Source organism: Hyaena hyaena, unplaced genomic scaffold (assembly GCF_003009895.1).
Source record: "Hyaena hyaena isolate Hyena2069 unplaced genomic scaffold, ASM300989v1 scaffold_252, whole genome shotgun sequence".
NCBI classification, from domain to species: domain Eukaryota; kingdom Metazoa; phylum Chordata; class Mammalia; order Carnivora; family Hyaenidae; genus Hyaena; species Hyaena hyaena.
The window spans coordinates 538,490-822,657 of NW_024080884.1; the positions used below are offsets into that span (position 1 = coordinate 538,490).

A 284,168-nucleotide genomic window follows, 5' to 3' on the forward strand; every position below is an offset into this window, starting at 1 on the left:
ACCTTAAAACCATTTTGCTGCTAGAAATGACTAGAAACTCAGCAGGCCATTGTAGCACTATTCATAATAGCAAAGGTGAAGAAAGAAACTAAATGTTTGATAAAGATAAAGAAAATGTGGGGCACCTGGTTGGCTTAGTTGGTTAAGCATCTGATTCTTGGTTTCGGCTCAGGTCATGATCTTGTGGTTCACGAGACTGAGTCCCACATTGGGCTCTGTACTGATAGCATAGATCCTGCTTGGGATTCTCTCATCCGCTCTCTCTCTCTCTCTCTACCCCTCCCCCTGCTCTCTGTCTCTCTCTCGCCCTCTCCCTCTCTCTCAAAACAAATAAACTTTTTTAAAAAAAGTTTATACACACACACAATGGAATCTATTCAACCTTAAAAAAAGGAGGGAATTCTGCAAGATGCAACAACATGGATGGACCTTGAGGACATTGTGCAGGCTGAAATAAACCAGACACAGAAAGACAAGTACTGCATGATTCCACTATGAGGTATCTAAAATAGTCAAGCTCTTAGAATCCAAGAGTGGAATGGTGGTTGCCAGGAGCTGAAAGTGGGGGGAGGGAGTGAAGAATCACTAATTCAATGGCATAAGGTGTCAGTTAAACAAGATGAGTAAGTTCTAGAGATCAGCTGAGACTATAGACATTGTGTCTATAGTCAACAATATTGTATTGTCCAATTTGGTAAGAGGATAGATCTCATGTTAAGTGCTCTCAACACAATGAAATAAAATTTTAAAAAATCTAACAGTAAGCCAACAATTTATCTAGATTAAGCAAGGTGTTCTGATGAGTGCTCCAGAGAAACTTTCATTCCATCTGGGGAGATATAACAAGGGAAAATGAAAGGGCACACGGTCTTTACTGTCAGGGAGGCTTTTGGTCTGGTGGGGAATCAGACATAAAATAACAATAACCACACAAAGCAGAGGTGCAGCTAAAAAGGCTGGTGGAGATGAGTTTTTGCATAACAGTGGCCCCGTGGTAGCTCAGTTTGTTGAGTGTCCGACTTTGGCTCAGGTCTTGATCTCACAGTTCATGAGTTGGAGCCGCACATCAGGTTCTGTGCTGGCAGCTCAGAGCCTGGAGCCTGCTTCAGCTTCTGTGTCTCCCTCTGTCTCTGACCCTCCCCTACTTGTATTCTGTCTATCTGTCTGTCTGTCTCTCTCTCTCAAAAACAAAAAGAAAAGAAAAAAAGAAAGTGTACCTCATTTAAAAAAAAAGTTTGGATTCCATCCTTTTTAAGAAAGTCTAACCGGGAGGGAGAGAAGAGGGTATGTTCTCAAGTGGGAAGTATGCAAATGGAGTCCAGAGGGTACGTTATCGCCTTGTGATGAACACCAAAACACAAAATACAGGTTTTTCTAGAAAGAGTTACCCACAGTTTCCATCACCTTCTTAAAAAAGGGCCCATGACCCAGTAAAGGTTAGGAAACATTAGGGAGCCATCACAGTATGGGGCAGGTGAAAAATGGGACTTTGTGTTTGTGTTGTGGACTCACGCTCTGATGGAGCTGAGGTTAAGAGGAAAGCTTTCATGGGCACCTGGGTGGCTCAGTAGGTTGAGAATCTGACTCTGATTTCAGTTCAGGTCATGATCTCATGGTTTGTGAGTTTGAGCCTCGCGTCAGGCACTGGCAGTGCAGAGCCTGCATGAGATTCTCTGTTTCCCTCTCTCTCTGCCTCTCCCCTGCTTGCTATCCCTCTCTCAAAATAAATAAATAAACATTAAACCAAAAAAAAAAAAAAGAAAGAAAGAAAAAGAAGAAAGTCTTCAGAGGCTGATGTTCAGCTGCAGGGGAATGGAGAAAACGGGAACATATGAGCACAGGATTTAGGTCAATTGGATGAAAGTGGCATAGAGAAGGAGAGGTACGGATAAGCATTATGACTAGAACCCTAAGGAAGAAGATCTGAAGGACATCGTGACTGACTTTCGAATGACACAGCTTCTTTTTTTTTTAATTTTGTATTTGTTGGGGTGCCTGGGTGGCTCAATCGGTTAAGCATCTGACTTCAGCTCAGATCATGATCTCACTGTTCGTGGGCTTGAGCCCCACATTGGGCTCTGTGCTGACAGCTCAGAGCCTGGACCCTGCTTTGGACTTTGTGTCTCATTCTCTTCTGCCCTTCCCCTGCTCATGCTCTGTCTCTCAAAAATAAATAAATGTTAAAAAAATTAAAAAATAATTTTGTATTTGTCTATTTTTAGTTTTAAAATATATTTATTTATTTTGAGAGAGAGAGAGCAGGGGAGGGGAAGAAAGAGAGAATCCCAAGCAGGCTCCAAACTGTCAGAGCAGAGCCTGATGTGGGGCTTAAACTCACAAACTGTGAGATCATGACCTGAGCCAAAGTCGAGTCAGGCATTTAACCAACTGACCCACCCAGGTCCACCTATTTAGTTTTATTTTTGAAGTATAGTTGACATCCCATCGGAACAACTTCTTTTATTTTTAAAAAAAATTTTTTTGTATTAATTTTTTAAAATTTATTTCTGAGAGAGAGACACACATGAACAGGGCTCAGGTCATGATCTCACTGTTTGTGAGTTTGAGTCCTGTGTCGGGCTCTGTGCTGACAGCTCAGAGCCTGGAGCCTGCTTCGGATTCTGTGTCTCCATCTCTCTCTGCCTTCCTCTGCCTATGCTCTGTCTCTCTCCCTCTCAAAAATAAATAAACATTTAAAGTGTTTTAAGTTCTTTTTTTAAAAACATTTATTTATTGTTGAAAAGAGAGAGAGACAGAGTGCGAGCCAGGCAGGGGCTGGCAAACCCACGAACCGCGAAATCATGACCTGAGCCGAAGTCGGACGCTTAACCGACTGAGCCACCCAGGTGTCCCTAAACATTAAAAATTTTTTAAGTTAATTTTATTTATTTATTTATTTTAAGTAATCCCTATGTGCAATGTGGGGCTCGAACTCACCATCCTAAGATCAGGAGTTGCATACTCTTCCAACTGAGCTAGCCAGGTGCCCTGAGGAGTTGTCACTTCTGTGATTAGATGACAAAAGACTGTGAGTTCCCACTTGCTAACAGACTGTCTTGCTGGCTTTGATGATGCAAGCTGCTATACACAGCCACATTGCAAGGCACCAAGGGTAGCCTCCGGCCAACAGCCACCAAAGAAGTGAGGCCCTCAAGGAATTCTGCCAACCACTATGAAAGGGAGCTTGCAAGCAATTCCTTTTGCCCATTGAGCCTTCAAAGGAAACTCAGCCCTGGGTGACACTCTAATGGCAGGTACACGAGACATCATGATCAGAGGACGGAGCTAAGCCCTGGCCAGATTCCTGCCCCACAGAAACTGCAAGAAAATAAATGTGTATTGTCCTGAGCTATTAAGTTTTGGGCTAATTGGTTGCACAGCGACAGTGAATACAGCTGAGTTGTGTGATTGCCTCTAGAAGGATAGATGAGGTCAGCCTCGTGTGAATCATGGGGACTAATGGAGAATAGATGTCTCCATGAAGGAAAGCAAAGGTGTAGTTACCAGAAGGGGTAACTCTGGGCAGGCAACAGCATCAGATGTCTTTCTCATACAAATATTTGGGAATGTTAAGGCAGCCGCTAGAAACATGCCTGGAGATATAGATTGGCAGGTATTGGCAATTGTTGGGACTGTAAGAATGGATATAATCGCTCCCCAAAAGAGAAGAGTCAAGGGCAGGTCTACTGGGACCAGCAACAATTAAGGGGCAGATGGAAGAAGGTGATTAGGGGAGGAGACAGGTAGAGGAAGACATGTTTGATGCTGGAAAAACTCAGTTTGTCTGGTCAGTTAGACATGTATCTGAGGAGTCACAGAGGTTGACTTCTGCTAGGAATCGGGGCCCTTGGGGCACCTGGGTGGCTCAGTAGGTTATGTGTCCAACTCCCGATCCCAGCTCAGGTCTTGATCTCAGGGTCATGAATTCAAGCCCTGTGTTGGGCTCCATGCCAGGTATGAAGCTTATATTTTAAAAAATTAGTTAATTAAAAAAACCCTCTGGGCCTCTAGTTCAGAGGTTGTATATTGGGAAGCCATCAACACAGAAGTGACTGTTGAAATCAGGCATGTGTCTGATTTTGTCCAGTGACAGTATGCAGGGAAAGGAGGACCAGACAAACCCTTGCAGATGGCATGTATGCAGACAACAGAGGATGGAACAGGATGCATGGGAAGGGACCAGAGATGAAGTAGCTGAACAAACAGGAGGCGATCCAAGCGATACCTGCCTTCCAGAAGCCAAGGGAATGTCTGACATAGTCAATAGAAGCAAATGCTTAAGAGAGGTTGTGTGTGATGAGGATTGAGGGGGAAGAAATGGAATCAGTAATGAGGAGGTCATTGGTGGTCTTAGTGGGAACATTTCAAGTTGAAGTTAGGGGCGAGGCCTGACTGTGAGGGCTTAAGATTGGGTGGGACATGAAGCAGAGATGTAGGAAGCCAATTGGCACAGTGAGAGGTTTCCCGGTAGGTTGAGGAAGTCTTGAGCATACGTGTAGGCTGAGGAGGAAAGTCTGGGCTCTGCCTCTCCACTCCCATCTCCGTAGTCTTCCTTGAGTTCTCTTACATCTTCCTGAGCCAACAGGGTCCCAGACTGCCTACCAACTAGGTGTTGGCACATGTTTGTTCCTAAGAGCCAGTGATGCTAGCCTTTGCCAGTCATGTGGTCTCTGTCGCAACTACTCAACTCTGTCGCTGCAATGTCAGAGCAGCCAGAGACCATCCTTGAGGGAACGGGCACCGTTGTGTCCCGAAGAACTTTGTTCACAAACAGCCAGAAGGCAGGATTTGGCTTGTGGGCTATGGTTCGCGGACCCTTGCTCTAGGCTCATGGAAAGGGATTGGAGATGTAATACATGGGCCAGATGATAAAGCAAGAATAGCACTAAGACCTCAGAGAAGTGGGTTTGCTGCAGAAAGAAGGTTCTTTTTTTTTTCTTTAGACTTTTTAAAAAGGGTTTTTAAAAAAATGTTTTATTTATTTCTGAGAGAGAGAGAGAGAGAGAGACAGCGTGAGCAGGGGAGGGTCAGAGAGAGAGGGAGACACAGAATCCAAAGCAGACTCCAGGCTCTGAGCTAGAAGTCAGCACAGAGCCCGAAGCGGGGCTCGAACCCACAAACCGTGAGATCATGACCTGAGCCAAAGTCGGATGCTTAACCAACTGAGCCACCCAGATGCCCCAAAAAGGGTTTTTAAAATTGTTTGTTTATTTGAGAAAGAGAGGGAGAGAGGGAGAGCGTGAGCAGGGGAGGGGCAGAGAGAGAGGGAGACAGAGGATCTGAAGCGGGCTCTGTAGTGACAGCAGAGAGCCTGATGCAGGGCTCGGACTCACACTGTGAGATCATGACCTAAGCCGGAGTAGGATGCTCCACCGACTGAGCCACCCAGGTGCCCCAGGAAGAAGGTTCTTACATTTATTTGGGTACCTTTACAGTCACACTTCCTCTTTGTGTGTCTGCCTCGTACTCCTCAACTGTGAGCACCTTGGGGCCAGGCACGTTTCCCAGCCTTCCTCACAGGAAGCACTGAGACACATAAGTGGTGGAGAGAAGCAGGGCGGTAAAAGGGCAGAGGCACTTTATCCTGGAAGGAGAGGAGATTACACAGATGCACACGTAAAGGCCTGTGTCATCTCAGGGACATGGGAGCCACTGATCGGCAACCAAGTGAGACCCACTGATGTTGAAGGGAGGCAACTCTTCCCAAACATTTCAGATTCAGCTCTTCCAAGAGGCGGAGGATTGGGGCAGCTGGTCTCCCTGTCTCACAATTTCAGCATTCCGCGGGGTGCACCCAAATAGAGATCTAGGTAGGACTCCGGAGATTGGGGAGGGAGGCGAAGGGGGCGCCTCCGGAATGGTCTTGGATTTGCTATGAGGACAATGGGAAGGCGAAACTACTACAAGGCCCAGGCAAATTCTGGAACTCCCAGAGGAGGGGGGAAGGACGTGGAGGTGGGGTGGGGTGGCTGGGAGCCAAATAGCTCCAGGCTACTTTTGTTTGTTTGTTTGTTTCTGTTTTTTACACTCTTATAACAGGTTGGACCTTGTTTGACTTTTCCTGGCCTCCTTTTTGACTCTTTCCTGAGAATGAATGGGCCAAGCTGGGATTTAGAAGGTGATAAGTGAAAAAGGGAGCTGTCTCCACGCAGTTCATTCCTGGGCATGGTGAATCCAGAGACTGGAGACTGAAATTCAGCGAGGACCCCGGATGTATGAAGGGGAATAGCAAAGATGAAAAGGCAGGCTGGGACAGATCATGGAGGTCTTGAACACATCCCACCCTTCAGTGTGTGTTGTTTCCTCTCCTTCATGTGCCCTTGCCCTCCTTTCTCCTGTCTTCTCATCTCTACGTCTTTTCTATTCTTCAAGTCTTAGATGCTACTTCCTCCAGGAAGCCTTCTCTATTGGAAGTGGTCCTTCTTCCTCTGAACTCCTTATCTATTACCTAGAGAAGTCATACAGCAATTTCCACATGGAAGTCAGGGAGTATTTTTTTTTAAATTTTAATGTTTTATTTATTTCTGAGAGAGAGAGAGAGCGTGAGAAGGGGAGGGTCAGAGAGAGGGGGAGACACAGAATCCGAAACAGGCTCCAGGCACTAAGCTAGCTGTCAGCACAGAGCCTGACGTGGGGCTCGAGCCCACAAACAGCAAGATCATGACCTGAGCCAAAGTCAGCCACCCAACCGACTGAGCCACCCAGGTGCCCCTGGAAGTAAGGGAGTATTGAAGACAGAAGCCATTCCCCAGGTGGTGCCGTGATTTCCTTCCTCCACCCCCCCCCCCACCTGTGCAGAGGCCCTCCAGAAGCGGGAAGTGGATAAATACTGAGCTAGCTCAGGCTGGCATAGAAGTCTCCCCTCTTCCAGCTCCCTGTAGAGTTCTGTCCCTACTGGTGTTAAGGCAGTAATCCCAGCCTGTGGCTGTGGCACCAATCCCAGCCTGTGGCTACCAGAATCCTGACACCCTGCAGCCCTCCTCCTCCGGAAGACCCAGTCCCTTGCTAATTCTGCTTCCCGGTCAGCCCAAGGATGAACCCAGTCACTCTTCTGCCCCATAGCTTTCTCTCCTTGTGGGAGAAGATGCCACAATGGAGTCTCTCAAGCACATTAATTCAGGGAACAGGCCCGGGCGGCATACCCAGGAGCCTATCTGGCCCTCCTGTGGAACTGGCTATCCCTTGATCTCAGCCATACATTTGTCCTGGGTCAGAGAAGTACAGTTATTGAATGGACTTCATGATGTATATGTGGGGTGTGTGTGTGTGTGTGTGTGTGTGTGTGCAGAGGCCCAAAGACATGTACTAAATGTTTGGGTGTGCGTTAACTTATAAGCAAAGTAATCTGCTCGCCCTTGGGCAACTGACATCTACCACCCTCACCCCCATCAATACCTTGGTTTCCATCCTTGAAACAACAGGAAGGCTGTGCAAACCTGCAAATTCCCCGCTAGCCCCACTCGGCCATGGGATTGTAGGTTTGTGGATCTCAGCTTCCTTCTGAGAACAGAGATGAACATAAGGAAAGGATTCCTGACAGAGGTGGTGGGGATTTGAGTCTCATCTCCTGGGTATTGATGCCCTTGGTGATTTGTGATTTGGATCTAGAGGATTTTGTACCGGAAGATGAAGTGATAGAATTCCAACCCCCGCCCCTGTCCCCCAACAAGAATCACAGGATGTCATTCACCAGCAGGACAAGGATTCTAGACCCGCACTGTCCAAAATGATAGCCAACCAGCCACATGTGACTATTTAGAAGTAATCACAGGGGCGCCTGGCTCATTTCATGGGTAGAGCATGCCGTTCTTGGTCTCAGGGTTGCAAGTTCGAGCCCCAAATTGGGTGTGGAGGTTACTCAAAACTTTAAAAATAAAAATCTTAAAAAAAATTACAATGTGGGGCGCCTAGGTGGCTCAGTCAATTAAGCGTCCGACTCTTGATTTTGGCTCAGGTCATGATCTCACAGTTAGTGAGTTCAAGCCCTTCAGTCAGGCTCCCAGCTGACAGTGCTCAGGATTCTCTCTTTCTCCCTCTCTGTCAGCCCCTCCCCTGCTCACTCACACATGTGCTCGCTCGCTGTTTCTCTCAAAATTAAAAAAAAACAAAACTCAAAAAAAATTACAATTAAATAAAGTTAAAAAGCCAGTTTCCCAGTCACACTAGACACATTTCAAGTGTTCAGTGGCCACATGTGGCTAGTGGGTAGCATATCAGATGACACAGATGTAGCCCATTTCCATGTTCACACTGAAACTTCTATAGGACGGTGTTCTGCTAGACGGGCCCATTAAAATGAAGAAACTGAGGCCCAGCCAAGCGGACATGACCTCGCCAAGCATGGTATGGGCAGATCTGGGCCTAGAACAAAGGTCCCCCACTCCGGGTCGGTCTCATCCCCTACCCTCGGCCGCCTCTTTCCCCCACGCCTCTCCGGGCTCCCCCAACTCAGAGCCCCCAGCGGGCCCAGCACGTGGGCCAGGCCGAGCTGGTCCCAGGCGATGTTTGTGACTGAGCGGAGCTCCAGATGCTGCACATTCCTGGTAGGGTCAGACCTGCCCCGCGGCACTCAGGGAATTAGCTCCTCTGAAGAGCCTCAGATCTCCTTTCCGGAGCTGCCCCCTTCCTGCCCAGCCCAGGGGGCTGCCTGCTTCAGGAGCGCTCCCCGAGCTCTCCGATCTCCCGGGCGAGGCCGAAGAGCTGCGCGGATTCCGCGTTGGAGAGGTAGTTCTGCTCCAGGAGGGGCTGCGGGGAGGGGGGGGGGCAGGAAATTGCACCCCGGGCATCTAACAAGGTCTCCAAGTCCGGCACAAGGGGCATCTGGGAACGAGGTCTCGGCCGGCCCAACCTTGGGGCCGCATTTGGCGGGAACGGGACCTGCCTTCACCTGCCGCCCTGCGGGGGGGGTGGGGGGTGTGATGGAAAGGGCAGGAAGAGGGGCGTCCCGGGGTGGGGGCAGGGGGCGAGAGGCCAGGGGAGGGGGCGCGCGGGAGCGCCCTGACCTCGCCGGCTGCCGGGAGGCGGAGGGGATGGGGGTTGGGGGAGAAGAGGGGAGCCCGGCAGCCAATGGGAGGGAGGATCTCGTTTCAAAAGGGTTAACCCACAGCCAATGGGAGCCTGGGGGAGCGGATCCTGCTCACTCCATTCAAGAATCCCAAGTATTCAAGATGGACGGCAGGGAGTGTGGAAGGAGAAAGGGGGCGACGGGGGAAGAGCGAGCCCGGCAGAGGAGCGGGCGCCGCGGCCGGCCGGCCTCGGGCCTCGGGCCGGGCGGCGGGCGGGCGGCGGGCGGGCGCGGGGGCCCCGGGGGCCCGGCCCGGGAGAGGGGCCGGCGGGGCGCGGGAGGGCGTGCGAGGGGGGGAGCGAGGCCGGGGAGGGGAGCCGAGAGGGAGGGACGCGCGGAGAAAGGGCCCGGGAAGAAGGAGGTGGCAGGCAGAGGAGCGTAACGAAGAGACATGTGTAGGTATCGGGAGCTCCCAGAAGGGTAACGCCACCGGCTTTTCGGTTTTATTCTCTCTAGGGCGGGGAGGGGGTGGTCTGGGCTCTTTCTCTCGTCTTCCCGCTCCCCTCTTCGTGCCCCCCCACTCCTGGGCATCTCTTCGCTCTCTCCTTTCGAAACAGCCGCAACTGGGAGGCACTGGGCACGTCTCGCCGGGGTGGCTTCCCCCTGTCATTTTCCAGCGGGGGGTGTGGTGGGGAAGGGGCGGGGGGCTCGGCTAGGCAGGGCTGAGGCTGGGCCATCTGTCCGTGCCCGGGCGTGTGTGGGAGGGTGTGTGGCCGGGGGGGGGTTGCGGTGCGGGGCACAGGGGGCCTGGCGGAGGTGTGCGGGGCGGGGGACGGGCAGGGTGGGGGGAGACGCAGTGGCTGAAGGGGCTGGAGCCGGGCGGGGAGTTCTGCATCCCGAGAAGTTGTGGGGTGAGCCGGGGGGCTGCGTGTGGGCGGGAGGCCCGCTCCTGAGCTGCGAGTGTGCGGTGTTCAGGGGTGCTGGGATGTGGGGGAGCTGTGTGCTCACACTCCAGCGCTTGCTGTTTGGGTAAGTGTGGAGTAAGGGCTGAGCTGTGTGGCAAGTATGGCTGGGAGTTTGTGTGCGCGCGTGTGTGGTCCAGCCTGGAGGTGTGTGGGGGGGGGGTACAGCACAGTTGGGTGTTGAGGGAGAGAGCCCTGCACCCCCTACTTCACCCCCCCCTCCGCCCCTCTCATCCCATTCACAGAACATGGCTTTCAGGACCCTCCTGGTCTCCTCTGCCTGTCGCCATGGCTGCGGGGAGGGGGTGGGAGGAGACAGTTGGGGCCTGCCCCTGCCCCTGCTGCTCCGGCTAACCCTCCACCTGCCCTTTCTCTCCCTTCCACAGGCTGGGCCCCATCCCCTGCTGCTCTGGGGGGCAGGGGCCGGAAGATGGTGGCCAATGAGGAGGGGGAGTGGAGAGAACTTGAGCCGGGGCCTCCCCTCCCCCATTTCCTCCTCGGTCTCTACACCCGCCTCTGGAAGGAGCTGGGGGATGGCTCCTGGGCCCAAGGTGGGGGAGGGGCCCTGCTGGCTGGTGAATCGCAAGGCCCGCTCTGCAAGGAGTTGGGGGTGAGAGCCGAGGGGATCTCGGCCCTAGTCTCCTCTCCCTGCTCTTCCCAAGGAGAGATCTGGGCGCTCTTTGGTGAAGAATCTCCCACTGGCCTCCCAGAAGCTGGCTGGGCAGTCCCGCCTTCACTCCTCTGAGCCCCGTTGGCATGATCCAGTTCCCAGCTGGGACTGGTTTGCCCCACACAGAGGCCTGATGACTGACCCTAGAGGGGCCTTGGTTTCCGTCATTGCAACTGTGCAAACTGGAGAACAGGGGCCCCGTGTCTGCAGATCCTGGAGCGGTGGGAGGAAGCTGGAAGGGGAAGCCCGGAGGAAGGGCTCCCAGCCGGAATCATGCCCTCCATGCCTCCTGCCTGCGGTGGAGTGGGGAGGAGGGCATCTCCCAGAGGCAGCCCCATCCCGTGGAGGCCTTCACTGATCAGCGTGCCTGAGGAGTCACCCTCCGGCCTCTTTCCCAGGTCAGAGCCCGGGCTGGGCTGCTGGCACCAAGGCTTCAGCCAGGCGCGGGGTCGCAGGGCTCTCCAGGCTCCCCTTCCGGGCACTTCTTCTGCCTTTGCGTTTTGATCAGACTCAGGATTGTTTATCCAATGTTTAAGGCCCCTTGCCTGGGCAAGTTGTGAGCGAGCTTGAAGACTCTAAGGGGAGTCCGGGAGCAACTCCGATTCTGATCTCATGGCCATTGGAAGCCCACCCTTAACGCTCAGTACAAGAGAGGGGATTCTGATTTTGTTAGATGGCAAATGCATAAGGTGGAGTTGAAGACCTCAGAGGGGAGATGCAGGGATGGGGCTTCCGCTTCTAGGCCCGGAAGCTTCACTGTGCCCCTGGGACCCCGGGACTATACTCTTCCTCACTCTGGTCCTGGAGGTGCATCTGAGGTGGTCCCCTGGAGGCCTAGAACACCCCTTTATCTGGACGAAGAGCAGAGAGCTTTTGAGTAGGGAAGACTGGTCAGCAAGCTCCTCCAGAACAGAAGCTGGCAGAGATCAAGTCCAGGGAAATAGTTTCATGTGAGTGTGCCCCCAAACTTTGGAGGTTGCTACCAGTCACTTCCAATTGAGTGCCAAGCTCAAGGGGTCCCTTTAGCTGCCTCCGTGGACCCCGCCTCCCGCATGCACCCCAACACATTAAGAAAAAGGTAGTCTCTTCCGGGAAAGGTATGAGGAAGGAAGCCAGAGGAGAAAGGGAAAGAAAATTAAAGGGTTAGTACAAGATGCGAAGGGGCAGAGGGAGGCCAAGAGAGCTGAGTGGGCCGGGGCCTGGGAGAAGGGGCGAGGAGGCAGGGCCGGCATGCCTCTGCTGCGGGCCGGAGCTCTTTTCACATTGTGCTACTGTCTGCACCTACCACTAGCAGTGCAATGTTAAAAGGGCATCGGCCGCGTAGTGCGACCCAGCGCCGGCTGCCTCCTCTGCATCAAGACTTCCTCTCCCATCTGGGCACCAATCAGCTATCCTCCTGGTGAGAATTTGGGAAGCCTGTTAGTAGCCGCACTAGTAGCTCATATGTGTGGAAACACGTTCATGTGCTAGGCACTTCATACTAACAGCTTGGCAAGTAACATCCCCAGTTTACAGATGAAAAGACTGAAAGCTAGACAGGGTTAAGCAATATGGCCGTGGTTCTACAGCTCTTAAATTGCAGAGCCTCGATAGAACCCTGTCCTAAGTCTTAACAGCTCACCCATCTTCTTGTAGACCTATCTGGAGAGATTTGAGTAGGTTCTGTCCCTGGAGGTTGCCTGAGCTGAGGGCTGGTAGGTGTTGATGCCACCTGCTGGTTGTAGGAGGGTATCTAAACCTCAAGCCTTTGAGAAGGAAGAATTCCAGACCCAGCCTGGGGTTGGAGGGTGTGTGGAGAAAGTTGAGATAATCACCGATAGGACCGACGTCGGCCTCCATGAGAAAATTGGATGCACAGGAAAGGAACTAGGGCTATCCTGGATGGGCTGCTCACCGGCGACAAGAACCTGTGTGTCCCTGGCCTTCTCTACCTGCAGCTCTTTCCCCGGCTCTTGGGGCATAAAAAGGATCCCTCATCTCCACCTGTAGTTCCCAGCATGACCCTGCTGGGAAATAGAGTATTTGGTCATGATGCTTATCCAGGGTACACCTGTCTGGGCATCCAAGGCTTGGGCAGCACTGCCCATGGCTTGACCTTAGAGATTAAACAGGATCCCTTAAGCCAAGTCACGGAACGATTCCTTCCGCAGAGATTACAAAGAATTTAAGAGCAATTGCTACGCCATTTACTTCTCTCTTTCCCACAGTGCCTAGTTAATAAGAAGTTGGGAAAGTCAACAGAATGGAGGGTGGGGCAGATTTGGGGAGCTTTAAGAAGGTAGCTACGTGGTGCTTGATTGTCAGGGTTAGTGCTTGGGGCTTGAGACGAGAAACCTTCCTGAACTTTGGTGCCAGAAGTGGGGCTGAGGGTGTCTGGGTTTCTGGATAGCTAGGTGTCCCCAGGCACGCAGAAACTGAATGGCTCCGAGGCTTCAGATGGAGGTGCTGGCCGTCAGTTCCTTCATGGCTTGTATTTGCCTTCTTTTTTTTAATGGTTTTTTTAAAAAAATTTATTTCTGAGAGAGAGAGACAGCGCAAGCAGGGGAGGGTCAAAGAGAGGGAGACAGAATCTGAAGCAGGCTCCAGGCTTTGAGCCAGCTGTCCGCACAGAGCCTGATGCGAGGCTCGAACCCACAAATCGTGAGATCATGACCTGAGCCGAAGTCGGGCGCTTAACTGACTGAGCCACCCAGGCGCCCCTGTATTTGCCAACTTTGAGCACCTCTGTGTCTTCCACTTCTCCCTTTCTACCCAAACAGCCTCTCCATTCTGACATTGACCATGGTATTTGGTAGTACAGTTGGCTTCTGTCCCTTAACTTTCTTCGGCGTCTTAACATTTCTGTTTGAGCCTCTTCTCTGGGCACAAAACAGCTGTTGGGTGACGTCATTCCACTCTTAAGAATTTTTCAGTGTTTTCCCAATGCCCTTGGGATGAAATCTAGATCCCTAAATGGTCTGTTTTACTGGGGAAACTTATAGTCTTTCCTCAAATGAACTAAGCTCAAGCCTTGGCACATAGTTCTCTGTGTCTGAACTATCCCCCTCCCCACTTACCATGTGCCCACCTCCTCCACGTGCCTTCAGTCCTCACTTCTGTGAAGTCTTCCTTGACTCCTCACATCTAGGTTGAGTTTCTGCTAGGAGCTTCCAAGCTCCTCCCCATCCCTGCTCAGAGCCGTCGTTCCTGGAATCCTCTGGTTATTGTTTATCCTCCCACTAGATTGAAAGCACTCCCACAACACACGCAAGTCAGGCCGCGGCTGCCCTGCTGTCCATCGCATCTCCAGTGCGTAACACAATGCCTGGCAGATGACAGGTGCTCTGCAAAGATCTGCAATATCAATGAACGAATCTGGATAACAAGCCAGCTTACCAAAAATGATTTTTATGATGTGTACAATCCTCCCTGTGGTTGTTGGTGGCCCAATAACAACGGGAGTATCACATCACTGCCCAAAAAACACACGTGGTTCGCATGATTGCACTGATGCTGCGATCTTGAGCTGTTCAGTTCCACTTTGTGTCGGCTGCCAGGGCAGCGCCTTGCTTGATCCATTTTTCTTTCAGCCTTGAGTGTGGCCATGAGCTGACCCAAACATTTCAAGTCCAGGCTGAAAGGCAACGGGCCCCAAGAACACCCTTGTTCAGGGATGCGCCTCTTCCAGAGGCCCAATCCTGGACCCAGGTGCTACCTGATTCATTGTCAAGGGCTCTGGTTTAGGGGCTGTTGGGGCTGCTCCTGTTTGAAACACTGCCTACAAAAGCCCTCGCTTCACTTAGTGAACCTCACCTGAAGGCCCGTCCCCTGGTTAAAGTGGGGTCTCGACACAGACAAAGCAATTGCTGCCCTCTAGTGGCACAAGGGGACAGGTCCTGGGAGGTGTCTGTGACGGAATAGAAGGTCTGTACATAGGAAGCCAAGCCAAAGAGGAGAGAGTGCCTCGCCGTTGCTTTTCCCCTTTTTATTAAAAATAGACCCAAACACTTTATGTATCATACAAAAGTTTCGTTCGCTGGTGGCAGCCACGAGGAAGCCTGGCCCCGTGACAGTGATGTCCTACCTCCCCTCCAAGGGACTGGGTCCCAGGGAGCAGTGGCTGGGCCTCAGAATGCCCGTACGGACTGCTCGCTCTGGAAACAGCCAGCGGGGGGGTGGGGGCTGTTCCAGGGGCTGCTTCCCCCACCCCACCCCCTGGCGAAGGTTAGATACGCGCAAGCGCCTCTTTAGTGCCAAGATAAACTAACAAGTGGAGTAAAATGGAAACCCCCTGTGACTTGTATTTCCCGGGGCCTGGAATCTAGGATTTCTCGCCTTGCACCCCCGAATCCTTTCTCCTACAAATGGGGGTGGGAAACTTCCCCCTCAGAGACTCCAGTGTCTAGCAGTGTCTGGGGCCAAAATTTCACTCCAACTCAAGCCCCTTCTCCCCTGCTATTCTGTGGGCTGTCCTCTACCAGCCCCATGCCTCACAGCTCGTCCTCCATTCATTTGAAAGGAGGTCAGGGCAGAAACGGATCCCTCCTGGTCCTCTGCCTGACCCTACGCCTTGCCATCACCTCCATTTCCAGGATCTTAGGACTAGAAGGACCCGCGACCAGCCCCTTTCCCCAGTTCTGGCTCTCCCTGACTGCTGCCCACTGCTGAGCCTTGAACACCCCTGGGGTACCCCAGACCCCTGTTCCAAAAGGGCCTGGGAGTGATGAGGTGGAGGTGGGGTAGGGGTGGTGTGAGCTGGGTTTCCCCCCAGGGGTGGGGCAGTACTCATGCTGGTATGGACTGCTTGGCAGGGCCCGGGGATGGGTGTGGGGAGGGTGGGCATGCGGAGGAAGGGCACAGCCTGCCTGAGCCCCTCAGTCCCAGCCGTTGTCCTTCACCATGTGTGACATTTCAATGATGTACTTTCCCTCCTTGTACTTCTGGCTCGTCTCAAAAGCCTGCTCCTGGCGGAGGGGAAGCAGTGAAAGAAGGACAAAGCGGACCCCCTCCAAGACCTACTACTACTGCTGTACCACCCGCGCCCCCCAACCCAGCAACGAACTCCCTCTGGCCTCTGGGGGTCATGCAAAAACCTGGCCGTGAGGTCGCGGGGGGTGGGGGGGGCGGGGGAAGCTCGGTTGTCCGCTTTAGAGGGTGGCCCTCCCTCCGGGCACTTACGTATTTCCAGCCCAGCGTGGTTTTGCAGCTCTCGCAGAAAATATCAGCTACCGAGTGCAGCCCCGTGAGCAGGAGGCGCTGTTCGGCTGGTCCGCAGCCCACGTTGACCCTGTCCCAGGAAACAGGAAGGACCAGGCAACCAGTGGAGTTGCTACGTTAGTTCAGCCCCCAAACAGACCAAAGGAACTTCCATCAGGAGAGCACTGAACCCCGGCCGACTGGAAGCCCCTGCTGGCCGCGAGCCACCTCTTCGTGACCAGTGCTTGGGCCTTCCCTCTCCAGTTCTGCCCAGGCTCTCCACGGGAGAACTGCGGGCCGAGTCTCTGGACCCCTTTGCCAAAGCAGAAGGTTCAAGGCCACCTGCTGATGGCTCGCCTCCCCTTTCCTCTCCGGAGGATTAGTCAGACGCGCGCGCGCACGCATACACAGAGAGGTAGACTCACACGGAGTTAAACAGGTAGGCTCGGCCATGGCTCCCTTGGAAAGACTGTGGAGACATAGGACAGACGGTGACTGCCGGTATCCCTCAGCCCCACCGCCTGGGTCCCCCAGGGGCCCGGAAGAGGGCAGGTGGGCGTTGCCGCCTCTCCCCCGGGTGAGTTTGGACAACCCTGTTGGGAGCCGGCGGGCGGGGATGAGTGGCGGGCCCCCGCTTGGCGTACCTTAGAAATAAGCTCATCGTGCTTGGCCAGGTGTGCCCGGCAGTGGACGCAGCTGTAGGTGCGGTGGCAGCGGGGCAGGTAGCTGCGGAAGGTCTTGGCGGGGAGGCAGGCAGGGCCCGGGCCGGGGTCGCAGCTGGGCATGACGGGCTGCAGGACGATGCCCTGGCGGGCTGGAGGGGCTGGCGCTGTGCAGCCCCCACACAGTCGGTCGCAGGTGAAGCAGCGGAGCAGGTTGGCTAGAGCCGTGTTTCGGGGCAGGAGAGATGTGGGGGGGCTGCCCGGCCAGGGCCCCCCCAGACGTGAACCAGATAGAAATGGAAGTCACCTGGGAAGAGCGGAGAGTGCATCAGGAGGGCCCCTCCCGAGGGACCCGGGTAGCTGGGCTCAGCCCTCCCTGCCCCTGCTTCCCCCATCACCATCACCTCCCCCACCCCCCTGCAGCCACCGGTCGCCCAGTCTCCCTGGACCCTGGGTTCCCGCCTGCTCAGGCAGCTGTTCCCGGCCTCCAGTGCCACAGCCGGGGAGGTGGTGCCTTTCCCTCCTGGGGCGGGAGCGGCCTCCACCATTTTCCACCGAGAGCAGCCTGCTGGTGCAAATGGTGCCACGGGAGCAACGTCATCTACGGGTGCTCTCTCCCGGGTCTTGGCTCTTTTGTGAGGGTCTGCATCCCACGTGTGCCCAGGAGGCTCAGGTTCAAAGCCTTGCACAAGTTGGGGAAGCCTGGCGGTTTCTCTCTCCGGTGGCCTCCATTTGCAGTGCAATTGGTCCTTCATACGTTTCGCCTGGGAGGGAGGCCAGCAGGCGGTCAAGTACACACGCACTGCTCGGCCCTTTCCTGGGCCTGGGGTCCTGCACTCCGGGCACTAGAACTTCATGGATGTCTCCGTTGGTACTGACAACCTCAGACGTGGCCGTTCGCCCAGTCCTGCACTTTGGTCCACTCATTCCAGCTCTGAAGCAGCAACTGGCTGTTCTCTGAGCCCCTTGGTCTGGCTGTGCTGCTCTAACTGGTGCCTTAGCCTCAGTGAAAGACGTGGACGGTCAGCCCCATGGAGAGAGTATCTTTCCTTCAGGTAGACCTGACAGCAGGAAGCAATGGGAAGTGGGGATCACTTCGGGGAGGGTGGCGCTCTTGGGCTGGGTGACGTGCTGTGGGAGCAGCGCCCACGATGGGCGGTGGAAACAGAAGTGGAGGATTCTTATTTTCAAAGCCTATGCTTTGGGGTACAAGGCAGAGAACGTTTCCACCTTCTCCCAGGGCCAGGGACTCTTGTGGGTGACAAGAGATAAAGTAATTGCTGATTTCTGGTAAGGAATGGTGAGAAAGATGGTGGTGGTATTTGCCCAGACTCCAGTCCCCAAGTGACTGAGGGCACAAGTGGCAGAGGATAAGAAGGGAGGTGTCCTCTGTTGCCTCTGATAAGGCTTCTCCTTCACGGGGCCTTCAAGCCTGTTGTGGGTGATTTAGCTCAGTCTGGTTCAGAGGTGCCAGCTGGGAGTTCTGGCAAGGCCAGGCCACTAAACAGAGCAGGGACAGTGTGGCTGTGAGTGGCCAGGGCAAATAGGCTCTTAGCAGGCCCTCTGTGGTGGCCGTTGGTGGCCCAGCTGTTGTAGTGTTTACTGGGGCCACCAGACAATCTCTCCAGAGAACCCCCAATAGAGCCCATCTTCAGTTTGAGGTCCTCTTCCTGTGGCTGAGCCCTAGAAAGACACCTTGAGATGGGTTCAGGGTGACATTGGGCTCTAACCGCAGGAGACTGGGCCCTCCTCACCAGCGTCCACTTCCCAGGTCTGCCTTCAAACTTTGCCCGAGTTCCCTCTGCTGAGCTCCACCTAAGTGCACCTGCTAGGGGCTGGCCGGGTCCCAGCTCTCTAGCTCCTTCCCCAGCCTATGTCACACCTCCCTCCCTCTCTCTCCTCTGCTTCCCCATCAGGCCAAAGAGAGGCTGCACAGAAGGCCAGAGAATCACTCAGGGTGGTTGCGGGGGGGAGAGGGGGGGAGGAGTTGGGGTCAATTCTTCCCTGGCTCAGATCACAGGGAGAAGCAAGTTGGGTAAATGAAGGAAAAAACAAAGGCAAGCTGAGTGTTAGGGAGAGGATATTCTCCCAAGTGAGATGGGGCTGGACCGTGGGAGGTAGTGGAGAGGGAGGGCTGGGGGGGGGGGGGGGCAGTGTGCTGAGCAACCAGTGCTGACAGCAGAGGCGCCCAGGCAAAGGCTTGAGGAACCAGGTGCGAATCCTGTCCCCGGGGGGGCGGGGGTGGGGGGGGCGGACACAACACCTGCTCACAATGGATTTTCTCATCTGCTCTGAGGTTTCAGCCCCCCCCCACCCCCACCCCCGGGCTGGCGTTCTTGGCATGGTACGGTCCAAACCAGAAGCAGCGCAGCCAGCTCCCCGGGCGGGCTTCGGGGGTCTGCATCAGCAGAAAAACAATAAACAGTGAGGCCTGATGCAGCAGCCAAAGTTGCCGGGAAATCTAAGTGCGGGGACCGTCAGGAGCTCGGAGAGGGATGGAGGAGCTGAGAGAGAGGAGCAGAGGCAGCGGGGAGGGGGAAGGGAGGACAAAGGGTGGATGAATAATGCTTTTGCGATGGGGAGAAAGCAACACGCAGCAGGAGGAGGAAATTTGCAAAGGGGAAAAAAATTCATTTGGAGAAGGGCTGCCCCCTCACCTTGAGGTCTGCTCCAGAGATCTCCGTCTATCTCTCTCTCTCTCAATCTCTCAATCTCTCTGCTCACTCTTCTCTCTTCTCTTTCCGCTCCTTCAATGGGGAAGGGGATGGGGGCAGGGGAGAGTAGTTAGGGGCTCGAGACTGGGGCTGCCAGGCTGGCCAGCTGCTGGGGGGCCAGAGGTTGTCTCTCGTCTGTACCTCGGTCTGTGGGTGAATGTAGCTGTGTGTTGTGGAACTGCATCATAACACTGTGAGTCATCCATCCCCCCACCCCCTCACCTCCCACGTCAGAGCAGGGCTGGGAGACACAGGAGGCGGGTCGGGAGGAAGGGAGGGGGCAGGCAACGAGGGATGGGGCTCGGGGAGGGAGCAGAGCCGGGTGGGAGCTGAGGGACGGGTCGGCACAGGGGACGCAGGAGGAAAGGCTGGTTGCTGAGGACGAAGGCAGGGTGGCCAAGGAGACAGAAGGGACCTGGAGGAAGGACAGGGCTGGCAAGGATGGAGCATGTATGGGTGGCGGGGCTGGAGGAAAGGAGGTGGCCAGGCGGTGACAGTGAGAGATGGATGCAGAGAGTCAGGCGTGTGCACACACATTCAAGATGATACATTTCCCATCTCAGTCGGATGCCAGCCCTGACGCAGGGAAAAGAAAGACATATTGTCACATAGGGCAAACTGTGCCGCCAAGCTTGGACCGGGCACTTTCAAACCTCCAAGCCTCAGCTTAATGCCCCCACAGGGGTCACCGATGAAATACGACATCTCACAAGCAGGAACCTCTTCTCAGCTACCTCTAAGTTACTTGTGCTTTCCAGACAGAGACACCCACATTACATAAGGTTCTTTAACAGGCTGTAAACTTTCTGAGAAACGTCCTCTGGGAAACTCCGCTCTGCATCCCAGGACTGCAATGCCTAGCGCAGAGCCCCGCATACAGAAGATGATCAGGAAACAGCAGTGGAGTTGCATCTTCAGACGTGGTCCGAGTATCTGGCTTTGGCCTCAGAGAGATTGGACTTTGAATCGCAGCTCTGCCAATATGCTCACAAGGAACCACTGGGCAGGTTGCTGATCCTGTTTGTGCCTCCAGGTTTCCTCTTCTGCTAAATGAAGCTAATGACATTTACCCCATGGAGATGTGAAATAAGGTGAAGGAACATGTAAACACCTAAAAAGTGCCCGGCACGCGAAATAACAGTAGTTATTGTTATTTCAAAAATAGTGTGCTCAACTTAATATCCTTAAACCCAGAGAGGATTTACTCTTAAATTCTGAGATCTCAGGAGACACATACCAACTGGATAGCATAGGAAGAACTTCCATCTCTCAGTGCTATTTTTTTCTATCAGCTTCCAAGTCTTTTTCATTTGACTCAGATTCTATTTCTCATGTAGTGGTTGTCCTGTGCATATCTCTAAAGTATGTGGGCACAGAACACATTCTCTAAGATAAAAAATCCCAACTTCTAACAGAGGCTAACATCTAGAAAATGAAGTGTGACAAAGATAGGGACTTAGAAAGGACAGCTTGTGGGTGGTTTGTCTTTTCACATGCAAGGAAGGAAAGTAGGGAAATGTGGGTAATGGGAGGCATTTGCTAGCTGGGTATGAAAAATAAAAGGAATTATGAATATTTAATCAGGGAAGATTCTGAGGTTTGAGGTAAATTCTGGAAACACAGTTCAGGTGCCTTGGGTGATATCACCAGAGGTTTGGAAGTGAGAGAGAGAACTGGGTAAAGAAAGAAGGGTTTATGCGTGGGCAGCAGATGAGAAAGGAAAGGTAAATGGAGGGAGGCATTTGGGGAATCATTCTTGGGGGAAATGATAGAAGTGGGAAGAGGGTAGAGGTGAGTAGTTCTTCGGGCAAGGATTGAACATTCGGGAGCAAAAGGGGATACTAATTAGTTTAAGTCAGGAAGAAAACGATCAAGAATTTAGCTAGAGAGGAAAATGAAAAAGACAAATGAGGACAGTATTGTTTGGGGGTGGGGTGTAGATGACAGGAGCGCTTGGTGAAAGATGAATAGTGAGAAAGCGCGTAGGCAAGCATGAATGCTCTAAATGTTGTGCCCTCGCTTTAAGAAGTGGAGATAGTCTAAAGGAGGAGAGAGGTCTCTTTGCCTGAAATTCAACTCGAGATGGCTATACAGTATCCAAATAAAGATGACCTTCAGATAATTGGGAGAAATTGCCTCAAGGGAGAGAGTGTGGAGGCAAAGAAACAGATCTGGGAGGTAGATTGCAAGGAAACCGGAGAGGCTGCGCTCATTCTGGGAGAAAATTTGCAAATAGAATCCTGGAACTGAGTTTCTGAAGAATGGTGAAAGATCATGGGATACTTAATAGGTCACCAGAGAACTAGTGCATGCCGAGGTGAATGAGTGAATTAAAACGAACCATTAAAGAAAAAGCTGTGAGCAGTGAGGATGGCGCTAACCACGTGACTGATAGGGCAGGGCCAGTGTGAAAGATGCAACCCACAAAATCACCCCGGGCTCCTGGATCTGGATTAACCATGGTCACAGGACTGAAGAACGTACTCATCTGTAAAGTGGGGATGACATTTTCAGTATATTCACAGGATTCTTCTGAGGATTAAATGAACTTACACCTGTCAAGTCGCTTGAACGGTACCTGGCATCTAACACCATGTGTTTTCTATTATAATGGGGTTTGAGTTGTAGCTTGAGGAAGTCCCTTCACCTACCTTAGTCTCCTTCCTCATCTGAACGTGAAGATAATAAAACTAACTTTACAGGGTGGCTGTGAAAGAAGATAATGAAAAGGGCTTTGAAAATTTTAAACTACTGTACAAATGAATGGAATTATTAGTGCTCCCCCTGCTCAACCTATAATAAAAACTTAAAAGCTGACGTCAAATGCTATGTCACCGACAGTGTGCTTAGCACTTTAAATGTATCGTCCCACCCAATCTTTAAAACAACTTTAAGCGATTGAGTACTGTTATTATTCCTATTTTAGACAAGAAACTGGCCTCAGAGAGTTTAAGCCTGATTTGCCCAAGGTCACACAGCGAGAAAGTGACACAGCAAAGCAGAAGATCTCGAAGCCGAAGCTCCTGAGAACCACAGACGCGGCCCAACCTGTTGCCTGCGGGGGGTAAATGGGTGGCATGGTTTAACTGGGATTCAGGGAGAGAAAGGAGTTCCCAGCAGAATTCCCCATTCAGTAGGAGAGACAGAGGCGTTGTTGGGTAATGACTGACCCAGAGAGTAACTGGAAGGATTTCTTCGGTTGTTATTTCTTTTATTAAAACAAAACAGGGGCGCCTGGGTGGCTTAGTCGGTTAAGCGTCCGACTTTCGCTTAGGTCATGATCTCGCGGTTCGTGGGTTCGAGCCCCGCGTCGGGCTCTGTGCTGACTGCCAGCTCAGAGCCTGGAGCCTGTTTCAGAGTCTGTGTCTCCCTCTCTCTCTGACCCTCCCCTGCTCACGCTGTCTCTCTCTCTCCTAGAAATAAATAAAAAAGTATTAAAAAAAAAAAGTTAACCCTCTAAGTGCCAAGCACAGTGTCAGGTAGGGGATGACAGCCCAGGCTGGCCTCGGACAGGGTGTTTTCCTCCACTTTCCTTACTCTCAGATTTCCTCGTGTTCCACATGGGGTTTTGCTCATGTCCCCACCATGTGGCTTGTGGTCCCGGCAAACAGACGGTCGTGGGACCCAGATGGTGAGCCTACCCCCGCTTCCCCCTGCCCTTCTCCTGGCCCGGCGGCAGGTGAGCGGGAACGCTGGGGCGAGAGTCCGCCGCAGCCGTGCCTCGGCAACCATTGGCTCCTCGGCGGGTCCCCGCCCCGCGCGGGGCGTAACCGCCACGCCCCCTACCCCCGTGCTCGCCTGCTTCGCAAACAATACCGGCCACCGCCCCTCCCACTTTGGCGTCACGATCAAAACAATCCTTTAACTACAACTCCCAGAAGGCCGAGCGGCTGCGCGAGCGCAACAGCTCGAGGCCGTGCCCGCACAACTACATATCCCAAGAGACATCGCGCGACCGCGGCTCCTCCATTGCGCAAGTGCGGAACCGCTTTTGTTTCCGGCGTGGAGCTGGGCGAGCGTGGCGGGTAGTTGGGTTTAGGTCCGCCCGGAGGCTCCTCGTTTTACCGGTTTGGGTTCGCGGCTGTGCAGGTAAGATAATAAGCTCAGGAATGCAACTGTCGCCCCTTTGGGGGCTGGATAGATTTCGGCGTCTGGGAGTGCCTGGACAGATCGATGCTGCACTTGGAGCTGTGGTTCGGGATCGGAAATCATTCTCGGCGTTTTCTAGTTTGCGAAGTAATTTTTTTCCCCTCCAGCAGTCTCCAGAACAACGCTTTGTGAGAGGAAGTTCAAGTGACTCCAGGTGACAGCTGAGGAAAAGGCTCAGAGAGATTAAGTGATTTGTCTAAAGACACTACCTAGTAGTTGCTGAGCGGGGCTTAATGCTGTTTCCAGGTCCAAACCCCGTATTTTCTGCTTTGCATCCAGATTGCGGACGCCGTTTCTTGTTGAATAAGAGAGTGGTGGAGTGGGCATCAGTTGCCTTCTCAAGTCGAGTATCCCGTAGTGATGAAAGGAGCGATGGAGGTGATATAATCAAGTCCTAGGTCAATCTGTAGATATAGTTTTCTTATGTCTGAATCATTTGTTTACTCGGTGTCCTTATGAGGTGCCTACGGGTTGTCAAGCCCTATTCTAGATACTAGAGATACAGTAGCAACCAAACTGCCCAACCCTTAAGTGGGGGTAGGCAGACAGTAAATATATAGAGACAGGTGTTGATCACAGAGAAGGAGAAAAGATAAATCAAGGTGAGGAGAAACACCCATTGGAGGATTTTGAACAGTGTCCTAACTTCTCTGTAGATCTGATCGTTCCTTTGTGTTCTAGGCACAGCAGCTACACACACAAGATGGGGGAGGAGGCCAATGATGACAAGAAGCCAACAACTAAATTTGAACTAGAGCGAGAAACAGAACTTCGCTTTGAAGTGGAGGCATCTCAGTCAGTTCAGTTGGAGCTGCTGGCTGGGATGGCAGAGATCTTCGGCACAGAGCTGACCCGAAACAAGAAATTCACCTTCGATGCTGGTGCCAAGGTGGCTGTTTTCACTTGGCATGGCTGTTCTTTACAGCTGAGTGGCCGCACCGAGGTGGCTTACGTCTCCAAGGACACTCCGATGTTACTTTATCTCAACACTCACACAGCCTTGGAGCAGATGAGGAGGCAGGCGGAGAAGGAAGAAGAGCGAGGCCCGCGGGTGATGGTAGTGGGCCCCACCGATGTGGGCAAGTCCACAGTGTGCCGGCTGCTGCTCAACTACGCAGTGCGTTTGGGCCGCCGCCCCACTTACGTAGAGCTGGATGTGGGTCAGGGCTCTGTTTCCATCCCTGGTACCATGGGAGCCCTCTACATCGAGCGGCCAGCAGATGTTGAAGAGGGATTCTCTATCCAGGCCCCTCTGGTGTACCATTTTGGCTCCACCACTCCTGGCACCAACATCAAACTTTATAACAAGGTCAGAGACAGAGCCCAGGTGGGATGGAGGGAAGGGCTGTTATCAGGATAGGAAGCTGTGTGAAAGTGCTAATTAAAACCGCCTATGGCCATTCTTTGCTCCCTCTCAGCTGGTATTACTGCCAGATGATTTTGGAAAAGTCCGTTTCAAATACAAGTCAGCTTCAGAGTGTTAAATAGGGCTGTGGACCTGTTTTTATGTAATTAACTCAATTTCTGCTGAGGACATGAAACAATAAACAAGAAGCAACATAAAAACATGTTAATGAGGTTAAAACCACAGCCATCAGGAATGTCATTTTTTTGTTTATTTGATTTTGAGGAAGAGAGTGTGAGCAGGGAAGAGACAGAGGGAGACACAGGGGCACCTGGGTGGCTCAGTCGGTTAAACTTCCGACTTCAGCTCAGGTCATGATCTCACGGTTCGTGGGTTCGAGCCCCACGTCGGACTCTGTGCTGTCAGCCAGCTCAGAGCCTGGAATCTGTTTTGGGTTCTGTTTCTCCCTTTCTCTCTGACCCTCCCCTGCTCATGCTGTCTCTCTCTCTCTCTCTCTCTCTCTCTCTCTCTCTCAGCAATAAAAACACTTAAAAAAAAAAAAAAGAGTGAGAGAGGGAGACACAGAATCTAAGGCAGGCTTCAGGCTCTGAGCTGTCAGCACAGAGCCCTATGCAGGGCTCAAACTCACGGACCACCAGATCACGACCTGAGCCACCCAGGCACCCCAAGAATATCACTTGTTCTTGTACCTAATGACCACTTATTCTACATAGCTATGAGTTTGTTAGTTTTGTGGGTTTTTTTCCCTCACCTTAATGCTTTCTATTGCAGATTACTTCTCGTTTAGCGGACGTGTTCAATCAAAGATGTGAAGTGAACCGAAGGGCCTCTGTGAGTGGCTGTGTCATTAATACCTGTGGCTGGGTCAAAGGCTCTGGTTACCAGGCCCTGGTGCACGCAGCGTCAGCCTTTGAGGTAGATGTGGTTGTGGTTCTGGATCAAGAACGACTGTACAACGAACTAAAACGGGACCTGCCTCACTTTGTGCGCACCGTGCTGCTCCCTAAATCTGGGGGTGTGGTTGAACGCTCCAAAGACTTCCGGCGGGAGTGTAGGGATGAACGTATCCGTGAGTATTTCTATGGATTCCGGGGCTGTTTCTATCCCCATGCCTTCAACGTCAAATTTTCAGATGTGAAAATCTACAAAGTTGGAGCACCCACCATTCCAGACTCCTGTTTGCCTCTGGGCATGTCTCAGGAGGACAATCAGCTCAAGCTGGTGCCTGTCACGCCTGGCCGAGATATGGTGCACCACCTCCTGAGTGTTAGCACTGCTGAGGGCACAGAGGAGAACCTTTCTGAGACAAGTGTGGCTGGCTTCATCGTGGTGACCAGTGTGGACCTGGAGCATCAAGTGTTTACTGTTCTTTCCCCAGCCCCCCGCCCACTGCCCAAGAACTTCCTTCTCATCATGGACATCAGGTTCATGGATCTTAAGTAGAGATGAGCAGGAAACCTTGCTGCCTGGGACACAGAGATCTTCTGGTCATCACCAAAGGCAGACGGGCTGTGGTATGAGAATCTGTTGAGGCCACACAGGCCAGCAAATAGTGAACTAGTAGAAAGCATATTTCTACCTTTTGAAACAGTTGGTGGTAACCTAACTCTTCTAATCTTGAACCAAATGGAAAACTATGAGAATATGATTGGTTTCTTGGGTCACCTAAGGTGCCACTCTGAATTCTCTTGAGACCCTGGAGCATCCCATTTCTGCCACTGTACTACTTGGTGGATTAATTTTTAGGAGGAATTTTTTTTTTTATTACCACTGCTTTATATTCTGTATATAGTACTTGTTATCCCATTTATCCAGGATGAAAGATTGACTCAGGAGGCCTCTTTCAAATAATGTTTAAATTTGGAAAATTTTAATAAATATTTTTGCCATGTCACAGAAGTTGGTATGATTTGTAAAAATTTTGGTTTTTTCCCCCTAAACTATGGAAACATCACTGGAATGAGTTCCTGCTAAACTCTTAGAGGAGAGGAAAGCCAAGAGCCCACCTGTGAGGCAAACAAGTGAATTTTTATAATGGTTCTCCTTCCCTTCCCTCATAGGTAAATAGATGCTAAGTCTGTTGTCTGTGCTGGCTTACTAGGACGAGCTGAAGTGGCCACTGATATACTTGGATTGAGATTTGTGGCCTAATCATTTTCCAGACATAGCTTATTTGTTCTCAGCTGCAGTTGTCTTTCCTATTGTCTATCCAACTGGAACTGGGCCCTAGGTCCAAGTGTAAATTGAGCTTTTTCAGATGGTAAGAAGCCGGGAAAGCCCATTCTCTTTGATTTCTTGCAAATTATTTGTGTTCCTAGTTTGGATTTGAGTAAATATCTGATGCCCTTAATTCCTTCTTTCCATAAGGTCTCTATTGAGTATCTGCTATTTGCCATTGTGAATGGGGAACAACATAGACAAAGTCTTACAGAGCTTATGTAGAATGAACAAACAAAAATGGTAGGTGCTATGCAGAGACTTAAAATTGGGTGATCTGAGATAGAGTGACTAGGGACAGTGCTTTAGACTGGGTGGTCAGGAAAGGCCTCTCCTGAGCACATCGGGCATCAAGACCTGAACGGCTGTGTGAGACTGGGCCAAAATCTTCCTGGTGGAGGAAACTGAGCAAAACGCTAAGAAGGGAAAAAAAAAACTTGATGTGTTTGATGAAAGGAGAGGCTGGTGTATCAAGGGAAGCTTGGTACAAATTGAGGCTGGAGGGGGCACCAGAGACCAGATAATGTAGGGCTTTTGTAATCCAAGAGCAGTGGCAAATGTTGGGAGAGGAGCTGTGTCTTAGTTCCTTCAAGCTGCTGTAACAAAATGCCACAGACTAGACAGCCTATAAACACCAGAGATCCCTCAGTTGTGGAGGCAGGAAAGTCCAAGGTTAAGGCACCAGCATGGTCCTGTTGTGATGATGGCTGTCTTTGGGGTTGCAGACTGCTTCCTTCTAGCTATGTCCTCACATTGCAGAAGGGCTGGGGATGCACCATGGAGCCTTTTCCAAAGGCACTAATCCCACTCAGGAAGGCTTTGCATTCATCTAAGCATTTCTCAAAGGTCCTATCTCCTATTACCATCATCTTTGGGGCTTAGTATTTCAACGTAAGAATTTTGGGGGTATTTAGACCAAAGCAAGTGGTTAAACAGGAATGGCCTGATTTGGAAAAGATCATTGCTGTGTGGATAATGGATTATAGAGGCAAGAGATAGGAGCAACGATACAAGTTAGGAGACTTGTAGTTTTAGTGTGAGAATTGATGGGGGCTTAGACTAGTGGAGGTGGAATTGGTGAGTAGATTGCCTTGGGACATTTTGAAGGTAAGATAGGCCTTGGCTGATGGAAGTAGTGGGGAAAAAATGGAATGAAAGTTGATTTCTGTATTTATTCAAATAGGTAGATTGGATAGGAGATTGAGGAAATTCAGGGAGGGAGGAGGGAATATCAAAAGACCTACTTTAGCAATATTAAGTGTTAGCTGTCTACTAGGCATCCATATGGAGATTCTGGGTGGAGAGGTAGAAACAAGCAGTTGGAAGGTTTGGGGGAGTTAGGGCTGAAGCTTCATGGAAGCTGTTGGCTTATGGAGGAGCACTTTTAAGTCATTAGTAATGGTTGAAATTCTTTAGGAACTGTGTAAATGGAAATCAGGAGACAGAGATGGATTTTCAGGGCACTCTAAAGAGGCAAAGTATAACGGGAGCTAGCAAAGGGGACTTGGCTGTGGATCTGGAAGCATGAAGGTCAGTATTGACCTTATGAGTGTAGTTTTGGAATGGTGGAGATAAAAGTTCTATTGAAATATATGTATTATGGACAAAATCATATGAACGTTAGCAATAAAGATAACATCTGTAGACAACTCTTTCAGGAAGCTTTGCTAAGGAAGAGGAGGCTGGATGTAGGGTTAAGGGAGTTTTTTTTTTTTTTTTTTTGTTTAGCTGGGATGACACAGCATATCAGCAGACTAGAGGGAGAGAATTTTATGATGAGTATGGGAATCATCTTGACACCATTCTATTTTTTTCCTGTGTTTCAAGCACAAGGTCAAAGAAAAAATTTGGAAGAAAATGCAGGAATAAAGGGGATGGGATCCAGAGCACAAGGGGAGAAAGTGTTTTAACATAAGCAGAGACCTTTCATAAGGACAGGAGGGAAGGCAGCGGTATTTAAACAGAAAGAGGATGGGGTGCCTGGCTGGCTCAGTTGGAAGAACAAGTGACTCCTGATCTCAGGGTCATGAGTTCAAGCCTCACAGGCTGTGTATAGAGATTACTAAAAAAGAAAAAAAGAAAAAAGAGATCGTTGGTGGTTTTGGTACTAAAAGGGCATTTGTCTTTGTGCCTAAATCCAAGGGTAGCAGGTTTGTTTTTTTTTTTGGTCTGCCTGTTTAATTTCTTTTAAAGTTCATTTATTTTGAGAGAAAGATAGCACCAGAGGGGCAGAGAGAGAGGGAGAGAGAATCCCAAGCAGGCTCCGCACTGTGTGAAGAGCCCAATGCCGGGCTCCAGCTCACTAACTGGGTGAGATCACGACCTGAGCCAAAACCAAGAGTTGGAGGCTTAACTAACCGAGCCACCCAGGTGCCTCTGCCTGTTTACCAGTAAGTTGAACTAAAACTGGCCTTGTAAACTCACCAAACTCCACACCCAAAAAACAATCCAGTGAAGAAATGAGCAGAAGATATGAACAGACACTTCTCCAAAGAGGACATCCAGATGGCCAACAGACACATGAAACGATGCTCAGCATCCCTCATCAGGGAAATACAAATCAAAACCACACTGAGATACCACCTCACGCAGGTCAGAATGGCGAAAATGGGCAAATCAGAGGACTCTAGATGCTGGCGAGGAGGTGGAGAAACAGGCACCCTCCTACACTGGTGGGAATGTAAACTGGTGCAGCCCCTCTGGAAAACAGGGTGGAGGTTCCTCAAAAAATTAATAGAACTCCCCTAGGACCCAGCAATAGCACTGCTAGGAATTTACCCAAGGGATACAGGAGTGCTGATGCACAGGGGCACATGTACCCCAATGTTCATAGCAGGACTCTCAACAATAGCCAAAACATGGAAAGAGTCTGAGTGTCCATCAACGGACGAATGGATCCAGAAGATTTGGTTTATCTATACGATGGAATACTACATGGCAATGAGAAAGAATGAAATCTGGCCATGTGTAGCAACATGGATGGACCTTGAGGGTGTTATGCTGAGCGAAATAAGTCAGGCAGAGAAGGACAAATATCATATGTCTGCACATATAGGAGGATTAGGAGGAACTTAACAGAGGAACAAGGGGGAGAAGAAGGGAGGAAATGGTGGGGGAAAGGGAGAGAGGCAAACCATGAGAGACTCTTGAATGCTGACAAAAACTGAGGACTGATGGATGTGGGGGGGAGGGGGGGATGGGTATGGAGGAGGGCACTTGTGGCAATGAGCACTGGGTGTTATATGGAAACCAACTTGACAATAAACTATTAAAAAAAATAAAATTGACCTTGTAGTTTGCCCTCTATCAGCATGAGAAGATGTAAAGGACTGGAAAAGTATAGCCAGAAAAAAAAATGTGTTATGTAATATACATAGCAAATTAATTTATTTGGAGTTTGGGTGGTCTGGATACCCCACTGTTTTAGCCTAGATTTTACTGTGCAGTAGTTTTCAGAAGTGGCTAGTACTTTAAACCTTAAGTTCTATGAAACATCCTTTCCAGGAAATTACCTTGCATGATCCTAAAACAAACTGGACAAGAAATGGAATCTCATCTAAACCTTTGGATAATGACTATATCACCATTAGTGCTCATCCGGCTAAGAGGCTGGCATCCAGTAGTCTAGTGTCCAAGGGGAGCTTTAACCGTGTGGTTGGTTGAAGATGGAATTTTTATTTTCATTTAGCAATGTCTAGCTAAAAGACAACAGTTTCTTAGACTAACGGTTTCTTAAACTGTTGAAAGTAGGAAAAGAAAGATGGCTAATTTGTGAAGTTGGGGAAATGAAATCTTAAAATCCAAGAAAAATATGCAGTAGAGAAGCGAAATTTTAGTTCTTCCTAGGGAAACAAATTAACCTCATTTACAGATAGAAAAACCTCGATAAATAAAAAAAAATACTGTATCTCCAATAATAACTTTACCTTTTATATGGCCTAAAGTGTTATCAACATTTCATCTTTTATTTTTTTTAAAATTTTTTTAAATGTTTTATTAAAAAAAAACAAAGATTTCATTTTTAGTACACATTGTCATTAAAAGAACTCTCTAGTGTGTTGCAGTAAATGGTTGAAATCCTTAGCAAGAATTGGGGCGCTTGGGTGGTTCAGTCAGTTAAGCTGCTGATTTCGCCTCAGGTCATGATCGCAGGGCTCATGGGTTCGAGCCCCACATGGGGCAGCTCAGAGCTTGGAGCCTGCGTCAGATTTTGTGTCTCCCTCTCTATCCCTCCCCCGCTCGTTCTCTTCCCCCCTCCCCACTCCCCTTCAAAAATAAATGAACATTTAAAAAATTTTTTAAAAAGAATGAACTAGAACCTGATACCTACGCCATGTCAAAGGAGTTAAGACTGTACCCCAGAAAACCTTTCTCCTTCATCTTGCTGCCTAATACTAAAATATTAGACTACAGTTAAAACCAGCAACATTTGACACCAAACGCGAGGACACACCGCAGGATTTAGAATCACACTTTACAGGTGATTGGCTTCAGAGAAGTGGCTGCTGGAACACTTCGGTTATGTAATAGCCAGAGCGGCTTTCAAAGGAGAAATGGCCTTGAGCTAAATGAGGAGAGAACAACACCTGGCCAGGCTCTTGGGTTCACAGCTGTGTAGGGCTAATTAGGGCAAAGTGTGGCGCTGTGATCTTCGCGGTCTGCTAGCAGTCTGCCAGGGCTGACAGCCGTCTTCCAGCCTGCGTTCCCGGACGGGGCGAAGTTAGGGAAGCCGGCGCCCATCCCCCGTGCCGCAGTGAGGAACTAAAGGAACGAAGGCAACAGCCCTCTGGCGCTCCGGGGGACTGCCACCGCCTCGGAAGGCGCTCACTCCCTGCGCCTCCTGCCACGGTCACGGTCGGCCCTACGGACGGCTGCAAGACTCGCGCCGCTCTTCTTCCTCTTCCTCCCCGACCTCGGGCAGGAGCTTCGCCCCACACGATTCTTCTAGTCCGGGCGCCCCCATCGTGCGAGAGCCACAGTCAGACCATTCCATTATCCCGGGATTCTGCTGGTATGAGGGAGCTCGCCCGACCGAGGACGCCTCCGTTAAGATTGCTTTAAATAAAGTTTTTGCCATCCAATAAAAAAGAAAAAAAAAGAGGGGGTGTGGCTGGGTGGGAGCTATTTCGTCTCCAAGCGGTGAACCAATGCACGAAGGGGCTGAAAGGCGAGGACCGCGGGGCCGACTGGCCATTGGTTACACAGGAAGCCTGTCTGGGCCGTACCACACTTACTTGGAGGGGGTCTGGAGCACGAGAGAGGCTAGGTCCTTGCTTTTGAGTCTTTCCAACACACATAATTATTTCTACTTCCAGGGATTTCTTCCTGGATACGTAGGGCTCGAATGTGGGACGCAGGAAAAAGACTTCCTCGGACATTCCCCCATTTCTGACTCCTGCGCAGTACGCCAATCCTCCTCGCCCAGTCGTCTGCGGAACCCCACGGCCGTGTGCGCGCGCGCGCTCGTTCTTTCGCGTGGGTACGGCGCCGTGCTCCTGCAGCCAATCAGACCGCGAGGTCGCCGCGGTCGCCGGGTTCGCGCGCACGCCCTGGAGCGGAGTGGGGGTGGGGGCTATGGGTGAATGGGAGAGTGAGCGGGGGCGGGCGCGGCGGCGCGAGCCGCATGAATGAGAGAAACGTGCCCCGCGCGAGACGTTGCGCGCGCCCGGGACGGGGAGCCAATGGGAACGGTGGGAGGGCTTGAGACCCGGCACTGAGGGCAACGGCCGCGCGCCGGCTCGAAGACGAGCGTCGCCGGGCGGGAGCGCGCGTAGCAGGGCGGGCGTGGAGCGTGCGGGGGCCGCGCGCGGCCTCTTAGAGGCCGGACGGCACTGCCGGGAGGCGGCGGCGACAACGACGGCGGCTGTGACGGGAACCGCGCCGGGGGTGAGTACCGGGGACACCGGCCCCTGCGGAACCGGAAGTGCCGGGCCAGTGAGGTGGGAGGGGAGAGTGACCTCTAGGGAAGGGGGACCGCGAAGGGGGGGAGGTGGTTTGAGGCCCCATTCCTGCTCCGGGCCGGGTCATCCAACTGCGGCGGGACCCGTGGGCCCCGGAAACGCACGACGAGTAGAGGCCGGGGATCGGCGGCCGCCGGGGCTCTGAACGGGTTAGTGCCCGGCCGCCAAGTCCTGGCTCGGGACCCCGGTCCCTGGGTGCCTGGCGCCCGGCCGCCGCCCCTTCCGCCCCCGGCCCTGCGCCCCCCGGGCTCCGCCGTCTCCCGCAGCCTCGGTGGGCCCTGCCGCCGCGGATTCCGTCTTCTCGGTCTCAGCCAGCTCTACCCCGTATGGTGATTCTCTCTTCCCAGCCCCGGGGTGGCGACTGGGTGCTGTTCCCCTTTTACTTCCCTGCATTTCAGGTCCCTTGCCCTCCTCTGCTGATACTTCCTTTGGCTCAAGCCTCATCCTGTTACCTGTTCTCTCGCATCCGTCCGCTTTCTCCCCCTACCCCCAGCAGCCGGCTGTTCCGTGCTTTTAGTACTTTGTACTTTTTGCTAGTGGAGCTCGAATGTGTTGGCCAATATTTTACCTATAGGACTCTCTTTGTGGGACAAAGAGGTGGAAAGTGTTTTACCCACTTGGCCAAATGAAAACACTTTAATGAGAAGTAAGAAAGTGATTTAAAAGTTATGGGGGGAGGTGTAGGATCGGATATGTGTTATATCCTCGTCCTTCTTTTTGCGTTGGATTTTTCACTTCCTGGTTAGTACCATTTTGTCTAGGTTGATCTTACATTAGCATCCCTGTCGTTTTGTCCCAGTATCCCTCTGTGCTGTATCAAATCTCTTCAGAATGCTCATCATCACCCATTTTTTAAAATCCACCTAATGCTTACAGGAATTGTATTGCCATGTACTTGGCTACCTCCATATGTAGTAACACGGGCATTCAACTTATGGGTGACTCCAGCCAATATCTTGACATGTGGATTATCATTCCATGATACCTTGGTTGCGCGGTGTTAGGATTTACTATATAGCTCTGTCACACTACCTTATTTCAACAAATAACACCTGAGTTATGGTAGAACTGCCCATACCCATTCACCCCTTTAAGGAGGCACCTCCTTGTTTTAAGCCTTTATACCGTACATTCGATAGTGTGTTTTACATATGCATATTGCCATTCCATAGATTACTCTGTGCCTGAATGTGTCATATACATTCTTGTACACCTCTCTCATGCTGGTAGGGATCCAGACTGCTGGCCCTGATGAACCACTCACACCGCAGCCTCATCCCTCTTGCCACAGCACATTCTTCTGCTAAGACTTGGTGTGTCTTTATTATACCCAATACGTTGTTCAGTTTTTGTCTTCTCCCTTCCAGCGTATATGCCCTAAAGATTTCAGATGTTGATCTCTTTTGTTTCCCATTCTAGTACTCCCCAAATTGCATAGCCTTTTATGACCCTGTATTGCTGTGGCAATACGAGCCCGTGTGACTTTTTTCCTGTCAGAAAATATAATCTGAAATAAAATAAGGTGTCTAAGTGCTGTTACTTCCCCTAGGTAAAGTTAAAGCAGGGCAGCCTTCCATCTTCTTTAAATCTCTGGGCTTTTGAGGGGCAAGTTTAATAGTACTGTCCACAGACCCAAGAATTTGCTTCTCAGTGTTCGCAAGGCTATTTAGGCCTAAATTGAGATGGTTGGGGTTTCATTCCTATAGAAATTCAGTGTTAGTCATAAAATCAGGAGCTAAAAGGGATTTATCGCTTTTAGTCCTTTAACAATTTTTTTTAGTATCTAAGTGTTCAGTGTATTCTAATATTGCTGTTTGACCCTCTAAAACTGTTTTAAGGAGAGAGACAGTGCATCTTGAAGGAAGGTGCCTTTGCCTTCCATACCACAGGTAAGAGAGGAAGTGATAAATTTTGGGCCCATTTGTATTTCGCCATCTGAATCTTCTGACATTTGAATCTCTGCCTTTGGTATTAAATACCAGGCCTCTTTGGTCAAAATAAACCTTTATTTTTACATTTTCTTTCCTTCCCTTTCCTTCCCTTCCCTTCCCCTTCCCTTTCTCCTTCCCCTTCCCCTTCCCTTTCCCTTTCCTTTCCTTGTAGACTCCACATAGGCTTTAACTCAGTACCTCGAGATGACGACCTGAGCTGAGCTCATGAGTCAGACACTCAACCAGCTAAGCCACCCAGGCACCCCTAAACTTTTATTTTTAAATTCTAACTTAAGTAAAATTTTTGATCTGCAGATTCCAAGATGTAATCACTGGGCAAATAGTGTAGTGGATGAGAAAGTGATAGAAAGGCTTTATATTGGCAAAGGGGCGTGTGAACTCTGGTTCTTAACCTGACTGGTCGAGTGATTAAGTAGAATGGCCTCAGGCATTCTCTAGCCTTCAATTTTATGGAGTGGGGTAAGGGACTGTGTCACCAGATAATGTGAGTTAAGTGCTTTGAGATCACTAGATGAAAAACATCCTATAAAATCCAAAGTGCTGGTGTTATTTGGGCACTGGCGTCAACAGAAATAATTGTTACTCTTAATCATATGGGGAATGTGGGGCACAGTTGAGCTGCTGATAGGCTAGTGTAGGAATAGGTTGTTGAACTGGCAAGAAAAGGACCAGTCCCTGTGGTTGACTCAGTTTCTCATAGAGAGCAGCTCACCTCTCGGTTCAAGGACATTTTTTCACCCAGGTCCTTTCATGGGTTATTCCAGCAGACCAAAACTCAGAGGCTGCCTTTTCAGGGTTATAACTAAAAAGCATAAGGAGACAAGAGACAAGAGACATACACAGAAAGGAAATGAGACATACTGTCCTCATTTTGAGGTTACTTTCTTCTTTCTTCGCTGTTGCAATAAATACTCTCTTTTTCCAAAGAGAAGTCCCTTTTCTAGGACTGCCCTTCACTGCTGTGCCCTTGTATGTCTTTAGATTTTGATATTCTTAATATTTGTTCTGCCCATTTGTGTCAGGTGGGACGCCCCCCTTATAAGAGCTAGTTCTTTGATGACCTTAGGCCAGTGGAGCCATGTTCTTCTCTTTCCAGTATGAACAGCACTTAGAAGAGGTAAAGATTCTGAATCCATTGTTCTCTTAGTTCAGAGTCCTTTCCCACATGCACGTAGGTAAAGTGTATGCCATAAAAGGCACTTTTTAAACAGAGTAGCCTGTGGGGGTTAGCCTTGATGTTTTCAAGAAACTCCCTGAAAGAATTTATCTGATAAAGGTATTTATTTTTTTCCAGGTGAGGCGCTGTGACCCAGTTGAATTCCGCATCTAGAAAGCCCAAGACTGAAGAAGAAAGATCAGACATTGACTAACCTGGAAACAGGGACTTCTTTGGAACTTTGGCTTCATCATCCACTGTACCCTTTTTTTTTTTTTTTAACACTACCATTGAGTGGAATCGATTTCTTCATCTTATTTTGCTTATTGGGAAGAACATGGCTTCAGGGATTTTACATTTCTCCTTAGTTTTGCACGAACTCGATAGGAAACGGAGCCCTTAGGGGGCTTGGGAATGACAAGAAGAGACTGAAGACAGGCCAGTTCGTGTTCTCTCTCTCTCTCTCTGTTTTCCCTCCCCGTTCGAAGGAAAGGATTTACAACTCGACCTGGTAACAGCTGGTACCCAGCATTGGCCATCAAGAGAAAAGAAATAAAATTAAACCACCGTTGCTGGACTAGAAACCTTGAAGTCAAGGTGTGGGAGTGGTGGCATTGAGAAAACTGCCTCAAAGGGCCGAGGACCACCGTGCAAACAGCTTCTCTTCAAAACTGGAAGGGGCTTCTGGTTCCCTTTTGGATTAAAAGAGAAACACGGGGCGCGCCTCTCTGAGGTGCCGCTCACGTCTTGTGGAGCGTGGCAGCCCTGGAGGTGCTATAGCGTCTCCTCAGAAGACTGTCCTTGCCTGAGGTGTTCTGCCCCGCCTGACAGCCTCCCCTCCTTGCCTGCGGAAGGACTGCCTCCATCCATGAGCTGTCCCTCCATCTGTCTGGCGGCCCCTGTCCTCCACCCACAGCCATTTGCATGTGTACAGCCCACTGTTTGTCCCCACTTTCTAAACTGTACAAGTTGTGTTTCCTAATCTCTCCTTCTGCCTTGTTCTGGGGCGGTGGTTATTCGTCATTTAGAATCACCTTTCCCCCTCCCATGTGCTGTCCTTCATTTGCGATCTTTTGACCTTTGGTTTTATTTGGGAGGGGGAAGGGTGAGAACTTGACAGTTTTGGTTTCCCCTGGTTTCCTTCCGCACTCTGGTCATCCGTTGGTTCCCTCATCCCGTTTTCTTGTCTGTTCTGCCGCTGTGTGGGCCTGGGCTATGCGGCAGGGCAGACCTCCCATCAGAGCTCCAACATGCCCGCAGAGTCTGGAAAGAGATTCAAGCCCAGCAAGTATGTTCCGGTCTCCGCAGCCGCCGTCTTCCTAGTGGGAGCTACGACCCTCTTCTTTGCCTTTACGTGAGTTCTCCCCCAGTGGTGGTATCTGGGGGGCACTCTGTGGGAGGTGAGGCGGGGGGAGGGGGTTTCTCTTGAGTTTTGCCTGTTACTTGCTAGGTGCCTGGGGAATGTCTGATGTCTGATGGAGGTGAAAGCAAACCTCAGAGACACAGGGAGACGGGTGCGAGAAAGCCTACCCTCTCAGCCTCGCTATAAAATTATGCTCTCCTGAATTCTCTACCTTCCACTGCCTCCCTTCCTTTGGAATCACAGATGTCTTTGCATTTTCCTATCCAGCTCCATCACGAGATGATCGTGAACTGGGAAGGAAGTAGGAGGAAGCCACCAGAGAGGCTTGAAGCAGCTTAAGCAATCAGTTCTGTGCGAGAAAGAGCAGACTAGATGAGAGGTTTTTCACACAGTAATGGCTTTTCCCCAGGCTCTCCGGAGCTGAGCATACTGGAGAACTCTGGGATTGATTTAGAAGATATACCAATGAGACAGCTGGGCTTTTTGTGCTACTCAGATGGTTTCCTCTGTACTCTTAAGAGCCTTCGCCTGGAGAAGTGAAGGCCACTGGGAAAGGGCAGGTTTTATTTAGGAAGAGCCCTGGCGGGCTGCCTTTACATCCCTTCCTGCTGAAGAGGTGGCAGTAATTCTTGCATTCACTGGTCCTATTAGGAAGAGTGGGTGGCGTTGAAAGGTTTCCTGCTTCGGGTATTCAGACTTTGTTCATCTGCTGGTCACTGGAGGAGACTGACTTCTCGCCCCTCTTCCTGTATTGTAGCCGTTGACCACCTGGCCAGCCTCTTTGCTGTTACCTGTTTATAAATTAACATGTATCAGGCTTACGAGCCTTAAACTGTTGAGTCACTGAGTTAGTGTTGTAGTTGTAGCTCTTGGAACAATCAGAGCGTGCTAGATTTTCTGGGGAGTTCACTTTGCCGTGATTAAGGCTCAGCCCTAATTGTGAGGTGGTGTTCAGAGCAACGTAAGGTTGCTGGAAAGAGGAAGGAAATGGATCGAAGGGATAGGGAATAAAGACCGTTGGACTCATTAAAGGATGAAGGAAGCAGGAATTGCTGGTGGGGTGGGAAGAGGGGAGCAGTTACTGTTATGCTGAGAAACCTAGAACAGCTACTAAATCTGAGGAGGGGAAGTAGACCCCCACCCTCCCACCTCCTGCACCAAGTTGAGCTTCAGATGCCAAAAGGAATTCTAAAAGGTTCGTGTGGCTTGGCCAGTAGAGTCAGTAAAGCAGTGATGTTTTCTGTGTAGTCTTAAACAGGAAAAAAAAATGAATCTCTTATCTGAGGTATGAGCATCTTCCAACTTTCACCTGTTCCTCTGGGGGGCAGAGGATTCTTGAGCCCCCAGCTCCCTAGCCCGAGCATGCCTTTTGAGTCCCTCAGGGGTCAAAAGCAGCCCTACTCTTCTCTGACTTTTCCTCATAGTTTGTCTCTTTTGCTTAATAAATTCAACATGTTCAGTGCTCTATCCTTTTTTTTGTTTGTTTATTTATTTAGAGAATGTGTGAGCCAGGAGGGAGCAGAAAGAGAGGGAGAAAAAAATCTCAAGCAGGCTCCACACTGTCAGCACAGAGCCCGATGTGGGGCTTGATCTCCTGGGCAGTGGGATCATGACCTGAGCCAAGACCAAGAGTCAGCTGCTTAACCTGCTGAGCCACCCAGTCTCCCCCAGTGTTCTAGCCTTCTTCGTGCACTGACTGTCAGGAAGGAGGTGTGACTCTTCAGTCTGACTTGTTTTGGTTTCTGCTATTATGGCCAGCCGGTAGAATCAGCATTTTTTTTTCTTAAAAGATTTTAAAATTTTGACATAATTTCTACCTCTAATGTGGGACTCGAACTCACAGCCTTAAGATCAAGAGCCACATGCTCTACTGACTGAGCCAGCCAGGCGCCCCTGGACTCAGCATTTTAACCGGAGGATGTGTATATCCTTGTGGCAGTTGCAGAGCTGTGTCAGGAGGGATGGGTTCCAAGACCCGGTTGACCCCCGTAGGCCTGCTTGACTGGGGAGGGCCCGTTTTCCTTCCAGAGGCGGAGGCTTTGGGAAGCTAGGAAATTCAGGGGACTGACCTAGTGGTTTCTCTCTTTCACCTCGGCCGAGAAGGCAAGCAGAAGCCCTGTTCTTATTTTGCTAATCTGGAGCCATTGAAGTGCTTGGCTGGTTCTACCAGTTTCACCACAAAGAGTTGTCCTGATGTCGGCATTTTCTCAACTGATAGTTGAAGCTATTTAACCTACTTTCTCATTCCCTCGTGCCTGAAAGGTAGGGGCCCTCCTAATTTCCTGGTGTCTCGGCCCCAGGAAAAGGGATTTTAGACAGTATGGACTTTGCAATTGCTGCCTCCAATCCAGAGTTTGAAGAGGAGCCTTGTCACAGCTGGAGTGTCCCCGGGCAGTTGCCTCAGGACCAGCTTCTGGGCTCATTTCCTCCTCCCGGAGACACCCTGTTTCTCTTTATCACCTCACTCTGGGTATCTGTGAAATTCTCGTCTTTTCCTTTCCATATGACCGGAGCGGCTCCTGTGTAGGTAGAGATCTAGGCTGAGCTGCTACTGTTCTCAACAACGGTTCTGCCACGGATTCTGTCCCTTTTGAGGTTCAATTCCATGGAGAGCCTCCCTGTTTAAAACTGTATACAACCTAAAAAAGAATTTCTGGTTTCAGATAGAGAGACAAGAGGAAGGCCCTCTTGGTTTTTGTTTTAAAAATTTTTATTTTTAAATAGTCTCTACATCTAACGTGGGGCTCGAGCTCACAACCCCGGTATCAAGAGTCACACGCTCTACCGACTGTCCAGCCAGGTGCCCCAGAGAAAGGCTCTCTTTGAACCAGCTCCTGTTTGGGCCCCTAAATCTGTAACTGTTCTGTCATCCTCCTGTCCTCTTCCCTAGGCCTGTAACTGTCTGTTCTTTCATCAGTCCGAGTCCCAAGAGGGAATGACTTTGGGGCCTAGGGGACCTGGAGTGGGAGGTAGAGTCCCTCTCAGCCGGCTCATGTAATTAGTGCAGGCATGTAGCCTTCCACTCATTAGGAACAATTTACCCTCAGTCTTTCTCTGCCAGGTAGGGAAAGCTGTGAGCAGAAATTATCGGCTGGGCTTGGTCATCAGAGGGTGACCTTGTGCCCTGGAAAAGCTTGAGTAGAACAGTTGAAGCTTTCCCTCCAGAACCCCAGCCCTTCCTTCCCATTCGCTGAATTTGTCCCATACCAAAACTGAGCGGGAGAGTTGCCGAGAATTCTGTTTTCATTCTTACCCCTTTTCGCTGTCTGGGAAGGAGCGTGTCTGCGGAAGGAACGCTCCTCCTCCCAGCTAGGTTCTCCACACTGCGTTTAAGGTAACGGGTCTGGATCCTCATCTATCTTAAAGTCCCCTTTTGTGATTGACAAGGGCGGCTGGCAGTGCTAGGTAAGAGGAATCAGCACTGTATGGGGGTCAGGAGACTTTTTGGTAAAGTCTGTTAACCTTTGCGGAGCTATTCTTTGTATAATGAAATTGACCTTGAGGGGTTTATGTAAGCTCCATGACCCTTTATCCAGTTCGATCTTACGCGGAAGCCCAGTGTGTAAGACATGAGAGGAGGGCTGCTCTGCTTCTTGGGGGGTGGGGTGGAGCGGCCCAGCCACGTGGTGTCTCCTTTTTGCCTCTTTTGGGGGTCCCTGAATCTTTCTTAGGGCTCCTGGCATAACATTTGAAGTAGATCACTGAATTCCCTCTCCTAAAATCTCCTTGAGCTGTGAGTGAAGTCAGCTCGCCTCTCTGTGGGTCTGCTTCTCAAGTTGGTAGGGAGAGCAGAGGGCTGAGATCTCTGCCGCAGGTGGTCCTCTGTGGGAGGGAAAAAAGTCGGGGTTGTCAGGGTTGTCCAGAAGGCTGTGCTGGTCCTTCCAGTGTCCTGTCCATGAGAGCGCTTTCTCCTGTTCACCTTCTGCCTCTAGCCTCTCCCAACTCCTTTACCCGCGGAGTTGGGTAACCTCAGTGCCTCTGCCTCTGGTCCTTTTTTTCTTTACTGCAGAGAGGTGCTACCACCTGATTTGAGTGGGAGTAGCCTCGTGATTTAGGGCATTAATTGAGCAGTGGATGTTCCTTTTACTTCCCACGTTGTTTCGCATCCAGGAATAAGTGCCCAAGTCCTACATCTTGCACTCAGCTGCTTGAAAAGTGTGTAAGACAAGACAGATTGAGTGTTTTAAGAGAACTTACCCACCTAGAAGGGGAGAAATTGTTTTCTCCTGGAATCTTGAGGATCCCCAGAGATAGGGAGTGGGATATTCATTCCAGCCTTGCCTCATCAATAAGGAACACGAGCCACAGACTCAAACTATGTGCTAGGCATTGGTGGAATGCATAGACTATTCTTCATGAGCTTAGCGCCTCTGTTTTAAGTGTTCTTGAATTTCTAGGACCTCACATAGGGGCAGTGGAATTAAGGATGAAGGTGGAGCTGGAATGATAATTAGTGATGATGTTGTTAGTGAATAATGTGGGCGTTTTTTGGTGTGTGTGGGGTGCCTTGTAGCCAGTGAATGCTCAGTACTAAACCAGCTGGTTTAAAAAGAATTCCAGGATCTTTTCAGATATCATCGGCTCCTTCATTCTCATATCTGTATTATGTAGCCAAAGTAACACGATTGGAGTTTGCCGTAGATTACCTCAGGCTACATAGCAAAGTATTGATTGAGATAGGATTAAGATCCAAAGCTCCTTGACTCCTTTTCCTAACCAGAAGCTTAACCATTTTTAATAATAGGGCTTGGAAACAGACTTTCAGAGTGTGGTTTGTTTTTTTTTTTTAAAGTTTCATTTATTTTTTAAAAGTAATCTCTGTGCCCAGAGTGGGACTTGAACTCACGACCCTGAGCTCAAGAGTTTCATGCTTTTCCATCTGAGTCAGCCAGGTGCCCTGGGAGTATGGATAATGAAACCCGCTCTCCCTGAAAACAGGAGTGCTGGATGGGTGGGCAGAAGAACCTGTTCTTCCTGGGTTGGTGTAGGTCTGGGAGTCTCATCGGTGAGTCAGCCAGCCTTCGGGGCTATGGCCACTCCCTAGGCTTTGGAGCTCTATGATTACTGCCATAGGCCGAGGACCAGCCCTGACAGCTCAGGCCCCGTCTCCTTTCATCAAAGGCAACAGATTCAGACAGGCCACTTGGAGTGGTCACCTAGGAATCTGGCAAAGTACTATAGCAACGGCAGGCCTCTCCCTGAGCCAAGCAGAGTATGGGATGTGGCAGGAACAGATCTGTTCCTTCACGCCTCTCCTTGGCAGGCTGTTCCCTCAGCTAGAGTGTGAAGGTTGGGAGCACTGGTCCTTGGTTTCAATTTAGGGGCAGGTGCCGCCTGTGAAGTTGACTTACCTGCATCATTTCTAGATGCTGCTTCTGTGCAGGTAGGCTTTATTTTGGCAGCAGATATTAGAGCTGGATTCTGGGGTTACACGGCTCAGCTGTTACCAAGTTGCTGGAGTGGGGCTCCTGGCGCGCTCAAGCATGCGACCCTTGATCTTGGGACTGTGCGTTTGAGCCCCACATTGGGTATAGAGATTACTCTCAAAAGTAAAGTCTTTGGGGGACAAAAAAGAAGGTTGCAGGGGTGATGTTCATTAGCCAGGGGTGGTGGTTGGCACCACAGCTAAGAAAGTGGGTGATTTTCTTCATTTGGAACAGGAGAAGCTAAAGAAGGAACGGGGTCAGAAAGACTGCCGCCTAGGCCTCGCGAGGGGCTGGCAGCTCACCCTCCTTCACCTTAGTTTCCCTCAGCGATTGGAGGAACCTGCAGTTTGTCAGAGGCTCAAGAGGCCACAGGAGCTACAGTCGTCCATTCTAGGAATGAGACTTTTAAATCATGGGCCCCTCAGTGTTCTGAGGATTTAATCTCTTTTTTCCCTTCTAATTATCTTCCCAGGCTGTAGGAGTCCAGTGAGTCACTCCTTCTCCTCTTCCCCTGGCGGAAATCGAAGCGACAGCTAAGTGCTAGGGAGGGGCTCTGACCTGGATGACTGGTTTTCAGTTTCTCTCCCTCCCTCCTAAGGAGCCTAGGAGGTCAGGCTTTGGGTGTGGCTGTGTAAGGCCTCTTCTTGCTTGTATTCAACCCAACCCCCCCCCCCCACCGCCCCGCCAGAGTATGGGGACATCTTTCCTGAGCCAGAGAACTGCCACAGGACGAGGCTTCCACGGGAGATGTGGATGCAGTAAAACGAGAGCTGTGACCGAGGGTCTGTTTTCCCTTGAAGTCAGTGCCTGCACCTTGCTTCGTTATTTGGTTTCCCAGTTTTGTGCTGCCTCGCCAAGAGAAGCAGAGTTAATTGATGTTTACTATCTAAAAAGCCTGGCACACAATAAATATTGACTTAAATTTTTTTTGGTTTTAATGAATGGCTAAATGGTATTTGAATAAATAGATGGAGGTGGTAAACATTTGCGAGATGCTTTGTGACCATCAGTTTTGTCTCTTACTGTTAGTTTATATCTGATTAAGGAGCTCAGTTCCTGCAAATTGTCCTGATTTGTTCAGGGCTGTGCATTTTGATTTGATGGAGATAGATCTCCTCTGTCAGTGGAGTCCCAGGCTGCTGTGGATTAGTCTCCCAACGCGTTTGCTGGCTTGTTCTCCTGGCCCCTTCTTCCTTTCTTTCGATGAACTCTCCCTTTCCTTCTGGCTGGTCTAGATAAAGGGGACAAGGACAGATGCTGTCCTCATTCTGGAGATTAAGTTCTCAGCCACAAAGCAGATTAGAGTACTTAGCCACTGTCTTGTAAGGGGAAGTTCCTCCTGAGCTGAGATAGGAGAGAGGGCATTTGATAGTACTGACCAAGCACCCAGCACATCAGATCTTCTGAAACTTCCAGCTCCCAGAGAAAGGAAGAGCTCTCACAGCGTTTCTATTTAGACTCCTGTCCTCGCAGAAACTGCGTGTAATCCTGGACTAGGGCACCCTTTTCTTTTTTTCATCTGTCAAAGAAAAGTTACCTCAAGCATATCTCTTAATTTGGACCCTTGGAATATTGGATATGTTCAGCTAGTTTCTATTTCCCATAGGATGTAGGGCTGATTTAGTCTGATACCTCCTTTTTTTCTCCCCGCCGCCCTCCACTCCACTCTTCTACTTCATTTATAGGCCTCAAAGGGTCTAGTTGTGTCTTGATAGCTCTCCTTATCTGTGTGTGGTCCCCCTGCGTCCCTTGAGAACTAGCTTTTAGTTGAATAAAACTCTCAGGAATATCAGATGCAGGGAAGACATTTTAGGCAGTTGAGAGTGGTTCAGAGCCAGCTGGGAAGAGGGAAGGGGAGCCAGAGAGACAGGTGGTATCCCGTGCTTTGTGCCAATGTGCAGGTCAGTGGGGCATGGCTGAGATCCAGCAGCCTGAGGCTGCTCAAGAGAAGGGAGCGTGCCTGGTGTCAGTTACATACTCAGCCCCAGCTCTTGTGCCTGGTTTAAGGGAGGTTAAGGACAGATTCTAGAACTTGGAAAGATCTGCCAGGGAAGAACACAGACCTCAGTACAAGGGGTTATAGCATAGCGGGAGAGATTCTGAGTCTCGTACCTTGATCTAAAATGAGGATTTCTGTTGGAAACTAGACGCACTTGTTGAGAAGGAGAAAGAGAATTTGAGACGGCAGAGGTGGCGCACGCAAGGTTTCTCAGTGGGGAGGCTGTATGGTCAGTGCTCAGAGCAGTGGAGCGGCTCCTCATTCTCTTCATTATCTGTGCAGCTGTCCAGGACTCAGCCTCTACGTGTCACCTGCAGTGCCCATCTACAATGCCATTGTTTTTCTCTTTGTGCTGGCCAACTTCAGCATGGCCACCTTCATGGACCCAGGGATTTTCCCTCGAGGTAAGATCTCCCTCTCCTCTCTTGGAAATTAGTGATTTTTGGACATACACATTTGGTCCTGGGCCTCAGGATTCCTAGGGGTTTGGGGTACTTCTATAGTCTAAGGACGTAAAGCGGGCTGGGGCTATTCTGGAATAGATGTTCTCACTTCTAGTCATGTGCTGCACTTTGAGTCAACTCTTGGATTTTCAGTTATTCATTCATCAGAAATTCATTTCAGGCATGCGTGCCAGGCATTATCCATAGGCATAATAACAATCTACAGTGCACTAGACGGTTATAACAGTGTGGCATAAACTGTGCTAGGGGCATGAGCAGGGTTCTGGGAGAGCCCAGGAAAGGGAGCACTTAGAGCTTCCCAGATAAATTGGGGAAATGCTGCAAGGAGGAGGCGGGAGAGACTTGAAGCAGAGGATGGCAGGAAAGGGTGTTCTTGGCCGAGGAAGCAGCAGGAGCCACGAATGCCATACTTAGTGGGGTGGAAGACAGAGTGCATTGTGGGGCCAGACGGTGTAGGAGGTAAACCAAGGGCCAAGTGGTGGAAGACTTTGTATGCTAAAGTAAATGGGTGCTATTTCTTCCTTTGGACAGCAAGAGGTCTTCAACTGGAGGAATCATGGGATCAGATTTTGCTTTACAAAAATAATTCTTGTAAGAGTGTACAGATACCTTTTGGGAGGTGATCGCAATATTGTAAACCAGATGAGAACTTGAATTTGAGGCTTTTTGGATTTATAGATTTTTTTCAGTAGACTCAACAGAATCCTGCATGACCATTTGCTACTGGGGAAGAGTAAGAGAATGAAGGAATTGTCTAGGGCCGTCCCAAGGTTCCTAACTTGGGAGAAAGTTGGATGCTGATTTTTATAAAACAAGGTATGAATTATATAGGAATGTTGAACAGGTTTGGAGGGAGGACAGCCCAGTAGACATGTTGAACTTGAGATAGTTACCGGCCATTCAGGTATAGTTAGCTATCTGGCAGTTGTTAGAGACCTTGGTCTCACAGGCTTCAGCCATGTGGTGTTTGAAGCAACAGGAGTAAGACTGTCTAGAGAAAATAGAACAAGATGAGGAAAGAACCAAGGTCAGATCTGACCAGCATTGACATTTAAATAATGAGCAGAGGAGGAGGAGGAGTCATGGAGGAGGGATTGAGCAAGAAAGGTTAATAGGAGAAGAAACTGCACAGAGTGGGAACAGATAAGGAAGGTTCATGAAGTTGATGATGGTTGGCAGTATCAGCAATTTAATAGTACGAAAAACTCAGAATTGCCCATTGGAATTTGTGATCTTGACAAGAATAGTTGTATGTTTAGGTATGTATGTGGGAAAAGTACAGGTAAATAACCAAGACTGCCATGGCTTGGAAGGTAGTGAATAGGCAATGAGGAAGCAGAGTCCATGAGTGTTAGGATTGCTCTTTCAAGAAGTTAGAGAAGATGGATGTCTATGAGAGAGGGAGAGAAAGTTTTTGGTTTTTGTCTTTTTTGTGTGATAGAGAAGATGGAAGCACTCTGGTAGCATGAGGAGACGGAACAGAGAGGAGAGGGAGATGGTACAAGAATGACTTCCAGAGCGAGGATGGCTTTCTTGTGCGTGTCGGAAGGGTTATGCTCACAGAAGCAGCAGGCTGTTTTGAGAGTCAGGAACCATCGTCAGAGTTAGAAGTTGATAAGGGCTGTTGCCGATAACCAGTTTTCTCTTAAACGTGAAGTTATCTTTTAAGAATGAGAAAAGAGGGAGATTGGCATGGAGGAGGGCACTTGTGGGGATGAGCACTGGGTGTTATATGGAAACCAATTTGACAATAAACTATTTGTAAAAAAAATGAGAAAGGAGGTTTTCCTGAGATCATTGTGCTCACAAAGCCTGTGTCCCTGTGCTTTTTTTGTGACTCCTGTCTCAAAGATAAGTTGAACTGAAGGAACTTGGAGTCCCTAAAGCCAAAGGGGGCTGTTTTAATGAGCCTTTAATGTTCATATATTAAATATTTATTGATCTAATATGGAAGGCATTATTCTGGTCATTTGGGATGATTTTTTTTAAAGGCTCTTGGCTTTCAAATAGCTCAGTCTAGAAGGAGAGATAGGGAAGACGTTTATATGAATACATATTCTGTACTGTGTGCTAAGATATAAAAGTAGAGAATCATATAGTGTTTTAAGAAGAGGAAGTGCTCGTTTTTGGTAGATGATGGGTGTGGAAAGATCAGACACTTCAAAATAAATAGCATTTTAATTTTTTTCCTTTAAAAGGAAACTTGTTTTATTTTTCATTTATTTGTTTTTTAAGGTTTGTTTATTTTTTAGAGAGAGGGAGACAGCAAACAGGGGAGGGGCAGAGAGAGGGAGACACAGGATCCAAAGCAGGCTCCAGGCTCTGAGCTGTCAGCACAGAGCCTGATGTGGGGCTCAAGCTCATGAACCTGAGCAAAGTCAGATGCTTAACCGACTGAGCCACCCAGGAGCCCCAAAGGGAAACTTAAAAAAATATATATTTTAATAAGCAGTGAATATTTATTATGTAGAAAGCATAAAAAAGAAGTATGCCACCTATAATTTCACAGCCCAAAGAAAACTATTTATATTTCCTTTCAGTGTCTTGAAGATTTATGTATATAACATTTATATATACCACTTATCTGTAGCAAATGCGTGTGTGTGTTTTTGTGTCTGTTTTCAAAACGGGATCTTTTTGTTCGTGCGGTTCTTTATCTTGCATTTTGTTCACCTATCTATATTGTAAACACTTCCCCAGGTCAGTAAAAGTTGGAAACTTGATTTTTAATCCCTACTCCTTCATTTATTTAATTTTTCCTTCCCATGTGTATTTTTTCTAGATTAATAATAAAAAATAAAAATTGTATACTGCAGCTGAGAAGGCATTTAGTGCCCTTTCAGTTTTGAAGTAGGACCATGAGTTTCTGATAGTTGAAAATTTGAAAGGCGTTCAGGTAAGAATGGCTTGAGCCAGCAAACAGTACTGAAATGTATGGGAGATTAATAGAATAGGGGAAGCTCTTTTGGGGAAGGGGTTTGTGCGTGGAAAAGAAGGTTGCTGTCAGTTCCTCTCTTGGATTGCTGTGGTTCTCACGTACTTGTAGATATTGAACTGTTATGCAGACTCATTATGTATGTGCTTTAATGTGTAAATTATTGTCTTAAAAATATAATCGTGATCTGTAAACCAAGTGTCAGCATACCCATGTCAGAGTTACCTCTGCGTTATATTCTCCTGAACCTCATTTCCCAGTGTGTTCCTGTGGCGTTGGGTACAGAGCTGATCTCACAGTGTTTAGTTACTAGTTCCTGTTCTCTCTCAGACTGAATTCCTTGAAGGCGGAGGCCATACTTAAATATCACTGCACGCCTCATGCCTACTACAGTTCTGGCATTGTTGTTTTCTAATTGATTATTCCTCTCTTACAGCGGAGGAGGATGAAGATAAGGAAGATGACTTCCGGGCTCCCCTTTACAAAACGGTGGAGATTAAGGGCATCCAGGTGCGCATGAAATGGTGTGCCACCTGCCGTTTCTACCGTCCTCCCCGCTGCTCCCACTGCAGTGTCTGTGACAATTGTGTGGAGGTAAGAACCCCGAGTGGAGTCGGCCTGGGTGCCTACTCTAAGTTCCCTTCTTCCTACCCATCGAATAAGAATTGAATTCTCAGGATTCGGGGCCTTGGATGAAATACAGCCCTGGCTCATGATCTGGGCTGTATGGGAGCTCTGTCAAAAAGTGTTACCAAAAAAAAAAAAAAAAGTGTTATCAATGGTGTACACCGGGGTGGGGGGCGCCTGGGTGGCTCAGTCGGTTAAGGGTCTGACTTCAGCTCAGGTCATAATCTCGTGGTTGGTTGAGTTTGAGCCTGGTGTCGGGCTCTGTGCTGACAGCTCAGAGCCTGGAGCCTGCTTCAGATTCCGTTTCTCTCTCTCTCCCACTCCGCCACTTGTTCTCTCTCTCTCTCTCTCTCTCAAAAAATGAACATTTAAAAAAAAAAAAAGATATACACGTGAGAGGTAGAGCATAACTATTCTTCTGTACAGGAGGTACCCCGAATGGGAATGGGCTTTCCCAGCACCAGGATTCATTGCCCTAGCCTTCGGCCCCTTGACTCATCTTTTTGGTTGTTGGTCCTGGCTTTGTGTTACCTCTTGTACCCACTACATCATGCAGTCTGTTGCGTTCAAACTTTACAGCTGTATTTCTCTTCCTGCTTGTCCTTCTGCATCCCTTGTCTTTTATTTTTAACCCTTTTTTTTCCCAATCAATTTTTACCTAGTTGGAAGCAGTTGTCTGCCAGATTCTTTTTCCAGGCCTCTTTTCTTAGTGTTTTTGCAAAGCCTCTGATATTTGTCCCTTTCGGTGTTCTTTGGTCACATTGGATAGATTTTGACCAAAGTCAAAGTCTGGAGGTCTTCCTTACAGATTGATAGAGCAAGATAAAGTCTGTTGTTAATTTTGCAACTGAACGGTGAACTTGATCCCATATTACTGAAAGTAAAACTTCAGTTCTGACATTTGTTCCTGTTCTTGACAGAAGCGATTTAGGGCTACGGTGCAGGGATGCCTCTCAGTCTTTCTCTTTTTGCCCTTAGGAATTTGACCATCACTGCCCCTGGGTGAACAACTGTATTGGTCGCCGGAACTACCGCTATTTCTTCCTCTTCCTCCTTTCCCTGACAGCACACATTATGGGTGTGTTTGGCTTTGGCCTCCTTTACGTCCTCTACCACATGGAGGAACTCTCAGGGGTCCGCACGGCTGTCACGTATCCTTCAAGGCCTATGGGTTTCGGGCTGGGGACAGGGGAGGAGGAGGAAAGCTGAGTGCTGTGGTGGTGTGGGTCCAAGGTCACGTGGCTGTTGTAGGGGCCGAGGATGGGGGGATCATGCTGTGCTGTTCTCCTTGATTCTTTGGACTTAGAATGGCAGTGATGTGTGTGGCTGGCTTATTCTTCATCCCTGTAGCTGGCCTCACGGGATTTCACGTGGTGCTGGTGGCCAGGGGACGCACAACCAATGAGCAGGTACGGGGAGAAGGGCTGGGAAATCACTGTAGAGCTGGACGCAGGGGTCTCAGCCCTCTGGCAGGAGTGGAGCAGAGTGCGTCCACAGATGGCCGCTTGATGGACACTTGCTGCTATTCAGTTTCCACTCTCCTCATGCAGGGATGAGCACACAGCCATTCTCAGTTAATAAGCATTTGCAGAAGGCTCACTTGTATACAGGACAGTTTGAGCTCCAGCTTATAGAAACAGTAATAGACCTAGGCCAGTGCTCAGAAAGCTTCTAGAGCTACTTAAAAGGAAAACACTTACCTCCATGCATGTAATACTAGTGACTTTATTTGCTTACTCTTAGATATAGTATGTGTATTATCTGTGTATCCCCATTTCACATGAGAACACTGGTGTCTCGGGTCAAGTAGCTACCATGAGGTAGAGCTAGGATTTGAACTGAAGACCCTGATTCTGTAGTCCCTACTCTTAGCCATTACAGGTAGAACCTTCTTGATGGCAGGATTGTGTTTTACTCATTTTTGTATCTCCCAAATGGTGGGTGCACAATAATTGGCTGTTTGTTTTGACCTTTGGGGGTCAAGGTCCCATTGTCTGATATGGCCTTTTTCCTCCTTCTAGGTTACGGGTAAATTCCGAGGAGGTGTGAATCCCTTCACCAATGGCTGCTGTAACAATGTCAGCCGTGTGCTCTGCAGCTCCCCAGCACCCAGGTACACCTACCCCTCTGGTCTTGTGTTCATTCTTGGTCAAAACTTGTCCTTGGGCCTGTTCTAGTATAGGGGAGCTTGGAAGGGAGACTGCCCTTTAGGGAGGGTTCTCTTAGAATGGAAGGTGCCTGCAGGGGAGAGATAGGCCATCCTTTAGTGGACCTCCTGAATTTAGTTGATATTCCTTAGGTATTATGGTTACTGTCCTTTGAGAGTTCAGGATGAGATACACTCCGGAGTGGCTTGATCTAGGTATCTGCCTAGAGGCCTAGTCTTGATGCAGTTCTTCTTGGAATCTAAGAAATCAGTTGAGTGCTAAGTTTTTCGCTGCCTGAGTAAGACTGTTTCTTGTATTTGTTTTTTGTTTTTTTTTTTTAATTTTTAAAATGTTTTTTATTTTATTTCTGAGAGAGAGTGAGAGAGACAGTGTGAGCAGGGGAGGGTCAGAGAGAGAGGGAGATACAGAATCTGAAACAGGCTCCAGGCTCTGAGCTAGCTGTCAGCACAGAGCCCGACACGGGGCTCGAATCCACGAACCGTGAGATCATGACCTGAGCCGAAGTCGGACGCTCAACCGACTGAGCCACCCAGGCGCCCCGACTGTTCTTGTATTTGTAAAAATGCTTTAGACAAGGTAGGCAACCAGTAGATATTTTAGAATGAGTTTTCATTTGAAAGCCCTCTCACTCTTGACATTCAGGTACTTGGGAAGACCAAAGAAAGAGAAGACGATTGTTATCAGACCTCCCTTCCTTCGACCAGAAGTGTCAGATGGACAGATAACTGTGAAGATCATGGACAATGGTATCCAGGGAGAGCTAAGGAGAAGCAAGGTGAGGAATTGAGGGAAGTAAAGTAGGTAACTTGGGGGACTTGCCTGGCAAATTGACGGAAACTTGCTTTTAGTTGACATTACTCTTAACAGTACTTGTCACTTTCTGATCTGTTAAAAATTACTTAAGTACTGGGGCACCTGGCTGGTTCAGTTGGTAGACCATGTGACTCTTGACGTTGGGGTGAGGAGTTCGAGCCCCACACTGAGTACAGAGTTTACTTAAATCAATAAATAAAATACATTCTTTAAAAAAATTATTTATGTAGGTTTCTTCTTTTTCCCATTAGATTGCAAGTTTGCTGACTGTAGAATTTGAGTCCATTCATTTCCATGTCTTCATAAGACTTAATATAGCAGCTTCCAGATGGTAGAAGCTCAACAAATAGTTGGTGGAAATGAACAAATAAGTGACAGAATTCATCACTTGTTGAATACTTTTCTTTATCCATTGTCATCCACAAAATGGCTCTTGTCCCTTGTCTTCTGGTCCCAGATTAGAAATACATAACCGGCACCCCAGAGCCCCTCTTATACCAGTTTAATTAACACTTGGAGCTGTCTTTACACCCAGTTCTCTAAATCTGATTTTCCCTCATTTATCTAGTCTAAGGGAAGCTTGGAGATAACAGAGAGCCAGTCTGCTGATGCCGAACCCCCACCTCCTCCTAAGCCAGACCTGAGCCGTTACACGGGGCTACGAACACACCTCAGCCTGGCTACTAATGAGGGTAAGAGCAGTGGCAGGAGTGAGGAGGTCACTGTGTGCTGTGGAGAAAATAGGCAGGCATGGGCTGGGAGGTGATGCTTGCAGTTGTGGTGGAGAATACCCACCAGGTGGGTCTTGAGCCACTTCTTTGGACAGCTGGGACAGGAGAAAGGGGAAGCCACTTGGCTATTAGCAGTGATCTGGACTTTTGTTGAGGGGACCTGCTAGCCTTCAGATAGACCAGAGAACATCCTAGACCTGTTCGGTGCATTCTCTCACTCTTGAGTTCTGGGCCGGTAGGAGTCTTTAGTCTCGACTGCAGCAAGGTCATGTTCCTGGGACTTTTCTGGTGCCGGGTATATCTGTTCCTACCTTGTTCTCCGTCTATACTCTGAGGAGCTCTGGCCAAGTTGAGAGAACAGCTTGTAAAGTGGTGTCCCTGGGCCTTGTTTCCTGCAGATAGCAGCCTCTTGGGCAAGGAGAGCCCTCCCACACCTACCATGTACAAGTACCGGCCGGGCTACAGTAGCAGCAGTACATCAGCCGCGATGCCTCATTCCTCCAGCGCCAAGGTACTGAGTACTCTGTAAGAAGTAAGGTTGGCATGTAGGTCAGCTGTCCTGGGAAAAAGAATATTGGAGAAGGGAAGGAAGAAACCAAAGACATTTTACTAATTGTTGGCATTAATGGGATTGAATCTCCGTGACAGCGTGTCCTTCAAAGAGGGGGCCAATGTAGCAAAAAGCACTGACTACAGAATTGTATCTGAGTTCAGAACCCGTCGTGGGCGAGTTACCTAACCTCTCTAGGCCTCCTTTTTTGCATCTTATTTTATATACTTATTGTTTTATTTTAGATAATTTTTTTTTAAATATTTTTTATTTATTTCTAGGAGATAGAGAGACAGCGTGAGCAGGGGAGGGTCGGAGAGAGAGGGAGTGACAGATTCTGAAACAGGCTCCAGGCTCTGAGCTGGCAGTCAGCACAGAGCCCGACGCGGGGCCCGAACCCACGAACCGCGAGATCATGACCTAAGCGAAAGTCGGACGCTCAACCGACTAAGCCACCCAGGCGCCCCAATAATTTATAAATAAAGTAATTTGTTTTAGAGAGCATGTGCAAGCCAGGGAGATGGGCAGAGGGAGAGGGAATTCTGGGCAGGCTCCACCCTCAGTGCTGAGCCTGACCCGGAGCTTGATCCCATGACCCTGGGATCGCAACCTGAGCCTAAATTGAGTCGGACATTTAACCAACTGATCTACCCAGGTGTCCCTCATTTTTTGCATCTTAAAATGAGATACTTGTTCCAACTGACAGGTTTTGCTTTAGGTGTTGAACAAGATGATGCGTGTAAAAGTTCTAGGCATACTGGTGGCACATGACAAATACTGTTTTTGACTGCTTGGGCTCTCAGGCCTCGGATCTGTCACAAGAGCAGGAGCACTAAGAGCACGCTTTATTTTCTCCCTCAGTTGAGTCGTGGGGACAGCTTGAAGGAGCCAACCTCGATTGCAGAGAGCAGCCGCCATCCCAGCTACCGCTCCGAGCCCAGCTTGGAGCCTGAGAGCTTCCGTTCTCCCACCTTTGGCAAGAGCTTTCACTTCGACCCACTGTCCAGTGGCTCACGCTCCTCCAGCCTCAAGTCGGCCCAGGGCACTGGCTTTGAGCTGGGCCAGCTGCAGTCCATTCGTTCAGAGGGCACGACCTCCACCTCCTATAAGAGCCTGGCCAACCAGACACGCAACGGAAGCCTGTCCTATGACAGCCTGCTCACTCCTTCAGACAGCCCTGATTTCGAGTCCGTGCAGGCAGGGCCTGAGCCAGACCCACCTTTAGGCTACACCTCTCCCTTCCTGTCCGCCCGGCTGGCCCAGCAACGGGAAGCCGAGAGGCACCCACGTTTGGTGCCAACCGGCCCATCGCACCGAGAGCCCTCACCAGTCCGGTACGACAATCTGTCGCGCCATATTGTGGCCTCCCTCCAGGAACGAGAGAAGCTGCTACGCCAGTCACCCCCACTCGCAGGCCGCGAGGAAGAACCAGGCTTGGGGGACTCAGGCATTCAGTCAACACCAGGCTCAGGCCATGCCCCTCGTACTAGCTCCTCCTCAGATGATTCAAAGAGATCACCCTTGGTCAAGACTCCACTGGGACGCCCAGCTGCCCCCCGTTTTGGCAAGCCAGATGGGCTAAGGGGCCGGGGACTAGGGTCCCCTGAACCAGGCCCAACTGCCCCATACCTGGGCCGATCTATGTCTTACAGCAGCCAAAAAGCCCCACCTGGTGTCTCCGAGGCAGAGGAAGTAGCCTTGCAGCCGTTACTGACCCCCAAGTAAGTACGAGTCCATCCTGACCCTCAGTGGATTTAAAATCAGCCTCGGGTCCTACATAAGGTGTCATGACTTTACTTGCGTGCAAGTGTACTCAGGTGCCTGCTTGCAGATAACTCACTGCACTCTCTCTCTCCAGCTATTCCTGTTAAAAGCCTAAAGAGTAATACTTTTTTTTAATCCTGTCTCCCCAAAATGTGGTTATTTGCCTGAGAGTATTTAAGGTAACTGCTGTTGGAGAGAAGGAATAAATAGGGGAGATAGGGCATTAGGTTTGTGTTAAGCAGGGCAATAAAACAGGTGGGAATGTTTGAGTAAGAAAGTATATACGTCGTAAAAGCACATCAGTTTTTCAAGTTTGTTTTGAGAGAGAGAGAGAGAGAGAGAAAGCTTGAGTAGGGAAGTGGGAGAGAGAATCCTAAGCACAGACCTAGATCCCATGAACCGTGAGATCATGATCTGAGCCAATCAGGAGTCAGGGGGTCCCTGGATGGCTCAGTCTGTTAAGCCTCTGTTTCAGCTCAGGTCATGATCTCATGGTTAGTAGTTTCGAGCCCATGTCACGCTCTGCACTGAGAATGTTGTGGAGCTGCTTGGGATTTTTTCTCTCCCTCTAGCTCTGCAGTCCCCATCAAAATAAATTTAAAAAAAAAATTTTTTTTTTAAATTTCTGAGAGAGAGAGACAGCGTTAACAGGGGAGGGTCAGAGAGAGAGGGAGATAGAGAATCTGAAACAGGCTCCAGGCTCTGAGCTGTCAGCACAGAGCCCGACGAGGGGCTTGAACCCATGAACCGTGTGATCATGACCTGAGCCAAAGTCGGACACTTAACCGACTGAGCCACCCAGGCGCCCCTCAAAATAAATAAATTAAAAAAAATTTGAGTCGGGCCCTTAACCCAGGCGCCCCCGTTCTCATAACTTTTAAAACAATCTCCCTTTTCTGTGTTTTGTGTCCCAGTTCTGACGACAGCTATCTTTTTTCCTTCCTAGAGATGAAGTACAGCTCAAGACCGCCTACAGCAAATCCAATGGGCAGCCCAAGAGTATAGGCTCCGCCTCCCCTGGCCCAGGCCAGCCTCCTCTCAGCAGCCCCACAAGGGGCGGAGTCAAGAAGGTGTCAGGGGTGGGTGGTACCACCTATGAGATTTCCGTGTGAGCCTTCAGCACCTCCCTTCCGCCCCATGCCTCTGCGCCTACACCAAAGGGCCCCAGGTGGCCACCTTCCTTTCCTCAAGGGGCTCCCCTCCCCTGCATGGACATTTTTTTAAACCACCGATTCCAAGAAGATGAGGAGCGTTTTACAAAATGCAGTGGGGTTGGGGAGTCGGAGAGTCGGGGCCCTGAGACTGGGGTAGCAATCCCCTTCACCTTTTAAGACCTTCCCTTCCTTAACCCCTGGACCAGACTCAGTGGACATTTGTGCAATTGCTCGCCCTGGAGGGAACCAGATCATTTTTAAACCAGAAATAATTTTTTTTATTATTGTTACGGATTCTATTTTTTTCCTCTCTGCGTTACCAGGTGTGTGTACATATATATATATATATATATATACATATATATATATTATAAATATCAAAGAAATTCTATATCTATCCTGGGATGGGAAAATGAGGGAGGGTATGTAGGAGGAGGGGTATCTTACTCTTCCCATTCCTCAGACCAGCAGGAAAAGAAGTGGGGACATCCATCGAAGTCTTCCTTTTCCAGTGGTTCCCTCTCTCGTCCCAGTTACCAGCTAAGGAAATGGCACCCCGTTGGTGCACAGTGATCAAGAAAGACACCTCGGAGAGAGGCGAGTCTGGGGTCTTGGTCAGAGGAGGGAAGGACTTGGAGAGGAGAGTTAGTTTTCTAGGCTCACTGGCACTTAGTTTCCCCAGGAAAGGGGTCAGAGCCCCAGGACTTTGGTGGTGGTTGGGGAGATCAGGAAAAGAGCTTGGCTGAACTCCAGAAACAATATTGGATAATCCCCCCCCCTTCTTGGAGGAGAGGGATTAGGGTGGGCTCTTTTAGTCCCCTCAGAGCCTTCCCCCAACTCACGTGGTTAACATTATTTTTAAACCCAAGGCCAGGAGAGATGAATCCAAAAAGCAATATTTTTCATCACATGCCAAAAACGGGATAGAGAGAAGGAGTGGCAGGCCTAGGCCCCTCCGATTGTCCCTTGGGGGTTACCCCTCAGCCCACCTCAGTATGGTGCTGGGTAGTGGGGGTACCTGGGTTCTAACCTCTAAATAGGGAAGACCCCAGCCTCTAGACAGAGGCCCTTTTATTTTTTATTCTGATTAGCCATTTTAAACCAACAAGGAATAAAAAGAAATCCTGATCTAACCAGCTCCCCCTGACTTGTGTTATTTTGTCTGGTTAAGGCAGGGCGAATGATCTCTGGTGGGAAGTTACACAGAAAACCTCTAAGTTTCTCTGGTCCTGGCTCACCTTTAGGCAGGATTGTAGTGAGAACAACCACTTAAAACCATAGCTGCTCTTCTTATTTTGGTGATTTAATGTAAAAAATTCCTGAAAAGTCTTGTCATCACCAAAACTGCTTAATGGTCATTTCAAAGCTTAGAGAATCTTGACCCCCACAGTGTTTTAATGCAGAATTTTGTCCCTGGAAAGTAAAGCACTTTTTGGATGTAGTCAAAGGTGAGGCAGTGGGTGACTGAGGGATGAAAAAGCCCGTTAGAGCAAAGTGACTGGGTATGGCTGGCACTTCAATTTGATAACTCACTTGGTCTCTTCTGGTTATCAAAAGCAAAAAGGCTGTGCCCTAATTTTAAATAGGTCTCCTCAGATACTAAATCTCCAGAAACTGGCCAGAACCCATTTTCACTGCCATGACTTAAGCATCTACACTCTTGCTGACATCCTACCTTAAAACTGTAGCTGAACGAGTGGTTCTCCACCTACTGATCTAGTAGTAATCTTGGCTCATAGCAGCAGACTTTAACTCTTCTGTGTCAAGTGTACTTAAAGTCAGGTTACAGGAGCTTGGGTTTTCTCATGGATGTTTCCAGTCACCTGGCCTGCTGTAAAGACTGAAGGGATTTCTTTTACATTTTGCTAGTTCAGGCTGCCTTTGTGTTGCTGTCTTAGCTTAAAATGTTTCCACATCAGCCAGAGAATTTCACTGTCTTAACTAAGGAATGAGGCAGTTCAAAGATTCCTATGAAGACAAGAGAAACATTTACCTTTGCTTGCCAGAGGTTTATTTAAAAAAAAAAATCACAGGCTTGACCAAGAATCAAGCTTGTTGAAATACACTAGTGACTGGGTGCTTTTCCAGTTGGCTGTTCCGTTTCAATGCAAAATGGACTCTGAAGACAGTTGAGCCTTAACTGGATCAACTCTTCAGATGGAGGAGTCCAGGTGCCTGGCTCTCCATGCTACGGGCAGAGTGTTGTGATTCCACTGTAGACGTGTACCGGCAAGCTCTGCCTCACTTGTGACCATGCTCCCCAATCTTATTTTGGTGGTTTCCCTGGCTGCTGATGACATAACGTAATGATAAGACCCAGATTCCCTCAGGTCTTTGAATGCCTTGGCTTAAACCCTGACTCACACAGAAAGGCACTTACCTCTTAATAGGCAGCCACAGTTCACCCAGTTTGATAAATGCAAATCAAAAAAAAAAAAAGAAAAACCCTAACAAATGAGACCATGTCCTAAATCAGACCAATTGCACAAAAGAGATGAAAACGAAGCTTCCTGGGAGAGGAAGAGATGTCCGTGAGAAAGCCAAGTGGGCTGAGCCTTAACAAAAGCATGGCCCTTCTGTCATGTAATGCATTCATCTTAGCCAAGCGCAGTAGGAGCTGGCTTCCGTCCCGGCTGCAGGGGACGCTCCCGAGGCGGTGTCTGAGCCTAGGCCACGGCTTTCGTCAGGCAGGAGAAGCCATTCTGGTGGAGCCCTGTTAGCGGAGGCTGCTGCTGCTGCTGGCCTGAGAGCTGCCCACACCTGGGTGGTCTGGACTGTGTCGGTTCTGGGGAAGACAAGGAAGGAGGGGTAAGAACAGCCAGAAAGGAGCCTTGGCCTTGATTGGGGCTGTATAGGAAGAAGCTGATGTGCCTTGGGTTTTCAGTCCTGGCTGGGTCCAACCTGAGGCAAAGGACGACAGAAGATGGGTGAAATGGGGAGACTCGGGGGGACTGCAGCAACAGGCCCCTACCCTACCTTCTTTTTCTTCTTCTCTTTCTTCTTCCTTTTCCGTTCAGGATCCTCCTCTTTTTTCTTTTTCTTCTTCTTGTGATCGGAATCAGATGGCGTTTCTGTAGGAGAGAGTAGGTGCTTATCAGCTGCAGAGCTCAAAATTCCCTACAGTTAGGAACTCAAAAGACCATACAAAAACCTAGTCAAGGACAACCACTTTTCCTCTAATGGCCAGAAAGCATGGGGGGGCGGGGGCACTGCTAAAGCACCATTCCGGGTTTTTACTTGCCTAGGAGACCCACTTGCAAGAGAGACCCACTTACCTTTAGATCAGTTTCAGGAGCATCTGGGAGTTCAGGGCTCTGTAAGGAACCTAACTGGCCTTTTAACTGAGTGAGGAAGGTCCAACCAGATCCAGGTTTTCTGGCTTTGAACAGAACTGCTGCTTACCTGGGGGGACAGGATCCTGGGTGCGGCTCTGTTTGTGCTTGTGCTTATTCTTCTTCTTGGGAGGCTGAATGTGCATCAGACGACACTGTTCTGGCAACTGAAGGAACCAAAGGAAGGTCCAGGTGAGCGAAGCGAGGAGATCCCCTGCTCCCATCATCTGTTCTGCTCAGTAAGTTACGAAGGAACAGACTTGGACAGAAAAACTACCTCCATGCCTTTCAGGCCTCCCCATTTGCCGCCTTCCTCCCCAGGAGGGGACTCACCGGGCCAGTATGGAGGCGGAAGCCAGCCAGCATGGTCCCCGTGATAGGATTGAAAGAGCCACCAAGAATAGGGGGCTTCTCAATGAGGGAGCGGAGGCTGCTGTTATCATGGGAACCAGGCAGATCAATCATCCCTGGCAGGTCAGGCAGGAAGTTACTTAGCTTCTCCTTCACCTTCTTCCCACAGAATTTATTATAGGAATGTTCCAGGTTGTAGTGTGTGATCAGATTGGTACTGCCTGTCAATTCGGTGCTACCTAGAGGACACAGGGAGAAGAACAAAAAAAAAAGCAGTTCCAAGAGGAGAATTTTTTAAAGTTTATTTGAGAGAGAGAGAGAGACGCGAGCAGGGTCTGTGCATGGTCAGTAGGCAGAGCCCGATGCAGGGCTCGAACTCATGAAACCGTGGGATCCTGACTTGAGCTGAAATCAAGAGTCAGTCACTTAACCGAATGAGCCAGGCCCCATGGGGAAAGTGAACTACTGTAAATCTTTGAAGTGAGAATTCCAAATATTTAAATTTATTTTTTTAATGTTTATTTTTGAGAGAGACAGAGACAGAGTATGAGTGGGGGAGGGGCAGAGAGAGAGGGAGACACTGAATCTGAAGCAGGCTCCAGGTCTGAGCTGTCAGCACAGAGCCTGATGTGGGGCTCGAACTCATGAACTGCGACATCATGACCTGAGCTGAAGTCAGACACTGAGATTTAAATTTACTTTTAAAGCAAAAAACATGGGGCGCCTGGGTGGCTCGGTTGAGTGTCGACTTCACCTCAGGTCATGATCTCACGGTTCCGGAGTTCGAGCCCCACATTGGGCTCTGCGCTGACAGCTCGGAGCCTGCTTTGGATTCTGTGTCTCCCTCTCTCTCTGCTCCTGCCTTGCTTGCACTCTGTCTCTCTCTCTCTCTCAAAAATAAACATAAAAAGTAATTTAAGAAAATAAAAGCAAAAAACACTAAAACTAAATAACATATAATAAACACTAAAAATATACTACTATAGAATGGTATGGTAGGTTGGAATGGGAAGGAGAAAAGGCAGCAAAAATCCAAATAGGACACAGACAAACTGCTCTACCCCAATGAAGGAGACGCTCTCCCACCTTGAACTCACCGCAGTAATAACTCACATGATGCTTACTCCATGCTAAACACAGTTCTTAGTGCTTTTCATAGAATATACTTACATGAAGAATTATACTCTCTGACACCAGCAGGATGCTACATCAGAACTCAACCAGAAGCAAGGTAATGGCTTGAATGTCTGGTCAAGAACTTTTTTTTTTTTTTTTAAAATAGCAAGAAACACTAATTACATAGGAATAAATGGGACTTTTTAGCTACTGCTACCTAACTTGTTACCACCGTCTCTCTTCTTCCTAATAAAAGCAAGTATAATGCTTTGCCTAGAAAAAAATGATTAGCAGCTGAGCAACTAGGATTCTAAACCTAGTCGTACTCTATGCCTCAGTTTCCTCCTATCTCTGGGGTGGGGTAACCGCTATCTTAAGAAAAACTTAATGTTTTTCAAGGTTCAAATGAAAACATTGAAAAGTATAAAGTATTCTATAGATGCAAGGCACTATCAGTATAAATATTGCATGCCTGACATTTTTTCAAAGAATAGAAAGTTATTAGTAATGTGGTAAGGATCTAGAGGCAAGGGTAGAGAGATCTAGCCCACAATTTCATTTACTGTTACGATGAACACGAAGAATACAAATGACAAAGTGGCTCGTTCATAATCATTAACTTGGAAAGACTCAGGTTCTGAACTGAGTCCTTTGAGGGCCGAGAGAGTGTCTTTCCTGTTGATACTTGTATCGCTGGTGCCCAACACAGCACACACCTTCGGTGCTCAGGAACTATTAAGTGAGCAAGGTATTTTCCCTCCACACCCCTAGGCCTTCTCCTTCCCTTTTTTCTTTTTCATGGCAAGCATCTCAGGAGTGTGGTCTGCTGTAGCAACAGGAGACTCAGTGCCCCAGTATGGCTCCTCAGAACCAGGCACTGCCTCCTGCTGTAGAGTACCCTGTCCCCACTCCCCCGTCAGCTCTCCTCATCCGGGCGGTCACACTCAAGGCTTAGGCAAGAAGGCATTCCTGCTTTTCCGAAACACTCTGAGTCCATCCAACTTCCCATTTTGACGATCAGTTCCACGAAGATGATTTATAAATCTCTCCCTCCAGTCCAGACTCCCCTCCTAATTAGAAACTAATCTTGCAGTTCCAACTTCCTCTTAGTCAATTTCATGCAGCTTCATTTTTTAAATTTTGAATTAAAAACATTTTTTAAGATTTAACAAGTTTTAAGTAATCTCTATGCCCAAAGTGGGGCTTGAACTCACAACCCCAAGATCAAGAGTTGGATGCTCTTCTGATTGAGCCAGCCAGGTGCCCCCAGATTCATCTGTTTAAACTCCAAATATTCCCCACCTCATGGTTTCTCTGTTTCAATACATGGCACCCATATTCTCCAGATATTTTTAGAAGCAGTACTCCGCAGTTCAAAAATCTGTGATGTACTATTACCCTCAGGAAAAAGCTCAAATTCCTTTGGCACTCACAATAAAACATATTTTACTGTATCTTAGCTCTGGGGTGTGATCAACCACTCCCCTGTGCCAAATTCTGATCCATCGATATAGTCCCCCATCATCTCCTGAAAAACACGCTCCTCATTTTGTTTCCTTTTAGGGCATTTGTTTTAGGAAGACTAATTTAATTATAAGACCATTCTTTCTAGTTTTCTTCACCAATACAAATTTTCCAAGTCGGGCTCAAGTGACAGCTTGACTCTTCCTGTCATTTTGGATAATAAGAAACATTTTAAAAACCATCATGTAATTTTTTGGTTTTGTTTCTTTTAAAGCAAACTCTACCTGCAATGTGGGGTTTGAATTCACAGCCCCAAGATCAGGGGTTGCATGTTCTACCTACTGAGCCAACCAGGGGCCCTCATCATGTAGTTCTCAGTTGTATGTGAGGCATGACCACAGAGTAACAAGATTAGCCCTAACAAGAAATCTAGACACTACCCTTAAGCCACATATTTTATATCCCTAAGTAAAATAAGCTCCTTAAAAGCAAGGACTAGATCAACCACTAACCAAAGGAAAGTCAATCTCTCTCTGCTTCATTTTTTTTTCAACGACAACAGGTCTACCTCAAAGGGCTGTTCTTTTTTTTAAATGTTTACTTATTTTTGACAGAGAGAGCATGAGTGGGGGAGGTGCAAAGAGGGGGAACAGAGGATCTGAAACAGGCTTTGTGCGGACAGCAGAAAGCCTGATGCAGGGTTAGAGCTTATGAATCGTGAGATCATTACCTGAGCCAAAACCAAGAGGTGGACGCTCAACCATCTGAGGCACCCAGGGGCCCCTCAACGGGCTATTCTAAGTATTAAACTCTATTACATATGTATATAATGTTTTGGGTTTTTTTAATGTTTTATTTATTTCTAGGAGAGAGAGAGAGAGATAGCATGAGTAGGGGAGGGTCAGAGAGAGAGGGAGTCACAGACTGAAACAGGCTCCAGGCTCTGAGCTGGCAGTCTGCACAGAGCCCGACGCGGGGCTCGAACCCACGAACCACGAGATCATGACCTAAGCAAAAGTCGGACGCTTAACCGACTAAGCCACCCAGGCGCCCCTAAACTCTATTACATATGTATATAACTGTACTGTGAACTTCAAAGTACTGTACCGGCATGCATTATTATTTCCCTCAACTCCTGATGTAGCAGTAGGACTTGGGAGGAATTGAAAGGCAACTTGGAAGGGTGTCTGGTAGCTCAGTCAGTTGAGCATCCAGCTTCGGCTCAGGTCATGATCTCACAGTTAGTGAGTTCAGGCCCCACATGAGGCTCGCTGCTGTCAGCTTCAAGCCTGCTTCCGATCCTCTGACCTTCTCTCTCTCTGCCCCTCCCCCATTCTCTCTCTCTCTCACACACACACACACACTCTCTCTCTCTCTTTCTCTCTCAAAAATAAAGAAACATTTAAAAAAAAAAAAAAGGCAACTTGGGAGATTTAACACGTCCAAAATGACCCTTGATTTCCACCTCCTCAACCTTGTTCCTTCTTCACCTCACCACTACCATCCACCCAATCATTCAACCCAAGGATTTACAAGTATTCTCAATTCTTCTCTACTTTTATTTATTTATTAAACTTTTTTTTTTACATTTTATTGTTATTATTTTTAGTTTTTATTTGAGAGAGAAAGAGCAGGGTAGGGGCAGAGAGAGAGGGAGTCAGAATCCCAAGCTGGCTCTGCACTGTCAGTGCCGAACCTGATATGGGGCTCGAACCCACAAACCATGAGATCATGACGTGAGCCGAAACCAAGAGCCGGAAGCTTAACCTACTGAGCTACTTAGGTGCTCCTCCTCTCTACTTTTATATTCAATCCTTCATTCCTATAAGCTCCACCCCTACATTTATCCTGTATCTATTTGTTCACTTCTCTCCTCCACTGCTACTGCCTAGTCCAAACCATCATCTCTTTTCTGGAGTACTAAACAGTAACTTCTGACTGATTTCCCCACTTTTCCCCACCTTCACTTTCTATTCTTCATGTAGCAGCTTGAGCGATTAAAATAGATTAAAATAATTAGATCATGTCACTTTCCTGTATTAAAAGGGCTGAGGGGCGCCTGGCTAGTTCAGTCAGTAGAGCATGTGACTCTTGATCTCAGGTCAGGAGTTTGAGCCCCATGTTGGGTATAGAGATTACTAAAAAACAAACAAAGAAATAAAATGGCTCCCCCTGAACTTAAGATCAAAGTCCTCTGCCTACCCCTCTCACCTTTATCTCCTATAACTCTTTCCCTTGAAACTTCACTGGAGTCCAACTGGTCTTCTGACTCTCAGATATTCTAAGCTTTCCCCTCACATCAGGGCTTCTGACCTCATTTCTTGCATCTTGATTTAGCTCTCCCCCTCACATTTAAGCTCTTTACATTTAAGCTCAGAAATTATCTACTCAGAGAGGGCTTCTTTGATCACTCTAGCTAAAGTAGTTCTGCCTCCTCAATTCTTTACCAGATTTTCTCCTGTTAGCACTAACCATTATCTGATGTTATCTAGTGTACTCTGTGTCTCCTCTGATATGTAAACTCCAAAAAAGGCAAAGATCTTGTCAACCCTATTCACAACTGTACTTGACGGCACTTAGAACAGTGCTTGGTAAATACTAGTGCTCAGCAAAACACGTTTTTGGTTCAATTCTATTCACTTCTTCGGACAAATAAGGAAACGCAGAGGCCCTGAGAAGAAGGGCAACATGCCTCAAACCAACAGCAAGTTTGTGGCAGATTTGGAAAACCTTAGGTCGGCAGGGATGTCAAATCGGGACAGTCAAGTTCAAAAGTCAAACTCTGGATAATTTTTAGGTAACCATAGGGGCGCCTGGGGGGCTCAGCTGGTTAAGCGTCCGACTTCGGCTCAGGTCAGATCTCATGGATCATGGGTTCTAGCCCCGCATCAGGCTCTGTGCTGACAACTCAGAGCCTGGAGCCTGTTTCAGATTCTGTGTCTTTATCTCTCTCTGCCCCTCATGCTCTGTCTCTCTCTGTCTCAAAAATAAATAAACTAGGGGCGCCTGGGTGGCTTAGTCGGTTAAGCGTCCGACTTTCGCTTAGGTCATGATCTCGAGGTTCATGGGTTCAAGCCCCGCGTCGGGCTCTGTGCTGACTGCCAGCTCAGAGCCTGGAGCCTATTTCGGAGTCTGTATCTCCCTCTCTCTCTGACCCTCCCCTGCTCACGCTGTCTCCCTCTCTCTCTCTCTCTCTCTCTCCTAGAAATAAAATAAAAATATTAAAAAGTAAATAAATAAACTATAAAAAATTAAAAATTTCAGGCAACCATGAATCAGTATCAGAGACAGAGCCAGATATGGTATGAAAGATGGTCACGGAAATTTATTCTCTCTCACTTCCCAATACCTGCCAAACTCAGGTCACTCATCCAAAGGGGTGGGAATCCTCAGATCCCTTCCGACTGACTTTGAGCTCCCAACGCGTTGCCTAGGTTACCGCAAACCTCCACCAGCAAGCTGAGAGCCACGCCCATCACCTCCTCACTATGATCTGATTGGCTGCCTTCGGCCGGGCATAGTACTCACCTGGAAGCTCCCGCATTAGGTAGAAGGGACCACAACCAGCCGCTGACTTGTCGGCACCCGGGGGGGCCGTGGCCGACGTGGGCGGCGGGGCCGTGCCCGGGCCCCCGCCCGGAGGAGGGGGAGGCGGTGGTGGTGGCTTCCCTGGTCCGAAGCCGAGTGCGGTTGGGGGCGGTGGTGGGTCAGCCTGAGCTCCGAACAGCGCCGAGAAATTCTCCATCGTCTCCTCCACCCCGGCCCTGTCCTGGTGTCTGGCGTCAGTAGTTTTCATTGGACAATCCTTTCACGGTGTCCCGCCCCGTTCCTCTAGGAGCCGCTTTTCATTGGATTTCCCGCCTACCTTTTTCCGGCAACTACTTCCGTCGCTTTATGAGAACGTTCAGGAAGTCCTGTCTAACCTAGTTAAATTCTCTGTAGTCCTCCGTTCGCGACAGTCGCATAGCCAATAAAATGACTTAAGTGGAAAAAGCGACAGCTAGGTCGACCAATAAAGTGTTAAATCCCTTTTCATTGCTTACCTTCCACAGCGTCCAATGAGAGATCTACTTCCGGGCGCAGAGGCGGTGCATCCGAGACTTGGCCCAATGGCAGTCTCGATGGTGAGGGAGGCGGGGCCAGACCTGCAGACGCCGAAACGCGCCGGGCGCCCCAAGGGCCGGGAAGATGGCGGTCCTCGCACCTTTAATTGCTTTGGTATATTCGGTGCCACGACTTTCACGATGGCTGGCCCGACCTTACTATTTTCTGTCAGCCCTGCTTTCTGCTGCATTCCTACTCGTGAGGAAGCTACCTCCTCTCTGCAGCAGTCTCCCCACGCAACGCGAAGACGGCAACCCGTGTGACTTTGACTGGGTGAGCGGACCCCGCGACCTTGACTTTCCCTGCCCCCAGCGGTTGCATGCGGGAGCCTACAGGTTCACATCTTCGAGGGTATCTTGAGGTTCCGAGCCTGTAACGGACCTACGGACTGTTAGAATGTAGGGTCTGGCCCATCATCGGGCCTAAACCACTTCATGTTTAATTAAGATGGGAAAACAGCAGGTTATCCTGCACAGCAGGCTAGCTCTTCGTGTTCTTGAGTCCTGGGTTCTTCCTGTCTCAGCATTCCTGCTGGCCAACAGCCGTACCCAAACTCTACACGTTTACAGTGTTTTACAGGGCTGCCCATTATGTAAAGTCTCCCGGCGAGCCAGTGAGATAAACAAGGCGGGTAGCAGTAGTCCCGTTCTATTGATGAAGAAACTGATCTCGGCATGGTTAGGCGAGTTGCCAAACTAACCACTAGTGAGTCAGCTAGTCAGTCACTGCGACTTGAAGCCACTGTTTTGGCTGTAGCACCTGCACATTCTATCAGCCGTTTCTTAATTCACTCAATATTTCCAGAGTGGGCACTATCTGTTAGGCACCGCCCTGCATCCTCAGGATGTTAAAATGAACACAGTTTAGGCCTGTTGAAAAGGAATTGTCAAAAAATTGTAAAGAAATCTCTCTCTAGCCTCTTGCTGTACTTCCTGAGTAGGAGCAGAGAGACCGCTCAGAAAAATGAGTTGGGCTCTCTCTCTGCTTTACAGCAGTAGCCGTGTTCTGAGGGAGGAGGGTCAGCCTGGGGTTTTGTCTTTTCTCAGACCACAAAACGAAGTCTTGACCTTTACCAGGAGCCACTCCCTTATTTTTATATTCCGTTCCTTGCTTACTCATTCATAGTTACTGTGTCCTTTCCCAGATGGTGTTAGTAAGTAGCTTAAGTGTACCCTCGCTACTTGAGAAGAACCTATTTTTATCTAATACGAGGGTCCGTCTGTCCCCCTCCCCCACATATCTGGGGCGAGTGAGGAGTAAATATTCATAGTAAGACCCCCTGTGGTTCCCTGAAACCCTAGGTAGCATGGAGTCCCAATATACATGATGTTTTGTCCTATACATACATACCTACTGGTAAAGTTTAATTTACAATTTAGTTACAGTAAGAGATTAACAATAATGAAATAGGACCGTTTTAACAGTATAATGTAATAAAAGTTATGTCAGTGTAGTCTCTCTCTTTCCCTCTCCTAAAATATCTTACCCTACTATCCTCATCCTTCTGGTGATGATATCAGATGATAAAGTGAGGTGACATGAAGTGAGGTGAATGACAGTCATTGTAACATAGCATTAGGCTACTATTGACCTTCTGTTGATAAGTCGGAAAGAGGATGATCTGTTTCCTGACTGCGGTTGACCGCAGGTAACTAAAACCACAGATAAGGAAGGACCATTGTATTCTATACTGATTTAACCCAATGGGACTCAAAGATATAAGTGAGTATTAGTAAAGATTTTCATAAGTGTAGGGACCTTTTATAGAACGAGTTTCTTTGTATACTGTTGTTTAATAATATGCAAAATACTGGAACTTCTGTATTTTACTATTTCTCTAATAGAATTTTTAAAAATTGCTTAGAGTTTATAGCCAGTGTTTGTTTTCCTGGTAAACCCATGTTTTACTGATTTACCTTAGTGACTGAGAAGTTAGGATATTAAGGTAAATACTGTGAGCAATAACATGTAAATAAAAAAATAATAATAAGGGGCGCCTGAGTGGCTCATCAGTTGAGCTTGGACTTCGGCTCAGGTAGTGATCTCGCAGTTTGTGGGTTCAAGCCCCACATCGGGCTCTGTGCTGACAGCCTGTTAGGGCAGAGCCCGCTTCAGATCCTCAGTCCCCCTTTCTCTGCCCCTTCCCACCTTGCCCTGTCCCAAAAATAAATAAAATATTTTTTAAAAAGTGAACCTCAAATTTTCAGTGACTTAACAAAAGTTTGTTTCATTAAGTAAAAGGGAAGAATCATTCTGCATTCCCTGTATATATTGTCTTTCAGAGTAACCAAATAGTTGGTAAGGGAATGCTGACTTCTTAATAGACAAATTTGTGCTAATAAATATAGATTGATAGAATTTAAAAATCATTTAGCAGGGATGTGTGGCTGGCTCTTTCAGTGGAGTATAGGACTATTGATCTCAGGGTTGTGAGTTCAAGCCGTATGTTGGGCATAGAGCTTACTAAAAAAACCAGTCAACCAACCAAACAGAAAACATTTAGCAACTCCCTAATGGAATAGTAAACCTAGCAATGATCATCTGTGGATGCTAAAACCCATCTCTGAAGGGATGCAGAAGGTGGTACATACTCTACCTATGATGTATTTCTTGCAAAAGATTTGGATCTCACTGTATGCAAGTCTCTAGATTTCATTGCCACTTTATAAGAAATACAGGAGATAGAAAATCATCATCAGAAGAACACATCCCATCAGTTTGCAAACAGCCAAATCCAGAAAGCGGGAAAGTTGACAGTTCAAATGACTGTCTTTTTTTTTTTTTTTTTTAATGTTTACTTATTTTTGAAAGAGAGATTTTTGTCTCTGGCTGGACGGGGAGCGGGGCGCACAGAGGATCCGAAGCACGCTTCTGCTTGTCTGCAGTGATGGCAGTGAGCCTAAGGAGGGGCTCAGACTCGCAAACCTCAAGATCATGACCTGAGCTGAAGTGGGACGGTCAGCCAAGGAGCCAAGCAGGCGCCTGGACTCCTGTTTTCAACAGATAAATAGCCTGGGGTAAAAAGACAGAATAGATAGCCTTTAGAGATAGAGGAGGGCGAAAGAAACACATCAGGCAAATGCACTGTATGGACCTTGCTTGTACCTGATTTGAACAAACAACTGTACAAAGACACTTTGAGATAATTGGGATCATTTGAATAAGGACCAAGTATTAAATCTCAGAAAGGAGTTATTAATTGTGTTAGGTATGACAATGGTATTTTGATTTGTTAAAAAAAAAAAAAAAAAAAAGCAGCAGCAGCAGCAGCAGTAGAAGTCCTGGCAGGCTCAGTTGGAAGAGCATGCAACTCTTGGTTTTAGGGTTGTGAGTTCAAGCCCCATGTTGGGTATAGAGCTTACTTGAGGAAAAAAAAAAAAAGAATCTTTAATAAAAGGCTCCTTAAAAAAAAAAAAAGAAGAAGTCTTTATGTGTAAGAGATACACACTGAAGTATTTACAGGTGAAATGATAATAGTTAGAATTTGCTTTAAGTTTTTTGCAGAACAAGTGGGTAGCATAGGTGAAATGGAACCATTTTGGCAAAACATTACTGTTAAATCTGAGTAGTAAGGACTTATTAAAGTATTGTAGGGGTGGAAAATTAGTTTTCTTTACCTTTTTGAGGTTTTAGCTGAGTTCTCTGTAATAAAAGACAGATTGAAAACAATGAAAAGAGGGGCCCCTGGATGGCTCAATCGGTTAAGCATCTGGCTCTTGATCTCAGCTCTCTCTAATCTCAGGGTCATGAGTTCAAGCCTCACATTGGGCTCTGTGCTGGGCGTGGAGCCTACTTAAAAAAATAAAAGCAATTAAAAGATAAAGTTTATTAATATGTACACCTCATGTGTGTATTGGAGATAGCCAGGGGAAAGGAGTTAACTCAGAAGTGGTTAAGAACTCTGGCTTTTGTAGTATCTCAACAAAGAGCAATACATTTTTGGAGAAATGACTGGACAAAGGAAAGAACTTTTAGGCTTCCAAGGGCGACACACGGTGGGAAGGTAAACTAATGGTAAATAAACGCTCATTTGTTATGTTAGAGTCCTCTGGTGCTGTTTCCAGGCTGATAGGGTCTAAAATTGTCTCCCTTTTGTCCTTCCTGGTAGAGAGAGTTGGAAGAACACCTTTAAAAATTTATGTCCTGCTTTTAGACACATGGAAGGCAAGAAGCTTTTCTTTTAATTTTTAACTGTCTTTTTTTTAAATTAAAAAATATTTTTTAATGTTTATTTTTGAGAGAGACACAGCGTGAGCAGGGGAGGGGCAGAGAGAGAGGAAGACACAGAATCCGAAGCAGGCTCCAGGCTCTGAGCTGTCAGCGTAGAGCCTAATGCAGGGCTCGAACTAATGAGCCGTGAGATCATGACCTGAGCTGAAGTTGGACACTTACTTTTAATTATTTACTTATTTTTGAGAGAGAGGGAGGAGTAAAGAAAGGGAGACGAGAATCCCAAGCAGGCTCTGAGTTATCAGCACAGAGCCCAGCGCAGGGGTAAAACTACGAATGGTGAGATCATGACCTGAGCCAAAGTTGGACACCTAACCGACTGAGCCACCCAAGCGCCCCTGTCGTATAGTTTATATGGTACCAGGCTTCATGCAACTCTTTCATACCCATGATCTCATTGCATCCTCACAGTAACAGATATTACTAGATACTGGAACAAATATTGTTCCATCGAGGAAACCAAAGTGCAGAGGTTAAGTCATCTGCTGAAAGACACCAGCCAGTTTGTGCAGGTGTAGACCCTGACTGGTGTTTTTCCCACTACATCTTAGTTGACTGCCGTTACATCCTTTTTTTTTTTTTTTTTTTTAATGTTTATTTATTTATTTTGGGTGGAGAAGGAGAGGAAGAGAGAGAGAATCCAAGCAGGACCCGCTGCTTGGAGCAGAGAGGCCTGAGGTGGGGCTCAAACCCACGAACTGTGAAGTTATGACCGGAGCTGAAATCAAGAATCTCAACCGACTGACACTCAACCAACTGAGCCCCCCAGGCGCCCTTGCAGTTCTTTTCTTTCTTCGCTGTCCCCATTCCCAGAGTGGAGCTCTGATGGTTTTTATTCCCTATTTGGCTCCCTTCCCCACCCACAGCATCTATGTTTATGGCATTTCCTGTTACTTGGTTTTGTTCCAGAGAGAAGTAGAGATCCTGATGTTCCTCAGTGCCATTGTGATGATGAAGAACCGCAGATCGAGTAAGTTTAGCCTGTGCCTCAGTTTCTCCAGGTTAGACCTGATGCCCTACAGAGGTGCTTTCATTCTTGTTAGGGGAGGGGCGCTATTTGATGTGCGAGTCCCACATCCCATGCCAAGACTGAATTTGATCTTGGATTTTTATCCTCTTCCCCTTTCCCAACCCAAAGTACCACAGGAAGAGTGACAGACGGGATATAGGAGTTTGCAGCCCAGCCTGACCTGTGACATCTTTGTGTTTCAGTCACCGTGGAGCAGCATATAGGCAACATCTTCATGTTTAGTAAAGTGGCCAATGCAATCCTTTTCTTCCGTCTGGATATTCGCATGGGCCTGCTTTACATCACCCTTTGCATCGGTAAGGAGATCGGGTGTGGGAACCAAGTTCCAACCCCAAACAAGTTTCTCCAGAGCCTTCTTCTTTTCTTTTTTTTTCTTTTCTTTTTTATGTCTTTATTTTATTTTGAGAGACAGAGACAGAGAGCAAGTGGGGAAGGGGCAGAGAGAGAGAGGGAGACACAGAATCCGAAGCAGGCTCCAGGCTCTGAGCTGGCTGTCAGCACAGAGCCCGATACAGGGCTTGAACCCACGGACTGTGAGATCATGACCTGAGCCAAAGTCGGACACTTAACCGAATGAGACCCCCAGGCGCCCCACCTTCTTCTGTATCTTGTACCTAATTATGTGTGTGGCTCAGGTGATGAGATGAGTCTACGGAAACTTGAAGAAGAGAGGAATTTGTCAGTGGTCTGTGTACGTCCACAAAGTGTATTCTTTGGTACCTGAAGTCTTTGAATCGCTTTGCAAGCAAACCCTCCATTGGAGGCCTTACACGTTTCCTCTGACATCTTTTTTCCGTGTTCAGTGTTCCTGATGACGTGCAAGCCCCCCCTGTACATGGGCCCTGAGTATATCAAGTACTTCAATGACAAAACCATCGATGTGAGTGCTCTGCCTTGTTCCTGTTTCTTGGGTCCCACGTGGGTGATTGCGTAGCTGTGCTCTTTCCTCTCTAGGAAGAGTAACAGTGCTTCAGAATGGAAGTCTAGGGCACTGCGGTTTATTACCGGAGCTAGGGAGGGGGGAGGAGGGAAAACCAGGGTGAGGAATCATACCCGGGGGCCCTTGCGATCCAGCTCACTGTTTCTTCCCTGTGTGTGGCAGGAGGAGCTAGAGCGGGACAGGAGGGTCACCTGGATTGTGGAGTTCTTTGCCAATTGGTCTAATGACTGCCAGTCGTTTGCTCCTATCTATGCTGACCTGTCCCTCAAGTGAGTCCCGTGGAGGGCAGGGGAGGATGGGAATGGAGGCGCTGCACTCTCCCTCTCATTGTTTCTGGCCTTGATTTTGGCACGTTGCAACCAAAGCTTTTTTCTTTTTTTAAGTTTGTTTATTTATTTTGAGAGAGAAAGCACACGCAAGTAGGGGAGGAGCAAGAGAGAGGGAGAGAGAGAGGGAATTCCTTGCAGCCTCCGCACTGCAGCACAAAGCCTGATGTGGGGCTTGAACTCACGAACTGAGAGATCATGACGTGAGCCGAGACCGAGAGTCAGTCACTCGACCCACTGAGTCACCCAGGTGCCCCAACTATAGGCCTTTCTCCCCTCTCCTCAAATATTTGAATTTCTTCCCTTGATCCAATCCCTTCTTTCACTATGTTAAATAATATATTTTTCTCAGGTACAACTGTACAGGGCTAAATTTCGGGAAGGTGGACGTTGGACGCTACACTGATGTTAGTACACGGTATGTAAAGGCCCAGACAGAGGGTCTGAGCAATAAATCACTTTAAGTGATGTAGACAGATGCATTTACGGAGTACTTTCTGGGCCCTGTAGGTACAAAGTGAGCACATCGCCACTCACCAAGCAACTCCCTACCCTGATCCTGTTCCAAGGTGGCAAGGAGGTCATGCGGCGGCCACAGATTGACAAAAAAGGACGAGCTGTCTCTTGGACCTTCTCTGAGGTATCTGAAAGAGTGAGCAAATGGTTTGGAGAAGGGTGTGGAATGGTGGTTGGCTTTGGAGTTCACCTTGGGTTTGGTTCCTGGCTCTGCCACATGGCCACTGGTTTTGAGAGAGTGGACTAGTTACCAGATTTGATTCATGAATTCACTCAGCAAATTCGTTGTGCTTCCACTGTGTGCCAGAACCGCTAGTACCGGGGGACAGTTACTAGTTAAGATTCAGTCTCAGAGGCCCTCGTTCCCAGTCTGTGGGCCCATGGACCACAGGCTGGTTTTGTAGAGTTATGTTAAAAATGTAGCTGTAATTCTTGATACAGTGATGGTCACTAACAGGTACGTACTGTACAGGGTTGACTTTTCCAGGTAGCCAGAAAGGGAGAGTTAGGTTAGAGGAGGTTCGGTCCTCTCCTTCCTTCTCCTTCTCTCTTAGGCTGTGTTTAAATACTTCTGATTTCCCGGTAAGAACTCTCCTTTCCAACTGGAACCCTGATGTGAGCACCTCTTTTGCACAGGAGAATGTGATCCGAGAATTCAACTTGAACGAGCTGTATCAAAGGGCCAAGAAGCTATCAAAGACTGGAGATCACATCCCTGAGGAGCAGCCTGTGGCCCCCGCCGCCACGGAGGTGCCGGATGGGGAGAGCAAGAAGGACAAATAGAATCCCTGCCTTGTCAGTGCTTCCTCACCTTTGAGGCCCTGCCCCTTCCGTAACCACAGGCCCTGCTTGAGGCCTGGGCCTTTTATTTATGTTTTCCCTTTGGCTCTGCCTCAGTCAGGCAGGGTGATGCTTCTGGTTTTCAAGAGGCTTTCAGGGAATTGACAGGCCCCCTCCAGGAAGGCCTCCAGTGCTGTGGCCAACTTTCACTGGAAGAAGGGAGAGATCTCCAATGATGAAGGAGGAAATACTTGCCTTCCAGGCTTGGGTCCAAGTACCAGCTGCTGTCCACCAGTCACTCATGTCTCCACCATGTGGTGTTTTCACACCCTTCCTCTTAGTGGACCTGCACAGTCTGCCTAGATTATATTAAACCTAACAGAAAATGCCTAGGTCTGGAGTCTGCACTAGGATTTTTCCCTCCAGGACCCTTGCTTCTGTAGGCATTTTGGCTTGGTCTGTGGCCTCCATTAATAAGTATAAGGCTAACGTTGTCAACTGGTCCTCAGGAGAAACCTTTAACCACTGAGTTTACTCATTGGAGATAGTTTTAACAATCCCCCTAATTTTTGGAGTTTGGGAGGAAAGGGAATAGGTTTGAGATGTTCTTTTGTCTGGTGGGGCTCAGAGGAGAAAGCCCTTGGCAGGCGTAAGGTTTCCTGTAGTCTCCTACCTACTCCCAATACCCAGTTGATAGTTTTCCATAATAAAGAGACTGGGATTTCCTTTTGATTGCGCCTCTGTGTGTTCCAGCCTATTAAGGAAGGCCCTGCACCTGCAGAGGAAATGGTATCTCACCTGCCAGGCTTTGGTTCCCAGGGTCGGGGAGAGGTGGGGAAGACTAGTTTCCGATCCTAGATTAGTTTGTGGGTTTGATTTGGGATTGGTGCGCGGGTTCCCAAGGAGGAGGTGGGGCGGGGGCTTTGTATGTCTTGGGGCACGCGCTTTAGCCCGGACGGACGCTTACAGAAAGGCCTGTGTGAAGCCTGACCTGTTTCCAGAGCTGCCTAGTCGGCGCCCCTCCCGAAGGGCGGGTGGTTCGGTCTGGGGCTCCCTGCACCTTACCCTCAGCCGCGAGCAGAGTGGTTGTGCCCGGGAAACTTTTCCCCCTCCCCACCCCCCGGCCGTGAGCTGAATGGTTGTGCCCGGAGACCCCCCTGGCCGCGGGCTGAGTGGTTGTGCCCAGGGACGCATCCCCGCCCCCCCCAGGCCGCGGGCTGAGTGGTCGTGCCCACGGCGCCCGCCTCCAGGCCACGTGGGCGCCGCGGCCACGCTTTCCGCAGTGAGGGAGGGGCTTGGGCCTGGCGGCGGGTTTCCGGACTGCGGTTTGGGGCTGCAGCGGCGCCGGCCCGGGTCCTCGTCCGCTCGGTGGCTGCGTCTGCCCCCTACTGCCGCCCAGGTCGGCTCGGCTCCCGGCTCCATGGCTTCCCGCGGGAGGAAGCGGAAGGCCGAGGCGGAGGTGGTTGCGGCGGCGGGGAAGCGGGAGAAGCCGGCGGGCGACCGGAAGAGCGTGGAGGAGGCGACCGTCGTGATCGAGCATTGGTGAGGGGCCTGGAGAGGCGCGGGGAAGCGGGCCGGGGCCGACCGAGGCCCGGCTTCTGAGCTTCCGCGTCTCTCCTAGCACGAGCTGACGCGTCTACGGGCGCAACGCCGCGGCCCTGAGCCAGGCGCTGCGCCTGGACACCCCGGAGCTTCCGGTGGAGGTGAATCCTGCCAAGCCCCGGAGGGGCAGCTTCGAGGTGACGCTGCTTCGCCCGGATGGCAGCAGTGAGTGGGGGCCCGAGGGCGGGCGGGGAGCGCTGGTCTCAGACCGTGGGCACCGGGATTTGGGGGGAGAAGCTGGTGCATGGCGAGGTGACTTCGCTCCCCTCGCTCTTTTCCCAGGTGTGGAGCTCTGGACTGGGATTAAGAAGGGGCCCCCACGCAAACTCAAGTTCCCTGAGCCTCAAGAGGTGGTGAAGGAGCTGAAGAAGTACCTCTCGTAGGGTGTTTTGAGTAGAAGTGCCCACACTGAGGTTTGAAGGGGGCAGGAGGGGTGGATTGCGGCTATTTGCAAGCAGCCCTCCCTTACCCCGTATCACACAGGGCCTACCACTCGTAACTCCCTTCTTGCTCTCAGGGTGTCCCCGTATTGTTGGTAGGAAAGCTAGAAATCGGCAATAAATTGTTTCCTGTCGGCGTGAAACATTTTGGCTAGCTGCATGTTTCACTGTCCTTGAGCTAAGTCGTAGGATGCTGATGGTAATGTAAATGACCCTATAGACGTGCAATTTGAAGATAGGTCTATTGATCCCACGTGAGAACCAGTACCGTCACTCCTGGCCCCAAGGACTTGACTGGTTTTTTATTCTTAACGCTCCGGCATGTTGTCAGGCACTCGATGAGCTGAGTGAAGCAGGATGCTATCCTTGAACTCTCCTGGGTTTGTGGGCTCCAGGGTGGGGGGCACAGCTGTCTTGGTCTTTAGGATTGCCTGGGCCCCTTCTCTAACCTCTTTTCCCTCCCTCCTGTTCACAGCTTTCTGTCCCTGGCGATGTTTGGAACATTTATGACGGGACATGGCCAAACTTCAGTCATGTGCCTGAAGCCATGGTTTCTCCTCCTCCAGAAGTGATGGGTCAGTTGTGAGGCAACCCTCTCGTAAGGTGTTGAAAAGTTCTTGGATTTGCTTTGTTTAATAAAAGTTGAAATAAAGTATTTGAGTAATAGTTTAATGTTATGGTATTAGGTGAACAAAGCTCAGCCTTGTCCTTTTGTGGGATTGGCTCCCCTTGCATTTTTCATATTCCTAAGGTCACCAGTTAACCTGGAGCTCCTAGGGTCTCTGGTAGATCACGTGAAATACCTGTAAATACTAATGCACGTATGTCTCTCTCAACTCACGGAACACTTCTTGGAAGTGATGATGGGAGTTCTTTTTTAGCCCCTGCAGAGGTTTGACTGGCCTTCCCACAATGGAGTGCGTAAGGCCCACTATAAGTAGGTACTGGCAAATGTCCTGTCGCCTTTACCCAGTTCCACCCCAGCACTGTTTCATCCCTTCTGAAACACTTGGTTTCACAGAAGGTGTTTTTTCTCGTTTATTATTAAATGAGCAGTGACTAGATATAACTTAGGATCCCTGGCGTTGGTTGTTATTTATGACCTCATAGATTTGGGGACCACACAGTTTATAGTTTCACTTGTTTATCACTAACTGGAAAATAGATTACAAAGAAATAAGATAGTTCAAGTTCATAATTTTGTACCCACGGTACTACTGCTTGGCTCCCAAAGTGCGGGGAGGTGAGGAAGGGACCCGTAGAGACCTAGGAGTACCCCTGCCTCTCGTGCTGAGGGGACGGGGAATGCGCTAGCCTCTACCCATACACCTTTTGCCAGTCAGCATTTCCCACCCTCCCAGTGTCCCTAACCTGCGCTACCTGTTCTACGTTAGTATGTCCACCTCTGTGTCTGACTCTGAGGAAGGGTCGGGCCACACAGAGGGAATACCCATGGGCACCAGCCTCCCCTCTGATGTCCAGTCCACAACATCAATCTCGTCTTCTTCGGAGCTGGCAGGAAGTGGGTCCAACAATTCGGAGTTGCCAAGTTCCTCCTTGCCTGCCTCTGGAGCAGGGCATAATACCTCATCCATACTTAGGGACACTTCCGGCCTAGTGTCCATCCAGTTTGAACAGGGGGGTGAGAGATCCTCATAGGACCTTTGGGGAAGGTTGAGAGAGTCAATGTGCAGAAGCTTCTCTCTCTGATCATCCACTGGCTGGGAACTGGTAATTTCCAGATCTGGAGTCCAAGGGCCTCCTACTGAAAGTACCTCCCCTTCACTCACCTCAGAGGGCATGACAAGGGGGCTGAGGGACTCATCTGGCTCTTTGTTCTCAGAGGACCTGACAAGGGGGCTAAAGGGCTCAATTGGCTCTTTGTTCTCGCCAGTAGGTTCCTTTTCAAATCCCGTGAGCTCCCTGGGCCAGAGTTCCATGTCTGGCAGACACCATTCCTCCCCTTCAATCCAGGTCTTTCCTGTTTCTGTCAGGTGGTAACTAGGGGTCCTGAAGCCCTCGGCTCCAGGACTCTCCAGAGACCCTATGGGTGGCTCAATGTCGGAGCCACAGAGCATGAAGTCCAAGATCTCCTCCAGCTCACTGGTGGCAGCAGCACTTGTGATGCGGTACTCCTCAGCCTCGCACGGCTGTCCCAGCAGAGCTGTGTCAAACGCGTAGTGCTCCCTGCAGTCGGTACCCAACCCGGGCTCCTTCACTACCAGCTCTGGACTGGACCCAAACTCAGACTTCACCACTGGGTGGTCCGGCGAGCGGCCAGCAGAGAGCAGGATGTCTTGTAGCCTGGAGCACACAGGGGAGTCCTGACACGGATCTACTCTGGCAGATAACGTTTCCTGCTCCTTAACTGAGGATGGCTGCGTCCCTACAGGCTCTTCTGAGCCAGGTTCCAGGATCTGAGGGCTCTCTTGAGAGTGTTTGAGGGGAGGCTCTTGTACCACCTCCCAGCACGTCCCATTGACAATCTTCCGAAGTTTCACCCTTCCGACCTGCCCCTCCTCTGTAGAGTCCGAGTTCGGAGTCCTGACGTCAGGGCTCCGCTTCTTGCTCCCACCTGTATCTTCAAGACCAGATGGGCTTGGGGTGCTTTGTAGAGGACTAGCTCTCCCTGGTTTCTCCTTGTCCTCTGGTACTTTATTTATACTCTTCTGCCGCCAAAGGCGCCGGCCAGGGGCTGTGGGTACGGAACTGGGTCCACTTACAATGCCGGAAGGCTTGGATGTACAGACATCAGGAGATGGCTTAGAGCGACTCAGTCTGATCTTTCTGGGCAACAGTCGCTCGTCCACAGAGGGGTACATACCAGGTGGGAAAACTGCTGTAGGAGCAAGGGCAGAGTCGCTTTTTCTCTCTTTAGGTTCCTGACTGTGGCTTGATGGTGAAGAGCTTTTTTCTTGTGGAGTTGGGCAAGCTCTGGCCTTCCTCTTGAGCGTAAGATTGCCGGACAAGTTCTCTGCATTCTGTTGGTTGCTTTTCTCCAGGGGGCCCTCCTCCTTTCCCAAGGACTTCAATCTCACTAGCCCAAGAGGACAAGTTGTCTGGGTCACAGGCAGTGGAGTCCGAGGACGACGGATGGATGCCACCACTCTGGCAGAGATTGGTGCAGGACTTGGAGGTTGTAAGCACTCCCGGTTCAGTCTTCGGCCCTGGGGGGCCTTCACCAACTTCCCACCCTCTAGCTGGAGGGATTCTAGCTCAGATACACGGAGCTGACGAGCAGCAGAAAGCACATCCTGGGCTTCTTCTCGAGATACTTCCATCTCTGAGGTATACAAGAAGTCCACCAGCTTCCTGAGTGTCCTGATCTTTAAGCCCCCCAGCTCCAGCACCACCTTCCGACCCTGAGCTGGCCTCTCCCGCTCTAGGCGCTCTGTGAAGAAGGGGCTGCAGGCTGACAGGATGCAGCAATGGGCTGGAACTGCCTCGCCTGGAAGGAAATCCAAACACTTGTTATCTCATGTTCACAGGCTAAATAAAGTCTTTACTGCCCAAATGTGCTGCTCCTCTCAATTTCTTTCCATGGAAGTGCAAAGAAAAGTCTTTTCCTTCTGTTTGTCTGGAACCTTCTGGACATTACCTAGCTAACAAACTTTTTATCCTTCAAAATCTAGTTTAGACATCACTTCTTTCAGAAAGCCTCTCCCCACCCCACGTTCAGTCTAGGTTAGCTGCTCCTGGGCACAGAGAGATACTCTAGCTATCAGAGCACTTAGCTACCGCTGTTATAACTGTCCATCTCCTTCACTAAAGTGAAACTATGAGGACGGAGGCCATATCTATCTTGTTCACTAAGATACACCCTCTGCTTGACACAAAGGAGAGGATCAAATTTTTGACTCATGAGAATTTAAAATTTTTTATAGAAGCTGCTTGTGGTCTAACAGAAAGAATATGAGCTTTGGATGCATATAATCAGGGTTCATTTCCCACCTAACCTCTTAGGCATTGCCTACCAGGCAGCTGGCTTGAGCCACCTTTACAGGCACGTCCCTGGCCATCTCAGTGAGTCTCTCTCATGGCTTCAGTTTCCAGAGGCTTGCTGCTGACTCCCAGGTCCTACCTCTGCCTAGATCCCTTTTCCCAAGACAGTGAACATGCCACAGCCTGCATCAACCTTTCTTGAAAGTGAACTCTATCCCCCGACCCCAAAACCTCCCGTTTCCTACTTCAAAATACATATGTACTTAACTCCCAAGCCTGAAAACTAGAAGTCCTCTTTGTTCTCCTTTACCCATTGTATCTAATCAAATATTAACTTCATTTTTATTTACTTTAAACATCTCTATCTATAGATACATAGATACATGGTAGTAGCAATCTCCACTCCCAACATGGGGCTTGAGCTTCAAAGCCTGGGATCAAGAGTCACATGCCCTACTGCCTAAGCCACCCAGGCACCCCTCAAACATTAATTTTTTTTTTTTTAAAAAAAGCAACTACTTTTTGAGTCCTTATTGCATGCCATATAATATACTAAGTAAGGGTTTTACCAGTATTCATTCATTTGATCTTCACTGCAGTCCTGTGAAGTAGCTGCTTTTATGGATGAGTAAACAGTGGCATAGCTAAGTAATATGCTCAACACAATTACACAGTTATAGCAAGTCACAGGGAGAGGATTTGAACCCAGGGAATTTGGCTACAGAGCCTATGCCCTTAACTGCAGCAAGTTTTGTAAATTCTTTCTGATTATAAACCAGACATTTCTATACTCAATACCTCAGTTTAGGCCACCATTCCTTCTCTTGGATTCTAAAATAGCTCCCTATCTGAGCTCAACAACAATCCAATAATTCTTCTCATGCAGGCCAAGTGTTATTTCTAAAGCAGGTATCTGATCATGACCTTCTTCTTAAAACCATTCCTTGGACGGGGCGCCTGGGTGGCTCAGTCGGTTAAGCATCCAACTTCAGCTCAGGTCATGATCTCACGGTTCGTGGGTTCGAGCCCCGCATCAGGCTCTGTGCTGACAGCTAGTTCAGAGCCTGGAGCCTGCTTCAGATTCTGTGTCTCCCTCTCTCTCTGACCCTCCCCTGCTCATGCTATCTCTCTCTCTCTCTCAAAAATAAATAAAATATTAAAACAAAACAAAACAAAAAAAAAACCCATTCCTTGGTCACATCTAAATCTCTGTACATGCTGTTCTCTGTGCCTGGGAAAATCTTTCCTCACTTCCTTCTACTTGAGATCTTTTAGATCTCAGCGAAGGGGTTATTTTCTCCAAGAAAATCTCCCTAACCCCTGTCCCCCAACCTCCTCGAGTCTAGGAAGGTGCCCCTCTCTTGTGCTCCTCCATCAGCCTTTACTTACTCCCATTTGTTATCTTATACAGCACAGTTACTTGCATGCACTGGTTATCTGAAGCTCTCTCCTTTATGTGATTTTTGTACAAAGAGGGACTTTATTTTCGTATATACTGTACGCCCAAGCTAGCACACTGTTCTAGCATCCAACAGACAATTGTGTTTTTTATTTTGAATCAAGGAATGAATCCCAATTCTGTGCTTACTAAGAGAACCAACAGGCTTAACTCTAGGCCTCAATTCACTTATCTGTAGAACTGGAACCATATAACCTTTTATCTCATAAGGCTGTTATAAGAACCAAATGAGACACTACTCTGCAAACCGTAGAGTGCTACACCATGTTGGTTGTCAAAATAATCCTTTTTATAAATGAAGAAACAGCTCCAGACAGATGAGTGGGACTTACTTGCCCATTTGTCACTTTGTTACTGAGTAACAAAACTAAGACTTTAACTCTGACTCCTAGTCATGGGCCTATTATGTGACTCTAGGCTCTACTTCATGCTGACTGAACATTCTAAATGGAAAGGGAAGGGGTGGAAATTAACACTATATTTTTAGGTCTAACAACAAACAATAAAACCCATCAATTTGAAGATGAGAAAAATTAAGCAGCAGCTTGACAAGAAAATGGGAAAATATGTAATGATATTATTTAACACTTACATTGTGCTAAATACATTAAGACCACTGTTCTAAGCGCTGTATGTGAACTCCACTGTCACAATCATCCTTTTATATATTATCCATCTTTTACAGAATTTCTATGCTTACTAAACTTTGTAATTAGTTTCACTTTTTAAGAGAAAAAGAGCATAGTCTCCTATTCATTCTTGAAAACATCAGCTGTCCTGGAAACAAACAGCTCTTTCCCAAACAACTTATACTACTCAAAGGTGATAATAACACATTTTCTTGGTTTTGTCCTCTACTCCCTGGCCCTGAACTCATTTTTATCTTATTCTACTGTGAGTATCTTATAGTGACTTTTCAAGTGAGTCTCCACTAGTCTCTTACCTTCTGCCTGCAGAAGGACATCGCAGAACACACCACTCTGTTGCTGGTGATGGAGCTGCACAAAAGCTAACCGGAGCAGCCGGGGATTCCTATACAGGATTTTAGAACTGGCAGGAGAGCACATGTTGGTCTCTTAACAAACCTACGTCTTCACAGATCAGATTCCTGTGGATGAGATAGTACATTTCAGAGGAATAGTTGTACCTAATTTGTTTTTGTCTTTGAAATGATAGGGAAATTTTTTTAAACATTTTTTATTTATTTCTGAGAGAGAGAGACAATGTGAGAAGGGGAGGGTCAGAGAGAGAGGGAGACGCAGAATCCAAAACAGGCTCCAGGCTCTGAGCTAGCTGTCAGCACAGAGCCCGATGCAGGGCCCAAACCCACGAACCGTGAGATCATGACCTGAGCCTAAGTCGGCCGCCCAACAGGCTGAGCCACCCAGACGCCACCACCCCCTTTTTTTTTTTTTAACGTATGATAGGGAAATCTTGAAAGTGAGAGACAATAGCCATGTGTTGAGTTACCATAAGCCCAGAAATTGTGCCAACGGTATCTCAAGAAAGGATTTCATAGTGCTTACATGTAGGAGATCAGAAACAAGTGCAGAGTTGAATCTTAGCTCTGTTATTTATTAGCCTAGCTGCATAATCTCAAGCAACTGACCTAACTTTTCTGAGTCTCACTCTTCTCATCTATGAAATGGTAATGATAATAGTACTTACCTGGTAGGGCTGTTTTAAAGGTTAAATGAGTCAATGCAGGGAAAATTGCTTAGTACTGTGAGTGCCTGGCACATAATTATTACTTCCAAAAGAGTAGCTATTGTTGGGGCACCTGGGTGGCTCAGTTGGTAAAGCATCTGACTCTTGATTTTGGCTCAGGTCATGATCTCATGGTTTGTGAGTCTGAACCCACATTGGGCTCTGTGCTCTGTGCCGACAGTGCAGAGCCTGTTTGGGATTTTCTCCCCTACTTTCTCTGCCCCTCCCTCACGCTCTCTCTTTCTCAAAATAAATTAACAAACTTAAAAAAAAATAAAGGTAGCTATTGTCATTATGCTTAAATCTTCTGCATTCACATTACCACTGAGACTCACCACCAACAGTGCCGACAACCCATTCTTCCCAAGCACCACACTTCTGAGCCCCATGGTATAATCCTCAATTTAACACTTTTAAAGAAACAATATCGAACATAAAATCTTCTAGGAGGTTGTACACACCTTCTTGTCTTTGAGCTCACTCTATCACACTAACCAGCAGAGGGTGCACAGTAAAGAAAAGCAAGTGCTGGGCTCTCTGGGAAAGTCTCTTACAGAAAGAAAGAAGGACGTTGCTACCCTTGCTTTGGATGTTCTTGACCAAAGTGAGCCTCATGCAGCCTGGAAACTGGCAAAGAATTTGGCCTTTCAATTTGTCAGTCTGGTTAATCACCCGGCTAACCACGGAGCAAGGATAATTAAGCATTCTACCCTTCCCGAAACAAGCTGGATCTTCTGACTTCAGGCTTACTCCATTTCCAGCTTTTTGCACTGAAAAACCCCCACACTCACTGCACAGCTGGCATTCCTTTCCTGGCATGCAGCTTTCTATCGGGTGGCACCGATGGCTCTAAACGGTTCCCGTCAAACTATCAGGAAAGAAGAGAGTGGAAAGGTTAATTCAGAAGGGATAGGCTCAATGCTAATTTCAGCCAGAGGGGGATGGGCGGAGAGGATGGATGGCAGCTCTTGCAAGGTCCCCAACATAGGCTCTGGGGAAGCTTCCCGACCCACCAGGCACCCGGCTTTGACCCCAGACCCAACCTGGAACAGCTCTGCAGAAGTTGCTCTTGGCGTTAGGGTCCTCTGTCCAGCGTCGCGCGGGGAAGGTTAGCAAAGCAGCAAAAGGTGGGCCAACGGCCTGGGGGTTCCGCTTCCCGTCCAGAAGCAAGGAATCGAGGTTCAGGGAAGGCCCTGCAATGCGGGGCGCCCCTCACGCTCAGGGCGCCCCCGGCCCAACTCCTTTGAAGAGAGACCTCTCGGCGCTAAGGTTTCTGGGAATGGAGCGTGGGGATCCCGGAGGCCCGAATTCAGGGTTCACCCTCGCCACCACCTCCGGCCACACGGGCTTTGCAGCCACTCCTTGGTGCCCTCGTACCGCTGCGGGCTGCGGGCCCGGCACCCTCATGCAGGTGACAGCCAGGGCCTGAGGCCACGCGGCCAGCGCCACACACCTCGCGCTGGGGTCCTCGCGCACGGCGCGTCGCTGGGCCCGACGTCCTTCCTCCTCCCCCAGCCCTCGGGCCGACGTCTGCCTGAATACGTCATCCCCATTGGCCGAAGGTTCTTCGGGCGGCCAATCACAGCGAGAGGAGCGCTTTGGGCGGGAGGCTAAGTCTCGAGGGACTTGAGGGCAGAGTCAAGATGGTCGGGCGGCGAGAGGTAGGCTAGAAGGCCCGCTCGGGAGGCCGGCTTGTCCCACGGCACCCGACGGGATCACAGGGAAGAGAGGGTCAGGACTCCCCAGTAGGGCAGGCTCCTAGGTGGGTGAAGGACACCTCCGTCTTCCCTTTGAATACACTTGCAAGTGGCCCTGGTCCCACTGAGGAAGGCTTCTCGGAGCAGAAGGCCTCTGGATGGCTCCCCTTGCACCTAGATCAGATCTCTCTAATCTTGGTAGCTCTTTAGGCCAGGGATGCTCGGGAACAAGGCTGTTGGGCTAGTGTCTGAAATCTGGTTTTTCCCAGATCCTCCTCCACCCTAAAACTGGTGGGACCACCGGGCTTGCAGAACTTCCGGTGTGGACGCGCCTGCAACACCCGTTCAGGGATGATTTATTTGGCGCACCTCTTGGCTGGCAACAGCTGTTTCCAGGGATGATGTAACAAATTAAGTGATTGCAAGATTAAACACTTAGAGAGAATGCCAGCCGGGGTCATACAGCTGGGCAGTGGTTCTTCCCCGTGTGTGTGTGTGTGTGTGTGTGTGTGTGTGTGTGTGTGTGTTAGGACCTGGGGCCTGGCTTCGATTCGATGCCCCTCGATGTCCTGCTGTAGATGAGGATGGCCAATTCCAAAGCCGATGGAGTGCGGTGAATTAAAATGTAGCAGCCTCCATGGAGACCAACTGGAGGCCAAACGTGAAGATGCCTAAGAGACAGGGAACCTGCAAAGGAACAGTTCAGGGAGGTTAGTAAGTGGTACGGTTCCCTCAAATACGGCTTACGGGTACCTAACATCGTCTCAAAAAGGATTTGGGGAGCATGTCACCTATCCTTGTAAAAAAAAAATGTTCTTTCTTTTTTTTAAAAAATAGATTTTGAGAAGGTTGACAAATATGGAGGGCAGGGTGCATTTCCAAGTCAGGTAATATTGTGGTTTGAGACCTTTGCTCTTGAGATGGAAAAAAGATCAAGGCACAGAAGACGTTTTGGGTTGCAGTTACATTTTGAAGAGGAAGCAGTTTGTGAAAGGACATCAAACTTAGAAGGAGGACACAAGCAAGCAAAAAAAAAAAAAAAAAAAGACAAGGCAGAACAGTGCTTGCTTAGGCATCTGTTACTGTGGAATCGACTTGAGTAGGTGGGTGAAGTACCAGTAGAGGTGATCCTGCAAGGTTGTACAAAAAATATAAATATTATATCGTCTCATGAATTGTTATTAGGAGTGGATTAATTTTCAAGCAGCAGAGAGGACTCCCTTCTTGGTTTCTTCTTCTTTTTGCATCCAACACCATTTTAGTTAAATCTTGTGATAGCAGAATTTTTTCTTTTAATTTATTTCTAGGAGAGAGAGAGAGAGAGACAGCGTGAACAGGGGAGGGTCAGAGAGAGAGGGAGTCACAGACTCTGAAACAGGCTCCAGGCTTTGAGCAGGCAGTCAGCACAGAGCCCGAAGCGGGGCTCGAACCCACGAACCGCGAGATCATGACCTAAGCGAAAGTCGGACGCCCAACCGACTAAGCCACCCAGGCGCCCCGTGATAGCAGAATTTCTAAAGGGAATGATAAATGGCCATCCTACCCAGGGCTTCAAAAATGACAAACTTTTGATGGTAATATGTAGCCACCAGAGGGTAGAGAGGAGTAAAAATATTTTGTCTTCTTTTGTACGGACATCCAGTGGCGTGGTTTTTTTTTTTTTTTTCCCGGTTTCTTCTCCTTGGCATTTATAGTTTTAGTCTATTTTAGAAGTAGAGTCAGCACAGCGCAGCACTCAGCCCTTAAGTTAATATTTCTACTTTATGTGTTTTTAATATTTCTTTTCTAAACATGATGTTATTTCCTAGCTCTTCCCTAATCTTTCAGCATTTTATGGTATCTTGTTTTTCTTTGTGTGTAAGTACTGATGGCTGTGGGCAGTGGGGAGTTAAACTTTGAGAGCTGTGAAACTGAGCCCTGAGTGTAATATTCCATGCATTAGAAACCAAGCAAACGAAAGAAAGAAAAGAAAGAAAAACCTCTGAAATAAAAAACAACCATGTATCTCTGAACATACCCTCGATCCATTGACTTCTCTCCATTTTCACTGTTACTACTGTGGTCAGCTTTCTATTACTGCAACTTGAGCTTCAAACTAATTTCCTTGCTTTCACCCTTGCCCCCTCTTTAATCCATTGGACACATAAACTCTTCAAAACCTGAGTTAGATCATGTCATTCTGCTGTTGAAAGCCCTCAGAGGCTTTCCTCTTCCTAGGAATAAAATCAAGGGGCACCTGGGTGGCTCAGTCGGTTAAGCATCCAAATCTTGATTTCGGCTCAGGTCCTGATCTCATGGTTTGTGAGATGGAGCCCCATGTTGGGCTCTGCAATGGCAGTGTGGGATTCTCACCCTCCTTTCTGCCCCTCCCCCACTCATGTGCGGGAGCACTTTCTCTTTCTAAATAAATAAACAAACATTTTAAACAAAGAATGAAATCAAAGCTCCTTTCTCTAAATAACCTGTAGAATCTTCCATATTCCTATCATTCCCTCCTCATTCTGACACTCTGCTGGATTCAGTGTGTTTCAGCCTCACACTTGAGAGGTTTGGCATTAGTCTTACCAGTGCTCATATGTTTTCATGGTTGGCTGCTTCTTCCCATTCAGATTTCAACTTAAAAGATTTTAACTGAAATGTCAAACTCTCCAAAGAGTTTGTCCCTGACATTCAGTGTAGAATAAGCCACAAGTCATTATTATTATTATCCGACTGGTTTTTAAAAATAATTTTTTAACATTCATTTTTGAGAAACAGAGACAGAGCATGAGTGGGGGAGGAGCAGAAAGAGAGGGAGACAGAATCTGAAGCAGGCTCCAGGCTCTGAGCTGTCAGCCCAGAGTCGGTCACAGGGCCTGAATTCATGGACTGCAAGATCATGACCTTAGCTGAAGTCGGACACTTAACCGACTGAGCCACCCAGGTGCCCCTATCAGTTTGTTTTAAACCTCTGTGTAGTATTCCATCTGACATTTACTAATCTCTCTCTCTCTCTCTCCGTTAGAATGTAAGCTTTCTGAGAGCAAGGAACTGGTCTACTCATTATCATTGACATCTAGAAGAGTACCTGGCTCACAGTAGGTACTCAGAATAACCCAAGTGGAACTCACCTTTTTTTGGTAGCCTGGGTGTAAAGAGTTTATCCCTCAGTGAGTATTAATCCTTGTGATGCTTTATTTGGAGACGGCTATTTCAGATAAATTTAAATTTTAACTTTTTCATCACTGAATTATCTTTTTTTTTTTTTTAAGTAGGCTCTCTGCCGAACATGGGCTTGAACTCATGATCCTGAGATCAAGAGTCTCATGCTTTACTGACTGAGCCACTCAGGCATCCCGGGTTATCTTTTTTGGTTTGTATATAACTTTATTTTTAATGTTATCTACAAATTCATTAATATAAAAATGACTTGCCCAGGATTGCATAACTAGTAAGCCAAGAGACTCCATTCACTCACTTACCTGTTGCTAAATATGAGACATTAGGCTGAGCTCTGGGGATACATCATGAACTAGAAAGATACCATTCATGTCTTCATGGAGCTCATCTTGTGGTGAGGGAGACAGGAAAACACACCCACTAAAGGAAGGCAAAATACTTGCAAATTTTTAGTGATGAATTGAAGGAAACAAGACCAACCCATCTCTAGAAAATCATAGAATATTCTAGAATATAGCTCTGATCTAGGAATCAATGAATCAACGAACATTTCTTGTTCTGGTTGTTTTCCGTTGGCAGTTGTCTTTGGCTTTTGAACTTGCTGTGGAGGACCAGGAATACTAGATGGAAAGTAGAGGTAGAAGATGTGATAAGATAATAAGAGAAGGTTCCTAGATAATGAGGGTTAAAGTTTGTGCCTGTCTCTGTTTAATGTATTAATTTCCCAATCTAGTTTAGTTTGTTTAAAGCCCATCAAACAAGCGCTGTGATGCCTGTTTGGTCTTCCAGCCCTTCTGAGAGAAGTCCTTTTTTGGTCATTTTAGACCAGATATGAGGGTCTGTGAGACTGTAGACTGAATATGCGGGGGGTGGGGGTGGTGGATAATGACTAGATCAGCCTGATTAGAAGGGCACGTTCATGCTGAGGAGGAGTGGAATTCCAGTTTAGATAGATAAGGAAAGGTCAGATTGTGGTTAGTAAGGGTGACTTTAATGTACTGAGTGAGTTAATGTGGTACCTTGAAAGCAGATGAGGACTTGGCTTTTTTCCTGACCATAAGGTGATGGAAAGAGCATGGGCTTTGGAGTTGGATCAATGAGGGAATCACTTCTTAGCCAGACCAACTCAGGCAAGTTTCTTCACCTTGCTGAACCTTGATTTCCTCATTTGTGAAATGGTGGTAATACTATCTCCATGGTGGTGTTTTAGAAGTTAGAGATAATGAGCACAAAGTGCCTTTCACATGATAGATGCTCTGTCGTTGTTTGCTATTATCAGGCGATGGTAAGCCACTGAAGGTTTTGGAGCAGGGTAGATGCTGGTAATAACAACTCATTCGTAGTGAGTTCATATTACATGCTGTATGCTGTTCTAAGAACTTTACGTGTATTTTAATTCTCACAACAGTCCTGTGAGAGATATAGTTATGATCTTCACTTTATAGTTAAGGAAAGAGAGGCTCAGAGAGATTATATAATTTGTTCAAGGTCACATAGTAATACATTTACTTAAGTGTGCTTGCAGAGCAGGAAGGTTTGAAGCCAGGCAGTCTGACTACAGAACCTATGCTCTTAACCATTATTCTAGATTATGAAAACTTTATGAAGATTCATTTGGCAGCAGTCTACAGGTAGATTTTTCAGTAAGAATAAAAAAGGAAAATTTCAATTCATCGTTATCATTTTTCTTTAGTAATCACCAAATGACCATAAAGTACTAGTCTTTGTCAAGCATGTAAAAAAAAAAAAAAGAAAAATCCGACGTCTGTCCTTCATGGCTTACAGTGTAAGAACATATTAAGGATCACTTGTAACTCAGAAAAAGAATACCTGTATAATCCTTTATGTGGGATAAATGTACAAAGAGAATGTATGAACTAGATCATGGTAAGCTTGTAGTGCACAAAGAAATCGAATTTTCTTAAAGTGAAATTTAGTTTTTCTTACACATGCTGTTATCTCCTCTAAATATATTACTTGCTTACTGAATTCCACTTATTCTCCCCTTCAAACACACATCATTTTGATTTGGGGACAAACGGGAAGACAGTGATTTTCTTCAACAGCCCAGCGGATACAGCCTCCTTCTAGTCGAAAGCACAGACACTAAAAACTGTTAACAATTCCAGGCATTTATTTATTTATTTCTCATTAGCTATAACGCAGTTAAGCCAAAACACTGAAATGGGAAGTTTACCTCGGCTCTTCCCTCCCAGCCCAGTCAATACATAGCGGTCCTGTTACCAGGATTTTTCTTTCCTTCCCTTCCTGTCTTCTTTTGGGGGAAATGCTTGGGGGTTGAAAGCAACAAACCAAACAGCAGCAGGCAAATCAGATCAGCTCTTCTCCTACTTCCCTACCCGGGAAGGAAGGGAGAGGAAGCAAGAACCCCACCATCGGCGAGCGGGAGCCTAGGCGTGCCGTGCGGTCCTCGGGAGCCCGGTTCCTTCGGCCGGCCGGAGCTCTGCAGTCACTCCTCAGAGACTGGGTCGTCTCCACTTTAAATATAAATATATATATAAAACTTCCCCCTGTCTCTCTCTCCTCCTCTCTCTCGCCTTTTTTATTTTTTTAATTTCCTATAATAAAGTTTCCTATTGGATAACATCAGCTCCCTGATTTATGCCTGGCTCCTATTGGAAGTTCTCAGGGGCTGACATCACTGAGGAAAGCGAGGGGGTAGGGCTGCCAGATCAGTTTGTCACCACCCAGGCTCCCTAGCCTTTGGCTGGGTGCAACTTCCATTTTAGGTGTTGGATCTGCGAGGAAAAAAAAAAAAGAGAGAGAGGGAGAGAGAGAGAGAAAGAAGAGCAGGAAAGATCCTGATCCTGAAAGGAGGAAGAAGTGGCGAAAAACCAACTACCCTGCTGGATCTGTCTTTCTCAGCACATTGACGAAGCCTTGGGTTTCTTTCTTAAAGGACTGGGTTTTAGAAGTCCACCTCTGAGGTGTGTGCCTTTTTAAAAACCGTGTGTACAGCCGGGTGAAGGAGGATAAGCCAAGTGGAATGATTGTCTTTCGGTAACCAGAGCGAAGTTAAAAACGGGAGACTCTGCGGTGCTGACGGGTGACTTTTAAGCAATTGTTATTTTTTCTTCCTACTTTGGGGGGATTTTGGTATTTTATTATACTTAAAATATTCAAGACCCAGAAACAAACTTCCAGCTCTGTCTAATATAGGGAGACGAGTAGATCCAGAGGGGTGAGAGCAAATTTACATTTCCATGGACATTTACATTTCTGGGTGTTCTTTGATTTTATGGTTTTTTTTCCCCTGGTGTTAAGCTAACAAACTTCTGTTTTCAGAGCCCAAACCCAAAGTTCGGGTTTTTGGCATGTCGCGTGTGGGTTGGGAAAGGAATTTGTCCGGGTCGGAAGCTACTTATACAGATGGTTCTGCATATATCTCAAAACTTTTCCCCCCCTTTTATCATTAGGTTTGTGGAAGTGGAAAGTTGCAGGGAGCTTTGCAGCTTAAATGGTGGTGGTTTTCCCCCAGAGAGTTTGAACGGCCCAGATCAGTTTCAGCCTTGCTGTTCCTGGGTGGATCCCTCTTTTACTTTTCCAGGTGCGGTGGGTGGGAGCCTCATTCTCCAGCGAGCCATAGCCTCGCTACTTTGCTTTATAAAAGAAAACAAATGGATCCATGTTAACCAAATTGCCATTTCTTTCTCCCTACGGCTACCTTTGATGGCAAAGATTTGTAGAGGGGTTACACGTTCAGCCTGCAAGTACCGTAACGTTGGGTTTCTGTGCTTAAAGGGCTAAGGAAATTCTAATCATGCTTTTTAAGTTCCCGTGAATAAAGTGGCAACACACCTGGAGATATTTCCAGCTTTGTGGCCTCTGAAAGGGTCGTGGATCAGATAAGGTGAAGTTAAGAGAAAACACTGAACGCAGACGTCAGTGTTGAGAATGCATTTGAGAAAGTACAACAAGAATTCTCCCTTTTTCACCAAACTGAAAGTTGTTTTTTGGAGGTGAGTTTTTGGTTTGGTTAATTTGCCGTGAAATCACAGATCGGTAAGAGCCGAAGGCCCGTGACTGCCTTCATGTATTTAATCTTAACACTCGTTTCTTCTTTTCTGCAAATACATCCTTGCAAAAATACTGTTTCTGGATAATTATATAGCCAACTCATCAGGAGCTGGAAACTGAGTGTTCTCTCCTTTCTCTCTTTGAAAATGCGCATCGGTCTGAAAATGAGAGCTGGAATAGATACTGCCCTGATTGTAACAAGATGGGCCTTAATAGATAAGCTGGCCTTTAGCTTTAAACGGGTACGTGGCTTTAATAACTCCCTGATTTTGTGCACTCCTCCCATCCTTTAGACAACACTTCCTTGAATTTCTTTTCCAGAATGGGAGTATTTCTTGAAAGATGATTTCATCCTGGTGAGGTTGTGGCTTCAGAGGAAACAACTTTGTTCCTTTTTAAATCTAATCTATGCGAGGGCTACAGTCAGATTTTGATGTCTGGATCTCATAATTCTAGCAAGTGCCATTACAAAGAAAAAAGATAATATGTGCAGTCTGTTCGGCTCTAGTTCTTGTTCGAGGGAAAATTTGGAAAATATTAAACGTTTTCTCTGCCTTGACTCCAGCCTAGGGGAGGTTTCTTGGTGGATCTTTGGAGGGTTGGTCATGTTGCTGCCACAGTGTCGGTTTCGCACCCAACCTTTAGGGGGAGGGATGAGGGAATCCGAAGAAGGAGTACAAAGGCAGTTTGAAAATAGGTTCTGGATGACTGAGTGGTGGTGGTTTGGGTCCAGCTTTAAATACTGGGCTTTGTGTAGCTGCAGTGAGCATCCTAGTAACTAGCGTCCAGGACTATTTCCACCACTGAGGCTTTGTTTTGACTGGTGTGTACTATAGAGCCTTCTGGTTGATAAGATGGAACATTTGTCTTTTTCCTCACCTCTGCCAGTTCTTTCAGGAAATACAAGGGGTGCAAACTAGTAAATCTCTGATTTTTTTTGTCTTGCTCCTCGTTTTGGTTTGGGATAAAAAAAAGACGAGTAAGTATGAGTTGTGCAGATTTTTCTTTTTGTGTTTGACTCCTATATACTGTTGGTTTCTTTGTTATACGAGTAAGGTACGGTCTGTGTGTTCCAGGTGGGTGTCTCTTTTGGGTGGTTAGAGTTCTGCTGCCTTTCTTAGGGCTCCAAATTACAGGGAGTCACGGGGCTAGGATATGTTCTCTCAGTATAAAAATTGGGACTATTGTAGATTTTTTCCTAAAAAAAGCTCGGATTAATTGCAATTCAGCCTTAGGTTTATGAGGTAGTTGCTCTCCCGGGATGGGTGAGACAGGACGGATGCAAATAAATTAAGCACAGGTCACTATTCAATTGGAATAACAAAATGATTAGCTCTGTATAATTTATTGCTTTCTATTTTAGTGCCTCATGGTCCACTTCCAGCCCTCTCTCCCCACCCTCTCGTTGTTTTATACTGCATGCTGAGCATTTTGCATAAACCATTTACTTATTTTTCCACAACTGTTTTTGTTGTTGTTGTTGTTGTTGTTGTTGTTGTTGTTTAAGGACTATGAGCCTCGGAGAAGCTGAGGTTTGCTGAAAATCTCACTGCCCGTAAGTGGCCAAGGCCAGAATTAAACCCTCCTCTGACTAACTACAAAGTCCATGGACCTAGCCACTAATATACTACCATTCTCCAGAGAGAATGGAAACAAGAGCCAGAACTAAAATGAGCCCTTGCTAGAGGCAGGAGTGTTTAATTTTGCAGAGTGCCAGCCCCCCCCCCCCCCCCCCCCCCCCCCCCCCCCCCTAGAATCCCAACCCCCTGCATGTTGGGTTAATATATGTAAAAAATCCATTTTCCGTAAATCCCACAGAGACCTGAGTATACTAGAATGGATAGCCTCTCAGTCTTTAAGACTGGGATCTTCCCACATGCTTACCCTCGCTATCCTAATTTCTTAAACTGACCGGAAATGCCTCCAACTTTGATTATCAGTGAAATTTCTTCTTCTAGAGAATTTACAGGCGTGTGGTTTGAAATGATATTGGCAACTTGCAGGGAGAGGCTTGTAACAGTAGCTCAAATAACGTTTATCACATTGTGTTAAAGTTGTCTACTTCTTTTTGCCTTTCCTTCTAGACCGTGAGGCTGTCTTCTATGTCCTCTTAGCTGCTGTCTTAGTGTCAGGTATATACCAAGGTGTCAATAAGTCTTGGTTAAATAAGGCATTTGATGGGAATCCCCGAGGGACTTTGTGGGGAAAAGTGAAAGGAAGTCGAGGTGGGAAGCAGTACAACCTGGATTAACAAAATCAGTGTAATTTAGAAACTTCTGCTGTAGTCTGTAGTTTCAACCTTTTACACATTTCCTACCTCTCATTTTTAAGTGAGGTTTCTGGAAATCATCGAAGATTTAACATTTTGATTTAAAAAAAACACCCTCTTTTCTGGGCGAGTTGTCAAAAGGGTAGTATAAAAAGTAAGGGTCATCATATTTCATAATCTAGGCGGCTATTAACTTCAACCACTGAAACCTTAAATATAGCCACTGTCTAGGGGAGAGGAGCTGCTCACCTGGAAATGACTAGGGCAGCAGCAGGGAAGTACTGCTTTCCAACATGTTAGAAGCGAGTGGTTTTTATACTAGTTAATGAAAACTCGAGAAGCTTGGGACGATAGTTTTGAACATCAGTGTTCCAAAGAAAGTACATTTGGATATCATTAATTTTTTTTGTCAGTGCTTCTGCTACGAAACTTCAGATTTCGTTCACCAAGTGTATTGGGAAGTATGAATTTAAGAACCTAAATTCATTTTCATGGGTAATGTAGAACAATAGTAACAGGAAACTGCCTAAAGGAATGATTCCTAGGTTATCAGTATGTGATTTCATGTTCTCTCCCATTGCACAAGGATTAAAATGCCATGAAAGGCTAACATAGGGGTTGCTCTGCCTAAAATGCAGTTGCCTGCAAGGTTTCCAGTAGAGAGCATCGATACAGCCTGGATACAGTAAGGAGGGAAGAACTGATATTCTGGTTAGAACTAACGAGGGGTTAAATAAGGGTCTGGATTGATTTGTATTTGGTTGTATTATATAGTGCAGTTTTGGGAGTAAATGTCCGCACTCCCATTCTATTTGGAATTGAATGTCATTGGTTATTAAATATTAAGCATTGAGAATGGAACCCACAGTTACTGTTGTGGTTCAGCGACGGTGTTCCCCATTTTTAGGCCACTTCCTCTCCAGTGAGTCCTTCAGTCTGACTGGAGTGGTGTGGGCAATTTAGATCAGGCATTTAGTGGGGACAATATAAAGATCCAGAGCTTTCTTAAAGCATTCTTTGCTAGCCGTTGGGTTAATTTGGTCATCACTTTTGCAAACTATGTTCCATTATATGATGAGGAAAGCAACTTTGAACTTTTAATTTTTTAAAAATTTTAAGTTTACTTAAAAAAATTGTTTTTAAATGTTATTTATTTTTGAGACAGGAGAGACAGAGCATGAGCAGGGGAGGGGGCAGAGAGAGAGAGGGAGACACAGAATCCGAAGCAGGTTCCAGGCTCTGAGCTGTTAGTACAGAGCCTGACGTGGGGCTCGAACTCACAAGCTGTGAGGTCATGACCGTAGCTGAAGTCGGACGCTTAACCAACTGAGCCACCCAAGTGCCCCTAAGTTTATTTATTTTTGAGAGAGAGACAGAGAGAACAAGCAGGGGAGGGGCAGAGAGAGGAAGAGAGAGAATCCCAAGCAGGTTCTGCACTGTCAGCACGGAGTCTGATGCGGGGCTCGAACTCCCGAAACGTGAGATCATGACCTGAGCTGAAACCAAGAGCTGGATGCTTAACTGACTGAGATACCCAGGTGTCCCTCAACTTTTAATTTTGAAAAAATTTCAAACTTAGGAAAGTTGCAAGAATAGCACAATAACTCCTGCATACCCTTAGTCACCTAGACACCCATAGTTAACCTTTTGCCACAAATGTTTCCTTTTTCTGTGTTTTTTGATTGAAATATGGACTGAACAGGAAATTTCCAGTCTGAGAGTTCCACAGATATGGAGAGACAAGGCAGCGTAGCATAGTGGCTCAGAGCATGGATCCCTGGGCTGGACTACCCAAGTTCACTCTTGCTCTGCCGCTGATCGTGGGTAGATTGTTTGATCGCTCTATGCCTTCGGCTCCATCGGTAAAATGAGAACAATAACATAATCTGTCTCATAGGATTGTTGTGATGCTTATGTGATTTAATATATGTAAAATTCATAGAATGGTGCTCAGCTCATGGTAATGCCTTGTAAGTTTTTCCTATTAGAATGGATGCTTTAGATGAATTCAAACATCATTTGTCTTTTGGACTAAATACCCTTTAAGTCTCTTAAAACCTGGCACTCTATATGGTATGGACGTTTCTCTAACGGAATAAATGGGCTACCTGGATGAGTAAACTAACTTTTTTTTTTAAAGATATTATTTTTAAGTAATCTCTACACTCTGGTATCTCGCATGCTCTACTGACTGAGCCAGCCAGGCACCCCAAGCTAACCTTTTTAATGGGAAAAAAAAGTGTCTAATAGACAACTTTGAAGAGTTATATGGGCAGGGTTGTCCAAAATGTAGGGATGGATAACTTAAAAAAATTTTTTTTAAATGTTTTTTATTTATTTCTGTGAGAGAGAGACAGCATGAGCAGAGAGAGAGGGAGACACAGAATCTGAAACAGGCTCCAGGCTCTGAGCTGTCAGCCTAGAGCCCGGTGCGGAGCTCGAACCCACAAACTGTGAGATCATGACCTGAGCCGAAGTCAGACACTTAACCAACTGAGCCACCCAAGCACCCCAGGGATGGATAACTTTTAATAAAGTAAAGCGAGGCATTAGTGGGAGAAGAGAAACATGTGGCAAAGCTTGACTATCTTATGATAATTTTTTCAGAGACTTGGAAACATTAGGGGAAAAGAAGACATAAAGTTTCTCCTGTCTTTTCTACCTATAAGAGGTAGAATTCTAGCATCCAAGGGTAAACTGTCTTTAATTTTGCAGAGAATGAACTGGAAGAGCTTTGTCGGGTTTATTATTTTTGACTTTGGACCAGATTCTTTACCTTGAAGTCTTGTCCAACCAGGATTTTGTAGGATAATACTCAGCTATGAATGGTTGTATAGGAAACTACATAGAAATGAGGGCAGGCTTTTACTATCTCTTTTCTTGATATAAATTCCCCTCTTTTTATGTTCAGGAAACATCATGCTCTATTTTCAACCCCTGTTTATGGACATTGGTGAAACTGGAGTGTGTAGAAATTTTGAGTTCATTAATGCATCCTGTGAGAAGTATGCTTCTAAGAAAGAGATCCGCTCTTGTATGCGGAAAAGCCAAACTGTGGGCCTGTCAGAAATGTGTATGTGTCAGATGCAGGCTTGCCTGGAAACTTCTAGGTTTCTTCTGGCTGAAGGTTTTCCTTCCCTTCATACTAACTAACCCATGAAACTAATGTTCTGAATAGTACTTTAACTAATTTCTGTTGGCACTCCATAGTTCCCGTCATAGTTCCCCACCCATCTCTTTGCATTTTTTTTAAACCCACATTTCCCTCTACTGATTCTTCTACATGTTCTCCTCTTTGTTTGCTTTCCTGTTCTCTGGTGTTCCCTATCTTTTCTCCTGAGGTTGCCAATCTTTTTGGCTGTTGCTTTGCCTCACTAACACTTAATATGGAAGAAGTTTCTGATTCTCATCCTAGAATAAATTATACTCATGTGCTAAAGGTATAAGTATTAGGATTCTGCTTCTGGTTTCTTTCAGTTAGCTCTTGATTAGGGTAAAATGTGGTTCAAGAAGATCTCTTCTAGTAACTCAGATTAGTTTTTATCTTTTTGATTTTCAGATCCTATCCACATTTACTAATTAGTTACCCATGTTCGTTCAATTGACAGTAGAACGAAAAAAAAAAGTACTTTTCTAAGCGTAAATTAAGTTTTGTGTGTGCTTCCCATGTTGTTCTGTATTGGAATGCAGTAGCACATTGAGAGATTGCTTTGTGGCATGAAAAGATTTTTGTTTTAGGGAGCTTGTATTTTAAGAAAACAGAATATATTCTGATGGTTGAGGACATAAGACCTTGTTATAGAAACTAGGTCAACTTTTCAATACTTTTATCAAAGCACCTACAGTTTTCATTTCTTTGCAAGTGAATTGAATCTCATTGAAACAAAGTAGCTGGTGTATATTCAGCACACTTTTAAAATAGAGTAGTCTGTTTTAAAGGAAAAATTGGTGCCAATCTGATTTGCTTCCACAGTTTCTTTGTTGGGAGTGGGGGGAGGTTCTGTAACCTCTCCGCTGTTCTGCTCTCCATTGACTGTTGTAAACCAGGGCAGAGCTGGCCATTTGAATGTCTGTCCCGCGGAAGGTCAGCCAGATCTGCAGGTTAGGCTACAGGAGGCCCCGAACTGATGGGCCTAAGATCACAATTAGGACAAAAGTATAGAAAGTTACATTAAGTGGAAATCAAAGATGTCATTAAGTGTGTTTCCTGACTTAAGTGTCATCACAGGTCTTTCAAAAAGAGAGCTCCCAACAGTAAGCAAGAATCTTTTTACCCTTTCCTATTTTTCTTTTTAAAAATTGGCTTCTTAGGTTATTTTAAGAAAACATGACAGCATTCTTTCTTTGTCCCCTCCTGCTGTCTTACTACCTTACATGACCTCTTACATACATGTAAAAATATCTATTTTGCCCCCGTTCATAAGACTCAGAAGACAATAGACGGCCCAACATATTAACTGAAAGAGTGAAATGTTGGGGTGCCTGGCTGGCTCAGTAGGTGGACCGTACAACTCTTGATCTCAGGGTTGTAGGTTTGAGCCTCATATTGGGTGTGAAGATTACTTAAAAATAGAAAAATCTTAAAGAGAAAGTGAATTGTTCTGCATATATGTATATGTCACTCTCTTGGTATAGAACTGTATTGCTATGAACTTTTTTTTGGCAGGGGAGGGGCAGGATTTCTTTATTCCAGATGTTTAGTTGTAACAATACAAGAGTATCTTTTAAATCTCCTAACAAGATATGAATAAACCTCTGTGTGCCTGTATGCTCTTGAAAAATACATAGAAAGAAAAATGAACAAAGTTAATTTCTCTAAAATTTAACTTTTTGTTTTCATTGGAAAAGTGAAACGTCTTCATTCATTTAAAAGAAATTTGAAGCCTGAATGGCTCAGTCAGTTAAGTGTCCGACTTCAACTCAGGTCATGATATTACAGTTTGAGAGTTCAACCCCCACGTTAGGCTCTCTGCTGTCAGCGTGGAGCCCACTTCAGATCCTCTGTCTCCCTCTCTCTGTCCCTCCCCTGCTCATGTGCTCTCAAAAACAAACAGTAAATTTTTTTTTTAAATTAAAAGAAATTTGAGAGCCTACTGTATGCCATGCGCTGGAATATAGCAGTACATCAGATAGACCTCACAGAGTTTACTTTCTAGTTGGAAGAGACAGATAATAAATAAGCAAGTAGATGTTTGGTATGCTAGAATGTGGTGATACTATTGCGGAAAAGATAAAGCAGAATACAGAGTGGTGAATAAGAAGTGCAGGGGTAGAGTGAGACTTTTAAATAGAAGAGAGAGTGGTCAGGGAAGTCCTCACTTAATCAGGTATGTTTGAGAGAGACCTAAAAGGTAATTAGGGTGAGGTCATGTAGATATGAATAGAATGTTCAAGGGTCCTGAGGTGGGCTGTTTCCAGTGAGCAAGAGAGATGAGGGGAGAAGTAGATTTGTTCAGAGAGGCTCAATGGGCATGTGTTGTGGGGAAGAGGGAATAATTGACTTTAGACCTCGTCATACACTGTACAATACAAAAAAAAAAGGTCTTCTCCTCACTTCAGGCTCCAGAGACAACAGCTGGTAACAACTTTTTGTGTATTCTGTGTAAAGAGTTGAGGCAATACCTGACCCAACTTCTATCTTTGCCCCATTGCAGAAGTTCCATGTGAGTATAGTCAGCATGTAATTTGCAGAGTAGCAGATTTTGCACAGGTTGATGACCCTTGTCTTGGAAAATATGATAGTAGGGCAGCTACTTAGAATAAGCTTGTATGCATTTGGGAAGTGAGATAAAAATTTCCTCCCTAGAGAAATGTATTTCTCCACCTCCTTATCTACATAGTCCATTTTCTATGAACGGGAGAAGTGACAGCCTGCATCTGGTACCGTTTCTTTTTGAGTATATTTGTGCTTTGGTTTATGACCAAATATGCCTGCCCCACTTATCTGTTGCTTTTCTGTTTGTTCATTTGATCAAAAAGCTCCTGCTTCCCCGAAGCCCTAATCATTGGGATTTCATGGCTTCAGGGACCACATTCTAGGTCACCATATTCATATTTCTGTTTTGCACATGGGAGGCGATGTTCATCCCTGATAACTGTCTCCCCTTTCCGTATGTGTGTTGAAGCATTAAGGGTTATTAAAGCATGTACCAAGCCAGTTGGCCTGGTTGACTTTGGTGGGATTGAGGAATAAGCACCAGCTATTTAGTGATTGATGTTCTAGGCAACCACATATCGGAAAGGAAAAGGATATTTGATTCCCAAGAGCACTTGGTGTCTTGAATCACATTCTTACTTTCACTCTCAAGATAATCTGGTTTAGCTAGTCTGACCTTCAGTGAAAGAATCTCTCTGTCTCCCTCTCTCTCAGTTTGGAGTTTAGCCCTGCAACTTGACCTGGCTACCCTCTGTCCTTGTCTTTAATTATACCTTTCTAGTTGTCATCCTGTTACTTAATATCATCCTTGGGAGATGACCTCAATCAGGAAACATTTATTTCCCTTCCATCCCCTTCTCCTCTGGTCAAGTAACTGTATTCTCTTGCATAGTAAATAACTCTAGGCAATCACAGATTCCCCAAAATTTGAAGTTGCTTTAAATAACTGCTTGATATGTATAACTTCAGCATTCATAGATGTTTGTAGTTGTTTTGAAACTAGGTTTTTCAATGGCATCCTTCTTTCCTAAATCTTTAGTGACACATGCTTCCTGTGGAAATATTTCTCTTTATGGTTCTTTTTAAAAACATTTTGCTACTCACTTATGCGTACTCAAACCAGAAGTTAAAGTCACTTGCTTGAATAAGTGTCAAAGATAACATTTGAATCCAGAGTTACTGATAATTTCTGTTATATTGTCAACTGGGTTAGAATTATCTGGGGTCATGAATGCTAGATTTGGGACTTTAGGCTTCTTTTGGGATGGATATGGAACCGGTCTTTGAAGATGTTGGCACAGCCCTTTGTTTCTTGGAGGAAAATTAAACTAAATCATTTTTTAAAAGTTCATTTATTTATTTTGAGTGAGAGAGAAGGATGCGGGGAGAGCATCCCAAACAGGTTCCACGCTGTCAGTGCTGAGCCCAGTGTGTACTTGATCTCACTAACAGAGCGATCCAGACCTGAGCTGAAGTCAAGAGTCGGAAGCTCAACTGACTGAGCCACCCAGGCGCCTCTTAACTAAGTTGTTTTAAAAATAATCAGTGTTGTCCAGTCTGCAATGTAAATAGGGATATCCTGTAGTGTGAGCCCAGGATTCTAAAGTATGAGATAATTTTTTATAGGTTCTGAGTCTAGAATATAGGATTTAGGACTGTGTCATTCTAGCCATTCTTATATTTAAACCCAGGCTTTCAAAGAGCCTCTATGGAGGCTTGGGATAATGATCTGAGCTGTCTGGTGAATAATAGAGCAGATCCAAATCCTGTATTTAATAACCAGTGCCCTTTCTGCTGGAGGAGTGAGGTGTCCTGGAGGGTTGTCAGTGGTAGGCTAGTGCAGTGGTCTCAACAGCTGTCAATCACTTTGAGACCTTTTTAAAAGCATAAATTCCCAGGCATTCCCTTTAGAAATTTTAAAAGCATACATTCCAGACATAAGGGATGAGAAAGTAAATTTGGGTGACTGTGGGGTTTTTTTGTATTTTTAATTAATTTTTTTTTAATTTTAAAAAATGTTTGTTATTTATTTTAGAGAGAAAGACCGAGCACAAGCAAGGGAGGGGCAGAGAGAGGGAGACACAGAATCTGAAGCACCTTCAGGCTCCAAGCGGTCAGCACAGAGCCCGGTGCATCGAAGTCAGACACTTAACTGAGCCACCCAGGCACTCCAAACAATTTTTTATTTAAAAAAAATTTTTTTTATGTTTGTTTATTTTTTGAGAGACAAAGAGTGAGCAGGGGAGGGGCATAGAGAGGGGAAGTCACAGAATCTGAAGCAGGCTTCAGGCTCTGAGCTGTCAGCACAGAGCCTGATGCAGGGCTCCAACCCATGGATGTGAGATGTGAGATCATGACCTGAGCCGAAGTCAGACGCTTAATCAACTGAGACACCCAGGTACCCTTCCAAACAATTTTTTTAAAGTTTATTTAAGTAATCTGTACACCTAACATGGGGCTTGAACTCCCACTCCTAAGATCCCAGTCGTATGCTCTGCTGACTGAGCCAGCTAGGTGCCCCAGAGATTGTATTTAAAAAAAATTTTTTTTAATATTTCTTTCTTTTTGGGAGAGCTAGCATGAGCGGGGGAGGAGCAGAGAGAGGGAACCAGAGGATCCCAAGTGGGCTCCATGCTGACAGCAAGGAGCCCAATGTGGGGCTCGAACTCATGAACTGTGAGATCATGCCCTGAGCTGAAGTCCAACACTTAACTGCCTGAACCACACAGGTGCCCCCGATCCAGAGATTGTATTAAAAAAGAAAAAACAAACTTCCCAGGTGATTCTGATCACTCAGGTTTGAGGACTATAAAACCTGAACATTTTGAGTTAAGCTCCATATCTATGTAATTTCTCAAATGGTTGGCTATTTAATTAGCATGAGAAATTGAGAAGAATAGTTCATGGTAGTGGCCTTGGTGAGAAGGTGGCTGATTTGAGGTTTTCTACCTCTGTATCTGTCCTATATTATTTTTTTTTAAATTTTTTTTAATGTTTTATTTATTTTTAGGAGAGAGAGAGAGAGAGAGAGAGAGACAGCGTGAGCAGGGGAGGGTCAGAGAGAGAGGGAGTCACAGACTCTGAAACAGGCTCCAGGCTCTGAGCTGGCAGTCAGCACAGAGCCCGACGCGGGGCTCGAACCCACGAACTGCGAGATCATGACCTAAGCGAAAGTCGGACGCTTAACCGACTAAGCCACCCAGGCGCCCCTGTCCTGTATTATTTTGTAATGACATATGTCACCGCCTGAATTTAGGGGTTATGCCAGCACTTAGCATGGTATGGAGGACTTGCCTGTTGTGAGGGAGGGAAACTTTCAGACCATTTCTCCATTTTCCCCCTCCATTTTGAAATTGTGGAACAAATTCAGAAGAGGATGTTCTCGTTGAAACTCAGCTGGACAGTTTGTTTAAAACTGCTCAGGAAGGGCCATTGTTACTTCCTGTCTGAAAAGGAAGTGCTGGCTTCCTTCCCTTCCTCCTTGGCTAGCTCTGGCCAACTTCAAATATGGGAGGGGGAGGGGCTGATCACGTTAATACTCTTGTCTGGCTACCCGTGCCTTGGGAAATCAAGTTACCATCACTGTTAAGCCGAGGAAACATAATGTTCGTTCCCTTCTTTCCCCATTGGAAGTGTGGGGACGGGTGCAGTGTAGACTCCCGTCTTCTTCCCCTTGTGTGAGAGCCCTGCCCTGGGTTTGGCTGTCGCAGTCCAGGAAACCTCCCAATCTCCCAGGCATTACTTTATGTTCAACCTTCTGCCTCCCCTGTATTCCCTGACATTTGAAAATAGATCAAGGAGTCGTAGGGAAGAAACTGAAATCCGTTTCACACTGAGGAGTAGGTTGCAGAAAGGAGAACATAATTGGGCAGAAGGGAGTGGGTGACAAAGGTTTCTTATTTTTAAATTGAGCCAAGAAAACATTCCTTCCAAGTGGGGCCAGTTGGCACTCTTCCTGCTATTTTAGTCCAGGCTTCTCCTTCCTACTGGCTAGTCAATTGTATTAAGTGTTTGATGTGAGTTTGAACTGTGGTCTCTGGGGTTGGGGGGAGGGGGAGTGGTGGAAACAGCTGGTGCCTTCATCAAGCTATCTCAATTACGCGGCTTTTCAGAGTGTTTGGGGGTGGGAAGGGTGGAGGAATTGGACGTATGTTAGCAGAGCCCCAGCAACTCCCCTGTAGTGGGATTGGATTGTCAGGCCCTCTTAATACCATGTGGGATGTTGGCTAGTTGGAATGTAGCTAAACCTTTCTCGGTCACATTCTTTCCTCTGCCTCCCCTCCCTCTAATTCTTTCAGTTTTGGGCCAGATTTGGAAAGGGATATGTGGGAAGTCAGCAAAACAGATTCATGCGCCTCCAACCATTGAGTATTCAGCTAAGTCTTGGGCTCCTCCATTGACTTTCTCTTTACCTGTTCATTATTCCTTTGGTGGGGTTTTCGAAATATGTCTGCAAACAGCCAGAGATACAATTAGAACCAGGACATTTGGTGAAGTCATGATGAATTGCAATCAGTTGCCTATATTGGTCTCCTTCCCTCCCTCACACCCTGGGGTGACTGTATTTCTGAGTCAGCACTGCTTTTCTGTCTCACCTGCTGAATTTGAGGCAGACAGCCTGCCAAGCATCCTTCTGGAGCATTAGCAATAGTACTGATAATGGGTGTGTCCAGTTCTCTGTCTGGGGTGAGTCTTTTACAACTAACTTACTTTCTTTCTCTCTTTCTCTCTTTCTATCTTTCTATCTTTCTTTCTTTCTTTCTTTCTTTCTTTCTTTCTTTCTTTCTTTCTTTCTAAGTATCCCAGAAAACTCTCCCACTAGATTATTTTTATTTTTTATTTTTATAACTACCTCACACAATACTACTTTGACCGATATGTTTGGCTTGGGCTATGATGAGGGAGAATGGGTCAAGAATACACTAACAGTTGTTACTATATTTTCAGTTATTTATTTTTTTTAAATATTTTATTCTGAGAGAGAGACAGCATGAGCAGGGGAGGGTCAGAGAGAGAGGGATACACAGAATCTGAAGCAGGTTCCAGGCTATGAGCTAGCTGTCAGCACAGAGCCCGATGTCGGGCTCAAACCCACGAACCGTGAGATCATGACCTGAGCTGAAGTTGGACGCTTAACCGACTGAGCCACCCAGGCGCCCATATATTTTCAGTTATTCTTGAGGGAAAAAGGGAGTTAGTCTGATTCAGTGTTAGGTGAGAGATCTTAAACTTTTTTGTTTGTGTTTCAGTGATAGTTTGCAGTGGCTAGGCTCTGTTGTCGAAGTTCTTTTTTTTTTTTTTTTAACTTTTAATGTTTGTTTATTTTTGAGAGAGAGAGAGACAGAGTGTGAGACAGGGAGGGTCAGAGAGAGAAGGGGAGACGCAGAATCTGAAGCTGGCTCTAGGCTCTGAGCTGTCAGCATAGAGCCTGACGTGGGGCTCAAACCCACAGACTGTGAGATCATGACCTGAGCCGAAGTCGGACGCCCAACTGACTGAGCTGCCCAGGCGCCAAGTTCTAAAACAACAGTGTTCTTAAGTACGTGCTTTGCTACCCAGCCCTAGAATGGCTGGCTCTTGTGTATATTCCTCCCTGCCTGGTTATGTCAGATTCAGATGTGGGCTAATTCCTTCTAAGTTGTGCTGTTCAGACTTAGGCTCCTTTTGTATCATATACTAATCGAAATCAGGGTGCAGCCCAGAGTACTTCTAGCAGATCCAAGGAGAAAGGAGTTTTTAGGAGAAAGGAAAGGAGGAGAAAAGATGAGGAATGATAACATGTTACTCGTTCATTGACTGGAATGTCCGCTGGTTGGAGGACTTGGTGCTGAGCCTGTGCTTTGCTTTATGGAAAAGGGAATTGAGCCCTGTGGGCAAAGGGTGTTCCTTCTTTGGGTTTCAAGAATCTCTGGCTAATAGGTTCTATCTGCATCTTTGCTTCTGGGGTTTAAGGCTAACATCCAAGGGGCTTGTACAAGATAATAGAAGAATGCATCATTTATCCCGTTCTTGGAATTAGCTGAGGACCCTTATTAGAAAGGGAGGCTTTTCCCCCCCACCTCCCTCCTGAAGAGGTTCCAAATCTACAGCCCCTGGCCCACTCTGGGGGAGCAGTGAACAGGAAAAGGTTGTGGTCTCGACCTCTTTGCCACCAGGACTATTGTGCAATACTCGGGCTACGGGCTGGGCTACGTCTTGTTCCCTGAGGAAGTGGAGAACTTTGCTCCCAGCACCTGCTGGTACTTATCCTGCCTCTTCGTAGGGTGGAGGCTGCTGCCTTTGTTTGTTCTCTGTGGGGCCTCTAGGAATCAACTTTATGTTTGTGGGGAAAAGGGCTTGAAAGACTTTGAAAACTGGAAATGGGTGATAGAGAAGGTGACAGAGATGTGTATTAAAGTAGTTCTCCAGGTGGGAATGTCCTATTGACAGAATCCAGAGCGACAATCCAATCCGATTGCCACAGTGAAGTTCTCTTTGGGATGTATCACATGTGGCTGAACTGAGTATAACAGCAGCAGTAGCTCTGACGTCCCCAGTGCAGTGCCTCCAAAGTGAAGAAGCTTGCCAAGTAGGAATCTTAAAAATCCCCTCACCCCTTTCAAACCCTTAGATCCACACACAATATCTTTCTGCGGATTCTCAAAGGCCTGAGCTTTGTCCTATGTAGTGTTGGCTTGGGGCAGGGAGGAGGGTTGTTTTCCCGAACATGATAAGGAACTGAGCAGGGCAAAGTGGGAGCTCTGACTGGTGATTGGTAGACAGGATGCCCTGGAATGCGGTTGGCCTGCAGCCCAGAATCCAGCACTTTGTATTTGTTTGTTTCTGGGAGACTGTGGTCTGGTGCTACTGTGACAGGAAGTGAGAAAGCTGGGAGTGGGGAGCGGAGAGGGGCGATGCCTTTGTGGTTCTCCTGTGAAATCTCTTTGTCCCTGGAGAGCAGCTCTGCTCCAGGCCTCTACTGAGAAGAGAGCAGCCTTTGTGCGTCTAATGGGTCTCAGGGCATCTAGCTACTCTGAGGGATGAGGGAGTGTGAATTCCGACCGAGGCCTTCTGAGTCTCAGCACTCAAGTTCTGTAAATGGCCTCCACCTCCTTGCGTTGGGGAATGTCACTGAGTTTTATGTGTGCTACTGTTATTTATAGATCTCTAAGATTTAATTAAGGGAATTCCAGAAAGGACTAGATGTTTGTTTGTGTGATGTTTATTCACCATGTTGCAGGTACTTTGGTCTGAAAGGGCCAGGGAGAAGTGGGTGCTGCTGGGGCCCAACATATTAGGTTTCATCCCTCCACTTGGCACCCCTGCTTCATACAGAGCCAGAGAAATGCACCCATTCTTTGATTTCACTATTGAGAGGTCTTGGCAATTCACTGTTTGCACATAATTAGGGAATGGTTGGTAGTTTCCTAGGATATGTTCCCCGCTCTGTCTAGACTGAAACCGCACCTGTAGCACTCTCCTCCCTCCTCCCCCGCCTTGTTTTGTGTTTTCCCTGCCCTTCATTCCAGCTGTGAAACAGGCATCTCTTCTTACTTTGTGGATTGGGTGGCTGAGTCCTTAACTTCTTGCCAGGCTGGCCAGTCCCTGAGCACACGCACAAATCGGCCTTTGATTGCTCAGGAGGACAGCTGCCCCAGAGGCAGATTGCTAACATACTGTTAGAACAATCCCTCCCCTCTGTTCTGATGCTGGCCAGCACAATCTTTCCTGCTTCTAGTTCCTTCTGTTTCCCACCCTACTCTGATCTCTGCTTTTGGTTTAGTGAGATGCCACATTAAAAATGAGAGTAAGGGTATTTGTGATTAGGTTTTCTTTCTTGAGGTGCGGATGATTTGAGAATGTGGCATGTAGCCAGATTTCTAGAGCAGCCTCTGCAGTGGAAGGATAGGTGATTACGTAAAAAGTTGTATTACTTTTTGCCCCTAGCACCTTCCCTCCTGACTTCTTGTTCCTTTATAAAATGCGACGTAAATCTGAAGTAGATCCTAAGCTGTTCTTCCTCAGAATCAAGTAAGTCTTGCTCATTAAAGTGAAGGTAAGACCCAAAAGTCTATCTGCTTTCATGCCATCTTCCCCCCAAAAAGTTTGCTTTTGGTCAGCTTCTCTGTTGGAATCAGAACCACAAGACACAGAAAGTTCAGACTCCTTTTCCTCCGTCAGGAAGAAGGAACACGAACTTGGAGCAGAACAGATGTGTGTTTCCACCACTCACTGGCTCTATGACCTTGGGCAAGATACTGAGTTCTTCTGATGTCAAGTTTACTCATTTATAAAAAGGGGCCAGTGTCACCCCAGTGGTCATTGAGAAGATTCTCTGTGATAAGGTATAGGGGGACATCGGTAATTAATAATTCACAACTTTTCTTCCCCTGTATGGTCAGATCTTCTTCTTTTAGATAGGGAAAAACCTTTCCTTCAGCTGTCTGTCCTGTAGATGAAACAGGACCTTCACACTTTCATTTCCTCATTGGCTCTGTTGCTTGTCTCAAAAGGGAGATATAGGCCAAACCTGGTGGAAGGGGTGTCTTATTGCTCTTTTGAGTGCTTTGAGGAAACAGGACTGCAAACGTGACTCAGTTGCATGCTTTCAGCTTGTCCAAGTCCCCATCAGAGGACGGGCAAAGAAATGGCGAGAATACCCTAGATAGAAAGTGAGGGGGCTTGGTGAGAAGGTGCCTCCTTAAAAAAGGAATGTGAGCTCAGACACTTGGGTGACCTCTAGAAAACCCTAAGGTTAAGCTTTTTTTCCATGTTCCCCTCCGCCCAAGCCTCTGGTAGGGAAGGGTATAAGGTGTCCTAGTTAATTTCAGGATTTGTCTTCTATGATACAGAAGTTAAACAATACCTTTCCATTTTTATTAGACTTTTTCTCCTTTCCCATTTTGTACTTGACCTCCCTCTTTTTCTCCCTTCTCCTGTGGGAAGGAGAAAGGCATTTGGCCTCTCCCCTTCCTCCAGTCTGACACCTCCTTCTGGTTTTTTTGCCCCTCCCTCTTATCTTTGTTTCCTTATCGGCCTCTCCCTAAAGCTCTGCTTTCTCCTTATAAGGCCAGGTGAGGCTCCTTTGCCAGGGTTGCATCAGGGATCCAGGTAAGTCAGTCCTGTGTCTCAGACTTTCAGGATTGAGAGAAAATTCAGTAGAGGGCCTTTGAGAGGCACGTGGGTGATGGGGGAGGAGAAGGAGGCGGCCTGGCCTGAGAGATCAGAAGGACTTGTTAGACCAGTCCTGTGTGTGTGTGTGTCATACGTGCCCCAGAGAGAAGCAGGTTTTGTCTCTTTCGTACCCTTTCAGTCCTGGGCCCCTCAGGAGCTGAGAGCCACACCCTTCCTTTTTTTCAAAGCCAGTCCAGCATTCAGCCATTTATTATGTTATGGTTTGGGGGCTTCCCAGAATACTTGGTAGAGGAAAAGAACAAGGAGAGTGTTCCCTCTGGTCTCCAAATTTAGGGTCAAGATGATGGAGGCAATTTTTTTTCTTTTACAGTAAAAACTATAGATAAGTAACTTTGGGTCAGGATTATAAGACTGAAGGGTGTTTAAGGTGTCCTGTTGACCGGTAGAGATTGCCAGCTCAACCTCCTTTTAACAAGGAGTATTTTTTTTTTTTAATGTTTTTTATTTATTTCTAGGAGAGAGAGAGAGAGAGAGAGCGTGAGCAGGGGAGGATCAGAGAGAGAGGGAGTCACAGACTCTGAAACAGGCTCCAGGCTCTGAGCTGGCAGTCAGCACAGAGCCCGACGCGGGGCTCGAACCCACGAACCGCGAGATCATGACCTGAGCGAAAGTCGGACGCTTAACCGACTAAGCCACCCGGGCGCCCCAGTATTTTAAAAAAAACAAACAAACTTAAAAACAAAATCAAACTTCTTATATTTATTTTCCTTCTTTTCTCTGAAACTCCAATGAGAAGTATCACCTGTTTCTAAGAGAAGAGTGATTTGTCAGAGACTCCCTTATTTCCTCAGAGAGATTCACCTTATTTCCTCAGAGAGATTCATGGTGGACACAGTGAGACCCACGCTTTCCCTGGGAAAGTGAAAGTCCCCGTCTGCCTTTTGGGTGCTCTTAGTGGAGAAGCTGGGCCCCACATCCAGCAGGCCCACGGGAAAGCTCAGAAACTGCTAACACCCAAGACAAGGCCATTTGCAGAATATCGGTTCTGTAAGTCTGAGAAGTAGTCAGTTGAGATGGTGAAGTGAGGAGAGTCTCCTTTAGGTCTTAATGCAAATCATGTCCAGGGACTTGGCTCAGTGTGGGAGTGAGCCTTCCCAACAAAGTGAGGAATACTGGAATTGTTCTCACTGAGTTTGGGATGGTGGAACATCAGGTGGTGGGTGGGGTGCTTAGATCTTGGACTCTGGTACAAGCACTCTTTGTGAGAAGAAGCCAGAGAGAAACTGTTGACAAAATATATTCCTTTAATTTAAAAATAAAACGGCAGTCTTCTGTTTGTATGGTTGAACAGGAATAATTGCTCTGAATTTTGGAGCAAGTGCCATTGAAGGGAAACAAATGCCTTGTAGGGGTCTAGAAGACCTACCTTTGTTGGCTTGGTATGTAGTACAGCTTGTGGTGTGACAGGTGGTGTATTTTATTGATTGGTGTTCTTCAGTACGAGGCTCCGTGTGCTGCTTAGAACCGCCATTAGAACCACCATTAGAAAGGCATACTTTTGTGACACTGGTTTTGATTTCATGATGAATAAAAAGGAAGGAAAGAGGAGAACTGGCTTTGGCATTGACTATGGAAGATACAGTTTCTTTCCTAAGAACCCCAAAGACTATTTTGTGGGGTTTAGGGTTCTCCATCTCAGGACAAATACTTTTTCCGCTTTTCTGTAAGGGCTAGCTTGCCTAATTCTGGTCATGTCTTCATTGGATATATTTATCAGAATAGCATGGATGTAGGAGTCACCCAGCCTGTAGTTTTACATATATGAACCCATTAAAGCTAAATCCTGACAAGTAATAAAAGTGAAGATGACCTGGGTTATCACTTCCCGTGCAAGCTCGTTCTCACAGCTAGTTTTTGGCAGAAACAGGACTTGAACCCCAGGTCTTTTGGCCCTAATCTGGAGTTTTATTTTGTTTTTCCCTTTGAGAGTGTGAAGAGTTCCTGTAGTTTACTGGTCTGCTGTAAAGCAGAGAGGGGAGCATGTGGAAACATGTGGTGTATTCAAAAACTGTCAATACCACCAAACTCTAGTCCTTTGTGTTAGCTATTTGTAGTAGTGTTTGTATTAGTAACCATATTAATAGCTTTCTGTGTGTCAAGTCCTTTTTCCAAGAATCTTATGTTTATTGTCTCATGTACTTCTCACAACTACCCTTACATGTATTTTGTTTCCCTCATTTTACAGAAAAGGAACCTGAGGTTTAGAGGTTAAGTGGTACTTTGCCCAAAGCACTATAGCTAAGAAACAGTGAAGCTGGGATTTGAACCTAGTCTGATTCTAAATCCTGTATTTTTAACCTTTAGAAATCATAATTCCAAATTACATTTCTATGGGACAGTAGAATAGACCATTCCAGGGACTGTGCTAGTGCGAATTTTTTTTTTTTTTTTTTTTTTTTTTTGTGTGTCCAGCTACCTGGTTGGCATGGTCTGTTTGGTCCTGCTGGGTATTTGATCCACTTTAACTTCTGGTTTGGGATTCTTGTGGAAGAGACTGAATTTGTACCATTGTCAAGGCCTTGCTGTAGACTCACAAGTCTGGCTTGTTAGAAGTAAAACCAATTGTAGTCTTAAGGGAAAGTCCAGTCTTAGGGGAATAGCAGGGCTCACTTTATGTGTGGCCTTCCCCTGTTCCTTCCCACTTTGAGAATTCCTTGATGGTCTTTTTATAGTGAGAGCCAGTGTTAACTCATTTGAAAATATTAAGAAAGGTGTTGGCCTGGACTCCCGTGGCTTTCTTGACTCTAATTGCCAAAGTCAGTTAATGGTTTGCAGACTCTGGTCTAAAGCGTAATATGTGTGTGTGTGTATGGCATGGAGAAGACTTTGCTAAAGTCTGAGTTGTGAGGCAGTGTTCTGTAGCTTGCCAGCAGCTTCATTCTCTTCCCCCACTTCTGCTTGCTTTTTCCTCCCATTGGGTTCTGTTCTCCCACCTATGTCTTATATGTAAACGTAATGAATAAGCCTTTAAGGAAAAATGGAAGCCTCCCCTTCCCCCCTTTCCTGTGATGTTTGGGCAGAAAGCTCAAGGACTGTGGGGGAGAAGGACTGGACTGTCCATCTTCTACTGGGCTTGTATTTTTTGGGCTTGACAGCATGTAGTAGAAGAAGAACACAGGCTTTAGAATGGAACAGATCTGAGTTTATATTTGGAACTTGCTATTAACCTAGACCTTGGGTAATTTCTTCACCTAGAGCCTGCTTTCTCATTTGCAGTAGAACTTACTTCCTTAGGGTTGTAAGTAATGCCAAGATAATAAACGTAAAACATTCAGTAATTGTCAGTTCTTTTCACCTTCCCTTTCTCCTCGGTAATAAACTACTAAGGCCTCAAATAAGGGGTCAAGAACTTATTATAGCAGGTCTGTAATGCTGCACCCTCTGTCCCAGAAACACTGGTCTAGGTGGGACCTCCTAGTAAATAGAGTTGGAGCAGGGGAACCAGCTCATCCACTCCTTAGAACCCAGTTACGCTCTTGATCCAGTGAGTCTCATCTACTAGCTCACAGAATAGTTTTGGGCTGAGGCATTACCATTAAGTAATATAATTGGGAGATAGAAACTAACTCCTGAAACAACATTAATACCTCACATTTGTATGATGTACATTATCTCACCTGATCCTCTTAGCAACCCTCAGTTAAACTGGGCTGGTGATGTTGGCATGTTACAGATGAGAACATGGCAGTGACTTTCTGCCATTGTAGGCTAGTGGCAGAGCCAGGACTGGGACCAGTCTTCTGAGTCCTAACCCACACAGCCTCTGCTTCTCTCTCTCTCAGACAGAAAATCTCCCCACACTATTAGGCCCAGGAATCTGACCCTCTCTTTCTGCTTAACTGTGCTGTCCTCTTCTCCAAATTAGAGCCAGGTGGCCAAGCTTTAAAGCCATGAACATGGGAAAAGATTGTGCTTCCTGGCCTAGAGCCCTGGATAGTTTTCCTACAACCTTTCTTAACTCCTTCTTTTAATCTAAAGCTGTAGGGGTAAAAAGTGGTTGTTTATGCCAGAGTGACAGTTTCTCTGCATCAGGGGGTGTTTTCACTGCATGCCCCTTAATAGTGGCGGTTTGGGCTTTTATTAGTAAAGGAGATTACAGGGCAGAGGCTGCCAGAGTGGTAACTATAGTTTGGGCCCTGTTGAAACCTAGAATTGGAAGAATCTCTCTTGCTTGGGCTGAGAGTCCTCTTGGTATGGAAGGTTCATAGGTCATCGTACATGGCGGAGAAGGGCAGTGGTTAAAACGAAGCAATAGAGAGGAAAAGGGAGCAGCTTTTTTTTTTTTTTTTTTTTTTAATGGGGATACTTTTCATTAAAGACCCTTGAGTGGCCTGTTGGGATATAGAGTGGAAACAGGAGAAGTTGGCAGTAGACGGGAAGGAAGAACAGGAGTTGATGAGTGTGACTGTGGGAGCCCAGAGCCGGGGTAGGAGGAATTTAGAGAGGGCTGCCACATTCTTGGATTTAGGCCCTGGATCCGCTGGAAGGAGCCTAGTGGTGGAGGACTAATTAGGGAGTTTATTGGGCACCTGTCTATCTGCTCCTCTGGGTGCTCTTGCTTACAGAATGCTGCGTATGCTCTAAAGCACACGGGCCCAGGGGCCCAAGCATTTGTGTTTGGTGGGGCCCTGGGGAGCGTGGGAAAGGGAACTGAAGCAAAACGCTCAGCCTAGACTAGTCTCCACATGTCTTCCCCACTACAACTGTTGCATTGGTTTCTCAATGTCTTTGTGGGCGTGCTGGGACTGGGCTTTGAGGTTTCTGCCTTAGAGGTGGGAAGGCGGGGGAAGGGCATTCCAACAGCAAAAAAAAATTTTTCCCCAATTTGGTTGCTGGGAATAGAGGGTAAGTGAGTTTTTATCTATATTATAACCTGCCCCTGGTTCTGTACAGAAGTACTCTCTGACAGGAGAATCCAGGTTTTAATGAAAACTACATCCAACGTCCAGATATTTGAAGACACAGCAAAGTCCAAAGGGCATTTGTCACATGAAGCAGTCCCGAGTCATATTTTATACATCACTCCCTTCCATCTCCAGATTGTCCTTCTCCCAGGACTTGCCCCTGTTCCTCTTATTTTTTTAATGTTTTGTGTATATATTATTTTCCTCTCATTCCCATTTTTCCTCCAAATATTTCTGCAGCTCTCTCCTTCCTGCTTCCTCCTTGCTGTGGTGGCTGGGATGCTTCTCCCATGATTTTTTGAATCTAGACTGGGCTGTTCTCTGTGTTAAGCCAATCAATTACGACCTTCTCTTAACAGGTGTGTATGGAATTATGTTTATTAAGAATAAATTTTTTAAGTGTCTTTTTTCTTTAGGGGGTTGATGAGAGGGTGGAGAAGGAGGGGAAGAGAATTTATTTTAAAACCTGCCTCTTGACATGGTATATTGTGGACTGGCCATCAAATCTCCTATAGCCAATTTGTAAGCAGGAAACCTTATTACGTCCAACGGTATGACTACAGTGCCCTTCCATTTACTGGCCAACTTGCAGTTAATGTACTAGGATAGGGGGAACTCTTCATTTTTGTATAACTATCATTTATTATATAACTAGCACACCAACCCTCTAGATACTTGGATATTACCCGGAGTTACGGAATAAGTAAAGATGCAGTTGGTTTATTTAGAGCTTTCTGTAGAATTTGCAGAATTCTAGCAATTGACTGTAAGTTAAAATATGAACTACTTCAAGGGGCAGTTTCAGAGTTTGAGCCTCACGCTCATTTTCCTACTCCCCAAGGGAGGTGAAGATCGCTGCACGGGGTGCCTTTTGACAAATGGAATTTTTGTGGGGTGTTTTGCTCACTTTGTCTCCTTTAGCCAAGGCACACGGTTTGCCTTCCAGCATTGTAGTGCTGCTTTGAAGAGTAGAAAGGCCCCTTCATAAACGTGTTCAATATGGGGGCCTTCATGTTGTTTCCTGCATTTGATAGGAAGTTTTTAGTATTTCCGTTTCTTACTGGCATTTTAAGTTAGCATATTGACTTAGTGTATTGCCACCACTGCAGCAATTTCAGTGTTGAGATTTGGGGAGGTTGAGGAAGATCTGTGGATCTGTACTGCCCCCTTACCTCTAGCAGTGGCTCGCCCTTGCCCTTGCCCGCCCTGGTCTGTACTGTGACGTTACAATTTTCATTGAGTTGATGCCAGCAAATTTTTCCAGGGAAAAATAACCTAATTTTAATCTCCTGTCATGACTACCGCCCTTAGCTGTATTCCCCTTCTCCTGCCAACAGCATAGACCTGGATCTAGGTGCACCTTTCCATTTGGTAATTATTTCTGGTGAGGTGTTTATGAAAGGGCAGTGGGCAGAGGATCCTGCTTGAGCAGACACTGGTGACGGGCTCCCAGGCTTGGTGGTGGCTGGCTTTCTGCATTGCAGTAAAACCACAAGAGGGCATCTTTGGCTCTGGGATTAATGATTCGTCTGTCTTCTCTGACCTGTGACCTTTTCTCTCCTCTCTCTTACCTTCTCCCGGTAGTGTGAAGTGAGGGGGGCCTTCTCCCTCCTTGCTCCTCCCTCTGTGATCCACACCTTCCTTTTTACCCTGCCCTGCGGCGGCTCCGCCCCTTACCTTCATGGACGACTCAGAGGTGGAGTCGACCGCCAGCATCTTGGCCTCTGTGAAGGAACAAGAGGCCCAGTTTGAGAAGCTGACCCGGGCGCTGGAGGAGGAACGGCGCCACGTCTCGGCGCAACTGGAACGCGTCCGGGTCTCACCACAAGATGCCAACCCCCTCATGGCCAACGGCACCCTCACCCGCCGGCATCAGGTAACCCCTCTCTCCATCAGACCTGCAGGTAGGATTTTGGCATGGTCATAGAGAGGCTATCATCCTACGTGGGAAACTACTTTCCCCCTGTGGTGATGGGCTGTCCAGTGCCCATGCTTCATGGCGAACCTATCCAGGGATGTTCGATAGTGATGTTAAGACATAGGGGATATTGCTGTTCTCCTGGGTTGAGTGGATTTATCTCGAGAAGCATCTGTCTGACTTCCTGTTTTGCTGGAGTGGGGTTTTTGGGTTGGGATATAATTCTAGTAATGGTACATCGTATAGTTTGCAGCTGTTCTCAAGTTACTTCTGTTTCCTCTGATTCTTCCACCAACTTAGTATCAAAAATTCAGGAAAGTGAATGGCTGCTTAGTGGTTGGCGCAGTTGGGGATCTTGTATTCTCGGCTCCAGTTCAGTCTCCCTAAGGGAACGGTCTGCTAAGAAGGTGTGGCAGTGTCCATAAATTGTGTCTTCTTGCTCCATATTGTCCTTGCGTGCTTGTTTTGTTGGCTTTGCAAATTGTGTCTTGGAGGGAAGGGGTCATTGGTTAGAGCTGGAGAAGGAGCATGGTGCTGCTGTTTAACCCAGAGCCCAGATAACCACAGGAGCCAGTGGTCTCTGGGTTGGCTGACTCTGTGATGTGACTTAGGAGAGTTGGTGTTAGAAATGAGAAGTATCTTGTGTTTCCTATGGTTTCTCTGGTCTGACTTTGCTGTGATATAGTCTGTCTGAGGTTATGTGTGTGTGTGTGTGTGTGTAGAGTAGGCATTGCCCAGTAGACTCCATGTTAAGAGATCTCCGATGGGAACTAACAACAGTGCTTGTGCTCCAGCTCATGCTCCAGTAGTCTTCTTCATTGATTATTCATTTTGTAAGACAGAGAAGGTCCCTCATGCTGAGGAGCATATTGAGTGAGAGGACGGAAGTCCATTTAAGGATGATCAGGAACTTGGAGTTAGTGCGTTTGCAGTGTTCCTAGGATTTTTATAGGAATTGAGGGTCAGGAATGAGAGGTACATATGGAAAGGGGAGAGCAGGACTGCTCAGGCTCGGAGGGGGTGGGGAATTCCTGGAGTTAGTAGAAGGCTTCTCTTTCTCTCTTTATTATTTTTAACTTCTGTTCAGCAGTGAGCCACACCCTTCCTTCTTCCTGAAAATAATGTTCAACTTCCTCTCCCTGCAGCATTATACTCCCTATGTAATGGGAGAAGGGGGGGCGGGGAGTCTTCCAAGGTAGCTGGATCTCACAGTTTTCTATTGGAAGAGGAGCAGTCAAATGTATTTTTACATAGTATAATGTTGTCAGAATTATTTCCTGCTGCTTAAGATGGAGTAACTTGTGTCTGTGACTCTAAACATTGGTGAAGATACTGTCGAGACAACAGTCTGCTGGAGGAGAATTGGGGTATTCGTTTCCATCCTGTTGGAAAGAGAGACTCCTATCTCTTGCGTCTCTTTGAAATGGGAGTTTCCAGTGGTAGTAGAGCATGAAGATGCACATAGCAATAAAGAAGGCCTTTGGAAACTCCCCAACCTAGCCTTAACGTTTTAAGGACTTACCTGAGTCTCTGCTATTAGTTTTTGAGTGCCTGTTATGTGCCAAGCATTGTTCAAGGCACTGGAAATATATCATTGAACAAAAGTGACCCAAAAACGAAAAATAAAAATACAAAAAACATTTGCCCTCATGGAGCTTACCTTCTTATACTCCAGAGACCCAGCCTGCTAGTACCAAGCCCAATTCCAACTACGGAGTGATGTTGTTCTTTTATAAGTAACTTGACAGAAGGACTCCAGGCCACAAATATCATTTTGAAAGCCCTTTTCCTGTTTGGAAAAAAAGATCATTTGATAGAGCAAAGGAAGGCCACAAAATGAATTATCTTCTTGTGGCCTGTGTTTCAGAACGGCCGGTTTGTGGGCGATGCTGACCTTGAGCGACAGAAATTTTCAGATCTGAAACTCAACGGACCCCAGGTAACTTCTTAGGTTCACAGTCTCGGCTGCTTCTTTCGTATCTTCTTCTTTCCCCAGCCTATAAGAGCGTATGGATGTCTTGTAAAGTGCCTGGTACATTGTAAGTACCTCCCCCCCCCCATTAATTAGGAAAATAAAAAATTTAGGAAAATGAAAAAGTGGAGCTTCGTCATAGAGATACATGTATTTTGGAATGAATCTTAATGTCCTTTGATCTGGTATTTGATCCCTCACTTACTGCATCCCTTTTCTGGAATGGGAGTGCTTCTGTTTCTTCCTGAAATCTGACTAGTCTTGAGCCTTAGGCAGTTTCTGAAGGGTAACAGAGCCAGTTGGAAGATGGGGATTCTTTTGGGGATTTTCTGGTTCATCTTAAAAGTTCTTTATTGGTTGAACTTCTTTTTTAAAGGATCACTCAGATACAGATGTAGTTGCGGTAAACACAGTTCGTATTCACTTCGATGACCAGAACTGGGAAGTTAAATCTGCTGTCTCTGTCACTTGGGTGTTGATGTGCCTGTAATTAATTCAGTTCATATATACATACATATATATATATATATATATATATATATTTTAAATGTTTATTTATATTTGAGAGAAGGAGAGAGAGAGAGCATCAGCAGGGGAGGGGCAGAGAGAAAGGGGGACAAAAAATCCGGAGCTGTCAGCACAGAGCCTGCTGCGGGGCTTCACTCACAAGCTGCAGGATCATGACCTGAGTCAAAGTCGGATGCTCAACCAACTAAGCCACCCAGGCGCCCCTCAGTTCATAATTGTTAAATGACTAGACCTCGGAAATTATATCTTCTGCTCTTTTATACAAGGTGGGGAAAGGTAGGAAAGCTACCCCTCTAAAAATCCTGAGGCTCATGGAAGACACATGAGGAGTCTTTGTCTCTAGGGAGACTGCTTCTCATTGGGTTGGACTGTTGATCTTTATGACTTAATAGTTAGTAGTTCCTTGCTTTTTCTCTTTTCCATACAGGATCACAGTCACCTTGTGTATAGTACCATTCCCAGGATGCAGGAGCCAGGGCAGATTGTGGAGACCTACACGGAGGAGGACCCGGAGGGAGCCATGTCTGTTGTCTCTGTGGAGACCTCTGATGATGGAACTACTCGGCGCACAGAGACCACAGTAAGCTAAGACTTGTACGAGGTCTGGGATGATGGAGGAGGTCTTCCTGTGGTCTTTACTGGGAGGGATTAAGAACTTAATTAGGATGGGGCACTGGGGGGCTCAGTCGGTTGAGTGCCTGATTTCAGCTCAGGTCATGATCTCACAGCTTGTGAGTTTGAGCCTCTGTGTCAGGCTCGGAGCCTGGAGTCTGCTTTGGATTCTGTCTCCCTCTATCTCTGAACCTCCTTTACTTGTGCTGTGTCTCTCTGTCTCTTTAAAAAAAATTTTTTTTAATTTAAAAAATTTAAAAATAAAAAAAAAAACAAAAAAACTTAGGGTGATGAAAGGTGTTGTATGCAGTGGAGGCATAAAGAAAGGGATCTCTGGCCAGACAGGGACTATAGGAGAGATCTGGGAAAATCCAGTGGAATGGGGAGGAAAGGAGCCTTGCAAGGTCCACAGTGGCTTCCTTTATAGGCACAATTACTGCCAGCACAGCTGTCCTGCCTGGGAACTTCCTCTGAGATGGAGTGAAGGGTAGATGGTAAAGTGTAAGACATTTCTAGATAAAGTGAGCTGGCAGTAGGAGTTTATATCATGTCTTAGAACAGTCTAGAATTTAAGCATCTTTGGTTCACTCTTTTCTCTTTCCTCACTTAAAGGTCAAGAAAGTGGTGAAGACTGTGACAACACGGACAGTACAGCCAGTCCCTGTGGGACCAGATGGGCTGCCTGTGGACGCCTCGTCAGTTTCTAACAACTATATCCAGACTCTGGGTCGTGACTTCCGCAAGAATGGCAATGGGGGACCTGGTCCCTACGTGGGGCAAGCGGGCACTGCTACTCTTCCCAGGAACTTCCACTACCCTCCTGATGGATATAGCCGCCACTATGAGGATGGTTATCCAAGTAGCAGTGACAACTATGGCAGTCTGTCCCGGGTGACCCGTATTGAGGAGCGGTATCGGCCAAGCATGGAAGGTTACCGGGCACCTAGTAGACAGGATGTCTACGGGCCCCAGCCCCAGGTTCGGGTAGGTGGGAGCAGTGTGGATCTGCATCGTTTTCATCCAGAGCCGTACGGGCTAGAGGACGACCAGCGTAGCATGGGCTATGATGACCTGGATTACGGCATGATGTCCGATTACGGCACTGCCCGTCGGACGGGGACGCCCTCTGACCCTCGCCGACGACTCAGGTAAGGAAGAAAAGGGGAAGGTAAGGGTCTTTTAAAGATAGTGAAAAGGGATAGCTCTTCTTTTTCTTTCTTTCTTTCTTTCTTTCTTTCTTTCTTTCTTTCTTTCTTTCTTTCTTTCTTTCTTTCTTTTTCTTTCTTTTTTTTTATTGTTTTAGAGAGAGGAAGAGAGCGAGTAGGGGAGAGGGGTAGAGGAGGGGAGAGAATCTCAAGGAGGCTCTACACTCAGTGCGGAGTCCAATGCCAGGCTTGATCCCACGATCCTGGAATCATGACCTGAGCTGAAATCAAGTCAGATGAATGAGTCACTCAGGCTCTCTTCTTTCTCCTTCTAAGTGTTTTTTTTTTGTTTTTAAATCAGAGATACTTGCATTTTTTCCTTCTGTGATTTTACTAAATATTGACTTGCTTTTTTTGTTACTTTTTCATTATAAAAGTCATGTATCTAATTGTAGAAAATGACTTGTGATGGGTACTGCTCTACATCCTGAAGAGTGGCCTTTGCTTCTATGCCAAGAGTTTCTGTTATTTCTGCCTAACCCCCTGTTAGTGATAGGCAGCACCACAAAGGAGCTTGGTGCCTGGGGCTGTGGGACACTCCCTTGCTCTTGTGAATTTCTTTAGCATCTGATTTGGTATTCGGAGTTTAGGGTTTAGGCTTTCTTCTGGGCCAGAATTGACAGTGAAGGGAGAACCCTCCCCTTGGTGATTTTAATCTCAAATTTAAAACAAACCTTGATCTCACAAAAGCCCTGACTGACACTTTGTGTTTTGGTTCTTACATTTGATTATAAAGTGAAATGGGGGTGGCATCTTTTGAGGGTGGTACATTAGTGACACTCTGAAAGGTCACTAAAGCTGCCTCTTCTGACTTTACTGCTCATCCCAGGGGACTCTTTGGTGATCTGAAAAAGGGCATGATTGATGTTTGGGCTGGTAGATGGTTTGCCCTGAGAGAATGCTTTGGAATGAGGGGTGGCAAACCTTTTCTGTAAAGGACTAGATAAAACTGTTTTAGGTTTTGCAGGCCATGTATCATTTTTGTTGTGTATTGTTCTTTTTACAACCTTTTAAAAATATAAGAGCCCATTTTTAGCTCTGGAACTGTGCAAAAACAGGTTTGGCCCACAGGCTGCCAACCCTGTGTTAGATTAAATCAGAACATAGTGTTTACTAGACGAGGAAAAATGGTAAGAAATAAAGGAGAAGAAGATTTATAGATGTCTCGATCATGAGGATATCCTAGCAGCTATTGCTGAATTTCTCTGTGGGGTCATAACCTTCTAAAGCAAATGCCTTGGTGCTCATTTTCCTCATATTAGGTAGCTTTGGCTAATAGTGAACTGGGCTGGGCCCAGGGGTAGAGGCCCCATTATCTAAGCCTGAGTCACTCACCTTTTAGGTATTGTATCATTTCGACAGCCAGTCCAACTTCTAGCCAGTGACTCACCTTTTATTGGGGGGGAGGGGGCAGTGGGGTGGGTACCAGACCTCAGCTGGTGCAACTTGGAGCACTGGTAGATAACAGCTATCACCAAAGGAGTCTGCCCAGGGTGTTGGCTCTTCTGCTTGTTAACAAATCTGCTTTTCTGACTTCCTCATTAGTAGAGTGATTGGACCTACGTGGGTGTGGGTGGCCAGGTCATTCTCTGCTGTCCCTCGCTGTGGCAGTTGACATAGAGAAAGCGTTTGGGGCCTGGTTCTTGGGTCTGTTCCAAGGTGGCTCTGGACTTGGAAACCTGATTGACTAGCAAGAACATTTGCTGCTTCCTGCTCCAGGCCTACGAGAGTAATGCAAGGTCAAACGGAAACAGTAAGGCAGAGTGATTAGTGGAAAAAGCACTGAACCAGAAGACTTCTAGTTCCAGTTGTGCCTTTGCCACTAGCTATATAGCCTCAAGCAAGTCATTTAACCTTTCTGGGTACAGCTTTATTTGTAAAACAAGGGAAAGAATGTCATGATCCACTGCTTATAAAGGAAGGAAATACAACTGAGTGACCAAATCTTGATTATAACAATTGTTTTTGTGATTGGTTATATTAAAATAATAATCAAAGTAAAATAGGCCCACTAAAAACTAGAAAAACCCAGAAAGGCACACCATCCATTGATAAAGGCCTATGGTTAACATTTTGGTGCATTTCCTTTGAATTCTTTTTTCCTATGCAGGTAAACATACCCTGACTTACTTTCTCTTCTGCTAAACTGGAATCTTACTTAACATCCAGTTCAGTAGCTGACTTTTAAAACTTAGCTCTATAACCTGTTCATTTTGTTTCAGTGATATTAAAAAATAGTGCTTTTACTAGATGCTTTGTCCATCTGGGTTGCCATTGAGTGGTTGATGTTGACAGCTATGAGGCAGGCCCTTGGCTCCTGGCTAACCTTGAGGGTTGGGTGACAGTGGGAGGGGTTTTGTGGAACAAACAACAGGCTCATTTGGAGAGTTCCACACAATAGATTCTCCTGTCTCCTATGGGACCCAGAGAGTGAGATGAGCTCACAGATAATGGGTCGCTTCCTTCCTGGTGGTTATGAATAAATAATAGTGTGACAGATTCACCCTCTAGTGGTGTCTGGAAGTACTGAAATAGTTTAGACTTTTCTCTAAACCTTCAGTTGTTTTGTTTTTGTTCTTTTCTCAGTGACTGGGTATCCCGAATGCTGTGTGTTCAGTAGCCCATGTTTTGACAGAATCTGAGGTGTTGTCTTTAGGAATTAGAGGCTAGAAATCCTATGTCCTACACATTTGTTGAGTGGCAGAGATGATGTTGGGGTGAACTGTAAACATTAATGGTCAAGCTCATACCAAAGCCAGGTCCTCAGGTGATGTACCAAGAAGGCCTGTGCTGTTTTTACTCTTACCACCTCCTCTCTTGTAATTTCCAAAATAAGATAAGGCGAGGCTTAAATAAGAAGTGTGTTTAAGGGTCTAATCCCAGCAGCTGTTTCCTGTGTGTAAATGCCTCATTTCCTGTTTAGCTAACAGCTTATAAGAACTGTTCTCAGACATTGTTTGCTGACTTCTTTGATTTTAACTCTGTCATCTGAGGGTTTATTTCAGTCTCTATCCAGAGAGGTTAGCTGTCAGGTATCACTAAGTGCTAAGCAGTCAGGATTTGGGAGTGTGTGTGTGTGTGTGTGTGTGTGTGTGTGTGTGTGTGAGATTAATGTCTCTGAGTATTTGTTAACTCTTCTCCAGGCTAGTAAACTTGACAGGTGGTTTTAATCTAATTGCAGAGGCCTTTAAAATTGTTTACCTTATCTCCTTAAGAAAAATTGATCAGTATATCATTTATGCAAAGGAGAGGTAAGATCTAGTGGTACTGGAGCTGAACTTACTCTTGCCTTGGAGATTAGGGCTAATGGGAGCTCACCGGGAAACCAGACTCTACAACTTGATAATATTTGCCTTTTCCTCTGGGTTCTTCCACTACTGCAGGAGCTATGAAGACATGATTGGTGAGGAGGTGCCGTCCGACCAGTACTATTGGGCTCCTCTGGCCCAGCATGAGCGGGGAAGTTTAGCAAGCTTGGATAGCCTGCGCAAGGGAGGGCCGCCACCCCCCAACTGGAGACAGCCAGAGCTGCCGGAGGTGATAGCCATGTTAGGGTTCCGCCTGGATGCCGTCAAGTCTAATGCAGCAGCGTACCTGCAGCACTTGTGCTATCGCAATGACAAGGTGAAGACCGATGTTCGGAAGCTCAAGGGGATCCCAGTACTGGTGGGATTGTTAGACCACCCCAAAAAGGAAGTGCATCTTGGAGCCTGTGGAGCTCTCAAGAATATCTCTTTTGGACGTGACCAGGATAACAAGATCGCCATAAAAAACTGTGATGGTGTTCCCGCCCTTGTGCGCTTGCTCCGAAAGGCTCGTGATATGGACCTCACTGAAGTCATTACCGGTGAGTTACAGGCACAAGGGGACTGCTCGTTTGGGGTCACTCTTACCCCTAGAGATGTTGAGAGCTAGAAAGACGTCCAGTCCTTTTATTTTTGAGTCAAGCTCATGAACTGGTGGTTTTTGGGTCATGTCCATCTCATAGATTTGTTTGGATCATGCAAGGTTTTCAAAAGTTTAAAGAATGGATTGCTGATGTTTAAAATTCAGAAGATTTCACTTAAAATTCCAGATTCTTGGTTTCAGTTAAAAACATGCAAGGACTGGTAATTGTGGGTCTGTTTTGCTCCCTGACAGTTGGTCTGAGCTGATTGGTATGTGAGTGCTCCGGTTTGTAATAATCCTGAACGTATTCTATTGTCTTTAGCCAACTACTGCCGTGTAGGAAGTTGTCTCCCAACAGTGAAGCGGAGTGTCTGTTTGCCGTTTTTCCACTCTCTTGTAATGTCTTTTAAATACCTGCTTCTGACATACCTGCCTGGCGTGTGTAGACAATTGAACTTACGGTCCTTGCTTTAGAAGAATTGTTTTTCATGTTGTGGGTTGTGATCCATTAGTGCATAGAATACAGTTTTCTGAATCCCAATCAGTATTTCAAGAGAAAGAAAGAACAAGAAATAGGATAGATTATTAGTTCTCAAATTAGGACTGATCTTGCCCAACAGGGGACATTTGCAATGTCTGGAGACAGTTTTCGTTGTCATAACGTAGCTTGGGGGGAGTGCTACTGGCATCTAATGAGTAAAAGTCAGAGATGCTAAACATCTAATAGTGGACAGGTCAGCTTCCCACAACAAAGAATTATCTGGCCTAAGAGGTGAGTGGCGCTGAAGTTGAGAAACTCTGGTGTAGGTAGCCCAGAGAGCATTGCTTACACTAAGTATTGTTTTGTGACATTTTATTTTGTGATATATATGGATATATGTGTGATGTGTATGTTGAGCCATAATGTATATTTCTTACTGTGGGTCCCAAACAAAAGATTAAATATGTGTATAATGTATCTGGTTGTTCCAGATTATGATATACTGGGAAGACTGAGAAATGATGGGGTAGGGGGTTCTCTTGGGCTCTCTTAAGACATCCTGTGCTGGGTGTCGGAGACATGTCTGATACGTTGTCTCTGCCAGGAACCCTGTGGAATCTCTCATCCCATGACTCAATCAAAATGGAGATTGTGGACCATGCTCTGCATGCTTTGACAGATGAGGTGATCATCCCGCATTCTGGTTGGGAGCGGGAACCTAATGAAGATTGCAAGCCGCGCCATATTGAGTGGGAGTCGGTGCTCACCAACACAGCTGGCTGTCTTAGGTAATGTAAGGGCTTCGAGAGTACAAAGACTGAATTTTTGAGGACTGACTTAAATTTAAAAAATTTGTCTTTCTTTTTAAATTTGATGGCCTGTCATTCAGCCTCCATTCGTATCTATATTACATCCTGTGACTCCAGCCTGTCTTTTCCCTGTGTCACTACTCCTTTGTATGCCACATACGTTTGCTATGCTGGTTTACTTGTTCCCTGCACAACCTCACTCCCGTGCCTCTTTGACTTTGTGCATTTAATTCGTAAACATTTGTTCAGTATCTGCCACATGTGAGGCAGGTGTTGAGTCCTGAGCTTGGAGCTTGTATGCGTGTCTGTGTCCCTGTCCTTAGTGATCTGTATTTCAAGTAAGGCCGCGATGAGTGAACAAAAGGAGCACAAAGTACTCGAAGGATAGGGGGAGGACCTGTTCTTCCTCAGTCTTTATCACCCCTCTTGTATCTTTTTTTCTACAGATTTTTTTTTTTTTTAAATTATCTCTGCACCCATTGTGGGGCTAGAACTTAAAACCCTGGGATCAAGAGTCACACGCTGTACCAGCTGAGCCAGCCAAGTGCCCCTCCTTATTTATCTTTAGAGGCTAAACTCAAAAATGCCTTTATTTCATGAAATTTTTCCTGATTTCTTCTTTTTCTCTTAGGAGTACACTCTGTGTGCTCTGTCCCATTCTTCATCCCTTCTTCCATGCAAGAAGTATCTATTCTATCTTAAAGTATTGTTGTTGGTATAAATGTCCTGAAAGTAGGGATTGTCTGAACTCGGCTTGCTCTAACTGCAGTACCTTGCTTATAACAAGTACTCACTACTCATTAGAGTGAAAAGAAAAGGTATGGAGGAAGCCTGTAAATGTTGAAGATATTAAGAGAGGATTTCTAGATTTGAGTCATCTTGAAACCTCTCCCTTCCCCCTCAGGAATGTCAGCTCCGAGAGGAGTGAGGCTCGCCGGAAACTTCGGGAATGTGATGGTTTAGTGGATGCCTTGATCTTCATTGTGCAGGCTGAGATTGGGCAGAAGGATTCAGACAGCAAGGTAAGTGAACGGCTGAGTGAATTCCATTCACGGCAGCCATGAGGCAGCTGTAATGCAGAGCACCATCGCGGGCTTTCATGTGACCTGAGGTACTTGTTCCCTAAAGCAGCTGTTCACCTTAGAAGGAAACGGTTTTCCTTAGAATTTCCTTTTCCCATATAATCTATTTTAAAGCTGTTTAGCTATATTTCCAAGGTTCTATATTTTCCTAAGTAGGAAAAAGTCAGGGTGACCCTCGGTTTTGTGTCACACACCAAATGGTGGCAGAAACCTTCCCTTAGCCTGAGGCTGCAAGGATTTTTGACAAACTTGGTGCACTTCAGAGGCTTTGTGAGAGATGATCCATTGGGATCAGTGTTCTAATCCTTGAGTCATTGCTGGGAAGTCACTATAGGCATTCTGCTGCTCACCGTGCCCTTTATCTTTTGTTCCTAAGCTTGTGGAGAACTGCGTTTGCCTTCTTCGGAATTTGTCGTACCAAGTTCACCGGGAGATCCCACAAGCAGAGCGTTACCAAGAGGCACCTCCTAACGTTGCCAACAATACTGGGCCACATGCTGCGAGTTGCTTTGGGGCCAAGAAGGGCAAAGGTGAGTCTTGGTTCTTTGTTCCTTGCTCTCTAATGTAGGATGGGAAGGGGAAGGAACTCTTTTAGCTTTAGGCACAAAATACTTGCTGAACGGTACGTCCGTCTGCCTTGACAAGGATACCTTCTCGCTCTGCAGCCGCTTCCCTGTGTCGTGTGCTCCATTCACGGTGGTGACCATGGTGGTGGTGGTGGTTAGTGGTATCATTTTGGGGGCAGTGAAGGATGAGAACTCAACTAATCTGGGGCCTTCTCCCCCGTTCCTCCTTTGTGTTTCCTGTGTTCTTCTTTTCCTCCCTGTTTCCCTGCTTATTTGCCCATGATCCTGTTGACATCTCTCTCCTGCATTTTTCTTCCTTCATTTCTGTCTGCTTTCCACCTTGGGTGACGCGCTGGAAGATGAGTGGTTCTCCAGAGGTGAGTGGAATCTTTTAAGGCGCTTATCGACTTCTAATTTGCATGCTTTGGTTTTAGCTTCCCTAGTATTTCCTAACCCTTCCCTGTGGATGCATGTAGGAAGGACCATTGAAACAAGTCCAGGTCTTTGGAGCTACTGGCTCATGGCATGCTGTGTATGGGTAGCAGGCCCAGCTATCAGAACTCAGGGCCACGGTGACAACGGTGCTCATCCCTATCTTACTGTCTGCCGCCTGTTTTCTGTCCTTGTTTCTGCACAGCCCCTGCTGGGGCAGCTGGGGGGGACCTTGGTGTTTGGTTTTTGTTTGTCCCCCCCCCCCCCCCGACACATCTCTGATCCAAAAATTTTGACTGAAGGATGAAAAGTATACCATGTGGACCCTTTTCTTTCTTAAACTTTTTACCCCTCCCCTTTTTTTTTTTAATTTTCAAAGGGAAAAAACCCACAGAGGATCCAGCGAACGATACAGTGGACTTCCCCAAAAGAACTAGTCCTGCTCGGGGTAAGTTGTCTTTTTCTTTTTAGTCTCCAGGGATCTCAATCTCAGACACATGGTCCACAGATAAGCATTTGGTAGCCTAACAGTAGACTGTGCAGTATGATCACTGTTCTCTCTCCTCCTACTCTGAGCGTGAGCGATGGGGGAGCCCTGGGAAGCTGGTACTGCAGTGGTAACTTATGAAAGCTTGTTGTGGCAAACTTTTCAGATTATTGGAGGATAGGTAAGGTCCTGATGGCAGTCTAGGCCAGAAACGGAGGTGCTCTAAGTAACCACTCCTGTCCTGAGGACTTTAATTGTTATAAGAAGCCTCTTTCTCACAGTTTGGGTATTTATGTTAACTAGTACAGGGAGTTTAAAATTCACAGCTCTTCATGGATGTAAGAATTTTAGATGTTGTTAAATCTAGGATAGGCCTTTTTACTTGGTCATAGTAAAGGTGAGCAGAATGACTCCGTTAACTTAGAAATAATTCATTTGAGATGAGGAATTTTTAACCCTGAGTGCTGTCAGTGGGCACATGAATGCCTTGAGTGCCAAGGCCAAAGTAAACTGTGGAAGAGGAGAGGCAGGGAGGAAGGAGAGAGAGGAGCTGCAGGTGATGAGTTGAGGTCTGTTCTCTTCTTCCCATGGATGAATTATTCTTCAGAATGCCTTTGGGAATCAAGCCTTTGGGTTTGCTGTTGGGTGAGGGGGAGAGTCTAGGGAGCCTCATGGTACAGGAGCATAAATCCATCAATCCCGAGTGCTGAGGCTGGACTTGAACCAGCCAGAGTCCCCTGTTTTAGGTAATGACTAGCATCCTCTGCCTTCCTGCCCTTTCTCATGCAGGCTATGAGCTTTTGTTTCAGCCAGAGGTGGTTCGGATATATATCTCCCTCCTCAAGGAGAGCAAGACTCCTGCTATCCTGGAAGCCTCGGCGGGAGCCATCCAGAACTTGTGCGCTGGGCGCTGGACGGTGGGTACCTTTTCAAAGATGGACTTAGAGATGGGAAAACGTAGCTAACTAGTTTGCCACCATTTGTAATCTGTTCCACCTCTTCCCGTGTGTTCCTTCTAGTATGGCCGATACATCCGCTCTGCTCTACGTCAAGAGAAGGCTCTTTCTGCCATTGCCGACCTCCTGACCAATGAACACGAGCGCGTAGTGAAAGCTGCGTCCGGAGCACTGAGAAATCTGGCTGTAGATGCTCGCAACAAAGAACTGATCGGTAAGGAGTTGATCGCACACCATTAATCTCAGCATCCAGTACCATGCCTTTTAATCTGGCAGATGCTAAGTACTTCATTATTGAAGTGACTGAGAGGAGGGATCCTATCCTGGCTAGCCCTCCGTAAGTTTGTGACTCTAAGGGTTCTAGTTTAATGGTCCTAGAAAGACCAGAAGTGATCACTCTTCAAAACTAGAATAAAAACCAGTATTCTTTATTAAGCACTTGCTTTGTTAGTGGGCGTCGTTAAACACTTGTGTGCGCTCCCATTCAGTCCTCCCCACTTTACAAAGGTCTGATGTTTATACAGTCAAGAAACTGTAGGGGAAGTTAGGTAATTTGCCCAGAGTTAATTAATACAGGTGGATCACGGCAGAGCCCAGGTTTTTGTTAAATTCACAATGACTATTCTATTGAACTACAGTGTTACGATATGGAATATGTATACTGTATTCCTTAGAATATCTGAAAAGACTGTAGCATATTTGATATAAAGTATTCACATAGTTTCAATTTGACTAAAGGGAAGAATAAATAAAGGAGTAAGAAGGACCATACGTTCATGGCTCTTCTGATATGATAACCCCATAGCAGAATGAAGTTGATTGATGTGGACATTGCCTGCACTTCATATGATCAGTGTGATTAAGTACAGCATTAGGCTCCTCATACCGGACTTGGTTTTTCTCCTGCACACCCTACTTCTGTCTTAACGCTGTAGGTAAACATGCTATTCCGAACTTGGTAAAGAACCTGCCAGGAGGGCAGCAGAGCTCTTCCCAGAATTTCTCTGAGGACACTGTGGTCTCTCTTTTGAACACCATCAATGAGGTTATTGCTGAGAACCTGGAGGCTGCCAAGAAGCTTCGAGAGACACAGGGTATTGAGAAGTTGGTGTTGATCAACAAATCAGGGTGAGTTTAACACTGAAAATGACAACTGGAAGAGTTTGTGTGGAGAGGGGAGTTACTGGGAAGGAGTGTTCGTGTTTACTTTCTTATTTTACGTATAAAGTGTGAAGAGATAATGCTCTGTTTTTTGTCTTTTTTATTTATTAAAAAAAATTTTTTTTAGTGTCTTATTTATTTCTGAGAGAGAGAGAGAGAGAGACAGCATGAGCAGGGGAGGTCAGAGAGAGAGGGAGATACAGAATCTGAAACAGGCTTCAGGCTCTGAGCTGGCTGTCAGCACAGAGCCCGATGAGGGGCTTGAATCGTGAGCTGAAGTTGGACGCTTAACTGACTGAGCCACCCAGACGCCCCTGTTTTTTGTCTTTAATGTGGAGCTTAAAATTGATAACAGACTGTTGCATCAAACATTTTTTTGTGTCACTGTTTGGGACCCAATACAGAAGTTGGTGAATATTTGATCTTGCCCATTTTGGCATTTCTGTTCTTATGTTACATTATGTTAGAGAGTACAGGTTCTCAGCTTCTTCCCTGGTCTTAACATCCAAATTCCATGTTGTATTACTTTCCACCAAAGGAACCGTTCAGAAAAGGAAGTCCGAGCAGCAGCACTTGTATTACAGACAATCTGGGGATATAAGGAGCTGCGGAAGCCACTGGAAAAAGAAGGATGGAAGAAATCAGACTTTCAGGTAGAGTAAGTCTTGGGCCTGAGACCTGATCCTTTTTTCCCTTGATTTCATGTACACTTTTGTCTTTGGTTACTTCCACTTCACTATTTCCTTAAGTCCTGCTTTATCCCAAGTCTCTGTGAGTAAGGAGATCATTCGGTTTATTCCTTCCCTGAAAAGAACGGTGCTATGGTTCATTTGGTGCCAAAACAGCTATGGTCCCCTCAGTACCACAGCATGCTGTCCACGCTGGGGGGGACAAGGGAAGATGGCCTGTTTGACTTTTCCCCAGATGTTGTGCCATAGCCCCTTGAAGGAATTTACTGGAAACTGTCACCTGGTGGTATGAGTGTACCTCTAATCTCTTGTTCGGGACATAAATAGAAGCCACAAAACCCTCATTTGTTTCACGATACAGATATTTAACCCCTTATGAGGTCCCTTTTGGTAAGAGCTATATTTGGGAATAGGGACCTAAAGATCTGTGCCCACTGGGGAGTAAGATATGGGTGAATTCAGTATTCTGTGACATTGATACATTTTATGTTTGCCTCCAGGTGAATCTAAACAATGCTTCTCGAAGCCAGAGCAGTCATTCATATGATGACAGCACTCTCCCTCTCATTGACCGGAACCAGAAATCAGGTTCAGTATGGGGGTGGAGGGTGTACCCCTCTGCTTTTATTCCACCACTTCTGTTCATTAGTGAGCTTACTACCCGTAGGATAGAATATATATTTGTTACTGTATGAGCTAGTCTTTTGGTAGATGGTAATAATGCATCACCTCAGGACTGTACCACAGAAACCGGTGGGCCTGAACGTTAGAAAGCAGGCAATAGACTGGAAGTGATCCTCTGTCTTTGTTTGCAGACTTAAACTGTTTTCTCTATTTGAGAGATAATTGACATATATCATTGTTACATTTAAGGTGTACAGCATAGTGCTTTGATGTGTGTGTATATCACATAAAGATTATTTTTTGGTTTTATATTTCTGCATAATACCATGTAATACATGGACTGTTGAAAAATTAGAAAATTCAAGTATCCAGAAAAATAACAACAGAAACCACTTTCTTTCTTTTTTTTTTTTAATGTTTTTTATTTATTTCTGAGAGAGAGAGAGACAGTGTGAGCAGGGGAGGATCAGAGAGAGAGGTAGACACAGAATCTGAAACAGGCTCCAGGCTCTGAGCTGGCTGTCAGCACAGAGCCCGATGCCGGGCTCGAACCCACGAACCGTGAGATTATGACCTGAGCCAAAGACGGATGTTTAACCGACTGAGCCACCCAGGCGCCCTAAAAACTACATTTTTCTATTACCCAGAGATCACCACTGCTGTTCGTGGTTTTAACTTTTAAAAACTTTTGCTGTGTGAGCAAATAAATTTTTCCCCCAAAAGATGAATTAATGTATTTTGTTTTATGAAGTGTTTTCTTTTTCACATAGAGTGTATATTGTAGTGCTTATTACCTTGATGACACTTGGCTTTTGCCCCCATCAGGGTTGTTTATTTTTATTTTTAATGATTTTATTTTTGAGAGAGAGAGAGTGCGAGTGCGAGCAGGGGAGGGGCAGAGAGAGAGGGAGACAGAATCCGAAGCAGGCTCCAGGCTCTGAGCGGTCAGCACAGAGCCCCATGCAGGGCTCAAACTCAGGAACTGTGAGATCATGACCTGAGCCGAAGTCAGACGCTTAACCGACTCAGTCACCCAGGCGCCCCAACATTAGGGTTCTTGAGATGTGGTGTGAGGATCCCCATGTCTGTTGACATTTTGCTGGCTGTGCCTAAGCCGTGGGGGTGTTTGCAGCAGCAGCTGTGGTACCAACCCCTCACCACACTAGCCGTCTTAGTCTTCGTGGCCATGTACTCACAGTTTACAGAAGCCAGTTTCACTTGTGAATGTACTTGATGGAGCTGCAAGAATTACTACTTTTATTGTTTGTGACCTTGAGCACGTGTCTTTTTGAAATCTCCCGTGCTGATGAAATAGGAAGTACTCAGCGAGCCCTGTGCTGCACCCAGAGTGGGACAGTGGACCTGAGGGAAAGCACGGGTGCTCTAGCTGGAGTTTCTGAGTGGACCAGCCACTCTTTTTCTGGAATGCTGTTTTCACTTTGGAAAAAATGGCAAGCTATGGTTATTCAGACTTGAGTATTTGCTAGACATTTTCTCAAAAATGAATGCAGTGAGCTTGTTACTTTGAGAAAAACAACTGACAGTACTTGTTGCCTGAATTTTCAAGTGAAAATTATAATTTTGGCAAACTTGTACCTGCCATTATGAGCCTGGTAACACCCTATATTTAAAAGACTTTATTTTATTTAAAGTTTATTTATGGGGCAGGGAGGGGCAGAGAGAGAGGGAAAGAGAGAGAATCCCAAGCAGGCTTTCCTCTGCCAGTGCAGAGCCTGACATGGGGCTCAATATCATGAAACAGTTCATGACCTGAGCCAAAATCAAGAGTTGGATGCTTAATCAACTGAGTCACCCAGGTGCCCCAAAAGACTTTTTAATGAAACCAGTGGTTATAGTAATGACTGTGATTTTTTTTTTTTTTTTTGGTGTTGTATAATGAAATGTGTTAACATTTAGAAGATCTGCATTACTCTATGAACCAGTATTTTCTAAATGACTAATGTGTGATGTTTCAGAATCATGCATGGGTAATTGGCCCATTCAAAGTGCAAGACAGACCAATGCATTTTAATTTAACCAAGTATGAAGAAGAGATCATTCATTTGAATTCAGATTCCACATTCGGATTCCACATTATTGCTAACTTTAGAGAAATTCTACTTATGTATTAGTGTACTATCAAATAATATACACAATTATCTGAAAAGATTGTTGAAATTCTCCTTTTTTCCAACTTTTTTATGGGAGGCTGGATTTTCTTCATATACTTCAAATAAAATAACATCACAACAGATTGAATGCAGAAGCAGATAGGAAAATCCAGCTATCTTCTATTAAGCCAAACTTTAAATACATGTGCAAAAATGTAAAACAAACAAACCCCAAAACAAACCCCCCCCCACAAACCTGCTTTTAAAACTTACTAAAAGTGTTATGTTAACATGGAATAAGGGTTTTTTTTTTAATTTTTTTTTAAAAATGCTTATTTTGAGAGAGAGAGAGAGCGAGCAGAGGAGGGCTGAGGGAGAGAGAATCCCAAGCAGGCTCTGCACTATCAGTACAGAGCTCGAGGTAGGGCTTGATCTTATGAATCTTAAGATTATGACTTGGGCTGAAATCAGGAGTTAGAAGCTTAACCAAATGAGCCACCCAGGTGCCCCTATTTTTACTTAAAATTTTTTTTTTCATTTATTTATTTATTTTTGAGAGAGCCAGTCTGAGTGCAAGTGGGGGCAGGGCAGAGAGAGAGGGGGAGAGAAAATCCCAAGTAGGCTATCTATACTGTCAGCACAGAGCCCGACATAGGGCTTGAACTGTGAGATCATGACCTGAGCCGAAATCAAGAGTCGGGTGCTTAACCAACTGAGCCAAAAATAGGTGCTACCCTATTTTTACTTTTAAGTGAAATATTAAAAATTTCTCGGTATAGTAGAATAGTAATACATATAACCTACACCAATGAATACTTTTTGGATCTTCATAATTTTTAAGACTGTGTAAAGGTGTCTGGAGACCAAATAATTTAACAATTGCTTGTTAAGAGTGAATAGTTCTTATGTTAGAGGTCCATTGGAAGGGAATCTCTTAAGTCCCATGAGGGCTTTGTCTAGTGACTGGCACATAGTAGGTGCTCAGTAAGAATTTGATGGGAGGAAGGACCGACCAGAGAGCAATTTTTATAATGAGTATAGATTTTGAAGAGTTGGTTTTTGACCTGGATAACTTTTTGACTCCATGTAGATAAGAAACCTGATCGGGAAGAAATTCAGATGAGCAGTATGGGATCAAACACAAAATCATTAGGTAGGTGTAATTCCTGCCTAAGGACATGGAGTTAACATTTCTTTGGGATGAGAACTGTCTGGCCCTGCAGTTTTTTTCTAGCACGTTCACCATTCACCATCCCGGGAGAGCATTCATTGCATGGACATTTCTATTTGGAAGGATGTGAGGAGATTTAGTGAAACTTGATCTTTCTACTTTCTTCCATGTTCTCACATATTCAAAGGTTTAAAAAAAATTTTTTTTCATTTACCCTCACCCTCTCCCCCACCCCCCCACCCCCAATTACTACAGAATCAAGTTTGGGTTCTTAAACTTGATTGTTACAGACTTTCACAGGCTGACCCCAGGCTCCGTCTCCATCTTGTTTTCATGTACTCTGTTTCAGCCCACCTGGTCTAATTTTCTATTTTGTCTCTTTACTCTGTACTTTTTAAATTTTGCTCGGAGAATACTTCCTACCAGAATACTCTTCTTCTTCCCCTTTGCTTCGCTAAATTTTCTTCATCCCCAGAGGCTTAACCAAGTCCTGTCTCCTGTGTTAGGCTCTTCCTGACTGTTGCAGCACCTCCACCCTATCTTCTTAATTCCAATACCATTGATAGTCAGATCTCTTCTGTTTTGCTTTGTCATATGTCCTACTCTGTGTATTTCATTTAATTGTCTTCCCAATTAGATTCAAGTTCTTTTTAAGTCAGGGACCTTAAGTCAAGGACTAGACCTTAATGCCTTTCTGGAGCATTTGACAAAGTTTACTTCCCAACAGGGGTGCCTAATTCACACTTACCTGCTTACTATGTATGGTACACCAGAGGAATATCGTGTTTTTTGTATTTTTTTTTCATTAGACAACAACTATTCCACACTGAACGAGAGAGGGGACCACAACAGAACACTGGATCGATCCGGGGATCTAGGTGAAATGGAGCCATTGAAGGGAACACCCCTGATGGTAAATTCTCTTTTATATACTCTTTTGTCCTTCTAAGGCTAGTTCTGTTTTGAAACCTCCATATTTTGTGAAATAGGAAGAAAGTAGTGAAAGACAGTATCCTTTTCTGGTAGGAATTTTCAGGAAAAGTAGGAGTTTGATTCATACTGAGATTTCTTGGGCCATAATTCTACAGTGGGTAAGGTTAGGAGAAGGAAGACCATAAATGCATTGCTGATGTGACTAATGCTAATTCATCTATTCTCATTCATTACTCTCTTCCTGTCCCTGCCTTTTCTCAAATATCTTGCCCCTTTCTTACTATTACCTTGTTTCATTTGAGTTGACCAGCTTTGGGATCTTCCTTAGATTTGGCACATACTCACGAGGTTTCTGTTTCCTTACTCTCGTACTAACAAATTGCATGTGTTCACAGCAGGACGAGGGGCAGGAATCTCTGGAGGAAGAGTTGGATGTGTTGGTTTTGGATGATGAGGGGGACCAAGTGTCCAGCCCCTCCATGGTATGTCCTCCAGCCACCCCCAAGATCGTCCTTGAGGAAGGAGGGCCCTGTGTGGCGGCAATTTGCCAATCAAGCTGATCTGATCGGGCCAGAGACCCTAGTCTCAGCCACTTGGAGCTTGGGGGTGCTGCTTCTGTGATTATTGCCTCTCAAGAGGTTGGGACATGCCTCTGGTGATCTGATTCTCCGTTATGTGCCGCCTTCCTCCCTCCGGATTTGCTCAACTGTCTTTTGGTTCTCCTCAATCCCAACCCTGTTAACATTTCTTTCTCTTTTTTTCCCTACAGCAGAAGATTTAGCACCACTATCTCCACTACAGCTGGGCTTATAATATATGTACTTTTATTTTTTGGTGGTGAAATGGACCGATGATTTTTCCTTTCTTCGCTGGACTGTTGTGCCAACTGCCAGGCTGCCTCCTGCCCTTAGAGCCCTAAGTGGCCACCTTCTTTCTACCAACTCCTAACTCCTTCCAGTGAAGCTTAATTGTCCCTCCTCCCCACTCCAGATCCCCTCCAGTTGCTCCCAAGAAGCCTGACTCAGTTATATGCATATCTTGAGAAACTGCTGCAAATTAGCTATTTTTGCCAGTTCTCCCTGGAACTCTTGGCCTTGTGTGGAGGGAGGGAGAGAGAGGAGCCCTCGCTGGAGGCCGTGGGAAGAATTGGAAGTTACATGCTGTCTATGCAGTGTTCCAGCACTCTGATAAACTGATGATTCTTAATCAAGATTTTTCTTTTCTTGGTGGGGAAGGGACTTTTATTTTTTTGGAGAATCGGAAGTGTGAACTCTTCCCGTATGCCTGATGACTATTTTTAAATCCAAGAAGGCTGGCAACATTGGCACATTCCACCTGGGCCCTTGAGTAAGTGAAGGTCTCCTAGAACTGAGATTAAGAAACCTTGCTCTCCTCTTCAGGGCAGGGACCATTATGGACCTACAGACTCCATCTCTTCTCCAAGCCTCATGCCAACCCTCGGCTGCTGCCACTGCCCTTTACTAAGGCTGTCCTTAATCTTCCTCTCCCACCCTGTGATAATGTCTGCTGACTTGGCCTGGCCATTTGCAAGAAGCTATAGAAAGAGGAGAATGTGTCAAGCAAGACTTTTTGGGTGAGAAGGAGCAGAAAGATGTCTTCTGGGGAGAAGAACCTCTAGCAGGAGCTAGTAGGAATGCACAGGAATCAGTTAGTCTGAAACTGGCAGGAAGCTTTGAAGCTGGCTTCCCCCGCTGCCCTTCTTTCTCCTTTTCCTCCCCTTCTAGTCGCGTCCTCCCCTGCCTCTCCCCTGGATTGGTTGGCTGACAAAAGGACTTGATGTACATACTCCTGCCCCCTTTACCCTTAAAAGGTGGGGGATCGCCCCTGGATTTGCCTCTTCTTTGTGCCTTTGGCCTGGGGTGCATCTCCTCCTTCCCTTCCATGTGCCTTTCTTTGCCTCTGCAGTCTCATTTTCATGATTTTGCAAATTACATTTTGTTGCTTTCTTACCCACCATTGGCCCTAACTAGCAGAAAGGAGGGATGACCTGGAGAACCTCAGATTCTCCGTTGGGAATTGGTAGAGCCTCTGATTTCAGCCATTCAGCTTTGCTTCATAGTATATGGTTGGGATTTTGCAAAAATCCGGTTCTGATGAATCTCAAAACATGGGAGGAGTGAGTGGTGCGACTCTTACTCCTCAGTTGCCCGGAATTTACCGTCATCTCCCAAGGGGCTGGAGGGAAGTCGCATCTGTGCCCTCCTTGCCCCCCTCCCCCCCAGCATCTCCTCCTTTCTGTTTAGTGTTTATTAGTGGGTTGAGCTAGAGGAATCAGCTGCTATGCTGGTTGATTTTTTTTTTTTTTTTTAAATCCTTATTTGCCTTTTACTCCCCCTAAATCTAAAAGCTCTGTTCAATGCAACTGGAAATCTTTATCCTTCTCTCTCCCCCTTCCCTTATATATTGAGGCTATGGGGTAGGAGACAAGTGCACAACTCCCCCCCCCTTTCCTTTCCCCTATGCATTAAAATCCCTTATTTACCTCCCCCTCTCCCCCCCATTTCTTCCCACTCCTTTTCTGGCAAAAAGGAGCCTTTTCCTCTCTGTGGCCCTGAGAACATACTGCACAGGGGAAATAGCCCCCATCTGGACCTGGCTCCACTCTTGGTTTCTCTAGTCCTCTTCTGCGCTCTTCCTGGTGCTCTTTTTCTCGGTGGGGTGTGGGTAATAGAACAGCCATGGGCTTTTGGGGACCTTTTAACTATTTTTTTTTTCTTTTTTGTTTATAAAAACACTAAACATTCAATTCCAGAGAACCAAAAATCCCACCTCCCCACCGAACACTACTAAGGGGCATGTCTTCTGCTCCATACATTTTCTGTTTTCCTTTTCTCTCTTGTTAATGCTTTTAAAAACAAATGAGTTTTTTATATAAATAAAGTTTTTAAAGTGTGTATGTGGGGGGTCTGTGTCATTTCTTCACTTTAAGCTGTATCTCTTCCCTCCTATTTTGTCTCGGTTATTTCCTTATGTGTATCAGTGTCCTCTCCAGAGCAGCCAGAAGGGGTTTACCGGGATGGAATTACTCTGAGCTCACTCCCAACTCTCACCAAGCAACATTCTTTGTAATTACATATGAAACATTTTTTCCTCTCAAGATTCTTAAAAATTAAATGTGGGGCACGGAAAGTTTATTGCTAAACTAGAGATAGGAAACAAGTATAAGGAATTAATGGCTTTCTTAGTCACTGGAATTCTTATGCAACATTTGACATAAGTAACGTTGAACAAAAGCCCATTGCAATACATGTCCCTCTTGAACATTTAACATTTATGGGTAGAAGATTAGAAGCTAACGACTCCAATTGCCTTCCTCCATTATGCCCTTATATTTCATAAATATGAAAATGTAGAATTAAAAGCCTCGTGTATATAACTACTGAGTGCTGGGCCAGAATGTTGCTTTTCAGGCTGTCGGTAATCCTTTAGTAAGAAGACAAGGGACAGACTTTAGCTGCTTTGTGTCCTACCAAATAATATGTGGGTGAGTCGCAAACACTTGCTGGGTTGGCAGGGATTATCTTTACTGCAGAGGCCAAGGATTAAGACCTATGGAAAGAGACTTATTTTTCTGGGGCCCCTATTTCCTGTTATATAATTAAAAAAAAAGAAAAACCTTGGGAATTCATGTAAAATGCTTTGCTGTATGTCCAATCTTTAGATTAAAAATGTATAGCTTCTGATGATGGTCATGTCTCAATTTTGTTGAACTAGGCCTTGGGTATGAAAACTTTGTTGGGCTAGTGAGACCAGGAAATCTAAGCATTGTAGCTGATCCCTTTTAATGCTTAATATGTGTCTGACAGTTGTAGTTTTAGATCAGCAGGATGAATCACAGAGCCAAAAACTTTGCTTTCCAAAGCGGTGTGGTAATTCTACTTGAGATGATTTTCCATCTCTAGAAAAACCTGGCCAATGGTGAATAGCCTTTATTTCTGTTATATTCTTTATCATCCACAGACATTGGGCTAGAAACAAATCTTACATGTCTTACCTCTCCCTGGGTCAGTCCGTTTGTTTTATCTCCTTAAGTATTTACTGACCACCTTCTATGTCCTAGGCATTGTGGATCTTAGGTTTAAAGGGATGAAACAGATGGACACTTTCTCTTTACAATCCTTGAGAGTCCTTTGTGACTAAGATCTGTCTTTTTTTTTTTTTTTAAGTAAGCTCTACGCCCAATGTGGGGCTTGAGCTCATGACCCCGAGATCAAGAGTCACATGCTTTACCCACTGAGCCAGCTGCCCTGATCTGTGGTCTTTTAAAAAACGCTCTCCTCTGCCCCTACCTAAAATAAGGTGTTAAACAGAATGATCTGTAAAGCCCCTATATCCCAAGTGTCAACACTGAGTAAGCAATGCTTATGAAGCTTCTTGGTATCTCTTATGTCAAATTTAGGAAGCCTGTGGATTTTGCCAAGATTTGCCCCTATCTTCCTTGATCCTTTAGAGCCTGAGTTGTTTCCTGGAAGTGGTTATAGGGGATGCTCCCCCACTCTTATACCTCAGAGAAGCTTTTTTTTGTGAGCGTGTTTTTGAAATAGCTGTAAGGAGTGTACTTTCTGACAGCTCAAATCAATGTATGACTTCACTTGGCCACTTCTTGGTGAACTAATGTGCTTTGTTACAAACTGGAAGTCTCTCCCTCAGGAAGAACTAAGGACCAACTGGCCTTTCTAGATCATTATTTCTCAGTTTTGTCTGTTTTTATCTGAAGTATAGGATTAAAAAAGGCTCATCTCAGTATTTTCTCTTTTTTTAATTTTTATTATTTATTTTTTTTATCTCTGTATTTTCATGGGTAGACTTAATAGATCAACTAGACCTGGCCTTGTAGATTTGAAAAAGTGCACCAGCATTACCTGGGAAGCTTGTTAAAAATGCAGATCCCTATGTCCCATTTCTAAAAACTGATTTGATAGAAGTGACTCAGGAATCTGAAATCTTGATCAGTCACATAGGTTATATTTTGATGGCCTGTGGTCAGTTAATTGTAACTTGAGACTGTGATCTAGTGTCTTGCTTAAGGTTTTGGCCTCAAACTGGAATCCCGGATGACTGGCTTCAACTCCACTGGCCCTATTACTAGTTTCATGGTGAGTGTAATGACAGTTACAGTAAGGGAGGATTCATACAGAAAACTTTATGTCAAAGGAATGAATTGCTTACTGTTGAATTTGAGAGAATAGTGCTAGGCCAGTGTGTAGGCAGGAGAAACTTAAAAAAAATTTTTTTTTAAATATTTATTTTTGAGAGAGTGTGAGCTGGGGAGGGATAGATAGAGAGATGGAGGCAGAATCTGAAGCAGGCTTCAGGCTCTGAGCTGTCAGCACAGAGCCCAATGCAGGGCTTGAACTCACAAACCGTGAGATCATGACCTGAGCCAAAGTTGGACACTTAATTGAGCCACCCAGGCACCCCAAGAAACCTCTCTTCAAATCGAGTCCTGCAGATAAGGTCTAGGCTGCTGAGGCCTGAAGCCAGTCGTTGATAGAGGGCCCTGTAGTGCAGAGAGAATTTCTGGAGTTGCTGACTTGGACTAATGTGTCACTTCTGCCTACAAAGGGTACCTTGACTGGGGAGATAGTGACCCCATTGACTAAAGCCAAGGAGGGGTGTTTGGAAGCTTAAATTACTTCTGAGAGACAGCCTACCTCAAGAAAGCACCATAAAAAGAGAAGACATTGTAGGAGGGAATTTCTTTTTCTCAGACCCTGTGACTTCCTGACTTTCATGTTGTCTGACGCTGTCCCTTAAAGCATTACTTATTCCACTGATCCACCCAGAATTTAGGGGCAAACATGGATGGAGAGAAATCTGGAGGAAGCGAGGTAGGGAAACCATGATACTCATCCTTTGGTCTGTCTGCATTATCATTTCCTGACTTAGTTTTTCTCCTCTTCATGATGGTATGAAATAACCAGGCCCAGCTATTCACAAGTGGATTGAGTCAAGAGCTTTACGCTTGTTCCTATAATTGTAAGAGCTATAAGCATTATTGTAAGCAAGGTGTTTTATTTTTAGCTGAGGAAAAAGTGCTACATTTCTCTCCATATACATTCGTATTGTTGAAAAGGACAGGTCCTTCCACTTCCAGTGAGGATGCAGAAGGGAATACTATCTTGCATCCCCAGATATCTCTAGTACTAACGGGGGCATAGTCTGAATGCCCTAAGGTGATTGTGCCCGAGGAAAGGAAAATGTGGGTTATGTGGTGAAGTTGTGCTAGGCACTTACTCTGTTCTTCACTTCAGGCCCCCCCCCCCCCCCGCCCCTTTTAAGGCAAGATTAGCATTCGTCATTTGCAAACTTTGGGCTCTGGGTGTTTTTACAACCTGCTCTTGTCAGGATCAAGAGTGGACGGAGTGTAGTGTGTATAGTTGGGGCTAGTTAAGGCTTCGGTTGTTGGCATTCTGGTGGATTAGATAATCTGAAATGTCATTTAGCAGAAACAAGATGCTGGGTACATGTATTTATAAATAATTCTGATGAGCACATTGATGAACAAGCATAAAACTAAGGAATCTACAGCTCTTCAAAACGAAGTCAAAACTGGAATCCTAAGAAGTAAGCAAATGCTAAAGCTAGCTTCTGCCCAGACTTTTTACCAAACTCAGCAGACTTGAAGCATTTATTTTAGTGACTATACAGGGTATAGGAAACAGGAAATAAGGACTTTTGCAGGCGACTCCAGGTAAGGCTGGAGTACCCCCAATGTCAAGGTGAACAAGAAACGAACTGCAAACAGAGGGCAGCAAGGAACTTTTTGTCTCAACCATGGTGCTCGATGGAAGGAAAAATAAGTCCAGTATCTTACCTGAGGGTTCGTAACCACAAGACAGCCCCCTGTGGGTTTTTAGTCCAAAATTTTGTACTACCTGTATGGTCCCCCAAAATCGTACCATTAAAGTGGTATTTAGTTGTTCACGCCTCCAGGTGATTTCCAGAAGGAAATGAAATCCCTGTAATGCTTCAATCCCCATAGAGAAGCTCAGGCCACTGAGCAATCCCACTCAAAAATTATGATCTGCAAATATGGTACCATGAGCGAAGAGGGGGACAAAAAAGACACAGAAGCGGATCCTTAAATACTTCAGATGTTGGCATTGATCCACAGATTGTAATGAAAAAACATTTTGATCATAAAACCAAAACAAATTTGACAGTAAAAGAGGACAACAATCCAGATTTGGAAAGAGAGAAAGAGAAAAGCCATTTTCAATTAGGAAAAATATAAATTTGAAATAAAAACTCAGGTTAAACAGGTTGGAGAAGTTGAAGCGGTACTAGTGGAATGGAATATAGTTCTCAACAAATCATTCAGAATGGATTCCACAGAAGAAGAGAAGAATGGAAAATAGCAGAGATGTTGAGATTTGGACAAGAGAAAATTTGATGCACATTATCTGAAGCTCCAGGAGGAAATCATAGAAGGCAACAAGCACTATCCAAAGAGAGGATGGCTGATAGATTTTCAGATTTGGTTAAAGGCACCAGACCTTGGATTTAGGAATCCCAATGAATTCCAAGCAAGTTGAAAAGGAACTCCTTTCCTTTTCAGAGGAAACTGAAATGCGGGAAACTTAAAATCTTGAGCAGCCAGAGGCAAAACCCAAACTACATATAGAAAACAGCCTGGATGGCTAACTTCTCAGCATCAGCAATGAAAGCCAAAACACTAGAATCTTACCATTCATCCTACTGAAAACAAAGAACTGTTATCATGGAAATTGGGACTTAGCACACATTAAAAATTTTTTAAGTTTATTTTGAGAGAGAGCAAACGGGGTAGGGGCAGAGACAGAGGCGGGGGAGAGAGAGAGAGAGAGAGAGAGAGGATCCCAAGAAACCTCCACGCTGTTAACACGGAGCCCAATGTGGGGCTCCAGCCCATGAGCCATGAAATCATGACCTAAGCTAAAGTCAGATGCTTTAACCAATCAAGCCACCCAGGCACCTCTAGTACACCTTTTTAGAGGGGATCAACTAAGAACATTTTTGGACAAAGGCAGAATTTGCCACTCAGGAAAGGTAAACATCTACAGGATGTTCTGGAGACAGAAGGAAAATGATCTCAAGTGGCAAGTCAGATTCAAGAAAACATGGAACAAAGATTAGTAAATGTTGGTAAAAGTAAGAAAGCATTAACTTAGAGCTGTATTTAATTTCTGAGAGGGAAATATGGACAAATCAAAATACTAGATGACAATAGCACATCAGCCGGGGTGATGACAGCATTAGTTTTCATGTTCTTACATTCAAGAGGAAAGATACTAGCTTAAGACTTGTGTGAAGCTATGCGTATTAGCTAAATAACTAAAGAATAGACAGCACATATAAGTTCCAAACCATTTCTAGGAGGTGAAGAGCCTATGTCTGTTTCACAGCACTGAGGCATATAGTATGTGGCCAACAAAGTGGAGTGCAGGAAAGTGTAAGGGTTTGAAAAGAACAGATTCAAGCAATTTCACTTCATTACAGTGAATAAAAAAAAATAAAAATTACTTTCTGGCTGGTATGTGAATTGGCCGGGCTGACCTAAAGACAGAAGGTCAAGATACTATTTTCATATTTTGTTGACTTAGCCGCTGATCCCCTGTGTACAAAGTCTTCTTGCCCGAATGGCCTCACCATACCCTAAAAGGGCTTGACTCAGAGTGGGGCTGGGCTGTCTCTTTGACATGAGGGAGGTGTTCCTTTTGGAGGGTACTACTGATTTCAGGTTAGGAGAGGTCAAGGGGGAGCTTTGGGCCCTTCCAGCTCATCTATGGGTCTGGAGCCCTTTCCTGGGCTCTAAGAGGGGCTGAGGGCTCAAGGATGTTGATTCAAATTTTGGATTGTTGACACATCTGATACATGTCTGTGACACACACTTGTAATATATGTTTCTTTTTTTTAAGTGTTGATTCTATTTTTGAGAGAAAGCACAAGCAGGGAAGGGGCAGAGATAGAAGGGTACAGAGGATCCAAAGCAGTCTCCATGCCAACAGCAGAGGGACCCAATGCGGCACTCAAACTTGTGAACTGTGAGATCATGATCTGAGCTGAAGTCAGGTGCTTAACTGACTGAGCCACTCAGGTGCCCTGTGATATACATTTCTTTCACTTTTATGAGCCACTAAGAGCATGTGCATCTTCAATGGAATGCATAGATTTTATACGGGATCAAGATGTGCTAATGTCCTACTCAAGTACCTCTTTCATTAATCCGTTATTTATTTTCTCTTTGTTGGCATTAATGCCTCTGAAATCTAGGTCATAGGTTTTTGAGATGATTCAAAATAAATATATAGAAGAACTCAGCACTAAACTCAGGCTCTAGAAACAGACCACCTGAGTTCAAGTCCTTATTCTGCTACTTCGCTGTGAGACCTTGCACCGATTTCTTAAGTTTTTTGGTAGCTTTCATCATCTGTAACATGGGAGTAATAATACCTGCCAGCAGGGTCATTGTGAAGGTTAAATGAGACAACGTAATTGCACTTAGAACAGTGTGGGCACATAGAATATTACTGCATTGTATCAATCACCAGGTACCTCTTTTCTACGTATATGTATGTATAATCTTTGTTTAGTTATATGAGTACTCTGCTCAGTTATTGTACCCAGCTACTTCAGGGATGATTTCAAGGGCAACTCCAAATAACAAGCAATTGGTGCGCATGTCCAGCCTCCGGTTTAGGAAAAGCTGGGAATGGTCACTAATGCCTCTTTGGTCCAGGCCCCATTCTAGATGTGAGGACCTTTAGGAATGAACCTTGCGGAATTAACATTAAGTGCTTAGAGACTACTTTGTCACAGGCCCAGGTGGACGTGTCCCTTAAGGTTGGTAGTGCTTGTGACACATAGACTTCATCTGAACCAGAGATACTACGGGCTTTCTGTAAACCTGTAGTCTTGAGAGATAAAAGTCTTCATGTAGAACCTGTGAGAGAATTGAAGGGATTCAGTGGAAAGAATGAGTAAAAAGCTACACATGTGGGAGGATGGCTTAAATAAGTGACAGGGATTAAGGAGGGCATTTGTTAGTGATGAGCACAGGGTGAATGTGTATGGAAGTGTTGAATCGCTGTATTGCGCACCTGAAACTAATATGACACTATGTGGTAACTAACTGGAATTAAAATAAGAACTTAAAATTCAAGCAGTGTAGGAATTCAACAGAGAAAAATGAATGCAGTAACTAGATGGAAGTGGGTGCTCTTATATCTAGGTGTCTTGATATGTTTACTGTTAACTTTTCAAGGCAAAGATTATATGAAACTAAAATGAATGAAGAACTTTAATCAGGAAAAAAAAAAAAAAGCTACCTGCATGCTATATACTAGGTCCTAGCTGGTGATGAAGAGGTAGCAGTGACCACACATCCTTGTCCTCAAAGCACTTGTAAACCACCCTGAGGGCAAAGAGTTTTAAGCAATGAAGTGACCAGGTCACTAGCTGTACAGAATAGAATGGAGGGGAAAAGACAAGATGGCCAGTTAGAAGGAGCTGCAAGATTCTAGGCAAGAGATGGTGGCTTAGACTAGACCATAGTGCAGGGATAAAAGTTCATCAATTTCATGTCTGTTCAGTAATGATGGTAATAATAGTTAATGTTTAATGCTTACTGCTTCTGAGACATGAAGTACTTGGAATACATTGACATGTAATCTTCCTATCGACCCTATAAGGAGGGGAATGACATGAACATATATAGTAATAGCAAAAATTTGGGGACAAATCTTTGTTCTAAAGGCTTCTATGCATTCTTCTTTTTTTTTAATGTTTATTTTTGAGAGACAGAGACAGAGTGCAAGTGCAGAGAGAGAGGGAGACACAGAATCTGAAGCAGGCTCTAGGCTCTGAGTTGTCAGCACAGAGCCCGATGTGGGGCTCGAAACCATGAACTGTGAGATCATGACCTGAGCCGAAATTGGATGTTCAACCAACTGAGCCACCCAGGTGCCCCGGGCTATTTTTTTTTTTTAATTGAGGTATAGTTGACATATAACATTTGTTTCAGGTGTACAACATAATGATTCAATATTTGTATACACTGAAATGATCATTGCAATAGTTAATATTCATCACCATGCATATTTACGATTTTTCCCCTTGTAATGAGGACTTTTAAGATCCATCCTCTTAGCAACTTACAAATATGCAATACAGAATTATTAACTATCAATGTATAGGTTAATCTGTAGGTCATATCTCAAGCTGTGGGAGCATTTAAGCTATGGGCCAAGGAACGTTAATGTGAGAAGAGCAGAGGGTTTAGATTCCAACTCCAGTGGCACAATGATGTTTAAGAAGGGAAGGGAGAGTCTGAAAAAGACTACAAGAAAGACTGGAGTGGCTTTACTAGAATGTTTGATGTCACTAAGGGCTTGAAACTAGAGAACTGCTTGGCTTAGGAGCACTTTTCTTTTTTAAAAGTAGCCTGCATGGCCCCCCAGTGTGAAGAGAATAACTAGCTGTGAACAGTAGGGTTTGCTTTGATCTGTTTCATCTTTGGATGATATGTTTGTTTTTGTTCTGATCTTCCTTTAGCGTTTGTTTGGGTCTTGGTCCAAGGTTTGAGATCTAGGGTCTTGGAACCATGGATTCAATCTTTTAACTCTTTCCTCTGGCATAAAACTAAGGTTCTGTCTACTGATTGTGTATCAGTTGGACAAAATGGGCAATAACTCAGATTCTTCCCCCTCTCATCCTTGTACCTGGCCGCCTTGTCTCATCTCCCTGCCTCTCTCTTGTTTGCCCCTTGATCCCTCTCTTTGCTTTCCTCTTCATCTCTCTTCCACCACATCTATAGTTGCTGCTACTCTAGCACTAGCTGGTAGCCTATCAAGAATCACAAATCTCTGGTTCTATGTCTTCCTCAGAATTTTGTCCCTTTAAGAGCAGTGAGCATAGCCCATTCAGCAGAGATGGAAGATGGCTTCCATCCTGTGACTCCTAGAAGAAAGCCATGTCAAGGGAGGTTGCCTTTGTAGCGAATCTTCCCTGCAGAGCAGAGATTCCCAGCTCACTCGAGAATCTGGAATTCTGGCCGGGCTGACCTGGGAACACACGTCCATCCCCTTCATTCTTTCCCCTTTATTCTTTCCCTTACCTGTGACTCACTGTGATTCCAACAGACTTCCTGCCACATCACCCCATGCTTTCAAGGGTCAAGTGGGACCAGTGCAGGCTGGAGACTTGTCCTTTTAGGGCAGTTCTCCACCTATGAGATAGCACAAGTAAAACACCAAGCACAGAGCATAAACAGGCGCCGAATATATGAGTACCCACCTGTGGTGGAAGAGACGATGAATGGGTGCCTTCTGCTGGCAGAGTCCATCATCACCAGGCGTCTCCACCTCTGCAAGAGGGCATGCACATTCAGCAGCATATACCTTAATCCCATCCTGCCACATACATTGTTTTTTAATTTTGTTTTAAATGATAAAAGCTTATAGCTTTTTTTTTTTTTTTTTTTTTTTTACCCAAAATCTAACAGCAGATTGTTGAACTAAAACTCTTCACTCCCTTTTATGTCACTCCTCAGGGATAACTACTGACAATCTGTTACATATTCTTCCAAATGTCTTCCTATATGTACTCATACGACATATAACTTCTGGAATTAATGGAATTTATCTATGAATGCTATGATATCACTCTGCAATTTGTGTTTTCCTGTAAAAATATGCCATAGACATTTTTTCTACTACATCTAAGTCTTTCTTGTTTTCCTCGTAATTGGCTGGTTTACTACTGTAAGTCTGCCATAATGTTATGTAGACCCTTGGCACATTCCAGCTTCTGGGATAACATGGAACCCAACAGCCCAATTCCTCTGGAGACTACATGCCCATGGTCCTGTGGTTGGGTTGAACAGACCTCCCTTCTGTCATCCCTCTCTCAATGGCTAAACCTATCAATCTCCTCACCCCCACATCCCCAGAGGATTTGGAAATAAGCTTCCTGCTGCTCTGTGCCCCCAGGCAGAGATGCTAAGCATCACACCTTCTCCATCCCTCAGAACACAAGGAGGGGGGCAAGAAGGTGGGGTGACTTTTTTACTTAGATTTCATGTGAAGACAGGAGTTGCTGTGTCTGCCATCTCCAGGCACGATTTGAGTACAGAAAGAAGTGGGATGCAGCTGACATTGAGTCCCAGCCAGCCGCTTGAAGGCTGCAACCTGCTTCTGACTTGCTACTGATGGAATTCCTAGGACCTTGGTCCAACTTGATGCTTAAAATGTCTTCTCTGTACTTTGGGAGGACAGGCTTCGGGCTCTCTTCTCTTGGTCTGGTTAATGTCTGACTGTGAACACTTTGTAACTCAGTTCGAACTTCATCTTCTTGTAGAGTGTCTTGAATTCTGGTAACTCTCATTCCAGTGATGATGGTTACTTTATTGCCAGTTCCATTGCTTTGCAGTTTGCAGTTCTGTATAATGTCACTTAAATGATACTTTTCTAAACTGAAATCTTGACTCCATTCCTACTTCATTCATCCTGCAAATATTTGTTCAATAACTATTTTATAACCAAAGGCCATTTCTACCATAGAGGAGGATCAGTCCCAAGGATGGAGGCATTACATTTGAGTTAATGAGAAAAGCATTATTATAATGATAACTTTCTAGCATTATAAGAGGGGTAAACTCTGTTGGGAGGGTGGGCAAGGCTTCACTGAGGTGACAATTTAGGTTGGTTTCAAAGGATAACTAGGATTCTACCAATTGGAGAAGTTGCAAAGTCACGCAGGTCAGATGGTATAACGTGTAAAAATACAGAAGTGTAAAAAGAATATGGTTCACTGGGTAGCTAGTGAGAGGAAGCTCTCTTTATAGAAATATTTCATCTAAAAATGATAGAGGGATCAAAGTAAAATATCATCACTTTGCAGTCCTTAAGAACTAGATCTTAGGCATTGAGCATCAACAGCTGGTAATGTCACAAAAAGAGCCAATCAGACACCATCAACAAAGTGGTTTGAGGTGGGGGGAATCCTGGGGTGCCTGGGTGGCTCAGTTGGTTAAGTGTCCCACTCTTGATTCCAACTCAGGTCATGATCTCACAGTGGTGAGAGCCATGCTGGGCTCTCACTACATGGGGCTCTGTGCTGGGTGTGGAGACTGCTTAAGATTCTCTCTCCCTCTCCTTTTGCCCCTCTCCCCTGTTCGCATTTTCTCTCCCTCTTTCAAAAAAAAAAAAAAAAAGTCCTGAATCTGATCAAATCTCTAGATCCAATTATTATTTTGCAAGAAATACAGAAGATGGAAGAAATGTTAAAATATACCATGGGGATGCAATTAGCAAAATGGGGGGATTGCAGGAAATATAGGTGACCCAATTTCTTTAATAAAGAAGAAGAAAGATGAAAGGATATTACAGATGAAAAACAAGGCATCAGTTAATTTCAATACACAAGTCTTATTTGGATCCTGATATAAAGATGATATTTTATGAGATACTTAGAAATTTGAACACTGGATACTTGATATTATTAAGGGATTATTTTTATTTTTTATTTTATTTTTAAAAATTTGTAATGTTTATTTATATTTGAGAGAGGAAGAGAGAGTGCAAGCGGGGGAGGGTTAGAGAGAGAGGAAGACAGAATCAAACCAAAGCAGGCTCTAGGCTCTGAGCTGTCAGCACAGAACCCGACGTGAGAGTTGTGAGATCATGACCTGAGCTGAAGTCAGGTGCTTAACTGACTGAACCACCCAGGTGCCCCGGGATTCTTGGTTTTTAGATATGACAGTGGTATTGTCAATTTCTTGTCAATTTGAGCAATACGATGAAATTTTAATGGATGAAATGTTATGAGGAATTTGCTACAAGTAGTTTGGGACAAACATGAAGGGGGAAGTATAAATGAAATAAGATTGACTGTGAGCTGATAGTCACTGAAGCCGGGTTATGGGCATATGGAGGTTTATTAGAATATTTGACTTTTATGTTTATTTGTAATTCCCCATAATAAAAAGGTTTTTTGGTTTTCTGGGGGGGGGGGTTGTTTTTTTTTTAAATAAAAATTTTTTAAACGTTTATTCATTTATTAGAGAGATCGAGCGCGAGTGGGGGAGGGGCAGAGAGAGAGAAGGAGACCTAGAATCCGAAGCAGGCTTTATTTAGGCTCTGAGCTGTCAGCACAGAGCCCAACGTGGGGCTCAAACTCACGAACTGTGAGATCATGACCTGAGCTGAAGTTGGCCGCTTAACCAACTGAGGCACCCTGGCGCCCCTGTTTTGTTTTTTTTTTTAATGGTGATAACCAATTTGGGAGCTGATTGTTCCCGGTAGCTGAGGCCCAGGGACGCGTAGACAGCAGCAAGAAATGCGACTAAGAAGGAGGTGGTGATGGCCGCAGTGGTGCTTGGGTTTTGAGGTTCTTCTCCTGTCACAAGCAGGCAGATGGATTTCAATCCACCGTGGGGACCCAGGGTTTTGCGGTGGTACCTCCTGAGCGGCCACAGAGATGGGGAGAGTGGGGCTGAACAGAAGATACACCAGTTCACCTACACATTTTAACAACTTTGCTTCTAGCTGCTTTGCTAAAATTGGGTTTCTGGGTAATAGTTAAAAACAAGATTCTGAGGCTTTAACGTTTTTCTCTAACCGTTGGGGGAACACTTGGATATCTGAAAGGTTATCGCTTGAGCTGTAGTGCAGAAGATCAGAGGTAGGGAAATTAGCTACGAGACTATTGTGATATCACAAATGAATGAGAAATTTGTTTCGAGAGGAATTTAGCTAACGAGGATTTGGTCCAGCAGGTGAAAACTTTCTATGAGAGTATTTGTAGTCATCAGAAGGACAACAAAGAAGATCAGGAAATACACTCACTCTTCTGACAACACTGTCTCTCTGAGCGCCTCTCAGAGGATGGGCTGCAACCCGGCCCCCTGTTCTACCCCTTTCTCAGCAGAGCACTGGGAGAACTCGCGTCCTCCTCGCTGCAGCCTCAGTGTTGCTCACCAGGGGCTCTGGCGTGGTGCTCCTGTGCGCCATGACTGGTAGTGATAGTGTGGGGAGGTAGGGAACGCCGTCGCCTGTTTGGGCTCATGGTGGCCACTTCTGTCTTCGATGCCTTTGTCTCAACTACAGATGCTTCAGCTACGCCCCCACCACAACTACTTGACCACACTCCAGCTTCGCATAGCCGGAAGACCCAATGAACTCACTTTTCTTCTCTAATCTTCACAACCCTGGCGCCTGCCTTCCTAGGAAAATTCATCCACCTTCCCTCCTATTAATCTCTGCTGGAATTAATGTCCCCCTGATCTCTGTGCCTTGAAGTCACACACCCATGCACTAAGTTGCCTGTGACTAATAAGCTATTAATGTTCCAGACTTCTAGGGGAACATGGCTTAGGTACATCCTTCAGGGGGCTCCAGCCATTGGCTTTCACTCCAGTTCATCCTAATTCTGCCTGGTTTCTGCTGGTTTGCCTTTGTGGGATATTTTTGTTTTTTGTGTTTTCTTTAAGGTTTATTTAGAGAGAGAGAGCATGAGTGGGGGAGGAGCAGAGAGAGAGAGAGAGAGGACCCCCAGGCAGGCTCTGTGCTGGCAGTGCAGACATGGGGCTTGAGCCCACAAACTGTGAGATCATGACCTGAGCCAAAAACCAACCGAGGCACCCACGCACCCATTTTTTGTTTTTAACCTTGCCTTTGCCCCTCTGACTTGATACTGGAACAAGGCCTCCTTAGTTGTTTTTGTGCTCAAGATGGTTCTTAGCCTTCTGGGATTATGGAACTCCTTGAGAATCTGATGATAGTTAGGGACCTCTTCTAAAAAAGTGTGCCAACACAGCATTTTGCCTACAATTTCAGAGTCTCTAGATTTCTATGGCTGTGCTCAGCTCATCAGAAACATTTTGGTGGTGGTCGTGAGGACTGCTTGATAAACACACAGTGTTCTTGGAGCCAGCCCAGACATATTAAATATGAATGTCCAGAGGTAGAGCCTAGGAACCAGCAATTCAAACAATATCCCTGGTGATTCTTAAGTATGTTAAAATTTGAGAAATGTCTATTTCATCTTATCTGCTCAACCGCTGAACTGAGGTTACAGGGGTTCAAATTCTGCAGTCTGGGTCCTCATCCAAAGAAAACAACTGCAGCTGACCCTTGAACAGGGCTGGAATTAGGGCGCTGATCCCCCTCCCACCCTGAGGCAGTCAAAAATCTACGTGTAACTTTTGACTCCCTGAAAATCAACTACTAATAGCCTACTGTTGACTCAAAACCATATTGCTAATATAAACAGTCAATTAACACATATTTTGTAAGTTATGTATTATATTCTGTGTTCTTACAATAAAGTAAGCTAGAGGAAAGAAAATGTTCTTAAGAAAATCATAAGGAAGAGAAAATACATTTACAGTACTATATTGTATTTATTGAAAAGTATTCATAGCTAAGTGGATCCGCGTAGTTCAAACCCATGTTGTTCAAAGGTCAACTGTAATTTCCTGCAAGGCCGTAGGGAAGCCCCTTCTTGGAGAAGCTCTAAACTTCTACACTGGGGCTGGATCTCTTTCATTTTCAGGCATAGCTCTGAATTTAGAGAGCCACAGTGTGATGTCCTAGGCCTTTCCCTATTTCCTTGTATCCATCTTTCATCAATTCTTTCCATACTCACCTTTCCCAATCCAGAGTGCAAGCTCACCTGTTCTGGAGATGCAGATTCCCACCCAAAGCAAGATGTTCTGTGCTTTTGCGTGTTTTCCACATGTGGGCCCATAGCATCCCTGTGGATAGCCAGTGGTTCAGAGTGAAAGTGTCTGGGGAATAGGGTATAGGAAACAGGTGAGCCTACTGCTGCCTGGCCCAGGTATATCCTACCAGTTCGAAACTGATGGCAAGTGAAGGGCAAGTCGCTGAGTGACTTCCTTTTAATTGATTCCTTTTACTGGCTATAAAAAGAAATTTAAAATTTAATAACTGAAAACAATTTAGAAAGTACAGAAAGTGTTTTTAAAAAGGTAGAGCATAAGTCCATTGTAATCCTAAGCCTTGCCATGCTAGGCAGCCACTATCAATGTTTTGGCACCCTGCCATCAAGTGTTTTTCTATTTTTTAAGAACACTTAGTAGATTGGGGTGCCTGGGTGGCTCGTCGGTTGGGCATCAGACTTCGGATCAGGTTATGATCTCACGGTCTATGAGTTCAGCCCCGCATCAGGCTCTGTGCTGACAGTTTGAGTCTGAAGCCTGCTTTGGATTCTGTGTCTCTCTCTTTCTGCCCCTCCCGGGCTTACACTCTGTCTGCCTGTCTCTTTCAAAAATAAACATTAAAAAAAAACTTAATAGAGCTTATACAGTATAAGCAGCTGCTTCTCTGATCTAACATTATCCTGTAACATTTCCCAGTTAATTCTTCAAGACCATAATATTTTTCATGGCTGCATGATATTTAATCAAATGGATATACCATTATTTATTTAACTTTTCCTCACTTGTTGGATACTTAGGTGTAATACTTATGTATAGTATTGTAAATATGCCATAAGAAATATCTTTGTGCCTAAATCGTTGTTATCTGGATTATTTCCTTAGAAGAGGAATTTCTGAGTTAAAAGTTAAGAACATTTTTAGGGCTCTTGATATACTGTTCTGAACTATTTTTCAGCAGGTTAGCTCAATGGAAGTGGCTGACGGCACTTGGAAGTTGGACTACATAACGAAAAAGACTTCCAAGGGCTTCCACACAAGCAAGATCTTACAGTGAAAGGTTGGTAGATAGCGCTGAGAGGCCAGGAGAGCTGGAAGCAACCCCTTTGTCCCCCAAAAAAGATGGGTCTACTTTGTTAATACTAGAAGCATAACTTTTCAACCCTGTACAACTTCCTCTCAGCTTCAGGCTTGAGTAAACATCATGACAGACTATGATCCCCAACCTAGTTTCCCATTGGTATTCTACATTCTCTGGAGACTTGCTTCTCTTCTTGTTCTTGTCTTTTTTTTTTTTTTTTTAATCTTTCTTTCTTTCTTTCTTTCTTTCTTTCTTTCTTTCTTCTTCTTCTTTTAATATTTATTTATTTTTGAGAGAGAAGCAGAGACAGAGCACAAGCAGGGGAGGGTCAGAGAGAGAGGGAGACACAGAATCCCAAGCAGGCTCCAGGCTCTGAGTTGTCAGAACAGAGCCTGACGCGGGGCTCAAACCCAAGGATAGCAAGATCATGACCTGAGCCAAAGGTGATCATTTAACCGACTGAGCCACCCAGGTGCCCCTGTTCTTGTTCTTTCTGCTGTGGCTGCTCTTACTTCCCTCCCAACTCCCCAGCACCCAACCTCTCTCCTAAGACTACTGCTGTCTTGTTGCCCTGCAGTTCTTGCCTTGAACTTGGAGAAGTCCTTGTGGATGCAACTCTGGACCAAGGTGCTTTTCCCTATCAATTTCTTTTTTTTTTTTTTTTCCTGGACTTGGATATCTTTTTTTTTTTTAATTTTATTTATTTTATTTTTTTACAAACAGTTTATTGTCAAATTAGTTTCCACATAACACTCAGTGCTCATCCCCTTCCCTATCAATTTCTTACAGTTCCTTCCATTCAGGAACTTGGAATGCATTCCCCAGAGAATGAGCTGGGGAAGAGTCTCATGCAAATAAAACTCCAGAATCCTATCTTATCCTAGAACTCCTGAGGTGCATTTGCACATTAGGTCCCCCATTTTTGCCCACGTCACTCCAATTAATAAATGAACACCTCTCAAAAATTTCCCAAGATCCAACTATTTGAAAAATTGATAGATTGAATTTGGATTATGTCCTGAAACAGGTGAAAACACTTGGATACTAGTCCCATTTCGTCCTTTAACCAGCTGCATGACTACAATTTAGTCTGGGTACTCTGTGTGCCCCAATTTCCTCATCTCTAATATGGTGAGTCATTTGGGAATTGCAGTATTTAGGTTCCTGTCAGCTCTGATAGCCTATGATCTGAAAGGAATAGAGTTGTTTTCAAGGTTCACTGTACAAGCCAGGGACATAGAAGACTGGGAATAAATATGAACTTACTGGGTGATGAGTAGATCAATTGTAATTCAAAATGTTAACGGAATCAACACAGAAATAGGTCCTATTATACCTGAGGGTATGATTAAGCATCACAAATCAGGAGTGCCTGGGTGGCTTAGTTGGTTAAGTGTCCGACTTTCGCTTAGGTCATGATCTCGCGGTTTGTGGGTTCGAGCCCCGCGTCGGGCTCTGTGCTGACTGCTGGCTCAGAGCCTGCGAGCCTGTTTCAATCTGTGACTCCCTCTCTCTCTGACCCTTCCCTGCTCATGCTGTCTCTCTCTCTCTCTCTCCTAGAAATAAATAAAACATTAAAAAATTTTTAATAAAAAAAAAGCATCACAAATCAGTGAGGGAAGAAAAGTCAGAAGATGACATGGGGATGATGGAATTAACAATTAGGAGAAAAACAAAATCTTTTTAGATTCCCCCCATACTACATACTACGTTAACTTAGAGTTTAAAAGTTATATTTTTAGAAAGGGAGGGAAAAATAAATATAAAATTTTAAGCGAGAAGAGCTTGCAAACTTTTTGGAAAAAAAATAGACTTTATTTTCTGAAGCAGTTACAGAAAAATTGAGTGGAAAGTACAAAGAGTTCCCTTCTATCTCCTCACATCATCTCTCCACCCCTGCCTCAGTTTCCCCTATTATTAACATTTTGTGTTAGTGAGGCGATATTGATTGATGCATTGTTATTAACCAAAGTCAGTAGTTTACATTAGGGATCGCTCTCTGTGTGAGTTTCTCTTTCTCTTTTTTAAAAATTTATTTTAATTTATTTTTAATGTTTTACCTATTTCTGAGAGAGAGACACACACAGAGCATGAGTGTGGGAGGGGCAGAGAGACAGGGAGACACAGAATCTGAAACAGGTTCCAGGCTCCGAGCTGTCAGCACAGAATCTGATGCTGGACTCAAACCTAAGAACCATGAGCTGAAGTCGGTGCTTAACTGACTGAGTCACCCAGGCGCCCCTCTTCCTGTGGGTTTTGACTAATGTGTAATGATATGTATCCATCACTACAGTGTTCTACAAAATGGTTTCATTACTCTAAAAATTCCCTATGTTCTTGAGGACTTTAAGATACAAAACAGATGAACATAAGGGAAGGGAAGCAAAAATAATATAAAAACAGGGAAGGGGACAAAACATAAGAGACTCTTATTTTAAAAAAATATATTTTTTTATTTATTTCTAAGAGAGAGAGAGACCGCGTGAGCAGGGGAGGGTCAGAGAGAGAGAGAGTCACAGAATCTGAAACAGGCTCCAGGCTCTGAGCTGGCAGTCAGCACAGAGCCCGACGCGGGGCTCGAACCCACAAACCGTGAGATCATGACCTAAGCGAAAGTCGGATGCTTAACCGACTAAGCCACCCAGGCGCCCCTTAAACATAAGAGACTCTTAAATATGGAGAACAAACAGAGGGTGGCTGGAGGGGCTGTGGGAGGGGGATGGGCTAAATGAGTAAGGAGCATTAAGGAATCTACTCCTGAAATCATTTGGCACTATATGCTAACTAACTTGGGTGTAAATTAAAAAATTAATTAAATAAAAATTAAAAAATAATTAAAAAAGTAAGAATTCCCTATGCTCTCCCAATTATCCCTTCCTTCTCCCAAACCCCTGACAACAGCTGATCTTTTTACTGTTTCCATAGTTTTGCCTTTCCAGCAGGTCATGTAATTGGATGTAGCATACATTATGTAGCCTTTTGAAATCGACATTTTTCACTTAGCAATATGCATTTAAGTTTCCTTCATGTCTATTCATGGCTTGGTAGCTTTTTTTTTTTTAATTAATACCAAATAATATTTCGTTTGTATGGCTATACCATAGTTTGCTTATCCATTCACCTACTGAAGGACATCTTTGTTGCTTCCAGGGTTTAGCATTTCTGGATAAAGCTGCTATAAACATTCATGCATGTTTTGCGTGGACATATGCTTCTAAGTCCTTTGGGTAAATACTAAGAAGTGTGTTTATTGGTTTATGTGGTCAGAGTATGTTTAGTTTTGTAAGAAGTGGCCAAACTGCCTTCCACAGTGACTGTACCAGTTTTCCTTCCCTCCAGTCGTGTGAGAGCTCCTGTTGCCCGACACCCTCACCAACATTCTGTGTCATCAGTGTTTTTAGTCATTTGGTGGATTTTAGTCATTCTAATCGCTGAGCAGTGGGATCTTTTTTTTTTTAAGTTGCAATTCTTTAATGATGTATGATGTTGAGCATCTTTTCATGTGCTTATTGACTACCTGTATGTCTTCAGTGAGGTATCTTTCAGATCCTTTGCCCACTTTTAAATTGGATTATTTGTTTTCTTATCTTTGAGTCTTAAGAGTTTTCCATATATTTTTGGTGCGCTGAGTGGGCTCAGTCGGTAGAGCATGTAGCTCTTGATATCGGGTTGGTGAGTTCAAGCCCCATGTTGGGTATAAAGATAACTTAAAAATAAGATCTTAAAGGGGCACCTGGGTGGCTCAGTTGGTTGGGTGTCCAACTTCAGGTCAGGTCATGATCTCATGGTTCCTAGGTTTGAACCCCGTGTCAGGCTCTATGCTGACAGGTCAGGGCCTGGAGCCTGCTTTGGATTCTGTGTCTCCCTCTCTCTCTCTGCTCCTCTGCTGCTCACACTCTGTCTCTCTCTGTGTCTCAAAAAATAAAACATTAAAAATGTTTAAAAAAATAAGATCTTAAAAAAAAGAAACAGTTCTCCATATATTCTGGATAACAGTCCTTTCTTAGATAAGTGTTTGACAAATATTTTCTTTCAGTCTGTGGCTTGTCTTAAAATTTTCTAACTTACAAACTGTTAGATGATAGAATTAATAAAAAAGAAAAAGATATGTTAAAGTACACAGACATTACACAAATAATTAGCATGAGACATGACAAGTGGCCAAAATCAGTGGATATGACACATGGGTAATGTGTTTATCATATAAAAAGCTCATACAATGTATGATCAGAAGGCTTGAATGAATAAATCAAGAAGGTTATAGAACTAATAAGTATATCAAAAACTTTGACTCTTGCCAGTAACAAACACAAACAAAAATGACAATCAGGTTCTCCCACTGTTGGGTTTTATCAAATTAGCAAAAGAATTTCCAATGCTAATGTCTCTTTTCCTTTTTAATGTTTATTTATTTTTGAGAGAAAGGGAGAGCACAAGCGGGCCAGGAGCAGAGAGAGAAGGAGACAGAGGATCCGAAACAGGCTGTGTGTTGACAGGGGGCCCAAATTCACAAACTTTGAGATCGTGACCTGAGCTGAAGTTGGACACTCAACTGACTGAGCCACCCAGGTTCCCTGTGTCTTTTCTTTTTTAATGTTTATTTATTTTGAGAGAGAGAGAGAGTATGTATGTGGAAGTAGGGGAAGGGCCGAGAGAGAGAAAGAGCGGGGGGGGGGGAGAGAGAGAGCGAGTGAGCCTGACATGGGGCTGAAACCCACGAACCGTGAGCTCAGGACCTGAGCTGAAATCAAGAGTCGGACACTTAACCGACTGAGCCACTCAGGCACCCTACCAATGCTTATGTCTAATGTGTACTGAAAGGCATTTATACATTGCTGAAATGTGTCTAAATTGCTCATAAATCAAGGTCTTTTAAAATGTCGATCATGAAGCACAGTTGTCAAGAGTGCAAACTTTGGATCATGTATCTGACTCTGTGCTTATCCTGGGATGAAGGATATTGGGATAACAGTGCTGCCCATCTCAGAAGGTATCATGTGATCTAAATGAGAGCACCTGGAAGGCACTTGGAACAGCAACTGACACATGCTGGGAGCCCCGGAAATATTAGCTTTTGTTGTTATTAGTAGTAGGTTTGTTGTCAGGTCAGCGATAGTAAGAAGTTTTCCCAGGGCTCTTCAAAGAGTATTTTTTTTTTAAATGTTTTTTTATTTATTTCTAGGAGAGAGAGAGAGAGACAGCATGAGCAGGAGAGGGTCAGAGAGAGAGGGAGTCACAGACTGAGACAGGCTCCAGGCTCTGAGCTGGCAGTCAGTACAGAGCCCGACGCGGGGCTCGAACCCACGAACCGCGAGATCATGACCTAAGCGAAAGTCGGACGCTTAACCGACTAAGCCACCCAGGCGCCCCTTCCCAGGGCTCTTCAAAAAATTTTTTTAAATATTTATTTATTTTTGAGACAGAGAGAGACAGCACGAGCAGGGAGAGGCAGGGAGAGCGGGAGACACCGAATTGGAAGCTGGTTCCAGGCTCTGAGTTGTTGGCACAGATCCCTACATGGGGCTCAAAGTCACCAACCACGAGATATCAAAAATGATCAGATCTCAAGGATAGCGGATTGAATTAGAAGGATTCTTTGCTAAGACTGTTTTCAGTAGGCCTAGGACAGGACCCAAGGACAAGCCCTCTTTGAAGAGAGGGTTCAGAAGAGACTGTCTAAAATTTGGTCAAGGAGAGAGTCTTTGTCAGGACTTCCATGACCTTCTTCCCAGACAAACAGGTGTAACTGGCCAACAGCATAAAAAGCAACAATAGCCATTTAAGGTCTTGTAATGTTTTTAGGACACACAGTAAGTTTAAGAAAATCTACTTGGCAAGAACAACAGGCACATCTGTGGCATATGAAGCATAACCTGCTCTTTCCTTTCCCTGTCCCAGCTGAGCCTGAAGGAAATGTCACCCCAGGACTCCAGCAAAGGATACAGTGCTCCCTCCTCCCCCAGCTCCCTGTTCAGTGCAGTGACCGCTTTCCAAGAGGAGCAGACCCAGATGACTAGCATTTCCCATCCACACCAGCCATTTCTTGCAGGGGCTAAGTTATGGCAAATGCAGCTGAGGCTGAGCTAGAGGCTCTGTCTCAGAGGCTGTATGCTAAGAACATGGGCCCCAATTCCAGATTGTCTGGAGGCAAGAGATAATATATTGGGAGAGGAAAACTGAGAAGACTAGAGGCTACTGGCCCACCTAGTGCCTTCCTCTTAAGTCAAGGGTATAATCGAGGAGAAAGACACTACCATCTTTGCCCCCGGCTCAGAAATGCAACTCAGAGGTTTTGCCCAGAGGAAGAGGCAGGCTCTAAAATGGAGAACTCTAAAGTTTTCCCTTGAGGACAGACTCCCTGTAACAGAATGTGGAGAAGTTCGTGTGGAAGAGTGCTCTCAAAAGACAATGGAGGTTTTATGAAAAAGCAATTAAGAAAAGACTGATAGCAGGATACCTGGCTGGCTTGGACAGTAGAGTGTGTGACCCTTAGCCTCAGAGTTGAGAGTTCGAGCCCCATGTTGGGTGTACAGATTACTTAAAGAAAGAAATCTTAAAAAAAAAAAAAAAAAGAAAGAAAAAGAAAAGAAAAAACTGGCAGCTTCATGAGTGATACCAGTGAAAGCATCAACCAGCTAATTTGCCAGAGAGAGCCAGGGAAAGGGACATCTAGGTAGAGCCCTCTGGGGACAGAACAAACCTCAGAAACTGACCTCAAAAACTACCCCTGCAAGGGAGTAAAAATTTAATTGGATTAGGCTGTGGAACAATTTATGTCCCACGGATTTGTCACAAGCAATAGCACAAATTGGCAATTAGTGGAACCCACAAGCCGGCAGTGATCAAGGAAAGACACAGTGGAAGAGAGCCCAGCTAATTCCCACTGTCATCATGCACTGACGATGTGCAGGCCCAATACTGCATCCTCTGAAGAGCAACATCAGACCCTTCACACTGTGGAGGAAACACACTTCACTAAAATAGTTCAGTCAGTCAATAAACAAACAGATAGGGGCATTCAATTTCAAATTATCCCCCCTCTGTAAAGAGAGCTTTCCTACTAGTCTTCCTTTCTTATCTTATATTCAGTTTACTCAGGCAAAATAAACTTTTGCCTGCTGTTCAAAAAATAAATAAATAAACAGGTAAATAATAATAAACTCTGGCTGAAGAGGGAGGGGGCTGGCATCCAGGGTTGCTACTGTATATTATCTGGAGTGTCTAATTTCAACAAAAATTATGTAACATTCAAAGAAACAGGAAAGTGTGACCCATACATAGGATAAAAAGTAAGCACTAGAAACTGCCTGTGAGGACAGATGTCACACTTGAGAGACAGACTTCAAAGTAGCCATGTTCAAAGAACTAAAAGACATCATGCTCAAAGAAATAAGAGGAGATGGTGACAACCTGCTATTATGCAGAGAATATCAATAAAGAGATAGTAATTATAGGAAGAATCTAATGGAACTTGTGGAGTTAAAAAGTACAATATCTGAAATAAAAAAAACTCACTGGAGAGATTCAACAGTAGACTTGAACTGGTAGAAGAAAGAATTAGCGAGCTTGAAGATAGATCAATAGAGGTTATAAAATCCAAAGAACAGGAAAAAGAAGAAAAAGAAAACGAACAGAGCCTCAAGAGAAGTCTGAAGTGATTATAATATTAGACAAAATAGGGTTTACAACAAAAAATGTAACTAGAGATAAAGAGGGGAATTTTTTAGTTATAAAAAGACCAACCTATCAAGAAGACATAACAATTAACTATATATATACATCTAACAACAGAGCCCCAAAATACACAAAACAAACTAACGCATAATGGGAGAGATAGACAATTTGACAATAATTGTTGCAGACTTCAGTACTTCACTTTCAATAGCAGGTAGAGTAGGTATAAGATCAAGAGGAAATAGAAGGTTTGAACACTATACATCAACTAATCTGACAGACATCTAAAGAACACTGCCCAACAGCAGCAGAATATGACTTCTTCTCAAGTGCACACGGAACATTCTCCAGGATAGACAATATGCGAGATTATAAAACAAACGTCAATAAATTTAAAAGGAGTAAAATTATTTAATGATCTCCAGCTACAGTGATATGAAATTAGAAATCAATAATTGAAAGAACTGTGGGAAGTTCACAAATATATGGAATTAACCCATTCCTTAATAACCAATAGGTCAAAGAAGAAATAATGAGAGAAACTAGAAAATACGTTGCAATGAATGAAAATAAAGATACAATATAACCAAATTTATGGGATAGAGTTAAAGCAATACTGAGAGGGAAATTTATAGCTAAAATCCCTTATTATAAAAGAAGAATGCTCTCAAATCATTATGACATAAACTTCTACCTTAAGACATTGAAGGAAAAAGAAGAGCACACCAAAACTAAAGCAAGCAAAAGAATGGACATAATAAAGATTAAAGTAGAAATTAAGCAGTGAATAGAAAAACTATAGAAAAAATCAACAACCTAATGGTTGGTTCCTTGAAAAGATCAACAGAAATGACAAACTTCTTAGCTAGACAGTCCAAGAAAAAAAGAGAGAAGTTTCAATACTAATATCAAGAATGAGAGACAAGGGCCACTTGGGTGGCTCAGTTGGTTAAGTGTTTGACTCTTGATTTGGCTCAGATCATGATCTCCCAGCTTGTGAGATCAAGCCTTTCAGTGGGCTCTGCCCTGACAGAGTGAAGCCTACTTGGGATCTCTCTCTTTCCCTCTCTCAGCCTCTCCTCCACTCGCATGCATGCACATGCACTTTCTCTCTAAATAAATAAATTAACTTAAAAAAAAAAGAATGAGAGAGGAGACATTATTACATATTTAATAGACATAAGTAGATGCAGATAAAAAAGCATTGGAGAAAATCCAACACCCTTTCAGGATAAAAACACTCAACAAAATAGGAATAGAATGGAATTTCCTCAACTTGATAAAAGGAGCTATGAAAAACCCACAGCTAACAATACTTTTAATGGTGAAAGACTAAATGTCCTAAAATAAGGAAAAGAGAAAAGAATATCTACTCTTGCTACTTTTATTGTATTGGAGTTTCAATCCAGGGAACTGGGGAGGGGGCAGGAAAGAAGGAATCCAGATTGAAAAGAAAGAAGTAAACCCATCTCTATTCAAAATATTATGATCCTGAATTCCTAATGAATCCACTAAAAACTGTAAGAGGTAGTAAAGGAGTTCAGCAAGGTTGCAAGATATAAAATATACAGAAATCAATTGTATTTCTACCATTGGCTTATACACTTTAAATGAGTGAATTGTATAGTGAATTATATCTCAATAAAGTTGTTAAAAACTCAATTGTATTCTTTTTTTTTTATTGAGACAGAGAGAAACAGAGCATGAGTGGGGGAGGGGAAGAGAGAGAGACGCACACACATACACACAGAATCCGAAACAGGCTCCAGGCTCTGGGCTGTCAGCATAGAACCAAATGCAGGGCTCATACCCACAAACCGCAAGATAATGACCTGAGCCGAAGTCGGACGCTTAACCGATTGAGCCACCCAGGTGCCCCTCAATCATATTTCTATATACTTGCAAAGACCATTCCAAAAATTAAGAAAACAATTCAATTTATGGTAGCATCAAAAAGAACAAAATATTTAGGAATAAATTTAACAAAAGAAGTGCAAAATTAATACCTGAAAACTACAACACATTGTTGAAAGAAATAAAAGAAGTTCTAAATAAATTGAATGACATCCCATGTCCATGGATAGGAAGGTTTAATATTTTTAAAATGACAACGCTCGGGCACCTGGTGGCTCAGTCAGTTGAGCATCGAACTTTGGCTCAGGTCATGATCTCATGGTTTGTGGGGTCAAGCCCCACATCGGGCTTTGTGCTAACAGCGCGGAGCCTGCTTGACATTCTGTCTCCCTCGCTCTCTGCCCCTCCCCTGCTCACACTCTCTCTTTTCCTCTCAAAAATAAATAAACATTAAAAAAAACCTTTTTTAATGATAACACTCTCCAAATTGACCTACAGATTCAATGCAGTCCTTATCAAAGTCCAAGCTAGCTTCTGGATAGAAATGGAGAAGCTGATCCTAAAATTCATATGGAAATTCAAGGGACCAAGAATAGCTAAAACAGGGGTGCCTGGGTGGCTCTGTTGGCTAAGCATCTGACTCTTGATTTCAGCTAAGGTCATGATCCCAGTGTACATGAGATTGACCTCCATGTCTCAGGCTGTGTGGTGACAGTGAAGTTGGAGCCTGCTTGGGATTTTCTCTCTTCCTTTCTCTCTGCCCTTCCCCTCTCCTGTTCGTTCTCTCTCTCTCTCTCAAAAAAAAATAAAAAACTAAAAAAAAAAAAAAAAAAAGTATTGCTAAAACAGTCTTGAAAAACAATAATAAAGTTGGAGGACCCATGATTCTTTTTTTTTTAAGTTTATTTATTTATTTTGTGTGAAAGAGAGGCAGGAAAGAGGGAGAATCTCAAGCAGGCTCTGCACTGTCAGTGCAGAACCCATTTGGAACTCAAACTCAAGAAACTGAGATCATAACCCAAGCTGAAATCAAGAGTTGGACGCTCAACCGAATGAGCCCCCCCAAGCACCTCAGAGGACTCATTATTCTTAATTTCAAAACTTGCTACAAAGCTACAGTAATCAAAACAGTGTGGGAAACGGCGTAAGAATAGGCATATAGATCAATGAAGTAGAATTGAGAATCTCAAAAGAAACCCATATGTTTTATGGTCAATTGATTTTTGACAAACATGCTAAGATTATTTAATAGAGAACAGTTTCTACAACAAATGGTGCTGAGACGATTGTACATCCACACACCAAAGAATGAATTTGGACACTTTCCTCACACCATATACAAGAATGAACTCAAAATGAATCTAAGAGCTAAAACCTTAAAGCCGTTTGAAGAAAACATAGAGGTAAATGTTCATGACCTTGGATTTGGCAATGGAGTTTTAGATATGACCCCAAAAGCATCAGAAACAAAATTAAATTTTTTAGCTTAGGCTACTGTAACAAAATATCATAGACTGGGTGGCTTAAACAATGGAAATGTCTCACTTTTGGAGGCTGGAAGTCTGAGATCAGAGTGCCCGTGTTTCTGGTAAGGGCTCCATTTCTGGCTTGCAGATGGTTGCATTCTCATGAATGTTCTTAGGAACATTATACACAACAGGTAAAAGGTGGAAACAACCCAAATATCTATCAACTAATAAATGCATAAATAAAATGTGGTGTATCCATAAATGGGATATTATTCATCCATATAAAAAAATGAAACACTGATAAAACTTGAAAACATTCTGCTAAATGAAAGAAGCCCATCATAAAAGACCACAGTTTTATGATTCCATTTATATGAAATGTGCAGCCAAATGTCTTGAGACAGAAAGTAGACTAGTGATCTCCAAGGACTAAAGAGAGTAGAAGGTTGGAGGATTGGGACCCAATGGTGCAAGGTTTCTTCTGGGTGTGACAAAGATGTTCCAAAATTAATTGTGGTGATGGTTGCACAAGTCTGTGAATGGAGTAAAAATCATTGAATTGTACGCTTTAAATGGATGATGTGAAATAAATATATGTGTGTGTATATATATATCAATCTCTGCCCCTGTTCTCCAGCACAGAAACCTAATAACCTTATAATTTTCTAAGTGATCAGGCACAAGGAGCATCTTTTGTTCTAAGATTTGGTCTTTGAGGGGCTCCTGGGTGGCTCAGGTGGTTGAGCATCTGGCTCTTGGGTTTTGGCTCAGGTTATGATCTCACGGCTTGTGGGTTCAAGGCTAGAGTTCAAGGCTCTGTGCTGATAGTATGGAGTCTGCTTGGAATTCTCCCTCTCTCTCTGCCTCTTTCCTGTTCACACACACTCTCTGTCTCAAATAAATAAATAAACTAAAAAAAAAAAAGATTTGCTCTTTGACCCTGATTCCTAACAAAATTTCCTGGGTGATAACAATGTCTTTTGTTCTAATGAGGTGACACTTGGTGGGTTCTTGGAGGGGGGTGGGTGGAGAGGAGCTGGTTACCAGAAAGACCAAGTCATGATTAGAAGCTTGGAATTTTAGCACCACTGCCAGTTGTCCAGAACGGGATGAGGGGCTAGAAATGAAATCATGATGAAGCATCCATAAAAATCCTATTAGTATGGAGTTCACAGGGCTTCTAAGTTGGTGCATGCCTCTACATGCGGGGAGGCTGGTACACCCCAATTCTACAGGGACAGAAGCTCCCAGACTTGGGGGACTGCTGGACCTCGCCCTACATAGCCCTTAATTTGTCTGTTCATCTGTATCCTTTATCATATCCTTTACTTTATTTCATTTTATTTTTTAATATTACTTTATTTATTTAGTTTGAGAGAGAGAGAGAGTGTGTGTGTGTGCGTGCGTGTGTGTGCGTGTGAGTGCTGTAGGGGCAGAGAGAGAGGGAAGAGAGAATCCTAAGCAGGCTCTGTGCCCACAACCACAAGATCACCACCTGAGCCAGTAGCAAGAGTCAGATGCTTAACCAACAGAGCCACCCAGGACCCCTATCATATCCTTTATTTTATTATAAACTGGTAAACTTAAGTGTTTTCCTGAGGTCTGTGGGCTGTTCTAGCAAATGATTGAGCCCAAGAGTGGGTAGGCAGGTCATGAGAATCTCTCATTTGTAGCCAAGTAGGACAGAAGTGGCAAGTAACCCAAGACTTACTACTTGCAATTGGTGTTGAACTGAGGCAGGGGTAATCTTTTCTTTTTCTTCTTCTTTTTTTTTTTTTTTAAATGTTTTATTTATTTCTAGGAGAGAGAGAGAGAGAGAGACAGCGTGAGCAGGGGAGGGTCAGAGAGAGAGGGAGTCACAGACTGAAACAGGCTCCAGGCTCTGAGCTGGCAGTCAGCACAGAGCCCGAAGCAGGGCTCGAACCCACGAACCGAGAGATCATGACCTAAGCGAAAGTCGGACGCTTAACCGACTAAGCCACCCAGGCGCCCCTTCTTTTTTTTTTGATTAGAAGGCGTGTTTACTTCATTCTGTACATCCAGCCTGTATTTATAAAACCACCACTGGAATTCTAAAACGTTATTGAGAGTAATAAAGAATTCCAGCTCCCACTTCTTGAATATCTGCTGCTGTCTCAATGTATCACACGGTTAAACGGCTGATGCAAAACGAGTACGGAGTTAGGCATGAACAGGGTGACTGTGACTTTCAAAGCAAGTTTTCGATTTTGATTTACAGGTTTTCGGTTCTTTGCCTAGTTGTTTGTGACTCTTCTTCAACTGACTGGAGTTAGCATACTCATCCATTTCAAAGGTATTCCGGTCTGGACTCCCATACAGCAGCTTGCCCACTGGCTGCAGTCATTTCCTCAAAGTACAGAAACAGGTGTCATTTAAAGCTGAGATGAAACACGTCCCGAGAAGAGTTTTCCAGTTTTCCTTCCTTGTATTTGCCATTTAGCTTACTGCATTGTAAGTACTAAGTGTTCCTCCATCATCCCTTTTACGTAAAGCATAAGCCAGAACGGTGCTATGGAGGATCACCGCTCCTGCCGTCCTGGAAGGCTGCATCCCAGTGATGGTGTTTATATCAACCTACTTTATATTAAGAGTAACTGACTTGGGGTGCCTGGGTGGCTCAGTTGGTTGAGTGTCCGACTTCGGCTCAGGTCATGATCTCTCTTGTGGGTTCGAGCCCCGTGTCAGGCTCTGTACTGATGGCTCAGAGCTTGGAGACTGCTTCGAATTCTGTGTCTCCCTCTCTCTCTGCCTCTCCCCTGCTCACACTCGTCTTTCTCTCTCTCAAAATAAATAAACATTAAAAAAGTAAAAAAAAAAAAAGAGTAACTGACTTAACAGCTGATGGTGGAGAGATGGCTTAAGTATCTGCAGTAGGCTCAATATCAGGATTCTACATGTAAGTTTCTAGGCCTCCAATTTGACATCCAGCCTATAATTTGGTAGAAAGGATTTTTTATTTCCTTAACTCTCAAGGCATCACTGAGAGATAAGGTTGTTAAATTCAAGGAGAGTCTTCTATTTTTTTACTGCTGGTGAAAACCCAGCCGTGTGGAAGGCTTCACTGACATAGGCTAATATGTGATCTCGACATTGTAATGCTCATATGAGAACACCTTGTTCTATATCAACAAACCTATTCACCACTTCCTCCATACACCCATTCACACTAGAGGCAGGGATAATCTTGTGGGACCAAGTTTTTATCTGTGGGGTCTGGATAGTGTCAGAAATGAACTCAACAGTAGGACACCCAGTGGATGTTACTGAGAACTGCTTGGTGTGGGGAAAAAATCCCCAAACATCTAGTGTCAGAAGCATTGTGAGTACGGTAGTGGTGTGACGGTGAAGGAGAAACACACAGAAATGGAAGTGCAGTGTTGTTGTTTGTTTTTTTTTTCTTCCTACTTAGCTGAATTGTAAGGTATGTGAATTATATCTCAGTAAAGCTGCTACAGATAAACTTGTTTTAATTGCTTCTACTTAGAGATGTGAAGGTAGGGAGGGTGATCATGAATTTGTGCAACTGGCCCTTTCATATGTTATAGATCCACACCTTTGAACTCCCTTCCTGCACCAAATTTTACTTGTTTATTTCAGCAACTAACCACTCTTTTTTTTTTTTTTTTTTAAATGTCTTATTTATTTCTAGGAGAGAGAGAGAGAGACAGCATGAACAGGGGAGGGTCAGAGAGAGAGGGAGTCACAGACTGAAACAGGCCCCAGGCTCTGAGCTGGCAGTCAGCACAGAGCCCGACGAGGGGCTCAAACCCACGAACCGAGAGATCATGACCTAAGCGAAAGTCGGACGCTTAACCGACTAAGCCACCCAGGCGCCCCAGCAACTAACCACTCTTAAGTTACCTCTTGGTACTGCTGTCTGCCAACCAATAGTTTCATTTTAGCCGTGTTGTCATCTAAATATGGCAATGTTTGTGTAATTACTGGAACATTTTGTTGCATATTTGCCTTTATTTATCAAAGGATAGTGGAGAATGGAAAAATAAAGTGCTGATGTTAATGATTTTATAAGGGAAGATATCATCTGGTAGGTCAAAAACAGTAAATTCGATGCTTATTGAATTTAAGGAAGCCTGTCAACTGTATTCAATTATTAAGGAAAACAACACAAGTTAAAACACATGTACAAAATGCTGTAACTCCATTTCCCAAGTTTGTGGCTAAAAGGTAGGGTGAAGTGGTGGAGCAAAATGTGGAGATCTTTATAGTTATGTTTATTAAAATACGATTTTGATGCGCCGTTTTGTTTTTCTGATAATTTACCTTTTTCTTTTTTTCTTTTTTTTTTTACTCACTGGTCCTTCCCAGGTTCAAAAGAGACTTCTTGGCAGCCATGCCCCCAGGGTAAGGTTGTTACAGCATAGTGAAGATACCAAAAAAGTCAGTCCCTGGCCTTTGAGGTTTAAAATATGTTTTAGAAACCCAAGGCAGAGATTAAACTTTTGTGATAAGAAGCTTTTGAACTTCAAAAGCTAGAACCATCAATAACCCAGGGCATAAAGTGATACCATAACCATAAGCATATAAGAATATATGATCAGTCAGAGACAGTTTTTCCAGACCTTTTCTTTCTCTCAAAGAGTAGATAAAAGTTCCCTGAGCATGTAAGGAGAAGAAAGTCAGGGCAGACAGGAGTTTACTCCCTAGGAAGTGAGTCCCTAGGAAGGAATCTTGTGGCTCAATCTCTAGAACTGTATGTCTTGAGGTATAGGAGCTGCTGCGAAGAAATGGCCATGTGGCTGGGCCAGACTGAGAGTCTGAGACAACTTTCCTTGAGAAGCAGAGTGTCATGGGAGAGTGGGTGGTGTCCGCGAGAGGAAAGAAGGAGTAGCTAAGTCCACAGAGGCCTTCTTTTTCGGACATGGAGTCATGACCATGATCATCATGGTCTAGCAATTGGAGACCAAGTGGGAGTAGGATGTCTTAGTAAATGCCAGCTCAGACAGACCGTGACAGAGGGTCAGGAGACATCCCAATCTATTCTATCCTCACTGGTACTCTCTGGCCCCTGAGAAAGGGAAGGAGTGTGTATATGGGTGAATGTTGGGGGAGGGTCTCTTAAACCGACCAGCATTGCCCAGATTGACAGACAAGATGTTTTCACCATCTGGCAGATGAATAGCTCGAAAGAGAACTTGCTAAGGAGGGAAAAAGGTCACACTTCTTGTACAGATGAGTTTGGAGCCTTATATAAGCACCTGTTACAACCGGGTTGAGAATCAGCATCAATCAGCTTCACAGAGGGAACTTCGTGGCCCAGTGAACTATTTGCAATGATTTTGTGTGTTACAGGCTTCTTTATCAAGGGAGAGACCAGCAGTGTTTAAATCCTTTCTATACAAATTATTCAAGAGCATTGAAAAGACATTTTACAGTTACATAAGGTACTGCGCTATCATTTGCATAATTGCCGTTAGCAGATCTTTATATCCGACATAAAAGTTAAATTTTCTCCTTACCAAGTATCATTTTAAGTCAACTGGATCAACAAGGACTTTTGAGTTGCAAAGTTACACAAGAACATCGAATTTGATTGTCGATTTATTTATTTATTTATTTATTTATTTTTTAAATGTTTTATTTATTTCTAGGAGAGAGAGAGACAGCGCGAGCAGGGGAGGGTCAGAGAGAGAGGGAGTCACAGACTCCGAAACAGGCTCCAGGCTCTGAGCTGGCAGTCAGCACAGAGCCCGACGCAGGGCTCGAACCCACGAACCACGAGATCATGACCTAAGTGAAAGTCGGACGCTTAACCGACTAAGCCACCCAGGCGCCCCTGATTGTCAGCATTTAAATATAATCTATCTTTAATACTACAAATACTCATGTATACAGTGCATAACATTCAGATATAGAATCAAATTAAGCTATTATATCATATTTGAGACTTTAGAATACTTTTTAGCTCTCTGAATTGTATCCCTTCCCCTCTTCCTTTCCTTGCAAACAAATAAAACATGTAAGTATCAAGTTTAAATTTCAGGTATTCCAATTTCCAAAATATGTTCCAGGAAAGCCTTTCCAGGAAAGGCGAGGATTGTCTGAATGGGGAAATAACTTTCCTGCTTGCTCCCCATCCCAGAATATCTAAATAAAAAAGATCAAGCCACTGAAGGAATCTTCCAATAGTTTATCTATCTTTATCATGGATTTAGCCCATCCACTCACAATATGAATTAGAAATGGAAAAATTCACTGGAGTCAGTTCACTTACTACCTTGAGCCAAAGGCATGAAAGACTGGAAATAGTGTTGGATTGTGAGTGTACATCTCAGGATTGGTTTCAGCTCTTTGTCATTTTATGTATTCGTCTTTGTATTTATAGATGTTTTAAAATATTTAAAATTGTATTAAAACTACATATTAAAATTTTTTTTATGCTTTACTTTTGAGAGAGAGAGAGAGAGACAGCATGAGCAGCGGAGGGTCAGAGAGAGAGGGAGATACAGAATCCGAAGACACGCTCCAGGCTCTAAGCTAGCTGTCAGCACAGAGCCTGACATGGAGCTCGAATCCATGAACTGTGAGATCATGACCTAAGCCAAAGTTGGACGCTTAACCGACTGAGCCACCCAGGTGCGCCTGAAACTACGTATTTTTTAAATGTTATGAAATTGTGAAATATATCATACATGCAAATGTGTTGTAAAACCTACAGCATTTGAAGAATGTTGCTAAAATAAAGACCCATGTGTGTACATTCTACCTTAGAAATAGAATGTTACAAGTATCTTTAAAGTGCTGATGAATCATCTGGGGATTGTGTTAAAATGGAGATTCTGATTCCATATGTTTGGGGAAGAGCCTGACATTCTGCATTTGTAACCAGCTCCCAGACAACACCAGTATTGGTGGTGTATAGTTCACACATTGAGTAGCGTGATCTAAGAAGGCCCCCATGTGCCTCTCCCTAATATCACCCATTTATCCCCCCCACCACAAGAAGTACTATCTCAGATTTTCTGTCAATCACTCTTTGCTTTATTTTAAATGGTTTTGCCATCCGTGAGTGCATTTCTAAACATTATAATTGCTTAGTTTTGCCTGTTTATAATTGTATACAAATGGAATAATACCGTGTGCACCCTTCTGTTACTTATTTCTGTCCTGATTTCACTCAACCTTCTGTTTTAGAAACACATTCATGTTGGTGCATGGACCTGAGTTTCACTATTTCTGTTGCATGACTGAGCCCTATTTTATTCATCCATTTGTCCTGTTATAGACATTTGTGTTACTTCTGCTTTTTTGCTCTGAACAAAAAATGCTTCTATAAGCATGTTTCATAATGTGAGAGTGCAGGAATTTCTCTAGAGTACATGCCTACTCATAAAACCAGGGGTTCAATTTTATTTATTTATTTATTTATGAATATTTATTTTTGAGAGACAGAGAGAGGGGGGATGGAGGGGCAGAGAGAGAGAGGAACAGAGGATTTGAAGTGGGTTCTGTGCTGATAGCAGAGAGCTCTATGTGGGACTCGGACTCATGAACCATGAGATCATGACCTGAGCTGAAGTTGGATGCTTAACTGATTGAGCCACTCAGGTTCCCCTGGTTCAGCTTTTAAATTTGATGTCTGATTGTTGTCAAAGTGGTTGGTACAATTGACACACAGCCATTACTAACACTTAGATTGTCTGATTTTTAATTTTTACTGTTTTGGAGGGTATAAAAGTATATTTGGGGATTTTAAGTTTCATCTTAATTGCCAGTGAGGCTTTCAAATGTTTATGAGCCCACCAAATCCAGCCTATCTTATTAGCTGTGATAACTTGGATGCGTTGCTTAACTTGGATCCTCTTTTCTTCATCAGTAGAAAGAAGATAATAACATACACCTCCCAAGATACTGCCCTTTGTGGGAAGGACCTGCAACGGTAAAATGACATTTACTTAGCCTACTTTTTAGATGGCATTTTGACCAGTATAGTTCTTAGGACTAGGTCACTGGGGGATTCATCTCCAAATGATGCAGCAACCAATGCAGAGATGATGGGTTCAGAGAAGCAGCCTGGGGCAAGGAGAGTGCTTATCAGTTCAAAACAAAACACCTAACATTCATTGTTCTATTGGAGGTAACTCTAATAGCTTTAGGTAAATGTCATTGGCTTAACAAAATAGAGTGCATGTCTGTTCCCATGTTCCCAGTGCTTTTCTCCACTAATTTAGGAAACCAGGCTCCTTTCTGGTAGCTCCCCTGTGCCCTAGAGCCATGGGGTTCCCCCCCCACCCCCCGCTTCCAGCAGAAGAAATAGAGAGCCAAGAGGTCCTAACATCCAGCCACTTCTTAAAAGTCTATGCCTTGAAATGAAATCTCTCCTCTGACCACATTTCTTTGATGAGACGGAGTCACATGACCACATCCAGATGCAAGGAGTCCACAGAAATGTCATACAGATGGCCAACAGACATATTAAATGATGCTCAGCATCCCTCCTTATCAGGGAAATACAAATCAAAACCACACTGAGATACCACCTCACACCAGTCAGAGTGGCTAAAATGAGCAAATCAGAGGACTCTAGATGTTGGCAAGGATGTGGAGAAACGGGTACACCCCTACACTGTTGGTGGGAATGTAAACTGGTAAAGCCCCTCTGGAAAACAGTGTGGAGGTTCCTCAAAAAATTAACAAGAGAACTCCCCTATGACCCAGCAATAGCACTGCTAGGAATTTACCCAAGGGATACAGGAGTGCTGAGGCATAGGAGCACATGTACCCCAATGTTCATAGCAGCACTCTCCACAATAGCCAAATCATGGAAAGAGCCTAAGTGTCCATCAACGGACGAAGGGATCAAGAAGATGTGGGTTATCTATACGATGGAATGCTACATGGCAATGAGAGAGAATGAAATCTGGCCATGTGTAGCAACATGGATGGAACTTGAGGATGTTATGCTGAGTGAAATAAGTCAGGCAGAGAAGGACAACTACCATGTTTGCACGTTTAGGTGGATTAGGAGGGACTTAACGGAAGACTATGGGGGAGAAGAAGGGGAAAAATAGTGGGGGAGAGAGAGGGAGGCAAACCATGAGAGACTCTTGAATGCTGAGAACAAACTGAGGGCTGATGGGTATGGGGGGAGGGGAAGGGGAGTGATGGGCATGCAGGAGGGCACTTGTGGGGATGAGCACTGAGTGTTATATGGAATCTAACTTAGCAATAAACTATTTAAGAAAAAAAAAAAAGTGAGTAAAAGGAACAAAAAAAACAAAAAAAGAAATGTCATCCTGGGCTAGGGTGCCACCTACCAGCAACCACAGGACATGATGGAAGGGAAGCCATAGTTATATACAGTGTTAGTCCATGATCACTCTCCACACCATTAAGACAAACTCAGGTGGCATTTGCCATCTTATTGTACCACTCCCCACTTAGGCAACATGATGCCCCTGATCATGTTGATTCTCCTCTTACTGTTTATTTAATTTCATTTTATTATTTTTTCCTTACTGCTCATTTTAATGTAGATCACACATAATGCTGAAAAAGGGTCAGGGAAGAAGACATGTAGTTTTCTCACTTCTTGGCTTTTGCCTTGCTCTTTCCTCTGCCAAGGACCCTTCCCAGACTAAAATGTGGGCTCTGGGGGGAGAGTTGCATACCGTGTTCACTCTAGAATGTAGAGCTGATTTGAAGCACGGGAATCAGTGCTTCCCAAACCTTCACGTTGGGAACTTGTGAAACTGCAGATTCTGATTCAGTAGGTCTGAGCAGGGTCCCAGATTCTGCATTTCTCCAAAGCTCTCAGGTGATGACAGTGCCACTGCTTCAAGGAGAACATTTGGGATGTCCATTCGTTCATTTATTGAACAGATCTTTATTGAGGGCCTACGGTGTGTCAGGCATTGAGGGTACAACAGTGAATGGGAAGAATTGGATAATAATTAGACACTCCTCAGATGAAAGTCTATAACTATTTGTTCAACGTTTATATAGTGAATAAAAATTGTACAGCAGAGCCATATCAGAGGTGTGATGCGGTTTTGGAGTGGGCATGAGGGTCCGGAGACGATGACCAAGAAAGAATTCTAGAGACGTCTTTGATGCAAAGAGGTGATTTTATTAAAGCACAGGGGGCAGGACGCATGGGCAGAGAGAGCTGCGTTGGCGTTTGTAGGAGTGACTAATTACAATCTGTGGAGTTGGGGGAGGTAAAGGCAAAAGGGAGGTTTCCAGAAGGACTTTTATAGGCTAAAAAGGACTCTTAACACACTGGAGGCCTAGCCCCTTGTCAGGCTAAGGTTGTTTATCTCCTCTAGCAAAACATGAAGAGAGTAGGGAGTTCCTGGTAAAATGTTACACTCTGTATTTGCATACTTGTCAATGGGCTACAGGTTGTAAAAAAATAAATTTTATTTACATTTTCTTCTTGCCTCTGTTCCCCACATCACTATGGAGGGGAGGGTGATGTTAGAACTCTAGGAAACTGAGTCGGTGGGTTTCTAGAGACTACCTTTTTTTCTTGTAAATAGTTAAAACAGTTACAAACTGATGGAGACTTATGTCCTACACGACTGTGATCTTCATCAGTCAATCATTTGTTTTTCCTTTTCCTTAGTTTTCTGGCAGCCCAGTCTGGAGTGCCTGAGGAATGTCACATGTACCCCAGCTGGTGGGTGGGGTTCCTTGGCCCTCAGCTTGCCTTTCTGCTCCCTCATCAGGTGCATTTAGCTTTTGTATTTTTCCCCCTGACTTTAATGCTCTCAAAATGTTTCCTTTTTTTGTGGCTTCTTACTCTCTCCTCAGGAGTTCTTGTGTTTATATATGTATTTACTCTTGGGTGATACACTACATCCTTTAAACTTCGATAAGATCACTCTTTGTAAATACCACTGTGTTGTGTATAATTTAGTTTCAGAAGTCAAGGTAATTGTGAACTCCAGCTTCCGGCAACAATCAACTAGCTGATCTCTGAGTCACTTTTACTGCTTGTGGGAGCGTCATACAACTCAGGTGTGTGATTCAAAGAATACTCAACAGAGGCATAGTCGGTTAAGCGTCCGACTTTCGCTTAGGTCATGATCTCGCGGTTCGTGGGTTCGAGTCCCGCGTCGGGCTCTGTGCTGACTGCCAGCTCAGAGCCTGGAGCCTGTTTCAGTCTGTGACTCCCTGTCTCTCTGACCCTCCCCTGCTCACGCTGTCTCTCTCTCTCACTCTCCTAGAAATAAATAAAACATTAAAAAAAAAAAAACAAAGAAAACAAAGAATACTCAACAGGGATAGTTCAGATCAGGCAAGGGATATTCTAAAATTTTCACCCAAAGAAACAGGCCCCCTCAATTATGTAGATTCATGAGTTAACCAGCACCTTATTTCTGATTTATTCTAGTGATGTTTTAGAATCCCTTATAGAAGATGGTTCTACCCAACTGGCCAGTGACAGAGACAAAACTATGTATTTACGAAATCTCCTTTAGTTTTTCTCTCTCTGGGTAAAAAGAAAGACTACATTTCCTGGTCTCCTTTGCAATTATTTTAAACTCAAAGACTGGTTTCAGGCTAATGGCATGAGGGCTGAAGTGATGTGAGCCAGCTTCGGGGCAGGTAACGAAAAACACTTCACAAGAATTTCTTGACTATTTCTCCCATCATTAAAATCTCGGAGGTTGAGATGCTAGTGTTGTAAGATGACAGGGGCCCAGATATGATGGATGGATAAAAGTGGCTCTGGAGAGTCACCTGATCTGTCTTATCTTCAGCACATGGGAAAGCCTTTGTGGTATTAACTCACTGACATGGTGGGGTTTATTTTTCACTGTTCTATTAATCCAGTTAGAACCTATACAATGTCTTACACCTAATTGCCTCATAAATATTTTTCCACATGAATGAATTAGATTCATTTTTACCAGCTCTCTTGGCCATGATGTTCCATTCCTGACCTCTGTTGTAGGCATGTACCGAAAACTTGGGTATACGTTAATGGAGTGTGGAGCATAGGAGGGATTTCATAAATATTGGCTTAATGAAAGAAGATAGTAGTGAGAGATTTTCACACTCAGTTTCCTAGGAAGGATTTAATTATTTTAGCATCAAGTATCAGAATCAAGCATGGTCATCAAAAACGTTCTGGAGGGGTACCTGCGTGGCTCAGTCAGTTAGGTGTCTGACTCTTGGTTTCGGCTCTGATCAGGATCTCAGAGTCTGTGAATTCAAGCCCGGTGTTAGGCTCTGCACTGACAGCATGGATCCTGCTTGGGATTCTTTCTCTCTGACCCTTCCCTGTTCGTGCACGCTTTTTCTCCCTCTTAAAAATAATAACATTAAGACAAAATCATGATTCTCTGTAGAAAGAATGATATTTGCTGTTTCTTCTCTATTTCTTCCACTTCCTTCTTCCAGGGCTGCTCTCCATTAGGTCAATTCATAATGTGATTCGGAACATGCTCCACCTTTGTAGTGGTAGAGTTCTCTCCTTAAGGAATGTGGTGAGGAAAGACCTCAAGATAAGGGAAAGCAACTTAGCTATGTGCGTATGTGACATTCCTCACAACTCTTTATGTCTGTACATGACATAGCTCACAATCCTGTAACATGAGACCACCCAGTCAGATTGTATGTCTATACGTTATCCATATATGGGAGACAAAGAAGTAGAAGATGCCTAAAAGGCTACACCACACAGCATTCAGGTTTTTTTGGGTACAAACCCTCTGAGCCTGTGCCAGCACAAATAAAGTTATTTCCTGGAAAGAAAAGCCTTGGTGTCACGACTCTCTGTGAGAGAGTCCGGCTACATCCTCATTCTGACAAATAATCTTGCAGGACTCAACAAGGAAAGATACTGACCTGGAGTTTCCTCTGCAGTGCGTCCTTCACCTCCTTGTTACGGAGGCTGTAGATGAAGGGGTTGAGCATGGGAATGATGATGGTGTAGAACACGGACACTATTTGGCCATTGGTGTCATCAGAAGATCCGTGAGGTTGAACATAGGTGAAAACCACAGTGCCATAGAAAATGGCAATGGCCAAGAAGTGGGAGGCACAGGTGGAGAGGGCCTTCTCCCGTCCAGCTGCTGAGCGCATCTTCCCAATGGTCACCAAGACCAAGCTGTAGGAGGTGAGGATGACTGCAGCAGGCAGGAGGGTAACGAGAGCAGAGAAGATATAGAGGACCACCCCTGCTGTTGCTGTGTTGCTACAAGCCAGGCGGAGAAGGGGTGGGATGTCACAGAAGTAGTGTGTGACCTGGTTGGGGCCACAGAAAGGCAGAGCAAAAACATTCCCAGTCTGGATAGCAGAGTTGGCGGCACCAAATGCATAGGAAGTGGCTACCAGCTGGACACAGGTCTCCTTGGTCATGACAGAGCCATAATGGAGGGGTTGGCAGATGGCCACAAAGCGGTCATAGGCCATGGAGGCCAGCAGGAAGCTCTCCGCTGTCACATGCACTACAAAGAAGGTCAGTTGGACCACACAACCCTCGAAAGAGATGGTCTTGTCAGAGGCCAAGAAGTTGACCAAGAGCTTGGGTGTGACCACAGATGAGTAACAAATATCTAGAAATGACAGGACACTGAGGAAGAAATACATGGGGCTATGGAGACGGGCATCTGCGAAGATGAGTGCCATCATTCCCAGGTTCCCTATCAGTGTCATGGCATAAATGAGCAGGAAGACTAAAAACAAAAGCTCCTGGAGATCTGCATAACTGGAGAATCCCAACAAGATGAACTGGGTAACTGGAGTGTGGTTGCCTGTTGCACTGGCTAATTCTCCAGGTGTCATCTGTGGAGGTGACAGTTGATAATCACTCAAACAGGATTACCCGAGCATGTCCACCACTGAGCACAGACAGTGAAGGAGAACACTAAGCAGGTGCGGGGCTTCCTGCACAAGAAGCTAATGGGAAGCATCGTGTCCTAGTGGAAAGGACAGGAACTGTGAAGCCCGACAGACCCGAGTCCTAATTCTGTTTATGGCACTAACTAACTGTGTATCCTTGGATAAGCTCTATCGATAAGCTTTAGTTTTTTCTTCGTGAAATGAAGAAAACATGCATATGTTTCAGGATTGCTGTGTGGCCTCAGTGAAAAAATGAATGTAAAATATCTGAATATCTGGGACACAGGAGGTGATCAGTAAATGGTGAGGCCTGTTCCACAATTTCTAGCGCCCATACCTACAAATATGCTTATGACTATATTTGACGATTGTTTCATTTTGTCTTTTTTAAAAAATCAAGATAAAATTCACGTACTCTAAAAGTCACCATTTTAAAGTGCATAATCAGTGGTTGGTAAGTAGCATATGCAAAGCATTGGGCAACCATCCACACTATTTAATTGTAGAACATTTTCATCACCCAGAAAAGAAAACCCATGGCAATTAGTAATCACTCCCCATTCTACCCTTCCCCCAGCCTCTAAAAATCATTAATCTACTTTCTGTCACTATGAATTTGCCTATTCTGGACATTTCATAGAAATGGATTCCTACTCAATGTGGCCTTTTGAGTCTGGCTTCTTAATGTTTTCAAGGTTTTTCCATGATGTAGCATGTATGGGTATTCATTCTGTCTTGTATTTAAACATCTGTCAGGGCATACCTGGTATGTAGTAACCACTGTGTCCTCTGAGAATCTATTGAGCTGACTGTCATCTGTAAGACCATCAGCTTGGAAATGGTGTTTGAGTGCTTGCTTGACTGTCCTCCAAGATGTTTATCCGTAGAAGAACTAGCCATGCTCATGATCCTTTCCTTCTTCCCCATACTTTCCTCTCTTTCTGCCCCTGAGCTCCCACCTCTTTGGGGGATCTGGAATACATTCTAAAAATTAGTCCTAGGAAACCTCACCAACCCCTTCATCCATGTCAAGTGGTTTATGTGGATGACAAGGAGGGAGCATGGTGTCTCCTTGAAGAAGGACAGGGAACAGCCTCACCTCTGTTTTTACCTGCTGTAACAGGTACAGAGTACAGCACTGGGCCAACAGGATGGAGACCTGCTTTCTAGTTCCAGTTCTGTGACCTTGGACGATTCTCCTCTCTCTGAGATAACACCTGGCCCCGACAATCTGACATTGAGTGCATCTTCTCTGAACTTGCTGCCTGGGTGGATCATGCCAGTGTAGCCCTGGGCAACACAAAAAGAATCCATGTGAATTTCTCCAGACAAAGGATACTCTTCCATGATTGTAACAGACAATTTTGGGAAGGTCGGTCCAAGTCACAAGGATGTATTTAAATATCTTGGCCACTCACAGTGGTAATCACTGGCAAATACTTTGTACGTGATGTAGGAAGTTATTAGAGACTTTGTTAACATAAACGGGTAGATGGGAAAATATGAGTTTTGTTATGGTAATGCCATCCAATTCATTGAACTTCTTAGTTAATGCCAAGAATCACATACTGATGTATCATCGAAAATTATTTTTCATGCTGCATTGTCTGTCATTTTGAAAAGATCCTCCCTCTATGTTGTTGAAGGATTTCCATCTGACTTAGAAAGAGTATTATAAGCAGTCATTAAAGTCACTTAATTTTTCAACACCTATTTATGAAATTACCTCTTTGTGTGCAATCCTGGAAATTTTGTAGGCTGGCAAAATGTTTTGTACTATGACTCAGGATGAGTTAGAAGAATGCATTTCTTTTCAAAAATGAGAGAAGGGCAGTTGTGAAGGGGGAGATCAGAAAGGAGTACAGCGCTTCCCTCCCAGATGTATTTTCAAGGACATTGGTTTTATATAAGAATAGATGTGGACCTTGAGGTTCCGGAAATTAGTTCCTTTTAAAATTGTTTTGCCCAAAGATATGAACAGACACTTCTCCAAAGAGGACATCCAGATGGCCAACAGACACATGAAATGATGCTCAGCATCCCTCCTCATCAGAGAAATACAAATCAAAGCCGCACTGAGATACCACCTCACGCCAGTCAGAGTGGCTAAAATGAGCAAATCAGAGAACTCTAGATGCTGGCAAGGATGTGGAAAAACGGGCACCCTCCTACACTGTTGGTGGAAATGTAAACTGGTGCAGCCCCTCTGGAAAACAGTGTGGAGGTTCCTAAGGAAACTAACAATAGAACTCCCCTAGGACCCAGCAATAGCACTGCTAGGAATTTACCCAAGGGATACAGAAATGCTGATGCCTAGGGACACATGTACCCCAATGTTCATAACAGCACTCTCCACAATAGCTAAAACATGGAAAGAGCCTAAGTGTCCATAAACGGATGAATGGATCAAGAAGATGTGGTTTATCTATACAATGGAATACTACATGGCAATGAGGAAGAATGAAATCTGGCCATGTGTAGCAAGATGGATGGACCTTGAGGGTGTTATGCTGAGTGAAATAAGTCAGGCAGAGAAGGACAAATACCATATGTTTGCAAGTATAGGAGGATTAGGAGGAACTTAACGGAGGACCGTGGGGAAGGGGGGAAATAGTGGGGGAGGGAGAGAGAAGCAAACCAGGAAAGACTCTTGAATGCTGAGAACAAACTGAGGACTGATGGGTGTGGCGGGGGAGAGGGGAGATGGGCACGGAGGAGGGCACTTGTGGGGATGAGCACTGGGTGTTATATGGAAACCAACTTGATAATAAACTATTTGTAAAAAAAAAATTGTTTTGCCCATGAACCCCTTGAAAAGTCTTTACTTCACCCTCAAGTGTACACAACCCTAGTTTGAAGACTGTGCCCTTAGAAACACTGGTCCAGGGGCACCTGGGTGGCTCAGTCGGTTGAGAGTCTGGCTTCGGCTCAGGTCATGATCTCATGGTTTGTGAGTTCCAGCCCCACATCAGGCTCGCTGCTCTCAGCCTGTCATCCCAGAGCCAGCTTCAGATCCTCTGTCCCCCTCTGCCTGCCCTCCTCCCATTTGCATCCTCCCCCCAAATAAATACATATTGAAAAAAGAAAGAAAGAAAAAACACTGGTTAGTTCCAGGATGCTGCTCTCTACCCCATCGCCTCTCCTTCCTCTCGGCTGGTCTTGTGATCATGTGGCTGTAGGAGAATTCACCGGACACTCAGTGCCTTTTAGAGACCAACCTTCTGTTTAGTATAAAAGTGAGAAGATGCCACCTGGAAGGCAGGGTCCTAGCAGGGGGGCAGAATCCTATCATCTTGGAGTCTAACCTGGCAGCCCAGCCTCCTGCCCTGTGCTCTACTGTCTCCACTGAGTGCCCAGCATGTCTCATGCTCCTTTTCTCACTTTCTTAGGGGCTTAGCTGTGTCCTAATCCAAATGTCCAGAATCTTTGATCTACCATGAATATTAGTGTTTTCATTGTTCTCTGATAGGGTGGCAGCCAATCCTCTACACACACACACACACACACACACACACACACACACACACTCACACTCAGTGTTGTTTGTAGGGTGAGCTCCTGGATCCTGCTCTCCAGTAAATAAGCTTTCCTGTTCTCCTCCCTAAAACCCCCTTTCCCACAGAATTCCCCTGCTCAGACTGCATTCCCTCCTAATCCTTTGCTCCTTCCATCCCACCATCTAGCCTTCCAGATGGCCATTCGATTCCTTCGGGGGCACACCCACCAATAATTCTCCACTGTGGTGACCTCACCCAACAGCCTCACAGATGGACCCAGAGGTTCTCAGCTGGCGACATACCTCCAGGCGTCCTTCGTAAATCCTGCAGAGCCTTCCCCCAGCCCTGCTTGTCAGATATTCCTCACCCAGCTGAATTCTCTCTTTGGGTGCGGCTGGCATGTGGCAGCTGACTCTCGCTCACACAGATGTATTTCGAATCATTTCACAGGGCTTTATCAGTGTCACTGTCTTTCTTTCCTCCCGCTCGGTTGTTCTGCTTTCCTATCACATTATAACTTCTGAAAGCAAAGTCTGTTCTAAGCTTTCTTAGCTTAGAAAGCAAATATTTGAGCAACTCCTGTTCTCCATAAGTATTTGAACAATTACAGTTCCAAAGTATGTAAGCAATTACGCAATCAAGCATTTTAAACAGCTACTGTTCAAACAGCATAAGGTATGGCTTTGGCCATTTAGGATCTTGAAATTTTGCTGCGAGACTAATGACTAACTTGTTCCCATGAAGCTAGAGTGACCTTGGGTGGTGTCCACTCTGTAGTAAAATCCACTAGCCATCCAGGAAGGCTTCAGAAACAGGAGTGCGGGGCTGGGCCTTGAGTGAGGAAGGGGGTGCTCTATGTAGGAGATGGGGAAGTACAAGAAAGAGCCTGGAGTGGGAATTAAACTCCTCAGTAAATATTTACCAGGCAAACAATGCATTGGAAAGGGTGAGGAAATCTGGTAGAGTTACTCAACCTTTTTGGGCCTCAGTTACCTTAGTTTCTGAGGATATGAAGGCAAAGTAAGCCAATCCACTCAACCCACTTCTGGCAACAGGGCAGGCATCTGGTGTACATTAATGACCTCTCCACCGCAAGTTAGGTCACGAACACGCAATGGGGAGCCTGAAGAGATCGCTTAAGACCCCTGAGCGCAGTGGGATCTCAGGAATACTTAAAAGCTGGCAAAGTAAGGGATGGGGTGAGTGCAGATTTGGAGCGAGAGGAAGAAGTTAACAGGCAACCTCAGTTTTCTGAATCAGCTTTAGTGGAACTAGGTAGAATTTCCAAGAGACAAGTACCGACCTTAGCAGACAATGCTCTTCAGCCTGATAAACCTCAAGATCCTCTCAGCCCAGCCACATAGGAGAGAATGTGGGACTGACCTTCACTCCAGCCTGTGTCTTTCAGGTTGCCCTCCCTAGAGCTGTTTCTGGGGTGGCCACACATCCAGAGCAGGTGATGAGACACACAGGTTATTGGACTGAAGCTTTAGGTGCATCCTAATTCCGCCAGGGCTTATACAGCTAGCTCCAATCCCCCCTGATCCCGGTGGCTGCCGAGGCTCAGAGCCCTGGGGAGGTTCTGGAAACAGACCCACCCCCACATCCTCTTCAGGGGTCCTGCGGGGTTCAGGCCTCGGGGAAGAAGAGCTGATCCCCTAGAGATTGTGGTCACTTGCTCCGGTCTTGAGGCTGAGGGAGATTAGCGTCTCCTGGAGGAGTTGGAGCTTATGGTTCATTCTTAACCAGCAGAAATACTTCCTATCTCTTTCCCGGATTCTGAAGTCCACATGAACAAAAGCCATCTTGCCCCTTGGGAGTGTGCAGAAAACTGGGGGACAGCTTATCCAGTTTACCTAGGGGCTCTTCTTTGCTGGGCCCTAATTCTGGTCAAGCAAATTGGTGATGCTGAGCTCCGTAGAGTACACGGCTAGGGCTAAGTGCCTTTCCTTGTTAGTTCTGTGTCCCAGCAGCAGTGGTTCTGAAGGGGGGTTGGGGACACATGGGGCAGGAAGTCTGAGGCTTGACCTTGTCTATGAAGCTCTCATGGTTTGGGCTGCCAGGGAATCGTTTAAGGAGCCACTGGGGGCCTCGTTAACAGAATAGGTAATTTATTTATATTAGCAAATTTTTAAAATTCTATTTTCAGAAAGGAAGCTAACTTCTAAGCAGGGGAAATGCCGATGGGTATAAGGAGGAGCCCAGGGGACTGTTAACCAAGAGCGAAGGGCACAGTGAGCATTTCCCAGCTGTTGCTTTGTCCCTCCTTCCCTCCTCCCCCCCCCCCACAGCTTTGAGGGTGGAGAGGGTGGACTCCCTTCCCAGTGTCAGCTGGCTCTGCTTTCCTGAGACTGCCTCCCGCTGGGCCCAGCCGAGGCTACTGGAGGGATGCACTTATGGGTGTGTGAATCCCCCACTGTGCTGGCTGGAGAGAGAATTACTGGCATGTAGCCCAGCGGCACCCCGCTGGGGTGTGAAGGGACAGCAGTGCCTCTGCATCAGGACCACATTACGGGACAGGAGCATGCTCAGGGCGCCAGCAAGGTAGAGGCACACCATTAGATAAAGGACACATTTGGACATTTTAAAAAAGCACCAAGAAATGATAAGAAATTGGGACTTGCTTTAAAATAATCCAGGTGGACACATGGGGGAAAATATAAATAAGGGCATTTTGGAGACAATTGGTGGCTAAGTCAGTTGAACATCTCACTCTTGATTTTGGCTCAGGTCATGATCCCAGGGTTGTGGGATAGAGTCCAACGTCAGGCTCTGCACTGAGTATGGAGCCTGCTTGAGATTCTCTCTTTCTCTCTCTTTCTCTTTGCCCCTCCCCCAAAATACATACATTAAATACATTAAAAAAAAAAGTAAAACTGTGACTCATACAAATATAAAAGATGCACATATCAAACACTTTATTCAACTTGGGGAGTCTGGATAGCTCATTTGGTTAACTTTGTCTCAGGTCATGATCTCTTGGTTTCTGAGTTCAAGCCCCAACACGGGGCTGTCTGCTGTTAGCATGGAGACTGCTTCAGATCCTCTGTCTCCCTCCCTATCTGCATTTCCCACTCAGGCTCTCAATCTCTCTCAAAAAATAAATAAACATAAAAAAAAAAAAAGGACCTTATTCAACTTCTCAAGGAGAAAAACTGTAAGATAATAAGGTCAGTACAAAGAGCATTTAAGGGGTAGGAATTTATAGGCAATAAAGAACACAACTAATAAAAGAAAATTGGCTGAAGATTGCTAGCTCAGATACTCCAGTGATTCTTGTCTTATATGGCAATAAACTATGACCTTGGGGTTATTTATTTATTTATTTATTTTACAAAACAGATATTGCTTGCATTTCTGGACAAAAATCTATAAGCCAACATGTAACTTCCCTAAGTCTAGAGCTTTTAATCAGTACTAAGCATGGGTCAAAGCAGGTACATTTTCCTAAAAAAAAAAATCCTTGGGTGGGCCTGTTAAACAATGCCCCATTCTAACATCGAAAGGACATGCCACTCACTTTCCCACATTATTTCCAAGTTTTGGATAATTTTTCTTAGCAAATCTATATTTCTATATGTTTCTAGAGATATGAATCTATAAGTAATAATAGTAGCTATTTATTAAGCATTAATTTGGGCCAACTACTGTTTTAAGGGTTTTACAGGTACCAAGTGCATTGTCCCTCAAAACCAATATTAGGTACTATTATTATTCTTATTTTACAGATGAGAAAACTGAGGCACCAGAGTGTAGCACATTCCCTCAGGTCATATTCCCGTGCAAGTGGCAGAACTCTGATTCAAACTGAGGCTGTGTCATGTCATACTGAACACTAGTTTGCAATTTGCTGTTTTACTTTCAATATCATATTTTGGAGAACTCTCCAGGATGGTATATAGTTATAGTTATAGTTCATTCATTTTGACTACTGACTACTAGTTTACTATTCACTATTTCAACATATTACTATATAGCAGTTACTTTACTTGTTTCTTGCATTGATGAACACAGAAGTCATTTCCAGAGTTTCATTATTACCATTTCCATGAATATTTTTGGATATGTCTCTTTGTGCATGTGTGTGAGGGTCTTTATAAGTTAGTTACCCCAAAATAAAATTTCTGTACTTTGGAAGGAGAAGACGGGTCCTTCCGTGGTCTTACCATAGCTTCTAACCAGCTCCAAGATGGGCACAAATGTAGCTCCGAAAGCAGGAGACTTTTCCTCTTTTTTCAAAGAGAGACAGAGAGTAACAGAGACATAAAGGCAGAGACAGAGCAGGGATTTGTATCTGAAGGTCCCGAGTCTGAATGGGGAGAAACAACTATCTGACCATCTGAAAAGAGAGGGACCTCCTTCACACCCATTAGGACAACGATTATAAAAACACCCCTGAAAATAACAAGTGTTGGTGAGGTTGTGGAGAATATGGGACCTGGGTGCGTTGCTGGTGGGAATGGAAAGTGGTTCAGCTGCCGTAAGTGACAGACTGGTGGTGCCTCCAACAGTCAAACATAGAATTGCCTTATGATCTAAGAAGTCCACTTCTTGGTCTACACCTTCAAGGCTTGGAAGCAGGGCGTCTGAGTTTGGTCGGGCTACCACACAAATGACTATGGACTGCGTAGCTTAAACAACAGAAATTTATTTTCTGCCAGTTCTGAAGGCTGGGAGTACAAGATCAAGGTGTTGGCAGGTTGGATTCTTCCAAAGCCTCTTTCCTTGGCTCTCTATGTATTCACATGGTCTTTCTTCTAGGTGTTTGTCTCTTAATCTCTTCTTCTTTATAAGGACATAAGTCATATTGGATTAAAGCCCACCCATATGACTTTATATTACCTAATTACCTACTTTTTGGGTAAAGTTTATTATTTATTTATTTATCTATTAATTTATTGAGAGAGAGAGAACATGAAGGGAGAAGGGGCAGAGAGAAAGGGAGAGAATCCTAAGCAGGCTTCACACTGTCAGCACAGAGCCCAATGCAGGGCTCAAACTCATGAACTATGAGATCATAACTTGAGCCAAAATTAAGAGTCAGACACTTAAATAAATAAGCCACCTATGTGCCCTTAACTACCTCTTTAAAGACCATTTCTCTAAATATAGTCACACTCTGAGGTATTAGAGGTTAAAATTCTAACATGGATTTTGAGAGGGGCATAATTCATCCCATAACGCAGGGACTCAAACAGATATTTGTATACCAATGTTCCTAGCAGTCTTATTCAGAGTAACAAAAAGACAGAAACAACCCAAATGTTCACCAACAGATGAATGGATAAATAAAATGTGGTATATACGTACAGTGGAATATTATTCAGCCAGAAAGATGAGTCTAATTGTGATATATGATATGATATGAATGAACCTTGAAAACTTTATGCTAAGCCAGACCAAAAAGAAATACTGTGTGATCCCACCTATATGAATTATCCAAGATAGGCAAATATAGAGAAGAGAGGTTGCCATGGGCTTGAGGGAAGAGGGAATGAGAGCTGTTGTTTCATGAGTATAGAGTTTCTATTTGGGATGATGAAGTAGTTCTGGAAATAGTGGTGGTGGTTGTACAAAATTCTGAATGTACTCAATGCCACTGAATTATACACTTAAAAATGGTTGGAATGGACCAATAATGAAGCAACAGAAAGAGAAATCAAGAAACTGATCCAATTGCATGAAAAACCATAAAATACCTAGGAATAAACCTAACCAAAGATAGAAGAGATCTGTATGATGAAAACTATAGAAAACTTATGAAGGAAATGGAAGAAGACACAAAGAAATGGAAAAACATTCCATGCTCATGGATAAGAAAAATAAATATAGTTAAAATGTCATTACTACCAAAAGCAATCTACACATTCAATGCAATCCCAATCAAAATTGCATCAACATTCTTCTCAAAACTAGAACAACCTCTCCTAAAATTTGTATGGAACCACAAAAGACCCCGAATAGCCAAAGTAATATTGAAGAATAAAACCAAAATGGGAGGTATCACCATCCCAGACTTTAGCCTCTACTACAAAGCTGTCATCATCAAGACAGTATGGTATTGGCACAAAAACAGACACATAGACCAATGGAATAGAATTGAGAACTCAGAAGTGGACCCAAAAATGTACAGCCAACTAATCTTTGACAAAGCAGGAAAGAGTATCCAATGGAAAAAAGACAGCCTCTTTAACAGATGGTGCTGGGAGAACTGGACAGCAACATGCAGAAGAATGAAACTAGATCATTTTCTCACACCATACACAAAAATAAACTCAAAATGGATAAAGGACCTGAATGTGAGACAGGAAACCATCAAAACCCTAGAGGAGAAAGCAGGAAACAACCTCCTTGACCTCCACCGCAGCAATTTCTTACTTGACACATCCCCAAAAGCAAAAGAATCAAGAGCAAAAATAAACTATTGGGACCTCATCAAGATAAAAAGCTTCTGCAAGGCAAAGGAAACAATCCATAAAACTAACAGGCAACCAACGGAATGGGAAAAGATAGTTGCAAACGACATATCAGATAAATGGCTAGTATCCAAAATCTATAAGGAACTCACCAAACTCCACACCCAGAAAAGAAACAACCCAGTGAAGAAATGGGCAGAAGATATGAACAGACACTTCTCCAAAGAGGACATCCAGATGGCCAACAGACACATGAAACAATGCTCAGCATCCCTCATCATCAGGGAAATACAAATCAAAACCACACTGAGATATCACCTCATGCGGGTCAGAGTGGCTAAAATGAACAAATCAGGAGATTCTAGATGCTGGCGAGGATGTAGAGAAACGGGCACCCTCCTACACTGTTGGTGGGAATGTAAACTGGTGCAGCTCCTCTGGAAAACAGTGTGAAGGTACCTCAAAAAATTAACAATAGAACTCCCTTATGACCCAGCAATAGCACTGCTAGGAACTTACCCAAGGGATACAGGAGTGCTGATGCATAGGGGTACATGTACCCCAATGTTCATAACAGCACTCTCAACAATAGCCAAAACATGGGAAGAACCTAAGTGTCCATCAACAGATGAATGGATCAAGAAGATGTGGTTTATCTACACAATGGAATACTACATGGCAATGAGAAAGAATGAAATCTGGCCATTTGTAGTAACACGGATGGAACTAGAGGGTGTTGTGCTGAGCGAAATAAGTCAGGCAGAGAAGATCAGATACCATATGTTTGCACCTATAGGTGGATTAGGAGGAACTTATTGGAGGACCATGGGGGAGAAGAAGGGAAAAAATAGTTGGAGAGAGGGAGGGAGGCAAACAATGAGAGACTCTTGAATGCTGACAGCAAACTGAGGGCTGATGGGGGTGGGGGAGAGGGGAAGGGGGGTGATGGGCATGGAGAAGAGCACTTGTGGGGATGAGCACTGGGTGTTATATGGAAACCAACTTGACAATAAACTATTAAAAAATGGTTGAAATGGTAAATTTTATATTATGTGTATTTTACCACAATAAAAAGAAGGAGATCGAATAGTAATAATATTTGACTTCCAAGCTTGCTGTGAGAGGTAATCATATATTGTTTGGGCCACATAGAAGATGCCCAGTACATTGTAACTGTTACTTGTTTCTTCCTCTTCTCCCTCATGTCTTCTATCATCGTCTATATCTCCTTCTGACTTGTAGTAATTTCTTTTTTTGGTAAAGATTTAAAAATTTTTTTAATTTAGAGAGAGACAGACGGACAGAGAGAATCCCAAGCAGGCTCTGAAATGTCAACACAGAGCCCAATGTGGGGCTTAAGTCCATGAACCTCAACATCATGTCTTGAGCCAAGATCAAGAGTCAGATGCTTAACCACATGAGCCACGCAGGCCCCCATGACTTGTGTGTTAATTTCTAAGTTCAGGATCTGTATGGACTGAATTGTGTGTCTCCCCCGCAATCATATGTTGAAGTTCTCATCCCCAATGTGACTGTAATTGAAGACAGTGACTTTAGGGAAGTAATTAAAGTTAAACGAAACCATAAGGCTGATAGGACTGGTGTTCTGATAAGAAGATGTTCTGATAAGAAGAGAGAGAGACACCAGAGACTTCTCTCTCTCTTCTTGTGCACACATAGAAGGAGTCATATGGGGACACAGTGAGAAGGTGGCTGTCTAGAAGCCAAGAAGAGAAGTCAAGACAGAAACCAACCCCAACCAGGGTGCCTGGGTGGCTCATTTGGTTAAGCGTCCGATTTCGGCTCAGGTCATGATCTCACCATTCCTGAGTTTGAGCCCGGGGTCATGCTCAGAGCCTGGAGCTTGTGTCAGATTCTGTGTCTCCCTCTCTGTCTCTGTCCCTCCCCTACTTGTCTCTCTCTCGAAAATGAATAAACATGAAAAAAAATTAAGGAAAAAAAAAAAGAAACCAACCCCAATAGCACCTTGATCTTAGACATCCAGCCTCCACAACTGTGAGAAAATAAATTGTTGTTTAAACCACTTGGTCTGTGATTTTGTTACAGCATTCCTGGTAGACTAACACAGAGTCCAAGGATATGGTTTTAGGGATAATTTCCTGCTACCCAGTTAGGCATTGCCTTCCAACCAAGTGTCATTTCTAATCCCACCAGGTGGTTACCCTTCTCAGCTTGGGCTTTTTCACCTTGCCATCACGGAAGGAGTATTTAGAAAGTTCAAATTTATCTTAGTGTTAGCCTCAGGAAAACAAGAATTAGAAGGAAAGTCTGTTATAAAAGCAAAGTATCTTGCGGGTTTCTGAGACGAAAATGAGTTATGTATGTTTGGAATGTCTGTGCAACTGCTCTCTCCCCATGGATACTGATAACTGAGCGCTGGCTATAAATGATACAAATACAAATATAGAAACCGAGGTGTAAATGTGGATTGAGTAGATTGTTCAAATAGCATAAGCTGATAGAAACCAATTTACATGGAGGTGTGAGTAGGCAGGAGTGAACAAAGTAGAAAGAGCATAGCTTTTGCAATTAAACAAAATAAGACACTATGGCTTTAACAAATTTTATGGCCATAGTTAAGTCAACTAACCTGAGCTTTACCCTTTGCAACATGGGAGTAAAGGGCTTATTCTACATATATTTTTTAGTTTATTTACTTTGAGAGAGGGAGAAAATGCGAGTGGGGGAGGGACAGAGAGAGAGAGAGAGAGAATCGCAAGCAGGTTCCACACTGTCAGTGCAGAGCTCAGTCAGGGCTTGAAACCACAAACCGTGAGATCATGACGTGAGTGGAAACCAAGAGCCAGAAGCTTAACCGACTGAGCCACCCAGGTGCCCCTAAAGTGCTTATTCTAAAGTGTGATTGTCAGGGTGCCCGGTGGCTCAGTCAGTTAAGCATCTGACTCTGATTTCAGCTCAGGTCATGATCTCACAGTTTATGAGTTCGAGTCCCGCGTCGGGCTCTGTGCTGACAGTGTGGATCCCACTTGGGATTCTCACTCTCTCTCTCCTGCTCTCTCTATGCCCCTCTCCCACTCACGCGACACACCTCCTCTCTCCCTTCTCTCTCAAAATAAAATAAACATTAAAAAATTTATTAAAGTGTAATTGTAAGGATTCACATGAGAGAATGTTTGCAAAGCATGGATAAACTCTAATTGCCTTCCTTTTCTATTTGGAATAGAATTAATCAAGCAGATGTTTTTGTATAGACACATAGAATGTAAAGTGGAGGAGAGGAAAGACTGAGATTTCCCAACAGTTTAAGACAGCAGAAAGGGTAAGGACACGTGAGGGGATGGTAAATTTAGTGGAAGGGGAGGAGAGAATAGGACTTTGTTCTTAATAGAGGCTTAAAAAAATATGGTGAATTAAATAGCATTATTGATGAATATATTACATTTGTCCAGCTATAAATAACAAAATAAGCAAGATACTGTAGGTGATGAGGATATTTATTCCTTACTTAATAATAAATTTGGTGGTAGATATTTTTAAAGATCAGTGAACAAATAAATATCATGCCCAGAAATCAGCTAACAAATGTCTTTTGGAAGCTCATTGTCAAGAGGTGGGTCACATGGTTACCTCTAATCACAAAGGTAACCGAGAAAAAGAGTATTTGGCTTATTAAGCCTCTATAGTTTTGAAGGAGGGAAGGGAGAAGGAGTAGGTATGATTGTTGGGTCTGCAACACTGGGCTTAGAGTGGTAGGAGAGAGAGGAGTGATTCCTTAATCTACTGATATTAGAGGAGGGCCAAAAAATATGACCTGGATGGATTTGATATCTATATTTAAACTGCTTTCTCTAAGAACAACAAATGGGAACTTTCTCTCATCCCACCTTCTCTATTTATTACATGTTCAAAACCTACTTACATGTGAATGTCTACTGTTCACTCATTCATGCATGTGTCTAGGCATTCATTTGTTTATTAATTCATTTAATAAATATCAATCGAATACCTAGCATGTGCAAGAAATTGTACATGTTTCCTTTGTCTTAGATATCTAAAAGAAGCAGAAATGGATATCTGAGGGGCACCTGGGTGGCTCAGTTGGTTAAGCGTCCGAGGTCAGTTTGGGTCATGATCTCATGGTTTGTGGGTTTGAGCCCAGCATTGGGCTCTGTGCAAACAGCTCAGAGCCTGGAGTTGCTTCAGATCCTGTGTCTACCTCTCTCTCTGCCCCTTCCTCACTCACACTCTGTCTCTCTCTCAAAAACGAGTAAACATTTAAAAAAAAAAAAAAGAAATGGGTACATGATAGGAGCTAAATACTGAGGACTCTAGAAACTTAGCAAACTAACATGTGCAGTTTCATGGCCTTAAAGATTCATTAGAGATAAAACTTGCAACTTTGCTGAAATATGAATTCAAACCACCTGCACTGTCCTGTTGGTGTTTGGAGGGAGCCACTTTCCTAGTGAGTGAATTTAGCTGAGTCCCAACATTTGCACTTGGTGTGCCTTTGTTGACTACTCATTACAGTGACATTTCTAAGATTAGGGATTGGGTGAATTTTCAGAACTGTAACTCAGTAGCATAAAAAGTCAAGCCTAGCATCATATTTGCTAAAAGTCAGTCCTGATTTTTGCTAACTTTACATGCTACTTGTAATATTTACTTAATATTTAAAAAGACAACTCACTTAAGAATGAACAAAATCTAGCCCTACCTTAAGAAAGAATATACCTAAAAGCCATAGAATTAATATCACTATAGTTTTAATGCATATTAGAAGAAAAATGTAACTATTAAGATTAATTGTGCTTCACCTAAAATCCAGTGATCCACACTAACATGGCCTTGGAAAGCACTTTAATCAGTTTTAAATCCTGGTTCTGATATTTATTAGTGGTGAGGCCTTGGATAAATTACATAGTGTCTGTAATTCTCAGGACCCTCCTCTGTAAAGTCAGGTTGAAAATTCTTATCTCACAAGGAATGCTGAGAGAGCCAAATGAAATACAGCAAATATAGTATATAGATTAGTGCAGTCCCTGGTACATAGTAACCTTCCAGTTAATGTAGTTTATATTGACTATGGATGACAATTTAGATTCACTAATTGCGGAATATAACTGTCTTCCTGGAAACAAAGACAGAAAAAGTAAACTATTTGATTCCATCCTAGTAGAATAGATTTGGAGGAGTGTGTGTGTATTTGTGTGTGCTAAATACAGGCATCTCCAAGGAGGTTTTAGAAGTCCATTAAACAGCTCTCAGAGGACTGGCAAATGGTGATTGGAACAAAAAAGGAAAAGGTGAATCTGAGACAGAATTGAAACAAGTTAACACTACTCTTGCGTAGCCAATGGGAAGAAGAGCCTGGATGAAGTGCTGTCCAGTCGCAAGGGTGCTGAAATGACTCCTTGACGCAGGCAGCAAGTTGCAATTAACTGTGTCTGAACACGTCTCTGCTTTTCAACCGTCATATCTCAGGTACGCCTCCTCTTCTCCACCTTTCTCACAGTCTGTCACCTCAACCTTCCACCTACATCTACCATTCTCACTTGAGACTCCACATCCCACCCCATCTTCTTTTCCAGCTGGCTGACTGCTGACCTTCTTGCAAATAATGGTCACTGCTGCCAGCACATGCTTCATTCCTAGGATGGTGCTGAGTGTGGGAAGTAGCTGGAATGAGTCTTTGAGGGCTGGTGACTACTCAACACTTTCTCCTTCAGTCATAAATAGCCCCCAGTGTTAATGTGGCTGGATCTCCTCCTCAAAGACTGGAGATACTGAAGATGACAGCTTTCAGAAACATGGTTATAGCTGCCTCTTATTCTGTGCTAAACCCTTCAGCTTAATCTCCCACGTCGTCAGTGTCGACTGCTCCCATGCTCAATCCAGGCAGGCTGTTGTATGTAACACCCTGCTCTGGTTCCTATCTTCCTCTTGTTCTTTAAGCTTATGATAGCCTTCTTCCTTCTCCAATCAAGATTTACCTTTCCCATGTTTAAATGTCCTATGTAAACTTGCCTTCCTCCAGATCAACCTAACTGAAAGCAATATTCCTTTCTTTTGAGATTCTATAGCATTTTCACCTCAGATATGCCACTTAATCCGTGGTTACAAACTTAAGTTCATTTTTAGAATTGCCAAAACATGTGGCAGTTTTGTCTCTCCAGCCATGTGATAGTCATCAGAGGGCAGGGACCAAGGTGTTCACATGTTCTGTGTTCCATATAGTTCCAGACACCATGTCAGGATACAAAGTGGTGCTCAATGAATATTTATTGATTGACTAATAGAAGGAAATGACTTTGGGGAAAATGAAAGGCACAAAAAAAATGAACTGAAAGTTGACTAATAGAATCTGATAGATTGTTATTTTCCCTCTGAATAATCCCAAAAAGATAGTTGGGGATTGGGCATGAGAAGAATTGGATGGAGTTGGGGGAGAGCAGACAACAACAGGATTTAGAGACACAGGCTCAGGTGTACATAAGCCAAAAATTTTGGAGTTTCATGGAATTTAATCTAATCTGATTAAACTATCATAGGAATGTAGAATCACTGAGTTTGAAGAGAGTTGGAGATCACTCCAAAATTCACTGGCTGATGTGTGATTTCCCTTTTCAACATCCTCACCAGGTGCGCATCAAAACTCTGCTCAGACAGCTCTAGGACTGGGGACTTTACTAGCAATAGAGACAATGTGTTCAGTGGAATAGAATTCCAGTTTGGCTCAGTCCAATAATTTTAAAAATTTCAGAACCTAATGTATACTAGCATTGTGGTAGGTACTCCCACTGGGAAGAAACAGATGACCTATGGCTCTGCATTTCTGTGGGACCCATGCAGTTGTGAGGTGTTCTCTATAACCTTTTGCCAGGTACATCTCTCTTTTTTTCTACCTTCTCTTGTCCTTTCCTCTATGGTTAATTCTTTCTTTTCCAACTCCTTTCCCTTTCCTATACCTTTTTATATCTTTAATATGATTTAGGTTTTCTAGGAGTGTTCAAATCTTGGAGTAGCTTCCTTGGAAATACTGAGGGGCAAAGGGAATGATTGCTCTCTTTGCTAACATTTATAAGAATTAGAAGAAACTGTAAGGACTATGCATCCAATTCTGCCACGTAAAAGAAGTTACTAAGGCCCAGAGTGAAAAAAATGCTTTATCCCTGATCAAATAGATAGTAAGGTGAGCGAGATTAGCAGTCAATCATTTCACATAGGAGGTCTCAGGAAAATAGTCCCAGTGACCAACACTCAAGTATATAAAATAAAAGGACTATAAGGATTTGAGCTGGCATGGATGTCACATTTACATATATTTGCATACACCCACACAACTCCCTGCAATCTCTTCTCAGTTATTTCTCAAGTGAGAATGTATCATTGCTTCCCTTGTTTGTCATTTTTAGCTTTTCATTTCTCTATCCCTCTTCACCCACTCAGTCTTTGGCCCACATCCCCTACAGCATGCAAGGGAAAAACGTATTCGCAGATCATTAAAATGAAACTTCAGACACCTGTGTTTCTCTGACCATCTGCTTCTTCCTTGAACAGCCACTTCCCAAAGACAGGGCATCTTGCTCTCAGTTACCCATCCAGCGCCTCGAAAAGGGGGATGCCTAGTAAGAAAGGCCCAAGTTGGAAAGGCTGGTGGTTATAGACAGAGCCCTCAAGAGATGGTTAGGATACATGGTCTCACAAGGATTTTGATGTAAGACTGTATGTTCCTTGAAAGTAGGGACCTTCTTCTTTATCACATCTCCGGCACTTACGTAAGGATATAAAAGCCAAATACCTTAGTTATCTACTGAATGAATCACTTACATGAAAAATAATAACACTTCATGCTTTTGGAAACTTCACAGTCACCCTCTTACTTGATCTGCACCACAGGTTTCTGAGTGTGAGTGTCTACTGGGAAAATGCTATTTGAAGTCCCAAGAGCTACACCAACATGATGCCATTTTTGACATAGTTAGCAGATTAATCAGTTTTTAGAACACATATTCCCAGGGACACCTGGGTGGCTCAGTCGGTTAACTGACCGACTTCAGCTCAAGTCATGATCTCGCGGTTCGTGGGTTTGAGCCCCATGTGGGTCTCTGGGCTGACAGCTCAGAGCCTGGAGCCTGTTTAGATTCTGTGTCTCCCTCTCCTCTCTGTCTGCTCACACGGTCTCTCTCTCTCTCTCAGAAATAAATAAAACATTAAAAAAAAAAAAAAAGAACACATATTCCCAGCCCTAGACTAGGTTTCTGGGAAGCAGAGTTACAAAATTTATCTTCAAGACCTTACTGGAGCAGAGGGATGCATAAATAAATTCTCAACAAGGACATTTGAATGCAGCATGGAGGAACCCAATTTGGGTCCATTTAGACAAAAGAGGAGAATTTCCTATATGGTTTTAGAGGTATCGCATGGCCTTGGCAGTGATTTTAAAATATCTCCATGAGTTCTCAGAGGGTATCTCTTTCAAGAGATACAACTTTGTTCTCCTCCCCTGGAGCATGCGCCGGACTGGTGACTCACTCCCAACAAATGGACTCCTCAGAGCTGCTGTAACAAACTACCACAAGCTGGGGCACTTAAGCAACAGGAATGTATTGTCCCAGTTCTGGAGGTTAGAGGTCTGAGGTCACTATATCAGCGGTCTTGTTCCTTCTGAGGGTTGTGACGGAGCAGCTGTTCCATGCCTCTTTGCTGGCAAGCTTTTGGGTTCACCACTGTCTCTGTCTTCGTCTTTGCAGTGTTTTCCTTTATGCGTGTCTGTCTCTGTGCCCAAAGTCTCCCCCACTTGCCCCCCCCCAGAACAAGCAGAATGTATTATTTCAATATTCATTCATTTACAAATTAGACTACATACCATTAACTTGACCTCATTTTTAATGTGATTACCTCTATAAAGATCCTGCCCCCAGTTAGGGGCACTTTCTGAGGTCCTAGGGGTTAGGACTTCAATATGTAAATTTGAGGGCCGACACAATTCAATCCATAGCAATCATAAAAGCCCTTGTGTCTTCTTCAATGCTCTTTCTCTCTTGGATCACTCACTCTGGGGAAACCCAGCTGCCATGTTTTGAGGACACTCAAGAGGACCTACAGTAAGATTCACATGGCCAGGACCTGAGGCCTCTGGCTAACAGCTGTGTGAATGAGCCATCTTGAAAGCACATCTGCCAGCCTCCTGAGATGACTGTGGCTCTCTCTGATGTCTACACCCCTCCCCCGCTCCCTCCACCTTGATTGAAGTATAATCAATGATTAAAAATTGTATATATTTAAGGGGTACCACTTGATGATTTGACATGCACCACAATCAGATCACCACCACAATCAGGCTAATTAACATAGTCATCACCTCACATGGCTACCATCTCTTTTGTGGATATGGTGAGAGCCCTTAGGATTTACCCTCTTAGCAAATTTCAAGGACACAAGACAGTATTAACTACAGTCACCACATTGTCTATTAGACCTCCGGAACTTAATTATCTTACATAACTGAAACTCTGTGCTCCTTGACCAACATCTCCCATCTCCCCCTCTGCCCAGCCTTCAATAACTGCCACTCTACTCTGCTTCTAGGAGTCTTTTAGATTACACATGTAAGTGAAATCATGTAGTATTTGTCTTTCTCTGTCTACCTTATTTCATTTGCTTAGCATAATGTCTTCCAGGTTCATCCATGTTGGTGCAAATGGCAGGATTTCTATTTAAAAAAAATTTTTTTTAATGTTTTATTTATTTCTAGGAGAGAGAGAGACAGCGTGAGCAGGGGAGGGTCAGAGAGAGAGGGAGTCAAAGACTGAAACAGGCTCCAGGCTCTGAGCTGGCAGTCAGCACAGAGCCCGACGCGGGTCCCGAACCCACGGACCGCGAGATCATGACCTAAGCGAAAGTCGGACGCTTAACTGACTAAGCCACCCAGGTGCCCCCAGGATTTCTATTTTTAAAAATGGATGAGTAAATTCCATTGTGTGTGTGTGTGTGTGTGTGTGTGTGTGTACCTATCTCTATCTATCTCTCTATCTCTCTGTCTATCACTATATCACATTTTCTTTATCCATTCATCCGATGACCATATTCAAATTGTTTCCACATTTTGGCTATTGTGAACAGTGCTTCAGTGAACATGGGAATACTACAGATACCTCTTTGAGATCCTGATTTCATTTCTTTTGGATGAATACCCAGAAGCAGGATTGCTGGCTCGGAAGGTAGTTCTATTTTTAATTTTTTGAGGAACCTCTATACTGTTTTCTACGGTGGCTGGACCAGTTCACAGTCCCACCAACAGGGCACCAGGGTTCTGGCTGACGACTTCTCTGTAGCCTCGCGAAAGACACTGAGCAGAATCATTTGGCTCAGCTCAGCTCTCGAATTCCTGGCCTGCAGAAATAGTGAGATAACAAATGTTTGTTGTTTTAAGCTGCTAACTTTTGGGGTAATTTGTTATGCAGCAATAATTAACTAAAACAGACTCCACAGGAAGGGAGAAGGCAGAAACCAGGTTTAGGAAGTACACAGAACTGTCTCCCTCTGGCTACCCTGCCTACTGGCTTTTGTTAATACTTCTTCCATACAGAGAAGCCTGGTAACCCCATAGCTCCTGAGTTTATCTATTACAGTTCCAGTAACACAGAAATCCGAATTCCAAGTTTCTAAGAGAATGTGGAGTCTAATTTGTGTCAGTGGTGGTGGGGAATAGGTTTAGGGACAAATCCAAGTTTTGTGGAGCTTGCAGATTATATCATCGTGGAGAGGCTCATTAAGGAAAAAGACACAAGTTTACATACACAAAAAATGATTACTTGGAGGGAATGTGAAAATATATCACAAGAAATTAAAAATGTTCTAAAGCTGACAAATACCAAAACATTACAAAATTTTTAAAAATTGCATGATATTTGTATTAGTTAACTCTGATGGCTGGAAGAGGTTTCCATAGCTATCTTCTGGCTCTGCCCATGTCAAACGCACATGCATCTGGGTGCTGGAGGCCATGTGAACGCAGTGATCTGGATTCTGGCTCTGTACGTTCATGCGTGATGCTGGGTGAGTTGGTACAGTGGGTGATGGTGGTGCTCCTGGAAGTCATTCCCCACTGGGATGACTACCATAATGTAAGTAAAAGGAAACTATTTACAAGTCATATAGATAAATGTGGTAAACCCAAGTGTATTACCACCTCAACTACCCCTAGCTGGATCTCCTACTGTCTGCAGCCACTCCAAAGCTGGAGGAGAGAAAGTGTGATGGAGCAAGGGAGGGGTGGACCTCAGGTAGAAAGATACACTGATTTTAACCAATTGTGGCTAAAAGTACTTCTTTTAAACACTTTATAAAAAGCACCTGACCTTGTGAACACATAGCTACGACCTTCTCAGAGCCTTGGAAGAGTCCAGGCAAGTGAGGAGGCTTCACGGAAAACTTGCTTCTGGGCAAGGTCTTGTAACTTTTTTAAAGTTTATTTATTTGTTTTGGGGAAGAGTGCGGCAGGACAGAGAGGGAGACAGAGAATCCCTAGCAGGCCTCAGGTTGTCAGCACAGAGTCCTATGCTGAGCCAAAATGAAGAGTCAGATGCTTAACTGACTGAGTCACCCAGGCGCCCCAAGGCAGAGTCTTGCAGAACAAAATGGTAGCTGTAGACTTAACCTGAACCTGGTGGGTGAGGTGGGTGTTCCCTGAAAAAACAAACAAACAAAATTCTTTGATGATAAACAAGTACAATACGCAGTGAGGAGGGATTTGGGGAGACTGAGAGAGTGCAGGAGTAGAAGTGACGGTTGACTCAAGCTTGCAGGGTAAACTTCTTGGAAGCCTTGTGTGGAGAACGACATCTGGGGTGAATTACAAAGGGTGAGTGAGAGTGAGACGGAGAATGTTCTGGGCAGATAGGTGGTGTATGTAAATGGGGGACATGTGGGAGACCATGCTGACAGCAAATGTTTTAGTGATGTTGAGTAAAGGGTGTGAGGATGGGCTGGCCAAGAAGCTGGAATCCACCCAGGTTGGATCATGAGGGGCCTTGCATGCCAGGCTGTGCATGGGGACTCAGAGAACGGAACAGAGAATTCAGATGATCAGATTTGCATCAGCCCTGTTTAGTTACCATGGGCGACTTAGTGGTGTTAAAAGAAAAAGTTTTACAATAATTTACTGATGTAGTAAACTTTGATTTGGTGATGCATGAATTGGGCAGCATCTACTCTGGCAGACAGAAAGGAGCGAGGAATTTCATAGACCAAAGTGAGCAGGAACAAGGAAGTTGTACTGAGCACTTGCTGACTGGTCAAAGCAGGGTTACTTTCTGTAAGTGCAGAAAAGAGAAGTCATGGAGGTGGATCAGGTAATTTGTGTTGAGTAGGCAAGTGATGAATGGATGACCCTGGCTTTCCTTTTCTGGCAGAGCCAAGCATAGCACTTAACCAAGTTTTGGTTTGCTGCCATGGGCTTAGCATGAGCAACTCCACCTTGAACCTCATGTGGTTACTTTCGCAGTAGAAACAGAGACTCCTTCCCATCTCATGTATAGATATATAAGGGGAAAGAAATCACAAAATAACTCAAAAGATATGACTGAGCTCAGATGTAAGGAAAGGAAATCCTGATGGGCTGGAATTGAAGAGTCTTCTCAATGCCAGAATAGTGATGGAACTTGAACAATGGTTCAAAGGGGAAGGAGACTGGATAGGGTCTTTCTTCACAGTCGAGGCCTGGGCCTTTAATGGTCATCCTGGGAGGGGAGTCTGGACCATGCACTTGGAAAGGCAGAATGCTGGAACTGACCTTGGGAGCTATGAATCTGGCTGTTTCCCAGACCACTATGGATAAAGGGTTAGGACATTGAAAAACAGCAGATAAGGGGTCATCCCTTCCTGAGCTATAAACATGGAGACCTCTCAGACCTCCAGGGTCTGGGCTGTGTTTGGCACCCACAACGAACTCATATATGTAGGTATAGAGATGCCACTAAATGCCAGGTCTCATGCACTAGGGATATAAAGTTTATTTGTTTGCTTTTTTGTTTTAAAGCTGCTGAATGATTATCTGGGAACATTTCCAGTGAGAAAAAATTTGTAAAATTTTGAAATTTTTTTCTCTTTGGCTGGTCTTGGCCTCAGCATTTTTTCCTTTTTTTCCTTCCTTTCTTTCTTAAATTTATTTATTTTGAGAAAGAGAGAGAGCACACGCACAAGCTGGGGAGGGGCAGAGAGAGAAAGAGAGAGAATCCCAGCTAGGCCCCACATGTGGGCCCCACCCAAGCCTCAGTCTCATGAACATCAGGATCATGACCCGAGCTGATATCAAGAGTCAGATGCTTGGCTGACTGAGCCACCCAGGCACCCCAGCAGACTCAGCATTTCTCTGTCTTTTTCCATCTAAGCCCCTGCAGGGTCTTTGAGCCAAGAAGAGTTGATTTCTTTCTTTCTTTCTTTATTTTTTTAAGAAGAGTTTATTTCAAAATGCACATCTGTGCAGAAGGAATGGGGAAGACCCCATCCATAAAGAGAGATTATAAATCTCCATCAAGGTCCCAGTCCTAGGCCTGGTGCGTTGACTAAGAATTTGTCCAAAAGGCTTGGGGATTTATGAATCAAAGAGAGGTGCTCAGTGAAACTGAGCACTTTATCTGTCTTCCAGGAAGCAGATCCAGATGATAGGTTAGTGAATAGATAATGGCACACAAGGCAGGGGTCACAGCGCCCTGTGGATCTGAAGTCTTAAGCTGGTCTAGTGGTGAGCAAATTGAGCTCCAGGGAAAAGAGCAGGGTGTATAAGGCCTGGGTAGACTCATCTGACTTGGGATAATCTGTGCATAGGGTGGAGTTAGGCTAATTTACAGCCTAAAGATTTATAACTTTCTTCCTGCCACAGGGTGTGGAGTGCAATGTCTGAGGTCCAAGCCTATGAAAAGGGCCAGAGAGATAACCTAGAAGCTGCTAGGACAGATTCCTAGAAGCTCCCTGTTTATCTGCCCAGGGAGGGGTTGTTGTTGTTTTGGATGGAGCAGGGGTATTTGTCCCCTGAGTTACAGATACCTTCTTGGAGGATGGGTGTCTACAAACACACACACACACACACACACACTCACTCACACACACAGATTGAGAGAGGGTGGAGATCTTCTTGGTTCTGCTCCTCTGGAGAACGCTGAAGAATACTGATTTGGGTACCAAGAGTGGTTCTAGAGGAACAGAATGTTAAGGATGAATTTTCTGAATTGGTTCTGGAGTTTCTGGAACTGGCTTTATTTTTAAACTTTATTTATTTATTTATTTATTTATTTATTTATTTATTTATTTATATTTCTGAGAGAGAATGCGACAGCGTGAGCAGGGGAGGGTCAGAGAGAGAGGGAGACACGAATCTGAAACAGGCTCCAGGCTCTGAGCTGGCTGTCAGCACAGAGCCCGACGCGGGGCTTGAACCCACAAACTGTGAGATCATGACCTGAGCCGAAGTCAGATGCTTAACCGACTGAGCCACCCAGGTGCCCATGGAACTGGCTTATCTGATCAGATTTAAAGATACTAGGGACTCCATCTCCAGAAGTAAACCAGAGCTCTGGTGGTCCATGCGGCAACTGTTTACAGAGATGCACAAAAATGTCTCCATTGGTTACTCCTAATCAACCACTCATAACAAGCAAGGAGCTAAGTAACTTTGTAGGTGATACCTTTGAGCATTTTGGAAAATTAAGAAGTATAGTGACCCTGGTTGGCTGCTCTGAGTGCCTCTGGACGCAGTGGTAGAATAAAAGAATGAGCTCAGGAATTTAAATTCCCAGCTCAGGCCACAGAAATGACTCAAGCGCGTCTATGTGTTCTCTGAGGCAGACCCTCTTCCGCTGCAAACACAGGGCTGAAACTGCGAAAAAAGCAATGCAAGATCTCCTCGTGTGCCTGGCTGGTTTACAAACCTAGAGACAGCTAGGTCACTGAGGGCACAGACTGGGAAACAACTGGGATTTACACACACACACACACACACACACGCCCCAGCTGCCCTGACTGCACGGTGGGCCTGTCCATCTCTGGTCTCAGGGCACTGATTCTGCATTGCTTGAGAAAACAGTAATAGCCCTCCCTGAGGCAGTTGCCAAGCGAGACAAGGCTGATTTCCACAGGAACCTCTTTGCTTCTGGACTTACAGCTTGTGTTTGTTTTTTTTATCTAATTTTGAATGTTCATTGTATTTCTGTTGAAGGAGAAAGAGAGAGTGCGAGCAGGGGAGAGGCAGGGAGAATCCCAAGTAGGCTCTACACTGACAGCGAAGAGCCCGACTGGGGCTGGATCTCACTAATTGTGATATCAAGACCTAAGCCGAAGTCAATGGTCACTTAACTGAGCCACCCTGGTGACCTTGTAACTTGCGTTTAGATGGAAAAAGGGGGTCCCGGGTGGCTCAGTCAGTTGAGCAACCAACTCCTGATTTTAGCTCAGGTCATGATCCCAGGGTCGTGGAATTCAGCCCCACATTGGGCTGTGCACTGAGCATGGAGCCTGCTTAAGATTCTCTCTCCCTCTGCCTCTCTCCCCTGCTCATGCGCACGCGCACGCTCTCTCTCTCTCAAATTAAAAAAAATAAAATAAAAGGAGGGGCACCTGGATGGCTCAGTTGGTTAAGTGACTGACTCCTGATTTCAGCTCAGGTTATGATCTTATTATAGTCATGATCTCACATTGAGGCCCGAGTCAGGCTCCAAGCTGAGCAGGAAGCCTGCTTGGGATTCTCTCTTTCCCCTCTCTTTCTGCTCCTCCCCCACTCGTTCTCTCTTTCCCTCTCAAAAAAAAAAATTTTTTTTTTTTTTTAAAAAGGGCCCCAAATGGAGTCACTTGCTCCAGGAATGTGATCTTTAATCTGTCAGTCTAGAAAGATAGACACCCCCCTCTCTTCCTCTAAAAGGAAGGTAACCTTGCCTGAAACAATCTTATCTTTTCTTAAAAACGTTTTTTAAAGTTTATTTATTTATTTTTGAGAGAAAGTGAGCATGAGTGAGTGAGCGGCAGACAAAGAGAATCCAACGAGGGGCAGAGAGAAAGGGAGAGAGAGAATCCCAAGCAGGCTCCATATTCAGCTCGAGGCTAACTCAGGGCTCCATCTCACATCCATGAGATCATGATTGTGAGATCATAACCTGAGCCAAAGTCGGACACTTAACCGACTGAACCACCCCGGCACCCCTATAACTTGTGTTTAAAAGAATAAAAAGGGGCGCCTGGGTGACTCAGTCAGTTGAGTGTCTGACCCTTGATCTTGGCTCAGGTCATGATCCCAGGGTCATGAGTGTGAAGCCTGCTTCGGATTATCTGTCTTCCTCTCTCTCTGCCCTTCCCCCTCATTCCTCTTTCTCTCTCTCTCTCAAATAAATAAACAAATAAACAGACATTTTTTTAAAATGCCCAAAATGGAGTCACTTGCTCTCAGAACAGCAAACCAAAATTTAGTGGCAGGAATATGGCCTTTAACCAGTCTGGAAAGATAGATGCTTCTCTTCCCCTGAAGGAAAGATGACCTGAAACAATCCTTTATTTTCTTAAATGCTCTTTGTGCCTCCCTGTTTCTGCTGGGGAAAAGCCTTCTATTGTGTACACCTTTTCAGAGTTCTTCTACTTGCTGGAGGGATGCTGCTGATTCATGAATTATTGTTCTGAGGGGGTGAGGAAATTTAGGAGATATAGGTCAAAGGGCACAACGCTTGCGGTGGAAGATGAGTAAGTCCTGGAGACACAATGCTTAGCATGGTGATTATGGTCAACAACACTGTGCTGTATTTATTTATTTATTTATTTATTTATTTATTTATTTTTCAATGTTTTTTTTTAATTTATTTCTGAGAGAGAGAGAGAGATAGCATAAACAGGGGAGGGTCAGAGAGAGAAGGAAACACAGAATCTGAAACAGGCTCCAGGCTCTGAGCTGTCAGCACAGAGCCTGATGTGGGGCTCGAACTCATGCACCGTGAGATCATGACCTGAACTGAAGTTGGACGATTAACCAACTGAGCCACCCAGGTGCCCCAACACTGTGTTGTATTTAAAGCTGCTAAGACACTAGATCTTTCGCCACAAACAAGAAATGATAACTGTGTGATGTTATCTGCAGGTTAGGGTTAGGCAGAGCTGTTAGCCAATGCTGTGATGATAATCATAATGCAATGTGTTAGTATCCCAAATCAACCCATTGCTCATCTTAATTGTAGACAGTGTTATAGATCAGTTACATCTTCATTTTTTTTTTTTTTTAAGTAGGCTTCACACCCAGCTCAGGGCTTGAACTCGACAGTGACATCAAGACCTGAGATAAGATCAAGAGTGGACGCTTAACTGACAGAGGCACCCAGGAGCCCACCCCTGTTATACCTTCATTTAAAAGATGGCCTTACTGGGTGGGTCCGTGGGAGGGGCTTGGGGTTGTGAGTTCAAGTCCGGCATTGGATACATAGATTACATAAAAAATAACTTTTAAAAATTCCAACTCAGTAAATGTGAAGGTCTAATTGACTTTATTAAGTGATTTGTGAATGGGGCAGCAGCCCATCTAGGAAGTGGAGAGGAGCTCTGAGGAGCTGTACAAGATAGAAGGGTTAAAAATTTTTCTAAGCTTATTCATTTATTTATTTTATTTTATTAAATTTTTAAATTTAATTTTGAGACAGAGAGAGTACAAGCAGGGCAGGGGCAGAGAGAGACGGAGACACAGAATCTGAAACAGGCTCCAGGCTCTGAGCTGTCAGCACAGAGCCCGATGTGGGGCTGGAACCCACAGACCATGAGATCATGACCTGAGCTGAAGTCCAATGCTTAACCAACTGAGCCACCCAGGCGCCCCTAAGCTTATTCATTTATTTTGAGAGAGAGAGAGAGAGAGAGAGAGAACAAGTAGGAGAGGGGCAGAGAGAGAGGGAGAAAGAAAGAATCTCAAGCAGGTTCCACACTGTCAACACAGAGCCCAGTGCAGGGCTTGAACTCACAAACCGTGAGATCATGACCTGAACCAAGATCAAGAATCAGATGTTCAACCAACTGAGCCATCCAGGCATCCCAAAATGGAAGTTTTTTGTTTTTTGTTTTAATAGGAAGGAATGTAGGACAAGGAAGTTATTAGGAAAAGAAAGGATTGTTTCAGTCAAGGTCACCATCTGTTGGTGGGACTGGAAGGGGCTCTTATCATGCAGATGACCTCATCATCCCCTGGGGAATGGAGAGTGCCTTTGGGACAGATTAGCTCACTGGTGCTGCCCAGGAAATTCCCGACTGACCCATTAAGGCTTCTATTTATGGAGGAGTTTGAAACTGCAGTTAGGTGAGGTAGTAATCCCTGGTTTGGTGACTTGGCCTAAGGGACACCATTTGGGGCATGTGGTTTTCTTTCTGATCCCTTACATTTTTTTACAAAAGCAACTAGCTCTGGGAACTTGATTCTTTCTCCGTGATCATTACTTCTTCTCTCCAGCTGCCCTGAAAAAAGCAGCTGTAAAGCCCTGATGTGATTATGGCCCGAAGGATAATCGCCAGGAACTGCTAGGAGAGAGAGAGGCAGGTGCAGGAGACGACAGAAGGAAGGTGGAGATCCTCGCCCCCATGTTCTTGGTAAGGCAGGGAGGGGAGCTGGCCATCTTGATAAGGCTGGGGTCTTCACGGGGCTGACTCCCCCTGGACTCCCAGGGGATGTGTGGCAGTGTCTGGAGACATATTTTGTTGGCACACTAGGGCATAGGGGGTGGTGGGCTCCTGGCATCTCAGGTGGAGGTCCAGGATGCTACCAAACGTTCTTGGGTACATGGAACAAGCCACCCCCTCCCCAACAAAGAATTATCCAGCCCCAAATGTTAATAAAGTCAAGGTTAAGAAACCCTGGCCTGCGCCTAGGAAGGACTCTGGACATCCTTAGACAGGGGTCAGGAAGGAGGGTGTGGATGCTGACACAGCAGAGGAAACTGTTCCACCCTCTTCCATTCCCTGGCTTTCCAGACCATCAGTGACTCATGAGCTTTCTCCCTGAATTCCTGAGCCTGTCTGAACTCAGCCTGGTGAGGAGAGAAGGAGCTCTACTTCAGAGGTGGGACTTACCCTCCCAGAGCCCCAGGGGAGACTGCTCCCAGCTGGAGACAAGCCCTCTGGGAGAAAGCTCTAGAAAGGGGACTGGTCCACAGAGGCCTGTCTTCTTCTGTCCCCGGGGCCCTCTGGCGCTGTCCTGGAGCTCATTAGAAGCTCCTGGTCAAACCAAACTGCAATTGTTTGGCAGCCATCAGTCCCTGAGAAGGAAGCTGGTGGAAGCTGATGGGGTTTTCTCAGAGGGGGTAAAAATAGACCTGCCCCCAGATTTGTTGAGGAAAAGGGCAGGTCTCCTGGTGTGCAGGGGGAGCAGGCTGTGGGTCAAATTCTGTCACTTTCCAACCTGATTTCCTTGATTTCTCCCCACTCCCTGCCCTTAGGGAGTGCACAGTCTAGTGGAGACACAAAGCATGCACACTTAACATGATTATAAATGGCTCTGAAGGGGACTCAGTGGGAGCAGAGCCTTCAAAGGAACAGAGCTGGGGGTCAGAGAGATGACGGGGTGACGCATATCCAGAGCTATGGAAGGAGCCTGTGCTCCAGAGCCCACAGGCTCTGACTGTGTCCCGACAGGACAGTTTTCTAACTCTGTGGCCTTCTCCACAGCAGGAAGGCAACAATAAAAATCTACAATTCAATGCGACCGTGAACTGTCCCCGGTTCCGTGCACGGTGGTGGGAGGAGAGGGGTGTGCACGGTCCGTGGGGGGGCCGTTTCAAGGAGGAGGACCCATGGATGCTTCGAGACTCCCTGCTGTGTGGCAACAGGGCCGACAGGTGCAGCTTGGTGCTTTGGAGTGAGGGGTATCAGCTCCTTACCAGAAAGATGCAGCTCTGTGACATTGGGGGCATCCCTCCCTGCTCTTGGGAGAAAGATTCCTGCCCATTATTCAGTCTCGGAGAAGAGCTATGAGTTCGGAGCTTCTATTACGTGTCAGATGCTGTGCGGGGCGCTTTGCTCCATTACCCGGTGTAAGCCGGGCAATTAGCAAGAATCTAACACTCTCATAAATAAACTTTAAAAAAAGGGCAGGAGCACCTGGCGGCAGCTCTCGATCTCAGGATTGGGAGTTCAAGCCCCACATAGGTATAGAAATTATTAAAACAAACAAACAAACAAACAAGCAAGCAAGCAAGCAAGCAAACTTAAAAAGAAAAGAAAAGAATCTAGGGGCTCCTGGGTGGTTCAGTCGGTTAAGCATCGGCTCTCGATTTCTGCTCAGGTCATGATCTTGCGGTTGGTGGGTTTGAGCCCCACCTAGGCTCTGCACTGACAGCACGGAGACTGCTTAGAGTTCTGCCTCCCTCTATCTCTGCCCCTACCCCACTCATGCTCTCTCTCCCCCTTAAAATAAAAAAATAAACTTAAAAAAAAAAAAAGGAATCTAACATTATCTCTGGATAGTATCAAACACCAGGCCAGGGGCTGGCCAACGGGAATATAAGGTTAAAAAATAACCCAAAACAATGTACTCCAGGGATTCACATCTCATGGGGTAAAAACATGTTTTCTACCATGGTCTCCTGGCCTCAGGAAACCACTCCTTCTTCTTCCCCTTTTCCTCGACTGTGCTGGACTGGGGCTTCCTGCTTAAAAGTAAAGGTTTCCTTTTTTTTCCTACTCAGCAGTACTTGTTTCTTTAACAAAGGCAAACCACAGCACAGAGGAAGAAATGAGAAATTCTCTCTGTCGGAGTCAGAGAAGTTTCCCAGAAGAGATTACGTTTAGGCTGGGACTAGAATGGTAACCAGACGGATCCGCCAGGCAGGCTGACTGAGGGTTGGATAGCACGTTCCCGGAGCAGGGGAGCCATGAGCAAAGCAAGAGCTATGTGAACATGCATGATTGGTTCAGGGCAGCCCAGGTCATGAGCTGTGGCTGTGGGGCAGGTGTTTGGTGGGAACTGTGGGGTGAGTGTTCCCACGAAAGTTAGGTTGGGACAGGCTTGTAAGGCAACACTAAGGAGTTAAGAATCTCCCCCGTGGGCCAAGGGTTGCATACTCAAATGCCTACTAGGCCTACTCAGATACCTTCAATGGATGACAAAGCTAGGTTTTATTCTTTCTGCATGGACGTACGATTTTGGTGGGGAGCTCACATTAGATCCCTCTGGATGTTTTTTCACATCGAAAAGATAAATTGCTATCTTCATGTGTTCAAAGAGTGTTGACCGAACATCTTCTGTGGGCCAGGCATTGTCCTAGGCACTGGCGCTCTGACTGGAAACATGTCACTTGTAGGTCCATATTTTCTCTTCTCACGTTTATCAGAGAGGTATGTACGGACGGTTTTCTTTTAGCAAGAAAAACTGTGATATGAAGGTAACACTTGATTTTTCATTAATGTTTATATTTATTTTGAGAGAGAGAGAGAGAGAGAGCATGAAAAGAGATGGGGAACAGAGAGAGAGAGAGAGAGAATCCTAAGCAGGCTTTGCACTGAAAACGTGGAGCCTGATGAACTTGAACTCATGAACTGCAAGATCATGCATGACCTGAGCTGAAATCAAGTGTTGGACGCTTATCTGACTGAGTCACCCAGGCATCCCAATTGAATCATCTTTTAAAGGCCCCATCTCTAAATAGAGTCATGTTCTGAGGTATTAGGGGTTAAGGCTTCAACGCATCAATTTTAGGGGGACACAATTTAACCCATAGCAGAACTTCTTTACTGAAGATGCTGGGACAGAAAGAGGGAATTTGCCTGGATCTCCATTACCTTCATGGAGCCTCACACTAGTGTGAACCCTTTCCAACCTTTAAAAAAATATGATTCCATTACAATTCAGGACGTATGGACTTCTCCCTGATCCCTTGATCAGCCTGAAACATCTCTTCGTTATCAGTCTAGCCCTAACTTCAACATAACTGGTCTTGGGAAACTTCTCTGACTCATACAGACAGACTTCATCATAAGAAACCTTTGGACGTTACACTGTTAAGGTTGCTAGTTGGGGAAGGCAATTCCTAGCAGATTTACATAGCTTCCTGGAAGAGGAGGGATTTAGCCCTGTGTGTGTTTTCCAGAGGTCTGAGTTAGAGGAGGGGCGTTTGGAGGCAAGGGAGACCCTATTGGAAGAGACTAAACGGGAAAGGCAGGGAGAGGGCAGCCGGTAAGCATGAAGATCAAGCGCTTGCATGTTTTCTGAAATGAAGTTGAGAAGGTGTTCCCGGAATTCCACCATGAATCCTCAGGGCGCCTGGGTTCTCTGCTCTATGCTATTTTATGGTGGTCTAGTGGGACTCAGAGCTGGGCAGTTCAACCTCAGATTACTTATTATGATTTTGGTTATGTGTCGAATGGGGGTAATGATACCTGGCTTACCTATCTTACAGCATTCGATGAAGATCAAATAAAAGAATGAATGAGAAGAGGCACCTGGGTGGCTCAGTCGATTAAGTGTCTGACTTCGGCCCAGGTCATGATCTCACAGTTAGTGGGTTCATGCCCCCGTGTTGGGCTCTGTGCTGACAGCTGGGAGCCTGGAACAGGCTTCAGATTCTGTGTCTCCGTCTCTGCCCCTCTCCTGCTCGTGCTCTGTCTCTCTGTCTCTCAGAAATAAATAAACATTAAAAATGTAAAAAAGAATGAATGAATGAGAAAATGTTTCAAAAATCTAAATGATGTAGATCAGTGCTTCTAAAGTCATTCCTTTATGTCCTTTGTGATGTTTTGCCTTGTGTATCACGTGGATTATGACTTTTAAAGATTGGACTTTTCTAAGCAATTTTTAAATCAAAACATAATTTTTATCAGGATAAACTAAGAAGCAACAAAATAAATAGAAATGAAAGTAACATAACATTATTAAAAAAAACTTTTTAAAAGTTTATTTATTTTTGAGAGAGAGACAGAGAATGAGTGGGGGAGCAGCAGAGAAAGAGGGGGAGAGAGAGGATTCCAGCAAGCTGTGCACTGTCAGTGCAGAGCCTGATGCAGGGCTTAAACTCACAAACCATGAGATCATGACTTGAGCCGAAATCAAGAGCTGGACACTTAACCGACTGAATCACCCAGGTGCCCCAACATAACATTACTAAATACTAGCTAGTTACAGTTAAGTGCTAAGGCTTGCTCTCTCTTTTAAAAAAGGAGACTGGATTAAGAAAGGTTAAAAAAAATTCTTTTTAATGTATTTATTTTTGAGAGAAAGAGAGAGAGAGAGCATGAATAGGAGAGGGGCAGAGAGAGAGGGAGACACACAGAATCCAAAGCAGGCTCCAGGCTCTGAGCTGTCAGCACAGAGCCCGACACAGGGCTTGAACTCACAAACTGTGAGATCACGAAGTCAGTCACTTAACTGACTAAGCCACTCAGGCACCCCTGGGTTAAGGAAGGTTTTAAGTCAAGCTAGCTAAGTAGAGACATCTATCTTGATGTAATTGTAAGAGGTAAGGAGAAAACAAAGAACTTTCTGGTGATTCAACTAAATGCTATTTAATATCAGAGCTACATGGTATCATCTCATTCTTAAAAAGTACTAATGTATAAAAATATTTGGTCTTGGCAGTACATTGAGTTACATAGAGGCAGTCCTGGGGCAAGCGAGAGCCAGACGGGCACTGGGTACCTCTGTGCCTCGCTGAGGAAAATAATTAAACATGGGCAAAGGTGATCCTAAGAAGCCAGGAGGCAAAATATCATCATATGCATTCTTTCTTTTTTTTTTTTACAAATAGTTTATTGTCAAATTAGTTTCCACATAACACTCAGTGCTCATCCCCAAAGTGCCCTCCTCCATGCCCATCCCCCCTCCCTCCCACATCCATCAGTCCTCAGTTTTTGTCAGCATTCAAGAGTCTCTCATGGTTTGCCTCTCTCCCTTTCCCCCACCATTTCCGCCCTTCTTCTCCCCCTTGTTCCTCCGTCAAGTTCCTCCTAATCCTCCTATACGTGCAAACATATGATATTTGTCCTTCTCTGCCTGACTTATTTCGCTCAGCATAACACCCTCAAGGTCCATCCATGTTGCTACACATGGCCAGATTTCATTATTACTCATTGCCATGTAGTATTCCATGGTATAGATAAACCACATCTTCTTGATCCATTCATCTGTTGATGGACACTTAGGCTCTTTCCATGTTTTAGCTATTGTGGAGAGTGCTGCTATCATATGCATTCTTTGTGCAGACTTGCACCCAGATGCTGCAGTCAGCTTCTCAGAGCATTCCTTTTTTAAAAAGTTTATTTAATTATTCAGAGAGAGAGAGAGAGAGAGAGAGAGCGAGCGCACAAGCAGAGGAGGGGCAGACAGAGTGGGGGAAGACAGAATCCCAAGCAGGCTCCACATTTGGAGCAGAGCCCATTGCAGGACTCATACTCGTGAACTGTGAGATCATGGCTTGAGCTGAAGTTGGATGCTGAACCGACTGAGCCACCCGGGTGTCCCTCTCAGAGTATTCTAAGCAGTGCTTAGAGTTGGGGCTCCCCCTCCCCTCCCTCCCCTCTCTCCTCTCCCTTCCTTCCCTCCTCTCCCTCCCCTCCCTTCTCCTCCACTTCCCTTCCCTTCCCTGTTTATTTATTTATTTTGAGACAGAGAGAGCAGGGGAGGGACAGAGAGAGAGGGAGACAGAGAATCCCAAGCCGGCTTTGCACTCAATGCTGGGCCCCAGCTCACCAACTGTGAGATCACCACCTGAGCAGAGATCAGGACTCAGTCGCTTAATGGACTGAGCCACCCAGGCGCCCCCTGGTGGTATTTTCAATAGCCACTAACCTTGCCTGGTACCTTATGGGGGTCGTAAACCTGCAGGGAAATTTAAAGCAGATTTTTGCTGGGGCACAGCACAAATGAGTTATATATAGGGATGGGAGTTTGTTCATTTTCAGTTGTCTTGGATGTGGCTTCTATGAAATAATTATTGTTCTCTTGACTGAAAACCACTCTAATTGCAAAAAAAAAAAGTTGCAGCTGTTTTGTTGACACTCTGAATGCTTCTAAGTAAATACAATTTTTTTTATTTAAAAAGTTTGTTCTTATGAAGAGGTTTCTCCATGGAAGAAAGGAAAATGATGGTGTTTGAATAATTGTGACCCTCTCCACCCTCATGGGAACCTTACAATAACCACTTGAGAATGGTGTTTGTACCCTGTTTTCACTTGGGAAAACTGAGGGTCAGGGGGTTATGTGCCTTGACTCGATATCACAGAGATGCCAAGAGACAGAGTCACTCTGAGATAGCATGAACTCAGGTGTGCCAAGGCCCTAGTCCTCTGTACCACTGCATAGTTCCATAATCCGGTCCTTCCCTAGGATGTATGAATTCAGGAAAAACTGTGCCCCTTGTCTGTTTGTGAAGATGCAGCCATCAGAAAGGGGCAATACAGTGCATTGGTTGGGAACGTTACCTCTGGAGCCAGACTACCTGGATTCAAATTCTGGCTCTGCTTTTTTATTAGCTGTGTGACCTTGGGCCAGTTACTCAGCCTCTCTGTGCCTCAGACTCCCAGGGATAATAGTAGTATCCATTTCATATGGTTGTTGTAAGATAAAATGAGTAGATAGTGTAAAGCTTTTAAAATAGTGCTCGGGGCGGCTGGCTGGCTCAGTCAGAAGAGCGTGCAACTCATGATTTTGGGGTCATGGGTTCAAGCTCCATGTTGGGTGTAGAGATTACTTAAAACAAATAAAATTAAAAAAAAATAGAGTTGGCACGCATTTAACTCTATCTAAGTGTTGCTATTATCCGTGCTTTAGGTGGTGGCTACCACGGTAGGGCTGGGCTGGAACGTTCCATGCTGGGTTGGAAGGCAGCTAGCCAAAGGCATCTCTTCTGTCAGCAGCCTTCACCTCATCCTTTCTCAGGCTATAGACTGGAGTGTCCAGCACGGGACTGACCACAGAGTAGAAGACCGACTTGGCCTGTTCTGTTGTTTCGCAGAACTGCAAGAGCTCAGCTGAGCATTCAGGACAGTGATGGCGCCATCGACGAGGCAGGTGAGGCACCTGGCTCGGGGCTGGGGTTGGGGCACACACCCTGTGGAAGGTCACTGGGATGTAGGCATAGGAGGCAGGGTAACGCTGACGTAGAGAATCTGGTAATCGGGGCAGAAGACGCCCTGATAACCACCCTCAGCAGCATCTGCACAGGTGGTCAGAGCACAGACTCACAGGAAGTGACTAGAAGTGCAACTGCAACCAACGTACGTGTGCTCTTTGAAGGTCTAGATGTGGCTTCCCTGACCGCTACTTCCTTTGACCTTCAGAATAGGCCTGAGATCCGCCCTTGCTGGGCTGTGTGTATGTATATACTATCTTCTCGTGTACATACGTATCTACTATATGCTCACCAGAATGGGAACGTGATATAAGTGCTTTATTCACCCAACAATATTGACAATGCATCTCTCTGCCTCAAAAAACCCCTTAATGCTTCCCCCTTCACAAAAACAGCTTAATTGTCTTTGTAAAAAGCCATGCTATGGGTAAAAAATTTAAGCAATGCGGTAAAGAATTAATAAGAAAGTAAAATCTGAGAAAGAGAGGGATTTGAGGTCCCGCCGCCACCACAGAAAATGGGGACCGGTGGACATTCTTATCATAAATCTCTAAATGCACTCGTGACTGTAAATGTCCGCCCTGCACAAGCCATTCTGCCATGCACTTCCTCTCTTGGCTTGATGCCACGGACATTTTCCCGTATCAAGAAATAAGGAAGAGCTACATCGTCATATTTGATGGCTGCGTCCATTTTGTTGCGTTTGTGTGTCGCCGTTTACGTAACTGTCCCCCTTCGTTAACAGTAAGGTATTTCCTGCTTCTCCCTGTTATGAAGGACTCTGACAGACGTCCCCAGGTATGGCGGCTGGAGGCCAAGTTCAGTGAGCACAGGGTGTAGAGAGCCTATTTTTCTTCTGCCACGAAGGAAGACACTGGCTGACACCTTGGGGAGCCTGGCACCCTGGGGTTCCGCAGCCCCAGGGGAAGTCACCACACAGAGCAAAGGGCTTTGTTAGGCAAATGACTTGTTTGGGTAAAAGAAGATTGGTCCCTAGACTCTGATCTAAGAGTCTCAGCAGATGAGGGACTGGATTGCCCACATTTCCTGGAGGTAAGAAGGGGTCTGTTCCCTTGGGGGAGGTCTGCTCAGTCTCCCTATGGAAGTGAGACAGTGCTCTACCCCCGGCCTTCCCCATGGCACCCAACCTGCCCTGGCCGTGGGACACATCTCCCTGGCAAGTGCCCCCTTCAGTGGGCCAGGCCTCTGCCTGTGAACGTGCCACTGCCTTCGGCCCGGCCCTCTGTGGTGGATGTCGCTATGGTGCCCAGGAGTCAGGGCTGCTTCCTGCAGCTCCAGTATCTTCATCCTTTAGACATAGCTCCGTCACATGGTTGGGTTTGGCCCTGGAGCATGAGTGGGAGCAATTTGTGACCCTTCTGAGCGTGGAAGGCTCTGGAGCCCCCTACAGTCTCCCACTTTCCCCCTCTTCCTTCTGCCGGGACACCAGCTATGTGCACAACGTAGGGACTTCTCTTACCTCAGCCTGAGTCTGGGAGGGAGAAGGAGCAGACTCATCATGGACTCATGACAAAGGCGAACATGAGTGAGAAATAAAATAAACTTGTGAGATTTGGGTATTACTTGTTAATACGGCGGCCTTTGCTGCCTGATGTCTTCTTCAATGGCAAACTTCTCTCCTTGGCTATGGCCCCAGCTCTATCTCATCTACCCTAACTCAGGTCATCTTCGGCTCTCAGGTAGGGTGCATTTCTGCCTCCTGCAGAGAGTGACGTCTTCACACTTACTGAACCCGCATCTACCTATTTGACCTGAGGAAACACATTTTTTTTTTTTTTTACTGTTTTAGACTTTCATTAATTTTTTAAAAATGTTTTTTTTGAGAGAGCCAGCAATAGAGAACGAGCATGAGTGGGGGAGGGGCAGAGAGACAGAAAATCCAAAGTGGGGCTCAATCCCATGACCTTCAAGATGATGACCTGGACTGAAGCTGGCTGCTTCACTGACTGAGCCACCAAGCCCAGTATAAATAAAAGCTTTGACTTTTATTAATTTTTAAAATTTAGGGTTGCCTGGGTGGCTCAGTCGGTTAAGCGTCCGACTTGGGCTCAGGTCATGATCTCACAGTTTGTGGGTTCGAGCCCCGCATTGGGCTCTGTGCTGACAGCCAGCTTAGAGCCTGGAGCCTGTTTCAGATTCTGTGTCTCCTTCTCTCTCTGACCCTCCCTTGCTCACGCTCTCTCTCTCTCTCTTAGAAATAAATAAAAACATTAAAAAAATAAAATTTAGGGGCACCTAGGTGGGGTTTGTGAGTTTGAGCCCTGCATCTGGCTCTCTGCTGTCAGCACAGAACCCACTTTGGATCCTCTGTCCCCCCCAAATCTGCCCCTTCCCTGCTCATGTGTGCTTTCTCTCAATAATAAAATATAATAAAATAAAATTTAGATATAATGGATACATAACACTTTGTTAGTTTCAGGTGTCCAACATAATGATTTGACATTTGTCTCTATTGTGAAATGATCGCCACAGTGAGCCTAGTGAACAACCATCACATTCAGAGCAGCAATTGTTTTGTCTTGTGTGGAGAACTTTTAAGATCTTTTAATAATCTCCGGTATTGCTAACTATAGTCACCATGCTGTACATTACATCCCCCTGACTTTATTTTATTTTTATAATACGAGATAATACAATTAATACAAGCAAATTATTATTTTTTTTATAACATGAGAGGGTTCTAGCCGTTAGTGGCAGGTTCTGTGTGATTCTACTCTTGCGAACCTGATTGACAGGCGATAGGTTGTAATGAAAGAAAGTCCCGGACTAAATTCTACCAAATTTATGAGTTCTGTCAAACCAACATACTCATTAGTAAGCAAGTACAAACAGTCGATAAGCCTGTAGGTTGGGGGTAACCCCTTTCTCTCTCCTCAGGCACACTACCCAGTGAAGTTTTCACGAAAATCTCACTCAGGACTGAAGTATCGATGTTATGTCAGCTGGCTGGACCCTCCAGGAAGTGGCGAGATGCAGAGCCAAAGGGTTGTGCATTCTTATTACTTGATGGTAAATGGGAAGGACAATTCTGTGCTATGAGCTCTTTGTGCTTCCTTGTGTATGGCACTGGGCTAAGTTCTACTCTTTTTTTTTTTTTAAAAATATATTTAAGAGAGAGAGAGAGAGAGAGAGAGGCGGAGCGGCAGAGACAGAGGGAGAGAATCCGAAGCAGGCTCCGCGATATTAGCCCGCAGCCTGATGTGAGACTTGAACCCATGGACCGTGAGATCGCAACCTAAGCCAAAATCAGAGTCGGCTGCTTAACCGGCTAAAGCCACCCAGGTGCCCCAAAAAGTTTTATTCTGACTAATGCAAGTCCATGGACTGACACGGTATGTTCTTGACTATCCCGGCAGGAAAAACTATATAAAGGATATGGAAGCAGGCATAAAGGATGTCCTTTACTGTCTTTGCATCTTTTTTGATCAAGGGTGGAAATACATTAGCAGGACCAAGTCAAAGAACGAGAAAGCCAGAGTTCAAAGGACTCCCGGGAAACATCCAGCCCAACATGTCTGAGAGTGGGAAAAATGGTCTGGGGGGTGGCAGTGCTTGCTAAAAGTTATACACAGCCAGTGAACTTGGGCTGGAGACCTGGTCTTTCGGAATAAAAAATATTTCCTAAAATTACCCAACAATGTCTTAGTAATGTACTCATAATGTACTGCTGTTCCCGGGCCCACTGGGTGACCTGGATCTTTTCGGATGAGTGAGGATTATTCATTAACCATCAGATAGGCTATGTACACATGGCAGTGAGCTCTTTTTCAGCTGAAATGATCTCCCTGTTGACTGTCCCTGCTCACTCGGTGGGGTGGGGTGGGAGAAACATTTAACATTATGTCATCCAGTCATAATATCATTGGTAGGTGAAGCGAGATGAAATTCTGTTTCTAGGGGAATGGAAGAGTGTCCCAGAGTGGTGATTGATTTTTAAAAAAATTTTAATGTTTATTTACTTTTGAGAGAGAGAGAGACAGACCATGAGTGGGGGAGAGGCAGAGAAAGGAGACACAGAATCTGAAGCAGGCTCCAGGCTCTGAGTTGTCAGCACAGAGCCCAGTGTGGGGCTTGAACTCACGAATTGTGAGATTATGACCTGAGCCAAAGTTGAATGCTCAACCAGCCATCCAGTCACCCCCCATAATGGTGTTTTAAAATAATAAATTGAGAGGCGCCTGGGTGGCTCAGTTGGTTAAGTGACTGACTCTTGATTTTGGCTCAGGTCATGATCTTGCTGTTGTGAGACTGAGCCTTGAATCATGCTCCATGCACTGAGTGCAGAGCCTGCTCAGGATTCTCTCTCTCTCTCTCTCTCTCCCTCTCTCTCGGCCCCTCCCCTGCTTGCGCTCTTTCTCAAAAATAAATAAACATTAAAAATAAGTAAGTAAATAAATAAATGAAATAATAAATTGAACTTGGGAATGGAGATCCTCTGTACCTACGTGGCTTAACTATCAGGACCGAGAGCACTGACTTCCTACAGCGACATGACAAGACGTAACTGATTGTTCCAGGAAATTCAGCCCTGAAGATAGGACCATAAACAAAGAAATAACTTCACTGCTTGCTTCATGAAATTCCCGCAAGCCAATTTATGTAAACAAATCGCTTGCTCCTCCAGGCAAATAGCTGTCCTATTAGAGCCATTGTTTGCTCACCCTGGGGAAACAATCTTCTCCTCAATAAATCTTACTTCTCGAGGTTCGCTTTCAGGCCCTGCCTTCCCTGTACCTGCCAACCCTAAACTATAATGTTACAAACTTCACCCAGTCCTGATGTGCTCCCTGATTTGAAAGATCCACTTAAAAGTGCCTGCCTGGCTCAGTTAAAATCATGCCAACTCTTGATCTTGAGGCTGTGAGTTCCAGCCCCATGTTGAGTGTAAGGATTAGTTTAGAAACAATTACATAAATGGGGCACCTGGGTGGTTCAGTTGGTTAAGCGTCTTGACTCTGGCTCAGGTCATGATCTCATGGTCTGTGGCTTCAAGCCCCATGTTGGCTTCTGTGCTGACAGCTCAGAGCTTGGAGCCTGCTTCAGATTCTGTGTCCCTCCTCTCCCCCGTTTACTTGCTCTCTCCTCTCAAAAATAAATAAAACAGTAAAAATTTTTTAATAAAAAAAAAATAACATAAAACATTTAAAAAAAAAACAACCTACCTTAAACCACTTGGGTCCAGACCCCCAAACTCTAAATATCTTCCATTGATTTCCTCCTTTTGAGACACTTAGATTCTATGTGCTCTTAGGTCTAATAAACTTAGCTTTGGTTGAGCAAAGGCTTTCTGGTGGTCTTTTGAAGAGTTATCAGTTGACAATCTATTAATTCTTTGCCTAGGATTACTGTACTTGAGAGAATTTTGCTCTTGTTTCTCCTCTCCTTTTCCCTCCCCTCCCCTCCCCTCCCCTTCACTTCTTTTCTTTTTTGAGGCCCTTTTGCTTCCTGTTTTGACTACCTGATAATTGGGAAGAAAGTAGAGTTACAATGCCTTGTGGAGGTTATCTCGTCAGTATATCTTTTATGAGTAAACAGGTTCATTGGTGCTGCCAAGAGGGTTCAGATTTCATGTGAATGTTGGGATCGGAAGACACCTTACACAGATCACATTTTCTTAATACCTCCTTTTGCACAAGGAATAACTGAGGTTCTGGGACAACAGACCCTTCTCTGATTTGGGGGAGAGATGCCAAAGTTAGCTACTTTAAGCAAAATCTCTCCTTCTCTAAGCCCCATTTTTTTTTTTTTAAATCAATCAATAAATCACTGCTTGTGGTTTCACTCTTGAAACCAGCCTGGACTGGCCATCTAAGAAAAAGTGCCTTCATTCTTTGCTATGACTCATGGAGAAAACTCTGCTCTGGCATTATCATGGAGCTGGGAAGGACTTGACAGAGATGTAACTGGCTCAGGGTGTTGGGGCTTTCTTTTGTGGCAAGGAGGCTGGGGCCAAGGCAGGGGTACCAGGGGTCCTTTCATGCCCTAATTTGTTCTGCCTTTTTTAATCCCATTTCTGTTTTCCTGTTCCAAGTTGCTTGTCAGGTGTTCAGTAGAAACTGGAAACTCCTGATAGGAGTCAAGACTCTATAAGATTAGCAGGAAGCTGGGCTTTGGTGGGAAATATGGGAGCAGCGTCTTGGAATTTTTGGAAGCAGTAGAAATAAGCTTGCTGCATAATTTCCTGCAAAAATTCAAGGCGTTTTAGTCACTAGAGTAGAGCCTAGGTTTTGGAATCAGCTGGGCTTGGGTCTACCAATTATGAACTGTATTTGACCTTAAAGATCGTGTACTCTCAGTTTCCTCATATGTGAGATAGGTATAACCTACTCACAGAATTCCTAAGAGGGTTAAATGAAATATTGTGTACGGTGTGCTTCCCAGAGTACTTGGGACATAATATATGTTCAATAAATATTAGCTATTAATTATCATTGTTAGGAAAACGCCTTCCTCAGGTAGCAGTAGTGTTTTGTTAGGCCTGGGCTTTATAGAGTAACAATACTGGTATTCTTTTTACCATCTGCTGCCGCAAAGCCTACAACCCAAAGAGGGAGAAGTGAAATATATATGAATCCATATGCCCTGATTAAGTACCCAGCACTGTTCCAGGCTCCATGGGGATGAAACGAAGTATGAGGCTGGGCCCCTGTAGGGCCCCTGAGACCCACAGTTCCTTTGGGGAGGTGAGATGCCAGCCAGGTAACAGTGGTGAGCAGTCTGTGGGGGATACGTCCACATTGTCCCAGGGATGAATGTACTTGTGTCTGCATGATGTTCCTGGAAGTGGAAATCTCATGACCAAACAGGAACTGGTAGGGAAACAGGTGCTGGAAAAGAGTACACTTCCCATTAGCCTCTGGAGTGCTGTCTTTGGTCACTGTCTCTTATTTGGGAATAGAGATGTGGAAGAGAGGTCAATGTCAGGTGCCAGGGTACGAGAGGGGCTTGTTGAACTTGTAAACTCCAAATTTTGTGCGTAAGCAGAAGTCTGGAGGCATCTGGGAACACCCCTTTACTGTGCGTCTGGCTCCTCCCAAAGTTGGTTTGACTTCCCAATGGGTGTAAGAACAAGAAATTCAATCTTTGTCTTACCCCAAGGCACCACCTGTTGGTCTAACTTCATGCCTGACCCTGATTTCACTCATGATGCTGCTTTCCTTATTTTGACTCACGTTCTGAAATCTCATCTTCCTCTCCGGGCATTTGATCCGTAGCTTATCTTTGGTTTGGAGTCACCACTCTGCTCTCCAGGATCTGATAACATGTCCTGGCTCTGCCCCGACACAGGACCGCATGGCTGGCCCGTCACGAGAGCCTGGCTGAGCATGTGTGAACGTCATGGAAGAAGATGGCCAGATGAAAGGTACAGATGGAAAGAGTTTTGCTTTGGGCTTCAGGGACTGACTGCCTCCTTCAGTAGGTGACTAGGACGCCCACAATGGGGAGGAAGGGCAAGCAGAATGAAGGAAGAACATGTCGGCCCGGCCTTGACAATGTCAGCACAGGTAAGTTGGTGGTTGAACAGGGGCCCAGAGGTCACAGAAGTAGCGACTAATGATGCTGGGGCCACAGGAGAGCAAAATGAAGCTGTCATTTTGTATGACCAATCACTGATAACAGCAGACAGTGCCTTTTTAATGCCCAGAATTGATAATGCTAGGGGTGGGGGGGGCAGTGTTTCAAATGAGCATCTACTCAACAGCACACTTGTGCTAGTTTTTTTTTTTTTTGTCATTTGAATATTTAATCTTCACACAACTTTCTTGTTTACGAATTATGCCAGATTGTATGCTGTAAAACCGGATTTAGACATCGGTCTTATCTGATTTTAGAACCCCTTAACTTCTGCTCTTGCGAGTCTTGAGTCTACGTTTTTCTGGCCCAGCGTTGTTCATGGGGAAAGAGAAGGACATTTGGGAGTGTGACCTGGGGGCCCAGGAGGTAGCTTCGTTACCTGATTCGTCTGGGCTGTATGTGGGGACCTGTGATTTCCCAGTGGCCTTAAGGCCTGCGGAAAAGGGAGTAGGCCTGACCCCTTGCTGTGTTTCTCTGCTCGCGAAGGACTGTGGTTTGTTGCCAGGGACCCCGCCAGCCTTGTTATGTGGCTTCACTAAACTCCCTGGCATAGAAATAAGAAGGGCGATAAAATAACAGAATAGCACAGGTTGGAGAAATTATTCAGTGTAAGCTCAACTAATTACAACAGCTAAGACGTGCTGAATGCTTATTAAGGGCCTGACATCGTTCTAAGCAGTTTATAGACATTAAATCTCTTTTAATCCTCACAAACCACCTTATGAGGTAATTAATATTGACATAGTCATTTTTCAGACAAAGAGACCAAGGTCACACAGCTTTGTGTGGAGGAGCAGGAATCTGGTGCCTGGACTGGCTGTCTCCAAATGCCATGCTCCAAGCCCAAGGATGTTTGGCCTCCCCAAGGAAAATGAAAGCCGGCTGGGACCAGACTGCACAGACATAGAGGTCAAACCAAATGGAGCCACTGCAGAGAACCCCACGGGGTTTGGGGACTAAATTCCAAATAATTCAAGGACAATCCATTAGCGGTTACTCCAGTTACTTTTACTCTATAAGAAGATGCTTTAAAATGTAGTATCTTGAAACCACAATCATTTGTTATTTTTCACAGTTCTGTGGTTAGGAGTTAGGGTAGGGCTTGGGGCACATCATTCGCCTCCACATGGTGTAGATGACATCACTCACGCAGCTGCATGCAGCTGGTGGCTGGGCTGTCTGGAAGGCCAAGGCCTTTCTCAACACTTGGTGCTTAGTGCTTTTCCAGAGGGCCTTTCCACATGGCTAACTAGGCTTCCTCCCAGCATGGTGGTCTTAGGGTGGGCTTCTTTTTTTTTTTCTTTAAAAAATTTTTAATGTTTTATTTATTTCTCAGAGAGAGCAAGACAGTGTGAGCAGGGGAGGGTCAAAGAGAGAGGGAGACACAGAATCTGAAATAGGCTCCAGGCTCTGAGCTGGCAGTCAGCACAGAGCCTGATGCGGGGCCCGAACCCACGAACCATGAGATCATGACCTGAGCTGAAGTCAGACGCTTAACCAACTGAGCCACCCAGGCGCCCCAAGGGTGGGCTTCTAAGATAGAAGTGGACAACAACAGTCTTCTTCCTTCCTTCCTTCCTTCCTTCCTTCCTTCCTTCCTTCCTTCCTTCCTTCCTTACTTTCTTTCTTTTTTCTGATGTTCATTCATTTTTGATAGACAGAACACAAGCTGGGAAGGGGCAGAAAGAGAGGAAGACAGAGGATCTGAAGCAGGCTCCACACTGAAAACAGAGAGCCCAAAGCAGGGCTCAAACCCATGAACTGTGAGATCATGACCTGAGCCGGAGTCACACACCCAACCGATTGAGCCACCCAGGTGCCCCCCAACTTTAAGGCTTTAAGATTTTTAAAACTCGGCTCGAAATTGGCACATGATCACTTCTGCTGTGTGTTATTGGTCAGAGCAACTCACAAGTGAGGTTGCCAGATGAAATACATGGTACCCATTTACATTCGAATTTCAGATAAACAAAATAGAGTACTTTTTAGTATGCATGTGTCTTATGCAGTATTGGGATGTATTTATACTAAACATTATTTGTTGTCTATCTGAAATTTTATTTAAAAAATAATTTAAAAAAATTTTAATATATGTTTATTTTTGAGAGAGAGACAGAACATGAGTGAGGAAGGGACAGAGAGAGAGAGAGGGAGACACAATAGGAAGCAGGCTCCAAGCTCTGAGCTGTCAGCACAGAGCCTGATGTGGGGCTTGAACCCACAAGCTGTGAGATTGTGACCTGAGCCTAAGTTGGATGCTTAACTGACCGAGTCACCCAGGTGTGCCTGAAATTTTATTTTAACTAGGCGTCTGTATTTTTATCCCAACCTTGATGAGAGAGGTGACATGTCACTCCGGGAAATAAGGAATTAATGGTGGCCATCCTTAGAAATTCAATTATCATAGGGGTCCATGAAATGTTTTCAAAAGGTGGAGGTGATGTACAGAGTGGTCAAGCCTGGCACTCCAGAGTCCAAGTTCAGGCCTGGTTCTGTCAGTTGTTATTTATGTAATCTCAGACAAGTGACTTCACCCTCCTGTGACTCAGTTTCTTTATTTTAAAAATGGGGCTATAGTAGTTTGCGCTTCACAGGGGTAGATGGGAGGATTTATGAGATGAAAATAAAATTCCTGGTGGCTCAGTTGGTTGAACATCTGACTCTTGGTTTCATCTTAGGTCATGATCTCACCGTTTGTGAGATCGAGCCCTGTGTCTGGCTCTGCGCTGACAGCATGGATCCTGCTTGGGATTCTCTCTCTCCCTCTCTCTCTGCTCCTTCCCCTGCTCATGCTCAATATCTCTCTGTCTCTCAAAAAGAAAATACATTTAAAAAAATTAAACTCCTGGCACACAGCAGGTGTTTGATAAATGTTACCCATCATTAAAGTAGGATTTCAAGTGAAATTCTGGCTAATATTCGAGTCCTACCTAGTCAGGGAGCAAAGGGCAAAGAGGCCCCCTGCTTCCATCCTTCGTGGGCCCACAGAAGATCATACCTAAGGTGAGCACCGTTCCTCTGTAGTGGCAGAGTGGCCTGCTACTTGTACCTCGGTAGTTTCCTCAGGCTTGCCCTGGGAATAAGCCAACACACACTTGTGACATGTGCCCCAGAAACCCTGTACCATATTACTACAGCTTTATTACTTTCCTAGGTTTTAGTCACACTAGGACTCCAGGGTCTGAGGCTCATGGAGCACAGAAGATGGGCCCCCAGGAAGAAACATAAAGGACAAACCACAGGGTTTACCATGAAGCAAATATTGGGTTGGAGAAGTTAAAGCTAACAAATTGTGGCTTGGAGGAAAATGCTGGCAAGATCCTTCCCACCATGCTTCCTGTTAGAAAGAAGGTATCTTCAGGCTCCTTGATGTGTGGATACAACTTGACCAGTGGGAAAGAAGGGGGAAGCAGCTGGACTGTGTCCCTGAAATGGATCCTTTTGCCTTTTCTACATCTGTGGAAACTGTCAGTCCCATGGCAGATGGGCAATCATGAGCGAGGGCCTCTGGTCGCGGATAGATTAAGACCCTTTAGCTAATGTGTGAGTTAGATGTAACCATGAATTGTGATGGCTACACCACACAGAGTGACAGAAGGAGGCACTGGGGGTTGGCTTCCCCAGGGAGGTCCATGGTAGAGACATCCGTGCCATAGCAGACACCCACATTTGGGTATAAAATCTGAGCACAATGTCGGATGGGAACCCTAAGAAGCAAGATGAGATCCTGCCCAGAGATCTTTTCTCTGGTCCTTCTTCCTGCTGGAGCACAATTTGAGAGCCTGCCAGCCTTGCTCACATCACTTATTTATGGTACTTTGTAAATTGAGCGATTGGGTTTCTTTTATTAAAAATTGCAACTTTGAGCTTAAAGGCACAAGTGAATAGAACAGTGTTGTTGAGTACAATAATAATACCCACAGGAAGCCACAGTGTTCAAACCCTGAGGTCACGCTTCAGACTCATGGTTCGTTGGGTAGCATTTCACAGATTTGAGGGCATGGAATTTTCTGGCTGGCAATAACTCTGGAGGACTGGCCTTAGGACCTCAGTCTCTCAAATTACACAAACATCATGCTTTGCAAGCATCTTAGAGAAGAATGGGATTCCGAGTTGGACTTGTGCTCCTCCTTTGAGCAAATCTGTCTTCACAGAGCTTATCCACACATTGTCCATGAGCCAGGCTTGCTTCCCATCTAGCTCAGCTTCTCAGGGCTGGTGGCCAGTTTCTCTGAGGTCCTGGAGAGGGTGGGGATGAAACTGGGTCAATGACACTCTGGAGTTGGGGCTTGGGCAGTGTTCAGTCTCCTGACCTATGGAGAACGCAGGGCAACTGCCCAGTGGTGGGACCCACGAATCTTCTGGAGGGTGTCTACTCATCTGCCTCTTCTTTGCTACTAGTCACCTTTGCCCAGTCCCAGCTGGAAGTATCCTTGGACTGTCTTGGATTCTTTCTTCCCAGAAGCACCTCTTCCTCACTTGCTTCTGGCTTCTTCCATCCTGCACCAGGTTGTCCCTGGAAGTGATGGGCAGAGAGACATCCCACTTGGCCAGTGATGGCCATCGGCACCAGAGAGCTTGAATGTTCCACTAGACATCCTCAAACCGGGGTTGCCTCCCCACCTGGTTACAATGTCCTTCCCCAAGGGCCTATAAGGTTAGTTTAGATGAGTTTGAGATGCTTGGGAACAAGATGGACATTGAGGGGATTCAAAGTGACTTACTCCCTTTTCCATTTGTAAATGGCAGACTTGGGCCATCACGTCTCTACTCCATTTGGGGCAGGTGGGGGCCCGCAAGGCTAACTAAGTTTTCTTGGGTGATGGAACCAGACCCTGCGAATAGTAACATTCATTCAACATCCAGTACTTGCCGGCTGTGGTATGCTGTGGCCCAGTGCCATGGCTGCCTGGCCGGAACTGCAAACTGGCCTTCCTTTCAGCACCTGTGGCTGGAGCTGCCCTCCCACCTGAACTTTGGCTTCACTGCCACCCGATAGAAAGTTCCACATCACAGGTAATGAGTGGGCTCTGGGTGGTCCTAAGACATAGTGTAAATAAAAATGTAATTCAAATGCTCTTGAGACAGGTAACACTTTGACTTAATTTCCAAATAACATTCCAATGACTCCTTTTGGGTTCCACATGGTTTCAGGTGAAGGAAGAGGGGAAGAGAGGGCCGGACTCTATTCAAACAGGGCACTGAGCATGGGGCCAAAGTAGCTGGGTGCCGGGTCTCTGACTTTGCCAAGTCCTCCACTGCTCCTGCTCTCCCCCCCTCTGCCTTGTCTTCCCTCCCTTCCTTGTAGAAATTTCTGGGAAGCCTGTTTACTTTGTCATCTGTGACTGGGTGGCTCAGGACCATGGGGTGAGTGTGCTCAGGAATTGATACATTAGGAGCAGAGTGTGAGTTTACTGTGCAATGAAAAAGGAGTTGACATCTCCATGCCTCTGTTCCTGGGTCCTCTCTATCTCCTTGACTCTAATGGAAATTATTATTCAAAGCAAAGTTTTCTGCTAAGCAAATGGTTTATTTACACGAAAAGATCACAGTCCCTAAACTTGTGAGTCTGGGATAGAGTGTTGGGTAGTGATGGTGGTAGGGACGGGCCTGCCCCTACTATACTTTCAGTATATGTGATTGCTCATTTACGTGTCACCTTGACCAGTCTAAGGGATGCCCAGCGAGCTGGTAAAACACAGTTTCTGGGTGTGTCTGAGTGGAATTTCCGGATAAGACTAGCATTTGAATCCCTAGACTGATTAAAGGTCACCCTCACTAATGTGGGTGGACCTCATCTAATCCATTAGGGGCTAGAAGAGAACAAAAAAGGCAGGGGAGGGTGAATTTCCTTTTTGCTTGAGTTGGAACATCCCTCTTCTCCTGTCCTCAGACATCAGTGGGCATGGTTTTGGGCTTTTGGACTCCCATAAGGACTGACACCATCAGCCCCCAGTTTTCAGGCCTTTTGATTTAGACAGAATTACACCACCAGCTTTCATGGTTCTGTGCTTGCAGATGGTAGTTGGTGGGCTCTCAGCCCATAATCGCATGAGCCAATTCCTATAATAAATCTCCTCATCTATCTATCTATCTATCTATCATCTATCATCGTCATCATCACCTATCTTATCTATCCTATCTATTATCTATCATCTATCAATCATCTGTCTTATCTACATATCATCTATCTCTTTATCTACCCATAATCTCTTTATCTATCATCTATCAATCTATCATCTATCATCTCTTTATCTATCTATATAATCTACCATCCCTTTATTAATCAATCTGTCATTTATCTATCTATCATCTATCTATCTATCTATCTATCTATCATCTATCATCGTCATCATCACCTATCTTATCTATCCTATTATCTATCATCTATCAATCATCTGTCTTATCTACGTATCATCTATCTATCTCTTTATCTACCTGTAATCTCTTTATCTATCTATTATCTATCTATCTATCTATCTATCTACCTATCTATCATCTCTTTATCTATCTATATAATCTACCATCCCTTTATCAATCAATCTGTCATTTGTCTATCTATCTATCTATCTATCTATCTATCTATCTATCAATCATCTAATCTACCATGTCCTATTAGTTCCTTTTCTCTGGAGAACCTACTACAGTATGTTAGGAAAAATGACCCCAAACCTGTAGACAAAGCCAGTACCATCACTGAGTATTGAACAGCAGGTTCACCCATGCACTGTTCAGTTTACTAAACACATGTTGTTTCACTTTGATATTGATGAAGTGACAGGTGAACACAGAGGTTTTGTCTGGAAGAGATGCGCTTGCTTCTTGGTTTCCTCTGGGATGTAAGCCCCACTGTGTTGGCTCATCCCAGTCAGCTCAGATCTCCCCCTTCCCTGCCCCATCAGGATCTACAACAGTCAGGTGCTATTTCCCTCTCTTCCCCATTTATACCACCCACGTTTCTAGCCCCGTGCTTTCCCCCCTGCCTGACATATAAGCCAAAGTAAATCAGCGGATTTTGGAATTTGAAGCTAACTGGGAAAAACACAAATCGTTTACTCGCCATTCCCTGCTACCTCAGATTCGCCAGATGGATAGGCAGAAATACAGGGATTTTACCACACATGCAACGGAGTTCAAGCTAATTGTATTTCACTTGCAAAAAGATGTTAAGCCTCAGTTGACATCTGGGTTTCACAGCATATTTCACCTCGTTCTTCCCCTCTTAAAGTAGTAAGATTGATTTCTGTTACAATAAGGAAGACTTCATCTAATGACAGAAAGTTAATTTGATTTTGATCGGAGAAAGTTCTATGGCCTTTCAGCTCTTTATTTTGTTTCAATTGTTGATTTATATAGAAATAGTGGCCCATTATTGCTGTAGAGCACATCCTGATTCCTGGCTAATTATAGTGGAGATTTCTGGAGCAGGAGTTCCATTCTTTCCCACAAAGTCAAATGATCACGATCTCCTTCTGATACACAAACACCACACAGACTGTTTCTCCAGTATCACATATTCAGAAGGGCAACAACCCCTAATATCACCTTTTAGGAAAGGTCGCTGTGGCATTCAATGATCCTTTCTATATTTGAGAACTCTCAAAGATAGGTGGAAGATAGAATCTGACTCTCACTTCTGAGACCACTGATTGGAGGTCCTAGGGGTCTGTAAGATACAAGTGTGGCTATAGGGAGGCAGCTGGGGCTCAGTTCATTAAGTGTCCGACTCTTGATACCTCACAGTCCGTGAGATCAAGCCCTGCCTCAGGCTCTGTGATGACAGCTTGGAGCTTGCTTGGGATTCTCTCTCTCCCCCTTTCTCTGCCCGCTCCCCACCCCCGCTTGCTCTATTTCTCTCAAAGTAAAGAAATAAACATTTTAAAAATTAAGAAATAAACAAATGGAGATGCAGGCTCTCAGGGGATGAAACAGATCCGTGCTGAATGTAGCATTGATGGATGTACAACAGCGATGTTGCCAACCAGGTGGATTTCCTGCCTAAGGCTTGAACTTCAGGGAATGATGGAAAGGTGTAGGATCACTCTGACATTATATGTGGTTGGATGCTATAGAGGGTGGCACAGTGGCTGGTGTAGGTGGCTTTGTCTCACAGCTGAGCAGTGCCAAATGCTCAGGGGCAGCAGCGCTGGCCACCGCAGTGGATGATGCTCGAAGGTGATGTGCCCTGTAGAGGCAGCCTTCAAGACCATTTTTGTGGTAAGGGTTCCACTGTGCTGGCCATCCTTGAGTCCTGTCCCAGCTGGGTTCATGAGGCTTCTCTTCTACTTCATGAGCTACCAGACACCTTTCTAACAAATTCCTTTTCTGCTGAAGTTAAGGACTCTAATTTGTACGGCAGCCTTGACATCTTTATTCCTTAAGCTGTAGACCAGGGGGTTCAGCATGGGGATCATAATGGTGTAGAACACAGAAAGGGTTTTGTTATAGGATGAAGCACTTTCAGGGTTGGGTTGGACATATACAAAGAACACAGACCCATAGAAGAGGGAGAGGGCAGTGAGGTGGGAGGCACAAGTGGAGAAAGCTTTGCGTTGGGCCTCCAGGGACCTCATCCTACAAATTGTGACCAGGATGAAGGCATAAGAGATCAAGATGGCTGAGACTGTGGGGACAGTGACCAAAGCAGAAAGGCAAAGCAGGATGATGTTGGCCACCGTGGTGTCTGCGCAGGCCAGTTGGAGCACGGGGGGGATGTCACAGAAGAAATGATCGATGATGTTGGGACCACAGTAGGGCAAGATGAAGGCATTCCCTGTCTGCAGAGCTGAAACGAACACCCCCACAGCATAGGTGACCATTACCAGCTGGATGCACAAGCGCTTGGACATGATGGTGTGGTAGAGGAGGGGGTGGCAGATGGCCACAAATCGGTCATAGGCCATAATGGCCAAGAGCAGGCATTCGCCTGTGCCATGGAGGATCATGAAGGCCATCTGGACCACACAGCCTGCGAACGAGATGGACTGATCCGTGGTGAGGAAGCTGATCAGCAGCCTGGGCGTGAACAAGGAGGAATTGCAGATGTCCAGGAAGGAGAGCATGCTCAGGAGGAAGTACATGGGGGTGTGCAGGGCAGAGCTGGCACGGATCAGCTCTATCATGCCCAGGTTGCCCACCAGTGTCACAGCGTAGATCATCAGGAAGATGGCAAAGAGGAGTTGTTTTTGGTCAGCCTGGTCTGTGAGGCCCAGCAGGATAAATCTTGTCACTGTGGTGTGATTCTGCCCGGATGCCATCCCACTGGCGTGTTACCCACAAGACAACGGATGCAGGGAGGAGAAACAAGAATGTTAACATTCTCAGCAAAGAGGTAGCCTTTAACATCTTCTGCCACGGAAGAACCGCGTGCATCTCCGAGTGGCAGACTGGCCCCCAAACTCCACATCAGTCCCATCATGTCACCCTCACGTCGAGGTACTGAAGGTCCTCTGTACCCCTTAGGATAATGTCTACATTCTTCAGTTTGCCACATGTCCTCGGTGACGCCTCCATGCTACCCTGCACTCAGCTTGCAACTCTGAACAACTTACTTCTACAAACACACCACGTTCCTGCAAATGTCTGTGCCCATTCACATTCTATATTTTCTTGTTGGAATGTCCTTTGGTGTCTCTAAACCCAGCTTAAGGGTCTGTCCCCTTCCTCTCTCCCTTGACTTTCTCAGATGCTCCTTTACGTGACATGACACTATATATTTTTAAAATTTTTTAAATGTTTTATTTATTTCTAAGAGAGAGTGAGACAGTGTGAGCAGGGGGCATCAGAGAGAGAGAGGGAGACACAGAATCTGACACAGGCTCCAGGCTCTGAGCTGTCAGCACAGAGTCTGACGCGGGGCTCAAACCCATGAACCGTGAGATCATGACCTGAGCCAAAGTCAGACACTTAACTGAGTGAGCCACCGGGTGCCCCTCTTGCTGGACTTTCTTACTTCTAGTAGCAGGAGAGTGACTTCATATCTCAGTAATTTATGCCCTGGTATCTATCAAGTGCTGGTGTCCATAAATAAATATAAATTCTCAATTAGAGAAAATCTTTCTCATTCAGGTAATGGCAACAGGATCCTTTAAGTTGTTTTGGCCAAAACCATTTTTGGCCACTTTTTTTCTTCACCCCTCATTGAACCGCTCAGCAAATCAATGGGTTCTACCTTCAAAATATGTACCAGCTTCCCACTCATTCATTGCAAGACACCCTTACAGCTTGCTGTGAATTAATGCCACTGCTCTTAGCTGGTGTCCTGCTTCCCGATTCCGAGGAAAAGCCAGGGCAAGCCTGTCACCACACAAGGGAAATGCAGATTGCTCACAATGGCTCTGTGAGCCTGGCCACGACTCTGTCCCTTCCTTGCACTTCTCTGTCCTCTGCTCCACTCTTCTCTCTTGCTTATCCTCCTCCAGCGACTCATGCCTCCTCGGCCTTCTTAGGACCGGCAGGTGTGATTCAGGGTGTCTGCATCACTGTCCCTGCCCCTCCGAGCACTCTCCCCCCACGTAGCCACAGAACTCCTTGCCTCCTTTCCTTTAAGTTCAGGCTCAGATGTCACCTGCATGTGAGGCCCTCCCTAAGCATCCTATTTACAATGAAACCCTGCCCTATGCCAGCACTCGCTGTCTCTCTTCTCTATTTCCTTTTTCTCCGCAGAGGACTTTTTCTCTTCTAATATGCAGCCTACACCTGTCTTCTCGCTGCTGCCTCCGATCTCTGTCTTGATAATTGGATGCGAGAACCACGGAGCCAGGCATGTCTGTCAGTTTTGTTTTTTGCTGTGTCTCTGGCGACTGGCACATAGTAGGCTCGCAGTAAACACTTTTGAGGTGGGGGGTAGAGAAGCTGTAAAGAAGATAGAGTCTCTTCGAGGCAAATCAGGCTGCCAAGAGAACAGATACTGCACAGATGGGTCGGTTCAGAATTCTCTTTGCCCAAATCAGGTGGTAAAAATTAGGGAAGGATTATATGGAAACAATTGGAGGATGATGCCCTGTGAAACCCAGAGCCGCTGAAAACTGGTGCCTCTAGTGCCTTAGAGTCACAGCAGCAGAACCTGACCACAGGACGCCTTTCAGCCATTTACCATGCAAGGTGGGCTGAATGCCCGGGGCTGGATTTCCAGTCCTGCAGTTTGGGCCCAAATCTCTGAATCATAGCCCTCATCTTAAATCTCTGTCGGTCATAAATTTTTAATTCCAGCTGTGGAGGCCTTAGGGTGATTCTTTTCAGATGGGTGTATGCTTTGCAGCCTATACTGATAATTTTGGTAAGATCTCTTTATAAGATGCTACATATTTTGTAACAATTATATTTAATATGAACTTGAATGTGCATTTGAATATATACATATTAATATATGATTTGAAGTGGTTATACTGGTTAGGAGTATCCGCAAGGCACTTGGATAGCTCAGTTGCTTAAGCATCCAACTTAGGCTCAGGTCAAGATCTTAATGGTTCGTGTGTTCGAGCCCCACATCAGGCTCTCTGCTCTCAGCACAAAGCCCACTTCTGATCCTCTGTCCCCCTCTCTCTCTACCCTAGCGCCCTACTTCGGCTCAGGTCACAATCTTGTGATTCATGGCTTTGATCCTCGCACTGGGCTCTGTGCTGAAAGCTCAGAGCCTGGAGCCTGTTTCAGATTCTGTGTCTCCCTCTCTCTGCCCCTTTCCTGCTCTGTCTCTGTCTCAAAAATAAATAAATTTTAAAAAATGAATAAGCTGAATTTATTTTTGATTCTGTTAAAATGCAGAGGAACATCTGATTTATTAAATGTATAGTTTTTGATTTAGTAATTTTGAGGAGTTGTTTAAACGCTTATGAAGTCTTCTGAAGAGCTTGGGAAATCAGGTGCATGAAATTTGTGATTGTGGTTTAGAAAGTTTAAGAGCATGTAATTAATTGTATTTATTTTTATTATTTTTATTACTTAAAAATGTTTATTTTTGAGAGAGAGAGAGAAAAAAAGAGAGAGAGAGAGTGAGCACAAGCGGGGAATGGGGAGAGGGGAGACAGAGAATCCGAAGTAGGCTCCAGGCTCCCAGCTGTCAGCACAGAGATGACGCAGCCCGAACCCATGAACCATGAAATCATGACCTGAGCCGAATCAGAGGCCTAACCAACTGAGCCACTCAGGTACCCCAATCATATTTATAAATAGTGTTTAAATGTTTAGGAGAAATTGCTTCTATAGATTTTTTGTGTATGTGACTTTGAATTGTTTATGAGAATTTGATTGTAAACTGTGCTTAAATTAATTGAGGGAATTTGATTTGTTAAATTTAGAGGCTAAGGAAATATTAACCAAGGATCAAGTGTGATTGTTTTAAATTTTAACAAACATTACTAGATCTAAAATTCAATTGATTAAATTTGAGAATTGCATTTAATGGCCTAAGGAAAACTAAGTTCTAAATTTACAACTTAAAATATTGTAATCAAGGGGCGCCTGGGTGGCTTAGTCGGTTAAGTGTCCGACTTTCGCTTAGGTCATGATCTCGCGGTTTGTGGGTTCGGGCCCCGCGTCGGGCTCTGTGCTGACTGCCAGCTCAGAGCCTGGAGCCTGNATATTAAGAGTTTGCTGGGGCGCCTGGGTGGCTTAGTCGGTTAAGCGTCCGACTTTTGCTTAGGTCATGATCTTGTGGTTCGTGGGTTCGAACCCCACGTCGGGCTCTGTGCTGACTGCCAGCTCAGAGCCTGGAGCCTGTTTCAGTCTGTGACTCCCTCTCTCTCTGACCCTTCCCTGCTCACGCTGTCTCTCTCTCTCTCTCCTAGAAATAAATAAAACATTAAAAAAATATATTGTAATCAATTAACAAATGGCTTTAGATAATCCACAAAGGATTTGGACATCACAAAAAGTCACTTGTGGGGCACCTGGGTGGCTCAGTCAGTTGAGTATCTGACTCTTGATTTTGGTTCAGGTCGTGATCCCAGGGTCATGGGATTGAGCTCCGCCTCATACTCCATGCTGAGTGTGGAGCCTGATTGAGATTCTCTTTCTCTCTCTGTCCCTCTCCTGCTCATGCATGGGCACATGTGCCCCCACACTCTCTCTAAAATAAAACAAACAAACAAATATTTGTTGAACCTCTGCTCTGTCCTATTCTATAGGCTAGGCACTCCCTTATCTCATTTGAGAACCGAGTAACCTGCTTATGGCCACAAAAGGATGAACGGATATTTGAACTTGAATGACAATGTGGACAACATTTGGCAGAATCCTCTAGTCATTGGGTAAGGGTCATAGCTGGAGGAAACAGAATAAATAACTAGAGAAATAAATAAGCTGGAGAAATTACTTAATGAAAATTAAGAGATCAACTAGGGTAACCAGAACAGTAAAAGCCAGTAATTCAGCCAACCCAAATCAGATGTTTAAACCAGAAAAAACTCAGGAGAACAGAACATGTTCTAAGTGCATCATGATGTCCTTACAGCCAGGCTTGTTAGGGGAAGTCATTGCTCTCCCATCTGCGGTTCTGGACCACAGATTCAGACTCAGCCATCCAATTGTGACTCAGGTGTACAGAACTTCTTCCACCTGCAGAGACCTCTTGCCCTCGGTGGCTGGGTCTCTTGAATCCCACAAGGCGAATCGGGACCCCCAGAGCCCCCAGACTCTGAATGTATACCTTTTGTAGCTTCCATGCTCCTGGAACACTGGCACAGTGGAAACACAAGGCAATGCTATTCTGATCCCTGTTCTAAGAACCAAGTCTACTCGGGACTCATCAAGACAGTTTTTTTTAATGTTTTATTTATTTCTGAGAGAGAGAGAGAGAGAGAGAGAGAGAGAGACAGTGTGAGCAGAGGACAGTCAGAGAGAGAGGGAGATACAGAATGTGAAGCAGGCTCCAGACTGAGTTGTCAGCACAGAGCCCGATGAGGGGCTTGAACCCACAAACTGTGAGATCATGACCTGAGCCGAAGTCGGACGCTTAACTGACTGAGCCACCCAGGCGACCCTCATCAAGACAGTTCTTGAAAGTGTTTGTTGAATGAGTCAATTTCGTTGAATTTTTGGGTGGATGAAGGTGTAGAAAGAACAGGGAGATTATCTTTCAATTTTACTTTTTGTCTTTTCGAGTGGGAAATATATAGCAGTTGTACCAAAGTCAGAAAGGACTACACTGAAGATAAGTCCTCATTCTGCCTGCTCCCTTCTTATTCCCCAGGCACTCAGTTCTCTGCCTCAGAAACTACCAGTGTCTTAACCGTATCTTTCCATGGTTAGTCATCCCTTATATAAGCAATGTATGAGCCTATATTTTCTCCTCTTTTTAAAAAGATACAAATGGTAACCAACTATACATATTGTTCTGTACCTTGTTTCTCTGTTTTATTCAACAACTTATTTTGGGGATCTTTCCAGTACAGTAATTAAGGACTGCCTATGTTTCTGGACCAAAGGCTGCATGACGTTACGTTGTATAACACTGGAGCAGTTCCCCACTGAGGGACATTTTAATCGTGGCCACTCTTTTACAGTTACCAACCAACAGGCACCGAACTTAAAGCGATTTCCAATTCAGAGCGCAGAGGCCCTCAACAAAAGATATTCACATTCACCTGTGGCTTGGCTTTCCTGCTGGACTTTTCACTGTTTTCTTTTGCGGGGAGAAGAAAAGTGGCCGTTCACAGGGGCGCCCTGCCTAGCTTTCCCTTGCCTCTTTTTCTTTTTCTCTCCCTCAGATGGGACAGATGCTCACAAGCTATGGTCACTGATCTTTAGCACCTGTCACACCTGCAGCTTCGACCTTGCTGGGTGCTGCTTAGAAATGCAGAACCTGGTTCCACCCAGGCCAGCTACTGAATGGGATTTGCATTTTAAGCAGATCAGCAACTGACTTCTATTCTGGTTTTGTCTGAGACATGCTGAGGAGCAGCCTGCAGTCTGAGTGGATTGAGCTCATGTGCCAGCTGGATGCCTGGGGAGAGGGGCAGAGGGGAGGAGGCTCCTGGTCCCTAATTGTGAAACTCCCTCACAGGGACCTCTGTGTTGAGGCTGATCCTGAAAGTGACTGCACATTTGGTGTGAATGTCTGGAAGTGACTTGGAAGGGCTGAAAGTGCAAGTGTCTTTGAAGACAGGGGACTTGCTGAAGGAGAGAGCCCTTGAGAAGTAGACAGTCTTCCTTCCCGCCAGGATACAGGGATATGAGATGGCACCCCGGCCACGGAGAGCCCCCTCCCTTGTACAGGAGGAAACTCACGGTCTGTCCTCTGTATAGGATATTGAAGTAGCCTTTTTTTTTTTTTTTTAAAGATGTTTTTATGTAAGTGGATGGAAAAGACAAATGGAACTTAATAACCAAGCCTCACTGATGGGATCTCAAGAGACAAGTTATTGATCCAGAGACCCGGCCAGACCCAGGAATACGTGCAGACTTTGAATTGCTGGCGTTGAGGACCCAACTCCAGGGAGAATGACAAACCAGTTGGAGCACAGAGAGATTCCATCTCTCTTCCTCCACCCACCCCCAACCATTCCAGACTGTACCATCAAAAGTTGAAACTTTCACTGCCTTTGAGAAGGGGTTTCTTCCATCCACTCCTGGCTCCTGGGGCTGGTGGCTTGTTTTGGGGAAGCCTCCTACCAGGGAGGAACTGGGGGCATCCTATTGGCCTGGTCTGGATTTGAATCCCATTGCCAGCCATGACTGGTTTTGCGACCTTTGGCAAGTTATTTAACTTCCCTCAGTTTTGTCTCCTGCATAGTGGAAATGACAGTGCCAACCAGCGGGGCTGCTGTGAAGATTACATGAGATGATGGGTTTGAAGTGTTTGTCGGCATGTATGGTAGAGAGGAACAATCTAATGTTTGTTACAATTTATAAATTTTTTTTTTTTTTTACCGTTTATTTATTTTTGAGAGACAGAAAGAGATAGAGTATGAACAGAGGAGGGGCAGAGAGAGAGGGAGACACAGAATCTGAAGCAGGTTCCGGTCTCTGAGCCGTCAGCACAGAGCCCGATGTGGGACTCGAACTCACAAACTACAAGATCATGACCTCAGCTGAAGTTGGATGTTTAACAGACTGAGCCACCCAGGCGCTCTGCTTTTTATAATTTCTAAATGGGGACTTGAGGGGATGGGGAGAGAAGGGAAGCCAGGGAGAAGAGGTGGGGATCTCCTGGGAGCACACTGACCTGTGGAGAAGCCGGGACCATCTCCCTCTGAGCCCCGCTCCTGGAGTCACCTGGCGTGATTTTCCCTCCCTGTGGCGTTGTCTGCCTCAGTCCAGCTCCAGAGGCAGGGGCTCTCAGCAGTCAGTCCTGGCAGACTTTTGGATCTCTCCTCGCTAAGAAGGCTTATCTGGCCTTCCCCCCTGGGCCTGCGAGAATTGCCTCATTTTAGACTGTTCCAGGTGCTGAGCAGGAAGCCACTGACGGGCAGTCCAGGACGCTCAGGGAGCAATGCCTGGGGACGCAGCCCCTGTTGATATGTGAGGTCTGGGACCCATGGTGGGGGGGACGGAGCTCTGGGTACAGGGCTGACCCTCCTCATTTACCAAGTCTCTCCCTTGAGGGCCTCTCCTTAAGTTTAATGAGTATGAAGACTTTCACAGAAACCCGCTCACACAAATCACCTTCCTGGGGGCTTGAGGCAATTAATTTCCCCCTCATTAAGAGTAGAGAGGTTGTTAGTGATCTTTTTCCTCTTTCTCCTAAGACTTGAGACCTAATAAGGTTCACTATTATAATTTTTTTTTCTGATGCCCCAGAAAAGCACCGGCAATAATAATGGCAACTGACATTTGTACGGTTTAGCCATAGCTTGCTTCGGTGTTACCTTATTTTATCTCCAGACAAACCCTCAGAGGTCTACATTTGGTGGAGGGGGAAACAGAGGGCCAGCAAAGTGACATGATCAGTTCAGGGTTCATGGCTGGAAAAAGGCACAGTCGGGACCAGAGCCAGATCTCCGTCTGGCCTTGGGTCTCTGTTTCCTCCCTGAGGTCCCAGCCTCCAGACATTGGGCTGGCTTGGCGGTACTTGGTATTATTGGTCTGCCCTGGAGAAATAATCCAAATGGGTTCCAGGAGAGGTGGGAGCAGATCCAATGTCACACCCTGTGCCCTACTATCACCATCCTTGGTGACATCGTCCATTCCTGCCCTGTACATCGGCAGTAGGTTCTGATAACAGGATTCTTACCATTTCCCCCCCAGACTGTGTCCCCTGCAGGACTGGAATCTGGATGTCATCGGACTTGGAGGATGTTGGCGAGTCCTAAGTGGATTGACAGCAGACTGGCTCCCAAGCATCCCTTCCCTCCCTCCCTTTCCTCCCTTCCCCTACCTTCCCCCCCATTGTTCTGCATGTTCTCATCCGCCCCCATCTGGGGACCTCATTCACACCGCATTCTTTGTGAATGTCACCTCCTGGACTGACTGTGGTTCTGACTTAGACCTGTCCTTACCACGGGCTTTGGATGCCTCCCCGTGGGTCCAGCCCCCCCCTTTTTTTCCCTCACAGCTGCTGCTCCTGAGTTTGTCTCCCGCCACCTGAGACATCCCACCTCTCATTCCCTGTGAATTATGTGGCTTTACTTCCTATAGCTTCCTGTTTGGCTGCAGGTATGATGAGTCATGCCTTAGTGGCTCAGAGGTGTGACAGGGCTTGACTTTATCTTGAGGATCAGGTTGAACATCCTTCTGGCAGAGGGACCTGTAATGCATGTTTGTTTATTTAAGAATAATTCTATCAGGGACGCCTGGGTGGCTCAGTCAGCTAAGCATCCAACTTTGACTCAGGTCATGATCTCGCAGTTCATGGGTTTGAGCCCCGTGTCAGACTCTGTGCTGACAGCTCAGAGCCTGAAGCCTGCTTCAGTTTCTGTGTCTCCCTTTCTCTGTCCCTCCCTTGCTCATACTCTGTCTCTCTCTCTGTCAAAAATTAACTAACATTAAAAAAAAAGAGGGGTGCCTGAGTGGGTCAGTCCATTGGGCATCCAACTTTGGCTCAGGTCGTGGTGTCACAGTTGGTGGGTTTGAGCCCCACGGTGGGCTCTGTGCTGACAGCTCGAGGCCTGCAGCCCATTTCAGATTGTGTGTCTCCCTTTGTCTGCCCTTCCCCTGCTTGCACTCTGTCTCTTGCTCTGTCTCAAAAATAAAGAAACATTAAAAAAAAAAAGAATAATTCTATCATAGGAGCTCCTGGGTGGCTCAGTTAAGCAACTGACTCTTGGTTTCAGCTCAGGGCAGGATCTCACAATTTGTGAGTTCAAGCCCCATATCAGGCTCTGCTCTGACAGCGTGTAGCCTGCTTGAGATTCTCTCCCTCTCTCTCTCTGCCCCTCCCCTGCTCATGCTGTCTCTCTAAATAAATAAATAAATAAATAAATAAAATAATTCTGTCATAGAAGGTAAGAGAAGCTATGTCAACTATACTTCAATTGAAACAAATAAACACCCAACCTCGCCTTTCCTTGATCTTGGACTTCCAGTGTCTGGAACTATGAGAATAAAAAGTTCTGTTGTTTAAGCCAAAAGAAAAAAGAAAGAAAAGAGAAACTCAGTATAGAGCCAGGGAGCTTGTGAGAAAGGAAGCAGAGAGTACATCTGATGAATATTTATAGGAAGGCACAAAAGGGCGGAGAAGCAGCACATACTTATAAGGCACCTGAGGAGTGTCACAAGGCACTCAGTATTCATGAGGTCTTAAATCGGCCCCCTTGGGTCATGTCCATTTTGGGCTCCACTCATTCTCTGCCCAGGACGTATGGACAAAAGGCGCGGCTGCTCAGCCCTTCACTGGTGCGTTATGGCTCCTGACCAGGCACATTTGCTCCTGAATCTTCCTCTGCACCTGATGACTCCAAATGCCTTCCTCCTGACTCTCTCTGTTTGTCTTCAACTCCATGTTCTCATGACCAGTAGGAAAGCTGACGGCAGACAAAGAGAACATGAGAGTGACAGAGGGATGCAGGCATACCGACATGCACATGCATACACACACATTGGCACACACACATGTGCACATGGGGCACACGCACACACATATGCACATGCACACACTGGGCACACACATACGCACAAACACACATTAGCGCACACATATACACAGAGCACATGCACACACACATGTGCACACGGGGCACACACATACGCACATACACACATTAGCACACACATATACACATGCACACGTATACACGGAGAACATGCACACACACACATTGAGCACGCGTGCATGCATACACACATGCACACACACACATAGGGCACACACACACAGGACCCACATAGTGTGGTTTTTCCACCCTGTCTGAATTGTTACATAAATATGTCTCTTTCCCCTCACTTCTCCCTATATTTTGTAGCTGATTTAACAAGCCCCCTCTCTCTGAACATCTGGATTTGCTCCTTGAGCCTTTCTGCTCAGTCGCTTCGCTGCAGGTGCACGAGAATCCTGCCATTACACCAAGGTGATTTCCCAGGTGGCAAGTCCACTTTAGACCCATCTAATAAGCCATAGAAGGTTCTGCCCCACCCGTGGTTTTATGAGGGGGCGTGGAGATGAGACGGCTTGGAACACGAAGGAGGTAGGCGAAGGCAGCTTCAGGGAGGAGGGAGTGAGGTCAGAAGCGAATCCTGAGCTCTCTGCCCCAAGTTTGCTTGTGGGACCGTTTGTCATGGCTTGGCCACGCATCTCTTTGTGGGACCTCTGCCCGGATTCTCCTTCAGTTTCTCCATCCACCTCCAGCCCAGTGCCTATAATCTCAGGTGCTTCTCATTCTAATGAATTCTCTGCTCTGAATCTGAGAAGCTGCCTCTCTCTCTGTGTTGGGTTCCCTGAGGCAGGGTCTGCGGACTCCATGAGCCAGCAAGGAGGGACCGCAGCGAGGATGCTACTCCAAGGTGAAGCCGTCCAGGTTGGGCCCCCTCTTCCCCTGCTTTTGGAGGCCCTTCATTTCCGGCCACACTTGAGGCAAAACAGAGTTTTGTTAGGCAGGCAGCTTGTTTCTGTTGGGGAAATCCAGTCTCAAGGCTCCTGAAGCCGGGATGGGACACTCGGGTAGTGAGATTTGGAGAAGGCTTGGAAAAGGCGGTGGATGCACTCTGGAGGGACCCACAAGCCCCCTCTGCAGGGTCCTGTGGATCCTGACTATCCACCTGCCATCAGACATCACCGCTCCCTTCCTCAAACTTCCCACTCATGGCTATGTGCTACTGCTTTGAGTATTGATCTGGTGTCCAGTGGCCTTGCTCAACTCCCCGCAGTTCATCTGCAGACTCCTTTGGGTTTTATAAATACACACCCACATCATCTGCAAATAATGGCTGTTTTATTTCAATATTTATTACAATGGCTTGGACTTCCAACACAATATTGAATAGAATTGTGCTAGTGGACAAACTTGTCACCTTCTTGATCTCAGGAGAAGCGCCTTCAATATATATATATTACCATCAAGCACAGTGTTTGCTGTGGTCTGATGGTTTTTGGTGTTGGGAGATATATTTCATCAGATTAAGGAACCGTCTTTTTATTTCTAACTTGCTAGAATTTAAAATTTAAATGTAGATTTAAAAGGGATCACAAATAAACATTAAATATTATCAAGAATGTTTTTCTACATTTACTTAGATGATCATACAGTTTTTCTATATTCTAAAAATGTGGTCACTTACATTGATTAATATTTAAACATCAAATGAGTCTTGTTTATATTCCCAGGAATAAATTCAAGAATTAATCCAGGGATACAATTTTGAGATGTATAACCCTTCAGAGATATCACTGGATTTAATACGTCAACATTTTTCTTATGGCTTTTGTATCTATTATCATGAGAGAGATTGAATGAACTTTTCTTATGTGTTCTTGCATTATTATGGATTCAGGGTAGCTGGCTTCTTAAGAAGCTTGGGAAATGATCCTTTTTATTATTACCTTAAATGTTTGGAAATTTCACTTGTGAAGCCCTCGTGGACTAGTAAGTTTCTTTATGGGAAGGTTTTTCACAGAATTCAATTTCTATCTTTAATTTTTTTTTATTTGTAAAATAATCTCTACACCCTCAACATGGGGCTTGAACTCACAACCCTGAGATCAAAAATCTCATGCTCCACCGACTGAGCCAGCCAGGCGCCCCTATTTGCATTCAATTTCTTGATGAAGTATAGGATTATACATGTTCTCTCTCATCTTGTGTAAGTTCCGTTAAGTTTGGTAGATATCAGATGCTGAAGTAAAGTTCACACAGGCTTCATTCCTTTGTGTATACGTGGAAGGAAACCTACAGGTGGGTGAGGAAACCCAGATTTGACTAATGGACTCAGGTCGGTGTTTTGATGGTAGTTGGCAGGAAGGTATAATGGGTGGGTTTAAAAAATTCCCCCATTGGGGCGCCTGGGTGGCTTAGTCGGTTGAGCGTCCGACTTTCGCTTAGGTCATGATCTCGCGGTTCATGGGTTTGAGCCCCGCGTCCGGCTCTGTGCTGACTGCCAGCTCAGAGCTTGGAGCCTATTTCGGAGTCTGTGTCTCCCTCTCTCTCTGACCCTCCCCTGCTCACGCTGTCTCTCTCTCTCCTAGAAATAAATAAAAATATTTATAAAAAAAAAAAATTCCCCCATTTACCAACGGTGGCATAAGCTTGTATCAGTTTTGATTATATCCAGAAAATGAGATATTCTTTGGATACCATCAGGTGTAGGTCTATATTAGGATTACTTCAGCAAGTACAGGTCCAGTGGAGATTGGGGTGGAGGGCTACATGGTATAAAATAGAGGAAATCTGTGACCACAGATGAGCCAAAATATTCGGAATATAGAGAGGGCAAAAGAAATTAAGGATGTAGTAAAGATGGAGGATTCAACCCTTTGAGATCTTGTGGATAACTAGGGGAGAATGGCTCACTACCCAGTCTGGGCAGTTTTCAGGGAGACGGAGAGAAGCAGAAAGGTGAGGATATGGGCAAGGAGGGATGGTAATGATGGACTGGATAGTCTAAACTGGGTAAGGAGGGAAGTGGGGCCATGGGGTGGTTGAGAGACCTTGTAAGTGTGGTAGGGTCAATGGGCTTTAGGTCTTAGGGGGTTTCAAGAGCTGGGATACTGGAGTGTAGGCTGGAAAGATGGCAAGTGTTGGCTGGAGAATGGGAGCTTTAAAACCGAGGTTATGGAAGGACTGTTATTGGTGGTGTCAATGTCCATGGCATAATTGTAACAATGACTAGCTGGGAGAGATGGGCTGTAAGGAGGAGGTCAGGAGCTTAAGGGTCAGGGCATTAGAAGAATCAGTTATGACACTGTTCTCAACCTTGGCTACATATTGTAATCACCTAGAGAGTTAAAAAAAAATTGATGCCTCAGTTCTCAGTAGACCAAATTAAACAGAATCTCTGTGGGTTAGATTTTAATATAGGATTTTTTTTTTTTTAGCTCCCTAGGTGGTTCCAACGAGCGGCCAGGATCGAGAACCTTTGAGTTGCAAGGGGATCAGAATCACCAAAAGAATGATCTTGGGCCAGGAGCTACAACTTTTCCAAAACAAAGGGAAAGACCCATTGCTGTAGACGATTTTCACAGGAGGGCTGGTGGGCGGTATAGGGACAACGTAAGAGTACACATTTTTTTTTAAATTTTTTTTAAGTTTATTTTGAGAGAGAGAGAAAGAGTGAGAGTCAACAGGAGAGGGGCAGAGAGAGAGAGAGAGAGAGAGAGAGGGGGAGAGAGAGTGAATCCTAAGCAGGTTCCATGGTGTCAGGACAGAGCTGGATTCAGGGCTCAAACTCACAAACTGTGAGATCATAGCCTAAGCCAAAATCAAGGATTGGACATTCATCCAACTGAGCCACCCAGGCACCCCAAGAGTGCATTTTATTAAAATTGGGGTGGTGGGGGAGGGAAAATGGATTGGAGGGGGCCAATGGGGGAAAAAAGAGTACTCTTTTACTTAAAACCCACCATGGGCCTCCATCTCATCAGAATGAAACTGTAGGCTCTTCCATGGTCTACATGGACTGACTCGATCTCTTCTCGCCACCGCACCCCTCACCCCCATGGGTTCTTGGATCTCCCTCTTGCCCATTCTTCTGCAGTCACCCTGTTTCCTTGTCTGGCTTTCATCCCAGGTTTCTGCTCAAATGTCCTCTTATTAGAGAGACTTTGCAGATCTCATTTAATTTATTGTTGAGAGAGAGAGACTGGAGGAGGGGCAGAGAGGGGGAGACAGAATCCAAAGTAGGCTCCAGGCTCTGAGCTGTTAGCACAGAGCCCTACGCGGAACCCACAAACTATGAGATCATGACCTGAGCCACCCAGGAGCCCCTAATGGATCTTATTTCAATACAATGCTTGACCCCTACCCTCCCACCCCCTCTTGCTTCATAGCACTTCCTGTGGCTGCAATGGTGCACACTTACTTATTTTCTCTGGTCTGCCATCTCTACAAGAATGTTAGCCCCAGGGAGGACAGGAACTGTGGTCTGTTGTGTTCACTGATGTGTTCCCAGGGCCTAAAGGGGCACTGAAACAGAGTAGATGCTCATTATGTGTGTGAGGAATGAATGAATATATAGAGCAAATGAAAAAAAAAGAAAGCAAGTTGCATAACCAGATGTCCAACAAGATAGTGCGCGCATGTGTGTGTGTGTGTGTGTGTGTGTGTGTGCGCATAAGCTATGTACAATGAAAGGTTTGTCAGGGTATGTGCTAGATGCTAGATGTTAACAATCATTCCTGCAGGGCAGGGAAATAGGTGGGACTTTCACTTTATACCTTTGGACATCTGAATTTGTTCAGCTGTCTTCTAAGTCCCCTGCCACCCCGCCCTCTTCCCTTCATTTCCACCAATAAATAGAAAAGAAGACAAAAAGACCACCTGACTTCAGTAAGGGGGGAAGCAGGCAGCAACTGAAAATTTGGAGCAAATATTGGCAAAGTCTGGTCCAAATCCACATGAATCTCTGAAATGGAGGCCTGTCATGTCTGAATAGAAACAAAGATTAGGAGATCAGGCTCCGAAGAAAAAGGTAAATCTGTACCTTTATTTTGCGAATTTCCCACAGGTTCAATTCTGTAAGGAGAAGGCATAAAATATCCTATCACCCATGGGGAAAGCTATAGATGAGAGATGCTGATCCTGCAGGAAAAAAGCAAAGACCTAGAGATAACAGAAATAGGAATTTCTGGATTGGATTCCTTTAAGATTGTACACTGTACATTTGGGTGCATAACTTTCCCATTTGCTTCATTTCAATTTTTTTAAAGTTTATTTATTTTGAGAGAGAGAGGCAGAGAGAGGGAGAGACAGAATCTGAAGCAGATATGAGGCTTGAACTCATAAACTGTGGGATCATAACCCGAGCTGAGATCCAGAGTTGGATGCTTAACCAACTGAGCCACCTGGGTGCCCCACTCTGCCATTTTCTTTTCTTTTCTTTTTTTATGTTTTATTTATTTCTAGGAGAGAGAGAGAGAGAGAGAGAGAGAGAGCACAGGGGAGGGTCAGAGAGAGAGGGAGTCACAGACTGAAACAGGCTCCAGGCTCTGAGCTGGCAGCCAGCACAGAGCCCGACGCGGGGCTCAAACCCATGAACCACGAGATCATGACCTAAGCGAAAGTCAGACGCTTAACCGACTAAGCCACCCAGGCGCCCCTCACTCTGCCATTTTCTGATTGAAGGTGAAACTAATCAGACCAAGAGTATCTGCCTGGAGAAGAAGCTATGTGTAGTGAAACAGTTAACGAGAAATACAGGGCTCTGGGATTATAGAGGCAAGTTGTTTGAGATAGTAAGGTTGTTCAACTGAAAGAATGGGACAGAGTGTACAAAGTTTGGAGAATTTTAAATGGGTATGTGGGTCCACGCTAGTCTTGGTATTCAAGTTTGGTTATTTGTACAGAGGATTGATTTACCTTTGAATGGACTGTTGTCTTCCTTTGGTATCTGTTAGTGGACAGAGAGTTAACTTGTTTCTAAAACAGTACAAGGCTTTTTTGGTTTCACCTAGGAGAGTGAATGGGTCTATTTTCTTTCAAGGTTTCGCATTTTTCTGCATTTCATCTATGCAGAGATAAGAACTGGAGACCAGCAGAGCACAATAGGCTATTCTTATAATTCAGATGTGACTGGGCACCGGGAATCGCCTCTGTTCCTGACCCTACACCTACCTTGAAGCGGGAATGTCCTTATCTTTTCCCAGAAAGCACAGCTGAATGAATCGTGACAATTTTACGGAAAGTCTTGGGGAGACCGAAAAGCCCTGTGAATCTCGGGGAGACAGTTCTGGTGTACGACAAAACCTAATACAAGTTCCCCTTACTCATATATGTTTTCCTTCCAAAGGGGAAATATTTCACATTTCCTTCATATCTTTCCTCTGTTTTTTTAAAAATGTTTATCCATTTATTTTGAGATAGAGAGAGAGAGAATATGAGTGTGGGAGGGACAGAGAGAGAGAGAGAGAGAGAATCTCAAGCAGTCTCCAAGCCGTCTGTGCTGTTGGCACAGAGCTCAATGTGGGGCTTGAATTCACAAACCATGAGATCATGACCTGAGCTGAATTCAAGAGTCAGATACTCAACTGACTAAGCCACCCAGGTGCCCCACTCTTCTCTGTGCTCTGAAGCAAAATATCTGTATCCCTTTCCACATCTCCACCTCATCCTCCAAACTCTACCTCGGCTTGGCAAACAGAGGATCCATTCCTTACTTCTTCCAGACCCCCAAGAGGAGCTTTCTTGGGTGACTTCTGTATCTTCTTACCTCATTTTCAGGAGAAGACCCTCGGCCTTGCCTTAGACAAGAAAAACATAATAAGCACCTCCCCCACCCATTTCACTGCAGTCTCTCCCCCAGGCAGACATTCTTCCCCAGATTTGTTCTGAACTCAACTGAAAAATAGAACAGTCTCCCATACACAAAGGCTGAACATTATTATCCATACCTTTAAAACACATTCATGGATTATTCATAGACTGACTGCTCTTTTTCTTTACCTGTAGAGTCTGGGTCTTGTTGTCACTGTGTAGTTCTCTCTCTTCACTCTGATAAGAAAATTTTGCTGCTGAATTGCAATTCATTCATTCATTCATCCACTCATTCATTCAATGTTGCTTGAGCAACATCGGGCCAGGTGGTGTTCTAGACCCTGGGGATATAGGGACAAACAAGATTGTGAAGATGCCTGTTCTCACGGCTCTCACATTATGAGGAAGGGGACAAACAGAAACAAACAAGAAAGTATCAGATGTGATTAAAGTCTTTGAAGAAAGTTGAAGAATGGTGGACAGGGCTGTGCTGGGGTGACTGATGGAGATGGCCTTTATGATGTGGTGACATTTGCTGATTTAACCCTTTGAGTTCAGAAAACACATTTCAGGTTTACTTTTACCCGCTTCCTCTCAGAGTCTGAATTTGGGGGTCGATGTTCTAACACCGCTGGTGTTAGATGGTAGGCTCCCATCTCGGAGGGAAATGTGTATGTAGAGCAGGGGTTGGCAAGCTTCCACAAAGGGCCAGAGAGCACATGCTTTTGGCTTTGCAGGCTACGTGCAGGATTACCACTGTGTTTGTGGCACAGACTTGGCCATTGCAGTAAGTGAATGAGTGGAGATGGCTGGGATCTGATAGAGCCTCACTGGCCAAAGAAGGCAGCAGCTGGCCCACGCACAGCTGTTGGCTAACCTCTGATCTGGACTGTGCTTTGCCTTAGTTTACTGCCCCCCCCCACCATGGGGGGTCAGCAACTTCAAGGGAGAAAGCCCCTTCCCCATTAGAGAGTTCCTAGCCTTAATTGTTCTTCGTTAGAAAAAAATACAAATTAAGATAGACTAAGAGAAACTTAAATACAGAGAACAAACTGAAGGTTGCTGGAGGGAAGGTGAGTAGGGGTGGGGAAAATGGGTGATGGGCATTGAGGATCTTGTTGGGATGAGCACCAGGTGTTACATGCAAGTGATGAATCACTGGGTTCCACTCCTGAAGTCAAGACTACATTGTATATTAATGAACTTGAATTTAAATTAAAAAAAAAAAAATAGAAGGATGCTTTCTCCACGAAAAAGGTAGGCTAATTCAGAAAGTTTATACAATGTACAAGAAAAATTAAGAAAAGTCTTTTTTTAATTCACATTAAAAAAAATTTAAAGCCAAGGTAGTTAACATATAGTGTAACATGATTTTAGGAGTAGAACCCAGTGATTCATCACTTACGTATAACAGCCAGTGCCCATTCCAACAAGTGCCCTCTGTAATGCCCATCACCCATTTAGCCCATCCCCCCCACCCACCTCCCCTCTAGCAACCCTCAGTTTGTTCTCTGCATTTAAGAGTCTCTTATGGTTTGAGGAAAAAAAAGAAATCTTACCTTTACCTTCCAAAGCACACTAAAAGTAATCAATAATCACTTTTTTTAAAAAGAAAAACCACTCTTCATGTATATCGTTCAGATTTTTCTATATGCATGTATATACATAAATATATACTTACAAACATCCAAATAGATTTCCTTTTCTTTTGTTTTTCCTTTTTTCCCCCCTTCCCATCCCTCTTCTCCTCTCCCTTCCCCTCCCTTCCCCTGCCTTCCCCTCCCATCTCCTCCCCTGCAACCCTGTCCCTCTCAGCCCCTCCCTTCTCTCTAGCACTTGGGGGTTGGCCCGAAATACCATTCTGCAGCTAGGTGCTTTCACCCTACATTACATCACGCTTTGCCTCTTTGGATTTGAGAGGCAACATTCCACAGTTGGTGGGGTCCTGTTGTTGCCAACCAACATGACGCGAGTGTCAAATTTTTTTGGTGAATGGCGCTGTGAGCAGGTGGTGGGGGGGACAGTCTACGTCTCCACCCCGCAAGGTGGCTGCTGGCTGCCCTGGACCCTTGTTACGAAAGCAAGTCTCAGGCCAAATGCCACCCAGCAGCTGCATGGCCTTCTCTTGGCGAGCAGGGACAAACAGGCTGCCTGGAGTTTGGAAGGGGACTCCAGCTTGAGGGGCTTTCTCCAAAGCAGGCACCTCTTGCAACAGGATTGGCAAACTCCTCCACTGGATCCAGAGAGAGGCGCCCCAGGGGGCTCAGGCCCCTCCCCTCCACACGGATGGTTGGGCTTGTCTTTCTTTTTTTTTCTTAATATGTTATTCATAGGAAGGTCAGGAGCCCTCCTACATGATCCAAACAAATCACCGAATCCCTCCCCCTTCTCACTGAGAAAAATCAAATGATAATATAAAAAATATGATTGCAATATAATAAAGAGAATAATATAATAAACACCCATATATCCTTCACTCAGACTCACCATCACATTTTCCCACAGTTGCTTTGCCTATTTTTCTTTCTAAAAAAGGATATACACACACGTATATAAATTATAAACATATATATTTAAAAGTTTTGTTTTACTTTTTTTTAAAATGTTTTTTATTTATTTCTGAGAGAGAGAGAGAGACAGTGTGAGCAGGGGAGGGTCAGAGAGAGAGGGAGACACAGAATCTGAAACAGGCTCCAGGCTCTGAGCTGGCAGTCAGCACAGAACCCGACGCGGGTCTCGAACCCACGAACTGTGAGATCATGACCTGAGCTGAAGTTGGACGCTTAACCGACTGAGCCACTCAGATGCCCCAGTTTTGTTTTACTTTTAATTGTGGTTTCAAAATTCACTGTAACTCGGATTTCTTCACTCAAAGTTATTTCTTTTCTTTTTAAAAATATTTTGAGTCTATCTGATTCTTTCTTTTTATTTTTTGATTTTTACTTTTATATATTTTAAAAGCATATTTTTGAGACCGAGAAAGAGCAAGCATGAGCTGGGGAGGGGCAGACAGAGAGGGGACAGAAGATCTGAAGTGGGCTCTGTGCTGACAGCAGCAACACCAATGCGGGGTTTGAACTCATGAACCGTGAGATCATGATCTGAGCCAAAGTCGACACTTAACCGACGGAGACACCCAGGTGCCCCAAAGCTATTTCTAATATTCTTTATGCCCTATTCCTTAAGTACTGTTGAGAGACTGAATAAAATTTATTTTTCTCATTAAGTTCCTATCTTTAGCTCAGCTGCTCAGAAATGTCAAAGCTGAGGCCTCTGTGATTTTCTTCTCTTTCCTCCGTGTTGCCAGGTGGTCCACTAGAGTGTACGCACCACCAGGGCAGGGATTTGGGTAGTTGTGCTATCTCCATAGTCAGGAAGAGTGCCCAGCACACAGGAAATACTCATTAACTAAATGTTTATTGAGTGGCTTGTTCTGGCTCCAGCTATCACTTAAGAAATCCAGGCAACAGGGGTACCCGGGTGGCTCAGTCGGATAAGCATCCGACTTCGGCTCAGGTCATGATCTCACGGTTCGTGGGGTCGAGCCCACAGTCGGGCTTTGTGCTGACAGCCAGCTCAGAACCTGGAGCCTGTTTCAGATTCTGTGTCTCCCTCTCTCTCTCTGACCCTCCCCTGCTTGCTCATGTGCTCTCTCTCTCTGTCTCTCAGAAATAAATAAAAATATATAAAAAAAAAAAAAAAAAGAAAGAAATCCAGGCAACAGAAATGAGGACGAGGTGCAAAAGAAGGCATAGCCTCTATGTCAAGAGAATAAAACATTTCCAGAAAATCCACAGCCAGGGCTGAAATCCGTAGCTAAGTTCATTTGAGTTGCAGTGTCCAGAACTTGAGGCTACTTGTAAGAGAGGCTGGGTGTAAGGTTTTCGTGTTGGTACATGCCTGTCGCACGCACAGGGGAAGAAAGGGGAATAGATATTGAGCAGTGATAACGGTTCTGCTGGACCCTGGGAGTGTGTGTGTAGACTCATCCATGTAAAGCCCTGAGCATGGAGAGGGTGAGAGATCACTAGGTGGTAGATAGAATCAAGTGGTCAGGCCACAGGGAAGGCAAACACAGCGACTGCTTCTCAGAAAGCTGTTCAGAATCAGCAGACAAACAGCCTGGTGGTGAACTTGTGACAGCCTCCTGTCTGCATGACTCACATCTTATTTGTGTCCAACAGAATGCATCTGACGGGTCAACACAATTTCTAAAAACCAGAGACAGACTTGGAGGTTTAACAATGGGACTGGGCTGAGCTCTCCTACCAGTCAATTCTGAACTGTCAAGATAATGAATTGTTTAAATCAGACAATCTTTTTTCCTTTGTGAACTTGTGGCCTCTGCCTTTACACATCCCACTCTTGTCTTGGGTTGGCAAGAACTGTTTTCACAGGGTGTCTGTGTGCCTCATACATATGCAGGACTGGCCACAGGGTGGCCACGTGATTTGTGGGGCCCAGGCAAAGTGAAAATGTTGGGCTCTTTGCTTAAAAATTATTAAGAATTTCAAGGTGGTGCTGTAGAACTTTCAACCAAGCAGGTAGGGTCCTGTGTGGTTGCACAGGTAACAAGCCGGTGAGGCTGGCTTGGTGGATACCTGGAAGTGATGAACTCTCAAGGCTTAGGCTAATTGTCTCTGAGTTATTTTTGACAGTTAATCTGAAGATCCCATCCCACAAGGCTGAACCACTCTGTTGGATCAGATTTTCCCTGCTTTGCCTGGTCGTGATCTCAGACTAACGAACACTCCTGACGATTAAGAAATTGTTATTTTATTTTTAATCAGCGGCAATTAGGAGTGGCTGCCACAGAGGTATTACTCTGGTTAAACGTGGGGGCTGAGTATATGATTTTGTGTGGGCTTCCTTCTACGAATCTACTGAATGTTAGCCAAAGAGAAATAAAGGGTAGGAATCTGTAAAGACAAAGAGAGCACGAGAGGAGAGCAGAGTAGTTGAGAAAAACTAGTGAAGACAACTAATTATTTAAAATTAGAAAAAGAATTTTTAATGTTTTATTTATTTCTGAGAGAAAGAGAGAGAGAGAGAGAGAGAATGAGAAGAGACAGCGTGAGCAGGGGAGGGTCAGAGAGAGAGGGAGACACAGAATCTGAAGCAGATTCCAGGCTCTGAGCTGGCAGCACAGAGCCTGATGCTGTGAGATCACGACTTGAGCTGAAATTGAACGCTTACCCAAATGAGCCACCCAAATGACAACTAATTCTTAAGCCCTTGCAAAGGGGCAGGGAGAAGCCAACAAGACATCTTGCTGTGGAAGTCCCTAAAGAGTCATGAGCTGGAGATGCTAGGTTACCTCTAGAAGCAGAGGTAGATTGGTTCCGAAAACAAGGAGATAATTGAAAATGAATTAACCCAGATTCCTTATTTTGCCCCAGGAAAAGACTGGGGACAAGTTTTTTACTCAGGAGAAGTTGAACCCCAGAGCTTTTGGATTTGGGGATACAGGACACAGTTGAGGGCAGTCGTCAGGTGCCAGACTGAAAATAGGGATTAGTGAAAATCTTGAAGAGTTTTCCCTAGCCTACTGAACCCCATTTCACTCCCAGAAGGCAGGTGGCAAACTCACAGCTGATAAGCAGGGATGAAGAGCGGTTCTTTCTGCGGAGGCCACCAGCTAGGAAGACAGTGCCACCCATAAGCCACATCTCCCATCCCCAAAGGCCAGTGTCTCTCTCAACTGTCCTTTGACGGAACCTATGAGCCAGGAAGTCCTGCTCAGGTGTGCTGAGCTGTGACTCACTCAAGTATCAGTAGATGGCCAAGGTTTTGGGGGGAAAGGCTCTAGAATAAAAGGCATGATCAAAGTCAACAAGCAGACAAGGACCTCGGAGGAAACAGAGGACAGAGAGCAGATTTCAACTTCCAAACACTGTAATTGAGAGAGCATGTGTGAAATAGCCATTCCTAGTCACTTTCTATTTCTATTCCTTGTTTTAATTTTTTTGTAGTGCTATCATCTCCTGGTATTATATAGATTATCCATTAGTTGTTTACTGTCACTCCCAGTTGAATGTAAACTCTGTGAGAGCAGGGACTCTGCCTTGTTCTTTTTCCATCACCAGTACTCACAATGGCACAAGGCAAGTGCCTAACAAATATGGCTAATTGAATGGATAAAAAACTGCACCCATAAACAGGAATAGGGTACTATAAAAAGAAAAGCAGGAAATATATCAAAATATTAGTCATGTGATAAGAAAATTTAAGAATTCAATAGACTTACAAAATAACATTGGGAAAATATCTTCAAGTATAGAATAAAATAATGGAAAATAATAAATAAAACAGAAGAAAATGAGAAGCTCAGTCAAAGAGTTTTAAAATCAGATGAGTAGAAATTTGAGAAAGAAGGAACAGAAAAGTTGGAGGGGAAAAGATTATCACAGAAATGAGACAGGAAAATTTCCCGGACTAAAAGATACAAGTTTTCAGAGTTCAGAAGTTCACTGAGCATCTGGGAAAACACATGAGGACAGTAATTATAAAATTTCAGAGTGCGGGTATAATAAGATCCTTTAAATCTCCTGGAGAGTAAAAAAAGCCAACAAACAAAAGGTGAGTGACAGAGCAGCATTGGACTCTCAACAGCGGCCTTTGAAACCACAGGACAGTGAGGTAACATGTTCAAAAGACAAAGAAGGTGATCACCAACCTTGAATTCCACTTAGACAAACTATTAAACCAATGTGATGGTGAAATAGAGGATGGCTCAGATCTTCCAGATCATTAAAAGATACTTCATATGCACCCTGTCTCAGGAAGTTATACAGAGAGTAGCAATATTAGGAAATAAACCAAGAGAGAAGATCTAGGATCCAGAAAACAGAGAATCCAAAGAGGAGACAGGGGGAAGGAGTGCCTGTCTCGAGGTGATCTGGGATGACAGCTATGCATCAGACCAAGAGAGTAACAGGTCCGAATAGAGCAGGAGCGTGCAGGGCTCTTGGAGACGTGTCTCTGAGAAATACATTGAATTAACAAATCACTTGGTGTAGGAAATGAGTTTTTAGTTCTGTCTGGGGGAGTAGTTTGGGGATAGTTTGAATATGTGTCAATTATAGGTGCATATAGAACTAAGCAAATGAAAAACTAAGGCAATTAATAATCTAGGAAAAACAAAAAGTCATATGAAAAAGGGTATGCAATCATAACATACCCGATGACTCAGCTATGAATTATATTTTTATAGCCAATAATGTATGCATTAAATTTCAATTTAACAAAAAGTCTTGATGTAACTTTATTAAGAGAATAATCTAGAAGGGAGATAGGGATGTGGGTGTTGTGTGTGAATTAAAAGAACTAAATCCTTATTTTCCATCTTATGAAGTCAAAAGTTAAAATCTTGAAGTGAAAAACAAAAGAAACTGTAAGCATGTGACCTAGAAATAGGACAGTAAACAGGATACGAAACAAATGAAACAGTTGAAAGTGATCCCTTTGGGGTGTGGGAGGAGTGGAGCAGGGAGGAATAGAGCAGCAAGGCTTTTCCTTGTTACAGGCCTCGTGGTAAACTGCATAAAGAAGTCCTTTGATAAGAAAAAAATAATTAAATAAAAAGCAGGATGCTAATGCGGTGGCTTTCTCCTATACCGCCTCATCTGTAACTGACTGGCCTCATGGCATGCTGTTCACAGTGAGGGCTTGGAGATGGCTGCATCACTGGGGCTTAGTCATGCAGGATGTGGTATATTCTTTGAAGCCATCACGAGCTTATCATGTTCTTTTACTCGTTGGGGTCAATGGTCTGGGAACCAAGGGATGGAAAGGGGCATGGAGTCTCTCACTATACCTTTTTAAAAAAAATTTTTTTTTAATGTTTTATTTATTTCTGAGAGAGACAGTGTGAGCAGGGGAGGGTCAGAGAGAGAGGGAGACACAGAATCAGAAGCAGGCTCCAGGCTCTGAGCTGGCAGCCAGCACAGAGCCCGAAGCGGGGCTCGAACCCACGAACCGTGAGATCATGACCTAAGCAAAAGTCGGACGCTTAACCGACTGAGCCACCCAGGCGCCCCGTCTCTCACTATACCTTTAAGGATAAATGAACATCCAAACATTGGTTATTTCTCCTAGCTGAAAAAAAAAACAAACCCTCAAACCTTCTTTGGCCCCTCTTCCCCCTCTAGCCATTGCCCTATTTTGCTGCCTCAGTTTACAGCCACATTTCTCTTAGTAGTTCTCCACTGTCTTTAATTCTTTTCTCATTTTCCCTTGACCTCATTGCAATAAACTTTTACTCCCACTATAGTACTAAAAACAGCTCTTCCCGGGGCGCCCAGGTGGCTTAGTCAGTTAAGCGTCCGACTTTCGCTCAGGTCATGACCTCAGGGTTCGTGGGTTCGAGCCCCGCGTCGGGCTCTGTGCTGACTGCCAGCTCAGAGCCTGGAGCCTGTTTCAAAGTCTGTCACTCCCTCTCTCTCTGACCCTCCCCTGCTCATGCTGTCTCTCTCTCTCCTAGAAATAAATAAAATATAAAAAAAAAAAATTTTTTGAAAAAAACAGCTCTTCCCAAGATCTTTATTTTTTTTAAGTTTATTTATTTATTTTGAGAGAGAGAGAGAGAGAGAGAGAGAAAGCACAAGCAGGGGAGGGGGAGAGAGAGAGAGGGAGAGAGGGAGACAGAATCCGAAGCAGGCTCTGCACCATCAGCACAGAGCCTGATGTGGGGCTCGAACCCAGGAACCATGGGATCATGACCTGAGCAGAAACAAAGAGGTGGACACTTAACCAACTGAGCCACCCAGGCACTCCATCTTTCCAAGGTCTTGAATGTCCTCCATGTTACTAATCCAATGGTGAATTCGGCGGTACTCAACGGTCTGAGCTACCCAGGCATCCCTGCCAGTGTTTGACATGGTTGACAACACTGGATTCCCCGAGCCACGTTCTTTGCTTGGCACCCACATGGCTTGCTCTCCAGTTTTCTTCTTACTGTTGGCTGCTCCTTCTTTGTCTCTTGTAGGTTCCTCCTCATCTTCCCAGACTCATCGTGTAGACATGCCCAGGGTGCAGTTCTCAGATGGCTTCTCTTCCTACTACTTTTCTCCTAACCTGCACTCACTCCCAAGGCACACTCAGATGGTCTTATGGCTTTAAATATGATCCAGCTGAAGATTCCCAATCAACCAAAAACCGTTGTTGTGTATCCAGCACCTGACCACTTCTTGTCACCCCTACTGCTACTCTTGTGGACCAAGCTACTGTGATTTTCCATCTGGATTATTGCAATAGTCTTCCAACTACTCCCCCTGCTTCTGCCTTTTCCCCTTTGCAGTCTATTTTGAAGAATTCAACAGCCAGAGCGATCTTTTCAGAATTCGGGTCACACTGCGCCACTTCTCTGCTCGTACCTCTCCGATGGCTTCCGCTATGAGTCTCCTAGGAAAGCCATTTTTCCTTATATTTGTAACAGACTTTCTTTATAAAATTTTGAAGTTCTATGCTTAAATTCATATCCGTGGCATATCTTCTTGGTGGCATGCGTCTCTACTCAATAGAAAATGACGTCATAAAATTGGCTGCGTTTTTTGGCCCTGAGTTTTATCTCATTAGGTTCATATTGCTATACGTGTTTCCTTTTTAGACATTTTTTTCTTCTGTTACTGAATTAGTCAGGAGAGCCTCTGCTCTGCTGGATTAACATATAGATAACAAATATCTGTCTTAACCCAACATAGTTGTTTCCCCCCCACTCATGTTAAGTATCCCAAACCTATTGTCAAGAAGCGCTCTGACTAACTGACGTTCCTGGTTCGGTGGTAGAAGAGAGAAGCTCACGGCTCACAAAGGAATGTTCTAGTGCTGTGGCCTGTGGAAGTGGCAGACATCCCCTTTTCTCACATGTTATTGGCCAGAACCAGTCTTCCATGTGCCCAGGAAGGAGGAAAGTAACTGGCATTTGTGGACCAAAAAGCATGGTCTTGCCCTTAGTCACTTTTCTGGAAGCATGTGCCTGAGGGTCATAGGGAGTTTGCGTACCGTCATGGAATTGTACCTACATTTGGTTATGACATATGCTTCATTATTAAAGAAACCAAAACCGAAACCATATTTCTGTAATTTCCAAAGTCAGCTCTTTTCTTGTCTCCTGCTCCTGGTTAGGGTGTGTGTGCGTGCGTGGATGCGTGTGTGCGTGCGTGCGTGCATGTGTGTCCAATGTTACCCGCAGGCAACACTACTGATGAATTCAGCAGCTCTTCCAATTCTTGTAAACTTTACAACAATCTTGAGACCTAATTCTCTTCATTTTAGACATCGAGACATGAAGGCTAGAGAGGTTCTGTGTCTCATCGCAAGGTCACATCGCAAGTGAGTGGCGGAACCGAATGCTGAATGCCCAATGCAGGTGCCAGGGTCCTGACTCCTGGCTTGGTTTCAGTGTTTATCCTGCATTCCTGGGGTAGAACCTACCAGAAAGGAAGGCTTCGCTTCCCCTCCAGCCCCGCAGCTCTCTGCTGCCCTCTCCTGACTTCCTCAGTTATGACTGGTGAGAAGTTCCAGCAATGAACGCCTTGTGCTCTGGCAGCCTCTAAGGCCGGTGCCCTCTCTTCTTAGTATTTCATCCCCTCCTCCCCTCTGATTCCCAGGTGCTGGGAATATAAATAGGGACTAGTAAATGTCCTTACTGATTAATGTTTAAGAGCAGCAATCCTGACGGAGGTGTTAGAGAGTTCTAGTGGGTTTCCACTATATGCTGATGCATAATCCCAAGGACTCTAAATAATGACGCCACAGGGAATGCTAGTAAGTCTCTTACAAATAAAACTGAGTGCCGAGAGGATGCAGGGACATGCTCGGGGTTATCCACTTATTAACACTTACTCTACACACCGTTAAAGAACATTTATTATCTGCTAGACAGTATGCTAGGTGTTGGGATAAGATTAATTAAGATCTCTGCTTTTGCCCGATGAGTCAGAGATGTATCTGTAGTTCGAACCCAGGTTATTCAGATTCTAATTATTTTATTTAAAAAACTTTTAAATATTTATTTATTTTTGACAGAGAGAGAGAGAGAGAGAGAATGCAAGCAGGGGAGGGGCAGAGAGAGAGGGAGACACAGAATCTGAAGCAGGTTCCAGGTTCTGAGCTGTCAGCACAGAGCTTGATACAGGGACTTGAACTCACAAGCCATGAGATCATGACCTGAGCTCAAGTCGGACACTTAACTGGCTGAGCCACCCAGGCGCCCCGATTCTACTTATTTTAAACAACAGACGTGCATACACACAAAACATTGAATCAGTGATGCTTCCCTCACATGTGAACTTCTGTGAGGTGGGAGACTTCCTAATTCAGACCTCACCATTTCCTTGGTGTGAATGGATGTCCCTGAATCCTCCTGCTGCGATCCTCCCCACGGCCAGCGTGGGACACACATTTGGTTACATTCTTTTTTTTTTCTTTTCAAAAAATTAAAAAAAAATTCTAGTTAGTGAACATACAGTGTCATATTGGTGTCAGAAGTAGAATTCAGGGATTAGATTCTTTCCTTTTTGCATTTGAGTTACACTGACTCTTGGAGGCTGAGAGAATGAATATGTCCTCTGCTGATTTGCCAGCTTTCTGTCTTCACAATATAAATTCATTCTCACACACACTTGCATCGGGATCTGCTGCAGCAAACATTTTCTGAGCACTTTTCATCTATTCTTTCATTCCACAATTATTAAATGCTCCCTGTGCCCTAGGCAGAAACCTATGAACAACACAGATAAATCCCGGCTCTCACAGAATGTACTAGTACATTCCAGAGGGTCTCAGAATATATTGTCTTCCTGGTAGCGTCTCTGGATTTACAAAATCTGAGGATTTCTGTTAATAATTCTTTGTTTATTGTGAACAGGGTGAAGGTTACTGGAAGGGAGGAAAACTTCATTTCATTGGTGACCATCATCTTTTTCTGTTTTTAATCCTTTCCTCCTGTTGGCTGAAGAGCCATTTCCTATTCCCTTTTGTTTCTCTCTTCCTGTTGATCCTCTAAAGATCTCTATACCTGAAGGATCCTCTGGCCTCTTCATAAGTATGTTCTAATACCAGGTGCATCCTAATAGATTTAAGACATGTTAGATAGTGTACTAAGTCCCCCCTGCCCCATTTTGTCCTCCCTACAACACTGTGAGTTTCTATAGTTATCATAGGAATACATTTTTCCCTCTTTCTTTCTTTCTTTCTTTCTTTCTTTCTTTCTTTCTTTCTTTTGGGGGGGGGAGAGAGAGAGAGAGAGAGAGAAAGGAGGGCAGAGGAAGAGGAAAAGAAAGAATCCCAAGCAGGCTCTACACCCAGCCCAGAGCTGGACACCTGGCTCGATCTCACAACCATGAGATCATGACTTGAGCCAAAATCAAGAGTCAGATACCCAACCAAATGAGCCACCCAGGTGCCCCAGGAATAGATTTTTTTCTAAAATGAGTTAACTTCAAACCTTTATTCCAATCCTATTGATTTCTACACTATTACTGTCTGAATTTTGAGTATGCAGAATAGTTTCAGTTCATATTTAGATTCAACTGCCTCTTGCATGCCTGGTGCTTCAGTAATATGTAACAGATGGAGACAAAATTAACCCTGGCTAAAGGGGCATTCAGGACCACAGATGATCTGGTCTAGCCACTTTGGGCATCCAAATTTTCACCACAGGTGGGATTTACACAATCCAACTCTCTAGCTTTAAGAGTCCCTACTGACAACCAGGTCAAGATGGAGTTCATGTTGCGAGAATGCCGTCTGCTGCATAAACACAGCAGCACTGGATACAACAAAAAGGGAAAACAGAAGAAGGCATAGTCAGGCTTCACTATGAGACCAGCAGTTTTGAAATCCAAGCTGGCACAGAAAACACAAACAGCGATCAGGGCTGAGAGGGTGGGCAGACTCACGGGGTTTGGGATGCAGAGGGAGTCAGCGGTGACACGTGAGTGAGTCGGAAGTATTCCCTGTGAGACGGGGAAGGAGAGGCAGTCTCACTGGCTGATGCGCACAGCTAGTATGGTGCTCCTTCCTTATCCCCTACGCTCAGGGGAGGAGGCTGGGAATAAGCCTGCTGCCAAACGCTGAAGGGGCAGTGGCTCATATCCAAACCCAGGCTGGGAGACAAGGATGAGACGACCTGTGACCAAGTGCTGAGTCAGGAGTCTCCTTGACCCAGCCTGGGTTGGCCACAGCCAACAGTCCCTCTTGCTGCCCTTGTTAGACCTGGATCAGACCCCCAAAGCTGCTTAACAGGATAAATGAATATAGAGGTAAAGGAGAAGGGAGGGGGAGGAGAAGGAAGGGAGAGAAACTAAAACAAACATACCACGTCACATCCCAAATGAGACTGTAAACCAAATTAAAAAACTGATGGATAAAAGCTAATACTGAGAAAAGCAGTTGATAAACCAACAATTACGACATGGATCCACTTTGGATGAAACTGATTTTACGGGTTGATCAGACAAGGCTCTCAAATAAATATAGTGATTATTTCGAAGAAATAAATGATGCCAAAACTTGATTAAACTAATAGAAAGTTATGGGACAATAAGGCTGGGAATAAGAATGGAAGAGATATGAGAAAAGGCCAGTTAGAATATTTGAACATAAAGGGGCACCTGAGTGGCTCCATTGGTTAAACTTCGGACTCTTGATTTCAGGTCAGGTCATGACCTCATGGCTGGTGAATTCAAGCCCTGCCTTGGGCTCAGTGCTGACAGCGTGGAGCCTGCTTGAGATCTTCTTTCTCCTTCTCTCTCTGTCCCTCTCTCTCTCTCTCCAAGTAAATAAATAAACTTAAAAAATATTTGAACATAAAACAAATAGACATTGAAATAAAAAATGTGGGGCTTCGAGTTCCAATGTCTGTTTCACTGTATATACCTGACTTCACTTCCTTTCTAAAGCACAGTGAGATTACAATAAAGAGATGAAAGAGAGAAAAAGAGAAACAAACCAACAAGAATGGGGAAAATGGGTGAGGAGACAATGGCAACAGTATTTTGGGATCTGGAAGGGAGATGGGTGAGTCATAACTGATGAAGGTGAGCTGGGGGCAGCCAAACCTTGAAATCATTGTGGTCTCAGAAAGCTGGGGAAAAAAATCCTATTCAGACTGGAAACCCTCTAAATCTCAGGACCTAACTGTTCCAGAAAGCTCTGGACTGAGAGCAAAAGTAGGGCTAAACAGATGAGTGATGGCTCTTTAGATGTTCTCTCCCACCTGCAGTGCCTATGTACATACATATGTATCACACATGATACATATAATATGTGATGGATACATGGATATTAGAATATATTTATTCAAGAGGGTTGATTAAATAACATTTTTAGCTATACAAAGACTGACTACAGGGATGCCTTGGTGGTGAAGTAGGTTGAGCATCTGACTCTTGATTTAGGCTCAGGTCATGATCTCATGGACGTGAGATCGAGCCCCACATTGGGCTCCACACTGGACAAGAAGCCTGCTGAAGATTCTCTCCTCTCCCTCTGCCCCTCCCTGATGCAAGTGCGTGTACGCTGTCTCTCTCTCTCAAAAAAAATAAAGAAAAATATTTTTAAAAACCTGACTGTATTACCACACATAGGTCCTTGCTAAAAGACTAGTAAAATTTGCTTCAGAAACAGGAACATGAAAATGGAAGGGAAAAGTGGAATGCAAGGAAGCAGGTGTCTTCCAACCTGCATCTCTTCCCACCTGCTCCTAAGCCAAATGACTTGTTCTACTGAGCGCCAAGATTGAGAAAATATGTTGCACACGTTAAGTAACAGAGTCTGAAAGTTATTTTTTTGTTGTTGTTTTGTTTTGTATAACAAGAATTACAAGATGGGGGGAGTTATTCAAGGTGGGAGGTACTTAAGCCACATAGAGGATAGACTGAAGCCAAGAGGAACTGAATAATTGCAGACTTTGTCAGACAGTTTATAGTTAAGCATGTAGGTTAAAAAAATTCAAAGTACCCATTAAAATAAGACTTACAGCTTCCAAATCAGAAGAGAGTAAACATTATCAAGCAAGAGAAGACAGACCAGAGACAAAAGAAGGTAAATAGAAAGCACAAAATAAAATAATAGAATTAAGTCTAAATTCCTAAATTATAAAAAATGGAAATGGGTTATACTTGTCTATTAAAAGACAGAAGCAATTAGTTAGACAAACATAAAATGCAGCTTTATGCTTCCCCTAAGGCACAGAGTGAACACACACACACACACACACACACACACACACACACACACAGACTGAAAATAAAAGAATGGAAGGGCACCTGGGTAGCTCAGTATCTTCAGTGGTCAAACTCCTGAATTCGGCTCAGGTCATGATCTCACAGTTGTGAGATCAAGCCCCGTGTTGGGCTCTGTGCTGAGCGTGGAGCTCGCTTAAAATTCTCTCTCTCTGTTCTCCTCTCCCTCGCTCACCTGTGTGCGCGTGTGCGCACACACACACAGACACACACACAGTCTCTCTCTCAAAAGAAAAAAAAAAGAAAGAAATGGGAAAAGATGTGTAACATATACTAACAAAAAAGCGGAGCAAAATTAACATAGGACAAAGTAAATCTTAAGGCAAAAAACGTTATCAGTTATAAAGAGAGTAACCACGAAATACTAAATGTAACCACACAGCAAGAAGATGTCACAATTATGAAATCACATTCTTCTGACACAATTTCACATATTATAATATAATAATAAATAGAGCAAACATCAAAGAATTATAAGAAGAAAGTCAGAAAGCCTATCGGGACTAACATGACTCATAAATCAAGCAGAAAAAATTAGGAAGGATATAGAGGCTTTGAATAAAATATTAGCAAGTGTGATCTAATATATATATATATATGTTTCTAAAAACTTCACAACTGTGGATAGAATCTTTGTAAAATTTGACCATGAGGTCAAAAAGGAAATCTCAACGACTTTGAATAATTCATATCATACCGACCACAATATCTTACCACATAATTAAATTAGAAATAGTTTAAATGATAAATAAACACCCCACTCTCTCCCTTTTCCCACCTATTGGGAAACTTAGGAACACAACTTTGAATAACTCTGAATAAAGATGAAATAAATGCCATAACAAGCAATATTTATAGCTGAATAATAAATATATTAAAATAAAAAATTGTGTGATATAGGGACGCCTGGGTGGTTCATGTCTGATTCTTGATTTCAGCTCAGGTCGTGATCTCATGGTTTGTGAGTTCCAGCCCTGCTAACAGCTCTGTGCTGTCAATGCAGAGCCTGCTTGGGATTCTCTCTCTCCCTCTCTCTCTCTGCCCCTCCTCCACTCGTGCTCTCTCTCAAAATAAATAAATAAACTTTTTTAAAAAGACTACATTTTAGTTAAGGTGCAAAAGCAGGAACCATACAGGGAAAGAGATGCATTTTGCTACATAAAGCCTGAAGATGCTGCCTACACAGAGTTAAAAACCCAGGAAACATGGACTATATAACAAAGTAGACATATTCGGAAAATACACAGAATTCCTAGAAATCATTTAAAAAGAAAAACTGCTCAATAGAAACATGAAGAAATGCAATGCACAAGGGGTGGGGGGAAGTCCACGTGGTCACTGTGCGTTGGACTTGATGCCTAATCCTCAGGCGGTCACAACCGGAAGAGGCCGCATTTATCTAGCGCTGGCCCCGTGGGAGGCACGGCTGGCGGAGTATCGTCCGGGCAACCTCTGCAGAGAGCAATTTGGGATTATCTGGTGATGTGGGAGTTGCTCATTTACGTGTATATCCTAGAGAAGTAGTTCTTAAGCTCCAGCTTGTTTCAGAATCACTGGGAGGGCTTGTGAACGCACACCTTGCTGGGCTCTGCTTCTAGAGTTTTCTAACGCAGCTGGTCTGGGGAAGGGACTGAGGATTTGCGTTCTGACGTGTTCCTGGTGATGCTGTTGCTGCCGCTGGGATCACACTTTGAGAACTGCTGCCCCTAGAAGCCTTTTGCACCACGTGACATGCACAAAAATGTTCCTTGTTAGGAACACAAGAAGGGGGAAGAATATAAATGCTCACCAGCAACAGAATGAATATGTAAACTGTGGGTTGTTTTTTTTTTTTTACTATAGCAGAATATGCATAGAAATGAAAATAAATGAACTAGAGATGAGTATAACAAAATATAAAAAGCAATATGCAATGAAAAAAGCCAATTACAAAGTGATATACGGAGCTTGATACCATCTATACACATTTTAAAGGCATGTAAGACACACAACATGATGTTTATGGGCGACAAATGGTATAAAATCAAGCATAAGTAGGGTATTTAGTGTATTTGTTAATTGTGAGGAGGGGGTAAGGGCTGAAATGGATAAACAGAGGGCCTCAACTGTATCTGCATTGTTTCTATCTATCTATCTATCTATCTATCTATCTATCTATCATCTATCTAAAATTTTTTTAATGTTTATTTATTTTTGAGAGACATAGAGAGAGAGGGAATGAGCAAGTGGGAGCGGAGCAGAAAGAGATGGAGACACAGAATCTGAAGCAGGCTCCAGGCTTTGAGCTGTCAGCACAGAGCCCGATGCAGGGCTCGAACTCACAGACTGTGAGATGATGACCTGAGCTGAAGGCAGACACTTAACTGACTGAGCCACCCAGGCACCTCTGTCTGTATGTCTGTCTATCTATCTATCTATCTATCTATCTATCTATCTATCTATCTATGTATCAATCAATCATCTATCATCATATATCTATCATTAATTGTATTTTCTTAAAAAACTATCTTAAGTAAATATTCCAATCCTAGTTCAGGCCACTATAACAGAATACCATTGACAGTTTGGTTTATTAACAACAGAGACCTATTTCTCACAGTTCTGGAGGCTGAAATTCTGAGGTCAGGGAGCCAGCATTGTTGGGTTCAGGTGAGAGCCCTCTTTTGGGGTAACTACTGCCAAATTCTTGTTTCCTCAAATGGTGGAAAGAGGGCAAGAGAGCTCTCTGGGGTCCCTTTTATAAAAAGGCAGTGATCCCATTCATAAAGGCTTGTCCCTGTGACCAAATTGCTTCCCGGAGGCCTCTCCTCTTAATGCCATCACATCGGGCATTAGGATTTAGCATATAAATTTGGGGAGACACATTCAGTCCATAACAGTTGTCAAAGGTTAGTATTTAATAAAGCTGGGTAGTGGGTATAAAGTTATTATGTACCTTCTTATGTTTATCTTGGAATTCTTTCATGATAAAAATGCATTAAGAAGAATTCCTGCAAAAAATACCAGGCTAGACTTTGTTTTTGGATTTTTAAAATGTTTGTTTATTTATTTTCAAAGAGAGAGATGGGGCGTGGGTAGGGGCAGAGAGAAAGGAAGAGAGAGAATCCCAAGCAGGCTCCATGCGGACAGCACAGAGCCTGACGTGGGCTTGATTTCACGACCATGAGATCATGACCTGAGACAAGATCAAGAGTTGGACACTTAACCAACTGAGTCATTCAGGCGCCCACGTTTCTAGATGTTTTTAAAGCTGAAAATGATCATTTAGAGAAGATTAAGCCTCTCTTCTGGAATAATAATTATACACAGCTCTGTATCACCACAATGATGTGAAAAAGTACAAGGAATGATGTCAAATCCCTTCTTGGAGGAATGGTGGAGACCCTTGGCTTTTCGCTCTGGTCTGGGTTCCTCTTCCTTCGTCTGACTGTTGATCTGCACATCCTCCTCTGTGTCCTAGTTTCTGGGCTGGGATATCCGATGCTTTGGGCCAGAGGCAAAGAAAAGGAATCTGATCATCCAAAGCCTCTTTTATTACCCTCCCTCACAGAGAAGTCTGCCTTTAACTGCTTGATTTTGAACTTCTGTGGTGCAAAGCCGGGACAACAGAGTGACAAACAAGAAGCCCACATGGCTGGATTGGCTTACAGTGCAAGGGCAGAATATTATGGGCAGGAGACAAAATGTTCCCGAGGGGTAGGGGGGAGGAAGGGAGAGACAGGAGCCAGCGGGGCCTGGGTTTGACAGCAGAGGTTTGGCGTTTGCCTGTTTTCTTGGCCCCCCAGGTAGTTCTTTTCCTCCTGCTGGTGCGGGAGTCTTCCTCGCTGCTTTTGATCAGCCTCATATGTCAGAGCCGAAGAGGGTTTTTGTTTTGCATTTTTAGGGAGTTAAGAGTCTCTGTCAGATTGGGTCAAACTGGGTCAGAGCTGAAAAATTTCCACAGAGCTGGGACATAGGTATGACACTGGTTCAACGTCTTCCTAGCGTAGAGCTGCCCCGAATTTTAGCGTATGCTACCTTGGTCTCCTGTTAGGTGCGGAGCCCTTCTTTCATTACCTCCTTGACGTCTAACGTCATCCTTGCAGCTGGCATTATTTTCCCCCTTTATCGACAAGAAAGTGGGCTCAGAGGGGCCCACCTACTCCAGGTAACAGGTCATGAAGACGCTTATGTGGATTCTTATCCATGCCTATGATGTGTGTGTGTTTTTAAATGTTTATTTATTTTTGAGAGTGGAGAGGGGCACAGAGAGAGAGAGAGACACAGAGTCTGAAACAGGCTCCAGGCTCTGAGCCATCAGCACAGAGCCCGATGTGGGGCTCAAACTCGGGGATGATGAGACCGTGACCTAGGTCGAAGTTGAACACTTAACCAGCTGAACCACCCAGGTGCCCACGTCTATGATATTTTATACGGAGCTACACCCCCCTAGGTGCTGGTGGATGTGGTCAAGTCTAAGACATGGCCCTGTCATTAAAGAACTTTTTCATTTATCTGGGGACACAAGATACACGCACCTGAAGCATTTAGGCTAACAGTCGTGTGACACAAAGAGAAAGAATCCTATGTGTTTTTAGGGTTTGAGGATATGTCAGAGGCCAGTCATCTACATGATGCTGTTTGCTTTGGCTCAGCTGCCTCCTGTGATCAGAACAGGATCCCACCCCCTGATGTTCCTTTGGCTTTATAGTGAAATGATGTCATATTTCCTCTTTGGAGAAAAAGATTACTCAGCCTACAGATAATCATCAGATGCTCTGGAGAAGTTCTTTGGAAGGAAGGCAGTTTGGCACAGTGATCTTCTGGATAAAAGTGAGCCTTAGTCACAACCCTTGTTGGACTGTGAGCTTCTTAAGGATTGAGGCAGGGTATTTCACATCTGTACGGACACAGCCAGGCCTGGAGTTGCTGTGAAGGAATATCCATGGTTGTCATTGTAGATTTTCCCCACATGGGGATAAAGGGCAGGTAGGTAGGTGGGGGAGGTGGGGGCTGTCTGACCCATTCTAGTAAAGGAAGTCCTCATTGCATCCTTGATAAATGTGGAAGTCTCCAGATTTCATTTCCCTCTGAACCTGAGTAGTTTAGATCCAGAGACCTTGGCAAAGAGCCTAGCTGGCGTGGAGTCCTCCTTGGCTGGCCCCTCACTCTCCAATGGTGTTTGTCCAGCTTGTCTCCCAACCAGGGGGTCCCATGAAGCTTGTTGCACAGCCTCTGGGGCAGAGTTTTCCATGATTTATTATCTACTTTCCTTTGTTGTCTGAGTGCTTCAAGTCTCTGTGGAGACTCTATCCCACAGGAGACCCCTTGGGTGCCAGAGCCGCATACATAGGGTATGAGTCATTTTATAGCCAATGACAACCCTTACTTCCTTCTTTATTTGTTTGGCTCCTGGTGGATCTCTGCCCTTCTCTCCATAGGTTCAGAGAAGCTGTGATCTTTGAATTTGGGGTCTACGGTGAGATCCAGCAACCTGCGTTGGCCACCAGCACCATGGTTCTGAGCAGGTTGGGCCTTTGTGTTCCATCCACCCAGAGAAGAGATGGGGAAGTACCCGGCGACAGGGGAGTCACTCGTTAGAGACCGCTGAGCACCTGCAGAGAGGCTGTTTAGCATCCGGTCTATGCCAAAGCTGGAAACCACAAGCTCAGACCCAGAGAGCATGCAGACGGCGGAAGAAGGTCCTCTCCCAAAAGGACGCCCAGTCTAGAGTAAGGATTCTTGACTTCACTATAACCCAATCCTTTCTTCTGAGTAGTCTCTATTTGTTACCTCATTTCTTCTTTCAAAAGTTCGTTTACCGAGTCACTGGTTTTAAACATCAACCCATTTTTCAAGTAAGGAAATAGAGGCACACAGAATTCCTCTGGTTTGCTTAAGCTCACACTGTAGGGGCACCAGGAGACTTTTGGGGGGTTTTGGGTCCCCTTCATCTCCATCTGCCCCTTCAAGTCACCTCAAATTAACCTATAATCTAAACAAGATCAGCTTGCTTGCTATTTAAGCAGCTTCACGACCAGCTCTGTGGTTCCGCTGAGACTCCCATCCCCTAGGCTTTCCCTTTATTGAAATTCTGCAGTAGTCAAATAGTCCATGAGCAACGGAAGCAAGATAATAAGGTCTTCCTAGAGCACACCACTAAAGTTTTCAAAGAGCCTGCACATCCATTATCACGCTGATAGACATAATATCCCAGGAGACTGGAAGCATAGGTATTATTCCTATTTAAAGCTTAGGAGCTGGAAGCTCAGGAAGTTAGGTTCCTTCTGCTGTGCTGGGCTCCCCAGCTTGCCCCAGGACTGTGGTCTCTTTTGGACACCCAATTGCAGAGACACCCCGTTTGTTTTCTCACGCCTTCGTGTCCTGTTTGCTCCCATGATGGGGAGACTGTCTGTGAGTAGCTTTGAGGAACAGGTCATACCGACTCAGTACAGAAGCTACCAGAATAAAGTGAGAGGCTCTCAGTTAATTGATCAGATTAGACATTAGGAATGCTAATCCCTGGCAGGGGGGTATAGTGGAAAGGGAGTGGGCTGTGGGGTCCGACTGGGCTGTATTTTCCTCCAGACTCTGCCACTTACTAGCTGGTTGAAGCAAGGCTATTGGGAGCCTCACACGTTAGATCCCTTTCTTCCCCTTCAAAGCTGCCTGGCGACAGAGGAATTCTAGGGTTTAGTGGAGTAGAGTTTGAAAAGAGACAATAGGGGCTCCTGGGTGGCTCAGGCAGTTAAGCATCTGACTTCGGCTCAGGTCATGATCTCTTGGTTTGTGGGTTCGAGCCCTACGTCAGGCTCTGTGCTGACAGTGTGGAGCTTGGAGACTGCTTCAGATTCTGTGTCTCCCTCTCTTTCTCTGCCCCTGCCCTGCTCGCACTCTGTCTTTCTCTCTCTCTCAAAAATAAACAAACAGAAAAAAAAGAAGAGATGATAAAGTACAGTTTTTCTGGAAGTTTAAAATTAAGTGCAGGAGCTAAGAAAAGGAAATTATACATGAAATCCGTTCCACATGCACCCCCCACAGGCTAGTGAGAGGGGGTTAGTCCAGATCGGCAGGCCTCAGCCTTGCACACCTCCCCAGGCTTGGGGCCGATAGGCAGGAGGCTGCACAGACATCCACACCCACATTGGATGGCACTTCCTTCTGGAAGTACTGGCGAGCTTCCTGGCCTTCCCGTTGCCTTGAAACCAGTAGCTGAAGGTGGAAAGGAAGCAGCACTCGGGGTCAGCATGATGCTCGGAGTATGTACCTGTTCTTTTATTACATCACAATTTATCGCACGTAGACTATGCCCTGGTGACTTTTTTTGGCACTGGCAACACAGTCATGAACAAAGTCTGTCTTTAATGAGCTGTGTGTGTGTGTGTGTGTGTGTGTGTGTGTGTGCAGGTGTGTGATGCTATAGATAAACAAATAAATGTCTAATAGGTGACAGCAAGGCTGTGACAAAAAACATCAAGGCAAGAAGCCAGTCGGAGAGTAATGGAGTTGTATTTCAGACAGGAGCTCAGAATGGGCTAAAATGACCTTACGCAGAGAATTGAAGGAAGTGCAGGAGGGAGCCACACAGGCAGAGGAACAAAGGCAATAAGAGCAAAGGCCCTGTGCGTCACTTCACGCTGTTTCCTTCCATCTTTAGGCCAGCCCTGTAAACGTGCATTTCGTGTCCCCCAGGTGAAGATGTGAAAAGAGAGACGCAGCAAGATTAAGTGACGTGCCCAAACTAGAGCTGGTCCCTGGTGTTGCCAGAGTCAAACTCAGCTCCTCTGATCTCAGAGGCAGCGCTGGGAACCCCGGAGGTGTGCACCTGACCACGTGAGATGTTGTGGGAGGAGCAGAGAGGTGGGCATGTGGTGAGCGAGAGCAAGGGGGAGCTGGGACCCAGAGGCTCGGCAGCAGCTCCGGGGTCTCTGGCTTTTCACGTCTGCCTCATGCACGCCTAGGCATGGTGGCTGGTTTCTGACAGTTTTGTCAGTGACTTTGTTTTGCAGTTCCTTCACCGCTGGGGACAAATGTCCCAGAGGCCAGGCAGAGAGACACAGGGACACAGGGAGAAATCCGGTCTGTCTCACCAGGCTTGTCAGGTAGCTGTACAAGCAAACAGCTGTAGGAAAGAAGTGTCAGTTTCCCTGCATGAGCCTCACACTGTTTTCCCCTATTCATCAGGGAAAATCTTAGCCAAGGGAACACCTTCTTTTGAAGACATCAAATCGGGCCAAGGGCCTGTGTGGCCTCTCTCTGTATTCAGTCACATTCATGAACGTTCCCCATGAGTGTCCCCTTCCCTGTCGGCTGCTTGCTTGCTCCTGATGTTGCACTTGGCTGGTTTTCTCCACCTGGCGAGGATGCACTGGGTCAATAGTGCCACGGAGCCTCACTGGGCCCCTCCGGCGGGCCTCTGAGCACAGAGAAGTTGACCTCACAGCTGGGGCAGGCACCTGGGAGCAGGGGTGATCCTCAGTGACAGGCAGTGGCAGAGGGAGGTAGCATGGCCCGAGCAGGGAACACTGGGTCTTGTGCCAGGTCTGCGGCCATTTGCATCTCTGTCATGTCCTGGTTCTCTGATCTGATGTAAGCTACTTGCCGTCTCTGAGCCTGTTTTCGTTAAGTACATGAAACGCAGGAAAGTCATACCTCTATGAAGGCTGGGTCATGGGGTCGCAGTCTTGTTGTGGGTTTGGAATGAGATATTGACCTAAGCCCAGCAGAATGTGGCCCATGGAAGGGGCTTCTAAACATCCTCTTTGCCCTCCTTGGAGGGAGGGTCCTCTCCTACTAACACAGGACCTGAACGCTCTGAGGAGGCTGGGCTCCTCCTGAAACTTGCCCAGAAAGCTTTCCTCAATTAACCCATCTCTGGGGACTTACACGATTCCATGAGAAATCCATTCAGTTGGGTTGGACCTTGACCTCCATCTAGGTTTTTCCGTGGCCCTTCAGTTAGGAGGTGGAGGACCTGGGCTATGAAGACACCAAGTAGTCTGACACCTGAGTGTGGTCCTACCCTCTCCCTCTCCTGGCTCCACGGGGACCCCACAGTTTCTCCTCACGGATTTGTCTTTCACACCTCTCCTCCCTGGCCCAACTCACTCTCCCCTGCTGAACCTGACTTTGGCAGTCAAGGATTATCCTGTCCCTCAGGCTGCACACTGTATTCTGGTTGGGAAGTTCTTTCTTGATCTCACCTATCCTGTCTTCCTTCTGGGTCGGACTCACTGTCCCTGCTGTGTTCTCCCAGATGCATGGAAAGGAGCTCATCTTTGGTTGTTGTGGTGCTTGGAGAGTTCTCTGACTTTCCTGGATGACTCTGGGCTCTTCAAGGGCAGGGCTCATGAACCCTTATAGACTTGGTGCCCACTACAATGCTTGACACTCAAGGGGCTCCTTGAGGAGTGCTTGTTTGGGGAAGATGCCAGATTCTAAGTCTGGGTAAATCACATCAGTACATTACAAATCAATAAGTTTCAAATGCTGCTGGCTTCAAAATTTGCCAAGGATTAGATAATTGTAAGATTCTTTCTCCCTTTTTAATGAGTGAAGGGGAATGCATATATGTTAGTGATTCAAATAATGGATTATCCATTCAAGTATTTTACTTATTTAAACCTTTTGAACGGCTTTCTCAGTATAACGATTCAACCCATTTGACAGTTTGAGCTAGTGTCTTGGATCTCAAAGAATGCACTTGGGTCTTGGGCAGCAGAGGAAGAGCTGATCTCGACAATCATGTAGTTTAGATACTTGACTTTGGTTTGGAAATGAAGACTGGGCCCTGTTTTACTTTATTTTTAACTTTTTTCTTTTTAAAAATTTTTTATTTATTTATTTTAATATAATTTCTTGTCAAATTGGCTTCTATACAACACCCAGTGCTCATCCCAACAAGTGCCCTCCTCAATGCCCATCACCCACTTTCTCCTCTCCTCCACCCCCCATAAACCCTCAATTGACTTAAAAAAAATTTAAAGTTTATTTATTTATTTTGAGAGACACAGAGACAGCCTGAATGGGTGAGGGGTGGAGAGAGTGGGGCAGAGAACCCCAAGCAGGTTCCATACCATCAGCACAGAGCTCATTATGGGGCTTGAACCCATGAATCCATGAGCCCAACTGTGAGATCATGACCTGAGCTATAACCCAGTCAGATGCTTAATCAACTGAGCCATCCAGGCACCCCATTTTACTTTATTTAAAAACAAAATTTTTAAAAGTTGATTTATTTATTTTGAAAGAGAAAGGCAAGGAGAGGTAGAGAGAAAGAGAGAGAGAGAGAATCCCAAGCAGACTCTGCACTGTCAGTGCAGAGCCTGATACAGGGCTTGAACTCATGAGCCATGATATCATGACCTGAGCAGAATCAAGATTGGACCCTTAACCCACCGAGCCAGCCAGGTGCCTCCCCACCCATGTTACTTTATTAATTAGCGATTAGGGTGTGCGATGTGCGATGCAATGAAGCCTGTTTGTAACACGAGTCACACAGGCTCTACAGTACGTGTGTGGTGAGTATCTGCTAGGAAGGGTCTCCTTCCTAGGGGTAAGCACTGCCCTTAAACTGCTACATTTTTTAAAAATTTCATGATGTTTCTATTAAACTGCTACATTATAAACCAGATTGCAAAGGGGAGAAACATTCAGCGATTGTGTACTGAAATTTCCCAGAGCCAGCAGAAGCGTGAAGCCTTCTGGGCTGCAATGCAGTTATCTGGCCAGGAAGCCCGTGTTTATAGACCACTCGCTGTGGGGATGTTGAAGAACGGACTTAGGAATGCAGGAATCTGAAGACTTTGACCTTTTTCTGACGGAGTATCTCGATGTGCCTTCGTTGCCAGGAAATCATGGATTGTTAAAGCCAGAAGGAACCTGCTTAATTATTTTTCTAGGGGAAGGAACAAGGGTTTAAGACCTTGTCAACCTGAATTCAAATCCCAGTTTAGACATTTAATTTTTATTTCCCATGCCCCCAGGATCATGACCTGAGCTGAAATCAAGAGTCGGATGCTCAACCAACTGAGCCACCCAAGTGCCCCCAAGGCATTTGTGAGTGTAGGCAAGACATGATACCTTTTCCTCCAGAGGGTCCAAGATAGGGAATAATTCGCTGAAGCTTACGGAACCAGGACACCATTGTTTCAGTTATATATTGTTGCGAATCAAGCCACTCCCAAACGTTGTGGCTTAAAGTAGCAACAATTTCCTATTTAGCTCAGAAATCTGCAATGTGGGGAGGTCCCAGCAGGGAAGGCTGATGTCTGCTGGGCCAGCTCAGCTGGGGGCTGAAGATCTATTTCCCAGATGGCTCAGCCACCTGGCAGCACATTGGTGCAGTGAGAGCTCAGCCGGGGCTGAGGGAGGGAGAGTTTAGTGCCTTCCCATGTGGGCCTTTGTGTAGGCCGTTTGCTCGGGCTGCAGTGACTGGGTTCCAAGAAGCAGGGAGAGAAATAAATTTCTTAACCTCTCAGCCTGGAAGTTGGCATAGCATCCCTTCTCGTATTCTGTCGTCAAGCAGCCACCAAGACCAGGTTCAAGGGAAGTGGCCATAGTTCCCACGTTTTAATGAGAAGAATGTCAAAGAATTTGGGGCCGTGATTTAAAATTGTTATATAATGGAGACATCACATTCTTTCACTTAATCTAAAATGAAATAGGAATTCACCTTTCCTCATTCATCTCTTTCATCTCATTCATCTCTTTCGTGTTAGAAAAATATTGTTATTACTTGAGAAATTTTAATTTCAGTGTAGTTAGTATACAGTGTTATATTAGTTTCAGGTGATTTCAAGTGATTCAACACTTCCATACAACACTCAGTGCTTATCACAAGTGCGCTTCTTGATTCCTGCCACCTATTTAACCCATCCCCCACCCTCCTATAACTCTCAGTTGTTCTCTATAGTTAAGAGTCTGTCTTTCCCCGCCTCCCCTGTTCATTTACTTGTTTCTTAAATTCCACATATGTGTGAAATCTTACGGTATTTGTCTCTGACTTATTTCGCTCAGCATTATACTCTCTAGATCCATTCATATTGTAACGGCAAGATTTCATCCTTTTTTTTTTTAGCTGAGTAATGTTCCATTGTCCACACACACACACACACACACACACACACACAACCCACATCTTCTTTATCCACTCTTCTATCCATGGACTCTTGAGCTGTTTCTATAATTTGACTCTTGTAGGTAATGCTGCAGTAAACATAGAGGTGAATATATTCCTTCAAAGTAGTATTTTCATTGTATTCGGGTAAATACCCAGTAGTAGAATCATTGGATCATAAGGTAGTTTTATTTTTAATCTTTTGAGGACTCTGCATACTGTTTTCCACAGTGGCTGTACAAGTTTGCATTCCAACACATCTTTTTTTATTACCTTCTTTTAAAAAGGGAATTTCCAGTGATCTGCCCAGGATCTCATATCTCAAGTTGATGTTAGAACTTGGATTCAAACTCAATTCTATTGATTCTATCTCTTAATAGCTCTGTTCGCTCTCCATGCCTAGGGCCCATGGCCATCATCACCCCACGCTACCCCCGCGAAACCTCCTCACGTGGCCTTTCTTCTCCCCATAGCCTTGTTCCTCTCCAAACCTACCTTGGCACAGCGCACATGGTCCTTATGAAGGGCAGGAAGCTTTCCTTGCTCCTCTGCTCAAGCTCCTCAGTGCTGTCTGTTGTCCTCAGACTGAAGCTCAGCTCTGTCCTTTCCCTTAACTTGGCTCCCCACTCTCCACAATGTCCTCGCCTCCTCCCCAGGCTCAACAAGAGCTGTCTTCTTTCCATGTTCTACTCTCGGAGGAGTCTACACTTAACTTTTCCTCTACTATGTATTGACCCAAACATGGGTCAATAGAGGGATTATCTGTTTTATTTTTTTTATTAAAAAATTTTATTGAATCATTTTTATTTATTATTGAGACACAGAGAGAGACAGAGCATGAGCACCGGAGGGGCAGAGAGAGGGGGAGACACAGAATCTGAAGGAGGCTCCAGGCTCTGAGCTGGCAGCACAGAGCCTGATGCAGGGCTAGAGCCCACAAACCACGAGATTATGACCTGAGCCGAAGTTGGATTCTTAACCGACTGAGCCACCCAGACACCCCAGGGATTATCTGTTTTAAAGTTTCACCAGTCTATTAGTTAAATTCTTTTGTATTTAACTTTAAAAATTCTTATTCTTATTGTTATTATTTTAAATTTATTTCTTTATATTGAGAGAGAGAGAGAGGGAGAGAGAAAATCCTAAGTGTGTTCCTGATTCCAGCACAGAGCCTGATGTAGGGCTTGATACCATGAACCATGAGACCATGGCCTGAACAGAAACCAAGAGTTGGATGCTCAGCTGACTGAGCCACCCCAGCACCCCTATTATTAATTTTTTTAAGATTCCCTAAATTCTTTTGCATTTAAAGCCACTCACTTATCCTTATCTTCCAGGTTCCAGCTGAGACAACACTTCCTCCAGGAAGCATTCTCTGATTCCTCCAAACTGGACAGGCTTCCCCGCTATTTCCTGCCATAATATCTGCATCCACATCCAGCACTTTAAATTTTGTACTGAACTCGTCTGTTTTCCAGAGCTCTTCACAGACTCGGCATTCTTTGGGGGCAGGGACAGTATCTTGACTTTGCTTTCCTCTTTCGAAATGCAGGATGTCTCAGTGCCTTATCCACACTGGTTCTACTTGAGCTGTCATTGTCTCTGAGGCTATGAATGTCCTGACTCTCAGTTCCACCTATGCAGCCATATGCCCCAAACTGGACCCATGTAACAGAGTTTGTCATGGGGGGCTTTGCCGGGGTGCATGAAGCACGACCCCTCCTCTTTACACTCTTTCTCATCATGTACCTGTTCACCTTGGTGGCGAACTTGGCCATCATCTTGGTGGTGGCTTCAGACCGCCGACTATGTAGGCCCATGTATTTCTTCCTGACAAACTTGTCCTGCCTTGAAATCTGGTACACTTCGGTGACAGTGCCCAAGATGCTGGCTGGTTTTATTGGGGTAGGTGGGGGCAAGAACATCTCTTACACTGGCTGCTTGTCCCAGCTCTTCATCTTTACCTTCCTGGGGGCAACGGAGTGTTTCCTACTGGCTGCAATGGCCTATGACCGCTATGTGGCCATTTGTATGCCTCTCCGATATGCGGCCTTGGTGTCGTGGGGCACCTGCGTCCGTCTGGCAGCTGCTTGTTGGCTGCTGGGCCTCCTCACACCTGTTTTGCCTATCTATCTCATGTCCCAGCTGACATTTTGTGGCCCCAATGTCATCGACCACTTCTTCTGCGATGCCTCACCCCTGCTAGCCTTGTCCTGCTCAGATGTCACCCTGAAGGAGACCACAGACTTTCTAGTTTCTCTGGCAGTGCTCCTGGCCTCCTCCACAGTCATTTCTGTGTCCTATGGCAACATTGTCTGGACATTGCTGCACATCCATTCAGCTGCGGAGCGCAGGAAGGCCTTCTCCACTTGTGCGGCTCACCTGACCGTGGTGAGCCTTTTCTATGGTACTCTTTTCTTCATGTATGTCCGGACCAAAGTGGCCTCCTCCATCAACTTCAATAAGGTGGTGTCCGTCTTCTACTCCATTGTCACACCAATGCTCAATCCCCTTATCTATAGTCTTCGGAACAAGGAGGTGAAGGGAGCTCTGGGCCGAGCTTTTTCCCTCAGGTCCTGGAAAGGTCAGCGACGGGGAAGGTGAGGACTTAATTTTCTTGTGTTGGCTCTTCAGAAGGAGGGTGGTGAGGACAAAGGGGCAGAGTAGTGAGCTGGGTAGTCCGGAGGTATGGATTATGTATTAAAGTAAAATGTTAATCTGCCATAACAAGAGACACCTAACTATAATGGGGCTTAAAGAAGGAAAGAGATTTGTTCTTTCCTGCAAGAGTCCAAGGTGAGTGCTCCAGGTTGGCAGGTGGCTCTGCTCAACAGGCAAAGATGGAAGTTCCCTCATCCTATACGTTCAACATCCCTTAGAATGTTGGCAAACTAAGGGCTGAGGGCCAAATTCAGCTCAACACTTGTTTTTAATGATCTGTAAGCTAAGAATGGTTTTTATACTTTTAAATGGTTGTAAACAAATCAAAAGTAGACTAATATTTCATGACACATGATCATTTTATTTTTTAATTTTTAATTTTAGAGAGAGAGCAAGGGAGGGGCAGAGGTAGAGAGAGAGAGAGAGAGACATACAGAGAGAAAATTCCAAGCAGGCTCCATGCTCAGCTCAATCTTACGACCGTAAGATGATGACCTGAGCTGAAATCAAGAGTCAGACACTCAGCTGACTCAGGCACCCAGGTGCCCCGACACATAATCATTTTCTAAAATTAAAATTTCAGTGTCCATAAGTCAAGTTTTACTAGAATACGCTCACACTATATGTGTTGTCTATGGTTCCTTTTGTGCTACAATGACAGAGTTGAGTACTTGTGATAAAGACCATATGCCAACCCTCCATCTAGGGCCTTCTTGTTATTTACATGGTCAGCACAAGGCTCTAGTGGGCAAGAAGGGTGAGGATAGATCAAGGAGGAAACAAACCCCATATCTTAAAGTTTCTCCACTAGATGTAAGAAACCATCATTTCTACTCACCTCTATTGGTGAGAAATTAGCCATAACTCACACCTATTCACCAAGGTGCTAAAAATAGTGTATATCTAGGTAGCCAGGTACCCAGCCCCAATTTAATTATTGTGGAGAAAAAAGAGAACAAAGTTTGGCAGACACCTAGTGGTTTCCACCACAAAGTCCCAGAATCATGGTTGATTTTCTATGTGATCCTTAATTTCTTTGTAGCTACATTGTCTTCTTTGAAATACAGGCCCATCTGACTTTTATACCACCCTGTACTTTGAAAATGCATTTAAGAAGATCTGTATGGTAATGTCAGCTCACTTGAGGTAAGGCTTAAAAGACTATAGTAATTCAAGTAGTTCCCTAAACGTAGATAGTTGTATCTTAAAGACATTTAAAATCATCATTTGAATATAGATTCCAGAAACTATAGTCTATGGAAGGGGAAAATGCTGAGGCTGGGTCAAGGGAAGGACAGATTCTTCTGTGATGGTTTCTCAACTGGCCAAGAACAAGCAGATTACGTGACGGTGCCCATAGCAACAGTGTCTACACTCCCCGCCCAACCCAGTATCTTAGCTGTTGCACTTTTAATGGTTAGCAGAGAAGGCACAAATCATACGTTTTGAAAACCGTTTCATTTATTGACTATTATATCAGTAATGTGCTTTAGATTCTTTTGGATGATGGCAGGATGCAAAAACAGTGCAAAGATGAGAACCCTGCAGGATCAAAATTAAGAATTCATATGAATGAAATAGGAGTAGAACTTTCACACACCTGACCTGAGTAGACTTGAACACAAAATGCATTTGACTTTTAGGTTTCTGGCTGAAGGAAACAAACAGAACATACTGGGTATATAAGAATTCTCCAGAGAAACAGAACCAAGAGGATCTATCATTTATCTATCTATCTATCTATCTATCTAAATATCTAAATCTCTCTATCTATCTAAATATCTATCTATCTATCTATCTATCTATCTATCTATCTATGTAAATATCTATCATAAACCCACCTACCTTTTATAATGATATAACTCTCTATCTATTTAGATAGATTGAGAGATGGCTATAAGAAGAAATTTATTATAGGTATTGGCTGGGACAATATGGAGGCTGGGAGGTTCCATGATCTGTCATTTGATAGCTGGAGAGGCAAGGAAATCAGAGGTGTCATTCAGTCTGAGCCTGAAGGTTTGAGAACTGGAGGAGCCTATGGTGTAGGTCCTGGTCTGACACCGAAGGCCCAAGAACCAGGGGTGCTAATGTCCAAGGGCAGGAGAAGACGGATGTCCCAGCACAGGCCAAGAGAGCAAATTCTGCCTTCTTCCCCTTTTTTGTTCATTCAGGCACTCAATGGACTGGATTATGCCCACCAATATTGGTGAGGGCACTCTTATTATTATTATTTTTTAAATTATTTATTTAAATTCAAGTTAGTGTGTAGTATTGGTTTCTGGAGTAGAACCCAGTGATTCATCACTTACATATGACACCCAGTGAGAGCAATCTTCTTTATTCGGTCTGCTTATTTAAATGCTGATCTCTTCAGAAAAACACCCTTGCAGACACACCCAAAATAACATTTTAAAGGCTGTACATCACTTAGCCCAGTGAAGCTGACACATAGAATTAACCATCACACCAGGTCAAGACATTCTCCTTTATGGTTCCAGAAAGAACTCAAATTCAAACCCAGGGAATGCCTTCTGGATTTTGACTCTAAGAACAACTCTATGGGAAGTATCAGTAGATGCTTCCAATTCTGAGCTTGTGGAAGAAAGAGTCTATATTTTTTGAGATACATTACTTAAAATGGTAAAAACTCAGAGATAGACTTTTAGAGAGGATCCTACACATGTAAAAGTGCATCTTGCTTTAATAAAACTTGATATAAGAAAATAAACTGATAATATGGTATTATGTGTCCACTATACTTCAATTAAAAAAAAAGAAAAGATGGAAAAAAAAGGCCTTTGTGAGTGTGATTATTTACACTGTAGAACAATCACTCCCTTAAAAAAAAAAAGCCCCATGTGGAAACTAATTTGACAGTAAACTATTTGTAAAAAAAAAAAAAAAAAAAAAAAATATATATATATATATATATATATACTCCCTAAGGAAAAAAAAAAGCCCCAATCTGGAGTGTTTGTGAGGTACATGATATGTGTAGGTATTAACAGCTGAGGATTTTATTTTTAATTAATTAATTAATTAATTACCTTCTGACTTCATTTTCATATTATAACCAACACAATATTACATTAGTTTAAGAGGTACAAAATGGTGATTCGATATTTTTTCACATTATGAAATAATCACCTTGATAAGTCTAGTTACCGTCAGTCACTAAGTGAAGTGAGTACAATGTTAATAACTGTACTCCTTATGCTGTCTGTACATTACAACATGGTGACTTACTTTAAACAGGAAGTTTGTGACAGTGAATGTTTTTATTTGTATATTTTTAAGTTTATTTATTTTGAGAGAGACAGAGACAGCACGAGTGGGGGAGAAGAAGAGAGGGAGGTAGAGAATCCCAAGCAGCCTCCAAATTGTCAGCGCGGAGCCTGATGTAGGGCTCGAACCCATAAAACCATGAGATCATTACCTGAGTCGAAACTAAGAGTCAGATGCTTAACCAACTGAGCCACCCAGGTGCCTCTATTTTTTTAGTTTTTAATTAATTAAAATTTTTTTCATGTTTCTTGATTTTGAGAGAGAGAATGAACACATGTGTGTGTGAGTGGACGAGGGGCAGAGAAGAGACGGAAAGAGAGAATCTCAAGCAGGCTCCTTGCTGTCAGCACAAAGCCCCAACAGAGAGCCCAGTGCAGAGCCCAAAGCTGGACTTGATCTGCAGAGCCCAACATGGGGCTCGATCTCATGACCTGTGAGCTCATGACTTGAGCCAAGATCAACAGCTGGTCGCTTAACCAACTGAGCCACGCAGGCAATCTGACAGTTTTTAAAGCCGTTAGTAATGGTAGATCATTCTGCAATGAAGATATATATGAAATCATGACAGGAAAAATATATTTCCTTATAAAGGGAATTTCTGAGAATATAATTTATCCTTTGGGGGTATATTTGTTCCTTGAGTGAAACATAGGCAGGTTAAGTGTTAACAGTACTTAGACATTACTTTACTGGAATCCAGAGAATGTCACAATGAATAATTAGAAATAAGACTTATTAAGATAGAATTCTGTAAGGAGCACTGCTCATCTTGTTCTGTCCATTCTGGGTACCAAGATATTGACTGAATTGTTAGGGACTGTCTGGGAGCCATCCAGGAGAGGGTCCTTTGACTTACAACTTGGTGTGAATGACTGGATCTACATACTGAAATCAGAAATCTACAGTTTGCTGTGTACCATTATGTATCCATTTTGAAGGCTTTGATGCAGGTATATGTACCTAAGGCCCAACTGGACCCCCTTCTATGATTCCATATTCTTCTTACCCTTGGCACCTTGGTCTTTTGTTGGTCTCTCACTTTTCAGATTTCACACGTGAAGTCCTTATAAATTGATTTCTTTTTTTTCTTAGAGTTTATTTATTGTGAGAGAGAGAACAGGCGAGGAGCAGAGAGAAAGGGAGAGAGAATCCCAAGCAGGATCTAAGTTGACACCGCAGAGCCCATCATGGGGCTCAAACGCACAAACCATGCAGTCATGACCTGAGCTGAAACCAAAAGTCAGATGCTTAACTGACTGAGCTACCCAGACATTCTCTTAGCAGTTGATCTCTAAGCTATGTTTGTCAAAACACCGGCTTTGGCTGTGAAATGCTACTGCCTTCTGTTTCTCTACATTGAGTCTTCTCTCTCTATATCCTTGTTTTCATTGTCAGCTTCATTGTCATTGGCCTAAATATCATCCTTGGCCATCCATGGCAAGATGAGAGCATTTTATTTTATTTATTTTAAAAATTTTAAATTATATTACAACTATATTTAAATAAACTATATTTAAAATTATATTAAAACTATGTTTACGTAGGCTCTACACCCAATGTGGGGCTTGAACTCACAACTCTGGGATCAGAAGCCAGATGCTTCGCTGACTAAGCCAGCCAGCCACCCCACAATAGGAATATTTTAAACCCCTTTTAGCAGGAACTTAAAATGGATCTCATCACCCAGAAACGTGGATGCTTCAGTACCTTGAGACGGTGTGTGTAGCACCATTCAGCTCCGTCCCCCCCAGAGAGCAGTCCAGGAGCACTAAAACTTAGTTAACTCATGCCCAGTGTTTTGTCAGCTTCGTTACCAACCTCCCCCTCTCTTGGAAGTGGAAGGGCTTTATTTAGAGCAGACTTCGCTCTAGTGGTGGCTCAGCCGGGTCTGTGACAGTCCCCTGTCTCCACCTACCCAAAGGCAAGCAGCTAACTGGAGCAGGTGCGAGTTATTTAACTCTTGAAGAACAGTTTCACCACAGATATATTTAGTTTATGCCAATCAGGTTAGTTTGCAAATGTCAGACCACAGGCTTTGCGATGGCTCTGCTTTAGCTCACTCAGAAGACAAGCACACATTTTGCCCATTTCCGTGTCCCATGT

General features: G+C 45.1%; 11 protein-coding genes across 28 annotated transcripts in view; 6 read left to right on the forward strand and 5 right to left on the reverse strand.

The window, feature by feature from the left end:
- Positions 1–14,007: 14,007 nt before the first annotated feature.
- YPEL4 (yippee like 4) lies at positions 14,008–19,347 on the reverse strand. 2 transcript variants are annotated; one of them, XR_005530635.1, is made up of 6 exons: positions 19,131–19,347; positions 16,456–16,780; positions 16,237–16,280; positions 15,794–15,902; positions 14,429–15,579; positions 14,008–14,249 (listed from the first exon to the last, which is right to left on the reverse strand). XR_005530635.1 is itself a non-coding variant. In XM_039245119.1 (5 exons), exons 2-5 carry the CDS (start codon positions 16,594–16,596, stop codon positions 15,490–15,492), a joined length of 384 nt encoding a protein of 127 aa, XP_039101050.1. In that variant the 5' UTR covers positions 16,597–16,780; positions 19,131–19,347; the 3' UTR covers positions 14,008–15,489. The 2 variants fall into 2 exon arrangements, 1 of the variants encoding a protein (XP_039101050.1); XM_039245119.1 differs by having other exon boundaries at positions 14,008–15,579.
- A 3,784-nt stretch (positions 19,348–23,131) lies between these two features.
- Positions 23,132–26,593, forward strand: CLP1 (cleavage factor polyribonucleotide kinase subunit 1). The gene is made up of 3 exons (XM_039244997.1): positions 23,132–23,276; positions 24,018–24,645; positions 25,474–26,593. The coding sequence occupies exons 2-3, from the start codon at positions 24,040–24,042 to the stop codon at positions 26,143–26,145; spliced, it is 1,278 nt and encodes a 425-aa protein (XP_039100928.1). The 5' UTR covers positions 23,132–23,276; positions 24,018–24,039; the 3' UTR covers positions 26,146–26,593.
- A 6,031-nt stretch (positions 26,594–32,624) lies between these two features.
- ZDHHC5 (zinc finger DHHC-type palmitoyltransferase 5) lies at positions 32,625–57,121 on the forward strand. Its single transcript, XM_039245105.1, has 12 exons — positions 32,625–32,805; positions 36,126–37,341; positions 45,058–45,179; positions 48,611–48,768; positions 49,780–49,952; positions 50,108–50,210; positions 50,823–50,914; positions 51,612–51,744; positions 52,351–52,474; positions 52,912–53,024; positions 53,925–54,784; positions 55,774–57,121. The coding sequence occupies exons 2-12, from the start codon at positions 37,238–37,240 to the stop codon at positions 55,937–55,939; spliced, it is 2,148 nt and encodes a 715-aa protein (XP_039101036.1). The 5' UTR covers positions 32,625–32,805; positions 36,126–37,237; the 3' UTR covers positions 55,940–57,121.
- Positions 57,122–57,975: 854 nt separating this feature from the next.
- On the reverse strand, positions 57,976–66,261 carry MED19 (mediator complex subunit 19). Its single transcript, XM_039245108.1, has 5 exons — positions 65,773–66,261; positions 59,647–59,903; positions 59,384–59,480; positions 58,958–59,052; positions 57,976–58,766 (listed from the first exon to the last, which is right to left on the reverse strand). Exons 1-5 carry the CDS (start codon positions 66,038–66,040, stop codon positions 58,698–58,700), a joined length of 786 nt encoding a protein of 261 aa, XP_039101039.1. The 5' UTR covers positions 66,041–66,261; the 3' UTR covers positions 57,976–58,697.
- Positions 66,262–66,371: 110 nt separating this feature from the next.
- TMX2 (thioredoxin related transmembrane protein 2) lies at positions 66,372–74,902 on the forward strand. Of its 2 annotated transcripts, XM_039245106.1 has the most exons (8): positions 66,372–66,621; positions 71,488–71,548; positions 71,791–71,904; positions 72,412–72,488; positions 72,711–72,817; positions 73,227–73,292; positions 73,385–73,514; positions 74,027–74,902. In XM_039245106.1, exons 1-8 carry the CDS (start codon positions 66,433–66,435, stop codon positions 74,171–74,173), a joined length of 891 nt encoding a protein of 296 aa, XP_039101037.1. In that variant the 5' UTR covers positions 66,372–66,432; the 3' UTR covers positions 74,174–74,902. The 2 variants fall into 2 exon arrangements, with proteins under 2 accessions (XP_039101037.1, XP_039101038.1); XM_039245107.1 differs by lacking the exon at positions 74,027–74,902 and having other exon boundaries at positions 73,227–73,281; positions 73,385–73,477.
- A 504-nt stretch (positions 74,903–75,406) lies between these two features.
- SELENOH (selenoprotein H) lies at positions 75,407–76,878 on the forward strand. Its single transcript, XM_039245116.1, has 4 exons — positions 75,407–75,712; positions 75,792–75,937; positions 76,055–76,185; positions 76,688–76,878. The coding sequence occupies exons 1-3, from the start codon at positions 75,591–75,593 to the stop codon at positions 76,153–76,155; spliced, it is 369 nt and encodes a 122-aa protein (XP_039101047.1). The 5' UTR covers positions 75,407–75,590; the 3' UTR covers positions 76,156–76,185; positions 76,688–76,878.
- A 706-nt stretch (positions 76,879–77,584) lies between these two features.
- Positions 77,585–82,680, reverse strand: BTBD18 (BTB domain containing 18). The gene is made up of 2 exons (XM_039245029.1): positions 82,557–82,680; positions 77,585–79,660 (listed from the first exon to the last, which is right to left on the reverse strand). Exons 1-2 carry the CDS (start codon positions 82,678–82,680, stop codon positions 77,598–77,600), a joined length of 2,187 nt encoding a protein of 728 aa, XP_039100960.1. The 3' UTR covers positions 77,585–77,597.
- Positions 82,681–90,895: 8,215 nt separating this feature from the next.
- CTNND1 (catenin delta 1) lies at positions 90,896–138,418 on the forward strand. Of its 8 annotated transcripts, none has more exons than XM_039244999.1 (20): positions 90,896–91,124; positions 114,458–114,576; positions 115,802–116,093; positions 118,003–118,074; positions 119,063–119,215; positions 119,860–120,395; positions 123,836–124,299; positions 125,426–125,609; positions 126,535–126,652; positions 127,089–127,242; positions 127,638–127,655; positions 128,090–128,158; positions 128,987–129,114; positions 129,217–129,367; positions 130,089–130,281; positions 130,853–130,967; positions 131,504–131,591; positions 134,829–134,891; positions 135,719–135,822; positions 136,615–138,418. In XM_039244999.1, the coding sequence occupies exons 3-20, from the start codon at positions 115,899–115,901 to the stop codon at positions 136,621–136,623; spliced, it is 2,814 nt and encodes a 937-aa protein (XP_039100930.1). In that variant the 5' UTR covers positions 90,896–91,124; positions 114,458–114,576; positions 115,802–115,898; the 3' UTR covers positions 136,624–138,418. The 8 variants fall into 8 exon arrangements, with proteins under 8 accessions (XP_039100930.1, XP_039100932.1, XP_039100933.1 ...); XM_039244998.1 differs by having other exon boundaries at positions 90,898–91,124; positions 136,612–138,418; XM_039245001.1 differs by lacking the exon at positions 134,829–134,891 and having other exon boundaries at positions 136,612–138,418.
- A 39,998-nt stretch (positions 138,419–178,416) lies between these two features.
- LOC120240309 (olfactory receptor 1052-like) lies at positions 178,417–179,376 on the reverse strand. The gene has a single exon (XM_039245023.1). The coding sequence runs from the start codon at positions 179,374–179,376 to the stop codon at positions 178,417–178,419; it is 960 nt and encodes a 319-aa protein (XP_039100954.1).
- Positions 179,377–216,181: 36,805 nt separating this feature from the next.
- Positions 216,182–284,168, forward strand: part of LOC120240372 (olfactory receptor 6Q1) — a 73,960-nt gene continuing 5,973 nt past the window's right edge. Inside the window, exons 1-5 of one of the 9 annotated variants that reach the window (XR_005530632.1) lie at positions 216,182–216,453; positions 222,709–222,926; positions 269,440–269,730; positions 271,656–271,815; positions 274,679–274,895. Coding sequence is in view for 5 of the 9 variants with exons in the window: in XM_039245090.1 (XP_039101021.1) it covers positions 277,755–278,720 (966 nt within the window). In the remaining 4 variants the exon portion in view is untranslated. The other 8 variants (XR_005530631.1, XR_005530634.1, XM_039245090.1 and 5 more) reach the window with 8 other exon arrangements.
- LOC120240373 (olfactory receptor 1009-like) lies at positions 230,892–232,745 on the reverse strand. The gene has a single exon (XM_039245096.1). It carries the CDS (start codon positions 232,251–232,253, stop codon positions 231,306–231,308), a length of 948 nt encoding a protein of 315 aa, XP_039101027.1. The 5' UTR covers positions 232,254–232,745; the 3' UTR covers positions 230,892–231,305.

Coding starts and splice junctions, on each gene's coding strand:
- YPEL4 (XM_039245119.1), bottom strand. CDS start 16,596: ATGCCCAGCTGCGACCCCGGCCCGGGCCCTGCCTGCCTCCCCGCCAAG. Junction 16,281..16,455: donor ACGATGAGCTTATTTCTAAG/GTACGCCAAGCG, acceptor ATGTCTCCACAG/TCTTTCCAAGGGAGCCATGG. Junction 15,580..15,793: donor CCACGCTGGGCTGGAAATAC/GTAAGTGCCCGG, acceptor CCCCTCCGCCAG/GAGCAGGCTTTTGAGACGAG.
- CLP1 (XM_039244997.1), top strand. CDS start 24,040: ATGGGGGAGGAGGCCAATGATGACAAGAAGCCAACAACTAAATTTGAA. Junction 24,646..25,473: donor ACATCAAACTTTATAACAAG/GTCAGAGACAGA, acceptor TTTCTATTGCAG/ATTACTTCTCGTTTAGCGGA.
- ZDHHC5 (XM_039245105.1), top strand. CDS start 37,238: ATGCCCGCAGAGTCTGGAAAGAGATTCAAGCCCAGCAAGTATGTTCCG. Junction 45,180..48,610: donor CCCAGGGATTTTCCCTCGAG/GTAAGATCTCCC, acceptor CCTCTCTTACAG/CGGAGGAGGATGAAGATAAG. Junction 49,953..50,107: donor GGGGTCCGCACGGCTGTCAC/GTATCCTTCAAG, acceptor CTTTGGACTTAG/AATGGCAGTGATGTGTGTGG.
- MED19 (XM_039245108.1), bottom strand. CDS start 66,040: ATGAAAACTACTGACGCCAGACACCAGGACAGGGCCGGGGTGGAGGAG. Junction 59,053..59,383: donor CCAGGATCCTGTCCCCCCAG/GTAAGCAGCAGT, acceptor TCTCTCCTACAG/AAACGCCATCTGATTCCGAT. Junction 58,767..58,957: donor AAGAGAAGAAGAAAAAGAAG/GTAGGGTAGGGG, acceptor TGTCTTCCCCAG/AACCGACACAGTCCAGACCA.
- TMX2 (XM_039245106.1), top strand. CDS start 66,433: ATGGCGGTCCTCGCACCTTTAATTGCTTTGGTATATTCGGTGCCACGA. Junction 71,549..71,790: donor GATGAAGAACCGCAGATCGA/GTAAGTTTAGCC, acceptor TTTGTGTTTCAG/TCACCGTGGAGCAGCATATA. Junction 73,515..74,026: donor TCTCTTGGACCTTCTCTGAG/GTATCTGAAAGA, acceptor TCTTTTGCACAG/GAGAATGTGATCCGAGAATT.
- BTBD18 (XM_039245029.1), bottom strand. CDS start 82,680: ATGTGCTCTCCTGCCAGTTCTAAAATCCTGTATAGGAATCCCCGGCTG. Junction 79,661..82,556: donor TGTCCTTCTGCAGGCAGAAG/GTAAGAGACTAG, acceptor ATTTCCTTCCAG/GCGAGGCAGTTCCAGCCCAT.
- CTNND1 (XM_039244998.1), top strand. CDS start 115,899: ATGGACGACTCAGAGGTGGAGTCGACCGCCAGCATCTTGGCCTCTGTG. Junction 124,300..125,425: donor CCTCACTGAAGTCATTACCG/GTGAGTTACAGG, acceptor TGTCTCTGCCAG/GAACCCTGTGGAATCTCTCA. Junction 130,968..131,503: donor GGAAGAAATCAGACTTTCAG/GTAGAGTAAGTC, acceptor GTTTGCCTCCAG/GTGAATCTAAACAATGCTTC.
- LOC120240309 (XM_039245023.1), bottom strand. CDS start 179,376: ATGACACCTGGAGAATTAGCCAGTGCAACAGGCAACCACACTCCAGTT.
- LOC120240373 (XM_039245096.1), bottom strand. CDS start 232,253: ATGGCATCCGGGCAGAATCACACCACAGTGACAAGATTTATCCTGCTG.